The sequence below is a fragment of the Pristis pectinata genome, chromosome 18, assembly GCF_009764475.1.
Source record: "Pristis pectinata isolate sPriPec2 chromosome 18, sPriPec2.1.pri, whole genome shotgun sequence".
In the NCBI taxonomy this organism is placed as follows: Eukaryota; Metazoa; Chordata; class Chondrichthyes; order Rhinopristiformes; family Pristidae; genus Pristis; species Pristis pectinata.
This window is the reverse complement of record NC_067422.1, coordinates 2,413,399-2,672,114: the sequence shown is the minus strand read 5'-3', so window position 1 is coordinate 2,672,114 and position 258,716 is coordinate 2,413,399. Positions and strand designations below refer to the sequence as shown.

General features: G+C 51.0%; 2 protein-coding genes across 7 annotated transcripts; both read right to left on the bottom strand.

Annotated features, from left to right (window-relative positions):
• Positions 1-13,438: 13,438 nt before the first annotated feature.
• Positions 13,439-48,124, bottom strand: LOC127580051 (TOM1-like protein 1). 6 transcript variants are annotated; one of them, XR_007957773.1, is made up of 17 exons: positions 47,960-48,124; positions 38,979-39,063; positions 38,182-38,260; positions 37,377-37,526; positions 36,231-36,353; positions 32,257-32,367; positions 31,249-31,365; positions 30,604-30,737; positions 29,033-29,093; positions 27,407-27,509; positions 26,707-26,818; positions 25,718-25,766; positions 25,213-25,303; positions 24,582-24,678; positions 17,241-17,319; positions 13,842-14,801; positions 13,439-13,808 (listed from the first exon to the last, which is right to left on the bottom strand). XR_007957773.1 is itself a non-coding variant. In XM_052033204.1 (16 exons), exons 1-15 carry the CDS (start codon positions 48,015-48,017, stop codon positions 17,259-17,261), a joined length of 1,431 nt encoding a protein of 476 aa, XP_051889164.1. In that variant the 5' UTR covers positions 48,018-48,124; the 3' UTR covers positions 13,439-14,801; positions 17,241-17,258. The 6 variants fall into 6 exon arrangements, 4 of the variants coding, with proteins under 4 accessions (XP_051889164.1, XP_051889165.1, XP_051889166.1 ...); XR_007957774.1 differs by having other exon boundaries at positions 13,973-14,801; XM_052033204.1 differs by having other exon boundaries at positions 13,439-14,801.
• A 17,836-nt stretch (positions 48,125-65,960) lies between these two features.
• ca10a (carbonic anhydrase Xa) lies at positions 65,961-253,749 on the bottom strand. The gene is made up of 9 exons (XM_052033203.1): positions 253,293-253,749; positions 218,838-218,912; positions 144,918-145,060; positions 98,693-98,878; positions 77,156-77,251; positions 75,656-75,728; positions 72,708-72,862; positions 70,395-70,569; positions 65,961-66,986 (listed from the first exon to the last, which is right to left on the bottom strand). Exons 1-9 carry the CDS (start codon positions 253,351-253,353, stop codon positions 66,964-66,966), a joined length of 987 nt encoding a protein of 328 aa, XP_051889163.1. The 5' UTR covers positions 253,354-253,749; the 3' UTR covers positions 65,961-66,963.
• Between the last annotated feature and the right edge of the window lie 4,967 nt (positions 253,750-258,716).

The following is a 258,716-nucleotide window of genomic DNA, read 5'->3' as shown; positions in this document are numbered from 1 at the left end:
CCCCTTCCGCAGTGCAGCTGTCCCTGCCCCTCTGACAGTGTGGCACTAGTGCTGGAGAGGTGCACGGGCTTGCCGTCGTGTTCTGGATCTACCTGTCCTGTTTAAAATCTGACCAACCTCAGTGGAGGTTCTGAGATGCTGACACAAAATGCTCAAGACCCAGTCGCAATCCAGAGATCTGCAGGACAATATGTCTGGCCACCTCAGACACCAGCGTGTCTCAGCCGCAGCCAGAATGGGAGTCAGGGAAGGGAAAGAAAACTACAGCAGAGTATAAAGAAGGAAAGTGAATGATCCCAATTCATTGGGTGGGGACAATACAGACCAATTAGTTCAGCAGATGCAGAGAACAGATGCTGGAATCTGGAGCAAAAAACAAACTGCTGTTGGAACTCAGTGGATGGAGCAGCACCTGTGGAGGGCAAGGGATAGTCGTGATGCAGGGTCTCGACCCAACAGCTCGCCTATCCCCTCTGCCTCCACGGATGCTGCCTGGCTCACTGGGTTCCTCCAGCAGTTTGATTTTTGCAATTAGTTCAGCATTTGCATTATCACCCGTTGGAACTTGGAAGGGGAGACATCACCAATAGAAAGACAGGTCATTTGGCCGTTCGCACCTGTTCTCCCATTAAATAGCACCGGGATTATCTTTTATCTCAGTGCAACTTTCCAGCATGTCCCTTGATTCTTTTATTGTTTGAAAATCTATCGATCTGTCTTGAGTTTACTCAGCATGTGAGTCTCCACAAACTCTTGAGCAGAGAATTCCAAAGATTCGGCACGCCTTAATCTCATTCCTTTATCCTGAGACTGCGACCCCTGGCTCTGGTCAGCCCAGCCTGAGGAAACATCCCTGCATCTACCCCACCGAGCCCCCGGTAAGAATATATGTCCCAGTGAGGTCACCTCTCAATCTTCTAAACACAAGAGAGCATCGAACCAGTTTACTGAATCCATCCTCATGGGACAACCCCGAACATCCCATGAATCAATGTGGTGAACCTTCACTTCATTCCCCTTACCAGCAGTATATCCTTCCTTAGGGACAGAGACCAGATCAGGTATGGCCTCACCAGGACCTTACATAATTCCATTAAATATATTACTTGCACTCCAATCCTCTGGCAGTAAGAGCAGCATACCATTTTCCTTCCTAATTGCTTGCTGTTCCTGCATGTTAAACTGCAATAACTTACATGCAGGGTCAGCCAGACCCCTCTGTACACCACAACCTTCATTCTCTTGTCAATTGAAAAAAAATCTCTGCTTTTTCTACCAAAGTGGGTGACCTCACATTTTCCACATTATATCCATCTCACAGGTCCTGGCCCATTCTGTTACCCTGCATTTATTCCTCTGAAGCCTCTTGTCATCCTACTCACAAACCACACTGCCACCCAGCTTTGCATCAACACACTTGTATATATTACACTTGACCACGCCCCCCCCCATCCAAATCATTGATATAATTGTGGAAGCTGGGGTTGCAGCACACACCACTGTGGTCACACTGGTCACAGGCTCCCAACCTGAAAATGTCCTGTTATTTCTACTCTCTGTTTTGTCTCTGTGAACCAATCCTCCATCCATACCAGTACTTTACCTTCAATACCACGTGCTCCAATGTTGTTTAATAATCTCCTGTGTGGCACCTTATCAAGGGCTTTCTGAAAATCCAAACAGACCACACCACTAGTTCCCCTTATCCATTCTTCTAGTTATAACCTCAATCAACTCTATCAAACTTGCCAAACATAATTTCTCTTTCACCCACCACTACCTGTGGTCACTGAGATCTCTTACTCCGTCGATCAGGGGGGACTGTCGTACACCCCCCACAGGAATTTGTCTCCACCTTACTTTGCTCCGTGATAGAATGCAAGCCACGATACTAACCAATGGGTTTACAACAGAACCAATCTCAGTGAGCACAGTGTCGAACAAGAAAGCCTCATTGCCCAGTGCTTTTCTCAGTCTTTCTCACTGCAATGTTGCACCTTATCTCCAACTAACTTCCCAAAGGAGTGGATCTTATCGAGGTGTATAAAATCATGAGGGGCATAGAGAGCGTGAATGCACTCAGTCTTTTTTCCCAGGGAAAGGGAATCAAAAGCTAGAGGGCACAGGTTTAAGGTGACACTGGGAAGATTTAAAAGGGACCTGAAGGGCAACTTCTTCACACAGAGGGTGGTGCGTGTATGGAACAAGCTGTCAGAGAAAGTGGTTGAGACAGGTACAATAACAATGTTTAAGAGACATTTAGAGGGATAAGGTTCAAAGGGTTCAGACACGTTTAGAGGGATAAACACGGGCAAATGGGACTAGCTTAGATGGGCATCTTGGTTGAACGGAAGGGCCTGTTTCCCTGCTGTATTACTTTATAGTTGCAGCAATTTGCCAAGAATACTCTGAAATACTTCCTAACTCCACCACAGGAGCAGCAAGGGCATGGAAACATCACCACTTATAGGTTCCCCTCCAAGTAACCTACCATCCTGATTTGGAAATATATCGCCTTCTCTCATCATTACTGGGTCTAAATCCTGGAACTCCCTCCCCAACAGCGCTGTGGGAACATGCTGACCGGAAGGACTCATTGCTTAAGAAGGTGGCGCACTGCCATCTTCTCGAGGGCAATAGGGGTGGACAATAAACACCAGTCTCACCAACAATGCAGACATCCTGTAAAGGAATAAAATGGAACGGATTGTATTCTTTTATCTGATGTGCTGTGTAACTACAGAAAAATGTACCTCAAAACTAATTCATTAAACGAGAAGCATGTCAGAACATCCCAGGGGATGTGATCACTTTGCCTTTATTAGTCTTTATAACTGAGATTTGAAAGGATTTGAGCTCCTTCACGCTCAATAATCTGCCAAATCCTTTCTCTGAGCTCCACATGACTCCAGTTGCTACAATTAATTTCTTTCCCGATGCAAGTGAGGATAATCTCTCTTTGGTACCACACAATAAGCAAGTTACTGTTACAGAAATCTGATTTGTGATTAATAGAATAACAATAGGACTTTCACATACAGCACACACTGGTTAAAAGGGACTGAGTCACTCTCCCTGGTGCTATGTATTCTCTCCCACACAAGGACAGTACAATGCAGAGAGCTTGCATTTGTATATCTTCATAGCCTTGAGACATCTGGAGAGCTTCACATGTACTGTGGTGTCATTGCTATTCTGTAGATAAGTGATATTTTGGATAAAATGTACAGCTGCAGTGTGTTTGTCTCAGCATCACCCAACCAATGACAACATCTACAGGAGGCGCTGCCTCAAGAAGGCGACATCTATCATCAAGGATCCCCACCATCCAGGCCATGCCCTCTTCTCGTTGCTACTGTCGGGCAGGAGGTACAGAAGCCTGAAGTCCCACATCACCAGGTTCAGGAACAGCCACTTATGGAGTCATGGAGTCATACAGCATGGAAGTAGGCCCGTTGGCCCAACTCGTCCATGCTGAACATGTTGCCCAGCGAGCTGGTCCCATCTGCCCGTGTTTGGCCCATAGCCCACTAAACCCCTCCTATCTGTGTACTTATCTAGATGGCTTTTAAATGTTGCTAATGTGCCCGCCTGGCCTGATGATTGTAGGAAAGCTACTTTCCTACAACCATGAGGTTCTTCACCATGAGGTTTTTCACCATTGTTTTTCTCCCTCTCTCCCCAACGCCTCGTATAATTTACATTGTGTGTTGTCGGAACCTACGTGCCTGTGATGCTGCTGCAAGCAAGTTTTCTTTATTGTACCCGCACCTCACTGTACTTGTGCACATGACAATAAACTCGACGAGACTTGTACCTATAGGAGAGCAGTATTTTCTTGGCTGGTAATAAATGGCATCAACAGATCACAGAAAACACAGCTGGGTTTTGTCAGGGCCAGTTTGTTCAGTGGGCGTCTCACTTTGACCACTGATCTAATCACTCTGTACCCATCCCTCTCTTAACACCAATTCAGTCATTTTAGAACACTCTGCCATGGTTCCTCATTCTCCCTGCTCCATAATACTCTTCACTGAACAAAACCAAAATACCACAGATGCTGGAAATCTGAAATAAGTTTTGATCAACTGTCACTGACTTGCTTCTCTCTCTACAGGTGCTTCCTGGCCTGCTAAGTGTTTCCAGGTCTTGTTCCAATGCACAATAATTGCCAAAATTCCTTTTTCTTCCAACAATTAAAACAAAGGCTCTCCAAAAAATTCATACTCCATGGAAAAATGTTCTTGGATCCAAGTTCCTACATGCATGGAATCTTAATGCTTCTGATTATCCCCTCGCTCCCTCCCACACCCTCTCTCATTCCAGCCTGTAGAATCCCACAGCCAACAACCTTTCAATTGGTCTTCCAGTCAACATCACAATGGGAAGAGCTTTTCAAAGCAAAAGCAATGGAAGGAGAGTGGAGAATATTTTAAGAAGCTTGTCAGACTGCTGGTTGGCAGGGTTCAGTGAGTAGAAATTTTCTCCACTTAATCATTGGATTGACCAGAGTTACCATCTTTGATCTCCAGCGCAAACTCTGCTCCCCAGCCACTGACACCATCCATCTCCCCGCCATCTGGCCAAAACTGTTTGCAGCTTCGGTATCATATCTGGCTCCCAGCTGAGTTTGAGATTTCACACCGGCTTCAAAAATCCTAAGCAAGAACAAAAACTGCTGCAAACAGTCAGCAGTTCAGGCAGCATCAGTGGGCAGAGAAACAGACTTGATACTTCAGTCAAGGACCCTTCATCAGAACTGGAGAAGGGGGAAGACAAGTGTGTTCTCACTTGAAGTTGCAGAGGAGAGGGCTAGAGGGAACAGAGGGAATGCCTGTGACAGGGTTAAGGTACCATCGCCAGCACTGCTTACTTCCACCTTGTGCTATGGCAATAATAAAAAGGGAGCAATGTGTAAGTGTGCAAAATGCTCACTTGAGATTCTACAGGCTGGAATGAGAGAGGGTGTGGGAGGGAGCGAGGGGACAATCAGAAGCGTTAAGATTCCATGCATGTGGGAACTTGGATCAAGGAACATTTTTCCATGGAGTATGAATTTTTCGGAGAGCCTTTGTTTACATCTAATTGTTGGAAGTAAGAGAAATTTTGGCAATTATTGTGCAATGGAACAAGACCTGGAAACACTCAACACACATTTAGAAAGGCCTTTAATGGTGTAAAATGTCCCAAGGTGCTTTCGAGGCAACTTACCTTTGAATCTCACAAAAGAACCGAGGATGTTGCTTAAAAAAAAACTGGCTTTGACCCAATATCAACACTGACCTTGTAGCACCGCCCTTGAGGACGCTCAGAGTCTGGGACAGGACCTTCGTTAGTTCTCTGCAAGTGTTGCTGCTGGGGGCACCTCGCTGAACCAATCAACTCAAGGGTCCTACAAAAGTAAACACACATTTAAACATGTCAGGATGGTGGCACTTAACTCAGTACAGTGAGAATCCGGCCAACCCTTCTTCACTATCCCCACTGTGGAAGAGTTTGCTGCCTCCTATATCTCTATGTGTGGCAGATTATAACCTACACACAGCTTCCCATCGCATTCCCCTTCTTTGTGAATAGAACAGGCTATGGGCGCAACCAATGGACCTATTTTGGATTGTGAATAATTGACACATTATTTGCTTTCTGATCATTTTATTGTGCAGTTTTCTGCTTCCTCACTAAAATGGATTTCTTAATTCCACACCTAAATCCTAAATAGAATCCTGAATATACTCCAGGATGAAAAAGGCTGGGCTGCCGAAGATCACAAATGCAAATGTTGATTTCAGGAGCAACCTTTTGGACCAAAATCAAATTTCCTTCAAAGTGCTGGGACATAATTACACCAATGTCGGGAACAGGCTCTGAGGCTGTTGATGTGGAAAATAGTTGAAGAATCTTCCAGGAATGCTGAGGTTCCAGTAATGACATTCAAGGAATGTAGAGGTTTGACACACACTCTGAGCTTAACGTTAGGAAGAACACCAATACTGGGGCTGAATGATAAAGATGTTACAGTGACAGCCAAACTAATGATGAGAACAGTGGTCTTCACAGTAATGTTGTCTTCACAGCACAGTTGCGAGAGCCGGACTTGATGGAAGGATTGGCCCATTTGAAGTGTGCTGCTGGCTGGAGGAGATTGTTCAAACCCCCACACAGAGAGCAGGAAGAACCAACCACTCAGTCCTGGTCCGAGTAAAACCAAATTGTTCTCTTGAAACCATGACATTGAAGTAGAAACAAACACATTCTGAACATTAAATGTTGGAAGATAATGGAGTAGGGAATAAAGTGGAAAGATAAGGAAGACAGTGAACAGGATAAATGGAGATTCTAGAAGTTTCTACAGCAGCTTTGGGATGTAGTTGGCCACAGCTTGTTTTGGGGAGGGCTAGGTCGCAGTAGTCAACGTGACTTCAATAGCATTTGACTGACCTGAAGCATAACCGTCCCTTGTTAAAACCACTCAGGGTGGCCAAACTGCTGGCCTTCAGAGCCCCATTCAGAGGTTCAAGAGCCTCAAGGCAAGCACAACTTTCATTTTATTGCTGACTCTCCAAGGAAAACACAGAGCACTTGCAGTATCTTGGTTAATTACTGCTGGAGCTGGAGGGTCGCGTCTCCATCCCGGTCACATCTTTGGAAATCGGGCAGACACGTTGTTAATGAGGTCTGGAGGAGGTCTTTGTAAGGGCTGCATGGCATTTCGATGTTACCACCTTCAAGAGCAAATACATCGATTCACTGCTATGTGGAGCCAAAAACTGAAATGATCACACAGCGGTCTTCTTGAGTTGATGCTCCACTCCTGGACCTTGCTTCCAGAACTTGATTGTACACTGACTTATCACCTTTAGAGCAACATGCAAAGCACTAGAGGAACTCAGCAGGTCAGGCAGCGTCTGTGGAGGGAAATGGACAGTCAACGTTTCAGGTCGAGGCCCTTCATCTGGACTCATTTGTCCATTTCCCTCCATAGATGCTGGCTGAGTTCCTCCAGCTTTTTTTGCATTGCTCCAGATTCCAGCATCTGCAGTCTCTTGTGTCTCCGTTATCACGTCTGGTCTTCCTGATGTTCCAATAATTCCATTAGTGCCGTAGATGTCTGTGTAATCACAATTTGGGGAATTGGACAAATGTTGTCGATTACACCAACCATGAATGGGTTTACAGGATCTCCACTTCTGCAAGCCTTTGAACCTGGCCTGAAAGTCATCAAGTAAATCTTGTGACCTTTTTATTTCACCGATGTGTGATCTTTTGCTGGATTTCTGGTAGTATGTTTGATGGGGAAAGTAACAGAAATCTTTTGAAGGAGTTTTGACTAGTCCTCTGAAATGAAGATTGAGAAAGGGCAGGCATAATCTTATCAGCTGCCCTGTAATATCTGCTTCCCTGCTCATCTGGTGCAGAGGACTTTCCCTTTCCTCCAAAGGTTCCACAAGCCGACATAATTAGCTGAAAATCAAAAACCAGAAATTGCTGTAAACACTAGCAAGTCTGGCAGCATCTGTGGAAAGAGAAACAGAGTTAATATTTCATGTTGAAGAGCCTTCATCGGTGCGGATGCAAGATCTTTGACCTGAAAGGTTAATTCTATTATATTAGCTATTTTGCTGATTGATATTCGCCTCACAATATAGTAACGAGAGACTTACGAAATAAAACCTAAAAAAGTGCTGTAAATCCTCAGCAACATCTATGCAGAGCTGATGTGTCAGAACTGAGGAAAGGCCATCGACCTGAAACATTACTTCTGTTTTACTCTGCACAGATCTGCCAGGTGTTTTCAGAATTCTGTGTTATTATTTCAGATTTCCAACTGCATTTCTCTGCTTTTTAAACAAGATCAGTAAAGTTCACCATGGAGTTCCAGTTCTTCACTGAGCAGTTCTGTTGATGAGTGGTCCCATTTGAGTGGGAGTGATTAACAATTTCTGTGACAGGTTTTACAACATTTTCACCTTTCAAGCTCTTCCATACACGATGCTCATGATAAATGCAGTGAAAGGGGAAAAATACTGGAAATCTGGAAGTGTGTTTCAAGGATCCCAATAGACCGATATTTTTTCCTACTGTTGCAGGTACATTGCAACACCTGAAGGTTTATGCCACTGTACAGTGGCATTTTCCAATCCTCCATTTCCTGTGGTCTGCATGTCAAGACTGTGTTGTTTCATATCGCATCACTGGGTCCAACATTTCTTTCAGTTTCATCTGTAGAAACATATTGAGCAAAAATTGTTAGTTGTGATTTATCTTCTACATCTGTGAATGTATCGAAAGCAGGGCTGATTACTGGAGAATTCCTCACGTCGATCCGCATCCTGCAACGTCACCACTGATCTGAGAGATACGCCTGACTTAGCACGAAATTGGAATTTGCTTTAAGTCGCTAAAGTTTTGTGATAGTTGCATCTAAAATCGCAGCCACTTCTGCAATTTTTCTCTAAGCAAATTCCCCATTGGAACATCAATGTCTAGTGCAAAGGATGCTCCATGAAATAACAAAGCCAGCTTCTGTGGTTCTGGCAGTGTCCTCCTGGAAAGCAGAAATTAGTGTCTGTTGGTTGTTTGGGCATGTTTTTAACGCAGTTACCTTGCTTTTCCATATCTCTGACCCAAGAGGATAGTCAGATGAAAGCCTGTGTTGATCTGTTTCATGGTAACAGCTCAGTTAATCACATGAAAGCGATGCTCTGTGGAATAGGCACATCTATAACAGTGAATGCAAAGTCATCCTCCTGTTTGACTTATTTTCTTCTTCATAGTTGTGTTCTTTACAAATCAATGAAACCACTGTCAATCACAAAATTAGTGTGAGAGAGCTAACACTTTTAAGTGTTAGCACAGCCAGTAATAAACAGGCCCTGCATTCAGCAGAAACATTCTGCAGGGGGAGTGTCAGCACACCACGTGTATTCACCAAATGGCTGAGTACATTCTGACTGTGATGATCCGACATCCTGTGATACTATGCACACTGTGTGCTCTATGGACATAAGGTTACTCGGCACCATACGTTGGACTTCACAGCTCCCTGTTACGCAAAGCTGAAGTTATATATTAGCACCAAGCGCTTGTTTACCATGAATCACCGAGAGTAGGGTTAGTACCATAAAAGAGTTGTTTGACCATCCCCGCTGTACAACTCTTATATCGGAAGTGCCCATGTAAACACTACGACTAAACCTCTAGCCAACACAGTAATAAGGCACGTTAGCCTGCTCCTCAGACAGTTCGACTTCTAAATTGTTCCATCATGCTGCCAGCTTTGCTTTAGAATGACAGGACGTCCTAATGCCCTTTGTTTAAAGCTCAGGCATTGATGTAATACAGGTAATAAAGCAGCTCCCACAGGTGACTGATAACAGACAGGCAGTTTTTGTGAAGGTGATTGAGGAATCAATATTGGGCAGGACATCAGGGGAAGGCTTCCCAAACTTCAAAATATTTTGTGTCTGGCTTAGTGTGCAGACTGGGCCTCAGTTTAACATCTCATCCGAAAGACAGCACCCCTTACAGTGCAGTATTCTGCAGTGTGCTGGAATACAGCCAAGACTTTTGTGTGCAGGTCCCTTGAGTGGGACTTCAACCCAGATACTTCTGAGCGAGAGCTGAAAGTACCAACGACTCATCCACAGCAAACGACAGCCACAGATAATAGGACTCAAAGTATAAATTAAGTAGCAGGCTGTTGACTAATTTTGGCAGTCAAGTCCTTATCAATTAATAATTTAAGGGGAAGACCCATTGCAGACTCTACGCAACACAGCAGAGCAAAGACAATGATAAACCCTGTGGTCAGTTTGGATTTTAAAATCTTGTAGGTTTGGTTGAAAATGAAAATGAAAAGGAGGATGTACAGACCAGCAGGGTGATAGAGAGACACCAGCAGGGCAATGGGGGGGGGGGGGGTGAAGTAGTCCAGCAGGCATTGGGGGTGGGGGGAGGGGGGAAATCTGGCAATAGGAAGACCAGCAGGACAATGGGAACTCCAGCAGAGCATGGGGGGAAACCAGCAGGGTGATGGGGGGGGGGAAGAAGAGACCAGCAGGGCGATGGGGGTGGGGGCAAGAGACCAGCAGAGCGATGGGGGGGCAAGAGACCAGCAGGGCGATGGGGGGGGGGGGAGAGACCAGCAGGGCGATGGGGGGGGGGGAGAGACCAGCAGGGCGATGGGGGGGGGGGGGGGAGAGACCAGCAGGGCGATGGGGGGGGGGGGAGAGACCAGCAGGGCGATGGGGGGGTGGGAGAGACCCCCAGGGCGATGGGGGGGGGGGAAGACCAGCAGGGCGATGGGGGGGGGGGAGAGACCAGCAGGGCGATGGGGGGGTGGGAGAGACCAGCAGGGCGATCAGTCGGGGGTCCGTGCCCCCGCAGGTTCAGTCCATGGCGGGTCGGGCCGCGGCCGCCACCCTCCCCCCGACACCCCTCCCCCCGACACCCCTCCCCCGGGGTCGGTGCGGTCCCCACCTGCGGCTCCGGGGCCTCCGGTCCGGGCCTCCGCCGCCCGCCGCCTCCTGGGAAATGTAGTCCCACCAGCCGAGTGCGCAGGCGCAGTGCGGGCGAGGCCGCGGGGGGAGGGGGAGGGGAGGGAGGAGGGGGAGGGGAGGGAGGAGGGGGAGGGGAGGGGGAGGGGAGGGGGAGGGAGGGGGGGGAGGGAGGGGGAGGGGGGGAGGGGGGGAGGGAGGGGGAGGGGGGGGAGGGAGGGAGGGGGAGGGAGAGGGGGAGGGAGGGAGGGAGGGAGGGAGGGGGAGGGGAGGGAGGAGGGAGGGGGAGGGGGGAGGGGGAGGGGGAGGGGAGGGAGGGAGGGGGAGGGGGGAGGGGGAGGGAGGGGAGGGGGGAGGGGGAGGGAGGGGAGGGGGGAGGGGGAGGGAGGGAGGGGGAGGGGGGAGGGGGGAGGAGGGAGGGGGGGGAAGGGGAGGGAGGGAGGGGGAGGGGGGAGGGGGAGGGAGGGGAGGGGGGGAGGGGGAGGGGGAGGGAGGGAGGGGGGGGGAGGGGGAGGGAGGGAGAGGGGGAGGGGGAGGGAGGGAGGGGGGGAGGGGGGAGGGGGAGGGAGGGAGGGGGGGGAGGGGGAGGGGGGAGGGAGGGAGGGAGGGAGGGAGGGAGAGGGAGGGAGGGGGAGGGAGGGAGAGGGAGGGAGGGGGAGGGAGGGAGAGGGAGGGAGGGGGAGGGAGGGAGAGGGAGGGAGGGAGGGAGGGAGGGAGAGGGAGGGAGGGAGGGAGGGAGAGGGAGGGAGGGAGGGAGAGGGAGGGAGAGGGAGGGAGGGAGGGAGGGAGGGAGAGGGAGGGAGGGAGGGAGGGAGAGGGAGGGAGGGAGGGAGGGAGAGGGAGGGAGAGGGAGGGAGGGAGAGGGAGGGAGAGGAGGGAGGGGGAGGGAGAGGGAGGGAGGGAGGGAGGGAGAGGGAGGGAGGGAGGGGGAGGGAGAGGGAGGGAGGGAGGGGGAGGGAGAGGGAGGAGGGAGGGGGAGGGAGAGGGAGGGAGGGAGGGGGAGGGAGGGAGGGAGGGGGAGGGAGGGAGAGGGAGGGAGGGAGGGAGGGAGAGGGAGGGAGGGAGAGGGAGGGAGAGGGAGGGAGGGAGAGGGAGGGAGAGGGAGGGAGGGAGGGAGGGAGAGGGAGGGAGGGAGAGGGAGGGAGGGAGGGAGGGAGGGAGAGGGAGGGAGGGAGGAGGGAGGGAGAGGGAGGGAGGGAGGGAGGGAGGGGGAGGGGGGAGAGGGAGGGGAGAGGGGGGGGAGGGGGGGGAGGGGAGAGGGGGGGGAGGGGGGGGAGGGGGGGAGAGGGGGGGGAGGGGGGAGGGGGAGGGGGGAGAGGGGAGGGGGGAGAGGGGAGGGGGGGAGAGGGGAGGGGGAGGGGGGAGGGGGGGAGGGGGGGAGGGGAGGGGGGGGGGGGGGGGGGAGGGGGGGGAGGGGAGGGGGGGAGGGGGGGAGGGGGGGAGGGGAGAGGGGGGGAGGGGGGAGGGGAGGAGGGGGGAGGGGGAGGTGGAGGTGGGGGGAGAGGGTGAGGGGAGAGGTTGTGGGGTGGGGGAGGGGTGAGGGGGAGCAGTAGGGAGGGGTGGGGAGTAGGGTGGGAGGGGAGGGGTAGGAGGAAAGGTGTGGAGGGAGGGGCAGAGGGCACGTCCGATTTGCTTCACTCCCTGATGTTATTCTGGTAAACCTTCATTGGCCTCACTCTGAGGTCAGTCTGTCCTGCCTCAGGGGTGGTCGCAGTGCTGTGGGTAGTTCAACCTGGGTTTTGTCTCACTGTAACGTACCTCCTATTCTGATATTCGGTCCTTTGGATCTAAAGGCTACTATTCTATTTGTCTTTCTGTGGGGTTTCTGTCAATAACATTTTAAAAATCATTGTACGGGGAACACTCCAAGTCTCTTCGGACCTTCACTGAGTCTGGTTCTTCAGCACTTCAAAACCACTCTCTTCATTTCTGGGTCCTCCCCACATTTGCACAGTACTTGGGTGTGTGGTTGAAGACCTGTGGCCAGCACAGATACGATGGGCCGAATGGTCCCCTGCTGTCATAAAATTTCTGCAGTCCGAAGGTCCAAATTGTGTGAGCTGGAAATTTTCTGCATGGAATTCCATTCAACAGTTCTGTCCATTCACAGAACCTACTGGCATCTCATTGTAATTCAATGTTTCCTGGCAGCTCGTGCTGCCTCACTGAAGCAGCAGGTCTGTTCTGGTGTGCAATCACTCACGGGTTGTGGACGGACGGTGATGGAATCTGACATTGAGCCATCACGTCTGTCCCCAGTTCTGGCCTTGCTCATACCTCACAGGGTTTACTGAGGAAGTCCAATAACCCGGTAGTTGGGCTGCCTCATTCCCCACCCCTGCCCATGCAGGTCTGGTTCCTGGTTATACAGAAACAGGCCCTTCAGCACATCTCATCCACAACAACCAAGCTGCCGTCCTGAGCTGGTCTCATTTGCCTGCGTTTGGCCCATATCCCTCTAAACCATTCCTACCCATGTATCTGTCCAAGTGTCTTTTAAACACTGTAATTGTACCTGCCTCTATCACTTCCTCTGGCAGCTCGCTCCACATGCCCACCACCCTCTGCGTGGAAAAGTTGCCCCAGAGGTCCCCTTTAAATCTCTCCCCTCTCACCCTAAACCTGTGCCCTCTAGTTTTAGACTCCCCTACCCTGGGGAAAAGACTGTGATCATCCATTATATCTCTGCCCCTAATGATTTTATAAACATCCATAAGGTCACCCCTCAGCCTCCTTTGCTCCAGGGAAAACAGTCCCAGCCTGTCCAGCCTCTCCTTAGAACTCAAGCCCTCCAGTCCCAGCAACATCCTTGTGATCATCTGGCGCTTGGTGTCTCAATGAAAAAACACAGTGAATTGTCAGAGGCTTGAAAGATGCAACCCCATAAAACATCCAGAAAGAATGAGAAATGTCTGATTATTAATAAATATATTAAACATCCATGGTTTTAAAAATCCTTGTTTTAAAGTTTACATGTCCAATACCTTCAGATGTCAAATTCTTGCAACAGTTCCATGTATTACATCAACAACCTCACTTCAAAAGTATCCAGCTGGGTCATCCTGAGACTGGAAGGCACTATGGCAATGCACTGCTGTGTTTATTCACATATGCTACTTGGAAGAAGTCACCATTTGTGGGATCGTCCCCCAGCGAGGGTCAGTGTGTGTGTGGGACCGTCCGCCAGTGAGGGTCAGTGTGTGTGTGGGACCCGTCCCCTAGTGAGGGTCAGTGTGTGTGTGGGACCCGTCCCCTAGTGAGGGTCAGTGAGTGTGGGACCTGTCCCCCAGTGAGGGTCAGTGTGTATGGGACCTGTCCCCCAGTGAGGGTCAGTGTGTATGGGACCATCCCCGGTGAGGGTCAGTGTGTGTGGGACCTGTCCCCCAGTGAAGGTCAGTGTGTGTGGGATCGTCCCCCAGTGAGGGTCAGTGTGTGTGTGGGACCCGTCCCCCGGTAAGGGTCAGTGTGTGTGGGACCATCCCCGGTGAGGGTCAGTGTGTGTGTGGGACCGTCCCCTAGTGAGGGTCAGTGTGTGTGTGGGATCGTCCCCCAGTGAGGGTCAGTGTGTGTGTGGGATCGTCCCCCAGTGAGGGTCAGTGAGTTGGGACCGTCCCCCAGTGAGGGTCAGTGTGTTTGGGACTGTCCCCGTGAGAACTACTGCTTTTAGCTGAGGATTTTGAGGGCAGAGGTGGGGAAATCACAGATCCACCCAAACTTGTGACGATTGAATCTCATTCCTCAGGAATACAATGTTCAGAAGATATAAGTGGACATAGTCTCTGATCTATTACAAACCATGACTTCCCTTTCTCTCTCACTTTCACCTCTCCCACACTCTACTGAACTCTTTTCCTAAAAGACTAGGTTCCCTATGTTGGAATTTGGAAGTATTTTTATTTGGAATGTTAATTCTAAATCTGTAAACCAGAAGTGAAAGATGATAGGCCTTAGATCTACGACTATTTTACTTTACAAAGTGGTGTACTGAGATGGACATGGTCCTAGCAGTGAATATCAAGATGAGGCAGCAGTGGGACATGCTGCGTGATTGGGAAGTCGTCAGAGTGACTGGTGACTCTGCCACGGACAGAAGTCTGCTGAGCTCCCTGCTGCTGCCGTTGAGGATGGACGATGGTGGGGGGTCACTCCGAGGCCAAGCGGATCAACAGAGGGTCAGTGAACACCAGGCTTCACCGCATCAGTCACTAGCTCTCCATCAGCATCCTGCCCAGGTCATCAATGTGGTCTGCCCCTGCTTTGTCAGCAGGCCTTTGGTTCCGACCCCTGCACCATCTCCGATACCTGCTGGGGAGGGACAGCACGTTGTTACTGCATTGAATCTTCAAGCAGCTTTCACAAACGGTGACCCTCAAAGATGAACTCTTGATCTCCCAGTCTGCCTCGTCGTGGCCCTTGCACTTTATTAGTCTACTTGCACTGTACCTTCTCTGTAACTGTAACACTACATGTTACATTCTGTTTTCCTTTTTACTAGCTCAAAGTACTTTTGTATGGAATGATCTTTCTGGGTGGAATGCAAACAAAAGCTTTTGACCGTAAAATAAGAGAAAAGATATCTTTATTAGTCACACGTACATCGAAACACAGTGAAATGCATCTTTTGTGTAGAGTGTCCTGGGGGCAGCCCGCAAGTGTCGCCATGCTTCCGGCGCCAACACAGCATGCCCATGACTTCCTAACCCGTACATCTTTGGAATGTGGGAAGAAACCGGAGCACCCGGAGGAAACCCACGCAGACACAGGGAGAACGTACAAACTCCTTACAGACAGCAGCCGGAATTGAACCTGGGTTGCTGGCGCTGTAATAGTGTTACGCTAACCGCTACCCTACTGTGCCTGCCCATTCATGAAGTCCCACACCACCAGGTTGAAGAACAGCGACTTCCCTTCAACCATTCAATTCTTGAACCAACTGGGAAAACCCTAATCACTACAGTTTAGCAACCACTCTGATCACTTTGCACTAAAATGGTCTTCTTTTTGTTCTAATTGTGTATTTTTTCTTGTAAAAATTGTGTCTAATGTTTAATTTATGTTTTTCTTGTGAATGCTGCTTATCTGATGCTATGTGCCTGTGATGCCGCTGCAAGTAAATTTTTCATTGCACCTGTGTACACATGTACTGGTGCACATGACAATAAACTTGACTTTGACATGTGAGAATAATTAAGCAATTACCAATACCAGGAGGCTGCTCCCTCCAGCTGGAAGGTTCAGGACATGGGGAACAGTCTCGGGATAAGGGAACAAGTGGTTGACCATGGAGGACCAAAATTTCCTGGTGCTGTGGGCTGTGAGCTTGTGGAATTCTCACCCCTCCCAGGACCTCTGGTGTTCGGTCATTGGGGGCGTCCAAGGTTGAGCTCAGTGGAGTGTGGACACTGAGGGTGATGGCGGATGTGGAGGGTGGACTTCAGATGATTTTATTGAACGTGGTCTGCCCCTGCTTTGGGGCTGAATGGCCTACTCCTATAACCCAGCCAGGAGCAGGACCCAGACTTCAGCTGCCAGTCTGACTGTGAAGGTTCCACCTCTGGCACCTGGATGTCAGATAAAGTGTTTCCTCTCTCCGTTTCTAACCCTTTTAATATCGGACTTCAACTACACAGTAATCACAAAAAGGTTACCTTATTGGTAAAATCAGTAAAATTGGTTTATTATTGTCACATGTCCCAAGGTACAGTGAAAAACTTTGTTTTGCATGCCATCCAGACAGATCATTTCATCACATCAGTGCATTGAGGGAGTACAAGGGAAAACTATAACAGAATGCAGAGTAAAGTGTCACAGTTACAGAGAAAGTGCAGCGCAGGCAGACAATAAGGTGCAAGGTCAAGAGTCCATCTTACCATATTGTGAGGTCAAGAGTCCATTTTATCATACAAGAGGTCCGTTTCATTAGTCTTATAACAGCGCGGTAGAAGCTGTCCTTGATCCTGGTGGTATGTGCTTTCAGGCTTTTGTATCTTCTGCTCGATAGGAGGGGGGAGAAGAGAGAATGTCCCGGGGTGGGTGGGGTCTTTGATTACACTGGCTGCTTTGCTGAGGCAGCGATCTGCATATCAATCATCTTTCATAATTGCTTTCAAATCCAACAGCCCGGGAAATGTCACTCAGTGTTTACAGAGGCAAAAGCAGGAGGCACTCACATCACCGGGGGTCCCTTGCAGCGGAGGGCAGGAATTCACCACAGCAGATGTGAACCAGCCCTTTGCAGATGCACTGCACGCTGCATTGCACCGGCTGTAATAATGCACTGGCCGCAGAACTAGTTGCATTGCAGGGAAACTGCCTATGTGACAGACTTGGGTTATTTTCTCTGGAGGGTCAGAGGCTGATGGAAATGTATAAAATTCTGATGGTCTTTTTGCTCGGGTAGAAATGTCAAATACTAGAGAGCATAGCTTTAAGTTGAGAGGGGGGAAAGTTTAAGGGTGATGTGTGGGGCATGCTTCTTTTACACAGAGAGTGGTGGGTACCTGGAACACGCTGCCAGGGCTAGTGGTGGAAGCAGGCACCACAGTGGCATTTAAGAGGCATTTAGACAGGCCCATGAACAGGCAGGGAGTGGAGGGATACAGATCATGTGCAGGCAGGTGGAATTAGTTTAATTTGGCATCATGGTTGGCACAGACATTGTGGGCCAAAGGGCCTGTTCCTGTGCTGTACTGTTCTATGTTCTAATATACACCTCTGGCCAGGACCTGACCACTGAGCACTTACCAGGAGGTACGACCCTCACTAATTGTCGCGCCAAGTCCGGCCTTTGTTTAAAACAGAGTCCAAATCTTCATAAATCGCCCTGAAACCAAGAGGAAATCCAGAACATTAATCTGAGTAACCAACACCCGTGCTTAAGGAGGTAATTTAAGGACTTTAAGGAGGTTGTATCCCAGCAAGGAGGAAAGATTCTAAGGGAGAGATGGAGCAACCACGGCTAACTACAGAACGGCAGGAGGGGATGAAGTTGAAAAAGAAAATGTATTAAAGAGGCAAAAGTTGGGATAGACCCAAAAAAAAACACTGGGATCAATTCAGAATCCAGCAAAGGAGGACAAAAAAGGATAATAAACTATGAGGACAAACTAAGTGAACAATATTAAAATGGACAATAGGAGTTTCTTCAAGTGTATAAGCTCCATCACAGGCACAACCCTCCCCACCATTGAGGACATCCTCAAGAGGCGGTGCCTCAAGAAGGTGGCATCCATCACTAAGGACCCTCACTAAGGAATGTCACTGAATCTGTAACATAAGCCATCTATCCCAAAGCAACGAGCTCCGGTTCGGTGTGGTACCTTTCCAGGCTCACACCACTGTGTGCCTCATCCAGCCCCTCACCTCCACGCCAGATGCAAAAGCTTCTCTGAGACAATTCCTGATTCTATTAAAGTCTCCTCATGCCGGCTCTCTCACACACACAAATGGCACCAGCCTTGCCCATGAGCTCTCTTGCCTTTAAGTGAGAGAAGGCAACCCCTTACTCGAGAGACATGGGCCCCATGGTCCTGGCCGATGCTCCCACTGAGGGATTGCAGCCTAGTTGGGGTGCTGCAGGCAGTGGTGGGCTCCAGCCTCCCAGCCCAGCCCAGTGTCACCTGGTGTTGGAAGGGTGGGAGATCACATATCCCAAACCTAGCTTCACCTGCACACCAGCCCTCGAAAGGAGCAGGGAAGTGGGATTAATCGGAGAGCTGGCACTAGGTCAATAGGCCGAAGGTCCTCCTTCAGTCAAGTATCATTGTGCGACCCTACAGGGCTTCAGCACATTTATCTCAGTGTGAACAGCTCTGGAAGGAGAACTGGATCTAACCCGGGGAGTCAGATTGCACCATAAACGCTCATAATTCACACCGACCTAACACCTCAGATCAAGTTTCACATCACACCCCTCCTCTGTTTGCTGTTGCTCACTCACAGGGATGCGAGTGTCACTGACGAGCCCAGCACTTACTGGTGTGGTGAGCTGACAGAGAGTTTTCGGGATATATCGATCACTGAGGGACATGGGGTCAGTGCAGGGAAAATGAGGTAAAATGAGTGACAGGACAGGCAGAAGGGGGGAAATGGGTGACTCTCACCTCTGCTTCTCATCTCCTGGTTCCGGTGAACCTTCTGTGCAATGCCTCGGTTTGTCCCTTCAATATGAAGGTTAAAACCGCAGAGTTTTGAACTACACCACATGTTCTGGTGAGGGTACTCCTGCTACGTTGTTGGGTAGGGGGTCCCTGGATTTAGACCCAGTCACACTGAAGGAACACCTCCAAGTCGGGTCAGGAGGGGAAACTGCCGGGGATGTTGTCCGTCCATCCACCAGCCAGACCCAGTCATGGTGTGCGTACACCCCAGCTGGCTCACTAACATCCCTCAGGGAAGGAGACCTGCCCTGGTTTGCTCTGTGACTCCAGGCTCACAGCGACATGAGTGACTCTCAACTGCCCTCCGAGTCCAGCAGTGATAAATGCTGGTGACACTGACACCTCCTTAATGATTCCCCAGTCGGTGGCCCACACTGCAGCCACAGTGTGCCAGTGGGAGGGGAGGGGAGGGAAGGTCTCAGGACAGGAGTCAATCAAGCTCTGAAAAGAAAACTCCTTGTCCTTTTGAGTCTGGTGGGCTTGATTCAAATCTAGGCCAAGTCTGCATGCCTGTGCCAGCCGTTTGTGTATCTCAAGAACTGCTTCTGACTAACAATGCATTATTTCTTGGCAATATTGAGGCCCATCGCTTCCCCTGTGGGAACCATTCACAACTACATCACTAGACTGAGCTGCAGGCTGCGCTGTCCCTGCCTCCTCAGTGCTTGTCTCTGCCCTTCCTTCAGGAGCTCACTGGGATCCGAACAATTCCTTGCAGACACCGAATTGCATAGAACATACAGCACAGAGGCAGGCCATTCAGCTCAGCTAATCCCCACCAGCCTCCTCCCTCCCAGTTCATCTGATCCTGGGTAGGGGTCTTTCTCCCAGGGGTAAAGCCCCTTGTTGCCGAGAGATGGAGCCGAATGTTTGAATGCAAGGACTACTGAGCTGCCAAGTGTTTACGTCCAACAGTCCAGTGATTGTTTGAACACGTCATGCTTTGAGTGAGCTTGGGTAGGTCAAGGAGGAGGACATGGAGCGCCATTCCAGGGACAAGTGAGGGATCTCAGGGTTAGACTGGAGTGCTGGGTTGTTCTCCTTCAAGTAAAGGGGATTGAGAGATGGCTGGCAGTGGAAAAATCGTGATGCATTTGGACAAGGTAGTTTGAGTGAAACTGTGGTTCCAGGTCTGGGGGGGGGGGGGGGTGCATTTTTTTAACATGATGGTCAAAAGGCAACAGGTGAGATGTGAAGATAAGGTGTTTTTTGGGCAGAGAGTGGTCATTCAGAGAGTATTGGACTCTGCCCAATACGTCTCAGGCACATCCCTCCCCACCATCGGGAGTATCTACAGGAGGCACTGCCTCAAGAAGGCAACATCCGTCATTAAAGATCCCCACCATCCGGGCCATGCCACCTTCTCGCAGCTCCCATCGGGCAGGAGGTACAGAAGCCTGAAGTCCCCACACCACCAGGTTCAGGAACAGCAACTTCCCTTCAACCATTTGGTTCCTGAACCAACCGGCACAACCCTAATCACTGCAGTTTAGCAACACTATGACCACTTTGATCACTTTGCACTAAAATGGACTCTGTTCTTCTTTTTGTTCTAATTGTGTTCTTCCTTGTAAAAATTATGTATAATTTATGTCTAATTTGTGTTTCTCCTGTGAATGCTGCTTATCTGATGCTATGTGCCTGTGATGCTGCTGCAAGTAAGTTTTTCACTGCGGACACAGGAGTCTGCAGATGCTGGAACCTGGAGCAACACACAATCTGCTGGAGGAACTCAGCGGCTTGAGGAGAGTCTGTGGGAGGAAAGGTCGAAACCCTGCATCAGGGCTGAGACTGGAGAGGTGGCCAGCATAAAGAGGAGGAGGGGAGAGGCGAGAAAGCCTTTGAAAGGTTGACGAGCCTGATGAAATCGACAGGGTGATGAGCGTGGTGGGACTAATGTTCTGAGAGGCGTTTATTTCAATGCGAGGAGTATTGTAGGTAAGGCAGATGAACTTAGAGCTTGGACTGGCACGTGGAATTATGATGTCGTAGCCATTGGTGAGACTTGGTTGCGGGAGGGAGAGGACTGGCAGCTCAATGTTCCGGGGTTCTGATGCTTTAGACGTGATAGAGGCAGAGGTATGAAAGGGGGAGGGTGGCATTACTCATCAGGGAAAATGTCACGGCAGTGCTCAGGGAGGACATACTGGAGGGCTCGTCCACTGAGGCAATATGGGTAGAACTGAGGAACAAGAGAGGGATGACCATGTCAACGGGGCTATATTATCGACCTCCCAATAGTCAGTGGGATTTAGAGGAACAAATTTGTAGAGAGATAGCAGACAGTTACAGGAAAAATAAGGTTGTGATAGCTGGTGATTTTAACCTTCCACATATTGACCGGGACTCCCATACTGTAAAGGGATGAGATGGGATGGAGTTTGTCAAATGTGTTCGGGAAAGTTTTCTTAAATATTATGTCGAGGTCCCAACCTGAGAGAACGTGATACTGGATCTGCTCTTAGGGAACGAGACAGGGCAGGTGACAGCAGTGTGTGTAGGGGAACACTTGGGATCTAATTCCATTAGTTTCAAGATAGTTATGGAGAAGGGTAGGACTGGTCCTCGGGTTGAGATTCTGAATTGGAGGAAGGCCAATTATGATGGCATCAGAAGGGATCTGTCAGGCGTGGATTGGGACAGGTTGTTTTCCGGCAAAGAGATGCTTGGCTAGTGGGAGGCTTTCAAAAGTGAAATATTGAGAGTACAGAATCTGTATGTTCCTGTTAGGGTAAAAGGTTTAGGGAAGCTTGGTTATCGAGGGATATTGAGGCCCTGGTAAAGAAAAAGGAGGTGCATATCAGGTATAGGCAGCTGGGATCAAATGAGGCACTTCAGGAGTATAAGAAATGCAAGCGAACACTTGAGAGAGATTTCAGGAGGGCACAGTACGGTACAGTGCAGCACAGTAGCATAGCGGTTAGCGCGATGCTATTACAGCGCCAGCGATTGGGTTCAATTCCCGTCGCTGTCTGTAAGGAGTTTGTCCCGTGTCTGTGTGGGTTTCCCCTGGGTGCTCCGGTTTCCTCCCACATTGCAAAGACGTACGGGTAGGTTAATTTGGGTTAAAATGGGTGGGCCGGAAGGTCCTGTTACCACGCTGTAAATAAAATTTTTTTTTAAATTTAAAAAGAGGACATGAAGTTGCTCTGGCAGACGGGGTGAAAGAGAATCCCAAGGGTTTCTATAGCTGTATTAAGAGCAAAAGGGTAGCAAGGGACAAAATTGGTCCTCTTGAAGCTCAGTGTGGTCATCTATGTGTGGAGCTGAAAGAGATGGGGGAGATCTTAAATGAATTTTTTGCATCCGTATTTACTCTGGAGACAAACACAGAGACTATAGAACTGAGGCAAAAGAGTAGCGAGGTCACAGACCGTATCCGGATTACGGAAAAGGAGGTGCTGGCAGTCTTGAGGCAAATTAAGGTGGATAAATCCCCAGGGCCTGGTGAGGTGTCCCCCCCAGAGCTTGTGGGAGGCTAGTGCAGAAATTGCAGGGGCCCTGGCAGAGATATTTAAAACGTCCTTAGCCACGGGTGAGGTGCCGGAGGACTGGAGGATAGCTAATGTTTTTCCATTGTTCAAGAAAGGCTCTAAGAATAAGCTGGGAAGTAGCCAATTGGATTCAACATTGGCTTAGCAGGAGAAGCCAGAGAGTGGTCATAGATGGTCGTCTCTCTGACTGGAGGCCTGTGACTAGTGGTGTGCCGCAGGGATCGGTGCTGGGTCCGTTGTTGTTTATCATCTATATTAATGATTTAGATGATAATGTGGTAAACTGGATCAGCAAATTTGGGGATGACATCAAGATCGGGGGTGTAGTGGACGGCGAGGAAGGCTATCAAAGCTTGCAGCGTGATCTTGACCAGCTGGGAAAACGGGTTGAACAACGGCAGATGGAATTTAATGCAGATGAGTGTGAGGTGCTGTACTGTGGGAGAACAAACCAGGGTAAGACTTGCACAGGGAATGGCAGGGCTCTGAGGTGTGCGGTAGAACAGGGGGACCTGGGAATACAGATCCGTAGTTCCCTGAAAGTGGTGTCACAGGTAGATACGGTTGTAAAGAGAGCTTTTGGCACTTTAGCCTTCATAAATCAGGGCATTGAGTACAGGAGTTGGGATGTTATGTTGAAGTTGTACAAGATGCTGGTGAGGCCAAATTTGGAGTATTGTGTACAGTTCCAGTCACCTACCTATAGGAAAGTTATCAATAAGCGTGAAAGAGTGCTGAGAAAATTTACAAGGATGTTGCTGGGACTTGAGGATCTGAGTTATAGGGAAAGGTTGAATAGGTTAGGACTTTATTCTCTGGAGCACAGGAGAATGAGGGGAGATCTTATAGAGGTATACAAAATTATGAGGGGTAAAGATAGGGTGAATGCATGCAGGCTTTTTTCCCCTTGGATTGGGTGAGACTAGAACTAGAGGTCATAGGTTTAGGGAGAAAGGTGAAATATTTAAGGGGAATCTGAGGGGGAACTTCTTCACTCAGAGGGTGGTGCGAATGTGGAACGAGCTGTCAGCGGAAGTGGTGGATGTGGGTTCAATGTGGGAGCAGAATCACGGTAGTGTAATGGTTAGCGTAACGCTATTACAGCGCCAGCGACCTGGGTTCAGTTCCGGCCACTGTCTGTAAGGAGTCTGTACGTTCTCCCCGTGTCTGCGTGGGTTTCCTCCGGGTGCTCCGGTTTCCTCCCACATTCCAAAGACGTACAGGTTAGGAGCTGTGGGCATGCTATGTTGGCGCCAGAAGAGGGGCGACACTTGCGGGCTGCCCCCAGCCCATTCTCAGTAACGCAAAAAGACGCATTTCACTATGTGTTTTGAGGTACGTGTGACTAATAAATAGATATCTTAATATCAATTGTAACATTTAAGAGAGGTTTGGATAGGTACGTGGATGGGAGGGGTTTGGAGGGATATGGTCCGGGTGCAGGTAGATGGGACCAGGCAGAAGATCAGGTTGGCATGGACTGGATGGGCCAAAGGGCCTGTTTCTGTGCTGTAGTGCTCTATGACTCTGAAGGATGCCAAGGCGATTGGTGGACTGAGGAGGGGGGTGAGATGACGGGCAGGTAGTGCCAGGTAGGGGAGCGGAGCGGGGGTGGAGTTGGGAGAGAGAGGCAGGTGAAGGACAGATAGAGGCAGACAGGAGAGGAAAAAGGGAATAAAACAACAGATGGAGCACGGTGGGGGAGGCCAGTGTGAAGACAGGAGGCAGCTTTGCATTTGAAAGATTTTCATTGCACCTGTGCACACATGTACTTGTGCATCTGACAATAAACTCGAATAAACTTGGAACAAACTGCCTGCAGAAGTGGAAACGAAAGCAACTGATGCCAGCAGAAGGGAGCTGAAGAAATGCCGAGGATAATTTGCAGGACGATGGGAAAAGGGCAGGGCTGGGATTGGTGGGAACCAACATGGGCTCGATGGGACCAATGATCTGCTGGTGAGCTCCGAGAACTCTGTGACAGAGCCTCTCCCTTCTACCAAGGGCACAAGTGTCTGATTTCAGCTGGGGAAACTTTACACCTTTAGAGATGGTACTTTGCAAGTATCGGGGGCGTGTCAGAGGTAAGGCCACACTATGCGCCTATTCATAAACCTTTTGTGGACAGAGTTATTCAAAACCAACAGTGGCAACAAAGCACTTCCCCTGAGCACAACTTCCCGATCAAACAGTTCTTGCAGAGTAGACGTCACTTACTGCGCTGGAGCTAATGGATCCCTGGACCCACAATGTTTTACCCAGTGTAACCGTGATTGCTTAGAGATCACCTCATTACTGACTATTCCTTACACAACAGAGGGAGTGTTGTACTGTGGGAGGGGCAGTGATGAGGGAGAGACAGTAATGTTGTACTTAAAACCAAGCTGCCCCAATGCACAACCGATCCAGCAGCATCTGAAGTGGAGACTCACTCGGAATTCGGGTTGTCATTCGTATTGGCCAGAGGGTCAAACTCCAGGCCAATCAGCTGAGGCCCAGCAATCTTCGAAGGCTCTGATTGGCTTGTGGCTGGAAGGAGAAGCAGTGAGTGAACCCTGACTGGAGGCTGTAACGTGGCCTGAACTGCCCGCGATCTCCGCCAGGGCGTGCGGGGAGGCAGGGGCAGTAATCCTCGAGGGGACACCCTCCCTCAGTAGGTGTTGGGCTGTGGGTGGGACACAACGGCAGCACACGGTAAACAAAGCAGGTCCCAGAGCAGGAAGGGTCTGTCACCAATGAGTGGACGGGGGGCTGGGGGGTGAGAGGGAGGATGAGGGGGAGGGAGGAGGGCGAGGGAGGAGGAATGGATGGATGGAGGATGGAGAAGGGGAGGGGGTAGGGATGGGGTGGGAGGGGAAAAGGAGGGGGAGTGGCGGGGAAGGAGGGGGAGGAGCAGCAGGCTGGGGGAGAGGTGAGAGACAGAGGGAAGGGGGCAGTTGATGGGGGGGGCCAGGGGTGGGGTGAGGGTTTGTGCGTGATGTACGGGGTGTTTACGGGGCCCCCCCACTGACCCACCCCCACCCCCGGTGGGTGATCTAGGGCCCAGGTGTTTTGCAGCCTTACCTGTGTGTCCCCAGGAGCGGTCGGCGTGGGGGGGACCAGACAGCTGACTGTAGACGGGAGCCGTCGGCGGCTCGGAGCCTTGCTGGCTCACCTGAAACGTCAGACAGTGTGCCCATCACATCGACTGCGCACAACCCATGAACCCCCCCGGCAGTGCAGCCCACCCTTGGGGGGTGGGGGGCAGAGGGCAGAGGGCATCAGGGAACAAAGAGGCCAGAGAGTCGGGGATCGAGGTATCAAAAGGGGGAGAGGGAGGGCAAAGGGGGGGAGGTGGGGGCTGTTTCTGTGCCCACTGTGAGTCACTGTGTATTCCTCCAGTTGGTAATGGGTGCTAGTGGTGGGTAATGGGTGCTAGTGGTGGGTAATGGGTGGTGGTGGTGGGTGATGGTTGCCAGTGGATGCCGCTGGTGCTGGGAGTGGGTGATGGGTGCGGGTGGTGGGTCTGGGTGCTGGGGCTGGTGTTCAGATCTCCCCTCACCCTGCCCGGAGCCCAGCAGGTACTTACGTTGGCGTACAGAGGTTCAGGGGCAGTGCTGGGGGGAGGCAGGCCGGACCTGGAAGACAGAATGAAATGACCTGTGCGGTTACACAGCTCAGCCTCATGGGGCTGCTCCCTGCGCGAGGCGATCCCAGCAGACACAGCCCTGGTTGTACACACCACCCTCTCTGGGACCGCTCTGTAGACTGGCTACCTTTGGTTTGTGCCCCTCACAGTCTCTCCCCCGGCTGTGGTGCCCGGACACATGTACAAACCACAGGGGGAAGGGCACAGAGAGGCAATCTGCCCCTCCCACCACATCCACCAAACAATGATATCAATATGATCAATACCCCGGGCCTCATCCGCTGCCCATAGTTTCCTTGAATGTATTACTGTCCCAGTAGCGACCCCTCCCTGGGGGACAGTTCCAAATATTCAAACCTCCGGGTGAAAACTTTTCCCCTCAGCTCAGTTCCCGAGTGTCAACCGCATCTCCTGAGATCCTGGAACCCCTGCACTGTGCTCTCCACGGCTGGGGATCTGCCCCTCCACTTTTGCCCTTCAGTAGAGGGGAGTGAATCTGAAATAAGGACACACTGTGGAAACACTTAGCAGGTCGGTCAGCAGCTGTGGAGAGAAGAATGGAGTCAATGTTTCACGTCGAAGACCCTCCGTCTGAACAGCGCCTTTCAGAATCTTCACCGTCTCGACGAGGTCGTCACCCACTCTCTTCAAGTGAAGAGACCACCAGCCAATCCCACGCTGTCTCCACGCAGGACAGCTCCCTGATTCCAGGGACTCATCCAATGATTCCGCACTGCTCCAACTCCAAGCCATGCTTGGGAAAAGAACCAGAACTCTTCACTGTACTCCCACCCCAATCTCCGCCCAGCAGATCCCCGCAGCACCCCACAGTGCCCAGGGAGTACGGGACAAGAATTGTCTGCAGTGCACCCCATCCTGGTACCGGGAATCGCAGTCGGACCCCTGGAGGACAGAGGATGTCAACTTACTCCGGCTGGTGAGTTGGGGCGGTGTTGGGTGAGGGTACATCAGGCAGAGCCCTGCTCCTCAGGCTGGGGTTGGCCACACACACACCCACGGCAGCATTTCCATTTCTGAGACCTGTGACCAAGGAAATGAGAACGGACAAACTCATTCTCAAGTTGCTCCACCGTTGATGCAGCTCAAACTTAACTTTTTTTTCACAAAATTTTCTTGTGAACTTCATAACCCAGAGTAAATGGGGTTAAGCCAGGGATTGAAACATCACTGACCTTAGAAGCCCTGGAACAGCACCACATGGGGTAGACACAGGGTGAAGCTCCCTCTACACTGTCCCATCACACACTCCCAGGGTCAGACACATAGTGAAGCTCCCTCCACACCGTCCCATCACTCACTCCTGGGGTCAGACACAGAGTGAAGCTCCCTCCACACTGTCCCATCACACACTCCCGGGGTCAGACACAGAGTGAAGCTCCCTTGACACCGTTCCATCACACACTCCCAGAGCAGTAACAGCAGGGGTTGGACACAAGAAACCTCCCCCTACACTGCCCTGTCCATCGCAGGCTCTGAATGATGTTTGTACTGAAAGTCCCAAGGAACCTGAGAAGGCCCCAGTCTGTGGGCCTCAGCGGCTGGTCGGGCCCAGTGAACCAAAGGGTGTCCACGCAGAGCACGGGACTGGGTGAACCACAGTCTACTCACTCAGGTTAGAGAACTGGTCTGTGCACACTGGACCTAGGTCAGGACACGTGAAGTTGATCAGGTCGGGCGTGGAGCAGGGAGCAGAAGGATCTACGGGCACGACCTGGCAACACAGAGGCAAAGGTACAATCAAATTATCCGATGGGTCTCCAGCCCTCACGGTCCCATCAAAGCTGAACCCACTGAGGAAGCCTGGTCAGAGGACCAGCAAGGGCTGTGGGTGAGAGTCACCACCCGGTCAGGGCGCTGGACAGGACTGCTCCCAGTGGTTCCCCATAGGGGCCAAGCGCTGGTCGTAAACCCACCGGTGACCTCCGCGCTGTGGTATCAGCCGCTCGCTCTGCTCCCACCTCTTGCTTTTGCTGCCAAGATCCAGAAAAGCTGGTGGATTTCTTCTAGGGCAGCAGGAAGCCCTGGGTCTCCCCCGTGGTCCTCAATCTCTCAGTTGAGGAGGGCGGTGTGTGTATCCGACCCCAGGTGGCGACTCTCTGCCTTCGGACCCCACAGAGTGCCTTCCAGGTACGCTGGTGACGTACCTCCTCTACCGAGGGCACTTCCTTCAGGACGACAGGCAGGTCCCAGGGGTGACCACCAGCCCTGCTGCTCTGTGGGAGTTGCCCATCTTTTACTGGGAGCCTGGGATGTGGTGGCCTCCAGTCAGAGTGCTGTTCCTCCCACCCTCTGCTCCTCACCCCTACCGTGGGGGGGGGAGGGGGAAACAGTGGGGGAGTCAGCTGCACAACACCATGGTCTGGGGCTGAAGCCCCTGCATCCCATCACTGTGGGTGTCGAGGGGGTTCAGGGGTGTGGGGCAATCCCAACCGGACCAGCCCCCACTCGACCCGATTGGACGCAGGAGCCCAAACCCTCCTCGGGAGCCCGTCCCACACGATAGGAGCAGCGAGGGGGTTGTCCCCAGTGGAGGTCCTTCCGTGTGGGAGTCTCACCCCTTTTACATCGGGGACATAGGGTGAAAGGTGTTCCACAGCTGGTTATTGGGCTGGTTCCCAGGCTGCCTGCCACTGCAGAGGCCTGGAGGGGTCTGTGCGCGACGTCTGTTGGAAGGTAGGAGACTGCAGGCCTTGTCCGAGGTTCCCAGGGCTGCTCCTCAGGTTCTGGTTGCCCCCTCTCTCCTGTAATTGGACACCCAGTGTAGAGGGAGGGAGGATCATTTGGGGGACCTGCATATCAGTCTGATCCTGGGCCTGGCCAAAGTGGCCATTCACAGCTCCGGGCAGCAGGCGACCGAGGGTTCTGCCTGAGCCGGCTGCCTGCCCTCTTCCAAGGGGCTGCCTGTGACCCAGTGTCCCTGGAGAGGAAGCACATGCTGTCCAATGGCTCTCTGGAGACAATCTGGGACCAGTGGACACAGTAGGGGCTGGAGTGTGTCCTGAACAAGGATGGTCATGTTTTAATTTGGATTTCTTTGATGTTTTAATACAAGTATTTTGAAACAAAAATACACAAAATGGGCACCAAATAATCCAGGTTAGGTGCAGAGTGGTATGTCCCTCTGCACTGTCCCGGGGAGGTACAGCACAGACCGGATATCCCTGCACACAGGTGAGTGTGTACTGCGTTCCGAAGGCACGAGATCACCTCCCCGCCCCGTACTGCCAACCCTACCTTGGGCGTGTCTGTAGCCTCCTTCTCTGCCCACTGGGACCTGGTTCTGCTGCGCTGGAACCTGTGGACAGGAACACCCACCGTCACAAGTGCCAGCGTGCCCCCTCGCTTTGAGCCCACGGGTACAGGCAGTGTACCGGCAATGGGACCGTGAGCTGTCTGATGGTGTCCGGTTATACAGCACAGAGGTTACTGCACGAAAACAGGCCCTTCGGACCAACTGGTCCATGCCAACCAAGATGTCCCATCCAAGCTAGTCCCATTTGCCTGTGTTTGGCCCATAACCTTCCAAACCTTCCCTATCCACATACCTGTCCAAGTGCCTTTTAAATGTACCCACCTCAACCCCTTCCTCTGGCAGCTCGTTCAATGTAGGGTCCACCCCCTGGGTGAAGAAGTTGCTAAAGTTTCTGCCCTCTGGTGTTACCTGCGTCCGCGTCCCTCCATTCCCACTTACCCCGCTACCGTTAGTACCTCGGGCCTCTCCGTGTGCGGCAGCTGGCTGCGTCTAATTTGGCTGCTGTCTTTACAACAGTGACCATGCCTCCAAAGGACAGTTTTGGCTGCTTGATGCTTTGGGACGTCCTGAAAGGGATGTGCAAGTTGCTACAGAGATGCCAGCCCTTTATTTGGTGACAACCCATTAATGCAGAGAATATCCTCACAGGATCAGCCACTCTGAGTGTCCAGTTCCAAATCAGGCCATTCGTCCTCTCTAGCCCATGCTAGTGTTTCTGCTCCACACCGACCTCCTTCTTCCCCCTCACCTCTCCCACCTTTGTACTTCCACCCCCCCCCCCCCCACCGTCTCTTTCTACAGCTGCCCACCCCTTCGCTGCCAATCAAACACTCCCCGGGGCAGCATCACCCTCGCAATCTGTGCACAGCAAGATCCCAGGGCAGCAGTGTGACAACGAGCAGGTATTCCAACCCCTGCTTCCTTGGAGTAGATCTGCTCACTGGGGGTGAAGGGTGTGTTGGGAGGGAGAGGGGCAGTTACAGGCGGGGGTGTAGAACAGGTGAGAGACGGTTCTGCAAGGAGTTATAGAGTCAGAGTAATACAGCACGGAACAGGCCCTTCAGCCCAACCAGTCCATGCTGACTAAAGTGCCAATCCAAGCTAGTCCCATTTGCCCGTGTTTGGCCCATATCCCTCTGAATCTTTCCAATCCATGGACCTGTCCAAGTGCCTTTTAAATGTTGTTAATGTACCCGCCTCACCCTCTTCCTCTGGCAGCTCGTTCCATATACTCACCACCCTCTGCGTGAAAAAATTGCCACTCAGGTCCGTTTAAATCTTTCCCCTCTCGCCCTAAACCTGTGCCCTCTGGTTCTAGACTCCCCTACCCTGGGGAAAAGACTGTGTGCATTCACCCGATCTATATCCCTCATGGTTTTATTCACCCCTGTAAGGTCACCCAACCAGACTCAGTAACTTCTGGGAGGGTGACTCGGGCGAGGGACGGGGAGACACGCGGAGGGCGAGGCGAGGGGCGGTGAGACACGTGGGGGGCGAGGAGACATGCGGAGGGCGAGGGGCGGGGAGACTCGGCGCTGGGTCCCTCACTCACCTCTCGTAGGAGAGGAAGGCGCGGTTGAGCTGGTCGTTGGCGGACAGCAGGCAGCTGGTCAGGGGCTGGTCGTCGACCTGTGGCAGGAGCAGGCCGATCCGTTCCTGCATCTCTCGGCACGTGCTGTGGAGCTGCTGTGTTCGAGGGAGGGGCAGAGGTCAGCTCGCTGGGAAAGACCACCCCCCCACTCCCACCGACACACCCCCGTATACCCACTGGGAAAGACCACCCCCATACAACCACTGGGAGAGATCACCACACTCTCCCCCAAGAAAGACCCCCACTACTGCTGAGACCCGCCCTCTCCTGCACCCCCCCACCGCAGGATCCATGTCCTGCATCCCCCCGAGATCCCCACTCCCCCCCCCCGAGATCCCCACTCCCCCTGAGCCTCTGTTCCCCCAGTAACCCCCCAACGCCCACTCCCCCGAACCCACTCTCCCCCAAACCCCACCCCCAAGATTCTTACTCCCCCAAAACCCCCACTCTCCCCAACCTGTACTCCCCCCAAGACCCCCGCCCCCCCGCCTCCCGAGAACCCCACTCCCTCCCTGGATCCCCACTCCCCCCCCCCAAAACACCCACTCCCAATATCTCCAACGTCCCGAGACCCCCACTCCCCCGAGAACCCCCAACCACTCCCACCTGTAACAGCAGCATGTCATCCGGATTTTCGAAGCCCGGAATGTTCTCCAGCAAGATGGCTGACATGACAGTGATGTTCATGTGCACTAGGTCCAGCTCACTGTGTAACTTGGCCAACTGTTGGGGGGGAGAGAATCAGGGTGAGGGGAGGGAGCTCTGTGGGAGGGGCCAGGGAGTGAGGGGGGTGGGCTTCAGGGAGGGCGAGGTGTATTTCAGGGAGGGGAGGGCCTTCACGGTGAAGAGCGGGGATCCCCGTGAGACGAGGGGCTTTGTGGTGGAAGAAGTGGGACAAGACGCAGGGCTTCGTGGTGACCACATTTGTCCACGGTATCTTTGGAAACACCAGTGTTCACCTGATCTCACCAGTGCCCAAGCCTTGCCTCAGTCTGTCCGCTGGGGCCTGTCTGGGAGGGACTGGGGTTGAGTGGGACTGGGTCTCGTAGAGTCATCGAGTTACACAGCACAGAAACAGGCCCTTCTGCCCAACTGGTCCATGCTGACCAAGCTGCCTGCCTGAGCTAGTTCCCACTTCCCTGTGTTTGGCCCATACCCCGCTAAACTTTTCCCATCCATGTACCTGTCCGAAGGCCTTTTAAAAGTTGTACCCCTCTCTACCACCTCTGGCAGCTCATTCCATACACCCACCACCCTCTGCCCTCAGGTCCCCTTTATCTTCCTCCCTCTCACCTTGAACCTGTACCCTCTAGTCTTAGACTCCCCTGCCCTGCCTCATCTGCTATATCTATGCCCCTAATTATTTTGTAAACCTCCATAAGGTCACCCCTCAGCCTCCTCACTCCAGGGAAAACAGTCCCAGCCTGTCCAGCCTCTCCTTAGAACTCAAGCCCTCCAGCAACATCCTCATAAACCTTTTCTGACGTCCTTCCTCCAGCGTTGGGGTGAGGGAGGAGGCACAGGAAGGGCTTGGTCGGGTGGGGTCCGAGTGGAGGAGAGGGGAGGGGCTGTGGGTGGGGTAAGGTCGGGATTTGAGGTCCGGCATTCCGATACCTGCTCCGGCACCAGAGTGATGGCGTTCCTGGGAAGGGGAGCGCGGGAGGCTGCTGGCTTCATGGTGGCGGCGGTTGGCGGGCGTCGAGGCAATGAGGTCCCAACTGGGTCCTGGAAAACACAAAATCAGGTTATCCCAGTGCGACTGCAATTCATCCCACAGTCGGGAATGGAACCACTTACAGCCACCGACTGACAGGCAGGAAGGAACTGGGCAGACGGAGACACGAGGGGTTGCAGATGCAGGAATCTGGAGGAACAACAAACCCCTGGAGGAACTCAGCGGGTCAGGCAGCATCCATGGAAAGACGTGGACGGTCGATGTTTCGGGTCGGGACTCTTCATCTGACTGAGTAGAGGGGAGGTAGCCGGTATAAGGAGGTGAGGGGAAGGGGTGGGGCCAGAGCCGGCAGGCGATTGTTGGATCCAGGTGAGGAGGGTTGATCGGCAGACGGAGGAGGGGAGAGTGGAGACAGCGACAGAGGCTGCGAGGTGGTAGGTGCAGGTGACAAGAGGGCTGCAGATGATGGAGTCTGATAGGAGAGGAAGGTGGAGCCTGGAACCAGAGAAGGGAGGTGGGGGGCAGATGGGAACTGCAGGGGAGGGGACCCAGTGGGAGGGAATGGGAAGTGGAATTAAAATGGCTGGCCACCGGCAGATCCCGGCTGTTATGGCGAACGTGGCTAGGGTGCTCGACCAAGTGACTCCCCCCAATCTGCGTCGGGTCTCACCGACGTAGAGGAGGCCGCACCCGGAGCACGGGATGCCATAAAAGACACGGCTGCTGAGCCAGCTGTTAAGGGTGTGGTTTCTAGGGACCGATCGATTGGCTGACCACAAGCACAAACAAACATCTGTACGTCAAGGTCAAACCTGCAGGAACCCATCCAGATGGACCACAGGTTAGGGTTAGTGTTGATCTGACATCTCCACTTGTCACTGTTGACCACTTTAGCAGAGACACCCTCCCCGCGCACGTTGTCAGTTCTCCAGACAAGAAAACTCACTCACCTGGAGTGAAAGGTCGGAACCAGCAGCTCCGTGAAAGTGCAGCACTGAAGTGACTGCCACAGCAGGGCGCAGGTCACAGGAGCGTGGTGTTTGCCAAAACTCTCGGCACACCGTCCACAGCTGACAAACCTCAGGGTGAGACACGCAACTGAGTGCCGTCCACCCGCTGAGCTGAAGGACTTTGTGGTCCAGTGACGTTTAGACTAACAAAATCAGAATGTTTCTTTTAATTAACATGGGAGGCACAGTGTTGTTTTGCTGCACTACACTAGTACATTTCTTCCTTGTGGCTGTACACAGCTCCCTGTGTCCCCAGTCTAAAGAGGTAAACAAAGCTGTTATCGTTCACTTGCCAATCTGCATGGCTTCAGATTCAGGAGCCAAGCTCTCTCAGTTTACATCCCTCAGTCTCTCTCCCTCTGATCCTACCTTCCCCTTGCTCCCTCTCTGACTGTACCTCTCCCTTCCCCTGACCCCATCTTTCTCCTTCTCTCCCAGTGATCCGTTCCCAGTTATTGGATTCCCGGATGAAGACGCCTTTGTCCTTAGGTGGGACAGTCTGAACAACGCCCAGGAAGGGAGCAGGACCCCAGAGGTAGTGGTGGGGTGAGGTGAGTGCTCCCGTGGGTTGGATCTGTGTGTGGGACAACTGTCACACAGAGACCTCCAATTCCTAATCAAAATACATGGGGGAAGCTGGCCAAGGTGGTCTTCATTTTAGAGAATGGACTGTGTGACACCAAGAGACACCATGGTCGGCATGGACAATTGGGCTGAAGGCCTGTATAACTCCCTAACCCAGAGAATGGACAAGGGACAGGTTGCTCATGATCCATCCTCCTCCGCCCCCTCCCCCCGCGTGTTTATCGGCCCTCCCTGCTCTTAGAACCATAGAACACTACAGCACAGAAAACAAGCCATTCGGTCCTTCCAGGCTGTGCTGAAACTTTATTCCGCTTGTCCCATTGACCTGCACCCAGTCCATAACCCTCCAGACCTCTCCTGTCCATGTATCTATCTAATTTATTCTTAAAACTTGAGCCCGCATTTACCATGTCAGATGGCAGCTCATTCCACACTCCAACCACTCTCTGAGTGAAGAAGTTCCCCCTAAACCTTTTCCCTTTCACCTTAAAGCCATGTCCTCTCGTACTTATCTCTCCTAATCTAGGTGGAAAGAGCCTACTCGCATTAACTCTGTCTATGCCCCTCATCATTTTGTAAACCTCTATCAAATCTCCCCTCATTCTTCTCCGCTCCAAGGAATAAAGCCCTAACCTGTTCAGTCTTTCCCTGTAACTCAACTCCTGAAGACCCGGCAACATTTTAGTAAATCTCCTCTGCACTCTTTCAATCTTACTGATATCCTTCCTACAGTTAGGTGACCAGAACTGCACACCTGGACCTCTCCTCATGGGGACGAGTCCCACATCCTCTCCGTCCTCCAGGGGCAGAGTTTTGTCCTGACTTCCCAGTGGGGTTCAGCATGGCCCGCCTTACGTTGAGTCCCTGACCCTGAGGGATGTCTCAGCTCTCTGTGGGTGTTCTCTCCCCACCCCACGCCGGACACGGACCACAGTGGGAGTTATCCTGGACAACCTCCTCCCCACATTAAGGGTGAGGGGGGGTGGTTACAGCAACAAACCTGGAGACATGTCACTCTGCTCCCTGTCCACATACATTGAGTTACACAGCAGGGAAACAGGACCTTCAGCCCAACTCATGCAGGCTGATCAAGATGCCCACCTGAGCTGGTCCCATTTGCCCGTGTTTGGCCCATATCCTTCCTATCCATGGACCTGACTAACCGTCTTTTAAGCATTGAAATTGTACCTGCCTCTGGCAGCTCGTTCCACACACCCACCACCCTCTGGGTGAAAAAGTTGCCCCTCAGATCCTTTTACAATCTTTTCCCTCTCACCCTAAACCTGTGCGCTTTAGTGTTAGACTCCCCCACCCTGGGAAAAAGACCATGACCATCCACCTTATCTACACCCCTCATGATGTTACAAACTTTTGTAAGGTCACCCCTCAGCCTCTTTCGCTCCATGGAAAACAGTCCCAGCCTCTCCTTATATCTCAAGCCCTCTAGTCCCGGCAACATCCTGGTGAATCTTTTCAGCTTAATGACATCCTGGCTGACCAGAACTGCACACAATACTCCAGGTGCGGTTAGTCCGTATCCTGCTACACCTTGCCTATTTAAGTGTCTGTCTAGATGCCTCTTAAACACAGTGACTGTATCTAATCCCACCACCTCCTCTGGCAGCGAGTTCCAGACATCAACCTCTCTGTGTGAACAACTTACCCCTCAGATCCCCTTTAAACCTCCCTCCTCTCACCTGAAAACTGTGCCCTCTTGTTTTTGATACCCCTACTGTGGGCAAAGGATTCTGACTATCTCCCCTGTCTGTGCCATGTTGCAGAGCAGCAGAGGTCCTGTCACTGACACAGATCCTGCCCCCACACCACTGGCACTCACTCCCCACCTGCTTACAATACAACCAGCCACCACCCCACATGAGCAGGTTGTCTCCAATTCCATGTTCAAGAGTTTGGTGAAGTCTGGTGAATTGACAGAGGGGGTTAGTCATTCATCAGCTAGGCTTTATGGACAGGCACGGTAGTGTAGCGGTTAGCGTGATGCTATTACAGTGCCAGCGACCCAGGTTCAATTCCGGCCGCTGTCTGTAAGGAGTTTATATGTTCTCCCCGCGTCTGTGTGGGTTTCCTCCGGGTGCTCCGGTTTCCTCCCAGATTCCAAAGACGTACGGGTTAGGAAGTTGTGGGCATGATACGCTGGCGCTGGAAGTGTGGCGACACTTGTGGGCTGCCCCCAGAACACTCTACGCAAAAGATGCATTTCACTGTGTGTTTTGATGTACATGTGACTAATAAAGAAATCTTATCTTACGAGTCCACACCAGCTCCCAAAACCAGTTCCTACTTCTCTCCTCACTTACTGCTCTGATTCCAGGGGGCCCCAGGGCTGGATCTGGGAATATTAACCCTTTCCGTTTCATATCCATGTAGAGTTCCCGTACGTCGCTGACGTCAATCGGTCCCTGGTAGGTGATCGCCCATGACTGCGGCACAGAAGGGGGAACAAACATCAGAACCTGTCACAGTCCCTCCACACTGACCTCAACCCAACTTCCCAACTCGTCCCCCTGACCTGTCCCCCACCCTGACCTCCTGGGAAGCAAGCCAACCCCTGAGGTCGTGTTCCTGTCTCCTGCCTGGGTGAGGCCACACTCAGACACAGTGACCGGCTCCACCTCCCTCCGAGATGACCCCGAGGAGGTCCCGCGTGGTGACACCAGAACTGAGAGCTGACGCTCAGGGGAGGGGCAAGGGCTGGGTGATCTCATTGGGGGCTGGGGGCGGGGGAGGTGGGGAGGCGAGGGGTGGTGAGGAGGGCCTGATCCAGGGCAGGGTGAGGAAGGAGTTTGATGGGTGAACGGGGTGGGGGTGTTTCAGTTGTTGGGGAGTTTTAGGCCAGTCAGTGACAGATCCCCCCCACAGGGCATCCGGGGGAAAGAGAGGGTGCAGAGTGTGGGGTCACCGCCACAGGAGGGAGGGAATGAGGGGCAGAGATGGGCTCAATGGGAAGCTGGATAAACAGATGGGAAGGGGGAGAGGGGGGAGAGGGGGGGAAGAGGCTGGTGGGGCACAGGGAGAGGCAGGGAGGGGCCAGATGGCCTGTTCCTGTGATACCCACTCTGTGCAACCACTAAACATCCCGGTAAAGGACAGCCTGCATTTACGTAGCACCTTCAACATTCAACCATCCTGGGGTGTTTCGAGAGGACAGACCCCAAGCCAACATAACCAAAACTTTGGCTTGGCAGGGCATTTTAAAGGCGGGGGGAGGTGGTGGTGGTGGTGGTTTCGGGGTGGGGGGCAGGTTTCTGCAGGGGCAGAGTTTCCAGGATGGGTTGGATTTGGGATGGAGACGTTTCAGGAGGGGCGCTGGTTTCAGGAAGGGAGGGGCTGGTTTTGGGGAGGGGGTGGTTCTGGGATGGGGGCTGGTTTTGGGACAGGTGGGGTTTATCCCTGAGCTGGGGCCCAGGTACAGGCGGAGAATGTGTAGCGGAGATGCCCAGTACCTGTATGAGGCCGAGGATGTGGTTCTGGACGTCCGTGGGTGGGTTGTACTTGGGTTTCAGCAGCTTGGCCAACACGTCCTTGACGAAATCCCTCCTGACCATCAGCGAGCGGAAGCTGGGGCCACAGTTCCTCATGCAGCAGTCGATCAGCTGACCAATGAAAACACGTCATTGTACGGCCCGTCATAGAGACCAACCGGAGAGCAGCAGGTCAACACGGGACCTCCCAACCTGGTCAACGCCAGACAGGACAGGGCAGAGCAGGTGCTAAATGGGATCGCAACATTGACCTCCTTGATCCATCCATTCTATTTATTTTCAGGCATTGGTGCATCACTGGCTGGACCAGCATTTATCACCCTTTGCTATATCCCCCTGAGAAGGGGGGTGGGGGGGGGTGGTGGTGGTAAGCCTTCTGCAGTCCTTCTGGTGAAGGTGCTCCCACAGAGCTGCTGGGGAGGGAGCTCCAGGGTTCAGAGCCAGTGACGGTGAAGGAACGGTGACATATCTCCAGATCAGGATAGTGTGGGACTTGGAGGGGAACCTGTGCGTGGTGGTGTTCCCCTGCCCCTGCTCTCGGTGGGAGAGGGGGCAGGTTTGGGAGGTGCTGTCGGATTAGTTGGGTGAGTAACTGCAGTGCATTGTGTAGACGGTGCGCACTGCAGACACTTCTTCTCTGCTCAGGAGGGTGTGTGTGTGTGTGTGTGTGTGTGTGTGTGTGTGTGAGAGAGAGTGTGTGTGCGCAGGGGAGGAAGGTGTGAACAGTGGAGGGAGGGAGTGGGAGGAGGGAGGTTCCTGTACTCACGGACAGGGACAGCCGGATCTCCTTGTAGTTGCGATTTCCAGCGATCCGCTTCTTCAGAGCTTTCACCGCATCCTTGGGCCTGGAGGGCAGTGGGTCTGGTCAGTGTCCGCACAGCCGCATCCCAGGGGTGGGGCCCAGGGCAGTGGTAGGAACCGCGGGCACTGCCCCTCCCAGCCCTGGTCAGTCTGAGGTTTGACTGACCTATGCCTGACCCCTGACCCACCCACACTGGGACCCTCAACCTCCAAATGTCTCTCCAGCTCCTACAGGCCAGGCACACCAACCCCCACAACACACCACCCCAGTCCCTGCACCAAAACCCAAGAACCCTTGGTCTCTCAGTCCATCTCGTCGTGGCCCTTGCACTTGTCTCCCTGCACTGCACTCTCTCTGTAGCTGTAACACTAGATCCTGCATTGTTTCCCTCTGCACTACCTCGATGTACTTACGTACAGAATGATCTGTCTGGGTGGCTTGCAAACAAAACCTTCTCACTGCATCTTGGTATGTGTGACAATACCAAACCCCACACTCTGCTCACCCCCATTGACCCCCCCTCACCACCATCTCACCCTTCTCACCCCACCCACACAGTGCCACCCCCCACCCCCACCCCACTGTCCAATGTTACCACAGCCCCCACGTTACAGCAGATCCCGACCTCCACACCCTGCTCCCACCCCACCCCACCGTCCCACCCACACCTTCCTCCCTGCTCACAGGCGGCAGGGACAGAGCTGCAGGCCGACTCCTCTCCCTCCCTCCCCCTTCCCCCACACCCCTCCCCTCACACTCACCCCTCCTCGCTGCTGTTGATGATGTCACAGATGTGGTTGAACTGGGACCAGTCCGCTGCAGGCTGTGTTCCTATGGTGGCGATATCTGTAAATCAAGCACGCCTGCTTACAGTCTGAGCACCCGTCGCCACCGGCTGCAGCCAGCAAAACCCGTCTGTGCAGGGGGTCTGGCAGCAGGGGCTGCTCTCTCTGCCTGCTCCCCGTGCCACAGAAACCATGGGCACACACAGAGGGGGACCCTGGGCAACAACAACACGTTCAGAGGGGGAGGTGTACAAGTGGACACAGAACACGGGGTAACACACACTCTCACAGAGTCACACACACACACACACACACACACACACACAGAGTATCACACACACTTACAGATAGAGTCTCACACACACACAGAGTATCACACACACTTACAGATAGAGTCTCTCACACACACACACACACACACACACAGAAAAAGTCACACACACGGAGTATCACAACCACAGAGTCACACACATACTCACAAATAACACACAGTCACATACACACACACACACTCTCTCTCACGCACACACAAGCAGAGTTACACATACATGTACTCAAACAGTCACACACACAAACACACTCGGAGTAACACAGACAGTCACACACATGGTGTACACATACATAGACACAAAACTCTTCACACACATACTAACTCACACATAAACAACCTCTCTCAAAGTTAAACACACACACATACAAACCATCAGTCTTGCCCCTTTTTTTTAATAATAAACGTTTATTCACTAAAAGCACTACAAAAGACAACCAGTGTCAATACACGACATCTAATACAGAAAAGAAGAAACTACGCAACGACATACTACGGTAGAGAATGCAAACTAATACTAACGAAACACACACGTGACGCTACACCCGTCAACGCGACACGTGACACTTCAAATAAGAATTGCGTTCGTACCGTCCACCACACATGCGATCTCCTGAGGGGCCCACCGAGCGCAGAACTCGGCTAGGGTGCCCGTGGAAACCGCGTGCTCCCTCTCTAAACGCACCCACGCGCGCACATAAGCGCGGAAGACGGGCAGGCAGGCCGACCTGCCGGTACCCTCGGCCGCCCGCCGCCGCATCCCGTGGATGGCCAGCTCGGCCAGGCCCAGCAGGAGACCCACCAGGAGATCTGCCGCGCGCCCCTCCCCACGCCGCACCGGGTGCCCGTAGACCAACAGCGCCGGGCCGAAGTGCAACCAGAACTTCAGCAGCAGCCCCCGCAGATACTCGAAGAGGGGCTGCAACCTCTCGCACTCCGCGTACGCGTGGCACACCGTCTCCTCCCGGCCGCAGAAGTGACAGGCGGCCGGGGTGTCAGTAAACCGGCTCAAGAATCGGTTGCACGGCAGGGTCAGTCTTGCCCCTCCCACAGTGAGACATTCTTGTAGTACCGTGCCTCTGACGGTGTTGCACTCCCTCAGTTTGGCTTTAAGATAAATAGTTGGGGGGTTGCTGTGGGGGATCATGGGGGGGGGGTGCTTTCTGGTGAGGGCACATTTACAAAGCCAAATGTGGGCAAATGGGATAAGTGTAGAGGGGCAAAAAGGTGTGTAATGACGTGGTGGGCCGAAGGGCCTGTTTCTGTGCTGTACGAATCTATCGAGAAAGGACAAAGCAATAGGGCAGGGGAGCAAAATAGATAATGGTGATCAGTGTGTGTCAGGAGAGACAGGTCATTCATACGTAAGAGTTTACCTACAATTAGAGTCAGAGCAGGGAAAAATGATTTACTGAATTGGTATTATCTAAACATAATAAAATAATTTAAAAATAATATGGAGTTGGGCTAAAGGGCATTTTTCCATGCTGTACGATTCTACTGAAGATTTTTTATCTGAATTTAAAACAAGGTAGGTGTTTAATTAATGGCTGGACACGATCTAAAATTCATCACAGAAAAGTGGTTGCAAAGTGACAAGGGTTGGTACGTAAATATTCCAGCCCTGGATGAAGGCCAGAGACAGGAGGAGAAATCTTGCTCAGGAAATCAAAAATTTGGATCAGTTTGGGAGCAGCAATGAGAGACCGAGGGGCAGAACACATTGCTGTGCCTTGTGGAAGGGTTCAGAAGTAGGGACAGAGTTGAACTGGTTTACCCAAATCAGCAGTGATGGCGTGGAGGTTTTCATACCTCCGTGGACTCTTCCCTCAATGTTGAGGAACCAGTGAGGGAACAAGTTATTTTGTATCTTGCACTGTGTGATGGGAAAATGTTAATTGTGGATCTTGCAATTAAGGCAGCTTCAGGAAAGAGTGATCATAATATTTTATAGAAAGATTTAAAGTGACTCAGGTCAGTCTGAAACCAGGACCTATAGGCTGAATAAAGCAAACTTTGAAGACAAGAGATGTGAATTGGCCGTGGTAGACAGGGGAACTTATTTGAAAGATATAACAGCAAACGGTAATAGCAAACTTTAAATGAATTAATACAACTTTTGCATCCCCTTACGACAAAAGGAAGCAGAAGTAGTCCAGTGGCTGCCATCAAGAGAACTCTTAAATGGTTCTTGATCTAAGGAAACGGTGGATGATGTTGCTAAAAAAAAAGGACACATGGAAAATAATGGGATGGGGCAGGGCTATGTCAGATTTATGAAAGAGAAATCACATTTTACAAATCTGTCGGAGTTTGTTTGGAGTTGTAACTAGCCAAATAGATAAAGGTAACCAGGGTGATGCAAGGTATTTGGACTTTCGAGAGGCCTTTGATAAGGTGTCACACAAGAGATTATGAATCAATGCGTGGGATTGGAGGTAAAGTACTGGTACAGACCAGGCTAATGCAGGAAGGGTCGTTTTCAGCTGTGGGTTCTACAGGGGCTCAGCAGCTCACAACCTGTGCCAATGATTTGGATGAGGGGAGGGGGGAGTGTGATCTATCTGTCACGTATCCACCTACGGGGAGAGTGCGGGGAGTGGCATTACCTGATCGGTGCTGCAAACACTCAGTGGTGTCAGTGTTCCTGCCTATTCGAGCAAACATAATCTGTTGATTCATCCCTTCCCCTGAGACTCTGCCCTTGGGGCATCGGGCTCAGCTGTACGTAAAGGTCACACTGAGGCCACTGGCTCACAACACTGGCAACCACTGGCTGCCCTGCCAGTGCTTCTTCAAGCTGTGCCCGTTACTGGCAGCAGTGAGCACCCCCACGAGCCATTGAGTCCCCCTACCCCAGCACTGTGCACTGCAGGAACCCACAGAGAGAGACAGACACTGCTCTCTGCAACATCAGCACAGCTGTGCACTTGTTAGCAAAGCCTCTTCAGTAAATAACAAATCTGTTTATATAAAAGGTGCTGTTGTTTAGTGCAAACACCCTAATGGTGGTGTTGTTAATGCAGATGGGAGGGTGGTGACTACAGTCCCTCCCCCCTTGTCTCTCACCTTGGGATCAGGAGGTGTGGGATCCTGTCGCATCATCGGGAATTGGGTACCGGATCCAGTACAGCACTGAGGGAGGAGCCGTATCGAGGGGGGTGGTGTTGAGGGGAGGGGTGGCAGTGTTGAGAGGGCAGTTGTTGAGGGGGAACATACTGTCACTGTTGTAAGAGATTCCACCATTGGAATCTCCTAACATAGAACAGTACAGCACAGGAACAGGCCCTTCGGCCCACGATGTTGTGCCGACCTATTAAGCTAATAACACCTAATCCCTTCTACCTGCACCTTGTCCATATTCTTCCATTTACTGTATATTCATGTGCTTATCTAAAAACCTCTTAAACACCTCTATTGTATCTGCCCCTACCCCTGGCAGCACATTCCAGGCACCCACCGCTCTCTGTGTTAAACACTGGCCCCGCACATCTCCTTTAAACTTTCCCCCTCTCACCTTAAATACATGTGCTTTAGTATTAGAGATTTCAACCCTGGGAAAAATATACCCGCTGTCTACTCCATCTAAGTCTCTCATAATTTTATAAACTTCTGTCAGGCCTCCCCTTGGCCTCTTTTAAAAGCTTGCAGTTTTTCTCTGTAACTGTAACACTATTTTGCATTCTGTTATTGTTTTCCCTTGTACTACCTCAATGCACTGATGTGATGAAATGAACTAAAAACTAGAGAGCATAGGTTTAAGGTGAGAGATTTAGAAGGGATCTGAGGGGCAACTTTTTCACGCAGAGGGTGGTGTGTCTATGAAATGAGCTGCCAGAGGAAGTGGTTGAAGCAGGTACATTAACAATGTTTAAAAGACATTTGGATGAGTATATGGATAGGAGCTTAAGAGGGATATGGGCCTAATGCAGGAAAATGGGACTAGCTTGATAGTGCAAAACTAAGTTTTTCACTGTACCTCGGTACGTGTGACAATAATAAACCAATTACCACCATCGGTGTTAGGAAAGGTTTAGAGGGATACGGGCCAAAGGCAGAAAAATGGGACTGGCTTAGATGGGAACCTTGACTGGCATGGACCAGTTGGGCCGAAGGGCCTGTTTATGCGCTGTATGACTCTCTGACTCTATGGTAGTATCTACAAGAGGCGCTGCCTCAAGAAGGCAACATCCATCATCAAAGATCCCCACCATCCGGGCTGTGCCATCTTCTCACAGCTACCATTGGGCAGGAGGTACAGAAGCCCTGAAGTCCCACACCAGCAGGGTCAGGAACAGCTACTTCCCTTCAACCATTCGGTTCTTGAACCAACCTGCACAACCCTAATTACTACCGTTTAGCAATACCATGACCACTTTGATCATAATGTTGCTAATCTTCACTGCACCTGTGCATACATGTACAAATAACAATAAACTCAACTTTGAGTTTAATAATTACCAGTAACAAACACAGGCCCATATAAAAGCGACAGCAACCCTGAAATTTGTTAGTGTTTAAACATCACCACATCTACAATGAAAAACAAGAAAAATAACGTTTGTGAATGTTGATGGCATATATTCCCAAAACACACACACGTCAGGCGATGTGAAGATCCCAAGGAAACCGTCATGCGGGATTCTCCTTGCAGCGTCTCAGTCAATAGTTGTACATCAGCCCACATCACTGACACAGTCCTGGTCATCATCACATCACACTTAATGGGGTCACACTGCGCATAGATTGGCTGCCGCATTTCCCACATCACGTGAGCACACGCACACCAAGCAGCTCCTCGTGATGCCTTGGGGAGGTCACCGAGAGTGCGAGACAAACTTTGCCCAGGGCAATCTGCACTGAGAAGGGACTGATCGGTTTCCCCCCCCCACAGATGCTGCCTGACCCACAAGGATGGCCACTTTGAAGAAGTTTTCTTCCAGTCCTGAAGGAGGGTCCTGATCTGAAATGTTGACCACCTGCTCTCCTTCATGGGATGCTACCTGGCCTGCTGAGTTCCTCCAGCAGTTTGCTTTTTGCTCCAGATTCCAGCATCTGACGTTTCTGAGAGAAGATTTACGAGGCTGTTGCCAGGACTCGAGGGCCTGAGTCACAGGGAGAGGTTGGACAGGCTTGGATTTTATTCCTTGGAATGTAGGAGATTGAGGGGTGACCTTATCGAGGTGTATAACATCATGAGGTGCATAGATAGGGTAAACGCACACCATCTTTGTCCCACAGAAGGGGACAAAGACTAAAAACTAGAGGGCACGGGTTCAAGGTGAGTGGGGAGAGATTTATAAGGGATCTGAGGGGCAACTTCTTCACGCAGAGGGTGGTGCGTGAATGGAAGTGGTTCTGGCAGGTACGTTAACAATGTCTAAAAGACGTTTGGATAAGTATATCGACAGGAGGAGCTTAAGGAGAAAGGCGAAAGATTGAAAAGGGGCCTGAGGGAGAGGTTTTTCAGAGGGTGGCAAGTACGTGGAAGGAGCTGCCAGAGGAAGAGGGTGAGTCAGGTACAATTACAATGTTTAAAAGATATTTGGACAGGTCCATGGATAGGAAAGGTTTAGAGGGATATGGGCCAAATGCAGGCAAATGGAACTGGCTTGATAGGCACCTTGGTCGGCATGGATACCTTGGGCCGAAGCGCCTGTTTCCGTGCTGTATTACTCTATTTACATTACACTATGGACAAGGCACACAAACCTCTGAACGCTGGGTTGTGTAACTGTGACAGGCTGCTTGCACCTCTGCACTACTATCGGGCTGTTGATCTGAATTAACCTTTAACTTACTTGGCACCGTTGCCATAACTCCCTGGTTTTGACTTCCAACTCATTGGTCCCAGTGAATCTGTAACAACTCAGAGGTCCACCCACGCAATGACTTCTGAAGGACTACCAAACAGCGACACAGGGTGGCAACCTGTCCCTCTGGTACTTCTCACCGTCTGTGAACCAACACCCTTCACCCTCACATTAATGACCCGGGGTGACGGAGCTGCCTGCCCCACTTCCCGCTGAACCCATTTAGAGATGCAGTTAATGGAAATCAAACAAAAAATGCAAATGCTGGAAATCTGAAATGAAAACACGAGATGCTGGAAACACTCAGCAGGTCAGACAGCGTCTGTGGAGAGAGAACCTGTTCATGTTTTGGGTCTGTGATCCTCCATCAGAATTTTGTTTTAAATTAAATTTTATTTACAGCGTGGTAACAGGCCCTTCTGGCCCAACAAGTCCGTGCCGCCCATTTTAAACCCAAATTAACCTACCCGTACGTCTTTGGAATGTGGGAGGAAACCGGAGCACTCGGAGGAAACCCACGCAGACACGGGAGAACGTACAAACTCCTTACAGACAGCGACGGGAATCGAACCCCGATCACTGGCGCTGTAATAGCGTCATGCTAACCGCTACACTACTGTGAGAGAGAAAACTATTTTCTCTCTTTCTCAGTTTGATAAAGCACCTTAAATATAGAACGTAGAACAGTACAGCACAGAACAGGCCCTTCGGCCCATAATGTTGTGCCAACATAGCTATTCCCTCCTGCCTACAGAATGCCCATATCACTCCATTTTCCTCTCATTCATGTGCCCATCCAAGCCCCTCTTAAAAGCCCCCCAATGAATTTGCCTCCACCACCCTATCAGGCAACGCATTCCAGGCACCCACCACTGTCTGAGTAACAAATGTACCCCTCACGTCTGTTCTGAACCTACCCCCTCTCACCTTAAATGCATGCCCTCTGGTGTTGGATCGCTCAATAATGGGAAAAAGATATTGCTTGTCCACCCTATCTATGCTCCTCATAATTTTATACACTTCCAACAGATCACCCCTCAGCCTCCGCCGCTCCAGAGAAAAGAACCTAAGTTTGTCCAGCCTCTCCTGATAGCACATGCCCTCTAATCCAGGCAGCATCCTAGTAAACCACCTCTGTACCCTCTCTAAAGCCTCAACATCCTTCCTGCAGTGAGGTGACCAGAATTGTACGCAATACTCTAAATGCGGCATTGATGGTTTCTTCCTCCACAGATGCTGCCTGACCTGCTGAGTGTTTCTGGCACTCTGCATTTTGATTGGCTGAATGAATCTTGGCTGAGTGATAAGCAGCCTTCAGCTCAGCGCTGGAGTGTCTCACCCTCCTCACGTACAGTGGGATGTCCTGTGGTCACCTCAGAGGGCAGTTGGCCTCGGCTGAAGGTGCCAAGCCAGAGACAGCGCACCCCCCCCCCTCCCCGGGCAGTGCAGCACTCCCTTGGAGCTGAACTCCAAGCCCTGCTGTATTGGGCTGGGGAATGACCCAACCATGTCCTGGGTCAGGGGCGTGTCAGCTGGTCACTGAGCACATCCAGGAGTGACCCCCGGGACAATGACTGACCTCAGTAGGTGGGTGAAGGTCGGGGGCTCTGGGTCGACAGGAGGGATTGAGCACACTGTACGTTGGTGAGGCACGGCTTCAGAACACACCCTCCCACCCCAAACACTGGTCACCTGCCCCCACACCTCAGGGTCAGGATCACTGGACACCCCGCATGTTTAGGTCCTCAACGGCTCTATATAAATACAAACCATGTCACAGAGCAATACAGCACGGATACAAGTCCTTTGGCCCAACCAGTCTATGCCGACCACGGTGCCCACCCAGCTAGTCCCAATTTCCTGCATTCGGCCCATATCCCTCCAAGCCCCGCCCCTCCATGTACCTATCCAAGTGCTTCTTAAATGTACTGTTGTACCAGCCTCACCCACTTCCTCTGGCAGCTCGTTCCACACACTCACCACCCTCTGTGTGAAAAAGTTGCCCCTCAGGTGCCTTTTAAATCTTTCCCCTCTCACCCTAAACCTATGCCCCCTAGTTTTGGACTCCCCTACCCTGGGGAACAGACTGTTACTGTCCACCTTATCGATGCCTCTCATAATTTTAAACACTTCTATAAGAACACCCCTCATTCTCCTACGCTCCAAGGAATAAAGACCCAGCCTGGCCAACCTCTCCCTATAACTCAGGCCCTCGAGTCCTGGCAACATCCTCATAAATCTCCTCTGCACTCTGTCCGGTTTAACCGTGTCTTTCCTACAACAGGGTGACAGGTCTTATCTGAACAGGCACTGAGATTGATTGAACTTAATGGCAGGGCAGGGGGTTACAGGGTGGGAGGGGACAGACCCACACACGGGGTTATCTACCGGAGCCCAGGACTTGGGGGGGGTGAACCCACCCATGAGGAGTGACCCCTCACCCAGGGAGACTGACCCCTCACTCAGGATAGGACTGACTCCTCACCTGGGACAGGACTGGCCCCTCACCCAGGGAGACTGACCCCTCACTCAGGATAGGACTGACCCCTCACTGGGACAGGACTGGCCCCTCGCCCGGGGAGACGGACCCCTCACTCAGGACAGGACTGACCCCTCACCCGGGACAGGACTGGTCCCTCGCCCAGGGAGACGGACCCCTCACCCGGGACAGGACTGACCCCTCGCCCGGGGAGACGGACCCTGACCAAACCGGAGCGCCCGCGGGGTCTCCGCTCCGCCGTCACTGACCACCGGCACCGAGTGACCGCCGGAGCCGCTCTCGGACCCGGACCCCGGACCCCGGACCCCAGACTCACCGATAAGTTTCCCGACCCGGGTGCCGAACGGGTCCTTGAGGTTTTTACCGAACGCCATCCGCCCGCTCCGGCTCCGGCTGCGGCTGCGGGCGCTGCGGACGGGGACACGGGGCGGGACCGCGCTCACGGGGCGGGGGCGGGATCACTGGGCGGGCCATCCCGGGATCGGACCCGTCCGGCGCTGGGTCTGAGTCTGAGACCTGACCAGGTCCGGGACCGTTCACTCCGGCGTGGGGACAGGACGGATCACCCCGGGACCGCTCCAGTCTCCGGGATTGTACCAGCACAGGACCGGCCCTTCGGCCCGCCATGTCCCTGCCGACCGTTTGCCCGTTGACACCAAACCCCCGGTCCGGATCCCGCGCCTCGCCCTTTGAAGCGTCTCAGACACAGTGAGTGTGTCCGATCTCACCCGCACGGTCCGGACATTAACCTCTGGGGAACAACTTTCCCATTGAAGCCCTCTCCCTCCTCCCCTCCACCCCTCCCCTTCCCCTCCACTCCCTCCCTCCCTCCCCTCTACCCCCTCCCCTCCCTCCCCTCTACCCCCTCCCCTCCCTCCCCTCTACCCCCTCCCCTCCCTCCCCTCTACCCCCTCCCCTCCCCTCCCCCTACCCCCTCCCCTCCCCTCCCCCTACCCCCTCCCTCCCCTCCCCCTACCCCCTCCCTCCCCTCCCCCTCCTCCCCTCCCCTCCCCTCCCCCTCCTCCCCTCCCCCTCCTCCCCTCCCCTCCCCTCCTCCCCTCCCCCTCCTCCCCTCCCTCCCCTCCCCCCCCTCCCCTCCCCCCCCTCCCCTCCCCCCCCTCCTCCCCTCCCCCCCTCCTCCCCTCCCCCCCTCCCCCCCTCCCCCCCTCCTCCCCTCCCTCCCCTCCCCCCCCTCCTCCCCTCCCTCCCCTCCCCCCCTCCTCCCCTCCCTCCCTCCCCCCCCTCCCCTCTCCCCCTCCTCCCCTCCCTCCCCTCCCTCCCCTCCCCCTCCTCCCCTCCCTCCCCTCCCCCTCCTCCCCTCCCTCCCCTCCCCCTCCTCCCCCCCCTCCCCTCCCCCTCCTCCCCTCCCCCTCCTCCCCTCCACCCCTCCCCTCCACTCCCTCCCTCCCCTCTCCCTCCCCTCTCCCTCCCTCCCCTCCCCCTCTCCCATCTCCCTCCCTCCCCCTCTCCCATCTCCCTCCCCTCCCCTCCCCTCTCCCTCCCTCCCCCTCTCCCATCTCCCTCCCCTCCCCTCTCCCTCCCCTCTCCCTCCCCTCTCCCTCCCCTCTCCCTCCCCTCTCCCTCCCCTCCCCTCCCGTCCCCTCCCCCTCCCCGCGCCTCTCCCTCCTCCCTCCCCTCCCCTCGCCCTCCCTCCCCCCCCCCTCTCCCATCTCCCTCCCCTCCCCTCTCCCTCCCTCCCCTCCCCCTCTCCCATCTCCCTCCCACCCCTCCACCCCTCCCCTTCCCCTCCACTCCCTCCCTCCCCTCTACCCCCTCCCCTCCCTCCCTCCCCTCTACCCCCTCCCCTCTACCCCCTCCCCTCCCTCTACCCCCTCCCCTCCCTCTACCCCCTCCCTCCCCTCCCCCTCCACTCCCTCCCTCCCTCCCTCCCCGTGACCCACTCCCTCCCTCCCTCCCTCCCTCCCCGTGACCCACTCCCTCCCTCCCTCCCTCCCTCCCCTCTCCCTCCCTCCCCTCCCCCTCTCCCATCTCCCTCCCCTCCCCTCCACCCCTCCCCTCCCCCTCTCCCTCTACCCCCTCCCCTCCTCCCCTCCCCCGGTGCATTGAGGTAGTACAGGGTAAAACAATACAGAATGCAGAGTAAAGTGCCTCAGAGACACAGAATTTAGATTTAAAAGAGTAGAACGGTTTTAGTGGAAGCAATGAATGGCGCTGCAGAGCACAGCTTGCAACAGGCCACCACCATCTGGCTCTGGCCTCTTGCATTGATCCCCAACCATGGGGGAAAGATTCAGACCACCTGCTCTCAGGTGTGGATTACTCCGGGATTGTCTCTGGGACCCTCCCACGTAGGAATGGATCGCTCTGGGATAGCTGGAGTCCAGGGATCAGTTAACATGGGATGACGACATTTCTGAGTGCTGATGTTGAGAATTGTACAGCGAGGGTCTGGGATGGACACCAGCACTGCTCTCTGACCGGGTTCTCACCAGTTCCACTCCACTCCACCCTCCCCTCCCCTCCCCTCCTCCCCTCCACTCCACTCCACTCTCCCCTCCCCATCTACTCCCATCACGGAAACCAGCCTCCCCTCCACAGACTCTGTCTACACTTCTCGCTGCCTCGGTAAAGCAGCCAACATAATCAAAGACCCCTCCCACCCCGGACATTCTCTCTTCTCTCCTCTCCCCTGCGGCAGAAGATACAAAAGCCTGAAAGCACGTACCACCAGGCTCAAGGACAGCTTCTATCCCACTGTTATAAGACTATTGAACGGTTCCCTAGCACAATAAGATGACTCTTGACCTCACAATCTACTTCATTATGACCTTGCACCTTATTGTCTGCCTGCACTGCACTTTCTCTGTAACTGTAACACTTTATTCTGCATTCTGTTATTTTTTTCCCTTGTACTACCTCAATGCACTGATGTAATGCATTGATCTGTATGGACAGTATGCAAAACAAGTTTTTCACTGTACCTCAGGGTACGTGACAATAAAGATTTATAAATTTACCATTGCCACACCTCAGCCCACCAATCACACAGACCCCTATCTCTCTCTCCCCCCACCCCACCACCACCACCATGCCAGCCATCTCTCCTCTCAGTCCTGATGCAGGGTCTTGACCCAAAACATTGACAATTCCTCTCCCCCCACAGATGCTACTCAACCCACTGACTCCCTTCAGCAGATTGTATGTTGCTCCAGATTCCAGCATCCACCGTCTCTGGTGTCCAACAGCTAAAGCAAGGAGGCTTTGAATCATCACCTACCATGTGGGAATGAGTACTTATGAATCAATTGTGTAACCCCATCTGCATATAAAGTCCTTTATCTCCCTATAAAGTCTTTTTATTCATCAGGCAGCTATGAAGAAGTGACGGTTTCAGGAGTCAAGCAGCTGGGGGCAGGAATCTGGCCAGTGTTGGCCCACAGCAGTTGGGAGCAGTATTACACCCCAGCCCTGTGGCCACCAGGGGATGTGCAGCACAGCCTGCCCCAGGGGGCTGGGATTATATACAACACCTGGAAATCAGAATCAGGTTTATTATCACTGATGTATAACATGAAATGTGCTGTTTTGCAGTGGTACAATGCAAAGACACAAAAATCTATAAATTAAAAATAAATAGTTCAAAAAAGGAACAAAGTAGTGTTCATGGACTGTTCAGAAATCTGATGGCGGAGGGGAAGAAGCTGTTCCTGAATCGTTGAGTGTGGGTCTTCAGGCTCCTGTACCTCCTCCCCGATGGTAGTAATGAGAAGAGGGCACAGCCCAGGTGGTGAGCATCCTTAGTGATGGATGCTGCCTTGAGGCACCGCCTCTTGAAGACGTCCTCAATGGTGGGGAGTGTTGTGTCCGACATGGAGCTGGCTGAGTCTACAACCCTCTGCAGCCTCTCGCGATCCTGCACATTGGAGCCTCCACACCAGGTGGTGATGCAACCAGTCAGAATGCTCTCCACTGTACATCTGAAGAAATTTGCAAGTGTTTGGCAAGGTACCAAATCTCCTCAAACTGACATTTCTACAACTCCTTCAAAGAAAACACCTGAAGCAGCATCAGAGGTGCATTTGTCAAACAATCAGCAAAATCCAAAATGCTGGAGGAACTCAGTGGGTCAGGCAGCATCTGTGGAGGGAAATGGACAGTCTGGACTGATGAAGGGTCTTGACCCCAAACATCAACTGTAAATTTCCCTCCACAGATGCTGCCTGACCTGCTGAGTTCCTCCAGCATCTTGTTTTTTTGCTCCAAAAATCACATGCCACCCTGACTTGGAAATACATCACTGGTCCCTTACACAGACCAGCACAGGAACAGGCCCTTCAGCCCATGATGTTGTGCTGAACTAATCTCTTCAGCCTGTTTGTGGTACACATCCCTCCATTCTCCACACATTCATGTGCCTCCAAGAGCCTCTTAAACCCCTCTATTGTATCTGCCTCCACCACCCCTGGCAGCACATTCTAGGCACCCACCACTAAAATAAAACTGACCCTGCACATGTCCTTTGAAGTTTCCCCCCCTCACCTTAAATACATGCCCTCTGGTATTAGAGATTTTGAACCTGGAAAAAAATACCAGCTCTATGTCTCTCAATTTTATAAACCTCTATCAGGTCTCCCCTCAGCCTCTGACACTCCAGAGAAAACAACCCATGTTTGTCCAGCCTCTCCCCATAGCTCATCCCTCCAATCCAGGCAGCATCCTGATGAACCTCTTCTGCGCCCTCTACATCCTCCCTGTAATAGGGCAACCAGAACTAAACAACACTCCAGATGCAGCTGAATGAGAGTTTGATAAAGCTGCAACATACGTTATTGCCACTGGGTCTCAACTGCCCAGAACATAGAACATTACAGCACAGGCCCTTCAGCCCACTATGTTGTGCTGACCTTCTAACCTACTTTAAGTATCTAACCCTTCCCTCCCACATAGCCCCCCATTTCTCTATCATCCATGTGCTTACCTAAGAGTCTCTTAGATGTCCCTGATGTATCTACCTCTACCAGCACCCCCAGCAGTGCATTCCACACACCCACCATTAAAAAACTTACCTCTGACATCCCCCTTATACCTTCCTCTAATCACCTTAAAATTTATGTCCCCTTGTGTTAGCCATTGTTGCCCTGGGTAAAAGTCTGACTGTCCACTCAATCTATGCCTCTTATCATCTTGTACACCTCTATCAAGTCACCTCCCATCCTCCTCCTCTCCAAAGAGAAAAGCTCGACTCACTCAACCTATCCTCATAAGACATGCTCTCCAATCCAGGCAACATCCTGGTAAATCTCCCCTGCAACCTTTCTAAAGCTTCCACATCCTCCCTATAATGAGGTGACCAGAACTGAACACAATATTCTAAGGGTGGTCTAACCAGGGTTTTAGAGCTGCAACATTACTTTGCAGCTCTTGAACTCAATTCCCCAGCTAATGAAGGCCAACACACCATCTTCCTCAACAACCCTATCAACTTGTGCAGCAACTTTGAGGGATCTATGGACTTAGACCCCAAGATCCCTCTGTTCCTCCACACTGCCAAGATTCCTGCCATTAACCTTGTATTCCGCCTTCAAATTTGATCTCCCGAAATGTATCACTTCACACTTGTCTGGGTTGAACTCCATCTGCCACTTCTCAGCCCAGCTCTGCATTCTATCAATATCCTGTTGTAATCTACAGCAACCTGCTACACTATCCGCAACACCACCAACCTTTGTATCATCAGCAAACTTACTAACCCACCCTTCCACATCCTCATCCAAGTCATTTATAAAGATCACAAAGAGCAGGGGCCCCAGAACAGATCTCTGCGGAACACCACTGGTCACCGACCTCCAGGCAGAATACACTCCATCTACCACCACCCTCTTATGGGTGAGCCAATTCTGAATCCACACAGCCAAGTTTCCCTGGATCTCATGACTCCCGACCTTCTGAATGAGCCTATCGTGGGGAACCTTATCAAACTCCTCACTAAAGTCCATGTACACCACATCCACTGCTCTACCCTCGATGTGTTTTGTCATACCCTCATTCAATCAGGCTCGTGAGGCACGACCTGCCCCTCAACACTATGCCGACTATCCCTAATCAGACTATGCTTCTCTAAATGCTCATAAATCCTGTCTAAGAAACTTTTCCAATAATTTGCCCACCACTGAAGACACTGGTCTATAATTCCCAGGTTATCCCTACTCCCCTGCTTGAAAGAAGGAACAACATTTGCCACCCTCCAATCATCTGGAACTACTCCTGTGGCCAGTGATAATGCAAAGATCATCACCAAGTGCTCAGAAATCTCTTCCCTCTCTCCCTGTAGTATCCTATGTTACATCCCATCTGGCCCCAGGGATGTATCTATCCTAATGTTTTTCAGAAGTTCCAACACATTCTCCTCCTTAACTTTGACATGTTTTAGCTTATCAGCCTGTTTTTACACTTTCCTCACAAACATCAATGTCTCTCTCACAGGTGAATACTGAAGCAAAGTATTCATTAAGGACTTCCTGACTCCAGGCACATGTTTCCTCCTCTATCCCTAATCAGGCCTACTCACCAAGGCCTTCTCATGCCCCTTCTAGCTTTCCCCAAGTCCATTCTTAAACTCCTTCCTGGCTACCTTGTAACTCTCTGGAGCCCTGTCTGATCCTTACTTCCTAAACCTTACACAAGTTTTTCTTCTTCCCTCTTCTCTAGATATTCCACATCTCTTGTCAATCATGGTTCCTTCACCCGCCCATCCTACTCCTGCCTCAATGGGACAAACCCATCCAGAACTCCATGCCAGTGATCTCTAAATAACCTCCGCATTTCCATTGTGCACTTCCGAGAACGTCAGCTCCCAATTTACACTCCCAAGTTCCTGCCTAATAGCATCATAATTCCCCCTCCCCCAGTTAAATAATTTCCCATATCGTCTGCTCCTACCCCTCTCCAAGGCAAGGGTAAAGATCTGGGAGTTGTGATCACTGTCTCCAAAATGCTCTCCCACTGAGAGATTTGACACCTGACCAGGCTCATTGCCCAGTAAACCATTTGCACTAAGGAGGTGCCAATCAATATCAGGGAAGTTGAAATCACCTGTGACAACAACCCTGTTATTTTTGCACCTCTCCAAAATCTGCCCCCTGATCTGTTCCTCAGTCTCTGCTGCTATTTGGGGGGGGGGGGGGGGGGGGGGGGGCGGTGGTCTGTAGAATACGCGCAATAGTGATCGCTCCCTTCCTGTTTCTGACTTCCGCCCACACTGACTCAGTAGACAATCCCTCCAGGACATCCTCCCTTTCTACAGCTGAGACACTGTCCCTGATCAGCACAGCCACTCCCCCAGCTCTTTTACCTGTCCCATTTGAAACATCTAAACCCTGGAATATCCAGCAGCCAATCCTGCCCTTGCAACAGCCAAGTCTCTGTAATGGCCACCACGTTATAGTTCCTTGTACTTACCCAAGTTCATCACCCTTGTTCCTGATACTTCTCACATTAAAGTAGACACACTTCAACCCATCCAACTAACTGCAATTTTGCCCTTTCAACTGCCTATCCTTCCTCAGTCTCTCTGGACACTGCATCAACCTGTACACCAACTGCCCCATCCTCTGACCTATCACTCTAGCTCCCATCCCCCTGCCAAACTAGTTTAAACCCTCCCCAACAGTTCTAGCAAACCTGTCTGCAAGGACATTAGTTCCCCTCCAGTTCAGGTGTAACCTGTCCCTTTTGTACAGGTCATACCTTCCCCAGAAGAGATCCCAATGATCCACAAATCTGAAACCCTGCCCCCTGCACCAACTCCTCAGCCACACATTCATCTGCCAAATCAACCTATTCTTCCCCTCACTGGCACATGACACAGGCAGCAATCCAGACATTACTGCCCTTGAGGTCCTACTTTCCAGCTTCCTACCCAACTCCCTATATTCCCTCTTCAGGACCTCATCTCTTTTCCTACCTATGTCATTGGTACCAATATGTACCACAGCTTCTGGCTGTTCACCCTCCCCCTTCAGAGGGCTGTGAACTTGATCCGAGCCATCCCTGACCCTGGCACCAGGGAGGCAACATACCATCCAGGAGTCTTTCATGTCCATAGAATCTCCTGTCTGCCCCTCTTACTCTGGAATCCCCTATCACTACCACTCTCCTCTTCTCCCCCCATCCCTTCTGAGCCACACAACCAGGCTGAGTGCCAGAGACCTGGTCACTGCAGCTTTCCTCTGGTAGGTACCCCCACCCCCAAACAGTATCCAAAGCAGTATACCTGTTACTGAGGGGAACAGCCACAGGGATAGTCTACACTACCTGCCTATTCTCCATCCTTCTCCTGACAGTCACCCAGCTACCTGCCTCCTGCAGCTTAGGTGTGGCTCCCTTCCTGTAGCTCTCACCTAGCACCTCCTCGTTCTCCCGTAGGAGCCCAAGGTCATCCAGCTGCAGCTCCAGCTCCCTAACACGGTCTGTAAGGAGCTGCAGCTGGATGCACCTCGTGCAGATGTAGTTATCAGGGAGACTGGAGGTCTCCCACATCTGGCAGGAAGAACACACGGCTGACCCTGGATCCATTATCACTGCTTTAGCTGGGCACTGATGGACAGAGGAAGAATCTCACCAAAGCCCCAGCTCCCCCACTCTAACACTGATCCACTCCACTGGACCCGGCCTTCTTTTTATTAGTTGTTGCTAATTCCCCATTCAACTACCACCTAACAATCCACAGCTGTCCCTCTTATATTGTTTGGCAATGCTGGGTAAAGAACTGGGTCCCAACACTCACCTCTTCACATGGCTCCCGGCTCCCGGCTCCCGGCTCCCGGCTCCACACCCCTGAAGGTCACGTCCAAGCACAGGTTTAATGTGACAGTTTTCTGCCCCCCTCCCCCGCGCCCCTACCCTGCCACACAGTGGACCCCAGACCCCCACCACCCCGTGGGAGGGGAGCATTCTCCTCATTGCACTGCTCACTCTGCCCACTGGTTTTCACCTCCTTTACGAAAGGAAGCAGACTTTCCTCCTGGCCCCCGGATAACTTTACACACCTCAGCTTCCTCTGTTCCAGAGGAAACACCCCACGCCTTTCCCATCCCTCCTGATACCTGCAATTCTCCAACCCCGGCCTCCTCCCCAGAAATCTTCTCTGCACCCCCTCCGGGACCACCCCGTCTGTCCTGAGACGTGGCTGTCCTGTACTCAAGCTGTGGCCTCACCAGGGCTGTCCACGGTTCGAACAGAACCCACCTGCTCCGATATTCTGTGCCTGATCTGACAGGGGAAAGCATCCCGGACACCTTTGCAGCCTCCTTACTGAGCTCTCCTGCTACCTTGAGCCCTGGACGTACACTCCCAGCTCCCTCTGCTCCCCCACACCACTCGATATCTTCCCGTAGCTGGAGGCTGCATTCGGCTCCGTGTCGGTGTCACCCTTCAGAGGGATCAGGGCTCCTCTGTAACCATGCCACTTCCCAGCACTAACCCCAGGTCGCCCGATCCCTTCCGATCTTTCTCTTGGACACTTTGCACCTCCATAGCCCTTGGAGTCTCCAACCTTACTTTGAGACCGTTACCCCCACACGTGGTTCCAGACAGCCACCCCCTATAGGAAACTTTGTCCCTGTATTTACCCTGGCAGGAATGGTGTACGTTTCAGTGAGATCACATCTCATCAGCAGGGAAAACGGGCCCTTCGGCCCAACTTTCCATGCTGACCAAGGTGCCCACTCAGGTGAGTCCCATTTGCCTGCATTTGCCTCATATCCGTCTAAACCTTTCCTACCCATGGACCTGTCCAAATGCCTTTTAAATGTGGTTATTGTACCTGCCTCACCCACTTCCCCTGGCAGCTCGTTCCATGTACGCACCACCCTCTGGGTGAAGAAGTTGCCCCCTCAGGTCCCCTTTAAATCTTTCCCCCCTCACCTTAAATTCTGGGAAACAGACTGCGACCATCCACTTGTCTACGCCTCTCATGAGTTTGTCAGCCTTTATCAGGTCACCCATCAGCCTCCTTCGCTCCAGGGAAAACAGATCCCAGCCCGTCCAGTCTCTCCTTATAACTCAAGCCCTCCAGTCCCGGTAATATCCTTGTGAATCTAAACTCAGATCCTGTCTGCTTAATGTCTCCACACTGGACAAACCCAGCTTCCCAGAAATGTCAGGTGAACCTTGCCTGTACTCCCTCTTCTCACAAGTATATCCTCCCTCAGGAAGGGAGACCAGAATTGTACACAATACTCCGGCGGCGGTTCCGCCAGGGCTCTGTGTAGTTCCAACAAAACTCTCTCCTGAACTCCAAGCCTTCTGCAATAAAGGCCAACATACTGTTTGCTTTCTTTGTGTTGTCTCTGTGTGTTAACTCTCAGTGACTTGTGTACAAGGACACCAAGGTCCCTGAACACCGAAAACTCTCAACATTTTACCATTTAAACAGAACCTCGCCTTTCTACTTTTCCTTCCTTGGAGTGAACATCACCAACAGCCTGTCCTGGTCCAACCACGTAGATGTCACGGCCAAGAAAGCTCACCAGCGCCTCTACTTTCACAGGAGGCTAAAGAAATTTGGCATGTCCCCTTTGACACTCACCAATTTTTATAGATGCACCATAGAAAGCATCCTATCCAGATGCATCACGGCTTGGTACAGCAACTGCTCTGTCCGGGACTGCAAGAAACTGCAGAGAGTTGTGGACACAGCTCAGTGCATCACGGAAACCAGTCTCCCCTCCATGGACTCTGTCTACATTTCTCGCTGCCTCGGTAAAGCAGCCAACATAATCAAAGACCCCTCCCACCCCAGATGTTCTCTCTTCTCTCCCCTCCCATCAGGCGGAAGATACAAAAGCCTGAGGGCACGTACCACCAGGCTCAAGGACAGCTTCTATCTCACTGTGATAAGACTATTGAACAGTCTCCTAGTACGATAAGATGGACTCTTGACCTCACAATCTACCTTGTTATGACCTTGCACCTTACTGTCTGCCTGCACTGCACTTTCTCTGTAACTGTAACACTTTACTCTGCATTCTGTTATTGTTTTACCCTGTACTACCTCAATGCACTGTGTAATGAATTGATCTGTATGCAAGACAAGTTTTGCAAGTCGGTACAAGTGACAATAATAAACCAATTTACCAATTTACCTTCTGGTGTCGATAAGCTCCCATTCTTCCACACTTTGTTTAATCTGTCATTAACGTTCCCTGTCTCTGTCCGCCAACACCTCCCTGCATCCTCTTCACAGCCCACACCAACACCCAGCTTTGTACCATCTCTTGGATCTATTACACTTGATCCTCTCGTCCAAATCATTGATGTAAATCGCGAACAGGTGTGGCCCCGCCTCCAAACTCTGTGGTGTATCCCCCTATATCACAACATGGTCTCTGACTTAGCAGGGCAGCAAGCAAAGACAGCATCCAACTGCAAGTTGTTGTTGTTCTCCGGGCGGCTGCAATACCACAGCCAGGCTACAGATGGCAATGCCGCTCCACGCTGGGTATTCCCTGTCCAACACCGCCTCCTGCAGGTCGTGGAGACTGTCTTCGCGTCACCCCGGCACCTGACAGCACCCCGTCTTCACAGCAGAGCCTGGGAGCTGGTGTAAAAATGTTATAACATCACAATGAAGCTGCAGTTATTATCAAACTTTCTGCAGAGTCACAGCCCTTGGTGGGGTGGGGAGGGTTTGCTGAGGAGGGAGGAGCGCTTCACAACTGCTCTTTGCAGCCAGTGGAGCAATTCTGAATGGGAGAGCAGGAATGACGGGCTGAATGGCCTCCTCCTGCTTTTGCTTCTGTTGTTCTTATGTGCAGGAAACTCTGCAGGGAATCTGAGGAGAGGGAGGGGGAGAGGCAGAGAGAGAGATAGACGGAGAGAGGGGGAGGGAGGGAGAGAGACGGTGGGGGGGGTCAGGTGGGTGAGTGAGACAGGAGAGACAGGAGGTGAGGAAAAGAGAGAGAGGAGCAGAAGGTCAGACAGGGGGACAAAGAGTGAGAGAGGCCGTGAGTGTGAAGAGGAAAGGGAGAGGTAGAGAGGGGGAAGGGGAGAGAGGGAAGGGGACTTGTTAGGGGAGGAAGGTTGATCCTCTCACTGTTCTGGGAGACCTGCTCTCTCTCTCTCTCTCTCTCTCACACACACACACACACACACACACACTCACACACACACACACACACACACACACACACACACACACACACACACACACTCACAGGCAGATAGACAGACACACACACACAGACACACACAATCACACACACACAAACCCACACAAACACACACACACGTGTGCACATACACACACACACTCACACACACACACATGCACACACACAAACACATCCCTTTGAACCACACCCTTCCTACAGTGCGGTGACCAGACCTACACACAATCCTCCAGTGTCGGACTCCCGAACCACCTGCTCTCCATCCGGGGAGCTGATGTTTCAGGAGCTCTGGGCACTTTGGAGGTACATTTACAGCTCTTTCCTGAGAGTGCTACACAGCCCGTTCCCCTGCTGGTTCTCGTCTGGACAAGGTCTTTGGGCTCTGATCAGACTCTCCCGAGCTTCACTTCAAAGTGCAGTCGATAATCCTCTTGAATTAAAGATCTGAATCAAACTTCATTCCACACAATCCCCTCTCACAGTCCATTCACGGTACAAGGTGTCACCAAACAAGCCACACACCCCTTTCCCTATTTCCTTAAGTCATAGAGTGAGGCCATTTGGCCCATTAAGTCTATGCCAGCTCACTAATTTTCCCTGTAATCCACTCTCCCCACATTCCCATCAATTCCCCCCAGATTCTACCCCTCCCACACACTGGGGGCAATTAACCTACCGACCTGCATGTCTCTGGGACGTGGGAGGAAACCAGAGCACCCCGAGGAACCCATGCGGTCACAGGGAGGGTGTGCAAGCTCCACACAGACAGCACCGGAGGTTGGGATCGAACCCGGGCGTCTGGCGCCGCCGTGAGGCAGTGGCTCCACCTGCTGTGCCCACCCACGTAATCCTGGGGCAGAAGCTTCACGGAGACCTCTTCACCCGAGCAAGTTGGTGATTCTGGTCACTGCTGAGGTGGTGGAACCTTCATCAATGTCACGCCACCCCCCAGAAGCAGTTCGTTGTCACTGGGTGGGGAAGGGTCTGACCACAGATGGGACACCACTGGCAACTGAGAACATAAAACCTCCCCAGTCATAAACTGCACCACTGTTTCACTTCAACAAAAGAATCACAAGAGAATCCCCATGTTATCCCCACATCTGTGGATCCAGTCTGGTCACAGCACAGTGTGGTGTGTGTGAGTGTGTGTCTGTGTGCGTGTGTGCGCACGTGTGTGTGTGTTTGTGTGTGTGCGTGTGTGTGTGTGTGTGTGTGAAAGGGGACATAGGGTCACAGAGCGGTACAGCACAGAAACAGGCCCTTCGGCCCAACACATCCATGTTGACCCTTTTTGCTGATCGACAGGAATGCCATTTGCCTGCACCAGGCCCGTGTCCCTCTGGGCCTCACCTATTCACGTGTCCGTCTAACTGCGTCTTGTGCAGTGAGCTAATGTACACAAGTTCTATCTGACCCAGTCCGTGTGGAGATCTGGGGCTTTGCCCTGGGACCGTCTCAGAGTCACGGAGTTGTACACGAGGACACAGGCCAATCAGAACAGGAGTAGGCCACTCGGCCCCTCAAACCTAGGCCACCATTTAGTCTGATCATGGCTGATTTCTGCTGACCTCAACCCCTCCTTCTCTGCCAGTTCACCGTGACCCTCAGTTCCTCGACCTCTCAAGTGCTTACCTACCTCCACCTTAAATATATCTAATGATCTGAGCTCCACCTCCCCTGGGGGCAGAGAATTCCACAGATTCACCCCCCTCTGATAGGAGACATTTCTACGCACCTTAGATTTAAACAACCGGCTCCCTGTTTTGTGACTAGGTCCCCTTGTTCGTGACTCTCACACCGGCGAGAACATCCCAACATCTCCCCTGTCAAACCCCCTCGGAATCTTATATGTTTGAATAAGGTCACCCCTCATTCTCCTAAGAGAGAGTGCGAGGTGTTGCATTTTGGAAAGTCAAATCCAGGAAGGACTTCCACAGTGAATGGCAGGGCCCTGGGGAGTGTTGTAGAACAGAGGGACCTTGGAGTACATGGTTCACTGAAAGTGGCATCACAGGTAGACAGGGTGGTGAAGAAGGCATTTAGCACGCTGGCCTTCATCAGTCAGAACATTGAGTATAAAAGTTGGGAGGTCACGGTGCAGTTGTACAGGACGCTGGTGAGGCCGCACTTGGAGTATGGTGTTCAGTTCTGGTCGCCCTGCTATAGGAAAGACGTTATTGAACTGGAAAGAGTGCAGAAAAGATTTACGAGGATGTTGCCTGGACTTGTGGGCCTAAGTTATAGGGAGAGGTTGGACAGGCTGGGTCTTTATTCCTTAGAGCAGAGGAGACTGAGAGGTGATCTGAGGTGTATAAAATCATGAGGGGCATAGATAGGGTGAATGCACTCAGTCTTTTTCCCAGAGTTGGGGTATCAAGAACAAGAGGGCATAGGTTTACGGTGAGAGGGGAAAGATTTAATAGAAACTTGTGGGACGGCTTTTTTACACCAAGGGTGGTATCCATGTGGAACGAGCTGCCAGAGGAAGGGGTTGAGGTGGGTACAACCACAACTTTTAAAGGACAGTTGGACAGGTCCATGGATTGGAAAAGTTTAGAAGGTCATGGACCAGACGCTGGCAAATGGGACCAACATGGATGGGGCTTCCTGAACAGCATGGACCAGTTGGGCTGAAGGGCCTGTTTCCATGTCGTGTGACTCTACGACTCTATGAATACAGCATAGAAAAAGGCCTATCCAACTATCGACCTGATCTATGCCTCTTATACTTTTATACTCCTCCATCAGATCACCCCTCCGCCTCCTTCGCTCCAGGGGAAACAAGCCCAGCCTTTCCAATTCATATCTACAGCTCTCCAGTCTAGGCAACATCCCAGTGAATCTCCCCTGCACTCTCTCCTTCCTATAGTGTGGACACAATACTCCAAGTGTGGCCTAACCATTGCTTTGTGAAGTTGCAATATAATGTCCCAACTTTAATATTCTATGTCCCGATCTATGAAGGCCAGTGCGCCATATGCCATCTTCACCAGGACTTGAATCTCAAGGTTCCTTTGTACATCAACATTACTTGGTGTCCTACCATTTACTGTGCACGTCCTACCTCTACTTGAATTCCTGAAACACATCATCTTGCATCATTGCAATAAATGTGTGCCAACTTGGGGGTCACCAAATTAACCAGAACCCCCTGCTTTAAGGCACTGATACCCAGAGGTGAGGTAGGAAGGGGCTTTGATGAGGGCAGGTCCCGTGAGGTGGTCTACCTGCTCACTGGATTAAGGAGGTGTTTCACCGTGACCGTTGGTGAGATCACACCTGGAGCAGTGTGCGCAGTTCTGGTCGCCGAGCTGTAGCAAGGGTGTGATTAAACCAGACAAGGTGCAGGAGAGGTTCACCAGGATGTTTCCAGGATTGGAGGGCTTGAGTTACAAGGGGAGGCTGGAAAGGCTGGGACTGTTTTCCCTGGAGTGGAGGAGGTTGAGGGGTGACCTTATGGAAGTTTATAAAATCATGAGGGGCGTAGATGTTGAATAATCAGTTTTTTCCCCAGGGTCGGGGAGTCTAAAGCTAGAGGGCACAGGTTTAAAGTGAGAGGGGAGAGATTTGAGGGGAAAGTTTTTCACACAGAGGGTGTGTGGAACGAACTGCCAGAGGAAGTGGTTGAGGCAGGTACAGTTACGCTGTTTAAGACACATTTGGATTGGAGAGGTTTAAAGGGGAATGGATCAAACACAGGCATCTTGGTCAGCATGGACAAGTCGGGCCGAAGGGCCTGTTTCTGTGCTGTACGACCACGAGTGTGCAGCCTGGGAACCCAGCTCCGAAAACTACTTTGTCACCAGCACTCTGCACATCGCCTCCAAAACTGATTGCAGTGACTGCACATTCGACACCCAGGAGAGGGGTGAGGTTCCAGCCTCCAGGGTGGTTAATGGCAGTTGGCCCTCTCTAATCCTCTGGCCCTGGTCCCTGCCTGTGGAACTGTGAACAGTGACAGTGGAACAAATCGATCTGCTTCATCGGGTGGGAATACCAGATTTCACCATTGAAACCTGACCCACTTGGGCTGCAGTTTGACGCAGCAGATTCCATTCGGTGTTTTGTGAACTGAGTTTAATCTGGGTGGAATTTTTTCTGGTTATTGAGGTGATATTTGAGGGGGCACCGCTGTGGAGCTCCTAACTGATTGTACTCAGACATTTGTGCACAGATTACAACTGTGGCCTGAAGTTAAATGAAAAGCCACTTCCCTCTTTGAGGGAACTTCTGGTTGCCTCATTATAGGAAGAATGTGGAAGCTTTAGAGAGGGTGCAGAGGAGATTTACCAGGATGCTGCCTGGATTGGAGAGCATGTCTTATGAGGATAGGTTGAGTGAGCTAGGGCTTTTCTCTTTGGAGAGGAGGAGGATGGGAGGTGACTTGATAGAGGTGCACAAGATGATAAGAGGCATAGATCGAGTGGACAGTCAGAGACTTTTTCCCAGGGTGACAATGGTGAACACGAGGGGACATAATTTTAAGGTGATTGGAGGAAGATATAAGGGGGATGTCAGGGGTAAATTTTTTACACAGAGAGTGGTGGGTGCGTGGAACTCACTGCATGCAGAGGTTATGGGGGCAGATACATTAGGGACATTTAAGATACTCTTAGATAGACACATGAATGATAGAGAAATGGAGGGCTACGTGGGAGGGAAGGGTTAAATAGATCTTAGAGCAGGATAAAATGTCGGCACAACATTGTGGGCCGAAGGGCCTGTTCTGTGCTGTAGTGTTCTATGTTCTATTCCTCCTCTTTGCCGGTTATCTAAGACCAAGTGAGTTCCTCTGTCTCTCCTCTGGAGCTGAGGTCTGGCCACAGCCTCGGGCCGACTCTCTCCCCATTGCCCTGAGGCCGAGATTTCACTCCATTGCTATTTGCGGATCTTGCTGTGTACAAAATGTTTCCCCTCTGTTGCAGCTGCACCTACACTTGGCAAGTGTTCCAGTCGTATGACACAGGAACGGTCCGAGTGTTTTGAGGGAGTAACTAATGGAATTGATGTGGTACATTTGAACTATCAGAAGGATTTGATGCCAAACCAGGGTATTAAACAAAATTGGAGTGCACGGTAGTCGGGGGTAATATACTGGTTAACGAGAAAGATGAGTAGGAACGAGTGGGTCATTTTCGGGTGTGGAGGCTGTGAGCAGAGGGATTGGTGCTGGGACCCAGCTGTTCACGTCCGTATCAATGAAGAGATCAAGTGTAATATATCCAAGTCTGCCGATGATCCAAAGCTGGGTGGTGGCGTGGGATATGGGGACGTGCAGAGGCTTCAGGAGTAGTGACAGGGGAGGGAATGAGGGAGGACCCGGCAGATGAAATCTCACGGGGAAAAATGTGAGCGCGTTCCCTTTTCATTACTTTTAAATTGTGAGAGATTGAAAAATGCAGCAAACAATTGGTAGTTTGTTGGACCTTATCGCAAGAACATTTAAGTACAAGAGAGGAGACATCTTGCCCCAATTATAGATGCACTGGTGGGACCAGCAGAGGAACCTTGTGCATGAGACGGGTCTCCCTCCCCGAGGACAGAGACAGAAGGATCACAGCGAGGGTTCACCTCTGCTCCTGGGAATGGGGTCGTACTGTTCACAGGATGGAAGGTGATTTCATGAAGACAGACACAACTCATTACGGAGCTTGACAGGGAAGGCGTATTGGGCACAGCAGAGTGAGGGCCATTCAGCCCAAGGGAGACAGCAGGGTGCAGGCTATTCAGCCCGTCAGAGACAGCAGGGTGCAGGCCATTCAACCCATCAGGGACAGCAGGATGTGGGCCATTCAACCCATGGGAGACAGCAGGGTGCAGGCCTTTCAGCCCATTGGGAACAGCAGGGTGCAGGCCTTTCAGCCCATCAGGGACAGCAGGGTGCAGGCCATTCAGCCCATTGGGGACAGCAGGGTGCAAGCTTTTCGGCACATTGGGGACAGCAGGGTGTGGGCCATTCAGCCCATTGGGAACAGCAGGGTGTGGGCCATTCAGCCCATCAGGGACAGCAGGGTGTGGGCCATTGAGCCCTACAGCCAGTCCAGCATTGGAACATGTCCTGGGTAGTTTGTACAGGACGGGGCTTCTCTGGGCCCATGTAAGGACGATTGGGGCAAAGCTGGGCCAGTGCCCCCACATATCCTGCCCCTGACATTGCAATAAACACCTGGTGGATACGCTGCATGAATTTTTCAAACACATTTATTGAGCTCTCGACATTAAAACCAAACACAGTGTATGAACATTGTAAACAATGAACATAAAAGGCATCAGCTGAATCAGTACCGGAGTGAGTGGATGAGGGTGGTGATACCTCGACCCTCCAACGCTGCAGGAGCTCACCTCTCCCTGTGCCAGTATATTTACAGGGTTCAGCGCTGCGGTGTTGACTCTCCTGTTTCACCGCTGAAAGCAGTGTTGAACTCAGTGGTGGGGCGGGGGGGGGGTGGTGACCCCTCATTTCTCCTCCACCTCCCCCCCCCACTCCCCTCGTCCCTCCACACCCCCACTCCCTCAGCCCTCTGGAACCTCCTTGATTCAAGGTTTGGGAGCCACGCTGGATGACGTAATGGAAATGAAGAGTTTCAGCTGGGACTCAGGAGCACAATTTGAACACGTACACTGGTAGGTTTCTTCTCTAGCAGATGTCAACCGGTGTGGTTTTAGCAAGAAGTCCGCATATATACAAAGATCATCAACGTCCCTCTGGTTAATTCTAGTTACAGCAGAGGTTGCTACCTTCAAATTTGTAGGTGAAATTTTCAGAAGGAAGGTCTTCAACCTGAAACATTACCTCTGTTTCTCTCCACAGACGCTGCCTGACCTGCTGAGTGTTTTCCAGCATTTCCTGTTTTATATTTAAAATTTATAGATTTTGTTTTTCAATCGTCTCCCCCCCCCCACCCGCTTCAAAACTGTATCAAAACCACGGTTGCTTGTTAAATGATTTATTTTAATACCCCGACTCTAAAATTAATAATTATAAGTCTAGTTGTATTTTTCTGGCCACCTTGAAAGTTGGTTTGATGATGTTCGTTGTGTATCAAAAGTTTGTCTCTCCAAGGTGATTGCAAAAGGTCAAAGCCCAGCCAAGTGGGAGCGACGGGAATTGTTGTCCTTGTAATGCAGATCCACAGCCCGACTGTCTCACCAGGGGTAAGTTCCAATAGATATGGTGGTGGCTGTCTTACTTTAGCAACCATTCATTAACTGAAAGAGAGATGGGGAGAGATGTTGTATAACGTCCTTCATCTTATTTAAACAAGCAACTTTCACAGAGTGATCGAAAAGAAGCCTTGACTATAACTGGCCTTCATCGGTCAGGGCACTGGGTATAGGAGTGGGAAGTTACGTTACAGTTGTACAAGATGCTGGTGAGACCACACTTGGAATATTGTGTACAGTATTGGTTGCCCTGTTGTAAGAAAGACATCATTAAACTGAAGAGAGTGCAGAGATTTATGAGGATGCTGCCAGGACTTGAGGGCCTGAGTCATAGGAAGAGGTTGGACAGGCTAGGACTTTATTCCTTGGAATGTAGACTAAATAGGGTGAACACACACAGTCTTTTTCCAGGAAGGAGAATTAAAAACTAGACGGCATAGGTTTAAGGTGAGAGATCAAAGACTTAATTGGGACCTGAGGGGCAAATCCTTCACGCAGAGGTTGGCCAGTATATGGAACGAGCTGCCAGAGGAAGTGGTCGAAGCAGGTACATTAACAACGTTCAAAAGACATGTTAATAAGTCCATGGATAGGAGGGGTTTAGAAGGATATGGGCCAAATGCCAGCAAAATGGGACTAGTTTGATGGGTACCATGATTAGCATGGACGAGTTGGGCTGAAGGGCCTGTATCTGTGCTGTATTACTCTATGACTCCATAACAAAGAAGCACCCTGCTAACAGAGCTGAAAACAACTGACGCTGCCCCCTGGCGGAGCTCAACCACGTCAGGTTGAGTTTATTGCCATGGGCACAGGTACGGCGAGGTACAGGGAATTTGTTGCAGCAGCATCACGGGCACACGCCACTTCCCTACAACCGTCAAGTTCTTGAACCGACCTGCTGCCTCAGTAACGCAGCCAACATAATCGAGGATCCCTCCCTCCCCGGTCACTCTCTCTTCTCCCTCCTCCCATCAGGCAGAAGATACAAAAGCCTGAAAGCACGTTCCACCAGGCCCAAGGACAGCTTCTATCCTGCTGTGACACTATATTCTGCATTCTGTAATTGTCTTCCTTTCATACTACCTCGATGTACTTATGTATGGAATGATCTGTCTGGATGGCTCGCAAGCAACATTTTTCATTGTGTCTCGGTAAACGTGACAATAATAAACCAGTTACCAACAGTCCTAACCCGACCCCAGCAACAGAACTCTGTGGATCACCTCTTCAACTACCATGGACTCGTCTCTGATTGTGTTTTGTGCTTTCACTAATGTCTTGTTTTGCATACTCTTTTTCCTTCACTGTCTTCTCTAATTTATGTTCTGTGTGCACATAACTGATTTCACCCATCTCTGTGCCCTTTCCCACCAGGCTGTCGCACCGTCTCGCCATCATCTCTCCCCGTCCAGGACACTGGCACCGGTACCGTTTCCTGATCACTCCTCTCCCTCGAGGAACCAGCACAGGGCCAGGCCATTCGCTCCATCTGCTCCGTGCTCCACATGGCCCCTTCCCTCAGCTCCCTCCGAACATCCTCACGTTCCTTTCATCCAAATGCCTATCCAGGAGGCTATGACGTGTCTCCAACACCGCTCAGCCCAGACGCAGAGGATGCTTAATGGCTGCTTAACAACAACTTGCATTTATATAACACCTTAAAAAAGCTTCCCAAGAGCGTAACCAAACAAAGCTTGACCAAACAACGCAAGGCAGCGGGCAAAATCTCACTCAGTCGGGCCATGGCGAGGGAGGGAGTGCAGAAACCCAGCTGTTGAAGGCGTGACTGCAGGTGATGGGATAATTAAGTTCAGGGCTGACCGTGAGGCCAGAATTCAGGGACTGCAGAGATCTCAGGCGGAGGAAGGTACAATGAAAGGACAGAACTCCAGAGGGATTTCAAAGCAAGGACATCTTCAAGATGCGGTGCCTCAAGAAGGCGGCATCCATCTCCAAGGACCCTCACCACCCGGGACATACCCCCTTCGTGTTACTACCATTGGGGAGGAGGTACAGGAGCCTGAAGACCCACACTCAATGTTTCAGGAACAGCTTCTTCCCCTCCGCCATCAGATTTCTGAACGGTCCATGAACCCATGAACACTACCTCGTTATTCCTCATTTGCACTATTTATTTATTTTGTAACTTACAGTAATTTTATGTCTTTGCACTGTGTTTACATCACGTAAGTCAGTGATAATAAATCTGATTCTGATTCTGCAAGAAAAGGAATTTAAAAACTGCCAAGTAGCCTGTGAGAGGTGAACCCTGTATATTAGGACACAGAGTCTCCGATGGCCCTTAAATTGCAGACGGCAGATTGAGTCAGTCTGTCCGGATTGGTTCCTGGGACGTCCGTAGAGGAGAGATTGGGTCAACTGGGCTTGTCGTCACTGGAGCAACAGACAATCTGCTGGAGGAACTCAGCGGGTTGAGCAGCATCTGTGGGGAGAGAGGAATCGTCGACGTTCGGGGTCGAGACCCTGCATCAGGACTGTAGATCCAGAAGGCAACAGCTCCTCACATCCAGGGACATCCTGAGGCTGGAACCTGGATCCGGCTCCGACCCGATGCCACTGGCTCGCTGCAGGAGTGTGACACACAACCACCAACACCTCCCCACTGGCACAGGGCACCTGGCACCAAGCTGAGAGGAAGCTGTTGGATTCTGGATCTATGCACCTCTGGACCTCACGGGGCAGGGGTGAGAGGGGATTTACAGAGGGGGGTGTTGGCAGGGGCACTGAGAGGGCTCAGGGAGAGCAGAGCGTACTGAGGGAGAGATGGGGCAAATAGTGAGGGGCTACAGTAACTGGGACTGCAGGTGTACTGCAGGGGGTGCAGTCAAAGTCGAGTTTATTGTCACCTGCTCAGGTCTCTGTCCAATGAAAAACTTACTTGCAGCAGCATCAGGGACACAATATTTGCAAGAAAAACGTTAAACAAATTAAGCAAAATTATATCAGAAAGGACACAATGAGAAGAAAAAAGAACAAAGTCCATTGTATCAACATACAAGACGTTGGAGGAACTCAGTGGGTCAGGCAGCAGCTGTGGGGGGAAGTGGACAGTCGATTTCCTTCCAAAGATGCTGCCTGACCTGTCGAGTTCTTCCAGGATTTGGTGCATCGCTCCAGATTTCCAGCATCTGCAGTCTCCCGTGTCTCTGAAAGTCCATGTAGTGCAAAGTGGTCCCAGTGTTGCTAAACTGCACTACTCAGGGTTGTGCTGGTCGGTTCAAGAACCGAATGGTTGAAGGGAAGTCGCTGTTCCTGAACCTGGTGGTGTGGGACTTCAGGCTTCTGTACCTCCTGCCCAATGGGAGCTGTGAGAAGATGGCCCGGCGCGGAGGGAAGGATGTGGAGCGGATACAGGGAGGGTTTTGGGGGTGTCGGACAGTAGTGGAGGGCTGGGTGAAGGCGGCGAGGAGGTGCAGGGCACGGCCTTACCTCGGTACTGAAGCTTCTGTGCTCGGTTGTTGGGGCAGTCCTTCCCCTGCAGGCTGAAGTTGATGTTGGTCCGGATGCAGCGGTTGCGCAGAGGCTGCACGGGTCGGAAGTTGTCACTCATGCTCAGGAAAATCTGCGAGGGCTGGTTCTGGCTCAACAGTCTTAAGGAGTGCATCTGAGAGAGAGGGAGGGAGGGAGAGAGCGAGGAAGAGAGGGAGGGAAGGAGAGATCCAACTTTAGTGCTGACCCTCACTGGGGGACGGTCCCACACACACACTGACCCTCACTGGGGGACAGTCCCACACACACTGACCCTCACTGGGGGACGGTCCCACACACACACTGACCCTCACTGGGGGACGGTCCCACACACACTGACCTTCACTGGGGGACAGACCCACACACACTGACCCTCACTGGGGGACAGTCCCACACACACTGACCCTCACTGGGAGACAGACCCACACACACTGACCCTCACTGGGGGACAGAACCACACACACTGACCCTCACTGGGGGACGGTCCCACACACACTGACCCTCACTGGGGGACGGTCCCACACACACACTGACCCTCACTGGGGGACGGTCCCACACACACACTGACCTTCACTGGGGGACGGTCCCACACACACACTGACCCTCACTGGGGGATGGTCCCACACACACACTGACCCTCAGTGAGCCTAATCTGTAAGAGTGGAATTCGCACGTTCTTCGTGTAACCATGTGGGTTTCCCCCGGGTGCTCCGGCTTCCTCCCACATCCCAAAGATGTGCGGCTCAGTGGGTAAATTACCGTTAGTGTGTGGCTGAGGGGTGGAATCCGGGGGCAGTTGATGGGAGTGTGGGAGAATGGGTTACAGGGGAATGGGATTGCTGTGTGAGCCGGCATAGACTCGATGGGCTGAATGGTCTCCCATGTTGTGGGGAAACATGGAATCTGAAGTCCCTCATCTCTGGAATCATTTTGGTAAATCTCTTCCACACTTTGTCCGAAGCCCCTCCAGCTGTGGTGTGGTGTCCAGGACTGGCCACACTATTCCAGCTGTGGCCGGGCTAATGTTTTGCACAAGGTCCTTGTGTCTTCTCGCTGTTGTATCCTGTGTCTCTGTAAAGAAAGCCCAGACCTTGTGCACGTTTTGAACCACTTTTTCAAGCTGTGGGTAGAAGGCCCCCGGATTGCTCAGTTTCTGTATCCCGTTCGGAATTCTGCCCCCTGGTTGCCTCCTCTCACACTTCCAGAGATGCAGCCCCTCCCACTCGCCAAGGTCTGGCACCGAGCCAGCTCTCCTCCATTACCGGCCTCTTCACTGTTCACATCAGCTTCAGGGTTTGTGTCATCTGCGGCTTTGGAAAATGTGCTCTGGGCTCCGGTCCAAGGTCATGGATGTAAAGTACAATAAGCAGTGGTCCTAGTAGCAGCCCTGAGCATCACACCTTACCTGCCCTCTCCCTGTAACCAGCAGCCGTCCACTCCCTCTGTCCCGGTGCCTAGTCAATGTTGTATCCCGACTGCTACACACCCTCTTACGCCACAGCCTTCAGTCTAGAGACAGCTTGGTTTTTGACACTCTGTCCAATGCATTTTCGAAATCTAAACGGACCACGTCCGCTGTGTTGCTTGCTCTCTCTCTCTCTCTCTCTCTCCCTGCAGCAGTAGGGCTGCAGGGAGGGTTGGGGAAGGGTGGGCAGGGGCAGTGAGTGGGGTGGGGGCAGCCAGTCCGATCACACTGCCGTCTGTGTATGGAGCAATGCCGGACCTCTCCCCCTCAGAGCGCAGGAGAACTGATGCCACATCCCACCTTCTATTCCCTGCTGCCTCAGGGTCTGTGCGCTGGGGCTGCGATGACGACATTGAGACCCCCTGCCTCCTGTCTCTGAGCACACCACAGCTGACCACCAGGGAGAAAGCGTCTGTTCTGCCAGTGGGAATGGTCAGCAGTGCTCGTTCTTCGGGAAGGTTCCAAGTTCCAAGATTAACTCCTTGGCCAAGCTTCAGAGCAGACAGAATTAGACTGAAACCTTACGGAAATCCCGCTGGGCACTGTGGGAAGGACTTAATTAAGACATTGGGAAGGGAAGTTTGCTCCTCTGATGCTGTAGCGTTCCAGGCTGTGTTCATTCCCCATCCCTGGGTTACCGGGAGCGCCGCGCTGTCAGAGGACCGATGCTGAGGGAGTGGCAGGTTTTTGGGGATGTGTGCTCCAGACAGGGGTGAAACCAGTTGAGGTCTGAACGTGGACCCGGGACTGGGGCCTGAACGTGGACCCGGGACTGGGGCCTGAACGTGGACCCGGGGCTGGGGCCTTACCTGCATCCGCGTGATATAGACTGGCTTGTTCATTATAACCCAGGTCACCGTCTCGTGACAGGGCGGCACCGTCATTGAGCCCTCGTACGTGATGAAGCTGGGGGTCTCTGGGTACAGCCCCTCGATGTTTAACCCTTGCAGTAAGTAGGCATCATCTGGGGAAAGAAGCACAGAGTCGTGCAGGTCCCAGACCAGTGACCGTGGCAACCTTGAGGCCCATCTGCACCGGTTCCAATTACCTGCTTCAGGCTGGTATCCCCCTACCCCTCCCCTACCCCTCTCCCACCCCTCCCCCACCCCTCCCCTACCCCTCGCCCACCCCTCCCACCCCTCTCCCACCCCTCTCCTACCCCTCCCACCTCTCTCCCACCCCTCCCACCCCTCTCCTACCCCTCCCCTACCCCTCTCCCACCCCTCCCCCAGCCCTCCCCCACCCCTCCCCCACCCCTCCCCTACCCCTCTCCTATCCCACCCTCCCACCCCTCTCCCACCCCTCCCCCACCCCTCCCACCCCTCTCCTACCCCTCTCCCACCCCTCCCCCACCCCTCCCCTACCCCTCTCCTATCCCACCCCTCCCACCCCTCCCCCACCCCTCCCCCACCCCTCCCACCCCTCTCCTACCCCTCTCCCACCCCTCCCCCACCCCTCCCCTACCCCTCTCCTATCCCACCCCTCCCACCCCTCTCCCACCCCTCCCCCACCCCTCCCACCCCTCTCCTACCCCTCCCCCACCCCTCCCACCCCTCTCCTACCCCTCTCCCATCCCTCCCCCAGCCCTCCCCCACCCCTCCCCTACCCCTCTCCTATCCCACCCCTCTCCTACCCCTCCCCCACCCCTCTCCCACCCCTCCCCCAGCCCTCCCCCACCCCTCCCCCACCCCTCTCCTACCCCTCCCCCACCCCTCTCCCACCCCTCCCCCAGCCCTTCCCCACCCCTCCCCCACCCCTCTCCCACCCCTCTCCCACCCCTCCCCCAGCCCTCCCCCACCCCTCCCCTACCCCTCTCCTTCCCCGTTCCTACCCCTCTCCCACCCCTCCCACCCCTCCCCTACCCCTCTCCCACCCCTCTCCTACCCCCCTCCCACCCCTCCCCTACCCCTCTCCCACCCCTCTCCTACCCCCCTCCCACCCCTCCCCTACCCCTCTCCCACCCCTCTCCTACCCCTCCCCTACCCTCTCTCACCCCGCTTCTACCCTGCTCCTACGCCTCCCTTACCCCTCCTCTGCCCCTCTCCTTCCCCGTTCCTACCCCTCTCCCACCCCTCTCCCACCCCTCTCCTACCCCTCTCCTACCCCTCTCCTCCCCCAGTACCTGTCCAAACACCTTTAAATGTTGTAATTGCATTTGCCTCACCAACTCTTCTCGTAGCTGGTCCCAAATATTCCCCACCCCCTGTGTGAGAAACTTACCTTTCCATTTCCTCCCTCTCACCTGACACCTGTGCCCTTCAGTTCCAGGCTCCTCTGCCCTGGGAAAAAGTTTCCGACTATCTATCCTATTTACGCCCCTCCTGATTTTCCATAAGGTCACCCCTCAGCCTCCTACATTCCAGTGAGGACAAACCCCAGCCCATCTAATGTCTCCCTATAACTAAAGCCCTCCATTCTGGGCAACATCCGGTGAGTCTCTTCTGCAGCCTCTCTATTGCTGCCACATCCGTCCTGTAGTGTGGCGACCAGGACTGTACGCGATACTCCAAGGAGTTGACCTTATGCACAGAATTTCTGACTATTCTCCACTAACTGCACTTTTTTCTGGAGAAATTGCCCCGCCTTTACTGGAGGAAATTGCGGAAATTTCTGTTTCTGCTGCTCCTTGAGCAGAGCTCGTTCGCTGTGAACTGCATTTGTTTGGTGTGTGGCAGGATGTCCGCTGTGTCAGATGGCCCTGCCCTGCTGCCTCTCAGTGACTGAGGCAGCGTTGTCAATCAGCTCTCCGTAAGTAGAATTGGAATCACAATTTGACTTCTGGTGTGAAGTTTCCCTCACATCCAGGAGATAAATCTTTCATTCTTGGAGACCCCAGGGAAACGTTGGAGAGTTAGCAACTGCCAAGCACCTGCACTGTCTGCCGTGGCCTCTGGATCTCCTGGTTGCCAGCCATTTTAATTCCCCGCCCCATTCCCACCCCAACCTGTCTGGCCTCAGCCTCCTCCACTGCCAGGGAGAGGCCAAACTAGAGGAACAGCCCCTCGTAATCTGCCCGGGGGGGTCTCAACTTCTCCTACTTCAGGTCACCTGCTCCCTCGGTCCCTTTCCTCTGTCCTCCTGATCCACCCAGTTCGTCCTGCACCCACCCCCGCCCCCCTCACCCTGTTCCTTTCCCCTCCCCCACTCACTCCATCCACCCCTCACCCACCCCATAAAGACCATTTGACCATCTCTCCGCCCCAGCCCTCCCCACGGCCATCCTCCTCCCACTCCTGTCCCCTTGGGCTCTCCCTCCCATCTCTCCCCATCTACCCATCCTCACTTCATCTATTTACCCTCCAACTGTCTCGTTATTTGTCCCCATGTGACACTCTCTCTCTCTCTCATGTCTATCTCTAGCTCTGTCCACCTATACCTCTCTCACACTCTCTCCCCCCTCCCTCTTTCTCACTCTCTCTCTCTTTTCCTCTTTCACTCTCTATCTCTCCCTCCTCTCTCCCCACCCTCTCTCTTTCTGTCTTTCCCCACCCTCTCTCTCCCTCTCTCCCCCTCCCTCTCCCTACCCTCTCTCTCCCTCCTGCCACCCCCTCTCTCTCCCTCTCTCTCTCCCCTCCCTCTCTCTCTCCCCCTCTCTCTCTCTCTCTATCTCTCTCCACCCCATCTCTCTCTTCCCCCCTCTCCCTGTCTCTCTCCCTCTCTCTCACATTCCCTCTCTACCTCTCCTGAGCTCCACTTCTGACTGTATGTGTGGCCACTGGGAGTGTTGGGCTTTTACCACACGTGGTGCTTCACGTACTTTTGTAGGTGATCCTCGTGATGGTGTCCCTGTTGAGCATCCTGTTGAGGAAGGGGTTCGCTGTGTCAGACACCTGGAACAGAGAAAGGAGACATTCACACTGACCCCTCACACACCCCCCACCCTTGGCCCCTCCCCCTCACACCCCCTACCCTCAGACCCTTCCCCTCACAGACACCCCCCACCCTCAGACCCTCCCCCTCACACCCCCCCCACCCTCAGACCCTCCCCCTCATACACACCCCCCACCCTTAGACCTTTCCCCCTCACAGACACCCCCATCCTCCTCGTCACAGACACCCCTCACTCTCCCTCGGAGGGATGTTGGGATGCAAGTCCATAGCTCCCTGAAAGTGGTGATCTGGATAGGGTGGTAAGGAAGGTATGCAGTGTATTGAGTGTAAATATTGAGAGGTTGCAGCTGTATAAAACTTTGGTCATGCCATGTTTGGAGTATTGCGTGCAGTTCTGGTCGCCCCATTACAGGAAGGATGCGGAGGCTTTGGAGAGGGTACAGAAAAGGTTCACCAGGATGCTGCCTGGATTAGAGGACATGAGCTATAAGGAGAGGTTGGACAAACTTGGGCTGCTTTCTCTGGAGTGTCAGTGGCAGAGGGGAGACCTGATAGAGGTTTATAAAATTATGACACAGAGACAGTGTAGATAGAGTCTTTTTTCCAGGGTGGAAATGTCAAATTCCAGAGGGCATAGGCTTACGACAAGAGGGGGAAGGTTTAAAGGTGAATGAGGCAAGTTTTATTACACAGGGAGTGGTGGGTGCCTGGAACGGGCTGCCAGGGGAGCTGGTGGAAACAGATATGGTTCTATGTTCGATGCCTTATGTAACTGGGGGATCGTACAAATTCCATACAGAGTGTGCCGGAGGTTGGGATTGAACCCGGGTCACTGGAACTGTGAGGCACCAGTTCTAGTGGCTGTGTACACCACAGATCTGTCCATGAGTCTCTGATGGGCACCGGTCCAAAGTGGGCTGAGTGAATGAGCATCAAGGACCAGGGATCACATTCCCCTGCCCCAAATGAACAAACACAAGATGCTGGAGGAACTCAGCAGGCCAGGCAGCATCAGTCCTGAAGAAGGGTCCTGACCCGAAACGCTGACCGCCTGCTTTTCTGCACGGATGCTGCCTGGCCTCCTGAGTTCCTCCAGCACCATCGTGTTTTTCATCTTGATTCCAGCATCGGCAGTCCTTTGTTTCTCTCGTATCCCTGCTGCAAGATACATTTTTGAAGGTAGATAAATTTTTGAAAGGTGTGGGATTGGGGGCTTTGGGGATCCGGCTGGGAGGAGGAGCTGGTCCTGTGGCAGATCAGCCATGATCACATGGAATGGTAGGGCAGGCTTGAGGGGCCGAGTGGTCTACTTCTGCTCCCAAGCCCCTGCAGTCTGCACACACGGCATGGCCCACCCACCCTCCCACCCAGAGAAGTAGAACAGGAACGCTCCCACCCCACAGCCTAACCCAGTGCATCCACTGACCTTTATAAAGATGGAGACCACCACCAGACCATTGGGACTTCTGGAGGCTTCGGTGACATTCGTGTACAGCTCGTGGTTGTAGTGCACCAGCTGCACCTGCAGGGAGAGGAGCATCAACATCTGTCAGCAGCATCTGTCAGCAACATCCGTTGGGCCGTCTCCTGCCGTTTGTTCTGCAGGACTGCGATTCGACGCTATGAGCGACCAAAGGCTGCCTAACCCCAGGGACCTCACCCTCTCCCCCACCCCAATCTACTTTCCCCAGTTCTTGCTTATTACTATTGTAACTAGCCTTTCCCCAATTTAACACTTTCACCCAACAACCAGTTTTATCCTTATTCGTAACCACATTGAAACATATGATCTCTGTTATGATTACTATTCACAAAATGCTCCCCCACTGAAATCTTGATCACCTAGCCCGGCTCATTCCCCAGTACGAGGTCCAGTCTGGTCCCATCCCCAGATGGACTATCTACATATTGTTTCGAGAACCCCTCCTGGATGCAGCTAACAAATTCTGGCCCACCTAAGCTCCTGGCACTAAGGGAGTCCCAGACAATATTGGGGAAGATGAAGTCACCCACTACATTAACCTTGTTGGTTTGACATTGTCCTGTGACCTGCCTCCACATCTGTTCCTCCGTCTCCCGCTGGCTACTGGGAGGCCCACGGTATAACTGCTCTACCCACGGTCAGTCTGGTGCAGGGCAACATCCCCCTCGATGCTCCAAACCAAACCATAAGGCCCTGCAGCATGGAAAGAGGTCATTTGACCCATCACACTGGTGCTGGCCATCCACCTGAAGAGATCATAGAGTCATAGAGAGATACGGCATGGAAACAGGCCCTTCGGCCCATCGCATCCACACTGACCATCAACTGATGTTACACTAATCCCATTTTATTCTCCCCACATTCCCACCAACTCTCCCCAGATTCTACCCCTCGCCTGTTCACTTGGGACAATTTACAGTCGCCAATTAGCTACCGACCCGCATGTCTTTGGGATGTGGGAGGAAACCGGAGCTATCCAATCTCCCTCCACCCCACAACTCTACTTTCTTCAGACGGTCGTGGAATTTTCCCTTCAAACATCCACCCTCCCTTCTTTCACCCACGTATGTCCAGACATTTTCCGAACAATGATTCCAAGTTACCAGCTCCATCGCAGTGCCCAGTTGCTGTAGCCTCCTGCTGAGACATCACACACAAAGTCACGTGGAACATAGAACAGTACAACACAGGAACAGGCCCTTCAGCCCACCATGTCTGTGCTGAACACGATGTCAAATTAAACTAATCCCATCTGCCTGCACGTGATCCATATCCCTCCATCCCCTGCATATTCATGTGTCTGTCTAAATGCCTCTTAAATGCCTCTACTGTATCTGCCTCCACCCCACCCCTGGCAGTGAGTTCCAGGCACCCACCATTCTCTGTGTATAAAACTTGCCTCGCACATCTTTAAACTTTTCCCCTCTCTTCTTAAAGTCATGCCCCCTAGTATTTGACATTTCTACCCTGGAAAAAAGACTCTGTCTACCTCATCTATTCCTCTCATAATTTTATAAACCTCCATCAGTTGTCCCCGAATCATGAAGAAGGCATGCCAGCAGCTCTACTTTGTTAGGAGTCTGAGGAGATTCGGCATGTCACCAAAGACTTACAAATTTCTACAGACGCACGGTGGAGAGCATTCTGACTGGTTGCATCACCGCCTGGTACGGAAGCTCCTATGTGCAGGATCAAAAGAGGCTGCAGAGGGTTGTAGACTCAGCCAGCTCCATCACAGGCACAACCCTCCCCACCATCGAGGACATCTTCAAGAGGCGGTGCCTCAAGAAGGCGGCATCCATCACTAAGGACCCTCACCACCCGGAACATGCCCTCTTCTCATTACTACCATTGGGGAGGAGGTACAGGAGCCTGAAGACCCACACTCAACGATTCAGGAACAGCTTCTTCCCCTCTGCCATCAGATTTCTGAACGGTCCATGAACCCATGAACACTACCTTGTTATTCCTTTTTGTTTGCACTATTTATTTACTTTTGTAATTTATAGTAATTTTATGTCTTTGCACTGTACTGCTGCCGCAAAACAACAAATTTCACAACATATGTCAGTGATAATAAACCTGATTCTGATTCCTCAGTGTCCAACGCTCCAGAGAAAACAACCCAAATGTGTCCACCCTCTCCTTATAGCTTATACCCTCTAATCCAGGCAGCATCCTGGTGAACCTCCTCTGCACCCTCCAAAGCCTCCACATCCTTCCTGTAATGGGGGCAACCAGTCTCGCACTGCTTCACCTCCCATTATTCATACAGAAACAGCCCTGAGCTTCCCACCAACATTGTCCCACCAGGAGCCCCTTGACCTTTGCAGATGGTGACTTGAACACTTCCAATCCTTTTGTTTTCTTGGAAAACTCACAAAACCATAAAAAGCAACACAAATGTCAAAGGCAGCGCTGAAAATCCTCAGCGGCCCGGCAATGGTGAGCGGACCCAGGCACTCAGAGAGACGGATTTTTTTCTTCTCTAAAGGTCTTCTTAAACATTAATGAGACACTCAGCTAAAGAGCAAGGAATGGCCCAGCTCATTAGTCAGTGAGGAAGTGACAGGATGAACTTTTTAACATCGAGGAGGTGAGTGAAATGTCCGGCTGACATTTTTAAATGTTGTTGCTGTTGTGGGGATGGTGGAGTTGAGTTGTTAACTGTGTGGCTGGTTGCTGACGTTCTCACTTCTGTTCCGCTAAACAGCCACCCCTCGAGGAAGGGGATTCGGTGAGCGAGAGGAAGGAGTGTCACGGGAGTGTAGATGGCTGCATTCTGCACCGACAGCGGCTCCCCAGACAAAACCATGCGTGAGACGAAGACATGGACCTAACCATGAAGCCCTCTGGCAGGGAAGGAGGCCATTTGACCCATTGCATCAGTGCTAGCTCTCTTCCAATTCAGTTTGCCACCTCCTGTCCTTCAGCTGTTCTTCAAGGATCACCCTCCCCCAATCCAAACCCCTGGCCCTCACATACATCCCAACAATAATCCCAGAATGCCGGCTCCATTTGAATGCCTGGTTGTTCTCAGCTGCCATTATATGGACAGGAGACGCCTGTCTCCTTCACGTCTCCAGTGGGAGTAGGTTAGAACCTAGAACAGTACAGCTCAGGAACAGGTCCTTCGGCCCACCATGTCTGTGCCGGACATGATGCTGAATTAAACTAGGGCCACAGGAAATTCTGCAGACGCTGGAGTCTGGAGCAACACACAAAAAGTGCTGGAGGAACTCAGCAGGTCAGGCAACATCCATGGAGGGAAATGAACAGTCTACGTTTCGGGCTGAGACCCTTCATCAGGACTGGAAAGGAAGAGGGCAGAAGCCAGAATAGGAGGGTGGGGGGAGGGGGAGGAGAACACGCAGGCAGGGGAGAGGTGAGTCCAGGTGAGAGGGGGAAGGTAGTGGGTGGTGGTGGGGAAGATGTAATAAGCTGAGAGGTGATCGGTAGAAGAGGCAAAGGGCTGAAGGGGGAATCCGTTGGGAGAGGGCAGTGGACCATGGAATATAGGATGGGGGAAGGGAGGAGATAGGCAGGTCATCAAGCGGGGGAAGGGAGCCATGGGAATAAGGGAAGACAAAGTAGTGCAGGGGTGGGGTGCGCGAAGAAAAATGGGTGGGGTTATGGGAAGTTAAACTAATCCCTTTTGCCGCATATTCACATACCTCTCTAAAAGCCTCTTGAACACCCCTATCGTACCTGCCTCCACCACCGCCCCAGGCAGCACATTCCAGGCACCCACCACTCTCTGTGTAAAAAAACTTGCCCCGCACGTCTTCCTTAAACTTTCCCCCTCTCACCTTAAAGCTTTGCCCTCTGGTATTGCACGTTTCTACCGTGGGAAAAAGACTGTCTCTACTCCATCCATGCCTCTCATAATTTTATAAACGTTTATCAGGTCTCTCCTCAGCCTCTGACGCTCCAGGGAGAAAGAGCAATCCAGTTTGGATCCAGTTTAAAAGGCATTTGGACAGGTCCATGGATAAGAAAGGCCTGGAGGGATATGGGCCAAACGCTGGCAAATGGGACTAGCTGAGATGGGAAGCTTGGTCAGCATGGACCTGTTGGGCCGAAGGGCCATGCTGTCTGACTCTACGGCTCCGGGACTATGTCCTAGGGTGGTAATTTTTGCCTTCAGTATCTTCCCTGGGAACCTCTCTACCCGAACAGGGCAGGAGAGGGGCAAGAGTCAACGAACTAACCAAGGTGTCACAGCCTGCTCCAGATTATCCACATACCCCTCCCTGAACTCACTATAAGATACCCTTATTAGTCACAGCATAACGGTTTACAGCGCCAGCGACCCGGGTCCAATTCCGGCCGCTGTCTGTAAGGAGTTTGTACGTTCTCCCCGTGTCTGCGTGGGTTTCCTCCGGGTGCTCCGGTTTCCTCCCACATTCCAAAGGCGTACGGGTTAGGAAGTTGTGGGCATGTTATGTTGGCGCCGGAAGCGTGGCGACACTTGCGGGCTGCCCCCCAGAACATGTGACTAATAAAGGTATCTTATCTTATCTTACATGTACATCAAAACGCACAGTGAAATGCATCGTTTGCGTAGTGTTCTGGGGGCAGCCCGCAAGTGTCGCCACGCTTCCGGTGCCAACATAGCATGCCCACAACTTCCTAACCCGTACGTCTTTGGAATGTGGGAGGAAACCGGAGCACCCGGAGGAAACCCACACAGACGTAGGGAGAACATACAAACTCCTTACAGACAGCGGCCGGAATTGGACCCGGGTCGCTGGCGCTGTAAGGCGTTATGCTAACCGCTACACTGCCGTATCTGCAAGGAGTGAGGGCTGTAGGAATGCACACAACATCACAGGCCAAACAGTACTGGTGAAGAGCGCTGGCTGATCCAGAGACACACAGTGCAAGCAATCCAGTCCTGAAAACCAGTGTCCTACTCAGTGAGAAAGTCTAGGCCTGTTTCACACAATGGGAGAGCTTTCAAATTCACTTATGGAACTGGAGAAAACGTAGTTACACACTAAGAATCTGACAAAGCAATTCTGTGTGAACGGAGAAATCTGTGCTCTGTCATCGTCTGACACTTGCTGTGAGATTGTGAATTGTTAAATAATTAAAATGCGCAAATTTAGTTTAATATTGGTGTTGGAATAAATGTATTTAATTCACTGCAGCATTTTACACGGTGATCAGTTCACAGTTAATGACGACAGCAGTGGTTTAACTCCTGGATTCAGGGGGTTGGGGAGTATCCGGGACACCCATCTGGTTCGCTGGGTTCCAGCCGGCTAACATGATGCACTCTGCCTAATGTTCCACAACAATGCATGGCATGAAACAGAGAGCAGGGAGCATCAGGCATCCAGATGGAAACTAATAACATTTGATGACATAATTTCCTCACAGCTCCAGAACCATCGCACCCCCCCCCCCCCCCCCCCCCCCCCACCGCCCCGCCAGAACAGCTCAATGGGCAGCACCTCAGACATCCCATTCATCAGTTCAGTCAGGAGCTCAACACCCCCACATCTTTATCAGGTCACTCAGTCTATGTCTCCCCACCTACAAATCTGTCCCCTTATCTACTGACAAATCAGTCCGTCCATCTGTCTGTTTATCTATCTATCTATCTATCTATCTATCTATCTATCTATCTATCTATCTATCTATCTATCTATCTATCTATCTATCTATCTATCTATCTATCTATCTATCTATCTATCTATCTATCTATCTATCTATCTCTGTGTCTATCTATCTATCTATACGTGTAAATGAAAAAACTGCAGACACTGGAAATCTGAAAGAAAATCAGCAAACGTTGGAAACACCCAGGTCTTCAGCCTGAAACATTGCCTCTGTTTTTCTCCCCACAGACACTGCCGGACCTGCTGAGTGTCTCCAGCATTCTCTGCCTCTGTCTCTACACCTGTCAGCCTCCCTGTGCACCCCCATTACAAGCAGTGGAGCAGTCACGTTGGAATCCTCTGTCACAGGCTTTCAACGTTCAAGCAACACTAAACATATCCCCCAGTATTCATTTCAGCTCGTTCAAAGTCTGGTGGACTGGGAGAGCCTGTCTGTTTAGTGTTGTAGGCAGGAATTGTTTCTGAAAGGAACTGTGACTTCTATTATTTGTAGATTTCCTAAATCAAGTAATGATGTGTCGGAGAGTGTGCCATCAGCAGGGAAGCTCACTACTGGCAGTGCACGTTACAGTTAGTGAGTGAAAACCCAAGCACAGTGCGCTGCTGATGTTTGGACACTCGGCTGGCAGTCAGAATTCTGTGCTGCTCAGACAGCCCCTTCTGTTTCCTTCCTCGAACCAAGGAAACGTGAAGGTTACTCCAGCCCGCACCGATCCACAGACCCCATTCCAAGCCGGGGCCTCACTCACACGGAGGCCTTCCCACTCCCTGGCCTGGTTGTGCCAAGAATTCCTGGGGCCTGGATCACTGCCGGCTGAGGTCACCCATGGGTGCAAGGTTCCGGAAGGTCCCGGGCCCCCAGTGCCCGGTGGGGACCGGCGAGTGGGCGATCGATGGAGGGTGTGGCGGGTGATTCCACTGGCCTGGTGACCCTCTACACCGGCAACAAGGGCTCGTCAGCAGCTGGAGTCACAGAGACACAGCATGGAAACAGGCCCTCCTCTCTCTCCTTCTCCACAGACGCTGCCTGACCAGCTGAGCATTTTGTGTGCTTATTCCTTGTCCTTCTGTCTTCATCCTTAAGAACATGAGAACTAGGAGCAGGAGTCGGCCATCCGGCCTGTCGAACCTGCTCCGCCATTCAATAAGATCACGGCTGATCTGGCCGTGGACTCAGGTCCACATACCTGCCTTTTCCCCATAACCCTTGATTCCCCCACTATGCAAAAATCTATCCAACTGTGTCTTAAATATATTTAATGAGGCAGCCTCCACTTCCCTGGGCAGAGAATTCCACAGATTCACTACTCTCTGGGAAAAGCAGTTTCTCTTCATTTCCGTCCTAAATCTATTCCCCCAAATCTTGAGGCTATATCCCCTAGTTTTAGTCTCACTTACCAGTGGAAACAACCTTCCTGCCTCTATCTTAGAACATAGAACATAGAACAGTACAGCACAGAACAGGCCCTTCGGCCCACAATGTTGTGCCGATATAGCTATTCCCTCCTACCTATGGAATGCCCATATCCCTCTATCCAATACCAACATGTAATTTTCTTTTCCAAAGGAGGTTTATTCCATGATTGCAGCATCACATTAGTACAGTGTTACAGTGCTCCACGATTCACACTATTTACAGTTTCAACTTATAACAATCATCTCTATCCAAAACACACTTGAGCCCCTGAGGTGCCCACCGGTCCTGGAATCCCCCAATGTACCCGTGGATACCGCGTGCTCCCTCTCCAGGGACACATGGGCACGGACATAACCCCGGGAGAGGGGCGGGCAATCGGCTCGGGCAGAACCCTCGACTGCCCGTTGCCCGGACCCGTGAATGGCCACCTTGGGGCTGGGCCCAGGAGCAGACCCACTAGGAGATCCCCCGAGTGACCCATCCCCTCTGCACCAGGTGACCGAAGATCTGGAGCGTGGGGCTAAAATGCAGCCAGAACCTGAGGAGCAGACCCTTCAGATACTCAGACAGGGTCTGCGACCTCTCACACTCGTATACACACCATGCACCGCCTCCTCCCAGCTGCAGAGACAACAGGCGGTTGGGGAGTCTGCAAACCGACTTAAGAATCTGTTGTACAGTACTGCTCTGTGAAACACTCCCCACCCCAGGTCCTCAGGGGACCTCCCCTGGGGACCTCCCTCATTGCCAGATGGGAGACCGGATCACCACAGTGTGCCGGGATGGAAACAACATGTGAACCAGGAGCAGGAGTCGGCCACTCGGCCCCTCTGACCTGTCCCAGACTGTTGCTCCAACACCTACACCCAGATCATCGGACAAAGTAGTCAGCATTGATCCCAATCCCTGTGGAATGACCCAGGCAGGGAGTGTGTTCCGGCAATCCAATCAGCCTGGCACTGCCTTGTCTCCCGTCTCGCAGGTGGCCGGCTCTGAACCCAGCTCGGGGTTTGACCCCGGGGACCACAGGCCCTGTGTGACAGGGAGGTCCCCTCTGCTGTAACCTGCGCACTGCGGCTCCTGTGTGCACCGAGTCTATCACCGACTCAACCCAGCACGGAAGCAGGCCCTTCGGCCCAACTCATACATGCCAACCCAAGGTGCCCATCCAAGCTCTCACAGCACCCTCTCCCATCAGCCCTTCTCATTAGATGACCCACTCCAGAAAAGGGATGTTACTGGCATCTATTGCCCCCGATTAGATGTGGGTGGGGTGAGCCGCCTCCTCGAACCACCTGCCACCCTTCCGGTGAGGGTGGTCCCGCAGTGTGAGTGGTGGGGCCACTCAGTGCCTCGGTGGCCCTCTCCAACCCCACTGGCGGCCTGGAGTCACACATGCAGTGGACTGGGTGGGGGTCCGTCTCCAGGTCAGGGGATCAGGGTGGGGTGAGGGGGCTTTCCTTACTGCTTTGGGGCGTACAATGTTTGTCCGTCCACAAGCTCACACCAGACCTCTCTCTCTGGCTACAGGGAAGGGGTGACCCAGGTCCTACTCGCTCCCCACACCGATCCCTGTTACTGCCACTGCCCCCACCCCCACCCCCCCACCAACTAGCTGCCTTCCCCCTCCTGTGACAGGACCATGCTCACCCTGGGCACCCACTTCATCCCCACAAGGCTACATCAGCCAGTGCAGGGCACCCCGCCCCCACCTCGCTCTACTATAGCACTGTGCCTCAGGACCCTGCCGCGGCCGGGCGTGAGTTCTGGGCGCAGTATGGCTCCACTCCAAAGGCAGTGTTCGTGGCTGCCTGAGTCACGGCCTTCCTCTCCCCTGCGTCTGCTGCAAGTGTTAACGTGGCTTTGGTGAGGCCAAGGGGGAGCAGCTTCCACTGGCAGGAGGCTGGTGGGGAGAATCCAGGCTGGTGAGCCATGGAAAGAGTCCATTTGGCCCACTGAATATGTGCTAGCAATCATAGAGGCATAGGGTCATCGAGTTACACAGTATGACCCAACTTGTCCACGGTGCCTTCCTGAGCCGGTCCCATTTGCCTGCCTTTGACCTGCATCTCTCTAAACTCTTCCTATCTGTGCACCTGTCTAAATGTCTGTTAAACGTTGTAACTGTACCTGCCTCTACCACTTCCTCTGGCAGCTCGTTCCACACACCCACCACCCTCTGTGTGAAAGACTTGTCCCTCAGGTCCCCTTGAACTCTTTCCCCTCGCACCTTAAACCTGTGTCCTCCAGTTTTAGACTCCCCTACCCTGGGGAAAAGACTGCGACCATCCACCCTATCAATGCCCCTCATGATTTCACGAACCTCTCTAAGGTCACCCCTCAGCCTGTTCCTGTCAGGCCTGGTTTCCGTGCTTCCCACAACTCTGAAAATCAATTTCCTTCCAGTTGCTGATTGCCTCTGCCTCCAGCTCTCCCTGGGCAGCGAGTTCCTAATCATCGCCATCCTGTGGGTACAAAACTCTCTTCCATCGCCCCTCAGGACGCCTTGTCCATCACTTGGAGCCTGACAACCCCCCCTCCTTCCACAGATCCCCTCTCCCCCTCTCCCTGCTCCATCTTCTCACTGGGGGGATGGGGAAACGTTCCCTGAAGCAGCCAGCACTGCCACCTGCAGACTCCGGTTTCATCTCATGTTTCCTCCCACCGGGATTCTGTGCCTCCGTCGAGGGGATCCAGGGTCAGTGGAGAAGAGCGGCACTGAGGTACAAGATCAGCTCTGGTCTTACTGAACATTGGAGCATTGGTAAATTGGTTTATTATTGTCACACGTATTGTCACACAAAACTTGTCTTGCACACTGTTCATACAGATCAATTCATTACATGGTGCATTTTTTTTTCTTTATTAATCACATGTACATCAAAACACACAGTGAAATGCATCTTTTGCGTAGAGTGTTCTGGGAGCAGCCCGCAAGTGTCGCCACGCTTCCGGCGCCAACGTAGCATGCCCACAACTTCCTAACCCGTACATCTTTGGAATGTGGGAGGAAACCGGAGCACCCGGAGGAAACCCACGCAGACACGGGGAGAACGTACAAACTCCTTACAGACAGCAGCCGGAATTGAACCTGGGTCGCTGGCGCTGTAAAGTGTTACGCTAACCGCTACACTACCGTGCCTGCCATTGAGGTAGTACAAGGTAAAACAATAACAGAATACAGAGTAAAGTGTCACAGTTACAGAGAAGGTGCAGTGCAGGCAGACAATAAGGTGCAAGGCCATAACGAGGTAGATTGTGAGGTCAAGAGTCCATCTCATCATACGAGGGAACTGTTCAATAGTCTTATAGCAGTGGGATAGAAGCTGTCCTTGAGCCTGGGGGCTATGTTCTTTCAGGCTTTTGCATCTTCTGCCTGATGGGAGGGGGGGAGAAAGAGTGTCTGGGGTGGGTGGGGTCTTTGATTATGTTGGGTGCTTTACCAAGGCAGTGAGAAGTGTAGACAGAGTCCATGGAGGGGAGGCTGGTTTCCGTGATGTGCTGAGCTGTGAGGGGCCGAATGGCCTACCCTGGCTTTAATTCCATATATTCTCAAGTGCCATCCTATCCTGGGAGTGCTGACCTCACCCACTCCACCAAGCCTCCCCCACCCCACTGCCAACCCCCGCCCCAGCTGTCACCTCTCACCTCCTCAACGTCCTTCCAGACCCAGAGCGATCGTACGATGTCCCTTTGTCAGAGCGATCCGATTGTTCCCAACCCCGGCTCTTTCACTGCAGCCCCACAGATACCCTGCCTTTCCTGTGTAGCCCGTCCCCTTTTGCAAGCTGCTGTTGAATCTGGTTTCAGGCAATGAATCCCAATCACAGCATTCAAACATTCTGCTCATCTCCCCTTCTCCCTTGGCCAATTACTTCCAGCCCGAGCTCTCTGGTCACACCGGCTCTGTGGATGGAAACTGCTTCCCGGATTTAAAACACTTGCTTCCCTGCTTTACTCTGTTAAATTCCCTCAAGATACCGCAGGCTGAGAGAACAGGCGAGGAACACCTTGAAAAAGTGGGGATTACTTGGGGAACAGGAAAGTCAATATTTTGCTTCAATCCTTTTGGGTCCCGGAACGCAACGAGTGCAGATGTTAAAGGGATTCTGTGTTCTCTGGCACGGAACTCTCTATGATCAGGATATAAAAGAACTCCTGGTAATTCCACAGGCTATGTAATCCCCTAGTCCCCTATAAAGAGCAAATATCTTTCAGAAGCAAACTTATGAAGAGCATTTCAATAACTGGATGTGGCCTGCTTCACCTTTCATGGAGTCACATCCCCTCTGTACGAGTGCCAAGTGGGTGGTGAGGTGGTATGGAGAGATTGGGTGTCATGGGGGGGGGAGTGAAGGGATGGGATTGGGTCCATTGGATATTTTGGGAGAGAGTGGGCTGGGTCTGTGGGATATGAAGACAGTGAAAAGGGTGGGATTGGGTCACACAGCACGGAAACAGGCCCTTCGGCCCAACTCATCCATGCTGACCAAGCTGCCTACCTGAGCTAGTTCCATTTGTCTGCATCCGGCCCATATCCCTCTAAACCTTTCCCATCCATGGACCTGTCCGAGTGCCTGTTAAACACTGTAACTGTACCTGCCTCTACCACTTCCTCTGGCAGCTCGTTCCACACACCCACCAAAAAAAGTTGCCCCTCAGGTCCCTTTAAAATCTTTCCCCTTTCTCCTTAAATCAATGCCCTCTAGTTTTAGACTCCCCTACCCTGGGAAACAGACTGTGATCATTCACCTGATATATACCCCTCATGATTTTATAAACCTCCATAGTGTTACCCCTCAGCCTCCTTCGGTCCAGGGAAAACAGCCCCGAGCCTATCCAACCTCTCCTTATAACTCAAGCCCTCCAGTCCTGGAAACATCCCCGTGAATCATTTCTATACCTTTCCTGCTTAATGACACCCTTCCTATAGCGGCGGACTCACTAACATCTAGTACAGCTGTAACATGACATCCTAACTCCTGTACTCAGTGCCCTGACCGATGAAGGCCAGTGTGCCAAACGCCTTCTCCACCACCCTGTTCACCCAAGTCACCACTTTCAGGAAGCTACGTACCTGTAACCCTGGGTGTCTCTGTTCTACAACACTCTTCAGGGCCCTGCCATTTACTGCGTGTCCTGTCTTGGTTTTAACATCCCAAAAGCATCAATTTGCATTTATCCGAGTTGAATTCCATCTGTCATTCCTTAGCCCACTTTCCCAGTTGATCCAGATCCTGTTGTAACCTTGGACAACCCTCTTCACTGTCCACCACACCACCAGTGTTGGTGTCATCCACAAACTTACTAACCATGTTCACAACATTGCCGTCCCATTGGGATACACAGGAGACTGCAGATGCTGGAAATCTGGAGCAACATACAAAATGCTGGAGGGACTCAGCGGGTCGGGCAGCATCTGTGGAGGGAAATGGACAGTCGACGGTTCGGGTCGAGACCCTTCATTTTGGTAGTGAAGGGGAGGGATTGGGTCCATGGGATGTGATGGGAGTGGGGTGGATGGTATTGGGAGGGAAGAGGTGAGGGCTGGATCCATGGACACTGGACATTATGGGCGAGAAGGAGGCTGGGAGTTACCACCAGTGATGGAGGGGGTGGAGATGCCTTCAGCCCAAAGGTGGTGGGGATCTGGAACCTCATCCCAAAGGGGTGTTGGGACAGAAACCCCCTGCACACTTGGCCATGACTTGGCTGTGAACTCAGAGATCTGTGACCTTAAGGCTCTGGGCCCAGGCAGGGAAACTGGATTAGGGCTCCACAGAACCTTCCCTGACTGGTACAGACATAATGGGCCGAATGGCCTCCCCCCGTGCCGTAGATTGACGGTAAGTTTTTTACACAGAGAGTGGTGGGTGCGTGGAACGCACTGCCGGCAGAGGTTGTGGGGGCAGATACATTAGGGACACTTAAGAGACTCTTAGAACATAGAATCATAAACAGTACAGCACAATACAGGCCCTTTGGCCCACAATGTTGTGCTGACCTTTAAACTTCGCCTAAGACTATCTAACCCCTCCCTCCCACATATCCCTCTATTTTAAATTCCTCCATATGCTTATCTAGTAATCTCTTGAATTTGACCAATGTACCTGCTTCCACCATCACCCCAGGCAGCGCATTCCATGCCCCAACCACTCTCTGGGTAAAAAACCTTCCTCTGATATCTCCCTTGAACTTCCCACCCATTACTTTAAAGCCATGCCCTCTTGTATTGAGCATTGGTGCCCTGGGAACGAGGCGCTGGCTGTCTACTCTTAGATAGACAAATGAATGCTAGAGAAATGGAGGGCTATGTGGGAGGGAAGGGTTAGGTAGACCTTAGAGCAGGATAAACCGTTGGCAAAACATTGTGGGCCAAAGGCCTTGTACTGTGCTGTAGTGTTCGATGTTCTATGATTCCACTCTCTGGTAGCTGTGAACAAGAGAGCAGGAGGAGGCCATTCACCCCCTCCATTCTGCTCCTACGTTCAATAAGGTCAGGGCTGATCAGACTGTAACCTCAACTCTGTAACCCCACTGATCCCCGGCAACCTTTTACCCCTCTCATCAAGTATCTACCTACTGCAGCCTTCAAAACTTTCAAAGACTCTGCTTCCACCGGCCCCCGCCCCGAGGAAGAGTTCCAGAGACTCAGAACCCTCCAAGAGAAGATAAATCACCTCATCTCCATCTTCATGGGCTCCCCCTTACCTTTAACCAGTGATACCTGGTTCTTGATTCCCCCACGAGGAAACACCCCCTCCACACCCACCCTGACAGAGCCCCTCTTACACGGCGGAGTCAAGCTGCCTTTCCCTCTGGAGACACGGGAGACGGCAGAGGCTGGAATCTGGAGCAACAGACAAAATGCCAGGGAAACTCAGCAGGTCAGGCAGCATCTACGGAGGGAAATGGACAGTTAACATTTCTGGTCGAGACCCATCAACTGGACCCACTGAGATCCTCCATCTTGTGTGTTGCCTCTCAGGCAGATCCAACCCAAGGGAGGAGCTCCTGCAGAGCATCGCAGGGCTGGGGCAGGTGACACCGTGGCCCAGCAGGTAGTGCTGCTGCCTCACAGCTCCAGTGACTCAGGTTCGATCCCAACCTCAGGCACTGTCTGTGCGGAGTTTGCACGTTCTCCCTGTGACCGCATGGGTTTCCGCTGGGTGCTCCGGTTTCCTCCCACGTTCCAAAGACGTGTGGGTCGGTGGGTTAACTGGCCGCTGTAAATTATCATTTGTGTGTGGATGAGGGGTGGAATCCGGGGGCAGTTGATGGGAGTGTGGGGAGAATGGGTTACAGGGGAATGGGATTGCTGTGTGAGCCGGCATAGACTCGATGGGCTGAATGGTCTCCCATGTTGTGGGGAAACATGGGATCTGAAGTCCCTCATCCCTGGATTCATTTTGGTAAATCTCTTCCGCACTTTAGCCGAAGCCCCTCCAGCTGTGGTGTGGTGTCCAGGACTGGCCACACTACTGCAGCTGTGACCGGGCCAGTGTTTTGTACAGGGTTCGATCTAGGGTGTATGTGATGGTCAAAGAAGCAAAGGGGAGTTGATGGATGTGTGCAAGTGAACAAGTTGCAGAGGTGCAGGGAAATAATGGGGAAGGGAATGAGACTGATAGGGTTGCCCAGCTTGCAATGGGCTGAACATCCTCCCTCGGGGAATCAGGCTGGTGTCCGACTCTGCCACAGAGATACAGACATAGATGTCCCGTAGACTTTGTGGGGCTGGAGACTTCCCCCAGAATCTCCTAATACAACAATGCTTTGCTCATAAAGACAGCCAAGGGCTGAACAATCTTTCACTGCCAATTATTTGCACCTTAGTCATGGTTCAGCAGATCTTCAAAGCATTCGGAAATATGGGATGCAGCAGGGTTTGAAGCCCATACTTCACTGACTGCTTAATTGGTTCCCTGTTGATTTTAAGCACAGAGGCCAGGCATGATGTAAATGTCAATCTACTTTTTCTGAGCATGTCAGATGTTTAAAGGTTGTCTTGACATCACTGTTTGCCCATTCCAGTCAACAAAGGGTGATGATACTGTGCTGCTGATTGCTGAGTGTGTGTGTGTGTTCGCGTACGCGTGTGTGTGTCTGTGCCTACGTGTGTGTGTGTGTGTGTGTGTGCATGCGCGTATGTGTGCATGTGTGCGCATGTGCACGCGTATGTGTGTGCGTGCACTGTCGACAAGCCTGAGCACTGCTCTGGTGCCCGGCAGCAGGGGAAGGGCAGGACTCATTATGCTGCTGTTCCCGACTCTGTCTCCTCTCTCCGGGACATGGCCCAGCCTCCCACTTCGCGCTCTCCACACTCCTGTGATAAGGGCTGCTTCAACCATTGACTGGTCTCCTCACCACCCTAGTTTTATTTATTTTTCTGGCTTTGCCCGAGGCCAGCATTTATTTCCCATCCCTACCTGCCCCAGAAGGTGGGGGTGAGCTGCCTTCCGCTGCGGATGCTCCTACAGTGTTGTGGGGAAGGGAGTTCCGGGGTTAAGGCCCAGTGACAATGAAGGAACAGTGATTTAGATCCATGTCAGGATGGTGTGGGACTTGAAGAGGGACCTTCAGGAACAGCTACCTCCTTTCAACCATCCGGTTCTTGAACCAACCGGCACAACCCTAATCACCACAGTTTAGCAACACTATAACTGCCCCAGAACACTCTACGCAGAGACGCACCTCACTGTGTGTTTCGATGTACATGTGACTCATAAAAGAGAATATTAATACATACAAACACTTTGATCACTTTGCACTAAAATGAACTTTCTTTTTTTTTTAATTGCGTTCTTTCTTGTAAAAATTGTGTTGAATTTATGTTCAATTGATGTTTTTCTTGTGAATTCTGCTTATCTGATGCTCTGTGCCTGTGATGCTGCTGCAAGTAAGTTTTTCATTGCACCCGTGCAGACATGGACTTGTGCGCCTGACAATAAACTCGACGTTGACTTTGAGGTGGTGGTGTTCCCCTGCGCTAGATGCCCCTGTGCTCCTTGGGGGTAGAGGTGGTGGGCTTGGGAGGTGCTGTACAAACAACTTGCTGGCTGTTTGACACCACGGGTGAAGAATTATCTACGTGGGATGCAGATATGTCGGAGTACGGTGCAGTAGGACGGGGCATCGAACCTAGGACACTGAAAGCACCACAGCCAGACTTTGGAGGCAATGTTAACTCCAGCACTAGACATTTCGTGCACAATAGGCTACCCTTCAACTCACTTTCATGACAAGTGGAGTCCAATTCTTGACATTTCTTGAAGCTACTGGTAAATAATCTATAATGAACCGTAGCTGAAGTATGTAGATAAATTAGCTGTGAAAAACATAGAGGACACTTGAATCAAGCCGTGGCTGTCAGGGGCATTCATTATATAACACTTAGCTATTATGTGTTAAAGTAGTATGTTTGCACAGGAATATAAAGGACAGTAATCAATAATCAGCAGTGCTAGCAGTCACTGTTTAATATTTAGCAAGATAAATATTTTAACAAGTTGGTTGGGTTTCGTGGTTCTTTGCTGTTCATGGTGGGAGGTTAGGAGGCAGGCAGGTGAGGAACTGGTAGCACAGACAAAATGGGCTGAACAGCCTCTTCCTGTGCTGTGACAGTGCTGCGTTGGTGGTGAGCAAGCTCCCTGTGTGGCGAGCGACAGGTTCACCAGGGTGTGTGGTGAGAGAAGGGAGGGGTCTGCCTTGTGAAGAGGACGGTGCCAGTAAATGTGTGCCAGCTGTGGCAACCAGTCCAGGTGATGGAAGGAACATCAGGAGCCGGGGAGCTCGGCGCAGCAGAGGAAACCATTAACCACAAGGGAGGGAGATGACACTTGCTTGGTCCCTTCCTGCAGTGTGGTCAGTATCCGTTACCCAACCCTGATGAGAAGTTGGTGGTAAGCCACCTTCTCGAACCACTGTAGCCTTTGCAACCAAGGTGGTCTCATGGAGCGGCCCGGAGGGAGCTCCAAGCCTGTGAGGAACCAAGGCGGGATGGTGCGCGACTTGGAGGGGAACCTGCGGGCGGTGGTGTTCCCCTGCCCCTGCTGCTCTTGTCCTTCTCAGTGGGAGGGGTGGCAGGTTTGGGAGGTGCTGTCAGGGTGAGTAACCACAGTGCATTGTGTAGACTGTGTGCCGGAGGTGGGGGGGAGGGGTGTTGAGGCAGGTGGACGGGGTGCTAAGTGTTTTGCCTCTGACTGTGTTGAGATTCCGGAAAGCCAATGATGCTGGAAAGGGCTGGGAGAGGAATTGCCAGTGGTCCACATGCTTCAGGTGGAGCTGTTAGTTTGCCTTCAAGAGGCTAAAAATAAATGCAGCCCAGGTCTCTAATCAGGGACTTCACTGGGGCAGCTCTGGAGACGGAGCCAGAAGCCGTTCTCTGATCTGGGCTGTGCTGAGAACCTCCCCCCCCCCCCCCATGCAGGCAGCAGTCTGTGTACTGGGAGCCAGGGATGAGTTGGGAAAGCAGACGTGATCCATGATCCATGATCCCACTGCAGGGTGGGACTGGGTGGATGGTTCAGTGCTCCTGCTCCTGACGTCCTTCTGGGTACATTTAGGGAGGGAGGGGCAGAGATGGCGTAGCTGGGCTTGGGCACGAAGTGGCAGGAGCGGGGTGGGAGGGAAGGTGGTCTTGGCACAGGTGGGTTGAGCAAGGGGCTCGAGCCTCTCTGGCCCCTCAAGGGGCTGACTCAGGTGAACCAGTTGCTTTACCACCGAGCCAGGGCTCTTCCTCAGCCGCAGGGCGCAGCAGGCAGGTCGGGACACAGCGACTCACAGCGTGGGCAGGAGGGCGGAGCAGGGGTGTCCTCGGACCACTGGAGTCCCCAGGATCCTCCCACCCACTGACCACCAACCCCTACCCCTCACTGACCCTTAACCCCTCCCCTCACTGACCATTAACCCCTCCCCACAGTTAACCTCTCCTGCTCTCATCATTAACTCCAACTGAACCCCATCAGCCATCGTTGGCCCTTCTGCTTACGTCCTCCACCAGAACCAATCCCAATCTCCATCACTCCCTGTGAACCCCTCGCACTCACACCTACCGCTGATGTCCTTGCCCATTAACCCTTCCTGTTCTCCATCAGGAATCCATCAGACGTTCAACATCACTCATCGTTAAGCCCTCCTGCTCATACCCTCCCACATTAACCCTTCCTAGTCCTCATCAGTAACCTCTCCTGGTTACATTTCTTTCCCTGATCTCCTCCCTTCCAGATTAACCTCTCCCAGTCACATTTCCCCATTAACCCCTCCCAAAGCTCACCCTTCCCCAATAACCCCTCCTGATCCCACTCCTTCCCCATTACCTAATCCTGGACACTCTCTCCCTAACCTTCCCGGCAACCTTCTCGGCTGACAGAAGACGAGGTGTTGCTCCTCGGGCTTGTGTTGGGCCTTGGTGTAACGGTGCAGGAGGTCACAGACAGAGGGGGATGGTGGATAAAACAGGCAGGCTGTGAGGTTCAACGTCCAATTCTCCAACGTTAGGTATCTCTCTCTTTCTTTCTCTTTGTGTGAGAACCAGCCAGTTCAGTTTGTCATCATGTTGGCTAAAGCTTTCCTTTTTCTTGTGCGGTCTGGCTTGTTGTACATGGTCCCACAGCCTGACCATTAACAGCACATTACACACACATGGGAGCTGAATCTGATCTTAACTGCCCCTTAACTGTCACATTGGGTCATCCAAACTAAATGCTGGAGGAACTCAACTGATCAGGTGGCATCTATGGAGGGAAAGAGACGGCTGATGTTTCAGGTCTGACCCTTCATCTGGACCCTTCCTGAAACATCGACAGTCTGTTTCCCCCACGGGTGCTACCTGACCTGCTGAGTTCGTCCAGCATCTTGTGTGTTGCTCCAGATTCCAGCATCTGCAGTCTCTGGTATCTGCATTGGGTCACCCAGTCTCACCCTATCAGAGAGACTCCCCGATTCCACCCATCGTCCTCCCCACCTTCCTTGACTAACTCGTTCCTCTCTTTCCCAGTTCCTATGAAGCATTAACTGCCTCTCTCCTCACAGATGCTGCCTGACCCGCTGAGTGTTTCCAGCATTCTGCTGTTATTCTAGCACGGTGTGCCGTGGCCATCTGCTAAGTACAACCTCTGGTGAGGAAGGAACTTTAATGATGCAAGGACAACAGCGCAGCTCTATATTTATAGAACAAAATAAATAGAACATGTATAGTCAAGACAGAACAATAGATTATAAGATATAAAGAGAATCACGGGATATGGGACAGTGCAAGCAAATGTTGCTGAGGTGACCACCCATGATCACTGAGTGGCGCAGCAGGTATTGTCCTGCGTAATTTCTTCGTTTTTTCATGTTCTGCCCACAAAGAGAGGAGGTTTCCCCCTGGTCATTTTTACAGTGAAGTATTGTGATGAGTTTGCAATTAGTTTCTAGTCTGCAAATTGCTCTGTGGAAGCACAGAGCAAACTGTGCAAATTAATCGACTAGTCAGCATGTTAAACACTGAGTGAGTCTCACTGAGCAGGTGACAGGGGAATTAGCATCAACTGGGAGATGGATGGTTGGTTCAGAGGAAGAAGTTCCTTCCCCTGATCTTCTAACTGACTGCACCGTGCACACAGGCGAGAACATGCCCGTGTTTGTTCCTCGCTGAAAGGGAGCTGGTCAAAGAAAGGCAGACTGACATTTCTGTAGCGCCCTTCCCAACCCCAGGATGTCCCAGGACGTTTTACAAACAACGAGTCATTTCTGTAATGTGGGAAATGCAGCACAGGAAGATTCTGCTCTCGCGAGGATTCCCGAATTTATTGGCCCCACCACTGGCAGCCGTGCCTTCCTGCACTCTGGAATCCCCTCAAAATTCCCTCTCACTCCCACATCCCCTTCTGCTCTAACCTTCTGGTGGGCTATCCTATCTCCTCAGGGGCCTGGCATCAAACCCTGCCTGACACTGCCTCTGCTCTTGTCGTTTCACCAAGAGCAGCGGAAGTAATCGATTGTAATCATTGTTTAATGTGTCTGAGCTCTTTGTCCTGTGACCTGCAGCAGCCTGTCTCACTCCAGGACCCCGCGTGTCCCAGGACTCAGTGGTGTTACTAGTAGGGCTGCTGTCTCACAGCTCCAGCGACCAGGTCATAGCGTCACAGAATGGTACAGCACAGAAACAGGCCCTTCGGCCCACCGTGTCTGTACTGACCATCGTCCCTATCTACACCAATCCCACCTGCCTGCATTAATTCCGTCTCCCTCTGTCCCCTGCTCATTCAAGTACCTGTCCAGATGCCTCTTAAATATTGTCACTGTTCCTGCCTCCACCACCACCTCTGGCAGCTCGTTCCAGGTACCAACTACTCTGTGTGTGAAACATTTACCCCTCAGATCCCCTTTAAACCTCCTCCCGCTCTCATTAAACCTCTGCCCTCTAGTTTTAGACACCCCTACCATGAGGTTCAGGCTACCTACCCTATCTATGCCTCTCATAATTTTCTACACCCCTCAGCCTCCTCCGCTCCAGGGAAATCAGTCCCAGCCTCTCCAATTTCTCCTGACAACTCGAGCCCTCCAGTCCCGGCAACATCCTGGTGGATCGTTTCTGCACCCGATCCAGCTTAATCACAGCCTTCCTGTGGTGTGCTGACCAGAACTGCACACGGTGCCCCACGTGTGGTCTCAACAACATTTTGTAGAACTATAACGTGATGTCCCAACTCTTGTGCTCAATGCCCGTCTGATGAAGGCCAGTGTGCCACGTGCCTTCTTCACCACCCTGTCTACCTATGTCACCACTTTCAGGGAACAACCTATATTTCCCCAGGTCTCTCTTCAACAGCACTCCCCAGGGCCCTGCCATTCACTGTGGATTACCCTGGCCAGGTTTAACTTGCCAACATGTATCACTGCACTTGCCTCAGTCGTTCCCCTACCCACTTCCCCAGTTGATGCAGATCCTATTGCAGACACAGGAGATGCTGCAATCTGGAGCCAAAAAAACAAACTGCTGGTAGAACTCAACCCAAAACGTCGACCTTCTCTTTGCCTCCACGGATGCTGCCTGACCCGCTGAGTTTTTTGTTTGATATCCTGTTCAATCTTCTCCACGGCCCACCTGAGTTCAATCCCGACCTCGGGCACTGTCTGTGTGGAGTTTGCACGTTTTCCCTGTGACCGCGTGGGACTGCCCCCACCGCCCCCCACACCCACACCACCCCCCACCCCCCGGTGCTCTGGTTTCCTCCCACATCCCAAAGGTGTGCGGGTCAGTGGGTTAGTTGGCCGCCGTGGATTGTCCCCAGCGTGTGGGTGAGGGGTAGAATCTGGGGGGAGTGTGGGGAGAATGAAATGGAATTCAGGTAGGATGAATGTAAGTGGGTGGTTGGTTGATGGTCGGCATGGACTCAGTGGACCGAAGGGCCTGTTTCCCTGCTGTATCTCCCTCTGACAGTGACTCACCTCTCCCGAAAAGGCTTGCCCGTTCAGCAGGTGCTCCGACCCCTGGCTATCCTCACTGCCGAAGTGTAGCCGGATCTCCTCCAGGCGGTAACTGTAGGTGAGGGGTCCACCGGAGACATTGACCAGATGCTCCTTGTCCAGCCTCAGGGAAACGTGTCGCCCTGTGTTGTACATCGTCCCGCTGATCTGGTGTTAAACATAAGGAAAGTGTCAGCGAGCATGGGGCAGCGTTCTCCCCTTGGATCACCGCACACCGCCTGGGTTCAGGACACCGGCCTCTCTCAGCTGGAGGTCCAGGTCCCACCTGCGCAGTCCTGCAGGGGTGTCACATTGTCAGAGGAGCCACCTTTTAGATCAGTGGTCAAACTGGGGTCTGACCCCACCCTCGAACTTGGGTGTCACAGGTCCACCAGCAGAGGTCGCCTGATCCCTCTCTGTCCCCTTCTCCCTCCTCCTGGTCCACCCCAGCCCCTCCCCTCCGTCACCCTGTTTCTTTCCCCTCCCCGACTCATCTGACCATCACCCACACACCCCTCTCCCTGGGTCCCCTCCCCCAGTTCCCATCTGCCCTCCCCACCTCCCTTATTTGGTTCCAGGGTCCACCTTCCTCTCCTATCGGATCTCAACATCTGCAGCCTTCTGTCACCTCCACCCATCACCTCCCAGCCTCTGTCACCACCTCCACTCTCCCCTCCTCACCTGGATCCACCATCACTTGCCAGCTCTTCCTCTGCCCCTTCCTCCCACCTCTTTACACTGGCTACCTCCCCCTCAGTCCTGATGAAGGGCCTCGACCTGAGACCTCGACTGTGCATTTCCCTCCACAGATGCTGCCTGACCCACTGAGTTGCTCCAGTGGTTTATAGTTTTGTAGCAGCAGCAGACCCTGGTATCTTTGCACACGTTTCATCACTCAGCCAACTTCACCCAGATAAATGGTCAACCAGATTTCCTTACGCCGTGGAATGAAGCCGTTCTGTCCATCGACTTCATGCCAGTTCTCAGATCCGTCCCACCTTCTCCCCACTCATTTCCCTGCAACTTATTTTCCCTCACATACCCAACAAGTGCTCCCGATTCTCCAACCACCAACCCACACCGGGGGCAACTTACAACAGCCACTACTCCCTATTTCCCCATGGCCCGTTAACTTATTTGCTTCCATATTGCACATCAAGCCCCATCTGATTCCTTTACTGGTAACCTAAGACAGGCCAGTTAACCACCCACATGTCGTTGGGATGTGGGGAGAATCTGGAGCATTCAGAGGAAATCCGTGTGGTCACAGGGAGAACATGCAAACTCCACACAGACTGCGCCAGACTTTGGGATTGAACCGGGTCTCTGGAGTGCTGAGGCAGAGGCTCTACCCACTGCATTACTGTGATGTTTCCACAGAACCAGGCTGTCTCAAAACGTTCACTTCTCTGTGTCTGACCCTGGGAGTGTGTGATGGGACAGTGTAGAGGGAGCTTCACCCTGGGTCTAACCCCGGGAATGTGTGATGGGACAGTGTAGAGGGAGCTTCACTCTGTGTCTGACCCCGGGAGTGTGTGATAGGACAGTGTAGAGGGAGCTTCACTCTGTGTCTGACCCTGGGAGTGTGTGGTGGGACGGTGTAGGGGGAGCTTCACTCTGTGTCTAAGACTACTTACTACCTGTTGCCGTGATGAATTTAGCTTCTCTCCCAGCGGAATCGCTTCTCTACTGAATAAACACAACATTTTCATCATTGAAATTCCAAAACAATTCAGCTTGAAAGAGACTAAATCAAATGAGAGGGGAGGCAGATCACTGGGAGACAGATTGCACCTGCCAGCCTCTGCTGCAATTTAATCATTTAGTGACTGAATCAGCTTTGGTGCGAGCTGCTGTTGAATTTTGTGGAATATTATCTGGAGGGATACATCCAGTGACTGCTCCTGCTGCCTCTGATCAGTCCAGCTTAAAATCGAATTGGCTCTGTGGCTGTGAGAGCTGAGCTTGTGATCCAAAGCTCTGCATGTTCTAAATATTTTATTGTGACCTGGAATTGCTTTGCTGGACCGTGGAGCTGGGACATTAAATAATGGATGGTGTGTGTGTTGGGAGAGGGATCTCGTTAGGAGCCGAGCCCTTCTGTCCGTGCTGAGGCCCTGGATCCAGCTCACAGCCTGAGGCTGGAGTAGATCACTGCCCCCATCACCGACTGCTCAGCCGGCTTCCCCCTCAGCTCTGACACCTTCACCTCTGGCTCCATGCAAAGAGATTTGCCCTCCCTCTTCACTCAATCCTTTCAGGCAACAAGCCCACTCTCTTGACAACTAACAAAGCATCCTCCCCATAACTATATCCCCCGTCCCTCCCCATAACTAGATCACAAGACAAGGGAGCAGAAGTAGGCCATTCGGCCCATCGAGTCTGCTCCAAGGAAAAGGGAAAAAAGAAAAAGAAATGAGAAATTCGGGGGGGGGGGGGCAAAAAAAACCACACTATTCTAACCCCAATTTCCGGCCTTATCTCCATATCCCTTGATACCCCGACTATTTAGATATCTATCTATCTCTTCCTTAAACGTCTCCAATGATCTGGTCTCCACTGCTGTACCTGGCAAGGAATTCCACAAATTCACCACCCTCTGGCTAAAGAAATTTCTCCTCATCTCTGTTTTAAATCTGTACCCTCTAATTCTAAGATTGTGCCCTCTGGTCCTGGACTCACCCACGAAGGGAAACAGTTTGGCCACATCTACTCTGTCCAGTCCTTTCAATATTTTAAATGTTTCTATGAGGTCCCCTCTCATTTTTCTGTACTCCAGTGAGTACAGTCCAAGAGCCGACAAACGCTCATCATACGTAAGCCCTTTCATTCCGGGAATCATCCTTGTAAATCTCTTCTGAACCCTCTCCATCCTTCCTAAGATATGGGGCCCAAAACTGTGCACAGTATTCCAAATGAGGCCTCACTAGTGCCCTGTAGAGCCTCATCAACACTTCCTTACTTTTATACACCATACCTCTCGAAATGAATGCCAATATAGCATTCGCCTTCTTTACCACCGATCCGACCTGGTGGTTAACCTTTAAGACATCCTGCACGAGTACCCCCAAGTCCCTTTGTACTTCCGTACTTTGAATTTTCTCTCCTTCTAGATAATAATCTGTCCGTTAATTTCTGTTTCCAAAGTGTACAACTGCACATTTCTCAACATTGAATCTCATCTGCCATTTCCTTGCCCATTCTCCTAAACTATCTAGGTCTCTCTGCAACCTTCCTGTCTTCTCAATACTCCCTACTCCTCCACCTATCTCGGTGTCATCCGCAAACTTAGCCACAAAACCATTTACTCCATCATCCAAATTGTTAATGTGCAAGGTAAAAAGAAGCGGCCCCAACACCGACCCCTGTGGAACACCACTAGTAACCGGTAGCCAACCAGAATGAGATCCTTTTATTCCCACCCTTTGCTCCCTGCCAACCAGCCAATGCTCCACCCATTCTGCTATCCTACCTGTAATTCCATGAGCTCTCATCTTATTAATCAGTCTCTTGTGCGGCACCTTGTCAAAGGCCTTTTGAAAGTCTAAATACACAACATCTATCATACCTCCCCATCACTCTATCCCCCCCATCTCTCCCCATAACTATATCCCCCGTCAGTCTCTCCCCGTCACTTTAACCTCCCCCCCACCGTCCCCTCGGTGTCCCCCGATCACTATGACCCTCCCACCCCACTCCAGAGGACGTGTGAGTGTGGGATCAGCCACTCCCTGATGCTGTGGGGTTGCCTGATGAGACAGACAGAAGGTCCCGTCATGAGGCAGGATCAGGATGACGTCCCAGGTCTGAGATCTGGTCCTTCCCCTGAGACCTGCCTCCTCTGACAGTGTGCCATTCCCTCAGCGCTTCACCGTGATCTGGGCTGGGATAACTGGCTCAGGACACAGGATGGGACGAGAACCCTTGTCCTGAGCGAGGGGTAAGGACACAGCTGCCTTCCAGCCGAGCATGGTTGGGTGACCCTGGCACTGGCGCAGGGCAGCAAGCATGGCAGGGAACACTGCCAGTGCTGCAGCAGGCAATGCAACAGAATGCATTGCTGCACCCCTCTGTAGGCAGCAGCTAGAAACACACCGTGCATACGATCCTGCTGACGTACGACCCCGATGCATTTATCAGCAGAGTAATGGGAATACACTCCGGGAGTTTAACTGGATTCCGGAGCGGAAGGGGAGTGTAAGTGAGGACGGAGGTGGACACAGGGCCGTGGACTTGTAGTCATGGGGCGGGGGACGTGGAGAGGAGCATTAATGAGATGGACGACTGGAGTGGAGAAGGTCAGGTCCCGGGTAACCGTCGCCATGGGCAGTTGGGTCAAGGATCCCGGGACGCAAACTGCGGACAGGAGATCTGGGGGAATGTGAGGGAAAACCTTCTTCCGGGAAAGAATTGTGGTGACGATCTGGAGCTCACAGCGTGTCACAGAGTCATTCAGTACGGGAAAAGGCCCTTCGGCCCAACTCGTCCATGCCGACCAACTTACCTACTTGACCTTAATCCCATTTGCCTGTGTTTGGCCCACATCCCTCTAAACCTGTCGTATCCATAAACCTGTCCAAATGCCTTTCAAACACCGTAACTGTACCTGCCTCCACCACTTCCTCTGGCAGCTTGTTCCATATACCCACCACCCTCTGTGGAAAATGTTGCCCCTTAGGTCCCCTTTAAATCTTTACCCTCTCATCTTAAACCTATGTCCCCTAGTTTTAGACTCCTCCATCCTGGGAAAAAGACCATTCACCTTACCTGTGCCCCTCATGATTTTATAAACCTCTATTAGGTCACCCCTCAGCCTCCTTCTCTCTACACCCATTCCAGCCTAATGACTCCCTTCCTTTAGCTGAGCAACCAGAGCTGCGCACAATCAGGTTCTTCTAATGCCCACTGGATGGGCACGAGTGAGGAACAGGTTTCAGTGCAAAGGGGAGAGAATGGGAGAGCAGAACTAGCAGGACTACTCTGCCTTGGGCTTGCACAGGTCCGATGGGCTGAAGGCCCTCCCCTGTATTGTGGCATGGCAAAGGACAGAGGGGCAGTGTCCCATCCAATGTAGGGCACTGAAGAGGTTCTGTTCTGACCTGAAATGTTGTCTCTGCTTTTCTCTCCACAGATGCTGCCTGACCGCTGAGTGTTTCGGACGTTCTCTGATTTTATTTCAGATTTCCAGCATCTGCAGGTTCTTAGGTGCTACACTCCCTCCTCAAAGCCCAGTCCCCTCCCTGGTCTCTGAAACCGGCCAGTCGTCCATGCTTGCCGGGGTGGTGCGTGGCTGGTGGCAGATCTCTCGTCCAGTGCTGGACCCTGTGGAGGTGGGCAAGGTGGATGGACATTCGGACCTGATGCCTCTTAAGGTCGACAAGCCTGCTGAGACTGAGCCGGGCTGTGCCATACATGAATCATTGCTCAGGTGCGTCAGCAGATGGGTTGGGGGGAGTCAGTGACTGGGTATCAGAGCTGTGTGAGAGCCCCTATAGAGGGGAGACTTTAATTAAAGCTTCCACAACAAGCTGCCTGGATGGTAGCTCAGCCTGATGCCTTGAGGTATCTCAATACTGCCCCTCCAGAAGACACAGCATCTGAATTTGTAATGAAGGATTGGTGGGAGAGGAAACAGGAGGGACAACTACCTTGCCTTCAGGCACGACAGGCTAAATATTTGATTAAGCAGAAAGGTTATGGAGACCAAGCAGAGAGTTAAAAATAGATTAATGGTTCTTGGAGATGCATCTCGTTTTCCATGGTGTCTGTGACCTTTGCTGGCATCCCCACACTATTCTCTGGAGCTGCAGGTCGAGGAGAGGGAGAGAGAGAGATGTCAGAGTGGGAGTGGGACTGAGAATTAAAGTGTCAGGTGACAGGAAGCAACCACGTTTGTCCTCTTACCTCTTCCCTTCCCATCACCCAGGGACCTGAACAGTCCTTCCACCGGCACCCCTTCCAACCCAACGCTCGCAATGGAGAAACCAAACACAGATGTGCGATTGTTTTGCTCTGTCCACAGGGGCCATCCTGAGCTGACCACTGCCTGTCACTTCAATTCTCACACTGGTCTCACCCCGTCACAGATACTGACATCCATTCTTCCTGCCACCTGCTCTGTGACCCTTTCCCCAGTTCTGACAAAGGGTCTTGCGTTAACTCTGTTCTCTCTCCACAGACGCCTCCTGATCTGCTGTTTCCAAAATTTTCTGCTTTTATTTCTGATTTCCAGCATCTGCAGACTTTTGATTTTCATTTCCTGTAGAACTGCAGCAAGGTGTCCTTGCTCCTGTACTCAAAACCCCTTACAGTGAAGGCCAACATACAGTTTGCCTTCTTTATGGCTTCCTGCACTACAGGTGTGCTTTACAGCGACTGGTGTACGAGGACACCCTTTGTACACCAGTGCTTCCCAATCTCTCACCATTTCAGTAACACTCATCTTTCTGCTTTCTTTTCTGTTGTGTCAACTCACTCACTGCGCCTAAACTGCTTTGAACCCTCTCTGTGTCCCTCCCTTCAGATCTCACAATCCCAGTCAGTTTCACTTTGTTGCAAAACTTAGAAATATTTTCTTGAGTTCCCTCATCCAAACCGTTGGTGTACATTGTGACCAGCTGGGACCCAAAACCAATCACTGCGGTACCCCTGCTCACCGCCTGCCAGCTGATAAAGAACTGTTTATTCCACCCCTCTGTTTCCTGTCTGTCAGCCAATCCACACCAATGTATTACCCCAATCCCACGTGTTTTAATTTTACACACTAACCTTCCACACGTGACTATCAAAGGCCTTCTAACAATCCAAACACACCACAAATGCTGGATCTTCCTTATCTATTCCAGCAGTTACATCCTCAAAAAACAGAGATTTGTCGAACATGGCTTGCTTTTCACAAATCCGTGTTGACTTTATCTAATCCTGTTGATGTTTTCTAAGTGTCCTGACCTTTTATCTCAGCACTGTTTTCCTGCACCAACCTCATAGCCCTTGATTCGCTTACATCCAAAGATCTATCACTGCCTTGACTGTACTCAGTGGTGGGAGCCTCTATGCCCTTCTCGGGTAGAAGTTGCAAAGGTTCACCATCCTCTGGAAGAAATTTCTCCTCACTTCTTAATGGGCTAACCCTCATTTTGACCCCAGTTCTAGACACCCCAGCTTGGGGGAACATCTGTCCCACATCTACCGTTGTCAAACCTCATGGGAATTTTATATGTTTCGGTAAGATCACCTCTCATTCTTCTGAACTCAGGAGTACATGCCTGAAAAACAAACTCAGTGAGAAGGTTGACGTTTTAGGTCAAGACCCTTAATTAGGACTGGTTTAATTAATTGGTTTATCATTGTCACATGTACCGAGGTACAGTGAAAAACTTGTCTTGCATACCGTTCATACAGATCAATTCATTACACGGTGCATTGAGGTAGTACAGGGGAAAACAAAACAGAATGCAGAGTAAAGTGTCACAGTTACAGAGAAAGTGCAGTGCAGGTAGACAATAAGGTGCAAGGTCACAACGAGGTAGATTGTGAGGTCAAGAGTCCATCTCATCGTACTGGAGAGTGCAGAGGGAAGATAACCATACATAGAAGTGAGAGGGAGGGGTGAGAGGGGCTGGTAGTTGGAACTAGGTTGGGGGGAGGGGGAATGGTGGGCAGTTGGAGCCAGTTAGGGGAGGGGGAAGGGTACAGACAGAGGTCGGTGGGTGATAGGTGGTACCGTATGAGGGAGAGGTGACGGGCAGATGGAAGCAGGTGGGAGAGGGGATAGGAGAGGTGAACGAAGGGAGAGGAAGCCCAGGTAGGTAGGTGTGTGGGTGATGTGTGGTTGCAACCAGGTCGAGGTGACGAGAGAGGGGAGGAAAAGGTGAACAGAGACCCTGTGTGGAAGGTGCGAGGGGGAAAAGAACACGGGGGAGTGGGTTATGTTTTCGATGCACTCACTCTATGATGAATATCTCCTTCCTTGGGTTGGGAGAGCAGACCCACACACAGTGTTCCAGCTACAGTTCTCTGACATCTACCATCATGAAGTGCTTTGAGAGGCTGGTCATGGCACCCATCAACTGCAGCCTCCCAGACAATCTCGACCCACTGCAATTCGCCTATCGCCGAAACAGGTCTACAGCGGACGCCATCTCCCTGGCCCTACACTCAGCTCTGGAGCATCTGGACAGTAAAGACACCTATGTTAGACTATTGTTTATTGACTACAGCTCTGCCTTCAATACAATAACCCCAAGCAAGCCTGTCACCAAACTCCGAGACCTAGGACCCAACACCTCCCTCTGTAACTGGATCCTTGACTTTCTAACCAACAGACCGCAATCAGTGAGGATAGGCAGCAATACCTCAGGCACGATTATTCCCAACACTGGTGCCCCACAAGGCAGCGACCTCAGCCCTCTACTCTACTCCCTATACACTCATGACTGTGTGGCCAGATTCTGCTCTAACTCCATCTACAGGTTTGCAGATGACACCACCGTAGTGGGCCGTATCTCAAATAACGATGAGTCGGAGTACAGGAAGGAGATAGAGAGCTTAGTGGAATGGTGTCATGACAACAACCTTTCCCTCAGTGTCAACAAAACTAAAGAGCTGGTCATTGACTTCAGGAAAGGGGGTGGTGTACATGCACCTGTCTACATCAACGGTGCTGAGGTCGAGAGGGTTGACAGCTTCAAGTTCCTGGGAGTGAACATCACCAACAGCCTGTCCTGGTCAAATCACGTAGATGCCACGGCCAAAAAAGCTCACCAGCCCCTCTACTTCTTCAGGAGGCTAAAGAAATTCGGTTTGTCCCCTTTGACTCTCACCAACTTTTACTGATGCACCATAGAAAGCATCCTATCTGGATGTATCACAGTTTGGTACAGCAACTGCTCTGCCCAGGACCACAAGAAACTGCAGAGAGTTGAGGACACAGCCCAGTGCATCACGGACACCAGCCTCCCCTCCGTGGACTCTGTCTTTATCTCTCGCTGTCTTGGTGAAGCAGCCAGCATAATCAAAGACCCCACCCACCCGGGACATTCTCTCTTCTCTCCTCTTCCATCAGGTAGAAGATACAGGAACCTGAGGGCACGTACCACCAGACTTAAGGACAGCTTCTACCCCACTGTGATAAGACTATTGAACGGTTCCCTTATACAATGAGGTGGACTCTGACCTCACGATCTACCTTGTTGTGACCTTGCACTTTATTGCACTGCACCTTCCCTGTAGCTGTGACACTTTACTCTGTACTGTTATTGTTTTTACCTGTACTACATCTATGCACTCTGTACTAACCCAATGTAACTGCACTGTGTAATGAATTGACCTGTACGATCGGTATGCAAGACGAGTTTTTCACTGTACCTCAGTACAAGTGATAATAATAAACCAATACCAATACAATACCAATCAGAGTTCTGTATAATTGGAGAAAGAGATCCAAATCTTCTGAAATAAGACCACCATACTGTTTGCCATACTAATTGGTTGCTTCCCCTCCATGTCAACTTTCAGTGATCGTTGTACAGGACACCCAGGTCTCTCTGAACATCAACTCCTTTCAGTCTCTCACTATGTCAACAGACCGCAATCAGTGAGGATAGGCAGCAATACCTCCAGCACGATTATTCTCAACACTGGTGCCCCACAAGGCTGCGTCCTCAGCCCTCTACTCTACTCCCTATACACTCGTGACTGTGTGGCCAGATTCTGCTCTAACTCCATCTACAAGGTTGCAGATGACACCACTGTAGTGGGCCGTATCTCAAATAACGATGAGTCGGAGTACAGGAAGGAGATAGAGAGCTTAGTGACATGGTGTCATGACAACAACCTTTCCCTCAACGTCAGCAAAACAAAAGAGCTGGTCATTGACTTCAGGAAGGGGGGAGGTGAACATGCTCCTGTCTACATCAACGGTGCTGAGGTCAAGTGGGTAGAGAGCTACAAGTTCTGGCAAGAGTGAACATCACCAATAGCCTGTCCTTGACAGAGGTGTACAAGGTGATAAGAGGCGTAGATCAAATGGACAGTCAGAGACTTTTCCCAGGGCGACAATGGCTAACACGAGGGGGCATAATTTTAAGGTGATTGGAGGAAGGTATAAGGGGGATGTCAGGGGTAAGTTTTTTTACACAGAGAGTGGTGGGTGTGTGGAACGCACTGTCTGTAGAGGTTGTGGGGGCAGATACATTAGGGACATTTAAGAGACTCTTAGATAGACACATGAATGATAGAGAAATGTAGGGCTATGTGGGAGGGAAGGGTTAGGTAGATCTTAGAGCAGGATAAAATGTCGGCACAACATTGTGGGCCGAAGGGCCTGTACTGTGCTGTAATGTCCTATGTTCTATGATCCAACCACGTTGATGCCACGACCAAGAAAGCTCACCAGCGCCTCTACTTCCTCAGGAGGCTAAAGAAATTTGGCATGTCCCCTTCGACACTCATTAATTTTTATCGATGCACCATAGAAAGCATGCTATCTGGATGTATCATGGCTTGGTACGGCAACTGCTCTGCCCAGGACCACAAGAAACTGCAGAGAGTTGTGGACACAGCTCAGCTCGTCACAGAAACCAGCCTCCCCTCCATGGACTATGTCTATACTTCCCGTTGCCTCAGTAAAGCAGCCAACATAATCAAAGACCTCACCCACCCCGGACATTCTCTCTTCTCCCTCCACCCCTCCCCCCCATACCCCCCATCAGGCAGAAGATACAAAAACCTGAAAGCATGTACTACTGAGCCCAAGGACAGCTCCTATCCTGCTGTTTATAAGACTATGGAATGGTCCCCTAGTACGATAAGATGGACTCTTGACCTCACAATTTACCTCGTTATGGCCTTGCACCTTATTGTCTGCCTGCACTGCACTTTCTCTGTAGCTGTGACACTTTATTCTGCAATCTGTGTTGTTTTACCTTGCACTACCTCACTGCACTGTGTAATGAATTGACCTGTACGATCGGTATGAAAGACAAGTTTTTCACTGTACCTCGGTACAAGTGACAATAATAAACCAATTTACCAATTTACAAAATGCTCCACCTTCTTATTTTTTCCGCTAGATGTTTCCAGAGGCAGATGGACCCAGGGTCAGCATTCCTCAGGAAGCAAAATTTCCAATCTCCAGAGGGAAGGAATTCCACTGGGATTCTCCATACAAGCAATGAATGAGAAGGAATTGGATCCATTGAGATTTGATCCAAAGGGACTGAGTGGGATGGTTTACCAGCAGGAGTGATTGGAAGGGAGATGAGCAGAACAGAGTTCCTGACAATCAGAGTCAGGAAGGCGTTGGTGCCCTGGGATTCTGCAGAAAGGGAATTAGTAGCATGGACTGGGTTCCGTTGGGATGCTGGTACTGTTGTCTATTCCACTGACCTATGATTCTGACTTTCTAACAGAGAGGGAGCTGTAATCTCAATAATTCCTGCCAGATGGAATTCATGAGATGATAAATATATTTGCCGATGTTTGCTTGATCCAGAGAGGAGACTAGATTGCTATCATTTTCTCCAGAAGAGATTGGTGTGAATTCAGACCGGGACTCAACAATAGCTGGTTTTGCATTTCTGAAGTCTCCTCCTCAGAATATCAGAAGGAACCTTAACAGCTGAGTGAGCCCTTTGCACAAGGCAGCCACTCTGGGGAAAGCAGGGGACAGGCTACGCACAGGAAGATCCCATGAGCACTGGGGTTCTTACTTCCTCCTGATGTAAATATTGCCCAGGCTGCTGTCTTTCACATCACCGTGAGTGTGCAGGCACCTGATGGTGGTGTACAAAATTCTGAGGGGCATAGATAGGGTAGACAGTAAAAAGGTTTTCCCCATGGCACAGATGTCCAAAGACCACAGTCATAGAGCAATACAGCACGGATACAGGCCCTTTGGCCCAACCAGTCCATGCCGACCACGGTGCCCACCAGCTAGTCCCAATTTCCTGCGTTTGGCCCATATCCCTCCAAGCCCCACCCCTGCATGTACCGATCCAAGTGCTGCTTAGAAGATACTGTTGTACCTGCCTCAACCCACTTCCTCTGGCAGCTCGTTCCATACACTCACCACCCTCTGCATGAAAAGGTTGCCCCTCAGGTGCCTTTTAAATCTTTCCCCTCTCCCCCTAAACCTATGCCCCCCCCCTAGTTTTGGACTCCCCTACCCTGGGGAAAAGACTGTTACCGTCCACCTTATCTATGCCTCTCATAATTTTGAACACTTCTACAAGGTCGCCCCTCATTCTCCAGAGGGCATAGGTTTAGGGTGAGGAGTCAAAGGTTCGGAGGGGGTCTGAGGAAGAGTTTTTTTCACCCGGGGGGTGGGGGGAGGGGGGTTGCAATCTGGAACGCACTGCCTGTGGGGCAGTGGAGGCAGAGACTCTCACAGCACTGGAGAAGCATGTAGATGAACACTGGAATGGCCGGGGCAGAGTACACTATGGCCCAAGTGCCGGGAAATGGGATGAGGACAGATGGGTACGATGGTCGGCATGGACATGTTGGGCTGAAGGGCCTGTTTCTTTGCTGTCTGCCTTTATACAGGACGGTAGCTCTGAGAGAGCTGCATCCCCTGGGCTAACTCTCTGAAGGAGGGCTCGAACCCTCGACAGTGGATCTGCAATGTGGCCCACCCCGGCTGGCAGTGTTGACAGAGCCACCTCAGTGGTGGGTGTGATCGGGAGCTGCCCGATCGCAGGGCGGTGGGTGTGTGCAGGAGATGAGGTTCCTTGTCAGGTTAAACCTGAGAGAGCTGTGGAACCTGACCGTGACACACTCCACACCCAGACAACCGCCGGGGGCGATGAATCTGTCAGTCCCACTCCCTCCTTATTCCCCTGAGGCCTGTTCTCCCTCATCCGTGCCCAACAAACTCCCATTGGTTCTTGTGCCCCTCACCTACACCCGGGCCAAGTTACAGCGGCCAGTTAACCCCCCGACCCGCACTTCTTTGGGATGTGGGAGGGAACCGGAGCGCCCGGGGGGTACCCAGATGGTCACAGGGAGAACGTGCAGACTCCACACAGACAGCGCCCGAGGTCGGGATCGAACCCAGCTGAGAAGGGGAGCGGTTGGTGGGCCCTCAGCTTTGTTCTGTCGCCTCCAGCAGCGACTCTGCTTCCCAAGGGAATGTGTGGCACCCATTCACAGAGCCCAAGGCAACACACTCAGAGCATACTGAGGGAGGGTCACACTGTGGGAGGGGTGGTACTGAGGGAGGGTCACACTGTGGGAGGGGTGGTACTGAGGGAGGGTCACACTGTGGGGGGGACAGTACTGGGGGAATGTCCCACTGTGCCACACCTTAAATCCCTGCCCTCTAGTATTTGACATTTCCTCCCTGGGAAAATGGCTCTGACCCTATCCATGCCTCTCATAATTTTATGAACTTCTTTCTGGTCTCCCCTCAGCCTCTGATGTTCCAGAGAAAACAATCCACGTTTGTCCAACTCTCCTTATAACTAATACTCTCTAATACATCCTGGTGAACCTCTTCTGCAACCCCTCCAGTCACTAAAACAAATGACCATTCCAGTTTGTGGGATCTTGCTGTGCACGGGTGTCTCCTACATTAAGGCAGTGACTACTCCTCAAAATGTGCTCCTCCCCTCCCCTCCCTCCCCACTGGCCACAAGGCCTTGGGACATCCTGAGGGGATTGCGGACAGTGGGAAGTCATCAGTCGTCTCTCTGTCTCTCTGGAGACACACGATGCCTGAGTTGTGTGTTTGTAGCGCTGGAAATAGTAAAAGGCCAACAGATTCAGCAAGGCAGTGAGCTTTGATGGAAGATTCTGGAGATTGAGTTGACAGATCCCCATTATCAGCACGCCAGCTAATTGTGTACAAGTCAAACTTTCCCTATCTGCCTGCAACTCCCAGGCAATTTATTAGTTATGTGCACAGAATTACATTGCTCAATTTACACAAGTTGGGTAACAAGAGAACAGAGACTTGTCCTGTGAGCCTTCTGCAAAACTCTCTCACTGATTCATCTCCCACACTGCTGCTGAGGCGGCGCCTACGTCGCCCGTCACCTGGGTCAACGATTCACTGAGTGAGAGGCAGGTATAGAGGCAAAGATAGACACTCATGTAGCCACCGGCAGGCAGGTGCACACACACACACGCACACAATGCATGCACACACACACTCACACACATATGCATGCACACACACACAAATGCACGTACATGTACACATGCACACACATGCACACACACACACACACGCACATACACAGATACAGACACACATTTGAACACTCACACACTCACAGACACACGCAGAGACACACACACACACACACAAATGCACACACACACATACGCAGACACAGAGATACAGTACATACACATAGTCACACGCTTTCACTCTCACAAATGCACAGTCACATACACATGCACAAATATACAAAGAAACAAACTCATCATGTACACACCTGTCATGTACACACCTACACCAAGTACACACCTACACCATGTATACACCTACACTATGTACAACCTAACCAAGTACAACCTACGCCATGTACACACCTGCACTATGTACAACCTACATCATATACACACCTACACCATGTACACACCCACACCATGTACACACGTGTCATGCACACACCTATACCACGTACACACCTGTGTCATGTACACACCTACACCATGTACAACCTACACCAAGTACACACCTACACCATGTACAACCTACACCATGTACACACCTACATCACATACACACTTACACCATGTACAACCTACACCATGTACAACCTATACCATGTACACACCTGCACCATGTACACACCTACACTGTGTACACACTTACACCATGTACAACCTACATCATATACACACCCACACCATGTGCACACCCACACCATGTACACACCAGTATCATGTGCACAGCTACACCATGTACACACCTGCATCACGTACACACCTACACCATGTAAACACCTACATCATATACAAACCTACACCATGTACACACAAGTTCAGGGGAGATATCAGAGGAAGGTTTTATACCCGGAGAGCGGTTGGGGCATGGGATGTGCTGCCTGGGGTGGTGGTGGAGGCAGGTACACTGGTCAAATTCAAGAGATTACTAGATGGGCATATGGAGGAATTTAAAATAGAGGGATATGTGGGAGGAAGGGGTTAGATAGTCTTAGGCGAGGTTTAAAGGTCGGCACAACACTGTGGGCAGAAGGGCCTGTATTGTGCTGTACTGTTCGATGTTCTATGTACACAATGTACACACCTGCATCATGTACACACCTACACCAAGTACAGACATACACCACGTACACACCTACACCATTCCAATGCACAGGAATGCAGAGAGTAGTGGGCACAGCCCAGTCCATCACGGGCACATCCCTCCCCACCACTGACAACATCTACAGGAGGTGCTGCCTCAAGACAACGGCATCTATCGTCAAAGATCCCCACCATCCGGGCCGTGCCATCTTCTCACAGCTCCCGTCGGGCACGAGGTAGAGAAGCCTGAAGTCCCACACCACCAGGTTCAGGAACAGCTACTTTCCTACAACCATCAGGTTCTTGAACCGACCTGCACAACCCTAACCCTACCTCAGCAACAGAACACTATGCACCACCTCTTGCACTGCCGTGGACGTCTCTGATTGGGTTTCCTTTTTGCAGTAATGTTTTTCTCTTCACTGTCTTGTATAATTTATGTTTAGTTTACGTTCTGTGTGTTGTCTGGACCCTACTTGCCTGTGATGTTGCTGCGGGTTTTTCATTGGACCTGTACCACACTGCATGTGACAATAAACTCGACGATATACTTCACCTGCCGTATGTTTGCTCCTACTACCAGCCTGGTTGTATCCCTCTGCGATCTGTCACCATCCCCATTCACAGCTGAGTTTTGTGTCATCTGCAAATTAAGAAATAGTTGCTGCAAAAGGTCACTGCAGTTGCCATCAATGATAACGGCACTGGGTGCAGGACCCCTGGGTGCTGGGTTACAGGTTCCCTTGGGTGCTTGTGCTTGGCCCTGCAGAAACGCGAGCCCCTTTGTCCCGTGTGGAGGCTGCCTTGGGCAGAACTGCTGCTTGGCTCTGAAGATGGGAACGTCGACTGCATTACACGGGGATGTGTCGGAGACAACTTCAACCCACTGCTTCTGATATATGGCTTCCTTTTGAAGCTCTTGCATTGCCCAGCAGCAGAGTGGCAATTGTCTGATGTAGCAAACTCACTGGAGGGAATCCAAGTCAGGAGCGGCTGGTTGGTGTGTTCTTGGCTCTCTGTCTCCACTGCATCAGCTTCAAACAGACTCCGTTATGAGCTACAGATTTTAACTCCTTGCACCAGTACTTTCAATCCTCTCCCTTTCTCCATGACACTCCCAGACCCTCTGGGGGCCCTGCCCCACCTCCCAGCTTTGAATTTAATTGCCCCTGAGCCCTCCTTGGGGTGGGGCTTTAGCTGCCTGGCCCCTGAGCTCTGGAGTTCCTGGATTTCACCTCCCCCTCCCCTCACCACACTTTGTAATCTGCCTCTCCCATTAAAACTGCAGTCACATCCCAACATCAACCACACTGTCAGATTTTACCCATGAATGCTTCCAAGAAACGTTTCCTTTCCTTTTGTCAGGTTAAAGGTTCCCTGTGAAGTTATCGGTGTGGGAGCTGCCCAGACACGGCACCGAGTGCCGGGACAATCTCAGTACTTCCCAGGAGCAGTCTGTACCTGCTCAATGGTGCCCAGCGGTGGATCGGGGCAGCGGGGCAGGGAACCGTGTGGGGTGAACCCTGGTCCTACACCCAGGGTACAGCCAACTGACCCACACAGACAGTCGGAGGTACACGGTATTGTGTGACAGGCACTGTTCCGGGCTCAGGCAGCCAATCACACCAATCCAGGAACTGCACTGTGGGAGGGGCGGTGGTGAGGGAGGGTCGGTACTGAGGGAGGGGTGACACTGAGGGAGGGTCCCACTATGGGAGGGTCAACACTGAGGGAGGGTCCAACCATGGGAGGGATGACAGTGAGGGAGTGCTGTTCTGCCTGAAGTGCCCTCTTCAGTTATGCTCAGGGACCCAGGCCTCAGTTACCTGCTGGACTGCGGGTTCCAGCATGTGCTAACTCTGTCTGTTTTGCATCAACAGGATCGATCCCTCCCCGTCTCTGATCGTTCACGTCTAACGTTGGCATTGAACCTTCAGGCTGCGGCAGGGGCTCAGCTCTCCATCAGGATCCCACTGAGCCGAGCACAGCGACCGCTGCAGTGCTGAAATCGCAGCCGCCCATGACTGCACAGCAAGATCCCACAAACTGCAGTGAGCAGTTCATTTGTGTGAAGAACAGGCACTGCCTCGCTGTTCGGGAGCAGAGGCACCAAAGACAGAGACACAAATCAGTCTGCGTTTATAAAAGTCTGAATGATATTGTCAATAAATGGACGTGCCATGTAGATAACAGGTCTGGACACTGCCTGATCTCGGGCTCTGTCCTAAGAGGATTAGCTGTGAGCTGCCCTGAGCCACTAATGCAGGATTGCAATTACATCACAGGCAGGACCTCTGGATCAGGGTTAATTCACTGCTGTGACTGCTGACCTGGGATTCAGTCAAAGCCCCAGTGTCTGTTACCCCTCCTTGCCTTGGGCTCGATATGGGGTTTATCGCCCGGGTTACTGTCTTCACTCACCGTCCACCGGAGGGTGAGGAGAGGAGGCAGTGCTTGTTGGCTGGGGGACTAAGGGAGAAGGGGCTGACCCGAGGGAAGGACACGAAGGAAGTGCCCCACACCTGGAGAGGACTGAGGGCGGGTGTTGTTACGAATCGGCATAGTGTCTGAATCCGGCTCCAACACGCAGCTCAGGACTTAACAAACTCCCACCCTGGCCAGCAGCGGCCTTCTCCCGTGTCTCCATTCAACACAGGCAGCCCACACCTGCTGAAACCGTGCAGCAGGTCGAGGGGCTGAGGGGCCGAGTGGCCAACTCGTCTCTGATTCATACTTTGGCCAAGGACTGGGTGGGGGTTGGGTGGGGGCTGGATGGAATTTGGGTGGGGGATGGGTGGTGGTTGGATGGGATATCGGTGGGGGGTGGGTGGGGGGTGGGTGGGGTCAAAACTAGTGCAACTAATACAGAAAGAAAAAAACTACACAATCAGAACCTAACTACAGCAAAATAACACTAACAACCGCAAAATGCATCTGTCAGTAGAGCCCCTCCCACAGTGCGACCCTCCTCAGTACTACCCCTCCCACAGTGCGACCCTCCTCAGTACAGCCCCTCCCACAGTGCGACCCTCCTCAGTACTACCCCTCCCACAGTGCGACCCTCCTCAGTACTACCCCTCCCACAGTGTGACTCTCCCTCAGAACCGCCTCTTTTTTTGTATAAAACATTTATTAGCTAAAAGCACTACAGAAGACTACAAACACCAAATATATACATCCAATACAGAAAGGACCAGCTAGTCAACGGCAGAACTTCAGAGATCACCATAAAATAACACCCGTGAAAACATACATACGTCATCACGTGTGCTACCGCAACACTCAGTACTTCATATCAAAATCGTATTGGTGTCGTCCACGACACACGCGATCCCCTGAGGGGCCCACCAAGCACAGAACTCGGCCAGGGCGCCTGCGGAGACCGTGTGCTCCCATTCCAAAGACACCCATGCGCGCACGTAAGCGTGGAAGACGGGCAGGCAGGCCGACCGGCCGGAACCGTCGGCTGCCCGCCGCCGCGTCCCGTGGATGGCCAGCTTTCAGAACCGCCCCTCCCTCAGTGTGACCCTCCCTCAGTACCACCCCGGCCACGGTGTGACCCTCCCCCTCATTGCCCCTGACCATAGGTGAGGTAATCTCCAGACACACATCTCAGCACAGATCGCCATTGACCTCAGCTGGGTGTTGTGACCTTGAGGCAGAACTGCTCTCTCTCCTGCAACACTCATGGCTGACAGATCCTCCACCGAAAGTCTCATGAGAAGCATGGGACCCCAGGAGGTACTGCACCACCTCGTACTGTAACAGACCCCTGGCCTTGGAACACCAAACCCACAGGCTTCAGACACTGCCTGAGCCGCTGATACATCTGTTCCTGCAGGGACCCCACTCTCCACCCAACAGTGAATGAACAGTCTGCTCAACACACTCAGCGTCCTGGCAAGAAACAGCTGTGCACGCTGGAGAAATGCAAACACTGCTGCTTAAATCACATTGTTTGTCAAGTGTTTATGGTGCGTTGGATAAGATGCAATCACTCAACAAATGTTGGAATGAATGCCACAAATCTGCAAATTGCTTTGTTTTGTTCTCCTCTGAATACAAGACTGATCAAGGATTCTCCTGACTCACAGCCTGAGGCAGATGTCAGCCAGTGAATGGGCACCAAATGTTGTCACTGGCTACTTCCACACCCACACCCACTGCCCCCACTGACGTCAGAATCACAAGGTGCGTCAGACAAAAACCACTCAGGGAAAATGCTTTCAGTTCTGAGCATAGTATGGGAGGGGAACCTGCAGGCCATGGTGTTCCCCTGCCCCTGCTCTGCTCCTGTCCTCCTCAGAGGGGGTGGGCGTGGGAGGTGCTGTTGGAGTAGCTGGGTGGGTAACTGCAGTGTGTTGGTGATCCCCAGGAAGTCGCTGGTGGGGTCTCAGGGAAGGTGATGTCACTGAATGCCAAGGATGTCTGGTAAGATTCTCTGTTGCAGGAGATGGCCAAGGCCGGTTCTCCATGTCTCAATATTTACTTCCCAATATCAGCCCAGTGGGGGTCTTGCTGTATGCAGGCGTGGGCTGCTTTGTTTACTGAGGGGTTGTAAATGTACAAATGTCAGTGGACATCCCACTTCTGACCCCATAATAGAAGGAAGGTTATTGAGGAAGCAGCTGAATTGGGTTGGCCCCAGGACACTGCCCTGAGGAACTCCTGCAGTGATGTCCTGGGGCTGGGTGAATGACGATCAACAACCAGCACCATCTTCCTTTGTATTAGCCATGAATCCTACCAGTGGAGAGGTTCCTCTCGATCCCCTTGGGCTCCATTTTATCTGTGGCTCCATGATACCATGCAGGGAGTTGTGGACACAGCTCAGTAAATCACAGAAACCTGCCTCCCCTCCATGGACTCTGTCTACACTTCTCGCTGCCTTGGTAAAGCAGCCAACATAATCAAAGGCCCCACCCACCCCGGACATTCTCTCTTCTCCCCCCTCCCATCGGGCAGAAGATACAAAAGCCTGAAAACACGTACCACTGGGCTCAAGGACAGCTTCTATCCCACTGTTATAAGACTATTGAATGGTTCCCCAGTACGATAAGATGGACTCTTGACCTCACAATCTTCCTCGTCATGGCCGTGCAACTTATTGTCTGCCTGCACTGCACTTTCGCTGTTACTGTGACACTTTACTCTGCATTCTGTATTGTTTTACCCTGTACTACCTCAATGCACTGTGTAATGAATTGACCTGTACGAATGGTATACAAGACAAGTTTTTCATTGTGTCTCGGTACAAGGGACAATAATAAACCAATTTACCGATTTGGAGCATCGGAAGCTGAAGAGAGACCAGATAGAACACATCAGGAACGAGTACTCCATCCTCAGACTACATACAGGCGGGGAGATCTCCTGATTGTCACCCACTGTCGCCCCTCACCTGAAGAATCAGTGCTCCGCTGGGCACAGATTGTTCTCTGCGTGGGGACTTCAACGTCCATCACCAAGCATGGTTTGGTGTCTCCGTCACTGATCGGGCTGGGTGAGTCCTAAAGCACACGGCTGCCAGAGTGGGTCTGCAGCAGGCAGTGACTGACCCACACCAGGGATACATCTATTACGGTCCTGGTCACCCAGCTACAGGAAGGGTGTCATTGAGCTGGAGAGGGGGCAGAAAAGGTTCACGGGGGTGTTGCCGGGACTGGAGGGGTTGAGTTATAAGGAGAGGCTGGACAGGCTGGGACTGGTTTCCCTGGAGTGTAGGAGGCTGAGGAGTGGCCTTATAGAGGTGTATAAAGTCTTAAAGGCCATAGATAAGGTCACAGTCTTTTTGCCAGAGTAGGGAAGTCTAAAACTAGAGGGCACACGTTTAAGGTGAGAGGGTACATGGATAGGAAAGGTTTAGATGGATATGGGCCAAATGTAGGCAAATGGGACTGGCTCAGGAAAGCACTTTTGTCGGCATGGATGGGATGGGCTGAAGGGCCTGTTTCTGTAGACCCTTCCCGCAGTGTGACACTCCCTCAGCAGTGCCCCTCCCACAGTGTGACCCTCCCTCAGTACCACCCCTCCCACAGTGACTCTCCCTCAGTACCAGTCCTCCCACAGTGTGACCCTCCCTCAGTACCACCCCTCCCACAGTGACACTAGTCCTACACAATACGTGCTGCATTAATGGTTTATGATAACTGCTAAGCGAAGCGGGGCTGTGGATTAGATTATTGAAGGAGAATTATGGTGAAAATGCTTTGCCTCATATTTCTTCTCAATCACTTCTCCTTCACAGAGATCTGCGGCACATTAATGCATCAAACCCACTCCGATTCCTATTATAAAGCCTTAGGAAGCCATTTGTACGATTCACTGAAGTTGCTACTGGGCTTCAGTGATTTATAAACCTCACGTTACTTTTCCCATCACGGATTGCATTTTAGGATTGATTTACTGCAGGCTCTTTGGTGCAGAGCGACAGAGGGAGACCATTCGGCACCTTGAACCTGTCCTTGGATCATGGCCAGAGGCCCTGTCACTCACAACTGAATGAAGTCCCTCTGGGCTACAGGGGTCCATTGGGTGAAGGGCGGGGAATTTCTCACATACCCTCGGTCAACATTTCCGACCCTTAACCATCATCAGTAAAAACTGACCTGCATAATGCCACTAAAATGTTTGTGGGATCTTGCTGTGTATGCTCAAGCTGCCGTGCATCCTGCAGTGGGTGGGAAGGTTGGGCTGCTGGGTGTGCGGAATGGTTATTGCCTCCTCTTCGCTTTATGCGCGGTGCTCCCTCCACCAAACACTGCCCGAAGCTGTCAGATTTACCTGATGGCCCCCACAAACCCCGGTGCTCCCTGCAGGACCCAATGGGTTTATCAGCTGCGTTCTAACGCTGACGGTTCCCAGTTCTGGTCTCTCAGTGGGAATGGACCTGTCAGCACTGCCTAATCCACCGGGGAATTTTGAGGCACTCTTTCAGGTGAAGCCCGTCCCCCGACCCATTCAATCTCCCTTGCCCTGTGGAAACTCTTGTCCAGGGCAATCTCCTTCTCCACACCATCGATGCAGGAACAAGGCTGGGTCCTGGGTCAGGCTGGGTCCCGGGAGTACAGCATGCAGCTCTGTCATTAAGCTGAGAGGGTGCAGAAAAGATTCACAGGGGTGTTGCCGGGACAGGAGGGCCTGTGTTCTAAGGAGAGACTGGATAGGCTGGGACTTTACCCCTACAGGCTGAGGACCTTACCGAGGTTTATAAAATCATCAGGGGCAGAGATGGGGTAGATAGTCTCAGTGTTTTACTCAGGGTAGGGGAGTCTGAAACTAGAGGGTGTAGGTTTAAGGTGAGAGGGGAAAGATTTAAAGGGGACCTGAGGGGCAACATTTTCACACAGAGGGTGGTGCGAATCAGAATCAGGTTTATTATCACTGATATATGCCGTGAAATTTGTTGTTTTGTGGCAGCAGTACAGGTGCAGGACATAAAAATTACTGTAAGTTACAAAGATAAATAAATAGTGCAAAAGAGGAATAACGAGGTGGTGTTCATGGGTTCAGGGACCGTTCAGAAACCTGATGGTGTGTGGAGCGAGCTGCTGGAGGAAGTGGTAGAGGCAGGTACGAATGTTTAGTAAATGGGATCAGTGTAGACAGGCAAAAAGATGTTGGGCCGAAGGGCCTGTTTCTGTGCTGTACCACGTACTTGCCCTTCTGAGGAGGATGTTGGGGTGATTCCAGTGTTGAGCAGTGTGGTGTTGAGGGAACAGTCTCTGTGGGCTTGTGCGGGGATCTGGGGAGGGGTGACAGAGGGTGACCCCTTGAACGTGGTGGCTACTGCGTTGTGGTACATTGTTCTCTCCCCCCTCCTCCGTCTTCAATCACCTACAGGCAGATCAGGTGCGATGAACAAACCCTCACCACCCACCCACCACCATTCCCACCCTCCCTCGGTCTCTCTTGGCCTTGTGTCGGGAACAGCTTCTTCCCCTCCACCATCAGATTCCTGAACGGTCCATGAACCCATGAACACCACCTCGTTATTCCTCTTGCACTATTTATATATTTTTGTAGCTTATAGTAATTTTTGTCCTGCACTGCACTGTTGCCACGAAACAACAGTTCACGACACACGTCAGTGATAATGAAGCTGAGTCTGGTCCTGCCCATCACACATGCTCACGGCCTTCTCTCCACCCATCCCCTGCTCTGCAAGTACAACAAACTTGACTGTTAACTTCGACCATCTCTGACCTGAGTCTTTGATTCTCTCCCCACAGATGCAGCCTGACCTGCTGAGTGTTTCCAGAAGCTTCTGCTTCCATTTCAGATTTCCAGCAGCTGAACTTTTTTGCTTTTACAATCCCTTCTTGTGAACATTAGCGTCAACGGACACAGACACCGATAAACATCTTCAACTACATCTGAACGAGGGTTGGTCCGAGCCGCAGAACTCACACCTTCCTTCGAAGGAAGTCACTGACCATCAAAGTAATAGTGAACCAACTCAGAATTGATTAAAACTTAATTCAGTGAAACGGGATCTCAACACCACCCAGGATAGAGCAGCCCGCTCGATCAGCACCCCACCCACCCCCCCAAACACCCCCTCCCCCCACCACTGGCACACAGTGGCTGCAGTGTGCACCGTCTACACAACGCACTGCGGTTACTCACCCAGCTACTCCGACAGCCCCTCCCACACCCACCCCCTCTCCCACTGAGGGCAGGGGCAGCAGGGAGACACACTGTCGGTGGTTCCTCTCCGAGTTGGAAAGGTTTTGCTGGACTGACTCGCTACTTAATCCTTGTCCCTTGCAATGTTGTACACCTCCAGCAGGTTCCCCTCTGCCTCAAAGGGAAAAAAGCCAGCCTATCGAGTCTCATAACTAAAACAGGTGACATCCTGGTGTATCACTTAGCAACCCCTCCAATCACGGCCTTCCTATAGTGGGGTAACCAGAGCTGCACATAATGTTCCAGCTGGGGCCTAACCAATGTTTTATACAGTTAAACTATGACTCAGCTTGTTATATGGTATGCCCCGGCTAATAAAGGCAAGAGTCTTCTTCACTACCCCGTCTGTGACCTTTAGGAACTAAGGTTTGGAGAGGGTGCAGAAGAGATTCACCAGGATGCTGCCTGGATTAAAAGGCATGTGCTATAAGGAGAGGTTGGGCACATTTGGACTGTCTTCTCGTTGCCTTGGTAAAGCAGCCAACATAATCAAAGACCCCTCCCACCCCGGACATTCTCTCTTCTCCCCTCTCCCATCGGGCAGAAGATACAAAAGTCCGAAAGCACGTACCACCAGGCTCAAGGACAGGTTCTATCCCGCTGTTATAAGACTATTGAATGGTCCCCTGGTACGATAAAATGGACTCTTGACCTCACAATCTACCTCGTTATGACCTTGCACCTTATTGTCTGCCTGCACTGCACTTTCTCTGTTACTGTAACACTTTACTCTGCATTCTGTATTGTTTTCCCCTGTACTACCTCAATGCACTGTGTAATGAATTGACCTGTATGGTCGGTATGCAAGACAAGTTTTTCATTGTGTCTTGGTACAAGGGACAATAATAAACCAATTTACGGATTTGGAGCATCGGAAGCTGAAGGAAGACCAGATAGAACACAAAAAGAGCTTATCTAAGGGCCTCTTAAACACCCCTATTGTATCTGCCTCCACCACCACCCCTGACAGCACATTCCAGGCACCCACCACTCTCTGTGAAAAAACTTGCCCCGCACATCTCCTTTAAACTTTCCCCCTCTCACCTTAAGTACATGCCCTCTAGCATTAGAAATTTTGATCCTGGGAAAAAGATACCAGCTGTCTACTCTATCTGTGCCTCTCATAATCTTATAAACTTCTATCAGATCTTCCCTCGGCCTCCGCTGCTCCAGAGAAAACAACCCAAGTTTGTCTAAGCTATCCTCATAGCTCATGCCCTCTAATCCAGGCAGCATCCTGGTGAACCTCTAATGCACCCTTTCCAAAGCCTCCACATCCTTCCTGTAATGGGGCGGCCAGAACTGAACGCAATACTCCAGACGTGGCCTAACCAGAGTTTTATAAAGTTGCACCATTACTTCCTGACTCTTGAACTCAGTGCCTTGACTAATAAAGGCAAGCACGCCATACGCCTTCTTTACCGCCCTATCAACTCGTGCAGCAACTTTCAGGGAGCTATGGACTTGGACCCCAAGACGATGTAACCTTTCACCTCAGCAAGAATCTATCTCCCTCTGCCTTAAAAACATTCAAAGACTCTGCTCCCACCACTTTTTGAGGAAGAAAGTTCCAGAGACTCACAACCCTCTGAGAAGAAAAGAATTCACCTCATCTCTCTCTTATGGGTGAACCTTATCTTTAAACAGTGATAGAGAGGGGGCAGAAACGAATTCACCAGGATGTTATCTGGACGGGAGGGTTTGAGTTACAAGTAGAGACTGGACAGGCCGGGACTGTTTTCCCTAGAGCAAAGGAGGTGAGGGGTGACCTGATGGAGGTGTATAAAATCATGAGGGGCATGACAGGGGTAGATAGTCAGAATCTGTTTTTCAGGGTAGAGGTGTCTAAAACCTCAAGGGAATATGTTCAAGGAGAGAGGGAGGAGGTTAAAAGGGGATCTGAGGGGTAAATGTTTCACACACAGAGCAGCTGGTACCTGGAACAAGAGATGGAGGCAGGAACAGGAACAACATTAAATGGTCACACTCTTTTTACCAGGGTAGGAGAGTCTAAAGCCTCAAGGTTTAAAGGGGACCTGAGGGGCAAGTTCTTCATGCAGAGGGTGGTGGGTGTATGGAACGAGCTGCCAGAGGGGTTGGTGGAGGCAGGAACAGGAACAACATTTAAGAGGCATCTGGACAGGTGCTTGAATGAGCAGGGCACAGAGCGAGATGGAATTAATGCAGGCGGGTGGGATTAGTAGATAGGCACGATGGCCAACATAGACCTGGCGGGCCGAAGGGCCTGTCTCTGCGCTGTCTACGTCTCCACGATCCCTTTTTGCAGATCCTCCCACAAGAGGAAACGCTCTCACCTTATCAACCCTGTCAAGACAGGGCCTTAAATGTTTCAATCAACGCCAGCCGGGTGTGGGGCGTGGTGTCAACAGCTGGGACAGACCCTGGGAACAGTGGCCCAGCACAGAGAAGATGCAGAAACATCTGCCTCGGGTGAGCCTGAGCGAGGGGTGGTGGGGGGGCGGGGGTGAGCTTGTCTTCCCAACGATGACCAGCCATGACCCTTCACCAGGTACCACCACAGCCTGAGGACATGGGCTACCCAGGCAGATAGACTGCACTCATCAAAGGCCGGTCTGCTGGAGTGAGCTCCACGCTAGGCAGAGGAACGATAGCACAGTTGGGCGGGAAGCTTCATCAATTATTTAGCTTTTAAATAATAGATAAGAACTATAAAGCAGTCTTGAGTTCGACACTTCGATATCTCAATCTGTGTTTACCATGCAGTGTGACGCTGGGATCGGGTCGGGGGGGGGATAGCGAGGTCCATGGGTATCTGTCTGCCACGGGGTTCCAACCTACCCTCCTCAGCATCCGCCAACCAGCAGGAGGGGCACAACACAGCCCCATCCTGGGCACAGAGACCGCCCATGAGGGAGGGGTGATGGCTGCTCCGAGGGGTTGGAGTAGTGGCTGGGATTGTGTCTGGGGTGGGTGTCTGTGGATGGCATTTGGGGTTTGTGTTTGTGGTTGGCGTTTTGGGGTTTGCGCTTCGGGTCAGTGCTTGCAACAGAGTTGGGACTTGGGAGGAATGGTGTTGAGTCCTGGAGTCATACAGCATGGAAGCAGGCCCTTCTGCCCATCTGGTCTATCCTGACCAAGATACCCATCTAAGCTAGTCCGATTTGCCCGCATTTGGCTCATATCCCTCCAAACCTTTCCTTTCCATGGACCTGTCCAAGGACCTTGTAAATGTTGTTAATGTACCTGCCTCAACCACTTCCTCTGGCAGCTCATTCCAGATACTGACCACCCTCTGGGTGAAACAGTTGCCCCTCAAGTTCCTATTAAATCTCTCCCCTCTCACCTTAAACCTACATCCTCTAGTTCTTGATTCCCCAACCCCAGGGAAAAAACTGTTTGCATTCATCCTATCGATGCCCCTCATGATTTTATACCCCTCTATAAGATCACCCCTCAGTCTCCTGCACTCCATGGAATTCCCTAGCCTGAATGTTTTGGGGGTGTTGACACTGGGGCTGGGTTGATGCTGCCCCCTGGGTCCTCTAGTTTAGATCCAGGTGTTACAGTGAGCGTCCGTGTCCTGAGGCGGTGTTGGTGGGGGAGACTGGGAACTGATAGCCTCTCTGCCCATCATGAACGTGCTAAGCTTGGCCAAGCCAGCAACTGTGGTGGGCGGTTTGCAGGTTGGGTAACACCAACTGTGGTGTAGAGGACACCAATACCCCAGCTTCAAACCCTGCTCCGGACACTCGAGCCCCAAAGCTGCCCCAGTGCCGTGGGAGTGTCCCGGTTGTGGGGGTGCCGTCTGTCACATGGAGATGCCAAACCCCTTGGGTGGTCATAAAGCTCCCACGGGGCTACATGGAGGAAGACCATCATGAACATCACCAAACCTGCCTAGCTCACATTATTGCAGCATCATTGGTGGGATCTTGCTGTACATACATGGGCTGCTGCGTTTCCTACATATCAACAATGACCGCACCACCAAAGTAACTCCATGGCTGTGAAGGGCTTTTGGAAAAGGCGCTGTAGAAAGACATCGGTTTTGTCTGACGATCTCCAGCACTCGTGTGGGATTGGGGAGCTCTCCATTATATAAACTAATCCCATCAGACAGTCCTCATTTTTCAGTGTTTTGTTTATTGGTGTTTGCCGTTATGACCCTGACCTAGAGACATCAATGAGGGGATGGGCAGGAAGTTGCCCAGACTGGGACTCTGTACATCCCAGACTCAGGGCTGTGAACAGCCACAGACTTGAGCTCCAAGTAATTGGGTGCAGAGACATGGTGAGCTCTGAAGTAATGAATACAGCAGGTCAGGCAGCAGGTGTGGGGAGAGAAACAGGACTAATGTTTCCAGTTAGGAAACATCTCATTACTACCATCAGGGAGGAGGTACAGTAGCCTGAAGACCCACACTCAACGATTCAGGAACAGCTTCTTCCCCTCCGCCATCAGATTTCTGAACGGTCCATGAACTCATGAACACTACCTCGTTATTCCTCTTTTGCTCTATTTATTTATTTTGTAACTTACAGTAATTTTTACGCCCTGCACTGTACTGCTGCCGCAATACAAATTTCACCACATACGTCAGAGATAATAAACCTGATTCTGATTCTGAATCCTCCACCGGAATCATCCCTATGAAGGCTCCCAGACGTGAGACGTTACCTCTGTTTCTCTCTCCACAGATGCTGCCTGACCTGCTGAGAGTTTCCAGCAATTGCTTATTTTATTTCAGATTTCCAGCATCTGCAGGATTTCCTTTACCGAAGAACTCCACAGCCCACTGGTGTAGCTGCCCCAGGACAGAGTCACCTTGATGTGGTCAATGTTCAGGGATGCCCATTTTCAGGTGTCCCTCACACAGGGACCCTGGATCCAGAAGGGAGGGGGTGCAGTGCTGGACTGGAACTCTGCAGACTGGCTTCCCATCTCAAAGCACAGGTGAGGGAGACTCACCAAGCCCCTGGAGGTGAGGTTTGAAGGGCTGGAACAATACAAAGTGGAGTCAGCCATCAGCAGGAAGGAGCTTGGGTCAAGGGGAAAGGCAGACCGAGGACGTAGCTGTGTGCGTCTGAACCCCAGTGTGGGAGGAGTCATTGCCCCTGAATCCAAGCCTCGGCGATGACTGCTTCCAGGGCGCCTGGTGATTGTAATTTCAGTGGGAAGAAGGATGTCACTCACTGCCTCATTCCCAGCACATAATATTCCAACTCCCAACCCAACCCAGAGTCAGATGACAGAGCTGTGACTACACAGAGAAACCGGAGAGATATTATTCCATAAACCACTGGAAATCAGTAAGTAACAAGGGAAAAATGATGCCCTCTGTATGGTTCAGAGCTTCTCATTGATGAGACTGATGCACGTCAAAGAAACGTAGCAGAAATTTAATTGAATTTAAACACTCATTGCCAATGTGAGGAAAGTACACTCACTGCTTGACAGGAGGATCATTATTTTTAACTCTGCTTGTAATATATTTAACTATTTTCCGACCACCCCCGCCCTCCCTCCCTCTACTTGTCACACTGAGTGAATGGATCGGACGCATTACCACAACAACGGGTCTTTAGGCAGCAGTAGACAGCTGACAGCGGGAGATCCCAGGGGAAGGCAGGGTGTGGGGGTGGATGTCAGGGAGGAGGGGAGGGAGTCCCAGAGCTCGGGAGTCTGGCAGTGGAGGAATGAGGGGAATCAGGGATGGGATGAAGGCTGGGAATAACATAGAACAGTACAGCACAATACAGGCCCTTCGGCCCACAATGCTGTGCTGACCTTTAAACCTCGCCTAAGACTATCTAACCCCTTCCTCCCACATATCCCTCTATTTTAAATTCCTCCATATGCTTATCTAGCAATCTCTTGAATTTGACCAATGTACCTGCCTCCACCACCACCCCAGGCAGTGCATTCCATGCACCAACCACTCTCTGGGTGAAAAACCTCCCTTTGATATCTCCCTAGAACTTCCCACCCATTACTTTAAAGCCATGCCCTCTTGTATTGAGCATTGGTGCCCTGGGAAAGAGGTGCTGGCTGTCCACTCTATCTATTCCCCTTAATATTTTGTACACCTCTATCATGCCTCCTCTCATCCTCCTCCTCTCCAATGAGTAAAGCCCGAGCTCACTTAGTCTCTCCTCATAATCCATACTCTCTAAACGAGGCAGCATCCTGGTAAATCTCCTCTGCACCCTCTCCAACGCCTCCACATCCTTCCTATAATGAGGCGACCAGAACTGGACACAGTACTCCAAGTGTGGTCTAACCAGAGTTTTGTAGAGCTGCATCATTATGGGAGGACGGCAGAGGGTTGTAGGGCTGGAGGAGGGGCAATGCGGAGGGAACGCCGCACTGTGGGACGGGTGATGCAGAGGGCGTATCGAGGAAGCATTTGTCTGAGCGTGGTGTCAACGTGCCCTGGTTAAACTGGAGTCAGCGGGTATCAGGGGAGAGACCTCAACAAAGGGAGATGGTCGGGATTGTTGGATGTTAATAATTCTGGCCACAGGACATACTTCATATGGTATAGGCCATTCCGCCCATCAAGTCCAGGCCACAGCCCAGGAGTGTGACGGAATATTCTTCACCTGCCCCAGTGATTGGCAGCTCCGACAACTCTCGAGAAGCTCGACACCACCCGGGACAGAGCAGCCCACTCGATCGGCACCCCATCCACCCCCTCCCTCCACCACCGGCGCACAGAGGGCTGCAGGGTGCACTGTCTACACAACGCACTGCGGTTACTCACCCCGACAGCACCTCCCAAACTCACCACCTAGAAGGAGAAGGACAGTGGGGGCAGGGAACACCACCACACACAGCTTCCCCTCCAAGTCCCACACTGCTCTGATTTAGACACATATGGCTGCTCCTTTATCCAGTCACAGGGTCTAAATCCTGGACGTCCCTCCCCAATGCACTGTCAGAGCACCTTCACCAGAAGGACTGCAGTGGTTCAAGAAGGCAGCTCACCCCCACCTTCTCAGAGGCAGCTAGGAAGGGGCAATAAATGCCAACAGTGTCCAGATCCCAAAAAGTGAAGGGTTTCTCCAAATGGGGAGTTTCATGGTTCTGAGATTGTTCTTTAATTTCCAGATTTATTTGTCCACATTTACATTCCCCACTGCCCTGACGAGATTTGAACTCTTCAGTCTGGATCTGTGGTCCACTGGTTCCACTCTCCCTTCGCCTGAAAGTCAAGGAACCACTTCATGTGGACTGGGCAACCTGTCCACTTGGAGCATGGCCAAGAGCCTTGGTTTAATCTGTCCAATGTCACCCCCGCCTCCTCCTGTCGCTCTGGGGCTTCCCCTTCTTCAGTGAGGCTGATGCATCACCCTCAATGCAGTCACTAGAACACAGAACAATACAGCACAGGAACAGGCCCTTCGGCCCACCACGTCTGTGCCGAACACAAGGCCAAATTAAACTAAATCCCTTCTGCCTGCACAGGATCCACATCCCTCCATCCCCTGCATGTTCATGAACTATCTAACAGCCTAGAACCATAGAACACTACAGCACAGAAAACAGACCATTCAGCCCTTCTAGTCTGTGCCGAAATGTTATTCCACTAGTCCCATTGACCTGCACCCGGTCCATAACCCTCCAGACCTCTCCCGTCCATGTATCTATCCAATTTATTCTTAAAACTCAAGAGTGAGCCCGCATTTACTACATCAGATGGCAGCCCGTTCCATACGCCCACCACTCTCTGAGTGAAGAAGTTCCCCCTAATGTTCCCCCTAAACCTTTCCCCTTTCACCCTAAAGCCATGTCCTCTTGTACTTATTTCTCCTAATCTACTTGCATTAACTCTGTCTATACCCCTCATAATTTTGTAAACCTCTATCAAATCTCCCCTCATTCTTCTGCGCTCCAAGGAATAAAGTCCTAACCTGTTCAATCTTTCCCTGTAAACACCACTATCGTATCTGCTTCCACCACCACCCCTGGCAGCACGTTCCAGGCACCCACCACTCTCTGTAGAAAACTTGCCCCGCACATCTCCTTTAAACTTTCCTCCTCTCACCTTAAATCATGTCCTCTAGTACTTGACATTTCTACCTTAGGAAGAAGTTTCTGACTGTCTACCCTATCTATGCCTCTCATAATTTTATAAACTTCTATCAGGTCTCCCTTCAGCCTCTGAATGTTCCAAAAAAAAAACCCAAGTTTGTCCAACCTCTCCCCATTGCACATGCCCTCTAGTCCAGGCAGCATCCTGGTGAACCTCTTCTGCACCCTCTCCAAAGCCTCCCCACCCTTCCTGTAATGGGGAGACCAGAATTGTCCAACCAAAGTTTTACACAGCTGCAACGTGACTTCCTTTTATACTCAATGCCCCAACCAATGAAGGCAACTGACCCTCACTTCCTTTCACCGTTTTACTATTTATAGGCTTACAAACAGGCCCTCATGCCAGCTGCTAACTTCTCCCCCTCAGATCTTCTTCAGCCCTCTCTTAGATTCCTCTGAAGTTCCCACACTCCTCACCTCAGCATGTTTGACAGAAGCCTTCTTTATCCGGGCAATTTATTCTGGGCATCTTCTGTCATCCAAGCAGCACAGGATTTGGGCTCTTCCTTTCCCTCTCCTGGTATTATGTCCAACCAAGAGCCAGTGCAGGTACACTGGGCTGAATGGCCTGTGGAGTTAACCCAAGAACCAGTCCCTGCCTTGCAGCATTCCCATTGTTCAGTCCAAGCAGATTGCATTGCAAGTGTGGACACAGGTATTGAAAGGAAATATGTGTGACTAAGAGTTTTACTGCATTATTACAGAGATAGATTTTCGTTAATCAAACAGAAATATCACTTTGGAGCTGATTGTTCTGTTCTTAAGGAAAACTCCAATGTCATGTATTGAGTACTAAACAGCATGTCCTGTAAAAATGCCAAGATAATGCAGACTTGATAATAGACACAGAGCACATTACAGCGAGACAGGTTTATCATCGTAAAGAGGTGTTGGAAAAATGTAACTGAAAAAATGAATTATTGGCCAGCAGTCCTGACATCATTCCCCTGCTGGTGTGCAGTCCTGCTGTTGCAGGCTGATTAATGCAATGTGCCTCAGATTTGTGAAAGAGATTTCTCTTTTAGGGAATATCTGAACAAAGGGTGAAACATTGTGGGGATGTGGAGAGCAGGCACTACATTGTTGTAGTGCCGTTGAACAGAACAGTTGCAATGCATCAATGCACATCACTAAAATGCATCATTGCAATACACTGCTGCACTGCATCACTCTGTTGTACTGAGTCATTGCCCTGTGCTTTTGGATTGCAAAACTGCACTGTAGTGTCACACTGCATCATTGCAACACATCACTACCCTGGACTAATGCAGAGTACTGCTGCACTGCATTGTTGCATTGCACTGTTGGAACACACCATTGTACCACACCGCCAACTGCTTCAGACTGGCCGCCACCACTCCCAGTAATTAGATTCCCAGGTCGTACAGCACAGAAACAGGCCCTTCGGCCCACCAATTCCATGCTGACCCTTTTACCCGTGACACTGATGCCATTTGCCCGGGTTAGACCCGTATCCCTCAGTGCCTGGCCTATTCAGGTGCCCGTCTAAATGTCTCATAAACATAGTGACTGTGTCCAATTCCACCCCCTCCTCTGGCAGCGAGTTCCAGATATCAATCACTCTGTGCGTAACAAACGAAGCTCTCAGATCCCCTTTAAACCTTCTTTTCTCTCCAGAAAGCAATGCTCACTTGCTTTTGACACCATGGGAAAACGTTCTGACTACCTGCTCTATCTGTGCCTCTTGTAATCTTACACACTTCTCCCAGCTCCCCCATCAGCCTCCTTCTCTCCAGGAAAAACAGTCCCAGCCTGTCTGACCTCTCCAGGGAAAACGGTCCCAGCCTGTCCAACCTCTCCAGGGAAAACAGTCCCAGCCTGTCCGACCTCTCCCCATAACTGACGTTCTCCAGTCCGGCAACACATCCTGGTGAATCCCTTTTGCACCCTCTCCAGTGTGACCACATCCTTCCCATTGTGTGGTAGAAGATACAGGTAGAAGATACAGGAGCCTGAGGGCACGTACCACCAGGCTCAAGGACAGCTTCTACCCCACTGTGATAAGACTATTGAACGGTTCCCTTATACAATGAGATGGACTCTGACCTCACGATCTACCTTGTTGTGACCTTGCACCTTATTGCACTGCACTTTCTCTGTAGCTGTGACACTTTACTCTGTACTGTTATTGTTTTTACCTGTACTACATCAATGGACTCTGTACTAACTCAATGTAACTGCACTGTGTAATGAATTGACCTGTACGATTGGTATGCAAGACAAGCTTTTCACTGTACCTCGGTACAAGTGACAATTATAAACCAATACCAATACCAATACCACCAGAACTGCTCACATACTCCAAGTGTGCAGCCTAACCAGGCCAGATGAAGGGTCATGACCCAAAATATTGACTATCCATTTCCCTCCACAGACGCTGCTCGACCCACTGAGTTCCTCCAGCAGTATATTATTGCTCCAGATTCTGGCATCCACTTGTGTCTCCGCAGCCTAACCAGAGTTTGGTAAAGTTGTAACATAACATGCAGCCCACCCTCTCTAAGGCCGTACAGTGAGACCGAGCCCCAGCTTGTGGGGACAGGAGTACAAAAGCAAAGCTACTTTGTCCCCGCTCTCCATTTTCCTGCAATGCTGTCACACTGACCCCTCACACTCGGCGGGGTCAGGCCAGGGGATCTCTGCGAAGTGGACGGGTCTGAGTCATTCTGGCCGGGGATGTCCCAATTCAAATAGGACGGTGAGACGGGGGCTGCAGGGGGGAGGGAGCAGCGGAACTGGCTGGGTCCACATCACCAGTCAGACATCTCACACGATGGGCTCCTACTGTGCGGTGAGTGTTAGCTGCGGTACACTGGGACATCTTAGCTGGGAGCCACAAAAACGTACATCTCTTGGTCCATGTAACCCTGATGAGGAGATCAGTGTAGCTCAGGGAGTGAAGCTTGTGCTTTGGTTCCAGAGACCAGTGATCTGCACATTCTTGGGTCCATCAGTTCAACTTCCCCGTGAGCTCACAACAGTTTATTGAGCAGAGTTGGGGGGTCAGTCACAGTACAACTGTTCAAAACTCACTGAGCGGTGCTGAGGGAGGGTCACGCTGTGGGGGGGGGTCACACTGTGGGAGGGGCGGTACTGAGGGGGGTCACACTGTGGAAGGAGCGGTACTGAGGGGAGGGGCGCGCGGCGGATCTCCTGGTGGGTCTCCTGCTGGGCCTGGCCAAGCTGGCCATCCACGGGACGCGTCGGCGGGCGGCCGAGGGTCCCGGCAGGTCGACCTGCCTGCCCGTCTTCCGCGCTTACGTGCACGCGTGGGTGCGTCTAGAGAGGGAGCATGCGGTTTCCACGGGCACCGTAGCCGAGTTCCGCGCTTGGTGGGCCCCTCAGGGGATCGCATGTGTCGTGGACGGTACGGACGCGATTCTTATTTGAAGTGTCGCGTTGACGGGTGTAGAGTCGCGTGTGTGTTTCGGTAGTATTAGTTTGCATTCTCTACCGTTCTCTATGTCGTTGCGTAGTTTCTTCTTTTCTGTATTAGATGTAGTGTATTGACACTGGTTGTCTTTTGTAGTGCTTTTAGTGAATAAACGTTTATTATTAAAAAAAAAGGGGCAGTACTCAGGCTAGTGTTCATCCCTTAACTGACATCATCAATAAACAACTTATTCATTGTTATCACATTGCTGTTTATGGGATCTTGCTCTGTGAAAGTTGGCTGCCATGTTCCTGTGTGCTACACTAACCTTCTGGGAAGCAGGTTTGTTGGCTGCAGATTCCCAGCAGCTGGGGAGGGTCATCACTTGGCTGAGAGGCTTCTGATGTGAGCACTGAAGGTAACTGAACCGGCAGAAGGATTGGATTGGATTGGATTGGAGCGGATTGGATTGGATTGGAGCGGATTGGATTGGATTGGATTGGATTGGAGCGGATTGGATTGGATTGGATTGGATTGGAGCGGGGGTGGGTGGTGGGAGGGCTAAAGAAATATCTTTTACACAGGGGGTGGTGGCAGTCTGGGATTGGTGGAGGTGTGGGATGGCAGGTCTTGGATTGGTCAAAGTCTGGGGCTGGTGGTCTGGGATCGGTGGAGGTCTGTGATTAATGGGGACTGGGATTGGTGGAGTTTTGTAATTGGTAGAAGATTTGGATTGGTAGAGGTCTGGGATTGGTGGAATCTGGGTTTGGTGGAGGACTGGGATTGGTGAAGGTCTGCGATTGGTGGAGGCAGAGGCCCTCGTCACCTTTAAATAAAAAATGGAGGTGTGATTGGATGACTGAGAGCTGGGAAGTTCCTTAATCCCCTCGACCCGCTGCACCACTGAATAAACTCAGGTCTGATCTGGGCTTGGCCTCAGCTCCACATGCTGTTACCCCAGAACCCCCGACTCCCCCGTAAACCAAAAACCTGCCCAGAATATAGTCAACGACTGGCCCGCGGCTCTGAGGTGGAGAATTACAAAGATTCTTCACCTTCTGGGAGAAGAAATTCCTCCTCGTCTCTCCCTCAAACTATGCCCCAGTTCTAGATACCCTCACTGGGGGTAACAACCTCTCAGCAACATTCCCCCACCCCCATCCACCCCCCTCACCGGGTCCGATGTGTTTCATTAGGGTCACCCCCATTCTGCCAAACTCCAATGAGCATCAGCCCAACCTGCTCAACGTACGTCAACCCCTCCGCCCCGGGAACCGGCCCAGTCAACCTTCCCGGCAGTGCAGATACATCCTTCCTCAACTATCGAGACCGTACCCAGCTAACAGGGACTGACGGCTGGAATGGCACCTCACGTCCTGCAAACCTCAATGACCTTTCTTTGCTTCTGACTTTAGCCCCACTGGTCCTGGTCTCGTTCTCCTTGGTTCTCTGGGAGAGGTGGGAGAGGCTGGGACTGTTTTCCCTGGAGTGGAGGAGGCCGAGGGGAGAGCTGAGAGAGGTATGTAAGATTATGAGAGGCACAGACAGGGTGGATAGTCAGAATCTTCTCCCCCTGGTAGGGGTATCAAACACAAAAGAGGGCAGAGGGTTACTTTGAGAGGAAGGAGAGTTAAAGAAGTAAATATTTTACACAGGGTGTGGGTTACATCTGGAGTGTGCTGCCAGACGAGGTGGTGAGATCAGATACAATAAGAGGCAGAGAAACAAAGGACTGCAGATGCTGGAATCCAGATGAAAAACACGATGATGCTGGAGGAACTCAGCAGGCCAGGCAGCATCCGTGGAGAGAAGCAGGCGGTCAACGTTTCGGGTCAGGACCCTTCTTCAGGACTGATGCTGCCTGGCCTGCTGAGTTCCTCCAGCATCTTGTGTTTTAGAATAAGAGGGATTTAGACACTTAAATAGACAAGGTAGAGAAGAAAACAGACCTAATGCAGGCAAATGGGATCAATATAGATGGGGAAAAGGGTTGGCATTACTGGATGGGCTGAAGGGCCTGTTTCTGTGCTCTACATGTCTCAGACTATATCTCCCTCTTCCTCAGTCCCTCCTTGTTCCAACTCCTCCCCATTAGAACAGTCTCTGTACCTAAATCGTTGGCTCAATCCACTTGGCCATCATGTTGTTTTATTTACCACATGTTTGCAACCACTTTCACCACTCACAAGACGTTTTCTTAAATCTAAGGCTCCGACTGCTGAGCAATTAATCACACGAAAGAATGGCACTGGAGTATTCTACATCCCATAATAGACATACCCACATCTACTGCCTACCAGGGGCAGTGTGGAATCATCTGTCACAGTGTAACTACACTCATGAGTCACTTATTTGGAATAACAGAGTTTGTTGTTGGGATTAAATTGAATATTCTGCAATTGAAAACAGATAAACAGGTTAATTCCCCAGACCTCCCAGTTCAATGACATTCCTTTGTGGGATGTGAGCTTTGCTGACAGGCGCTGAATCTGAGAGAAATTCACTGGAATGTGAAATGAAAACAGTAAACACTGCAAATCCTCAGCGGGCCAGGCAGCGTCTGCAGAGCAAACGTCACGTCCTCAGCGGCTGCAGTGTTTTGCTTTTGAATGATCAGTGTCAAAGAAGTCACAGGGACATACAGCACGGAAACAGGCCCTTGGCCCATTGTGTCCCAAGCCGACCATCGGCACCCATTTATGCCAATCCTACACTTCCCGCTGCCTTGGTGAAGCAGCCAACATAAACAAGGACCCCACCCACCCTGAACGTTCTCTCTTCTCCCCCCTCCCATCAGGCAGAAGATACAAAACCTTGAGAACACGTACCACCGGGCTCAAGGACAGCTTCTATCCCGCTGTTATCTTGAACGGACCTCTTGTGCAATAAAAATGAACTCTTGATCTACCTCATTTTGGCCCTTGCACATTATTTGTCTCCCTGTACTGCACTTTCTCTGTAAGTGGAACACTATATTCTGCATTCTGCTTTCCTTCTGTACTACCTCGATGTACTTGTGTACGGAATGATCTGTCCGGATGGCACGCAGACAAATGCTTTTCACTGTGTCTTGGTACATGTGACAATAAAAAGACAATTAACAACTACCCATTCTATTTTATTCTCCCCACATTCCTAAAACTCATCTTAAAACTTGTCATGTTGAGTCAGTGAGTCAGTGGACTGGTCCATGTTCAAAGACTCAGCTGCCAGCCTAGATGAGTATGTAACCACCGTCACAGACTTTATCAGCAAGTGTGTTGAGGGCTGTGTACTAAAGAGGACAATCTGGGTGTTCCCAAACCGGAAACCATGGGTGAACCGGGAGATCCACTCCCTACTGAAGTTGAGGACTGCTGCGCACAAATCTGGTGATCCTGACCTGTACGAGAAATTGAGATATGACCTTCGGAAAGCTATCAGGGACACCAAGAGACAATACTGACTCAAAATAGAGTCCCAGACCAGCCGTCAGTTATGGCAGGGCTTACATGCTATAACGGGCTACAAAATGAAGTCAGGCTGCATGGTTAACAACAGCGCATCCCTTCCTGATGAGCTTAACGCATTCTATACACGTTTTCAACAGAAGGGAAGTGGATTGTCACCACCCACCCTGACAGCCTCCAATGCAACTGAACCTGTGATCACCGCTGAGGACGTAAGATCAGTCTTCCGGAGAGTGAACACAAGGAACGCATCTGGCCCAGATGGTGTCCCTGGCCATGTGCTCAGATCTTGTGCTGATCAGCTGGCGGGAGTATTTGCAGACATATTTAACCTCTCCCTGCTTCAATCTCAGGTTCCCACCTGTTTTGAGAAGATCACTGTCATCCCAGTATCTGAGAAATGCAAGGTAACGTGTCTTAATGACTGCTGCCCGGTGGCTCTGACAGCCACCATCATGAAGTGCTTTGAGAGGTTGGTCATGGCACACATCAACTCCAGCCTACCAGACAATCTCAACCCACTGCAATTCGCCTACTGCTGAAACAGGTCAACAGCGGACACCATCTCCCTGGCGCTACACTCAGCTCTGGAGCATCTGGACAGTAAAGACACCTACATTAGACTGTTGTTTATTGACTACAGCTCTGCCTTTGATACTATAAGTTCAAGCAAACTCATCACAAAACTCTGATACTTGGGACTCAACACCTCCCTCTGCAACTGGATCCTTGACTTTCTGACCAACAGACCGCAATCAGTGAGGATAAGCAGCAATACCTCCGGCACGATTATTCTCAACACTGGTGCTCCACAAGGCTGCGTCTTCAGACCTCTACTCTACTCCCTATACACTCACGACTGTGTGGCCAGATTCTGCTCTAACTCCATCTACAAGTTTGCAGATGATACCACTGTAGTGGGCCGTATCTCAAATAACGATGAGTCGGAGTACAGGAAGGAAATAGAGAGCTTAGTGACATGGTGTCATGACAACAACCTTTCCCTCAATGTCAGCAAAACAAAATAGCTGGTCATTGACTTCACGAAGGGGGGAGGTGCACATGCTCCTGTTTACATCAATGGTGCTGAGGTCAAGAGGGTTGAGAGCTACAAGTTCCTGGGAGTGAACATCACAAACAGTCTGTCCTGGTCCAACCATGTAGATGCCACGGCCAAGGAAGCTCACCAGCGCCTCTACTTCCTCAGGAGGCTAAAGAAATTTGGCATGTCCCCTTTGACACTCACCAGCTTTTATCGATGCACCATAGAAAGCATCCTATCTGGATGCATCACGGCTTGGCACGGCAACTGCTCTGCCCAAGACCGCAAGAAATTGCAGAGAGTTGTGGACACAGCCCAGTGCATCACGGAAACCAGCCTCCCCTCCATGGACTCTGTCTATAGACCTCTCGCTGCCTTGGTAAAGCAGCCAGCATAATCAAAGACCTCATCCACTTGGGTCATTCTCTCTTCTCTCTTCTATCAGGTAGAAGATACAGGAGCCTGAGGGCATGTACCACCAGGCTCAAGTACAGCTTCTATCCCACTGTAATAAGACTATTGAATTGTTCCCTTATACGATGAGATGGACTATGACCTCATGATCTACCTTGTTGTGACCTTGCACCTTATTGCACTGCACTTTCTCTGTAGCTGTGACACTTTGTACTGTTAATGTTTTTTTACCTGTACTACCTCAATGCACTCTTTACTAACTCAATGTAACTGCACCGTGTAATGAATTGATCTGTACGATCGATATGCAAGACGAGTTTTTCACTGTACCTTGGTACAAGTGACAATAATAAACCAATGCCAATCGTCTAACTTTTCACAGTTCTGATCAAAGGCAGTGGACCTGAAACGTTGGCATTGTCTCCCCCTCTCCCTCTCCACGGACCCCGCCTGACCTGCTGACTATGTTCTGGTTTCATTCCCATGTTTATGTCCTGCCCTAAGAACTGCCCATTTCAGAGGGTGGTGAGGAGTGGTCCCATCACTGGGCTCTGTCACCTTGGAGAGGCAGATCAGGGCAGGAACGGTCAGATTAGGCCAGGACAGGCCAGGAGGGCAGATTTCCTCCAGAAACACATTGATGCAATCACGAAAAAGGCACACCAGCAGCTGTACTTCGTTGGGAGTTTGAGGAGATTCGGTACGTCACCAAAGACTCTTGTAAATTTCTACAGATGTACGGTGGAGAGCATTCTGACTGCTTGCATCACCGCCTGGTGTACAGAGGCTCCACTGCACAGGATCGCAAGAAGCTGCAGAGAGTTGTAGACTCAGCCAGCTCCATCACGGACACAACCCTCCCCACCATCGAGGACATCTTCAAGAGGCGGCGCCTCAAGAAGGCAGCGTCCATCACTAAGGAGCCTCACCGCCCGGGACATGCCCTCTTCTCGTTACTACCATCACGGAGGAGGTACAGGAGCCTGAAGACCCACACTCAACGATTCAGGAACAACTTCTTCCCCTCTGCCATCAGATTTCTTAACGGTCCACGAACCCATGAACACTACCTCATTATTCTTTTCTTCTTGTACTATTTATTTATTTTGTAATTTATAGTAATTTTATGTCTTTGCACTGTACTGCTGCCGCAAAACAACAAATTTCACGACATACAAGTCAGTGACATTAAACCGATCCTGATTGTGAAAGGACGCAGTGAACCAGCTGGGGTCTCCTGGTCACCAGTACCCAAACTAGCCGACCGTGGCAGATTTAACTCATGCTGTGGTGCCCTGCTGTGTTGTGGGCAGAGCCCAGACCTACAGTGGTGAACAGGTCCCACACTCACAGAGGCTAGCGCTCCACCTGGGTGTACAGTTAAAACCCGATGGACCCCAACCCAAGGCCGGTGGCTAGTAACTTTTCCCAGCTGGCCGGACTTTGGACACAAGTGTAACTGTCTCAAACCTACTATTGAACCAGATGTGAGTGAAGTGCCAAATGTTGCTCAGGGGCAGGGGATGGATGTGCTAACACACTGAACAAGGTGACCCAGGCCGGCATACCACAGAAATGTGGAAAATAGGAGCAGGCGTAGGCCACTCAGCCCATCGAGTCTGCCCCACCGTTCAATGGGATTAGGTTTGATCCTCCTGTGTTCTCCCCCTCGAGAATCCCACGGGTTCACCACCCTCTGAGTGAAGACCTTTCTCCCTGTCTCTGTCCTAAACCTCCTCCCAAGTAACCTGAGACTGTGACCCCTTAGAAAACCTACAGCACAATTCAGGCCCTTCGGCCCACAAAGCTGTGCCGAATATGTCTCTACCTTAGAAATTACTGGGCTTACCCATAGCCCTCTATCTTTCTTAGCTCCATGTACCTATCCAAAAGTCTCTTAAAAGACCCTATCGTATCTGCCTCCACCACCGTTGCCGGCAGCCCATTCAACACACTCACCACTCTCTGAGTAAAAAACTTACCCCTGACATCTCCTCTGTACCTACTCCCCAGCACCTTAAACCTATCGTAGAAGCTGCTCCAAATTCTTTACTTTCATGTGAGATAGCAAGCTAAAAATCTATCACAATAGTTCTGGAATTCTGAAGATGCAGCTCAGATTTTTCATTCACTTATCGGCTGTGAGTCTTTGACCAAACACGTTACCTGTGTTTCTTTCTCCACAGATGCCGCCTGATCTGCTGAGTGTTTCCTGCATTTTCTGTCTTTAATTCACATTTAGAGTCGAGCAATACAGCATGGATACCGGCCCTTCACCCAACCAGTCCATGCCAACCACGGTGCCCACACAGCTGGTCCCAATTTCCTGCATTTGGTCCATATCCCTCCAAGCCCCTCCCCTCCATGTACCTATCCAAGTGCTTCTTAAATGATCCTGTTGTACCTGCCTCACCCACTTCCTCTGGCAGCTCGTTCCATACACTCACCACCCTCTGTGTGAAAAAGTTGCCCCTCAGGTGCCTTTTAAATCTTTCCCCTCTCACCCTAAACCTATGCCCCCTAGTTTTGGATCCCCGACCCTGGGGAAAAGACTGTTACCGTCCACCTTATCTATGCCTCTCATAATTTTAAACACTTCTATAAGGTCTCCCCTCATTCTCCTACATTCCAAGGAATAAAGACCCAGACTGGCCAACCTCCCCCTCTAACTCAGGCCCTCGAGTCCTGGCAACATTCTCATAAATCTTTTCTGCGCTCTGTCCAGTTTAACCGCATCTTTCCTGAGACAACAGTGTCTGTAATAAGAGCACAGCATGCCACTCCTTTATCATCTGTCAATTGGTGACCAAAAATGTACACAGTACTCCCAGTGCAGCCTCACCAACGACTTGTACAACTGCAACATAATGTCCCAGCTCCTATACTCAGTGCCCTGACTGATGAAGGCCAGCGTGCTAAACACCTTTCTCACCACCCCGTCTACCTGTGACGCCGCTTTCAAAGTGCCAGCTTCCAGCTTCCAGTCTCACTGGGACATCCGGTACTGAACCTGTGTATTCTTCCTTTGTTCACCCCTCCCATCCTCCTCTCCCACCTGCTCCCATCTGCCTATCATCCCTTCCCCATCTGGTTCCGCCAGCCTCCTATCCAGCTCGGTACACACTGCTTCACACCAGCACTCTTTCTCAGATCCTGTGCTGATCAGCTGGCGGGAGTATTTGCAGATATTTTAAACCTCTCCCTGCTTCAATCTCAGGTTCCCACCTGTTTTAAGAAGACCACTATCATCCCAGTATCTGAGAAAAGCAAGGTAACGTGCCTCAATGACTACTGCCCGGTGGCTCTGACATCCACCATCATGAAGTGCTTTGAGAGGCTGGTCATAGCTCGCATCAACTGCAGCCTCCCAGACAATCTCGACCCACTGCAATTTGCCTATCGCTGAAACAGGTCAACAGCGGACACCATCTCCCTGGTGCTACACTCAGCTCTGGAGCAGCTGGACAGTAAAGACACCTATGTTAGACTGTTGTTTATTGACTACAGCTCTGCCTTCAATACTATAATTCCAAGCATATGTCACCAAACTCCGAGACCTAGGACTCAACACCTCCCTCTGTAACTGGATCCTTGATCTTCTAACCAACAGACCGCAATCAGTGAGGATAGGCAGCAATACCTCCGGCACGATTATTCTCAACAAGGCTGCGTCCTCAGCCCTCTACTCTACTCCCCATACTCTCAGGACTGTGTGGCCAGATTCTGCTCTAACTCCATCTGCAAGTTTGCAGATGATACCACTGTAGTGGGCCGTATCTCAAATAACGATGAGTCGGAGTACAGGAAAGAGATAGAGAGCTTAGTGACATGGTGTCATGACAACAACCTTTCCCTCAATGCCAACAAAACAAAAGAGCTGGTCATTGACTTCACGAAGGGGGGAGGTGCACATGCTCCTGTTTACATCAATGGTGCTGAGGTCAAGAGGGTTGAGAGCTACAAGTTCCTGGGAGTGAACATCACCAACAGCCTGTCCTGGTCAAATCACGTAGACGCCACGGCCAAGAAAGCTCACCAGCGCCTCTACTTCCTCAGGAGGCGAAAGAAATTTGGCATGTCCCCTTTGACACTCACCAACTTTTATCGACGCACCATAGAAAGCATCCTATCTGGATGCATCACGGCTCGGTACAGCAACTGCTCTGCCCAGGACCACAAGAAACTGCAGAGAGTTGTGGACACAGCCCAGCGCATCACAGAAACCAGCCTCCCCTCCATGGACTCTGTCTATACTTTTTGCTGTCTTGGTAAAGCAGCCAACATAATCAAAGACCCCTCCCACCCCGGACATTCTCTCTTCTCTCCTCTCCCCTCAGGCAGAAGATACAAAAGCCTGAAAGCACGTACCACCAGGCTCAAGGACAGCTTCTATCCCGCTGATATAAGACTATTGAACAGCCTGCTAGTACGCTAAGATGGACTCTTGACCTCACAATCTACCTCGTTATGATCTTGCACCTTATTGTCTGCCTGCACTGCACTTTCTCTGTAGCTGTGACACTTTACTCTGCATTCTGTTATTGTTTTACCCTGTACTACCTCAATGCACCGTGTAATGAATTGATCTGTACGATCGGTATGCAAGACAAGTTTTTCACTGAACCTCGGTACAAGTGACAATGAGAAACCAATTCCAGTGCCAATTCCCTCTCAGTCCTGATGCCAGTGCTCAACCTGAAATGTCGACCTACACCTTTTGCCTCCACAGATGCTGCTTGACCTGCTAAGTTCTTCCATTGTTCTGCTTTTGATCTAGATTCCAGCGTCTACAGTGTCTTTTGTCTTCATACTTGGATCCAATTAGCCTGCTTGGCTTGGATCCCACGTACCTTCACCTTCTGGACCAGCCTACCATGCGGGACCTTGTCAAAGGTCTTGCTGAGGGCGACGTAGACAACGTCTACCACCCTGCCCTCATCGTTCTTCTTCGTTTTTGACCCTCCTCAGTCAAATTAGTGAGGCAGGATTGTCCTCACACAAAGCCACGCTGGCTGTCCATGATCAGCCCCTGCCTTTCCAAATGGATGCAAGTCCTGTCCCTCAGGATTTTGTCCAATAACTTCCCTACCACTTATGGAAGGCTCACCGGACTATGGTTACTTGGTTTATTCCTGCTGCTCTTCTTAAATAAGGGAACAACATTAGCTCTCCTCCAGTTTTCTGGCACCTCTGCTGTGTCTAACAGAAGGACAAAGATCTCCATCAGTGTGCCACCTAACTCCTCCTTTGCTTCTGGGATAGATCTCAACCAACCCTGGGGATTTATCAACGTTCATGTCTTCCGAGACATCTAACACCTCCACCTTCTTAATACCGACCTGCCCCAGGTTAATCATCTACCCCTCTCTGAACTCACTCTCCTCCACGCCCTTCTCCTTGGTGAATACAGACGAGAAGTATTCACTTGGGACCTGGTGGCCCTGATTAAGATCTGGAAGGCCTCTTTGCCCAGAGCCTTTCGGGGACTAAAAGACCTGATTCAGGCCACGCTGACCCCAGGCTCAATCCCCTCAGCTCGACCAGTGCTGCTTTCCCTGCTTCAGTCCGTAAGCCACCATGGGACATTCCTTGAGGAACTGCCTGAAGCCTTGGAAGGAGATTGCATGAGCAGTTAATGTCAGTTGGAGCAGGTTTTCTCCAGAGTCGGAGGGGTGGTCCCATCACACAGGTGGGGGGTGTTTCTCTGCGGGCGATCATTGGTTAGTGAGGAGGGGACCTCTGAGTAACATGAGGTGTGAGCTCACATCTCCACCAAATGTCTGCCACCCTCCTGTTCCAAAGTGAGAAGCAGGACTCAGCCCGCAGTCCGCGAAAGACCCGAACCGAGAGTGTGTGGAGGGAGGGGGCCACAGCCGTGAACCTACCTTCCGCCCTGATGTGTTGATGTGCAGCGGAGTGAGGAAGGGGTCGAAGATCATGTGGGTGGTCTCAATGTTGATGGGAGACTGTCTCTTCCCCACAGAACACAGATTCCAGGCTGAGTTCACCAAACCCCAGAACGAGGGAACTGTTGAAACAGAAATAACAGGCATGGTGGTCAGAACCGATTCAAACAAGGTTAGACAGAGTACAAACCCAAGGAGTCAGGAGGAGGACATTTGGCCCTTCAGGTGTGTGCTAGCTCCTAGGACCAGCTTCCAACCCATCCCACTGGCCCTGCCATGGCAGCGTCCCCTGTTGAGTGTGGTCAGTAACATCGTGGGGAGTCACAGTTCAGCCCAGAACACAAAAGCAGGCAGGTGACATGGAAGTCTGGCTGCTTTTGCTAAATTCGTAAATTGGTTTATTATTGTCACTTGTACCAAGGTACAGTGAAAAACTTGTCTTGCATACCGATCGTACAGGTCAATTCATTACACAGTGCATTGAGGTAGTACAGGTAAAACAATAACAGAATGCAGAGTAAAGTGTTACAGTTACAGAGAAAGTGCAGTGCAGGCAGACAATAAGGTGCAAGGTCATAACGAGGTAGATTGTGAGGTCAAGAGTCCATCTTATTGTGCTAGGGAACCGTTCAATAGTCTTATAACAGCGGGATAGGAGCTGTCCTTGAGCCTGGTGGTACGTGCTTTCAGGCTTTTGTATCTTCTGCCAGATGGGAGGGGGGGAGAAGAGAGAATGTCCGGGGTGGGTGGGGTCTTTGATTATGTTGGCTGCTTTACCGAGGCAGTGAGAAGTATAGACAGAGTCCATGGAGGGGAGGCTGGTTTCTGTGATGTGCTGAGCTGTGTCCACAACTCTCTGCAGTTTCTTGCTGTCCTGGCACAGAGCAGTTGCCGTACCAAGCCGTGATGCATCCGGATAGGAAGCTTTGGGCACATTCCAGCCTTCTGGGACTCAGTATTGAATTCTACACCTTCAGGTAATTTGATTTTTCAGTCATCGAGGCGCTCAGCTTGTTTGTTGTTTTTCTAATCCCTTCTTCTCTCTGGGCTTGAAGGACGAGCCCAGCCTGACCTGCCGGGCACGAATCCCGCTCTGCATTTCACAGCTCCTACATTCTATTGTCTCTGTTCTCACTCTGCAACTGCTCTCGGTCACTCACTGACCAGGTCACCTTGTTTACAGCTTACCCCCATGGTTATGCCAGTTTTACTCTGTCAGAGACACACCCCTCTCCCCCACCCTCCCTACAGCTTGACGAATTTAGAACATAGAACAGTACAGCACAGGAACAGGCCCTTCGGCCCACAATGTTGTGCTGAACTAATTAAACTGATGACACTTAATCCCTTCAATCTCCCTGCACCTTAATGACCGACTGTGCAGTACTGTACATGTACAGGATCAGCACTAATATACAGACTGTGCAGTACGGTACATGTACAGGACTGACACTAATACACAAATCGACTGTACAGTACTGTACATGTACGGGACCAACAGTAGTACACAGACCGACTGTGCAGTACTGTACATGTACACAATTCGGACTGATACAAGCATCGGCTGTGCATTACTGCACATATACAGAGCTCACACTAATGTGTACATGGGTTGTACAGGACTGTGCATATATAGGACAGACACTGACACACATAGATGTACAGGTGTGTACATATACAGGAGGGGGGGAGCATTCACCATTGCTGAGTCTGTGTATGGCATGTGTCAGAGGATTAGGTCACACTGCTGTCTGTGGACCCGGTGTGGTGGTCAAACACGGCCAGGGTAAACTGCCCCAGGTACTGCCCCTGTGGTCATCACCTGATGCTCCAGGCTGGGACAAGAGTGCTGCAGTTATTCCCCCGCAGCGCGGTGAGCTGTCAGTGACCACGGGGTGGGCTCTGGGGGACCAAGTCAGACCCGCAGACAGCACCAAACATCCCAGGGCAGCGCTACGGAGGGCTGGCGGCTGTGTTCCTGAACTCATCACCACAGGGGTAACGGAGACTGCGGCCGTGGGATCTGGAACAGGCAGCCCACCCCCTGGTGTGGACCCTCCTCACCCCGGTGTGGCTCCCCCCTCAGCCCCGTCTGGTTCCCCCCCCCACCTCCCCCAACACATGCACCCCTCCACCAAGTCTCCTTCTCCCTCGTTCAACTCCTCCCCCGACCTAGTTCCACCCCCACCACCTCCGGCCCCCCAGCCCCCATCAGACACCAGCACTCGTCCCTCCCTCATCAGTCCCGACACCGCTCCCGGCCGGAACTATCGACCACAGATGCTGCTCGGACCCGGTTCTCCCGGTGTCCCATTGTTTTATAAACCAGGGGCCACGAGGCAGCTCACACCACCGACCTCACATCACCTCCCCTCCCCACCCCTCCCCTCCCCTCACCTCCCCAACCCCCACCTCCCCTCCCCACCCCCCACCTTCCATCCCCTCACCACCCCTCCGTCCCCTTCCCACCCCTCAACTCAACCTCCCCACCCCTCACCTCCCCTCCCCTCCCCTCCCCTCACCTCCCCACACCTCACCTCCCCTCCCCTCCCCACCCCTCACCTCACCTCCCCTCCCCTCCCCACCCCTCACCTCCCCAACCCCCACCTCCCCTCCCCACCCCCCACCTTCCATCCCCTCACCACCCCTCCGTCCCCTTCCCACCCCTCAACTCACCCTCCCCACCCCTCACCTCCCCTCCCCTCCCCTCCCCACACCTCACCTCCCCACACCTCACCTCCCCTCCCCTCCCCACCCCTCACCTCCCCTCCCCTCACCTCCCCACACCTCACCTACCCTCCCCTCCCCACCCCTCACCTCCCCAACCCCCACCTCCCCTCCCCACCCCCCACCTTCCATCCCCTCACCACCCCTCCGTCCCCTTCCCACCCCTCAACTCACCCTCCCCACCCCTCACCTCCCCTCCCCTCCCCTCCCCGCACACACCTCCCCACCCCTCCCCTCCCCACACCTCACCTCCCCTCCCCTCCCCTCACCTTCCCACCCCTCACCTCCCCTCCCCTCCCCTCCCCACACCTCACCTCCCCTCCCCACCCCTCACCTTCCATCCCCTCACCACCCCTCCGTCCCCTTCCCACCCCTCAACTCACCCTCCCCCCCCCTCCCCTCCCCTCCCCTCCCCTCCCCACACCTCACCTCCCCTCCCCACCCCCCACCTCCTCTCCCCCTCACCTCCCCACCCCACCCCTCACCTCACTCCTCACCTCCCCACCCCTCACTCCCCTGCTCTCATCCCTCCCCCCACCTCCCCCTCACCTCCCCTCCCCCACCTCCCATCCCCTCACCTCCCCTCCCCACCCCTCCCCACCCATCCCTGACCTCCCACCCCTCACTCCCCTCCTCTCATCCCTCACCTCACCTCCCCACTCCTCCCCTCCCCACTCCTCCCCTCACCCCTCACCTCAACTCTCCATCCCTCTCGACCCCTCCCCAACCCTCCCCTCACCCCTCACCCACCCCCTATTGCCACTATCATACCTGCTTCCACCCCCACCCCTGGCAGCACGTTCCAGGCACCCACCGCTCTCTGTGGAAAAAACCTGCCCCACACATCTCCTTTAAACTTCCCCCTCTCACCTTAAACCTCTGCCCTCTAGAATTTGACATTTCCACCCTGGGAAAACGACTCTGACTACTTAACCTGTCTGTATCTCTGATAATCTTATAAACCTCTATCAGGTCTCCCCTCAGCCTCCGATGCTCAAGAGAAAACAACCCAAGTCTGTCCAACCTCTCCTTATAGCTAATACTCGCTGATCACGGGACTGAGGAACTGTGCAGCAATGTACAACACAGGACTGAGGGACTGTGCACTGATGTACAACACAGGACTGAAGGACTGTGCCCTGATGTACAACACAGGACCGAGGAACCATGCAGCCATGTACAACACAGGACCGAGGGACTGTGCACTGATGTACAACACAGGACTGAGGGACTGTGCACTGATGTACAACACAGGACTGAGGGACTGTGCAGTGATGTACAACACAGGACCGAGGAACTGTGCATGGATATACAACACGGGACTGTGCATGGATATTTATAACATGAAACAGGCTCTCGTCCAAAACTGTCTCCTCACTGAAAGCATCTTTAAGCTCTAATTGTTCTGTTCAAATAAACGCCTCCTGATAAATCAGAGTTTGTGGCTGTTGAGGGATCTCTGAAATTAAATATAAATGCAGCCTATTTTTAAAGATACTTTGAACAAGTCAGACTCAGCTGAAACGACAAGAGGCATCGACGATATGTTACAATCTGAGTTCTGTTCGACGACGCTGTCTCTGGTCTTACCACGGTCGGGGGTGACTGCTCTCAGTGAACGACACCGCGGCATGATCAGACCTCCTTCCCCCAGGACCGGGATTCACACTCGGCGAGGAAATGGGACTGGGATTTGCCCCACTGTACAACAGGAAGGGTCACATTTGGGAAGCGGGAGACTGCAGATGCTGGAACATGGAGCAACAAACAATCTGCTGGAGGAACTCAGTGGGTCAGGGCAGCGTCTGTGGGGGGAAATAAACAGTCGGCGTTCCGGGATGAGACCCTTCATCTGGACTGCTAAATGGAGGTGAGAGGTGGAGGTGACCAAGGGCTGAAGATGATGCAATTTGACAGGAGAGGACGGTGGAGCCTGGAATAGAGGGAGGGAGGTGGGGAGGGGACTGGTGGGAGGGGTGTGTGGGCGAGGGGCAGATGAAGTAGGGGGGGTGCAGGAGGCACTGGGTGGATCAGGAGGGAGAGGGGAGAGAGGGGAAGCAGGTGACCAGATGTTGGGGAATTCGGTGTTGCTGCCGTCAGGGTGAAGGATGCAGTCCCGACGAAGGGTCTCGGGCCGAGATGTCCACTGTCCATCTCCCTCCACAGATGCTGCCCGACCCACTGAGTTCCTCCAGCACCTTGTGTGAGGGTCACAATCCGCATGGTCCCATTGGGATTCCGGCCAATGGAACAATCCCAATGGCGTGCATTTGGCCAGTTGGAATTCTATTCAGATGAGTGAACTGGAGGGCTTTGATCTGTTGGGATTTGTTGGGATGTAAATGGTCTGCTGCGCTTGGCTCAGTGTGCCTTCAGTTCCGTGGCTGTGGAGGGTGTTTACGGACGACAAACTGCAGTGTGGCCTGTCACCGCGCTCCGTAAACACTCCCTGATTTACTGGCACACTCCTGTTGTCCTGGCTCACCCCAGACACCATCAATCAGCTCTTAATATTTACTGAGAGCCACGGACAGAGCAGTGTAGACACACTGCCTGGATGTACTCCCTCCCTAACGAGCTCAGTGTCAGGCAGAACGATTGCAAAGGCGTCCAAGGGACCTGGTGTGGTATAGCGTTCTCTCCACATGAGCTGCTGGTACCTCCGAGGTAGGTCCACATACACACGTGTAACATGGTCTTGTTCCCGAGCAGCAGGGCTCTGCGGGCAGTTCCAGGGTGGGGCATTGGTTAGCTTCACCTCGTCCTTGGCTGGCTCTGCTCACACACTCACCCTGAGGCAGTGGCCTCCACAGGCACATCCTGAGGACAAGCAGTCAATCCGTCTGGGTGTGTGGGGGAGCTGTGAGGGACTCGGTCCTCAGGTCGAGACCAGGTGGGTAAAGAACCTGATAGCTTGATTTACCCGCTCCTGGGATATGGTTGCAGGCAAGTCCCTGGATAGTGTAGCGGTTAGCGTGACGCTATTACAGCGCCAGCGACCTGGGTTCAATTCCGGCCGCTGTCTGTAAGGAGTCTGTACGTTCTCCCTGTGTCTGCATGGGTTTCCTCTGGGTGCTCCGGTTTCCTCCTACATTCCAAAGACGTATGGGTTAGGAAGTTGTGGGCATGCTATGTTGGGTCACTGGCGCTGTAATAGCGTTGCGCTAACTGCTACACTGCCATGCCTACCCTATATAAGAAGGTGCTGAGATCCGGGAGCTGGCAGCCCAGAGACGGGGAATGAAGGAGTTTCCCGACCACATTGGACGATGTCAGCGCACAGCAGGGCTCACAGCAGCAACCAGACCAAACCACAGAAAGACACCGACTGCCGCAAACATCAGAAATTATGACAGGCGCGGAGAGGGGAGATCGTCAGGATCTATTCCCCAGGGCGGGAATGTCAAATTCTAGAGGGCAGAGGTTTAAGGTGAGAGGGGGAAAGTTTAAAGGAGATGTGTGAGGCAAGTATTTTCCACAGAGAGTGGTGGGTGCCTGGAACGGGCTGCCGGGGGACATGGTGGAGGCAGGTATGACAGTGGTGTTTATGAGGCATTTAGGCAGATACGTGAACAGGCAGGGAACAGAGGGACACGGATTGTGTGCAGGCAGATGGGATCAGTTAGATTGGCATCATGGCCAGCACAGACACGGTGGGCCGAAGGGCCTGTTCCTGTGCTGTATTGTTCTGTGTTCTATTTCAGCCACATGCCCTCTCCCCTGACTGACGACCATAGTTAACGTCAGTGTTTGACCTGTGATCCAGTCCCTACATGATAGAGAAATGGGGGGCGATGTGGGAGGGAAGGGTTAGATAGATCTTAGAGCAGGATAAAATGTCAGCACAACATTGTGGGCCGAAGGGCCTGTACTGTGCTGTAATGTTCTATGTTCAATGAGCACTCTGCGATGTTACACAAAGACTGACCACCCGTTGCATATAAAATCGACATTAAACCACAATTCCATCTGCTTCTTGGGAGGAGAGAACTGTCCACAGGCCACTATTCAACGAGCAATGGAGACTCAGCCAGCATCACTGAAAAACCCATCATTTTGTTGTATGCCGCTGCTGTGTGGGAGCTTGCTGTGCACAAACCAACAGTGACTTCCTATTAAAAATATTTCATTGGGTGTGGAGTGCTTTGGGATGTCCTGAGGTTGTGACAGCTAAAGAAGTCACAACGCTCTTTCCTCTTTATATATGGGGGTCTGTGTGTGTGTGTGTTGTGTGTATATTGGTGTGTGTCTGTGTGTTGGTGTGTGTGTGTGTTGGTGTGTGTGTGTGTGTTGGTGAGTGTGTGTGTTGGTGTGTGTGTGTGTTCGTGTGTGTGTGTGTGTGTGTTGGTGTGTGTGTGTGTTGGTGTGTGTGTGTTGGTGTGTGTGTGTGTGTGTTGGTGTGTGTGTGTGTTGGTGTGTGTGTGTTGGTGTGTGTGTGTGTTGGTGTGTGTGTTGGTGTGTGTGTGTTGGTGTGTGTGTGTGTGTGTGTGTTGGTGTTGTATGTTGGTGTGAGTGTGTGTGTTGGTGCAGAAGGCCACTCGGCCCTTTAATCCTGTCCCGTCATTCAATCTGATGGTGGCTGATCTGTGATGGCCCCTCATCACCCCTCCATTCCTCGTCTGTTAAATCTTTATCCACCTCCACTTTGAGCACTTCTAATGACCCACTTTCCACCTCCCTCGGTGGGGGGGGAAGGGGGCAGAGAGTCCCAGAGGTTTAACACCCTCTGCCAGAAGGTTCTCCGTACCTCAGTTTTAAATGTCCGCCCCTTCTCTGGCTATGTGCCGTGTTTGAGACTCTCCCAAAGCATTGGTCACGTTTATACAGCAGCAAACCCCACAAAAGACTGGAGATTGGTAACAAACTGATCACAGCAGTACAAATGAAACTATTTAAGGAACATCAGCTCCCTCACTAACCCCTAGCAGACCTAGATGAGGGGCCTTGATTCAGGGGCATGAGTTCGAATCCCGGTGTGGGTGTGCTCTCCTTCCACTGTGCCAGCTACCCAGGGTGTGATGGACTCCCATCTCTGCTCGGGGAACAGGAGTCCCAAAGGCTGGCAGCCCAGGGCTGGGGAGGGGAATTGGGGGAGGGGGGAGGAGATCCACTGTAAGACGCTGATTGAAGCAGGGAGGAGGATCTGCTGTGAAGATCAGTGAGCAGGACAAGGGGGAGGTGAGAAGCCTACAACAGACCCTGGCAGCAGACAGTCAGTGCAGGGGCTGGGAAGAACGACACCACTGTGTCAGGAAGGGTTGGAGCCAAACAGGGCAAAATGAAAAGTACTTTATCACAATGTGAGCAGCATTCCCCACAAGATAGACACAATTGTGGTGCAAATGGAGATAAATGGGTTTGAAATGGTTCCAGAGAAATGGTTGCAAGTATCAGAGAGTCATTCAGCACAGAAACAGGCCCTTCGGCCCACCAAGTCTGTGCCGACCATCGTGCCTACCTACACCAATCCCACCTGCCTGCATTAATTCCGTCTCCCTCTGTGTCCTGCTCACTCAAGCACCTGTCCAGACGCCTCTTAAATGTTGTTCCTGTTCCTGCCTCCACCACCCCCTCTGGCAGCTCGTTCCATCGAGTCACACAGCACGGAAACAGGCTCTTTGGCCCAACTCGTCCACGCCGACCAAGTTGCCTACCTGAGCTAGTCCCGTTTCCCTGAGTTTGGCCCATATCCCTCTAAACCTTTCCCATTCATGGACCTGTCCAAATGTCTTTCGAACATTGTAACTGTACCTGCCTCTGCCGCTTCCTCTGGCAGCTCGTTCCACACACCCACCAACCTCTGTGTGAAACAGTTGCCCCTCAGGTCCCCTGTAAATCTTCCCCCTTTTACCCTAAACCTGTGCCCTGTAGTGTTAGACTCCCCTACCCTGGGGAAAAGACTGTGATCGTCCACCTTATCTACGTCCCTCATGGTTTTCTAAACCTCTATAAGGTCAGCCTGACACATTGCAGGGAAAACAATCTCAGCCGATCCAGTCTCTCCTTGTAACGCAAGCCCTCCTGTCCCGGCAACATCCTGGTGGATCATTTCTGCCCCCTCTCCAGCTCAATGACATCCTGTGGTGTGGTGACCGGAACTGCACACAATACCCCAGGTGGAGTGTAGGTGAACAAATGTTGGGGGTTAAGAACTCGAGGGTCTGAGACAAAAAGTTGGAAGAACTGAATAAATGAGTTGGGGGGGAATTACTCTGAAAGTAAAGGAGGTGGTAGGGGCCATGGAGAGGGAGGATCACAGAAGTGGAACCCATTCAATCCGCACCCCATCCGCCGCCCCCCCCAAACACCCCCTCCCTCCACCAATGGCACACAGTGGCTGCAGTGTGCACCGTCTACACAACACACTGTGGTTACTCACCCGGTTACTCCGACAGCCCCTCCCACACCCGCCCCCTCTCTCACTGAGAGGGACAGGGGCAGCAGGGGCAGGGAACAACATTGTGGGGGTAACAAAGACGAAAGGGCATGGGTTTACGGTGAGAGGAGGGTGTTTTACAGGGGATCTGAGGGGAATGATTATTACGCAGAGAGCGGTTGATATCTGGAACTCACAACCAGAGCAGGAGGTGCAATCAGGTACGATCACTAGTTGTTGGAGATATTTAGACAGACACAGAGATAGGCAGAGTAGAGAAGGATATGTCCCAATGCGGGCAATTGGGATCAGTGCAGATGGACAGAAAGGCTGGCATGGACGTGGTGGGCCAAAGGGCCTGTTTCTGTGCTGTACCACTCCATCTATGACTCTTATCAGCACAACCTGAAGCTGCCCCTCACATCACACACCATCCTGACCTGGAAGTATATTCTTCATTGTTACTGGGCCTGAGGTCTCCAGCGGTTGAAAGCCACTCACCACCACCTTCTCTGGGCCAACGACGAAGGGCAATGAACAGTGGTGAGGGCAGAGTTGCCCTCACCCGCATCCACACCCCAGGAAACGAATAAATACAGGAAACTAGAACGAGTGGAGGTAAGAAATGACTGGGCTGTCTCTAGTGGGTGGTTAACAGGGCTCCAACCAGTAGCAGCACAGTTGGGGAAGGGCACTGATCAAAGGGAACGATAACCTGTTGTACAGTAAATGGCAGGACCCACTGATGTACAGAGGGATCTTGGGGTGCAAGTCCACAGCTCCCTGAAAGAGGCAACACAAGTAGATAGTGTAATAAAGAAGGCGTTTAGTTTAGTTTATTATCGGATGCACAGGTGCAATGAAAATCTTGGGACAATGAATGTAAGAGTAGGGGAGTCATTTTGCAGCTGTATAGTTAGACCACGTTTGGAGTGTTGTGTGCCACATTATAGGAGGGACACGGAGGCTTCAGAGAGGGTGCAGAAGGGGGTTTACCGGGTCCGCGCTGCCTGGATTAGAGGGTATGAGCTATAAGGAGAGTTTGGACAAACTTGGATTGTTCTCTCTGGAGCGTCGGAGGCTGAGGGCAGACCTACCAGGTCCTCCGACGCTGCAGAGAAAACAATCCAAGTTTAGAATTTTTATAAACTTCTATCAGATAAAAATTCTGAGAGGCATAGATAGGATCGACAGTCAGAGTCTGTTTCCCAGGATGGAAGGGTCAAATACTGGAGGGCAGACGTTTAAGGTGAGGGGGGAAAGCTTAAAGGAGATTTACAAGGTGAGTTCTTTTCCACACAGAGTGGTGGGTACCTGGAACGAGCTGCCAGGGGAGGTGGTGGAAGCAGATACAACAGCAACGTTTAAGAGGTATTTAGACAGACACATGAACAGGCAGGGAATGGAGGGATACGGACTATGTGCAGGCAGATGGGATCAGTTTTACAGAGCTTTAGTGACATGCAGAGGAGATTTACCAGGATGCTGCCTGGATTGGAGAGCATGTCTTCTGAGGACAGGTTGAGCGAGCTGGAGCTTTTCTCTTTAGAGAGAAGGAGGATGAGAGGGGACTTGATAGAGGTGTACAAGATGATAAGAGGCATAGATCGAGTGGACAGTCAGAGACTTTTCCCCAGGGCGACAATGGCTAACACGAGGGGACATAATTTTAAGGTGATTGGAGGAAGGTATAAGGGGGATGTCAGGGGTAAGTTTTTTACACAGAGAGTGGTGGGTGTGTGGAACGCACTGCCTGCAGAGGTTGTGGGGGCAGATACATTAGGGACATTTAGATAGCCGCATGAATGATAGAGAAATGGAGGGCTATGTGGGAGGGAAGGGTTAGATAGATCTTAGAGCAGGATAAAATGTCGGCACAACGTTGTGGGCCGAAGGGCCTGTACTGTGCTGTAGTGTTCTATGTTCTGTGTTCTAATTTAAACTTGCATCATGTTTAGCCCACAGAAGGGCCTGTTCCTGTGCTGTACTGTTCTATGTTCCAAGGGAATGGAATGGTCCTCAGGACTTCAGTTTTCATACAGACTTGGAGTGTCTGTCCGATACGGGTGGTCCAGGGGATTTCACAGAAAGGCGTTTGAACAATGAACAAAACTAGGGAACAGATTCTTGTAGATCTAGTCTTATGTGGTGGGATGCAGTTAATTAGTAAACCTAAAGTACATGTTCCTCTGGGCAAGGAGTTCCACATGGAGGTTGATGGTGATACTCTAAAATTCAAACCAGAATCTTAAACTTAAATAAAGTCAACGACATGGATATGAGATTTGAGTTGGCTGAGATGGACTGGGTAATTAGTTAAAAGGTAGAATGTTGGATAAAGAATAGAATACACCTAAAAAGCTAAAACCCCCCGACAAAGGTACATTCCATTTAGAAGTAAAAGCTCAAAAGGAAAAGGATTCCATGTGACTGGCAAGGGATTGGATTAAAAGGAGATTTATAATGTTATAAAGAAGAAAAATAAGCCTGAGGATTGGGAGGATTAAAAACAAACAGAGGATGATGACAAAAAGTGAAGACTAAACCATAACAAGCAAGAAATATCGGAACAGATTGCTGCTTCGATAAGTGTACAAGGAAGAGATAATGAAAGTAAGTGTGGGTTCCTGGGAGGCCACCAGAGAACGTGTGACGGTGAATAACAAAATGGCAGAGGCGGTAAACAACGCTTCTCATCCCTTCAGGGGATCGCGTGTGTGGTGGACGAGACGGATGCGATTCTGGTGTGAAGTGTCGTGCGTTTTGCGGTTGCGGGTGTAGTGTTGTGCGGGTATTGGTTTCGGCCAGGTTGTGTCTTCTGTACTAGATGTAGCGTGTTTGCTGTTGGTCGTTTTTGTAGTGTTTTTTAACGAATAAACGTTTTGTACAAAAAAAAACAATGCTTCTCATCTGTCTTCTCAGAAGATGCTCTTGCAGAGGCTTAAGGTGAGAGGGGAGGGATTTAATAGGAATCTGAGGGGCAACTTTTTCACCCAGAGAGTGGTCAGTATATGGAACGAGCTGCCAGAGGAAGTGGGTGAGGCAGGTACATTAACCACATTTAAAAGGTACTTGGACAGGTCCATGGATAGGAAAGGTTTAGAGGGATATGGGCCAAACGTGGGCATCTTGGTCAGCATGGGCCAGTTGGGCTGAAGGGCCTGTTTTGTGCTGTATGACTCCAGGACTCAATGAGGACACGATAAACATTCCCGAAACAGGGTCTGGAAGACTAATGAACTTCGAGGAACTGATATCAGTGAAGAAAATTACTGGAAATGCCCGCCATTCCCTGGAGCTGATGGCCCCTGTCCCAAACTTCCTAAAGCAGGGGCTGTGGAGATGGTGGCTGGCACTGCCCCAAATTCCCTGGAATTCGGAGAAAGGAGGGAGAGAGAGATCAGGGAACTGCAGGCGAGCAAGCCTGACATCAGCGGTAGGGAGAATGCTGGAGTACAGTGCACCATAATTAAAGCACGGTCAGGCAGAGCAAATACGGGAATTAGTATCTGACCCATTTATTAGAGTTTTTTGAGGATGTAACTGGCAGGGTAGATATAGGAGAACCAGTAGATGTAGCGTACAGGCCGTCTCCAGGTTATGAATGGTATAGACATCCTCAAGTTGATTTTGTCCATGGAGGAAAATACACAGAATCACTGGATCCAGGAACCTCCAGTGTGCAATAAATGGTGTTGGTGAGGGACAATTCACATGAACATTTATTTATTGCTCTCCCCAGTGGTACAGGGTGAATGTCCCACGCTCAATGGTTGGTCTCAATGGGCTTGAAGTCTCAGTGGCTGTTACTTTGTTCAATAGAGTATCGTTGCACAAGTACCAATAGAAGTGATTACTTGTCAATTTCCAAAGCAACTCTCTCAAGTGACCTCTCGTGGTGAAACTGGAAGCCTGTGTTCTTGAGAAACAGTGGTGCCTGATTACTGCGGGGACGTTACATGGAAACAGGTTGTTTTTAATTCAAGACTGATTCTTGTTTGAAATTAATATTTATCGAACTCATTTTTACGTACGGGGTGTCCATAAAGTCAGGTGTTTGTAACCCAGGGAGGGTCTGAATTTATATCTTCAACAGCATTCAACATGATGCCACATGAAAGGTTGTTACACGGTATGTAGCACGGTAGCATAGCGGTTAGCGCGATGCTATTACAGCGCCAGCGATCAGGGTTCGATTCCCGTCGCTGTCTGTAAGGAGTTTGTACGTTCACCCGTGTCTGTGTGAGTTTCCTCCGGGGGCTCCGGTTTCCTCCCACATTCCACAGACGTACGGGTAGGTTAATTTGGGTTTAAAATGGGCGGTGCGGACTTGTTGGGCTGTAAGGGCCTGTTACCACACTGTAAATAAAATTTAATTTAAATTTAAAATTTAATTTAATAAGATGAGAGCTCACGGGGTTGGAGGAAACATACCAACGCACAGAGGAGCTTAGGTAATGGGGAGAGAGAGCAAGGAATAGGAAGGGTGAACACTGAACTGAAACATTTCTCTCTCCCGCCACAGATGCTGCCTGACCTGCTGAGTAGAGAGGAAAAGGAGGCCATTTACCCCTTCGAGCCTGCCCCACCTCCATCTCTAGACGTCATTCCCACACCCACCCCAAACCCCTTGAACCCTCCTGTGTGCAGGGATCTACCTCCCTCCTTCTTAAACGTACTCAGTGACTTGGTCTGGACACCCTGTGATATCTGAGACATTTCTCCTCATCGTAGTCCCAAATCTCTTACCCTGTTCCCTGATACTGATCCCTGGATCTGGAATGCTCAACCAGGGGAGACGTCCTCCCCACCTGTCGAGCCCTGTCATTGTACATGTCAATGAGATCCCCTCTCATCCTTCGGAACTCCAGTGACTACAGACCTCATTGACCCAATCTGTCCTCACACGACACCAGGAGCCGGTGTGGTGAACCTTCGCTCTGCTCCCTCGACAGCAACCAACACTTCTCTCAGCTAAGGACACGTAACTCCAGGTGTGGTCTCACCAAGGCCCCATATAACTGTAGCAGGACCCTTGCTCTGGCACTCAGATCCAGCTGCAGGGCATTTCCAGCTGTTCATTCAGGATGTTTCCAGCGTTCTCAGTTTTACTTCCGGGTTCCAACAAGTGCAGTCTTCTGCTTTTCAATAAACACAGTAACTGGAACAGGAGAGGAGCATCACCCCTTCTCACTTGTTACAGAACAGGAACAGGCCCTTCGGCCCACACTGTCTGTGCTGACCATGATACCAATTAACCTGCACATCTGCCTGCACTTGGTCCATGTCCCCACTCCCTGCCTGTTCATGTGCTTGTCAAACAGCCTCTCAGACACCTCTGTTGTATCTGCCTCCACCACCACCCTTGGCAGTGCCTTCCAGGCACCCACCGCGCTCTGTGTAAAAAACTTGCCCTGTACCTCTCCTTTGAACTTCCCCCCTCTCGCCTTAAACCTCTGCCCTCTAGTATTTGACATTCCCACCCTGGGAAAGAGACTCTGATTACCTAACCCATCCATACCTCTCATAATGTTACATACTTCTGTCAGGTCGCCCTTGTTCTCAATACAGTCACGGCCAATCCCTCATCTTGATACCATGCTCCCCCTTCTCTCCCCTCACCCCTTGTGTCTGGAGAAATGGGAATAAATGGATCATCCTGATGTGGCAAGCTACCACCAGACTTAAGGACAGCTTCTATCCCACGGTGATAAGACTATTGAACAGTTCCCTTATACAGTGAGATGGACTATGACCTCACAATCTACCTTGTTGTGACCTTGCACCTTATTGCACTGCACTTTCTCTGTAGCTGTGACACTTTACTCTGTACTGTTATTGTTTTTACCTGTACTACATCAATGCACTTTGTACTAACTCAATGTAACTGCACCGTGTAATGAATTGACCTGTACGATCGGTTTGTAAGACAAGTTTTTCACTGCACCTCGGTACAAGTGACAATAATAAACCAATCCCAATAATGGGAGGGGTGCCACAGGGTCAGTGCTGAGCCCACAACACCCTCCTTTTCCTCTGTTCATCGGGCCGTGGATGTCCCTGACAGTGCCGGCATTTGTTGCCTGTAATCGGATTGGTCCTGAGCTGAGGAGCCAGTTAGGACTCAACCACAGTGCCAGGCCTGGAGTCACATACAGGCCACAGACAGGGTACAGGCAGCAGGTCCCCCCCCCCCCCCCCCCCCCCAAAGGATGTCAATGAAGCAGGTGGGACTGTACGACAATCCGGTAGTTTCATGGATACGTCACTGAGACTGGTTTTCCTTCTGAATTCTAGATTTATTTATTTACTTTTGTTTAAATTCCTGGTTGGTGTGGTGGGGTTTGACCTCATGTTGCTGGATCAATGGAGGAGTTGCCAGAGAAAGTGGTTGAGGCAGGGCCAATAACAACATTGATGCAAGAAGCTGTGGACTGTCGTGGCCTCAGCCCAAAACATCACGGGCACATCCCTCCCCACCATCCGTACTATCTATCAGAATCAGAATCAGGTCCATTATCAGTGTGTTATGACATGAAATGTGTTGTTTATCAGCAGCAGGACAGTGCAAAGACATAAAATTATTACAAATTACAAAATAAATAAATAGTGCAATAAAAAGGAATAACGAGGTAGAGTTCATGGGTTCATGGACCGGTCAGAAATCTGATGGCGGAGGGGAAGAAGCTGTTCCTGAATCATTGAGTGCGGGTCTTCAGGCTCCTGTACTTCCTCCCTGATGGTAGTAACGAGAAGAGGGCATGTCCCGGATGGTGAGGGTCCTTAGTGATGGATGCCGCCTTCTTGAGGCACCGTCTCTTGAAGATGTCTACTGGAGATGCTGCCTCAAGAAGGCAACATCCATCATCAAAGATCCCCACCATCTGGGCCGTGCCATCTTCTCGCAGCTCCCATCGGGCAGGAGGTACAGAAGCCTGAAGTCCCCACACCACCAGGTTCAGGAACAGCTACTTCCCTTCAACCATTCAGTTCTTGAACCAACCGGCACAACCCTAATCACTGCAGTTTATCAACACTATGACCACTTTGCACTAAAATAGACTTTGTTTTTTTTTGTTCTAATTGTGTTCTTTCTTGTAAAAATTGTGTATAACTTATGGTTAATTTATGTTTTTCTTGTGAACGCTGCTTATCTGATGCTCTGTGCCTGTGATGCTGCTGCAAGTAAGCTTTTCATTGCACCTGTGCACACATGGACTTGTGCAGATGACAATAAACTTGACTTCGACATTTGGACAGGTACGTGGATAGGAAAGGTTTAGAGGGATACGGGCTAAACGAGGGCAAATGGGACTAGCTTGGATGGGCACCATGGTCGGCAGGGACGAGTTGGGCCGAAGGCCCTGTTTCCATGCTGTGTTATTCTGTGACTCCATAACTCGGACCTCTAGTCCGGTATCCCCTGTTAACTTACCTTCCACACTGATGACTCTGATCGATTGAATGTGCCAAGTCTGCTGAAACAAAACTGGGTGGGGAGTGGGCCCCGAGGACAGTCCGTGGGGGGAGATGGGTGGGTTGAGGAGGGGCAGTTCGGGCAAGCGGTCTATCACCTCACTAACTACCCAGCTAGGCCCCTCCTCCCCACCCCTGTGGCAGAGTCTGTGGGTCCCCCATCAGCCCCATCAGTCACCTCAGAACCCACAGAAGGAGCTAATGTGAGGTTATTCATCTTGGGAAATGGAGCAGAGAAACACTGAGTGACAATCACACGGTGATGGTTCCAGAACCGAATAGTTGAAGGGAGGTCGCTGTTCCTGAACCTGGTGGTGTGGGACTTCAGGCTTCTGTACCTCCTGCCCGATGGCAGCTGCAAGAACATGGAAACAGGCCCTTATTTTCCCCACACTTCCAGCAACCCCCTGCAGACTGAACCACTCACCTACACTGGGGGCACTTTACAGCGCCAATCAACCCACTGACCCACATGTCGTTGGGAAACCGGAGCTCCCGGTGGAAACTCATGGGGTCACAGGGAGAACATGCAAACTCCAAACAGACAGCACCCGAGGTCAGGATTGAACCCGGGTCTCTGGTGCTATGAGGCAGTGGCTTTACCCGCTGCACCCTGGGCAAAGGGATGGTATTCAGGGAGGTTTGGGTGTGCATGACTCACAGGAAGCTGAACTGAAGGTGCAGCAGGAAATCTGGAAAGTGAAAGTCATGTCGGATTTCATTGCACTGGTTGGAGGTCCTGTCAGAACTGTATGGGACTTCAGAGAGACTACTTCTGAAGAACGTTTTACACAGACGGTGGTGAGTATATGGAGTGAGGTCCGTGTTATTTAGACAGATGCATGGATAGGAAAGGTTCAGAGGGATATGGGCCAAATGCAGGTAAATGGGACTAGCTTAAATGGGCACCTTGGTTGGCATGGGCCAGTTGGGCTGAAGGGTCTGTTTTTGTGCTGTGTGACTCTGTGACTCTGTAACTGGGCTCAGGATTAGCCTCATTAATTCGGAAACAGGGGATTCATTAGACTCATCCCTCTGAGGAACGACTGTGCAGAATGGGCCGACGTTGCCCGGAGGTTCGAGAAACGAGATCTATATCAACGAGTTGGATAAGGCATAGAACCATACAACAGTACAGCACAATACAGGCCCTTTGGCCCACAATGTTGTGCCGACCTTTAAACCTCGCCTAAGACTATCTAACCCCTTCCTCCCACATATCCCTCTATTTTAAATTCCTCCATATGCTTATCTAACAATCTCTTGAATTTGACCAATGTACCTGCCTCCACCACCACCCCAGGCAGCACATTCCATGCCCCAACCACTCTCTGGGTAAAAAACCTTCCTCTGATATCTCCCTTGAACTTCCCACCCATTACTTTAAAGCCATGCCCTCTTGTATTGAGCACTGGTGCCCTGGGAAAGAGGTGCTGGCTGTCCACTCTATCTATTCCTCTTAATATTTTGTACACCTCTATCATGTCTCCTCTCATCCTCCTCCTCTCCAAAGAGTAAAGCCCCAGCTCCCTTAGTCTCTCCTCATAATCCATATTCTCCAAACCAGGCAGCATCCTGGTAAATCTCCTCTGCACCCTTTCCAATGCCTCCACATCCAGAACTGGACACTAAGTGTGGTCTAACCAGAGTTTTGTAGAGCTGCATCATTACTTTGCGGCTCTTAAACTCGATCCCACGACTTATGAAAGCTAACGTCCCATAAGCTTTCTTAACTACCCTATCCACCTGTGAGGCAACGTTCAGGGATCTGTGGATATGGACCCCCAGATCACACTGCCCAGAATCCTGCCATTAACTTTGTACTCCGCCTTGGAGTTTGCTCCTCTCACACTGCCGTCCCCAGAAGACCCGACTGGGGGGGGGGGGGGGGGGGGGGTGCAGTGGAAGGCGCCGGGAGGGGCAAGGGGAGATGTCATTCAGTGTGGGCAGTGTCCTCTCCCTGGTTGTCACTCTGGGAGGGGGCGAGGGGAGATGTCACTCAGTGCAGGCAGTGCTGGGAGGGGCACCGGGAGGGGCGAGGGGAGATGTCACTCAGTGCGGGCAGTGTTGGGAGGGGCACCGGGAGGGGCGAGGGGAGATGTCACTCAGTGCGGGCAGTGTTGGGAGGGGCACCGGGAGGGGCGAGGGGAGATGTCACTCAGTGCGGGCAGTGCTGGGAGGGGCACCGGGAGGGGCGAGGGGAGATGTCACTCAGTGCGGGCAGTGTCCTCCCTGGTCGTCACTCCGCTGCTGCTGATGAAAAGTAATCGCCTGTTCTGGACGTTGCAGCTCTGTAAACCTCACAGCTGATGAAGAACACGGGCACTTTTGTCCTGACTTGTCACATTATTTGTGCTCAGACACAGATTTTTCTTGTTATTGCTTCACTGACAAGAGAAATTATCTGAATGGATCGAGACTGTTCTGGACGGCACACGGCAGGAGACACCCCCAACCTCCCACTCTCAACTACACTGGGGGTCGGGACAGAGTCACAGATGCGTACAGCACAGAAACAGGCCCTTCGGCCCCTCATGTCTATGCCGACCAACGTCCCTATCTACAACAATCCCACTCGCCTGCAGTAATTCCGTCTCCCTCTTGGTTCTGCTCATTCAACTGTCCAGATGTTTGTCAAATGTTGCCCCTGTCTCTGCCTCCACCAACCCTCTGGCAGCTCATCCAGGTACCAACAACTGTGTGTGTGAAACATTTACCCCTCAGGCCCACTCCCTCTCACCTTAAAACTCTGCCCCTCTAGTTTTAGACACCCCTACCATGAGGTTCTGGCTACCTACCCTATCTATGCCTCTCATAATTTTCTACACCTCCATCAGTTCACCCCTCGGCCTCCTCCGCTCCAGGGAAATCAGTCCCAGCCTCTCCAATTTCTCCTGACAACTCGAGCCCTCCAGTTCTGGCAACATCCTGGTGGATCGTTTCTGCACCCGATCCAGCTTAATCACAGCCTTCCTGTGGTGTGGTGACCAGAAATGCACACGGTGCCCCACGTGTGGTCTCAACAACGTGTTGAGAGTGGAGTCTCCAGCCCTGGGGAGCTGGAAGTGGGGAAGATCCAGGAGGGTTGGTGCTGGGAGGGGCGGAGAGGGCAGGGTTGGTTGCCGGGAATGGTGGGGGGGGGGCGGGTCAGTCCCTGTACTGCAGCAGCTGATGAGTGGGTGGGGGAAATTGGGCAGAGAGGTGAGGGAGGGGGGGGTGTAAGGGCAGGATGTAGAGGGGAGGGTGGGGAACGAGACCTGATCCAGCCGGCACTGTGGGAGGGAGAACGTCAGTAAATCCAGATCTGGCCCGAGTGAACTAAGCCAAGGGAGAGAAAGCGACACTCCCCCCCTGTGTGGGGAAGCCCTCCAAACACATCCAGCACCTTGTCTGGTGGGAGAGGAGGAGGGGGAGGGGAGGGGGAGAGGGGGAGAGGAGGGGGAGGGGGGAAGGAGGGGGAAAGAGGGGGAGGGTGAGGAAAGATAGAGAGTTGTGGAGGGAGGAGTTGGATGGAGACAGTGAGGCAGAGGATGGGATGGGAGACGGGAGAGTGAGAGGGAGGGCAGGACAGGTCTGGAAGGACAGTTGTTGGTGTGAGATGGTGAGGACACACACACGCTCACACACACACACACACGCACACATCCCTCATCCACTGGGTTTGTGTGACATTGGGCAAGGTGCCATGAACAGGGACCAGACTGTGACCCAGGTGCAGGAGTGACCTGTCCCGTTCCTGTGCAGAACAGCCGTCCAGCTGCCAAGTCACTGCTGCACAGGTTTGCTGGGAAGTAAGTCAGGTGCTCCCCATGACAGCTTTCTCTACCGCTGCACTGTGGCGACCACTGACTTGCTTCCCAGTAGCCTGTGCACCAGTGCTGAGTGACCCCAGACCAGACCCAACGTGGGCGACACCACGGGCCAGGGATCAGTGCAGGCTCCTCAGACACTGGTGCAGAGGTGAAGGAAGCTCCCACAGACCAGCAGGCTGATCATTGTAGACCGAGGCACGAGTCAATGAGCCCACCGCGGTCTGTAACATCTGCAGAACCTCTGCCAATTTCCTTCACCTCTACTTCCTCAGAAGGCTAAGGAAATTCAGCATCTCCCCAGTGACTGTCACCAATTTTTACCTGCCCACCACAGAAGATGCTTCAGCTTGGTACGGCAACTGCCCTGCCCAAGGCCACAAGAAATCGCAGAGAGCTGTGGACACAGCCCAGTCTGTCACGGAAACCAGCCTCCCCTCCACTGACTTTGTCTACACTTCCCGCCCCCTCAGGAAAGCAGCCAACACAATAAAAGACTCCTCCCCTCCCTGCGATTCTCTCTTCTCCCATCTCCTGCTGGGCAGAAGATACAAAGGTTTAAGAGCACCTACCAGCAGGCTCAAGGACAACTTCTATCCCACTGTTATAAGTCTCTTGAACGGACCACCTATACAACAAAGATGACCTCTTGATCTCTCAATCTACCTCATTATGGCCCATCACTCTATCTGTCCACTTGCAGTGCACTTCCTCTGTAACTGTAACACTATATTCTGTTTTGTTTTCTCATTGTATTCCTACCTCAATGTATTTCTGGGTGGAATGATCTGTCTGGATGGTGCACAAACAAAAGCTTTTCACTGTACCTCGATAGCTGTAGTGGGAGGTTTGGTCGATAGTGACCAAACCCCCCACACACCCATGAATCAATCTCAGTCCTGTAACATAATCAATAGGTCCATGGATTGTTGACATTCCTATCCCACCTGTCAAAGGGACAACTCATATTCCCACTACACGTCAACAGAGTGTTGACATTCTACATACAACTGTCAACAATAACAATCACCAATAGACAGCAGTCATCCCAATTACACTTGGCAATGGATACTGACATTCCAACAACAACTGCAAACAGACTGTTGACATTACAATTACAATAGGCAACGGTCTATCAACATCCCAATTCCACTTGACAGTGGAATGCTGACATTCCTATTACGATGGTCAATGGACCATTGTCATTGGAATTACAATGGTCAATGGACCATTGTCAGTCCAATTACACTTGATGTTGGACCCTTATCATTCTAATTACAATGGTCAATGGACCATTAACATGGCAATTACACTCAACACGGGAACTGTTGATATTTTGATAAGGCTTGACAACGGACTGTTGACATTCCAACCACAATTGCAATTTGACTAGAGATTTTCCATTCAGGCTTGACAACGGACTCGGCTTCCCAATCACACATGTTGACATTCCACCCCCAGCCCACCCTACACCTAGTTCCACCTATCACCTACCAGCCCCTGCTCTCACCTCTGTACTGGCCTTCTCCCCTCTATACTCTCAGTCCCGATGAAGGGTCTTAAGCCAAAAGGTCAACCGTCCCTTTCCCTCCACAGCCGCTGCCTGGCCCACTGAGATCCTCCAGCAGTTTGTTTGTTGCTCCAGATTTCACCATCTGCCATTTCTTGTATCTCCACTGTTGACGGACTGTTGACTCCAATTACAGGAGGTAATGGCCCATTAACATTCCAAATCCACTTGACAGTGGAACATCAGCATCCTAATGACAATGGCCCTGTTGGCATTTCAATCACAGTTGATAACTGTCTGTTGATATCCCAATTAGGTGACATAAGAATTTTCCAAAGCTTTCACCTAGACAACTCATGAATAAGGGGGCATAATTTTAAGGTGATTGGAGGAAGGTATAAGGGGGATGTCAGGGGTAAGTTTCTTACACAGAGAGAACACACTGCCGGCAGAGGTTGTGGGGGCAGATACATTAGGGACATTTAGATAGCCGCATGAATGATAGAGAAATGGGGGGCTATGTGGGAGGGAAGGGTTAGATAGTTCTTAGAGCAGGATAAAATGTTGGCACAACATTGCGGGCCGAAGGGCCTGTACTGTGCTGTAGTGTTCTATGTTCCATTAAGGAATTTAATGAATGGTCCTGTGGGAAGTTGCCGTCTTCTTCCAAGAAGCCTTGCTCTTTGCCCTTTGAAACTCCATCCGGGAACCTAGTCTGTGACATCCGGCTATTCGTTAAACCCAGCCCTGTCTGTGATTCCAGTCTCATTTGATGATCACTTCCTCTGCGACCTTTGGCTTTCTCCCTCCCCAAGCCTTGGGAAAGATGATCAGGCAGGAGGTCCAGGAGCCTGAAGACCCCACGTCACAGTTCAGCAACACTCCTTCCCCATTGCCGTTAGCTTCTTGAACTGACGTGAAAACCTATATTACTCTGTCTGTCTGTCTGTCTGTCTGTCTCTCTATCTTGTACGAGTGTCATTTAAACTGCATATGTGTCAGTTATGTATAATTTGTGTTAATTTAAGTTTTTAACTTAGGTTTGTCCTCACCTTGTGATGTCTGTGCTGCTGCTGTGAAAGGCTAACTGTCCTGGCATTTATACCCTGTGTGCATGTGCCCATGACATTGAACTTGGAGGTAATCTGCTGGAGGAACTCAGCGGGTCGAGCAGCATCTGTGGGGGGAAAAGGGATGGCTGAAGCTTTGGGCTGATACCCTGATCAAGAGTGTCAACCTGAAACGCTGACTATCCCTTTCCTCAAGTGGTTTACCTCTTGCTCCAGGTACCGGCCTCTGCACTCTTGTCTCCTCAGGGAAGACCTTTGTTTCTGCCGGAATTGGATGGAACACATTGCTTGCATCAACGGAAATTGGAGTCGCTCATTGGGAGTGCCTGTCACAGGAGGCGAACTTGAACCTGTAACCTTCTGATTCAGAAGCAGGGTGGACCTACGGTCTAGTCCCCACTGAACCACAACAGAAAGCTGCAAACAATCTGCTGAAGGAACTCAGCAGGTCGAGCAGCATCTGTAGGAGGAAGGGAATTGTCTACGTTTCAGGTCGAGACCCTGCATCAGTCCCGATAATGACAATTCCCTTCGTCTCACAGATGCTGCTTAACCCACCGACTTCCTCCAGCAGATTGTGTGTTGCTCCAGATTCCGGCACCTGCTGTCTCCTGTGTCTCCAAAATACAGATCCAGCACAGCAAGGATTCCATTTTAACCTCAAGTTGTTGTGAGCATAGACTGAGTTATACAGCACAAAACAGGCCCTTCAGCCCAACTCATCCATGCTGACCAAGGTGTCTTCCTGAGCTAGTCCCATTTGCCTGCATTTGGCCCATATCCCTCTGAACCCTTCCTATCCGTGTACCTGTCCAAATGTCTTTTAAATGTTGTTATTGTACCACCGAAACCCCACCACTTCCTCTGGCAGCTCGCTCCATACACCCACCACCCTCTGTGTGAAAAACTTGCCCCTCAGGTCCCCTTTAAACCTTTCCCCTCTCACCTTAAACCTATGCCCTCCCCTTCCCTGAGAAAACAAAAGTGACATTCACCTTATCGATACCTGTCATGATTTTATAAATCTCCATGAGGTCAACCATCAGCCTCCTTCGCTCCAGGGAAAACAGCCCCAGCCTGTCCAGCCTCTCCTTATCTCTCAAGTCCTCCAGTCCCAGCATTATTCTTGTGAATACTTTCTGCACCCTTTCCAGCTTAATCACATCCTTCCTGTAGCTGGGCGACCAGAACTGCAGTCTCACCAACGCCTTATACAACTGTAACATGTTACCCAACTCCTGTACTCAGTGCCCTGAATGATCGAGGCAAGTACGCAAAACAGCTTCTTCACCACTGTTTCTACTGTGTCACCTCTTTCAGGGAATGATGTACATGTACCCCCGAGTCTCCCTGTTCCACAACACTTCCCAGGGCCCTGCCCTTCACTGTATATGTCCTGCCCTGGCTTAACTTTCCAAAATGCTTCACTTTTTCCAAAATGCATCACTTTTGACCAGGGAGATAGTTTAGGGAGGGAGTTCCAAAGCTGGGTGCTTTGGCAGCTGAAGGCACAATTACCAGTGGTGAGGCAATTAAAACTGGGGTGAGTGAGCCACCAGGATTGGGGAACGGAGGGTTGGCGGAGGGAGGGGTTTCAGGTTTTGGACCCAGAGAGATGGCAAGGCTGCGGTGTTGGACTCTCACTGCATCAGGTGCAGGACGGTGTCTAATGTGAGATTGCAGCATTAGAGTGGGTGCCAAGGCAAAGGCTCTTTAAATATTGCAGCGAGAGATGGCTTTGCTGGAAATAATGCACTTGCAGTCTGTGCCAGAGAGTAATTGCAGCTCACACACGCTGAAGCTCAGCAATATTAATCCTCATTAATGGGCATGATGCATTTGTTTTGATGAGTGCTCATCGATCTTGCATGCCCTCTGGATACAGACACTCCTGTGCTGAGTCTACTCTGAGCTGAAATCCGTCTCCTTCTCATTTACTCCCACTCTCCAATTTAGTTTCATTTCAATTTAAATAAATCTTCCAATCATTGCACTTACCTCTCTGCCTGCACTTCACCGTCCCAAGCCCCTGTACTCTCCCACCTCCAAGCATTACCCTGCACTTGGCTTCATAGTCCCCCTAATGTAAGTCCAGGTATCAGCATAATGAAAGAATTTACAAAGTTACTGTGAGTGCAGAAGGGAACTTGAGATATTGACATGTCAACACATTACCTCAGCTAATATGACTGGCAGCTAGTTTATTAGGTTTCAGCACAGTCTGGGAGCTCACTTCTAAGGCTGCATTAGATTAATACAAGCTCCACTCTTCATTAATACTGATGAGTGAAGGCAGCTAATTGAATTATGTATGAAGCATTGCTGATTAAGTAATATTTCACTGCTCGCTACAAGATTAGCTGCACTCGATTAGCATGCACGGGTATCTGGAGCAGGGATTGCAGCCTGAACCTTTCCCCGAGCTGCCTGCGAAGCGTTCCTTCCACCTGCTCCCAGAGCACTGTGCCAAGCTCCTGCCTAAAATGCTGCAACGATGCTCAGGCAACAGGTCGACAGATGATCCTGCACCCTGACCTCCCACAGCTCTGACCAGACCCTGGAACCTCCCTGCCATCTGTTCAAAGGCAGCGATGTTTCCTCTTCACTCTCCCCTGATGAAATAAACCAAATTGTCATTTATATAGATTAAGACTCAGATTAATTTATAATCTCCTGCAGGGACATCGGAAAATAAGAACATAAGACCATAAGAAACAGGAGCAGGAGTAGGCCATTCAACCCTTCGTGCCTTCTCTAACATCCAATAAGATCAGGGATCTTAGGGTCCAAGTCCAGAGCTCCCTGAAAGTGGTCACACAGGTTGATAGGACGGTAAAGAAGGCACATGGCGTGCTGCCTGGATTACAGGGTATGAGCTATAAGGAGAGGTTGGACAAACTTGGGTTGTTCTCTCTGGAGCGGCAGAGGCCAAGGGGAGATCTGAGAGAGGTTTATAAGATTATGAGAGGCATAGATAGACAGCTGGTATCTTTTTCCCAGGATCGAAGTGTCTAATACAAGAGGGCATGCATTTAAGGTGAGAGGGGGAAAGTTCAAGTGAGATGTGCGGGGCAGGATTTTTACACAGAGAGTGGTGGGTGCCTGGGATGTGCTGCCAGGGGTGGTGGTGGAGGCAGATACGATAGGGGCGGTTAAGAGATTCTTAGATAGGCACATGGATGTGCAGAGAATGGAGGGGTATGGACCATGTGCAGGCAGAAGGGATTGGGTGTCATTAACTTAATTAGTTCAGCACAATATCGTGGGCTGAAGGGCCTGTTCTTGTGCTGTACTGTTCTGTGTTCTATGGTCTATGTTCTTTTACCACAGCATCACTTCCCTGCACCAACCCAAATCCTTGGATTCCCTTTATATCCAATTCTCTGCCTTGAATATGCTCAGGGACTGCCCCTTGGGTGGGGAATTCCAAAGATTCACCACCCTCTGGCTGAAGGAACAACTTCTCAGCTTGTCCTGAATGGCCAGCCATTGACTCTGAGACTGTGACCTCTGCTCCAGGTCACCCCAGCCAGGGGGAACATCGTCCCAGGATCTCCCCTGCTGAGCCTGGCGAGGATTTTGTATTTATCAATGAAATCACCTCTCATTCTACTGAACTCTTGAGAGCGTTAGCCCAATCTGTGTCAGCTCTCCTCACACCACAACCCCCTACCCAATCACAGGAACCAGCCTGCATTCCGTCATTGCAAGTGTATCCATCCCTAGGTAGGGGGACAAAGTGTGGACGCAATATTCTAGATGTGGTCTCACTAGGGGTCTATCTGATCGAAGCAAGTTGTCTTTTACTCTTTCACATAAATCCTCTTGCGACAAAGGCCAGTGCATGCTTTTCTTTCCCAATTACTTGCTGCTTGTGTACGTAAACTTTCAGTGACGTGCACAAGGGCCCCCAGATCCCTCTGAACACCAATCCTTTCATCTCTCACCATCTCAAAAAACTCTGCTTTTCTATTTTTTTGTACTGAAGTGGGTGACCTCAGTTTCTTCTGCCTTGCAGTCCATCTGCCCAGCTTCTGGTAACCCCACCCTTCTTTTTCTCCCCCCCCCCACCCCCACTCCTTTGTCTTCCCTTATTCGTGTGACTCCCTTCCCCCCCCTTGATGACCTGCCCATCTCCTCCGCTCCCCTCCCCCATCCTTTTTTCCATGGTCCACTGCCCTCTCCCACTGGATTCCCCCTTCAGCCCTTTGCCTCTTCTACCCATCACCTCTCAGCTTCTTACATCTTCCCCCCTACCCACCTACCTTCCCCCTCTCACCTGAACTCACCTCTCCCCTGCCTGCGTGTGCTCCTCCCCCTCCCCCCGCCATCTTATTCTGGCTTCTGCCCTCTTCCTTCCCAGTCCTGATGAAGGGTCTCGGCCCGAAACGTCGACTGTTCACTTCCCTCCACGGATGCTGCCCGACCCGCTGACTTCCTCCAGCATTTTGTGTGTTGCTCCAGATTCCGGCATCTGCAGAATTTTTTGTGTCTTAGTCCATCTGCCATGCCCTCACCTGCCTTTATCCCCCCAAAGACTCTCTGCGCACAGTCCACCCTGTGGCCCAGCTTTGTATCGTCAGCAGGTCTGGACCTGCCACACTTGATCCCTTTGCCTGAATCATTGATCCAGATGGGGAAGCGCTGGGCCCCAGCCCGGCACCAACTCCTGTGACATTCACGCTTCCCAACTGATTCTCACCCTCTGTTTCCTGTTGTTAACTGGTCCTCGGTCTGTACGTTACTCCAGATGCACTGAGCTCCCCTTGTTTTGTGACACATTATCAAAGGCCTCCTAAAAGTCCAAAGACCTGGTGTGGATCAGAGATATGGATTGAGAAGCCCATCTGTGCTGACTTTGACCTCTTCCATGCAATGTAGAAGGAGGCTATTTGGTCCATTGAGTCTATGCCAGCTCTGAGCAATTCCATTCCCCCACAACCCACTCTCCCGCAGACACCCATTAACTTCTCCAACCACTCACCTACACTCCGGCCCAGTTATCCTATCAACCTGTATGTCTCTGGGACGTGGGAGGAAATCCGAGCACCCGGGGGAAACCCCGCGGTCACAGGGAGAACGTGCAGACACATCATCAAACGTCAGGATCGAACCCAGGCCGCCGGAGATGTGAGGCAGCAGCACTACCTGCTGCACCTCTGCGTCATCCTTGTATTCAAAGGTTTTTGAAACAGTAGCGACAACCCCCCTAACTCTTGATTCAAAAACCTTTATAAAAATCACAAAATTTGTGAGCACCAGTTCCAAAAGAGAATGAATGGGCTCCCTGATGTGACCACACTCTTGTTTCAGCAACAATGGATGTCAGGGGTTCAATTTCCCACACAAGTACTGCCTTTTTCCCATTGGTCTGAGATCGGGAAGCAGCTCTTAAAGGGCCACAACACTCCACCACTGGCACTCTGTCAGCCACTGGGGAGTGCTGATGGTGAATGATTGCGGTGCGGAAATGATGGGAGAGGATGGCAGAATCCCCCTGGGGTCAGAGGAGCTGACGCAAGAACACAAGACAAGAGGCGCAGAGGTAGGCCACTCAGCTCCTCAAGCCTGTCCTGCCATTCTGTATGATCACAGTTGATTGATGCTGGCCTCGACTCCTTCTCTGTGCCAGTTCCCCATAACCCTCAATTCCTTGACCTTTTAAGTATTTAGTGTAGGGTGGCGCAGTAGCGTAGCAGTTAGCGTAACACTATTACAGCGCCAGTGACCCCAGTTCAATTCCGGCTGCTGTCTGTAAGGAATTTGTACGTTCTCCCCGTGTCTGCGTGGGTTTCCTCTGGGCGCTCCGGTTTCCTCCCACATTCCAAAGACGTATGGGTTAGGAAGTTGTGGGCATGCTATGTTGGTGCCGGAAGCGTGGCGACACTTGCGGGCTGCCCCCAGAACACTCTACTCAAAAGATGCATTTCACTGTGCGTTTCGATGTACATGTGACTAATGAAGATATCAGATAAGACAGCTTCTATCGCACTGTTACCATATTCTTAAACGACCTCTCACACGCTAAAAGGTGAACTCTTGATCTCACAATCTACCTCGTCGTGGCCCTTGCACCTTATTGTCTGCCTGCACTGCACCTTCTCTATAACCGCAACACTTTATTCTGCATTCTGGTTTTTTTTCTACTACCGCGATGTATTTATGTAGGGAATGATCTGTCTGGATGGCATGCAGACAGAAGCTTTACACTGTACCTCGGTACCTGTGACAATAATGAACCACTGCACTGCAGCCAAATGCTCCTGCCAGGTGTGATTGCAAACACAGAAGGTTCCTCATTTTGGCAGCTGAACCTTTATTTGACTTCTGCAGTGCATCACAAAGAGGATTGGTTTAGAGCAGCAGGAAGAGCCAGCAAGGTTCCACAGAGTGAGAGGGACCCTGACCTTGACTCTCAGAACAATGGGTTTACACCTGAGCTTTTCAGAGGTCACAGAGGCAGTGGGCTGAGCTGGTGGAACAGACAACAGCATAGAACAGTACAGCTCAGGAACAGGCCCTTTGGCCCACCGTTGTCTGTGCTGAACACGATGTCAAATCAACCTAATCCCATCTGCCTGCACAGGATCAATATCCCTCTGTTCCCTGTCTAAAAGCCCCTTATACATTGCGATCATATCTGCTTCCACCGCCTCCCCCGGCAGCCCGTTCCAGGCACCTATTACTCTGCATAAAAAAAACTTTCCTTGTAAATCTCCTTTAAACATTCCCCCTCTCACCTTAAACCTACACCTTCTAGTATTTGACATTTCCACCCTGGAAAAAAGATCCTGACTGTCTACCCTATCTATTTATCTCATAATCGTATAAACTTCTATCAGGTCACCCCTCCGCCTCCGACACTCCGGAGAAAACAACCCAAGTTTGCCCAACCTCTCCCTATAGCTAATACTCTCCAATCCGGGTAGCATCCTGGTGAACCTCTTCTACACCCTCTCCAAAGCCTCCGCACCCTTCCTGTAGTGCAGCGATCAGAACTGTACTCAATATTCCCAGTGTGACCTGACCAATGTATTATACAGCTGCAACATGACTTCCCAACTTGTCTCACAGCGCTAGAGACCTGGGTTCAATCCTGACCTCGGGAGCTGTCTGTGTGGAGTTTGTATGTTCTCCCTGTGACCGCGTGGGTTTCCCCCGGGTGCTCCGGTTTCCTCCCACATCCCAAGGATGTGCAGGTTTGTGGGTTAATGTGTGGTAAAATCTGAAGGGAGTTGATGGGAATGTGTGGAGAACAAAAAATGGGTTTATTGCAGGGTCGGACGAACAGGGAATAGGATTTCTTCCAGCAATTCTGTCCGGTCAATATTGAGGGGGAACCTGCTGAAACTGTGGTGGGACGTTGGTGAACCCAGCTTGGGTCAGTCGACTGAAAGTGTTGCAAAATCTTGCCCTAAACAAAGTTTGGGTGTTGTGTGACGTTGGTGAGCAGGTTAGGAGGTAGACGACACCAGCGTAACTCAAGTCCACACCAAGGGGTCACAACACCATTCACACTGGTGTTAACTCTACCGGAAAACTGGACACAATTGGTTAATGGTGCATTAATGCAACTTCTGTCTGCACAATATCATTTTTTGGTGTTGCAGAGATAAATTTCTTGGGCTTTGGGTTGGGAAGTGGGGGTGTAGGAAGGGGAATGGGGGGCAGGAATGTCAGAGTCGGGGAGCTGTTGGGGCTTGCATGAGTGGGGTTGTAGAGTGGGGTTGTAGGTGGGCAGTGGATGGTGACTTGGGTGGTGGGGTGGGTACAATGTACACACAGACTTTTATCAGTGAGAGAAACGTCAGTGGTGAGTGGGGTCCGTGAGACACAGCTCTAACCTCACCCAAACCTCAGCTCACACTCCACACTCATTCCCTCTTGTAAAGCTCCCTCTACACCATCCCATTATACACTCCCAGGGTCAGACACAGAGTGAAGCTCCCTCTATACCGTCGCATCACACACTCCCAGGGTCAGACACAGAGTGAAGCTCCCTCTATACCGTCGCATCACACACTCCCAGGGTCATACACAGAGTGAAGCTCCCTCCACACCGTCCCATCACACACTGCCGGGGTCAGACACAGAGTGAAGCTCCTGCCACACCGTCCCATCACACACTCCTGGCGTCAGACACAGAGTGAAGTTCCCTCCACACCATCCCATCACACACTCCCAAGGCAGACGTTAGACACAGTAAAATTCCCTCTCTAGTACAGCAGTTCGAAAAAGTCAAGGTAATCAGGCAAGTCGACATGGTTTTGTGAAAGGGAAATGATGTTTGATTGAATTAGTTGGAATTCTTAGAAGAAGTAACATGCGCTGTGGAAAACAGGGCAGATTCTAAGATTTGCAGAAGGGATTTGATCAGCTGCTGCGTTAAAGGGCATGGCAGGAAGTGAAGCTCACGGTGAATGAGGTTACGTTTTGGTGTGGGTGCAGGATTTGCTGGGTGCCACGGACGTGTGTGTGTTTCTGGTTGAGAAGGTGTGAGTGGTGTGCCACGGGGATCGGTGCTGGGGCCTCCATATTTCACAATTTAGATAAAGGGCCAGTGACTGGGCAAAGATCTGGCGCATGGAATACAAAGTGCAAAAATGTGAAATTGTCCATCTGGCAGGAGAAATAAAAAGAAGCGTTTGGCTAACCCGTGAGAGATTGCAGAGTTCTGAGAGGCAGAAGGATTGTGTGTCCCCGTGTGTGACGCACGAAAGACAAACTCTGGGGGCAGCAAGTAATTTGGAGACGAAACCAGAATGTTTTTGTGTATTGCTCTGGGGATTGAATACAAAAGCAGGAAGGGTACGCTTGAACATTGAATTCTCCGGCTTTAGGTAATCCCCACCCTCCTTCCCCACCCCCCCACCACCCCCCCACGCCTCTCTTCTTCCCTTTCCCAGCCTCTCTCTTTTTTCTACCCCTTTTTTTCCCTCTCTCCTTACCTGTGACCCATCCCCCAGTGGATCTGCCCTCCCCTCCTCCCCCGCACCTGCCCATCACCATCTCTTACCTGCATCTACCTATCACCACCCTGTGCCCACCCCGCCTCCCCTCTTTTGTCCACCTATCACTGCTCTGCTTTTCCCTCCTGTATATCGGGCTTCCCCTTTTCCTATCTTCAGTCCTGAAGAAAGGTCCTGACCCGAAATGTTGACCGCCTGCTTTTCTCCACGGATGCTGCCTGGCCTGCTGAGCTCCTCCAGCATCATCGTGTTTTTCATCTAGTTTCCAGCATCTGCAGGCCTTTGTTTCTCAGGGTATGCTTCCGTTACATCAGGCCTTGGTGAGACCACGTCTGGAGTACTGTGGACAGCGTTGGTTCCCTTATTTAAGGAAAGCGGTTAATGCATTTTATAAGGATGCTGCCAGGACTTGAGGGCCTGAGTTATAGGGAGAGCTTGGACAGGCTAGGACTCTATTCCTTGGAATTTAGGAAAATGAGGGGTGACCTTATAGAGGTGTATAAAATCATGAGGGGCATAGATAGGGTGAATGCACAGTCTTTTTCCCAGGGAAAGGGAAGCAAACACTAGAGAGCACAGGTTTAAGGTGAGAGGGAAAAGATTTAAAGGGGACCTGAGGGGCAACTTCTTCACCCAGAGGGTGGTGCGTACATGGAATGAGCTGCTAGAGGAAGTGGTTGAGGCAGGTACAATAACAACATTTAAAAGGCTCTTGGACAGGTCCATGGATAGGAAAGGTTTAGATGGATACGGGCCAAACGCGGGCAGATGGGACTAACTTAAATGGGAATCTTGGTCGGCATGGACCAGTTCGGCCGAAGGGCCTGTTTTTTAGCTGTATGACTCTATGACAGTTCAGAGAAGGTCTACACCATCAGTATCTGGAATGGGTGCTTGTCTTGTGTAGGAGAGGCTAGGCTTGTACCTACAAGATTTAGAGGGGACAAAATTGAAATGTATAAAGTCTTGAGGGGTCTTGACTGAGTGGTTGTGGAGCGATGGTTCCTCCTGTGGGAAAATCTAGAACCAGGGGTTGCTGTTTAAAAATGAGGGGTCACCCATTTGCGACCCAGGTGAAGGGAAACTTCTCTCTCCAAGGGTTGTCAGTCACTGGAACTCTCTTTGCCAGAGCGTAAAAGCAGAGTGGGGATGTTTTCATGGCAGAGGGAGACAGATTCTTGATAAGCAAGGGGGGTGAAAGGTGGTCTCAGGAATGCACTGCCGAGGTTGCAATCAGACCAGTTATGATCTTGTTAAACAGTAGACCAGGCTTGTGGGGCCTCAGTCATACATTTGTATGTTTGGAAGACAGCGAACGTCACACCACTGTTTAAAAAGGATGTAGGCAAAGAGTGGGTAACTATAGGCCAGTTAGCTTAACATCTGTAGTCAGGAAAATGCTTGAAACTATCATTAAGGAAGAAATAGCGAGACATCTGGATAGAAATAGTTCCATCAGGCAGACAGAGCATGGATTCAGGAAGGGCAGGTCCTGTTTGACAAACTTACTGGAGTTCTTTGAGGATATAATGAGCGCAGTGGATAGAGGGAAACAGGTGGATGTTGTATACTTGGATTTCTAGAAGCCATTCGATAAAGTGCTGCATAAAAGACTCATCCATAAGATAAGGATGCATAGAGTTGAGGGTAATGTATTAGCACGGATAGAGGATTAGTTAACCAATAGAAGGCAGAGAGTTGGGTTAAATGGGGGTTTCTCTGGTTGGCAATCGGTGGTGAGCGGGGTGCCGCAGGGGTCGGTGCTGGGCCCACAACTGTTCACGATATACATTAACGATTTGGAAGAGGGGACTGAGTGTAGTGTGTCTAACTTTGCTGATGACACTAAATTGAGTGGAAAAGCAAATTGTGCTGTGAGCTGATGGTTTTCACAGAGAGTTGTGCCGTGCTCTTTGTGGATCAGATTCACAGCTTGATCAGACTGCTCCGGGCTGGGTGAGGGAGGCCAGAGCAGGGAGAGACCCGGCTCAGAGCCTGTCACTGCCACTGCCCTGCGGAGATGCACTCACCGGAAACACTCAGAAGGTCAGGCAGCATCCGCGAGGAACGAAACTGTCAATATTTCATGTTGATAACCCTTCACTGTACTGATGAGAGGTCATCGACCTGAAACATTACACTGTTTCTCCCTCCACAGATGCTGCCTGACCTGCTGAATCCTTGCCAGCGATGGCCATGCTGGTGACAACAGGCTGGGTGGGTTGGCAGATCCCGGCCCATGGGGCTGTCCGCACATTCACGGCAACTCCTGCCGACCGCTTCGTGTGCACACTCTCACACACACACACACACACACACGCACGCACACTCAGACACACACACTCACTCACTCACACAGACACACACACACGTGCACACACATGCACACATACACGCACTCACACACACACACATACACGCACTCACACACACACTCAGACACACACTCACTCACTCACACAGACACACACACACACGTGCACACACAGACGCACACAATGACAGACAGACAGACAGACAGACAGACAGACAGACAGACACACACACACACACACACACACACACACACACACACACAGAGTATAGCGGATAGGCGGTTAGTGTAATGTTATTACAGCGCCAGCAACCCGGGTTCAATTCCGGCCGCTGTCTGTAAGGAGTTTGTACGTTCTCCCCGTGTCTGTGTGGGTTTCCTCTGGGTGCTCCGGTTTCCTCCCACATTCCAAAGACGTACGGGTTAGGAAGTTGTGGGCGTGCTATGCTGGCGCTGGAAGCGTGGCGACACTTGCGGGCTGCCCCCAGAACACTCTACGCAAAAGATGCATTTCACTGTGTCTTTCGAATAATAAAGATATCTTACCTTATGCGCGCGCGCACACACACACACACACACACACACACACACACACACACACACACACACACACACACACACACACACACACACACACACACACACACAAAATGAATTATCTGGAATTTAGGGTAGAATTTCGTCTTTCTGATGCCGACTGTAAAACTGCGACATTTTGTGGAATCCCACTGGCTGCCTGCTGTCCTTCAGGGGGGGACCCACCTACCGTCCTCACCCAGTTCCCAACCTGCAGGACTCTGGAAGGCCCGGCAAGTGATCAGTTCAGGGGCTGCTTGGGATAGGCAATAAGGGCTGGCGTCACCAGCAACACCCTGATCCTGAACAAGGAGCAAAGTTTCACAACAAGAACAGTGACCTCCCCATCCTTAACGCAGAAAATAACACAACCCATCCAGGCTGGTGCTCTACTCAGGTACCAGTGCCCCAACCAGCCTCGCACCTCTCCACAGCTCCAGACCCCCCCATGCTGTTTATCCCCACCGAGAACCACAACTAGTCCCTGTGGGGGCAGAACCCAGGTTCTCACCAATTTCTGGCAGAGAGCTCTCCCCTCAACTCCCCGCTCCCTCTCTCATAACAACAGAAGCCACCCCCTGCCCTACGGGACCCTCTCCTGCCCTCGGCACTCAGTTCCTGCCTCTGCTTCCTCTTGTCCAGAGACCCAGACCCCAGCCTATGTCGTGCTCATAGAACATAGAACACTACAGCACAGTACAGGCCCTTCGGCCCATAATGTTGTGCCGACATTTTATCCCGCTCTAAGATCTATCTAACCCTTCCCTCCCGCATAGCCCCCCATTTCTCTATCATTCATGTGTCTATCTAAGAATCTCTTAAATGTCCCTAATGTATCTGCCCCCACAACCTCTGCCGGCAGTGCGTTCCACACACCCACCACTCTCTGTGTAAAAAACTTACCCCTGACATCCCCCTTATACCTTCCTCCAATCACCTTAAAATTATGTCCCCTCGTGTTAGCCATTGTCGCCCTGGGAAAAAGTCTCTGACTGTCGACTCGATCTATGTCTCTTATCATCTTGTACACCTCTATCAAGTCACCTCTCATCCTCCTCCTCTCCAAAGAGAAAAGCCCCAGCTCACTCAACCTATCCTCATAAGACATTCTCTCCAATCCAGGCAGCATCCTGGTAAATCTCCTCTGCACCCTCTCTAAAGCTTCCACATCCTTCCTATAATGATGTGACCTTGATAGCTATAACATCTCAGTTCTCACATCCTCCTTGTCAATACCAGTACTGGACGTGTCAAACAAGGGAGCTTTACTGCTTTTGTGGGAGGGATATAGTCCGTGATGATAAATCTGATTCTGATCCTGAGCGAGCCTGACTCTCCTTCAGGTTTAAAATTCCCAAGTAAATACAGAACAGGAATCAGGCCTCAGTCTGACTCCTCGGTGCCACAGAGTCATAGATACAGCAGGGAAACAGGCCCTTCAGCCCATCAATTCTGTGCAGACCACCCACTTACACCAATCCTACACTGATCCCATTTTATTCTCCCCCCACTCCCACCAACTCCCACCCCCCCCCCCCCCGCCAGATTCTACCCCTCACCCACACACTGGGGACAGTTCACAGTGGCCAATTAACCTACTGACCCGCACGTCTTTGGGATGTGGGAGAAACCCGTGCGGCCACAGGGAGGACATGCAAGCTCCACACAGACAGCACCAGAGGTCGGGATCGAACCCGGGTCTCTGGAGCTGTGAGGCAGCAGCTCTACCCGCTGCGCCTACACTAACCACCCTGTCCAGCTGGCAGGTTCAGATAGCGAGACGTTGCTGGTATTTATTCCTGAGCACGGGTGAGGCAAAACTGAGGAGAGTCCAGTGGGTATCCACGTCCTCTGGAGTGGGCACAGCCTCCCCATACCAATGCTCCCACTAATCACGTACAATTTTTCAAGTCTTTACGTAAGTTTTCTTTCTTCTAGTGCAGCACATTAATTGGAATTGGAGACCATTTGTCACTGCCTGGAGATAAGAAAGAGTTCAGACAGCTTAATTTGATCTTGGCTAAATGTATCGCTCCAGACCTTAGTCCCCTTCATAAATAAGTGCTTGTGACATTTTAATTTTCAAGCTTCAAGCAGCTTACTGGATGGTTCTGTTCAAACATGAGAGGGTGAGTGAAGGAGACACGCAGTAGTGTTAGCAAGCTCTTCGTTGTCAAACAATTATCTATCAGAGCTCCTGTCTCTGGGGCTACGGCGCTGCCTGGGCTCACTCACACCCCTGTGTCCTGGAGTGTTGTGGAGAGGCCAGAGCATCACACAGGAAGGATAGACAGTGGTAGGGAGCACAGAGATGCAGTGAGACAGATAGAGAGGGTGGCAGAGGCTCTCAGACACAGAGAGGCACACAGGGTGTAGGCTGCGGGTCTCTATGACACTCTCTCACCCACATGCACACATTCTGAAGCACCCTCACACACACACACACACACACACACACACACACACTCTCAATCCCCCCACTGACACACACACACACACTCTCAATCCCCCCACTGACACACACACACACTCACTCACAGTCACATACACACACACTCACGCACACACACACACTCACGCACACACACACACTCACACACTCACAGTCACATACACACTCACACACACACTCACACACACACACTCACTCACAGTCACATACACACACACTCACACACACACACACACACTCAGTCACATACACACACTCATGCACACACACACACTCATGCACACACACTCGTGCGCACACACACACAGACTCACACACGCACACTCACGCGCGCGCGCACACACACACGCACGCGCGCGCGCACACACACACACACACACACACACACACACACACTCACACTGACTCACTCACTCCCATTTTGCCTGGTGTATGTGAAGAGGAAGAGAAGTGGGTGAGGCAGACATGTTGGGCTTTAGGTATAACGGAGAGAACTGAAGATAATTCAGCTCCAGGTTGAGGCACGGTTACCTCTGGAGAAGTACGTTGATGTCTTTCTCTTGCACGGACAGGCATGGGTTGTAGATCCAGGACAGGTCAGAGACTGATCGAGCTGGATGAATGATGCCTTTGTGAGTAGCAGTGAGGAGTGGTGAGGGAGATCCCCGTTCCAAGCCGGGAGGTAAATGCCTCCAACTGCCCCACGCACGGGTTTTGCGCATGTCCAACCAGGGCTTGTACAGATTGAAAAAGAAGCAGGGGGTAGGCCATTCAGGCCCTCGGGCCTGTCCTGTCATTCAATAAGATCATGGCTAATCCAATCTCAGCCTGAACAACACTTCCCTACGCTCTCCATACCCCCGGATTCCTTTGTAGTTCAAACCCTGGTCAACTGAGAGGCACGGGTCCTACAGTCTCTGTAGGGAGCCTCTGCCATCCTCAGTATCTGTCTCGCTGTGCTCCCTGCCGGTGACTACCTTTCTCTGAAGCAGCCAGCATAATCAAAGACCCCACCCACCCGGGTCATTCTCTCTTCTCCCCCCGCCCATCAGGCAGGAGCCTGAGGGCACGTACCACCAGACTTAAGGACAGCTTCTACCCCACTGTGATAAGACTATTGAACGGTTCCCTTATACAATGAGATGGACTCTGACCTCACGATCTGCCTTGTTGTGACCTTGCACCTTACTGCACTGCACTTTCTCTGTAGCTGTGACACTTTACTCTGTACTGTTATTGTTTTTACCTGTACTACATCAACGCACTCTGTACTAACTCAATGTAACTGCACTGTGTAATGAATTGACCTGTACGATCGGTATGCAAGACAAGCTTTTCACTGTACCTCGGTACAAGTGACAATAATAAACCAACACCAATACCATTCCCAGTGAGGATAAACCCACCTGCTCAACTTTTCTCTCTCCCAACCATGAACTTTAAAAACACTTGTGTTCTACCAAGCACCGTTCTACCTCAATGCACTGTGTAATCAATTGATCTGTATGAACGGTGTGCAAGACAAATTTTTCACTGTACCTCGGTACAAATGACAACAATAAACCAATCCCAATCCCATCAATTTTTACATCTGTAAGTTCTTGGCTCCACAAGTTTATTGGAAACTGCTCCATAAATGTGTAAAGATGTGAGTTCAATGACGTGCCAATGTGATTTGGGTTTTAAATCAGGGAGAGACAGAGGACTGTGGGAAACAGTCGGCCCTCCTCTGCTCTCCCCTATCACTCTACACGTTTCACCCTTTCCAGAACTTCTCACTCCGTTGCACTTCTGCAGTGCTCCTCAGAGCAGACAGAGCTCTCCAGAGCTGCTGAAGAGCTGCCCACCTCCCTGCAGGATGTACCAGAGCCTCCAACAGAAGCATGGACAGAGACGCGAGAGCTGGCGCAGGCTCTCAGTCCCTTGTATGAGACCAAAGCTGATCAGTGTCTTCACTCCCAATGCTTGCCTTGGCCTCACAGACTGTGCGATGGCCACCCTTAAAAAATAGGACTGGACAGATCCTTAACTGTAGGTCCATTGGTCTGACATCAATGTCAGGAGCATACCGATGGAAATGATCAGGGAGCCAGTAAGTGATTGCTCGGGTAGGGAGGGGCATACAAGAAGAACTAAATGTGGCTTCACAGAAGGAAAGGTACCTCTGCCACGTTGAATTATTTTATACAGAGGAGTTACACAATCAGTGCATGCTCTGAGCTTCACTGTGTGGGCAGAATTGTGCATTGTGAAAGCTCCTGTACAATCTGATTCACCGCCCCTCCCGGCAGTGTGTCCCCAGTCACAGCCTCTCACCACGTAAAGAGATGAATTCTCCTCCCCATATCTGCAGCTCATCTCAGATCTCCATCCCATGGCTACTGACCTGCCTGCCACCAGAACAGCTTCTCCTAATCACTCTGTCAAAACACACGTGTACTGAGGAGGACGCACTGCTGATACTAAATACCATTGCAGGGATAATTAGCAAAATAGGCATGATGGGCCTTTTCTCTCTCAAGTTGTATTCAGCACCTGACATCTGCTATAAATATCACACCTTAAAATACTGGAGATGGCAAACTTGACACTCACATTGCACACTGAGATGTATTTCTTTAATATTTATTCAAGGGATGTGGACTTCACAGGCTGAGCCAGCATTTAATGGCCCATCCCTAGTTGCCCTTGAGAAGGTGGTGGTGAGCTGCCTTCCTGAACTGCTGCAGTCCCTGAGGTGTGGGTGCACCCACAGTGGTGTCAGGGAGGGAGTTCCAGGGCTTTGACCCAGCGACGGTGAAGCAACCGCGATACATTTCCAAGTGGGGATGGGGTGTGGCTCAGAGGGCAACTTCCGGGGGTGGCGTTCCCTGGGCTTCTGCTGCCCTTGGCCTTCTAGCTGGTGGAGGTGGTGGGTTTGGAAGGTGCTGTCTGAAGAGTCTCGGTGAGTCGCTGCAGTGCGTCCTGTAGATGGTCCACACTGCTGCTACTGTGTGTCGGCGGTGGAGTGAGTGAGTGGGTGTGGATGGGGTGCCTATCAATTTGAACATCAGTAATCAAGTGTAGGAGCAGGAAGAGGCCATTCTGCCCCTCAAAGCTGATCCTGTTCCTCCACCGGAACCTCACACCCCTCCATCCTTACGGTGTATGTAGATTTATTCATCGGCTTGTAGAGAGGAACTGAGGGACTGTGGAGCAGGCATCCACAGACCCCTGTACACGGCAGGGAAGGACTTATGGGATGTTTGGCTGAGCCCAGAATACAAGAGCAGGGATGCTGTGCTATAGCTGAACAACATTGGTTAGGTCGCAGCTAGAATCCAGGTCAGCACACTGTGGGAGGGGTGTGATGCCACTGGGGAGGCTGCTGCTGGGTTGTGGGGTTATGGTGATGGGGAGACAGAGCGTGGGCTGGGCTTGTTTCTCTGGAATGGCAAAGACAGAAGGGAGTGCAGAGGAGATTTATGAGGATGTTGCCGGGACTCGAGGGACTGAGTTGCAGGGAGAAGTTGGGCAGGTTGTGACTTTATTCCTCGGGGTGTAAGAGAATGAAGGGAGACCGTATACAGCTAGATCAAATCTAGATACAGTTGTAAATACGGTGGATGGTCACAGTCATTTCCCCAGGGTAGGGGAGTCTGGAACCAGGAAGGGCACAGGTTTAAAGTGAGAGGGGAAAGGGGGACCTGAGGGGCAAGTTTTCCACACGGAGAGTGTTGGGTACATGGAACGAGCTGCCTGAGGAGGTGGTTGAGGCAGGTACAATAACGACATTTAAAGGACACTTGGAGAGGTCCAGGTTGAGAGGGATACAGGCCAAATGTGGGCAAATGGGACTGCCTCAGGTGGGCACCGTGGTCAGCATGGACTGGTTGGGCTGAAGGGCCTGTATCCGTGCTGTATTGCTCTGTGACTCCATGAGACGTAGTCGAGATGTACACCGTCATGACGTGTGGACAGTGATCGGGGGGAAATTATTTCACTCAGCAGAGAGGTCGGTAAACTTAAAGCGATTAATATAGAATTAAGATAAGATCTTTTAAGATTTCTTTATTAGTCACATGTACATCGAAACACACAGTGAAATGCATCTTTTTCACAGAGTGTTCTGGGGGCAGCCCGCAAGTGTCGCCGCGCTTCCGGTGCCAACATAGCACGCCCACAACTTCCTAACCCGTACGTCTTTGGAATGTGGGAGGAAACCAGAGCACCCGGAGGAAACCCACGCAGACACGGGGAGAACGTACAAACTCCCTATAGACAGCAGCCGGATTTGAACCCGGGTTGCTGGCACTGTGAAGCATTATGCTGTCCGCTACATTCCCGTGCCTGCCCACCGTACCAAACTGTATGAAGGCCTGTCTTTAACTGAGGCAGTAGTTAATACAGGTTTTCGCTGTGCCTCACAAATCACTGCTGCTGAGGGTAGGAATACCTGCAACATCCCCCCCCCCCTCCACCACCAGCACACGGTGGCTGCAGTGCACACCGTCTACACAACGCACCCAGCTACTCTGACAGCCCCACCCACACCCGCCCCCCCCCTCCCACCGAGAAAGCCGAGAGCAGCAGACACAGGGAGACACCACCACCTGCAGGTTCCCCTCCAAGTCCCACACTGCCCTGACTTGGAGAGACACCACCGTTCCTTCACCGACGCCGGGTCCAAACCCTGGAACTCCCTCCCCAACAGCTCTGTGGGAGCACCTTCACCAAGACTGCAGCGTTTCAAGAAGGCAGTTCACCCCCACCTTTCTGGGGGCAGTTAGGGAGGGGCTATAAATGCTGGTCCTGCTGGTGATGCCCAGATCCCCAAAAATGGTTTTAAAAAACATACATGATATATTAAGAAATAAACTGTATGTCACTGGGTATAATACATACAAAGAATAACACACCAGGCTTCACCGGAAGAGTATTATGTAACCACACATCTTGGGGTTCATCACTCCTGTATATTAGACACAATGCATTGTGCATCACTGGGGACACTATACATCCCTGATGACACATCCTGTGTATAACATATAATCACATGGTCCCTCACTATATAATTAAATAATAACTCTCTTTTATTACAGGTAAAACACTAAATGTGTTATATAACCTTACATCGATGGGTATAACACTGTTATATATCAAACATACCATGCATAGCACATAACACAGCATGGATTATGTATAACATTGCATAAGTAGATGATAGCACCGTGCACTACAGGGTAAAACTCTGTTTGTATTATGTAAATAACGCACCTTGCGCACTCTGTAACACACTGTAATGATCAAATTTCTGCTCCACTCATGGATTCAATTAATCATGTTCAAATTTTTATTGCAGTTTAATTCAAATTTCTTCCACTGATCTTCCAGTGTGTAGCCTTACGGATTCTGCATTCAGTTTCATGTTTGTATTTTGCTCAGATGCTAATTTCTCACTGCGGTGAAAGCACAACCTAGTCCCAGCTCGCTGAGGGAGGGGCGGTACTGAGGGAGGGTCACACTGTGGGAGGGGTGGTACTGAGGGAGCACCACACTGTGGGAGGGACAGTACTGAGGGAGGGTCACACTGTGGGAGGGGTGGTAATGAGGGAGGGTTGCGCTGTGAGAGAAACAGCACTTAGGGAGGTTTGTGCTGTCAGAGGGACAGTACTAGGCAAGTACTGAGGTTTTGTGCTGTGTATTTGGTGAGACGTTAACCTGTGGCTGTTTGCACAGTGTGTTAAAACCTCCGGAATGGTGCAGAAGTGGTGAGGATGGCGAGGTTCTACTAGTGACTACCTTGTACCTTGATAACAGATCGCAAGTGTTCTGGGGTTACAGTGTAACGGTCAGGCTAGAATAGGTGGAGGATCTCCTCACTTTAATCTGCGCAGTTCCTGCATCACTGCATGCATCAGCCGGTCCATGCTTCGCTGCCCCACACCCAAATCTCAGGGGTGAATAACACAACGTCTCAGCTCTCTGATCTTTGATCTAAATCTCTTCCAGCTCACGGTCCTCCCGTCCTTTGCTGCTGGTGGTGGCTTCAGAGTAAACCCTCTGCCAGTTTTCCCTGCACTGTATGTCAGACACAAGCCCCTTGGTTGCAGTCTCTTCCCCGTGAGTGTGTGAATGGTGCTAACCTCAACGCTGGTGTAGTTGTTGGTAAACACTGTGCACATGACATGCTGTGTTCCTGCGATCACTGCTCTTGAATTTGGAAAACGAGATGGCTACCTGTAGTTTACTGGATTATTAATCCTGGGAGTCTCAAAGTGTGCGCAGAGGCTCAAGGACAGTTTCTATCCCGCTGTTATAAGACTATTGAACGGTCCCCTAGTATGATCAGATGGACTCTTGACCTCACAATCTACCTCGTTATGACCTTGCACCTTATTGTCTGCCTGCACTGCACTTTCTCTGTAACTGTGACACTTTACTCTGCATTCTGTTATTGTTTTCCCTTGTACTCCCTCAATGCTCTGGTGTAAAGAAATGATCTGTATGGATGGCATGCAAAACAAAGTTTTTCACTGTACCTTGGTACATGTGACAATAATAAACCAATTCCATTTCCAATCTGGGGAGATGAATACTGTTGAAAAATTTGGTTTCAGTAAAAACTCCCATGAAAATGCTGAAATCAGATCGATTGACCAAGGAAGGAGATCTACTCATTTTACCCCATCTGGGTCTATATGTGACTCCTTCCCACCAACCTCAGGAGTGGGCTGACTCAGACAGTGGTTGTCAGAAACCAACGGTTGGAGTCAAAGGCAGTGGGTACGTTGGCAGTCAGTGCTCCCAGTGGTGGCAAGTGCCAGTGGTAACCATGGTTAGGGAGCCCATATCTGAGGCTCCTGTGTATTTCACAGCTCGGTCTTTGATGCGAAGGAAGAACTCGTTATCAAGATCCTGAGATTGGGCGTGAGCTAACTGCCCGCTTATGAGGTCAGACTCTGAGAGATTCATACATGAACATTAATGGTTCCCTAACCCTGTCTCATTACCTTTTCATCATCTGGTCCCACTTGGACACTCCCATCAAAGCTGCCCGCCCTGCCCGTGCACAGAACAAGCTGTGCCTCCCGTGGAGAACTCGCTTTAGACTGTGGCTGCACATCTGTGTCAGCTAAACTGACCGCCCACAAAGTTCTTCATATTCATTCGGGTTATTAAAGCTTATTGACCATGGGTTGAAATTGCTTTTGCAAATTATTTTAGTGGATTGTTTAATACCAGGTACTGACTCGGCAGGTTTGTGTGGGGATATAATACCGTGCGTCATCATCATCTCCCACTCTCCCCCCATCTCCACCTCACTTCATCCTTCTCTTTCGTTATCTCCTTTTCTAACTCCCCTCTCCACCCGTGCACTCTTTGTCCATCTCTTTCCCTCCCTCTCACTCTCCCTCCTCCCTTTCTCTGTATCTCCTCCCTCTGTCTGTCTCCCTCTTCCTTCTCTCTGATTCTCTTTTTCCTCTTTCCCGTCTATGTCTCTCTCACTCTGCCTCTCCCCCCCCCCTTAATTTCCTTAATCACATCTTCTCCTCCCCCCTCCCTGCTTTCCGCAGGGATCGCTCTCTCCGCGACTCCCTTGTCCACTCGTCCCTCCCCACAGATAACCCCCCCGGCACTGGTGCCTGCAACCACACCAAGTGCTTCACCTGTCTCGACACCTCCTCCCTCACCACCACCAGACAATCCTTCCAGGTGAGGCAGTGCTTCACCTGTGAGTCTGAGGGTGTCATTTATTGCATCCGGTGCTCCCGGTGCAGCCTCCTGTACATCAGTGAGACCCGACGCAGATTGGGTGACCACTTCATCGAGCACCTTTGCTCCATCCGTCGCAACAGCCAGGACCACCTGGTGGCCACCCAGTCCAATTCCACATCCCACTCCCAGACTGACACGTCTACCCACGGCCTCCTCTACTGCCACGTTGAGGCCAGACGCAGGTTGGAGGAACAACACCTCATATTCCGCCTTGGGAGTCTCCAACCTCACGGCCTCAACATTGACTTCTCTAACTTCCGGTAACCCGTCCCCTCCTTCCCCCACCCCCCACACCTTTGTCCTCTCTTATTCCTGTGGCTCCCTTCCCCCCCCCCCCCCCTTGATGACCTGCCCATCTCCTCTCCTCCCCTCCCCCATCCTTTATTCCATGGTCCACTCCCCTCTCCTACCGGATTCCTTCTTCTTCAGCCCTTTAATATACCTATAAACCCTACAATAAACCAATACCAATACCTATCACCTCTCAGCTTCTTACATCTTCTCCCCCTCCCCCACCCACCTACCCTCCCCCCTCACCTGAACCCACCTCTCCCCTACCTGCGTGTGCTCCTCCCCCCCAGCCCCCACCTTCTTATTCTGGCTTCTGCCCCCTCTTCCTTTCCAGTCCTGATGAAGGGTCTCGGCCCGAAACGTCGACAGTTTATTTCCCTCCATGGACGCTGCCTGACTTGCTGAGTTCCTCCGGCACTGTGTGTGTGTTGCTCCAGACTCCAGCATCTGCAGAATCTCTTGTGTCTCCTTAATCTCTCGTTTAATTTGCCTATCTCTCGGGGTTAAAACCACAAATCAAAGAAGCTTCTAATAATCCTGGTGTTAGTGAAGTATGTTGATGTTGGTGGTCCTGTGTGGGGGGTCTGAGGGAGGTGTGGGTGTGGCTGAGTACCTGCTGGTGTTAACACAACGCTGCCGTTACTGTTCACCGGACCAGCCTCCCTGAAACCCCTGTAGGTGTTGCAATCCCCCAGCCCTGGCAGCATACTAACTGGCATTCTCCTGCGATTTCTTTCATCAAAAGAAGAAAAGCAATCCATCCAATTATTTAAAATTAATTACTATTTATAAAGGGGTAAAAATTACATTTCAGAAGCAAGTTGGGATTTCCAGTAAGCTCTTTCTACACTCATTTCTCTCAATAAATTGGAAAACAGAGAGGTCGCGTTCCTGTCTCCTACCAGGATGAGACCACACTCGGACACGGTGACCGGCTCCACCTCCCTCTGAGATGACCCCGAGAAGATCCCGCGTGGTGACACCAGAACTGAGGGCTGATGCCCAGGGGAGGGGTAAGGGGCTGGGTGCTCTCACTGGAGGTCGTGGGCAGGGGGTGTTGGGGGTGGGGAAGAAGAGAGGAGGGCTTAATCCAGGGCAGGGTGAGGAAGGAGTTTAATGGGTGGACAGGGCAGGGGTATTTCAGTTGTTGGGGAGTCTTAGGCCCTTAATGTAAACCAGTCAGTGACAGACCACCCCCCCCCCCCCCCCCACAGGTATCCAGGGGAAAGAGAGGGTGCAGAGTGTGGGGTTACTGCCACAGGAGGGAGAGGGGTGAAAGATAGGAAAGGATATTTATTTATTAGTCACATGTACATGTACATGTACAAGTCAAGTCGAGCTCATTGTGATGTGCACAGGTACGGTGAGGTACAGGTCCAATGAAAACCTTGCTTGTAGCAGCATCACAGGCACGTAGGTACAGACAACACACAGGACATAAATTAAACACAAATTATACCACACAGTGAAAAGAAAGGTTGCAAAAACAAGACCTTAGTGCAAAAAAAACAAAGACCCAATCAGAGGCAAGTCCACAGCAGTGCAGGAGGTGGTGTCTAGTGCTCCGGTGCTGAGGCAATGATTGGGGTTGTGCCGGTCGGTTTAAGAACCGAGTGGTTGAAGGGAAGTAGCTGTTCCAGACCCTGGTGGTGTGAGACTTCAGGCTTCTGTACCTCCTGCCCGATGGGAGCTGCAAGGAGAGGGCACGGCCTGGCTGGTGGGGATCTTTGATGACGGATGTTGCCTTCTGTAGAGGCTGTGGTGAGGGGGATATGCCCGGGAGAGGTAGCTCAAGGGGAAGCTGGAAGGGGAGAGAGGGAAGGGAAGAGAGGGAGGAGGCTGGTTGAGCAGAGGGAGAGGCAGGGAGGGGCTGAATTGCCTGTTCTGTGCTGTAATCTGTGTAATGAGGGGGACAAATATTCACCCTCTGCAATGACTCAAATAAATTCTCAACAGGGGAGGCCATTCAGCCCATTGTATCAGCCGATTTACTAGCCCAGCTGGGTGACTAGCTCCCTGCTCGCCTTTAACTATTGCCCGTGGATGATTTCCAACCACCAGAGAGGACAGGGCATTGGCGAAGGTCCCATCACAGCTCCTGCTCCAGCCTCACTCCCCAGCACCTGCTCCTCTCATCCCTACCCCCTTGAGGAAGAGGAGGAGGAGGCCATTCCCCCTCGAACCTGCTCTCCCCTCATACGTCGGTCATTGGCCGACATTTTATGTCACCTCCACAACCTGCCTGGCCCCCCGTGCCTGAGTCTACGGGTCTAGATTCTGCCCAGTGTCTCAGCACCAACAGCCACGGGGAGAGAGTCTCAGCTCTCTGTGGAGATACCTCTCCTCACATCGCTCCCAAACACCGGACCTCCATCCTGACACTCTGACTCTTGCCCAGTGGAATCTGCCTGTCTAATCTTCTGAGAATTTTAGCTCTCAATGAGATCGCCTCCAGCACTTTTAAACTGCAGTGAGTGTGGCCCAGGTTCACCATTCCCCCTGCAGGGGAAAGCCCCCACTCAGGGGTCGGGCTGGTGCAGCACACTACACAACAGCTCCTACCCCACTGTGATAAGACTATTATCGAATGAGATGTTCTCTGACCTCACAATCTACCTTGTTGTGACCTTGCACCTTATTGCACTGCACTTTCTCTGTAGCTGTGACACTTTACTCTGTACTGTTATTGTTTTTACCTGTACTACATCAATGCACTCTATACTAACTCAATGTAACTGCACTGTGTAATGAATTGATCTGTACGATCAGTATGCAAGACAAGTTTTTCACTGTACCTCGGTACAAGTGACAATAATAAACCAATAACAATACTCCATGCTGACAAAGCCTTTAGATGGAGCACAGACCATGTGTGGTTACCAACAGCCTCTACAACACTTCCCTAGAGCAATCCAGCACTGATACAGGCCCTTCAGCCCAACCAGTCCGTGCCGACCACAGTGCCCACCCAGCTAGTCCCAATTTCCTGCGATTGGCCCATATCCCTCCAAGCCCCTCCCCTCCATGTACCTATCCAAGTGCTGCTTAGATGATCCTGTTGTACCAGCCTCACCCACTTCCTCTGGCAGCTCGTTCCACACACTCACCACCCTCTGTGTGAAAAAGTTGCCCCTCAGGTCCCTTTTAAATCTTTCCCCTCTCACCCTAAACCTATGCCCCCTAGTTTTGGACTCCCCTACCCTGGGGAAAAGACTGTTATTGTCCACCTTATCGATGCCTCTCATAATTTTAAACACTTCTATAAGGTCGCCCCTCATCCTCTTACGTTCCAAGGAATAAAGTCCCAGCCTGGCCAACCTCTCCCTATAACTCAGGCCCTCGAATCCAGGCAACATCCTCGTAAATCTCCTCTGCGCTCTGTCCAGTTTAACCGTGTCTTTCCTATAACAGGGCGACCAAAACTGCACACAATATTCTAAGTGCGGCCTCACCAACAACTTGTACAACTGCAACACAATGTCCCAACTCCTGCACTCAGTGCCCTGACTGGTGAAGGCCAGTGTGCTAAATGCTTTTATCACCACCCTGTCTACCTGTGTTGCCGCTTTCAATGAATTATACACCTGTACTCCTAGGTCCCTCTGTTCTATTACACTCTCTAGCGCCCCACCATTCGTCGTATAAGTACTCATGTACACAGAGATGAGATGTACTCATTCCCTCTCATGTACACACAGACATACGAATTCGCAGCAGGAGTAGGCCACTCGGCCCCTCCAGACAGTAACCTGAACACATTGCCAGCTGGTCCCGAGAACCTTTCACCCAACTTGTCAAATACCTGAGCGCTGAGTGCTGAGGTTAGGATGTTATGTTGCAGGTGTGCACGTCATTAGTGAGACTGCACTTGGAATATTGTGTTCAGTTCTGGTCACCCTGCTGTAGGAACAATGTCATTAGCTGGAGAGAATGCAGAAAAAATTGACGACGATGTTGCTGGGACTCGAGGGACTGAGTTATGGAGAGAGGTTGGGCAGGCTGGGTCTTTATTCCTTGGAACGTAGGAGAATGAGGGGTGATCTTATAGAGGTGTATAAAATCACTGGGGGCACAGATAGGGTGAATGGTTGCCATCTTTTTCCCAGGGTTGGGGAACCAAGAACTAGAGGGCACAGGTTTAAGGTGAGAGAGGAGAGATTTAAAAGGGACCTGAGGGGCAACTTCTTCACCCATAGGGTGGTCAGTATATGGAATGAGCTGCCAGAGGAAGTGGTTGAGGCAGGTACATTAACAACATTTGGAAGGTACTTGGACAGGTCCATGGATAGGAAAGGTTTAGAGGGATAGGGGCCAAATGCAGGCAAATGGGACTGGCTTAGATGGGAATCTTGGTCGGCATGGACCAGTTGGGCAGAAGGGCCTGTTTCCGGGCTGTGTGACTCTATCTACGTATTGCTGCCTTCAAAACATTCAACGGCTCTACTTTCACCACCTCATGAGGAAGAGAGTCCCAGAGACTCACAACCCTCTTGAGAGAAAATAAATGCTGTAACTCTGTCTTAAATGGGCGAGACCTTATTTACAGTGACCCCTGGTCCGAGAGGCTCCCACAAGAGACACCCTCTCCATACTCACCCTGTCAAGACTCACAGGATCTGTTAAATTTTGATTGTCGCCTCTCACTCTTTGATAATCCAGCCGATTCCAGGCCTCGTACAATTGAGCTCAATGTTCCAGGTGGCTTCCTAGTTCCTTGCTGTCCAGCATGTGAACATTCCATCCCGCGGACCCACATAACACAGGAGTACAATGCAAACGTGGAGAGGTACAGAGAGCTGCCAGAACACACACACATCTTCTTCACTCAACCAACCAGCTGCAGTGCGTGCGCGCGCGCGTGCGTGTGTGTGAACATATCCAACTGTACGTCAAACATTTCCATACACTACATTGATTTCCTCTTTTTGTAAAACATGATTCACAGGTAAGGATTTAACCTGTTCACGGGTCTGCTCAATCTCTTTGATCTTTTCAAAGGAACGCATGTCAATGGTGTTGTCCCCAATTCTTGACCACCTTTGTATCCTTCGACAACCTTCTTTGCCGTCTATGACTCCACCAATTTTCATCCAGCAAACTTACTCCTCAGTCCACCTACATCCTCATCCACATTCCTGTAGGTGACAGACACTGGCAGTCCCAGCACCGTCCCTGCAGCCCACCTCTCTGTTCCTTCCACAGTCTCCTCCAGATCAACTTCTACAATGTGCTCATTATCGCTTGACTCCTGCCACGTTTTCCTGTATCTCTCTCACAGGGACCATGTGATTTATGGAAACACTTTCTCATTTTATTTCCTATTTTTACGAGATGTCTCTTTGTACAGTACTGCGCTCTTCAACCTTCTGAATGTCAGATTTGCTCACTGGTGCTAACACAAGGATTCTATCATCTTGTCTGAATTATCTCTCCCCACAACTTGAATCACAATGTTGTTACTGTCTCAGCTGCTTCCTTGCCACTCCCCCCTCCAGCTCGACTCTGCACTGAGCCTCTGCGCATCAGGAACTCAGCGGGAGGGCTTGCTCGTCCACATCCTCGTTGCTTAACGTGAGCCTTTTTGTTTCTTCAGGGCTTCTTTGAATATTCTCACTGATCTTACCGCCACAGCATTGAAATAAGTTGGGTGATATTTCGAAACAATGATGCTTCACATTGTTCAAAAGCAGTCACACAGGAATGAACAAAACTGCGGCCTGTTATCTGAGACGAGTTCTGCTGGCGAGTGGTGACGTGACAACAGATCTCAGTTCTTCAACGGCAGTTCTGCAGCACCGGACCCAACACGTTTCACTTAGTCCATTTTGTGAGACCATGCACAAGCACTAAAATTTCATCAATCCCCTTCTCCCAGTAATCAATCTGCACTCTTTGGAAAGGTCTCATTAGACATTTTCAGCTCTATAAAGGTGTCCTTGTTGGATGACTCTGCCATGTTGATGGATAGTACACCAGCTTGTTATCTAGTCTCGGCTAAGAAATAAAACTGCTGCATTTTGCCTTCATGGTCACAGAACCAGAATGTTGGGAGTTAAGTTCTTCCAAAACCTGATTTCTCAACACAATCCACGTGACAACTTGCATCTCCATTTAGCAGAATCTTGTTCCATTGACAATTCTTATTGTCGGTTATACTGTCTGTGTCATCGGTTACAGTGAGGTTTGTGTCACAGAGTTATACAGCACACAGACAGACCCTTTTGCCCGGCATCTGCATACAACCATGAAGCCTAACATCGTTAGTCCCATTTGCCTGTGTTTGGCCCATATCCCCTCTCGACCCAAGTACCTGTTCAAATGCCTTTTAAACATTGCAACTGTCTCTCCCTCTACCACCTCCTCTGGCAGCTCGTTCCATGCACCCACCACCACCACCACAGTGCAAAAAAATTGCCCCTTAGATCGCCTTTAAATTTCTCCCCTTTCACCTTAAACCTATGCCCTCTAGTTTTAGATGCCTTGGTAAAAAGACTCGGATGATCTGCCCTATCTCTGCCCCTCATTATTTTATGAACTTCCTATAAAGTCACCCCTCAGCCTCCTACTTTCCAGTGAGGACAAACCCAGCCTGTCCGATCTCTCCTTGTAACCACAGCCCTGCATTCCAGGCGACATCCTGGCGAGTCTCTTCACACACTCTCTATTGCTGCCATATCCTTCCTGTAGTGTGGCGACCAGAACTGTACACAATACTCTAAGTGCGACCTGACCAATGTTTTGTACAGCTGCAGCATGGTATCCCAGCTCTTATACTCAATGCCTCGGCCTGTGAAGGCAAGCATAGTACTTAAAAACAAAATGCATTGAAAATGTGTTGTTACGGTTACAACATTAGAATAGGGAGCGAGAGCGCGATCTTCCATCTGTGTTACCCTCTTCCAGGAATTAGGAACTTGCACCCTAGGGTCTTTCTGTACATCAACACACCCAAAGGCCCTGCCAACTCACTGTATACGTCCAGTCAGTATTTTACCACACAAAATGCATTAACTCACACTTGTCTGGATTAAGTTCCATCTGCCACTGCTCTGCCCAACGTTCCAGCTGATCCATGTCCCACTGTAACCTTCGACAACCTTCTTTGCTATTTACAATTTCACCAATTTCTGCATCTTATCAAAACTTATTAATGAGACCACCTACATTCTCATCCAAGCCATCCATACATACTACAACAACAAAGGTCCTGGCACCAGTCTCTGCGGGACCTCACTTGTTCCCATTACCAAGCCAATCTTAGATCCAGTTTGTCAACACACCTCAGGTCCCATGTGCTTTCACCTTCCCGAACAGCCTACCATGCAGGACCTCGTCAAAAGCCTTGCTGAAGTCCATGTAAAACAATGTCTATTTTTATCCATGGTCTCCCCTGCATAAAACTACGGTGGCTCCTCCTAATCAGTCGCTGCCTTTCCAAGTGAACATATTCTCCCCACACTCCTGTCAACCACCCCCCCCAACATACAAATTTTACCACTCACCTATACCTAAGGTCAATTTACAGCAGCCAATTAATCTACCAAAATGAGAAACACGATGATGCTGGAGGAACTCAGCAGGCCAGGCAGCATCCGTGGAGAAAAGCAGGCGGTCAGCATTTCGGGTCAGGACCCTTCTTAATCTAGCAGCCCACACGTCTTTGGGATGTGGGAGGAAACCTGAGCACCCGGGGGAAACCCACGCGGTCACAGGGAGAACGTGTAGACTCCACACAGACAGCGCCGGAGGTCGGGATTGAATCCAAGTCTCTGGCACTGAGGAAGTGATTGTTTCTGGTTCACCACTGTGCCATCCTTGCACTTCCATCTTATTCGTGAACAGACCTTCAATTTCTCTTGTTAACCAAGGTTCCCAAATTCATTGGTTACAGTGTGGCCTTGTGTCATTGGTTACAGTGTGGCCTTGTGTCATTGGTTACAGTGTGGCCTTGTGTCATTACCCAGACATTTTTCTGATTCAGTCTATTTTCTTTAAGTTTCTTCATAAACGTGTCTCAGAAGGACACCCTTTTGTTCTCCACTGCTGTAGCTGGAAAGTCAACAACTACCATTTTCCACATGAAGATCGTGCTCTCACTCCCTATGTCTGAATTCTCATGTGGTAACCTTGACAACACATTTTCAATGGCGATTTGTTCTGAAGTTCTATTTTCACATTTAATCATATTGAGATAAAGGAACGGTCCTGTGTTGTGTTCCTGGTGCAGCCTTCGTCAGCGCTGCCAGCCTTGGACCAAGGTGAAGACTCTGCCCCAAGAGGATTTGAACAAGCCCTTCACTCCAAAGATAATTCCTGATGCCTCTTTCTCAATCCAAACAGTTCCTTCCGCTCTCTTCTTAATGCAGCGCTGCTGGTTTTCCTTGGCCAATTCCAGCTGATAACAGCTCTGACTCCAGAATTCGGAGCACCACATGCTACTGCCAACATACATGTTCTGTGGTGGTGAAGTAACAAAGACCTGCCTCCCAGACCCTTCCTAATGTCCCTTGCCCCAGTTGTGTTTGTTACCTTTCCGCAGTGACTGATGTTACGGTGTCAGTCTGTCACACAAGATCCAACCCAAATCTGGCTTCTGTGCTGAGGGAGGTTCTGCACCACCCTCAGGTTTCCTCACCTACACAATGGTTCCCACCTTTTCTTTGACTGCTTGCAATCCACTTCCATCCACTTTCAGCCCTGGACATAACTCGTTCTCCCTGCACAAATGCACACTTGCTTCTTTTGAGCTTTACATTCTGTTTGTGCACCCTCCTGAACACTTCTTGTGTGATGTTCTTCGAAGCTCTGTTGATCTCTTGGGTGATGGTTTTGCTTCTTGTCGATGGTTGCTTAAAAGGCTTGGTGATGATTCACACTGCAAGGTAATTTTAAGACCCTTACTTGCATTAACTGTTAAGCAACATTGACGCTCCCTATTGAGCTAATGTGGGGAAATCTTTGGCTCTTGCCAACTCTTCGTGAATGTCCTGTACAGTTGGCAACAGGTTCTGCTCACCATCAATGTCACCCCATGACCATCACATTGTTCATTTTGGGGACCACTGGAAGGGGACTGAGGCTCGACAACATCAGGACAAACAAGTCCGCTGATCGCACCCTCCCATCCACCACTCTAAACTCTCCCTCCCTCCCTCCACCACCAGCATACAGTGGCTGCAGTGTGCACTGTCCACACAATGCACTACAGTTACTCACCCAGCACCTCCCAAACCCACCACCACCACCAAGAAAGACAAGGGCAGCGGGGCAGAGGAACACCACCACCTGCAGGTTCCCCTCTCACCATCCTCACTTGGAAACGTATCCTGGAACTCCCTCCCTCACAGCACCAATGGGAGCAACTTCACCAGAAGGATCCGAGCGGTTCACAACCAGCTTCTCCAGGGCATTAAGCGATGGCCTTGCCGGTGACAGCCTATTCCTGAAAATTTATTACCAAAACTCCTGTGTCCTGCCTTTATCAGAATCTCATTTAGTTCCAGTTGAGCCAAGTGTCTCCAGCTGGTTCTTTGGTTCTGGGACAGGTGGGACTTCCAAGCAGATTGGCTTTGTACCTGGCTTGTGTGGATATGAACGTCATGGCCTGTCACCTTCGTGTGTGCACGCAGCAACATCACGGCACCTTTCCCCGATGGGCTGTCTAACCCTGATCTCGGGGCATCCGAACTGAGCATCACTTCCCAGTCTGAACCAATATTCTCAACACCAGTCACCGGGTGTAATCGGCTTCAGCCGCTGGTAGTTTGACCTGTTGACTGCTGCGGCTCATCAGACATTCCATCAGGCTGCAGCCACTTCTCCTGGACTGGTTTTCGGGATCGCTGTGCTCCGGGTCTGTGGTACGGGGGTGGACCTGTTAGTGTAGTGGTTTAATATCTCTACCTGTCACACGAGAGACAGGGGTTCAATTCCCCAACAGACAGACAACTTTCTTGACGTTTTAAAAGACATTTGGAAAGGTACAGGTATATTAAAGGTTCAGAGGAATATAGTTATACAGCACGGAAACAGGCCCTTCAGCCCAACTGGTCCATGCCGACCAAGATTCCACATACAAGCTAGTCCCATTTGCCAGCATCTGGCCCATGACCTTCTAAACCTTTCCTATCCATGGACCTGTCCAACTGTCTTTTAAAAGTTGTTGTTGTACCTGCCTCAACCACTTCCTCTGGCAGCTCGTTCCATATACTCACCACTCTCTGTGTAAAAGAGTTGCCCCTCAAGTCCCTATTAAATCTTTCCCCTCTCACCTTAAATCTATGCCCTCTGGTTCTTGATTCCCCAACCCTGGGAAAAAGACTGACTGCATTCACCGTATCTATGCCCCTCATGATTTTATACACCTCTAAGATCACCTCTCAGTCGCCTACACTCCAAGGAATCTCATTTTCCTAACCGGTCCAACCTCTCCCTATAACTCAGTCCTTCAAATCCTGGCAACATCCTTGTAAATCTTTTCTGCACTCTTTCCAGTTCAATAACATCTTTCCTATAGCAGGGCGACCAGAACTGAACACCATACTCCAAGTGCAGCCTCACCAGCATCCTGTACAACCGCACCGTGACCTCACAACTTTTACACTCAGTGCCCTGACTTATGAAGGCCAGCGTGCTGAAAGCCTTCTTAACCACCTTATCTACCTGTGACTCCACTTTCAGGGATATGGGACAAACGTAGGAAAGTGGGACTAGCTTAGATGGGCATCTTGGTTGGCGTGGATGAGCTGGGCTGTCGGGCCTGTTGCTGTACTGTGTAACCCGATGACTCTATGATCCTATGACTCTAACTCCCTGTGCAGTGATGAGCGACCTGCTGCTGTCTGATGTACTGGACACTGCACCAGACCTGAGGTTGAGCTGCTCTCCATCAGTGCTGCTGAGGAAGGTGGGGGAGGAATCGCCACATATGCCCAGTTCCTCATTCTTCTCGCTGGCTCCAACACCACCTCATCTCGCTGTGAGAACCTCCCTCTGGGGGAGGAATCACACTGTGAGAGTCACTTCCATTAACCACCTTGGCTTTCATCTTGCACATGAGGAGATGTGTCCTCCTCTCTGCCGAGAAACATCTTGCTGCTTCAAATTGGCACAGGTGCAGGGGATGTTTCTGTGACGTCTGTAGTTACTGCAGCAGTAATTCAGGGACCTGGAGATGGGCCCATCCCACTGCACTACCCAGGAATTAAATCCAATTGGTCAGGAGCACGATGTTATTGTGGAGGCTTTTCTCCTTACATCTTCAGGGACGTAAGACAACATGGACAGGGGCAACACTTATCCATGTTCATAGTCATCGAGCAATACAACACGGATACAGGCCCTTCAGCCCAACCAGTCCGTGCCGACCACGGTGCCCACCCAGCTAGTCCCAATTTCCTGCGTTCGGCCCATATCCCTCCAAGCCCCGCCCCTCCATGTACCTATCCAAGTGCCTCTTAAATGATCCTGTTGTACCTGCCTCACCCACTTCCTCTGGCAGCTCGTTCCATATACTCACCACCCTCTGTGTGAAAAAGTTGCCCCTCAGGTCCCTTTTAAATCTTTCCCCTCTCACCCTCCTACCCTGGGGAAAAGACCTTATCTGTGCCTCTCATAATTTTAAACACTCCTATAAGGTCGCCCCTCATTCTCCCTCGTTCCAAGGAATAAAGACCCAGCCTGGCCAACCTCTCCCAATAACTCAGGCCCTCGAATCCTGGCGACATCCTCGTAAATCTTCTCTGCACTCTGTCCAGTTTAACCACGTCTTTCCTATAACAGGGTGACCAAAGCTGTGCACAGTTCTCCAAGTGCGGCCTCACCAACGACTTGTACAACTGCAACATAATGTCCCAACTCCTGTACTCAGTGCCTTGACTGATGAAGGCCAGGGTGCTAAATGCCCTCTTCACCACCCTGCCTACCTGTGATGCTGCTTTCAGTGAACTGTGCACTTGTACTCCTAGGTCCCTCTGTTCCATTACACTCCCTAGTGCCCTACCATTCACAGTACAAGTCCTACGCTGGTTTGATTTTCCAAAGTGCATCACCTCACACTTATCTGTATTGAAATCCATTTGCCGCTCCTCAGCCCACTTCCCTAACTGATCGAGATCCCCCTGTGATCTACGGTAACCTTCTCCACTATCAACAACACCTCCTGATTTCGTGTCATCCGCAAACTTACTGATCAAGCCTTGTGCATTCGCATCCAGATCATTTATATAAATAACGAATAACAAGGGTCCCAACACTGACCCCTGTAGCACACCACTGGTCACTGACCTCCATTCTGAGAAACAACCTTCAACCACCACCCTCTGCCTCCTACCTCCGAGCCAATCCTGAATCCACCCAACTAGGTCTCCCTGGATTCCATGGGACCCAACCTTCCAGACCAGCCCACCATGCAGGACCTTGCGGAAGGCCTTGCTGAAGTCCATATTTCCTTATGACACACAGGGAGGCCATTTGACCCATCAAGTCTATGCCGGCTCACAGGCCAATCCATTCCTCCCACTAATTTTCTTTGTAAACTATTCTCCCTAAATTCCCAATAATTCCACCCCTCACCTAACACACTAGGGATGACTTACAATGGCCAATTAACCCACCAACCCGCACATCTTTGGGGTGTGGGAGGAAACCAGAGCACCCGGGGGTAAACCCACATGGGCACAGGGAGAACGTGCAAACTCCACACAGGCAGCACCTGGAGTCAGGATTGAACCTGGCTCACTGGAGCTGTGAAGGCAGCGGCTCTACCAGCTGATCCACTGTGCTGCCACTGATTGCCCCGGGACGATGGTGGTGAGCTGCCTTCTTGAACCATTGCAGTCCCTTCTGGTGACGATACTCCCAATGTTGGATGGTCTGCTTAGGTACAAGATTAAAACAAGGTCCACACTTGGCCAATCCAAACCAGGTTCTTGTAGTTCTGTTCAGATGAGGGGTCTTCCACCTGAAACCTTAAGTGTTTTTCTCTCCACAGAAGCTGCCTGACCTGCCGAGTGTTTCCAGCGATTTTAATTTGTATTTCAGATTTCCAGCCTCTGCATTTTTTTTCATTGTCGAGTACTCGTAGTTTTTCCCAGTGACGTCTGTGGAGAGTGGGGAAAAGCTGCTGTTCGGCATGGACGTCAGAACCAGTCAAGGATACAGTGGTCATACTGAGCACAGCACCCAGACCCAGGGAAAGGACCGAGCGGAGGGCACAGCGCATGATGGCCCCACCTCAGGAGAGCTGCACCTCAACCTTCTCTCAGAAAATACACCCGACCCCAACTGAACAGAAAGGTTTCATCGGGATAGAAACCTGACCAAAGCCCAGAATGAATGTTTCATCAGAATGTACACTCACTTGACCCAAGCCAACCCTAAAACTGTATTTTCTGAAGAGTTTGAACCCCACCTGAGTCATTGCCGAACTTCTCAATGGGACGTACACCCAGCTCGACCCTCACCCTAACCTGAACCGGAATGTTTCTTCGGAATTGTAGCTGAGAGATGTCAAGTATCCCATCAGGCTTTGGGAGGACACTCTGACTGGAAGGAGATGCTGGGAACCCCAGTGAAGGAAGGTCACGAGGTCAACACTCGATCACTTCCAATGTGGGGAAGTAGAGTTGTGCTAACATCGCCCTGCGAATGTTGGTAAATTATTCCACTTTGAACCATCTGGAGAGCAAAGTAAGTAAATGGAGATGTTTTGGGACTGTCATTCTGTGGCAGAACACTTTTGATGAATTGTGGAGCACTGCATCACTTCTGATTAAAGAATTTTCTGGCTGATCAGAAAATACGTGGTCTGGTTTACCCCGTGCTGGGTGTTAATTGTGACGGGTGACAACACTGATAGGGCCCAGGTCTATGAGGAGGATGCAAAGTAAACAGATGTGTCTTGTTGTTCAGTCCTTGAATGAATGACGGCTTGACTCAGAGTCGTGAGCTCCTGGACTGGGGCAAGGACAAAGAAAACCTTAAGAAGGTTGGAAGGAAAATCATATAACAGGAGGGCTGTCTGAGGCATCGGTGTCAACGGCCCGGGACCGACCATCGCAAGGAGGAAGACCCTGAGTTCAGAACTCAGGGAAGATGGGCTGCTGGAGTCAACGTGGCCAGTTTTATCTCCCACAGGGAGTATCTACGTCCAAGCCGTGAGTCTTGTGATTTAATGTAGGAAGTGGTAAGTTGGAACAGTAAGAGTCAGTGGTATGCATGCATGTTTAAGTAATTCAAGTGGTACTAAAGATTAAGTTCTACTAAACCTCGGTTTAGAGTCTTTTGTTCGACACATCAGTCGATACCCTATGTAGGTTAATAGGGTCCAACAGAAAATACATCTGACCCAACCTCAACTCTATCAGGAATTTTTCATCAGAGTATACACACAGTCCAGTTCATCAGAATATACACCTGACCCACCCCAGGTTTGTATCACAACCTGGGATATTTTGTCAGAAAGAAAGGCTATATCAGGATATTCACCCAATCAACCGGAAATGGAACATTTCATCCAAAAACACACACCACCCAATGTCAACAAGAATTGTTCATCAGAATATCCACCCGTCCCATCCTGAAAGAATGGCTCACCCACTCCAGATGCTTCATCAGAATATATACCGGACCTGACCCCCCAAACGGGAATGTTTGGGAATACACAACTTCCCCGGATCCAAAGCAAAGGCTCCGTTGGTTTTACACACCCTGTCTGACCAGAGTGGCACAGGGGCGCAGCTGGTAGGGCCACTGTCTCACAGCACCAGAGACCAGGTCCAATCCTGACCCCTGTGTGGTCAGGGGTTCTCCCCACACACAGGGGTCAGGATTCCTGTTCTCCCTGTGACCAAGTGGGTTTCCCACGGTGTTCTGGTTTGCATCCACATCGCAAAGGCTTACAGGTCAGTGGGTTAACTGGCTGCAGTAACATGCCCCTAGTATGTAGGGGAGCGGTGGAGTCTGGAGGGAGTTGATGGGAATGTGGGGAGAATAAAAGAAAGTATTAGAGTAGGATTGGTGTAAATGGGTGGTTGATGGTGGGTATGGATTCGATGGGCCGAAGGGCTTGTTTCCATACTGTATCGCTCTGTGTTGCCGTAAGAACTGGAAATATGCACACAATCCAATTCCAACAAGAAGTTTTCAAAGTTCATACTTGTCACCTCCCAAATAGTTCATTGGAATCTAACCCCAACATGAATGTCTCACTGGAATATAAACCTGCCCAACAGCTAGACAAAGACTATTGGAATATACACCCAGACCAGAACCTGAATATTTCATCCAAACACAAACACGATCCAATGCCAGCAAAAAGTTTTCATTGGAATTCGTACCAGATTGGTGAGAAAGAATGTTTTACTGGGATATGTATCTGGACCATCCTGACAAAAGGGTCTGTCACAATATACACCGGTGTGCTTCATTAATTAATGCCCATCCCCACCACAAAATAAATGTTCATAGCAACACACAAAATGCTGGAGGAACTCAGCAGCTTGGGCAGCATCTGTGGAGAGAAATGGAGAGTTGACATTTTGGGCTAGGTTTTGTCCCGCTCCATTGGTGAAGGACCACAGTTGATGTAACCAATCAACAAGGAGGCAAGCACAGAGAGCTAGCCAATGAAGGAACTTGGCAGCTAATTTACAACACAGAAGATTTAATGATTAAGGTCTATATAATGGACCTTAGCAAATCAGGATGATTTGCTTTGCAAACTAATTACTTCATTAACTTATCTCTCTCCATTCTGCAGCTATGACAAATTGGGTTAGCAAATTAAACTACAGAGTTGCAAAGTCACAATCTCTTTGCTTCTCGATGGTAAAATAGCTGTGGCAAAGGTAGAGGCCATTCAGCCCATTGAGACCATACCGTCAATCTTGTTCTTCCCCATCTCTCTCTCCAGTGCCTTGGGGAAGCTATGACTCTGGTCCCACCATCCAGTGACACGCTCACCGTCACCGCACCTGGTGTAACAACGTTGATCTCGAATCCCGAACAATCCCCGAATGGGAGCAACTTCCTTTGGTTTCTCCTCTGCACCAGTCCTGATCTGGTGCACCTCTGTCGGATTCTGCCTCCACCTTCCCTGCTCCCAGGAGAACGGCCCAACTTCTCCCGTCTGACCCTGGGGCCAAGCCCCCCAGCCCTGGCTCCTGAAATCCCTGTGGGTCTGAGGGGGAGAGAAGGGCTGGGGCATGTTGGACATGGCAGGGTGGTTCTTCCTTCAGTTAACCCATTAACGACCAGGGCATTTGTAGACCCTCTGCTTAGGAACTGGCGGAGGGGTGGGGTAGGGTGGGGTGCTGGTGTGTGTGGGGTGGTGCGTGAATGTGGGAGGGGCTGGGGAGGAGTGGGGGATGTCAGCTCCTGCCTGTCCTCTGGTCCTGGACGGGGAGTAACACCGAGTGCCAGACCACCGGATCGCTCTTTGTACCCTGCCCCTTCCCAGGAAAACCCGGCAAGTTGCAGTCTTTGGTGTGGAGAGATTGGGAGGGAATGGGTTAAACAGTTGAAACAACTCCCTCGTCGCCCAGCGCTGGCACCTTGAATGCCGCAAGGGTGAGGGTGTGTACCCGGTGCGGAGGGGGGTGGGTCATTCGGGGGATCTCCTGGTGGGTCTGCTCCTGGGCCTGGCCAAGGTGGCCAATCATGGGTCCAGGCGGCGGGCGGTTGAGGGTTCTGCCCGAGCCGATTGCCCACCCCTCTCCCGGGGTTACGTCCGTGCCCGTGTGTCCCTGGAGAGGGAGCACGCGGTATCCACGGGTACACTGGGGGATTCCAGGACCAGTGGGGGCCACAGGGGCTCGAGTGTGTTCTGGATAGAGATGACCGTGTTATAACCTGAAACTATTGACTGTGGATAGTGTGAATCGTGGAGCATTGTAACACTGTGGTGATGTGATGCTGTAATCACAGGATAAACCTCCTTTGGAAAAAGGTAAAAAAAGGTGAGGGGGGTGTGTGGGTGTGTGTGTAGGTGTGGGTATGTGTGGGTGGGTGTGGGTGTGTGTGTGTGTGTGTGTGTGTGTGTGTGTGTGTGGTGGGGGGGATATGCAGGGGGAGAGATGAATTGTATATTTCCTTCATCATTGAGTCACAGTTACACAACACGAAACAGGCCATTAGGCCCAACTGGTCCATGCTGACCAAGGTGCCTTCCTGAGCCAGTCCCATCTCCCCGCGTTTGGCTCATATCTGTCCAAACCTTTCCTGCCGTATACCCGTCTGTGTACACGGATGCACACTGTCTGTGTACCTGTCCAAGTGCCTTTGTCGTGAATGTACCTGCCTCACCCACTTCCTCTGGCAGCTCGTATCACCCTGCCTCCCCCTCCCTCCCCTCCCCCTCCCTTCCCCTCCCTCCCTCCCCCTCCCCTCCCTTCCCCTCCCTCCTCCCTTCCCCTCCCTCCCTCCCCCTCCCCTCCCTTCCCCTCCCTCCTCCCTTCCCCTCCCTCCCTCCCCCTCCCCTCCCTCCCTCTTTGCTCCCTCCCTTCACTTCTGAAGATGATGACTTTGTCCAGGACATGTCACATAAACATGAGAAAGTGGAACTGTGGTCCACTCGGCCCCTCCTGCCTGCTGTCCCGTGGTGTTTGCTCCACTCCCCTGCCTGGTTACCACGGCACTCCCCCCCAGAATACAAACCCGGCCTCCTCAGCCTCAGACACTCTCAGTGACTGAGACTTGGTCCTCGGGGTGGGGGGGTGGGGGTCGACGGTTCACCACCCTTACCTCGCACACCCCAACTGTATACCCCCACCCGCTGACCCCACCCTCAACCACCAACCGACCCCACCCCCACCCACTGACCCCACCCTCCCCACCCACTGACCCCATCCTCCCCCCACCCACTCACCCCACCTACTGACCCCACCCTTTCCGCCACCTACTGACCCCACTCCCACCCCACCCCTATCTTGTTATGACCTTGCACCTTATTGTCTGCCTGCACTGCACTTTCTCTGGAACTGTAACACTTTATTCTGCATCCTGTTACTGTTTTCCCTTGTACTACCTCGATGCTCTGTGTAATGAATTGACCTGTACGAACGGTGTGCAAGACAAGTTTTTCACTGAAACTCGGTACAAGTGACAATAATAAACCAATTTACCACCTCCGTCAGATTCCCCCATAACCTCCCCTGTTCCAAGAACAACTCCGGCTCCTCTGGTCTGTCCTCATCACTGAAGTCCTCATCCCTGGGATAACTTGAACAAACCTCTTCTAACCGGCTGGTACACATTACTTGACTTGCAGTCAGCAGTCAGTTAATGGCACCCACGTGTCTCACTAACTCTACTCAATAATTCTTGGTCTCAGTGAACCTGGAGCCAGAACTGCAGCCACAGCCTGAACCCTCTCTCACACAGATCAATGGCAGACACATAACACCCGATCTGGAGGCCTTGCATCGAGCTTCAGGTCCACAGACTGCCCGCTGGGCATCTAAGGTTTCAACTGGTGCTTTTATCCTGGAGCATCCTCCAGTTAACGATCCTGTTCTTCAATCCCCGATACCAGCGGCTCGGGAATCTGCAATGCAGATACTGCCGGCCTGCACGGTGACAGGCAGCATGTGCAAACTGACAGAACAAACTCTGCCGCCTGCCCAGACCTTGTGGTCCTCTCTGTCGTCTCTCACTTGGAGCCCAGAGTGTCAGAGGGAACAACGGAGCAGGGAGGAGAGTCAGTGCACAGAGCAAGGGTTTACTGGATCATTACTTGTGTCCTTAATCAATGGTAACTTTTTTTTACAGAACACTTAATAACGTTTAACCACTTAAAATAGATTACTTCAGTTTTAATTGCTTTAAGTGTCTCCAGATGTCAGAGACATTCCAAAACTGTTCAAACCATCCATAGTTGCAACAGCTGGACAAGTGGGCGGGGCCTGCAGCCTGTCAAAGATTTTGTGGGTGGGGCCTCTGCACGGTCACCCAGGAAACTTTGGGTGGGTTGGGGTGGGTTGGGTCCCGTGCAGGTACAAGTGTTGGGGAGGGCACAGTGGGAGAAGAGGCGGCGGTGGGAGTCTGGAGGCAGCCGGGAGATGTGGGCTGCGGTTCCAGTGAAAGAGACCACACCAACAACAACTGCTGCCTCAGAGCTCCGGAGACCCAGGTTCAATCCCGACCTCCGCTGCTGTCTGTGTGGAGTTTGCACGTTCACCTTGTGCCCCTTAAATGTTGCAGTCATAGCTGCTTCCACCAACTTCCCTGGCAGTGCATTCCACACACCCACGACTCCGATATAAAAAACTTGCCTCGTAAATCTCCTTGAAACATTCCCCCCTCTCACGCTAAACCTCTGCCCTCCAATATTTGACATTTGGGTAAAAGACACTGACCATCTACCCTGTCTGTGCCTCTTCTAATTTTGTAAACTTCTGTCAGGTCTCCCCTCAGCCTCTGATGCTCCAGAGAAAACAACCCATGTTTATAGGACATGGAACAGTACAGCACAGAACAGGCCCTTCGGCCCACAATGTTGTGCTGACATAGCTAATCCCTCCTGCCTACAGAATGTCCATATCCCTCCATTTTCCTCTCATTCATGTGCCCATCCAAGACCCCCTTAAAAGCCCCCAATGAATTTACCTCCACCACCCTCAGGCAACGCATTCCAGGCATCCACCACTCACTCAGTAAAAAACGTACCCCTCATGTCTGTTCTGAACCCACTCCCTCTCACCTTAAATGCATGTCCTCAGAGCTGCACACAGTACTCCAGATGTGGCCTGACTAAAGTTTTATACAGCTGCAACGTGACTTCCTGACTTTTATACTCAATGCCCCAACGGATGAAGGCAATCAGCCGTACGCATTCTTTACCGCCCGATCCAGTGCTCCGATTTCCTCCCACAACCCAAAGGTGTGTGGATCAATAAGTTAATTACCCACCTATATATTGCCCTCAGTGTGTAGGCAAGTGGTAAAGTCTGGGGGGAATTGATGGGAATGTGGGGGGGAGAGAATGGGGATTAATGTAGAATCGGTGTAAATGGGTGGCTGACGGTCGACACGGACTCGATGGGCAGAAGGGCCTGTTTCCATGCTGTATGTCTGTGACTCCAACATTAGTCCAACTTTTAAGGTCAATGGCCTTTGATCAGATTCCAGTGAAAGCTCACTGCCTGAAATATTAACTCTGCCCCACTCTCTTTACATGCTGCCTGACCCGCTGAGTACCCAGATCATTTTCTGTTTTATTCCAGATTTCAAGGATTTGCAGAATTTTGTTTTACCCCTTATCCCACCCTCTTCCCCACCTCTGACCTCTGAGCTGACCGCAACCCCCTCTTCCCATTCCTTGCCCCTTCTCCCCATCCTCCTGACCCCTCTCCTCATCCCCACCCCCTCTCCCCACCCCCTCTCCCCATCCCCCACCCCCTCTCCCCATCCCCACCCCATCTACCCATCTCCACATCTCCCACTCCCCACCCCCTCTCCCCACCCCCTCTCCCCACCCCCTCTCCCCATCCCCCACCCCTCCCTCCATCTCCCACCCCTCTCCCCATCCCCCACTTCTCTCCCCATCCCCACCCCCCTCCATCCCCCACCCCCTCTCCCCATCCCCAACCATCTTCCCATCCCCCGCCCTCTCCCCCCAGCCCCCACCCTCTCCCCCCAGCCCCCGCCCTCTCCCCCCATCCCCCGCCCTCTCCCCCCAGCCCCCGCCATGGGAAGCTGATGCTTCCCCCTCCATGGGGTGTGTTCACTCTCGTGAGGATATGACTGGTGCCCGAGTCTCAGTCTAACCACCTTCGCCTGACATCCACTGGCATGACCACCACCGAAACCCCACCATCGAAATCCTGGGGGTCACCACCCGGACCAGCCACACGAACACCGTGGTCGCAGGAGCAGGTGAGGGGCGGGGGATCCTGCGGTGAGTGACTCACCTCCTGACACCCTAAGGCCTTTGCCCCATCTCCAAGGCAGGAGTGTGAGGGAACACGCTCCGCACCTGCCTTGGCTCCAACAACTCTCAAGAAGCTCGACACCGTCGAGGGCAGGGCAGCCGCTTGATCGGCACCCCGTCCACCCCCTCCCTGCACCACTGGTGCACCGTGACTGCAGGGTGCACCGCCTACAAAATGCTGTTGTACACCCAGCTTCCGTCAGACAGCACCTCCCAAACCCACCACACCTCCCACTGAGCACGAGGGCAACTGAGGCCTTGCCACTGACCCCACCACCGTAAAAAATGAACTCACACGACGTGTAGTTAAGGAGCATGTCGTACGACCGTCAAACCCTGGGAAGGAGTAAACAGTTAAAGGCCACCTCTGCATGTCCATTTAAACCCACCGTCTGAACACATGGGTTAAATCAATTTTGTTCAGCAAGAGACAGGATTGAAGAAAATCAAATCATTTCTCTCAGTTCCACAGCACCAAGGCTAAAAATTTTAATTACTGAGAAACGGGAACAACTCTATCTCATCAATTTTTAATTTTTACATTGGCCTTTTTGCATTTGAAAGTACAATTCTCATTAAAAAGTCTGGTTACTGATCTTTCACTGCACCAGTGCTTTGTGAGATTATCCTTAACACAACAGTACACACAATGATTATTTTATCAGGGGAAGCTCCATCTGCCTGTTGCTGAGCCAGCCACACTGCACTGAAGCTCATTCTCTCTTTGGTGTGATATAAAAGAAGGAAGATTTGCATTTCTATAGCACTTCGCACAATCCCAGCACATCCCAAAGCTGCTCACAGTACATGACGACGCAGGAAAGCCAAAGTAATTATCTTGTCACCGAACAAACCGATGGCTAACCGTAGCAATTCGTCTTAATAAAGAATTACATTTTGATAGCACCTTGCTTCCCTTTTACAACCAGGACACAGCCAAAGATGCATTCCTGAATGCAGGTCCAAAGGAAACACAGCAACCAGTTTGTTCACAGGAAGTTCCCACAGAAAGCAATGCAGTAATGACCTGATCCATAGTCATGTTGGTGGGGGGGTGAACATGCTGACAGGGCACGGGGAAAATAGAGTTATAGAGTAATCCAGCACAGATACAGGCCCTTCAGCCCAACCAGTCCATGCCGACCACGGTGCCCACCCAGCTAGTCCCAATTTCCTGCGTTCGGCCCATATCCCTCCAAGCCCCGCCCCTCCATGTACCTATCCAAGTGCTTCTTAAATGATTCTGTTGTACCTGCCTCACCCACTTCCTCTGGCAGCTCGTTCCACACACTCACCACCCTCTGCGTGAAAAAGTTGCCCCTCAGGTCCCTTTTAAATCTTTCCCCTCTCACCCTAAACCTATGCCCCCTAGTTTTGGACTCCCCTACCCTGGGGAAAAGACGGTTACCGTCCACCTTAAAGAATTTTAAACACTTCTATAAGGTCGCCCCTCATTCTCCTACGCTCCAAGGAATAAAGACCCAGCCTGGCCAAGCTCTCCCAATAACTCAGGCCCTCAAATCCTGGCAACATCCTCGTAAATCTTCTCTGCACTTTGTCTGGTTTAACCGCGTCTTTCCTATAACAGGGTGACCAAAACTGTACCCAGTGCTCCAAGTGCGGCCTCACCAATGACTTGTACAACTGCAACATAAATCCCCCTGGGTTTTACTTTAAGGTGGTGACTATACAATCCCTTTCACTTCCCTGAGAGAGCACACTGCCTCTCAGATTACCATCTCACAAGAGGCTGCACTTCCAACCATGCAGCGCTGCCTCAGTCCTGTACAGGGGTGTTGGCTGGATCACTGGAACTCAAACCCCTGGCATTCCAACTCAGACAGTGAGAGAGAGAGAGGAGCCCACAGAAACAGCAGGCCGGGACTTGAATTCCACTCAATGTCAAGGATCCCAAGTGTAGGAGAGGCCGGGTCAGTCAAAAGATCTGTCATCCATCATCCAGGGGCTGTGTGTTCAAGTCCCACTCCGGGACGCCAGCTCAGTAACATGGAGCACAGACAGCTCAGCCCTTGGTGTCTCCCCTCTCCATTGGGAAGGGCTAAACCCACTCCAGGAGAGGAAATCAGAGCAGAGGTCCTGAATGCTGGGCCATCCTTCCCTGCCCTCTCGGGTGGCCTTTCCTCCCCCCTCCCTCTCCCTCCTCCCTCCCTCTCCCCTCTCCTCCTCCTTCTGCTGTTATAAGACTATTGAATGATCCCCTAGTACGATAAAATGGACTCTTGACCTCATTATCTACCTTGTTATGACCTTGCACCCAATTGTCTGCCTGCACTTTCTCAGTAACTGTAACACTTTACTCTGCATTCTGTTATTGGTTTCCCTTGTACTACCTCAATGCACTGATGTGATGAAATGATCTGTATGGATGGCATGGAAAACAATGTTTTTTATTGTACCTCAGTACACATGACAATAATAAAACCAATTTAACTCCCCCTCCCCTTCCCTCCTCCTCATCCCTCCATCCCTGGGTAGTGAGGATCCGGAGTTCTGCAGTGCAGAGGTTCCCTGCAGATTCGGGTTACACAGAGGGATGTCCCTCAGTGAAGTGGGAGAGTCCGTCTGGGACCTGACCCAGACACTGTGGAGGGACTGAGGGGGGTTAGAAGCACAGAGTTCCAGCTACCTTCCAGCCCCTTCTCCCTGCTCAGTTGGATCCAGAGAAACTTCTGACATTATTCAAACAACAGCAAAGCTGGAAATGCTGGAAACACTCAGCAGGTCAGGCAGTGGCTGTGGAGGGAGAAAATGAGTGAAGGGACATTGACGTGAATTGTTGACTCTCTCTCTCCACAACTGCTGCTTCACCTCAGCAGATTTATAAAGTCATGAGTGGCACAGATAAGGTGAATGGACAAAATCTTTGTCCTGGGGTAGGAGGGTGCAAACCTAGAGGGCACAGTATTAAAATGAGAGAGGAAAGATTTAGGATCAGATTTCATTATTAGTCACATGTACATCAAAACACACAGTGAAATGCATCTTTTGTGTAGAGTGTTCTGGGGGCAGCCCGCAAGTGTTGCCACACTTACAGTGCCAACATAGCATGCCCACAACTTCCCAACCCGTACGTCTTTGGAATGTGGGAGGAAACCAGAGCACCCGGAGGAAACCCATGCAGACACGGGGAGAACGTACAAACTCCTTACAGACAGCAGCCGGAATTGAACCCGGGTCGCTGGCGCTGTAATAGCGTTACGCTAACCGCTACACTACCGTGGCAAGTGTTTCACACAGAGGGCGGTGGGTGTATGGAACGAGCTGTCAGAGGAAGTGGGAGGAGCAGGTACAATTTATAAGACACATGGACAGGTGCATGGATAGGGAAGGTTTAGAAGGATATGGGCCAAACTCGGGGAACTGGGACTGGCTCAGGAAGGTAACCTGGTCAGCACAGACGAGTTGGGCCGAAGGGCCTGGTTCTGTGCGGTATAACTCCGTGACTCCATGCCCTGCAGAGTGTTATTCCAGCAACCTTGCTCTGTATTATTTCAAGGAATTCTTCCCTTGACCTGGTCAACTTTCTTGTCTCAAACCACACCCGGTCCACTGGCACCCTGCCATACCTGCCCAGCACAGGGTGACGTCACAGTGCTAATCACAATATCCAGCCATAAACCGAGCATTTTCAGGGACTACTCACAGAAGAAATACAAAGCTGTAAAATCCCAGCTCTCACAAGATGTGGGCAGAAGTCCACGTGCAGTCCAGCTCCTGCCATTGCTGACAGATCACTGACGTGGGGATCATTACCTGGGCACTGGGCAACCCCTGTCCCCCAACCACCCCCCCCTTAGCTGAAACACAGGGCTGACAACCCCCCCCGGATTGGTTGTCTGAGGAAGAAGGGCTCGTTTAATCAGGATGGACAATGCAACAAGATGCAGTCAGTCAGTGCACAGAATGTTCTGGAAATAAGCAGCAGATCTGAGAATAAACCAAAAACCATAGAACCATAGAACCATACAGCACAAAACAGGCCCTTCGGCCCACCATGTTGTGCCGTCCATCAAACCACCCTCACACTATCTAACCCCTTCCTCCCGCATATCCCCCCATCCCACACTCCTCCATGTGCCTATCCAACAAACTCTTGAACCTGTCCAATGTACCTGCCTCCACCACCACCCCAGGCAGTGCATTCCATGCACCAACCACTCTCTGGGTGAAAAACCTTCCCCTGACATCTCCCCTGAACCTCCCACCCATAACCTTAACGCCATGTCCTCTTGTCTTGAGCATTGGTGCCCCGGGAAGGAGGCGCTGACTGTCTACTCTATCTATTCCTCTCAATATGTTATATACCTCTATCATGTCTCCTCTCATCCTCCTCCTTTCCAGTGAATAAGGGAGAGAAAGAGAGATCGAGTGTGTCTTGTTTGCAGGATGCCTCAGTGGCACCACCATTGCTGTTCACATCAAGACCGTACTTTACAGGAAAGACTGAACGCAAAACCAAGTGAATCTATCTTCTAAAATTCCTTCAGAGTCTCACCACCACACAAGAGCAGGGAGTCTGTGTGCTGGGAACAGCACTGGTGGCAGGGTGCTGTGTGCACTTGTGGTCACTGGACTACAGGAGGGGTATAACAAAGGGGGATGGGAAATTATTTCACTCAGTGGGTGGGTGGATAGGGTCTGGAACCCATCGCCTGAGAGAGCAGTGGAAGCAGAGACTCTCACACACAGACAGTCCCTGGCACCCGCAGAACCACACGCCAAGAATTGGGAAGGGGAACTAACCCAAAGTCCATTCTTGCTCGGCATGGACACGATGGGCTAAAAGACCTCCTTCTGTGCCCTAAGCTTGTTGTGACTCACCCACTGCCTCTTGTGTTCCCCTCCAGCCCTCCAAGATCTCTGTACTCCTCCAATTCTGCCCCCAACTGTCCAGCCTCAGCACTGCACTGCAACCCCGACCTCTCTTACACCTGTGGGGTGGGACTTAACATCAGTCACCAGCCACAGGGGCAAGAACGCTTTGAGCTAAGTCATGCTTGATATTCAGTAATAGGGGACTTTCCTTGCCATTTCACATCCTGACCATCTGCACTCCTTGGTTAGACAACTTTTATCAGAACTCTTTACAACATAACATAAGACCATGAGACAAAGGAGCAGAAGTCGGCCATTCGGCCCATCGAGTCTGCTCCGCCATTCTATCATGAGCAGATCCATTCTCCCATTCAGCCCCACTCCCCCGCCTTCTCACCATAACCTTTGATGCCCTGGTTACTCAGATCCCTATCAATCTCTGCCTTAAATACACCCAATGACTTTGCCTCCACAGTTGCCCGTGGCAACAAATTCCACAGATTCACCACCCTCTGGCTAAAGAAATTTCTCTGTTCTGAATGGGCGCCCCTCAATCCTGAAGTCGTGCCCTCTTGTACTAGACTCCCCTACCATGGGAAACAGCTTTGCCACATCTTTGCCACAACATGAGGCCATTTGGCCCAATAAGTCAATGCTGACTCCATCAATCCCATTCCCCCAACATTTTCCTGCAACTATTGAACAGGTTAGGACTTTATTCCTTGGAGCGCAGAAGAATGAGGGGAGATTTGATAGAGGTTTACAAAATTATGAGGGGTATAGACAGAGTAAATGCGAGTAGGCTCTTTCCGTCTAGATTAGGAGAGATAAGTACGAGAGGACATGGCTTTAGGGTGAAAGGGGAAAGGTTTAGGGGGAACATTAGGGGGAACTTCTTCACTCAAAGAGTGGTGGGAGTATGGAACAGGCTGCCATCTGATATAGTAAATGCAGGCTCACTCTTGAGTTTTAAGAATAAATTGGATAGATACATGGGAGAGGTCTGGAGGGTTATGGACTGGGTGCAGGTAAATGGGACTAGCAGAATAATGTTTTGGCATAGACTAGAAGGGCCGAATGGCCTGTTTTCTGTGTTGTAGTGTTCTATGGTTCTATTCTCTCTGACATGCCCAGCACTCACCCCTAATCCACCTACCACCCACCTCCCTACACTAGGGGAAATGTACAATTAACCTCCTAATGACCCTTTACTGCATGGGCTAATAAATCTGCCCTGTGGCTGAACAAGTTAATGGGGCGCTCTGAAAATGGAAGGAGCTGCAAATGCTGGAAATCTGAAACAAAAACAGAAGACACTGGGAACACTCAGTGGGGAAAGGGAACCAGGGTGTGTGTCTCAGATCGAAGTCCTGGAGCTGTCTGACCCGCTGACTGAAGAAGCTATGTCCACCTGCCCTCTGACACAAAGACTTGCATTTCTCAAGCAACTTTCACCTCTCTTCACCGTGCTAAAGCCACTGAATAGTTTACTGCTGCAGATCCAGTGTGTGCTACTGAAAACACAACAGCCCGTCTGTGTACAAAAAGCTCCCAGAATTGTCACTGTGACCGAGGCCAGGTTGTCCATTCAGGTGATGTGAGGTGAGGGTCAAATATTGGCCTCAGGACTCTGGGGAGAACTGCACACCCTCCCCAGCTTATAAAGGGCTGACCTATGTGCTGCCCATTCATACAGACGAGTGTTCGGCAGACTGGTGGGAGGGATTTGTCGGCTGCTGTGGGGCCGCAAGGATCATCTGTCGGGTGGGAGCTGGGTTCGTGGCTGCAGTTCCGAATTGCAAGCTGTTCGGGTTATGAACAGTTCACAGGAACAGAGAAAGAGTTGATCTGTACAGTCAGTATGCAAGACAAGTTTTTCACTGTACCTCGGTACAAGTGACAATAATAAACCAATACCAATACCAATGTCCCCTTTGACCCTCACCGATTTTTATCGATGCACCACAGAAAACATTCTATCGGGATGCATCACGCTTGGTACGGCAACTGCTCTGCCTGGGACTGTAAGAAACTGCAGAGAGATGTGGACACAGCCCAGCACATCACGGAAACCAGCCTCTCCTCCATGGACTCTGTCTATACTTCTCGCTGCCTTGGGAAAGCAGCCGACATAATCAAAGACCCCTCCCACCCTGGTCATTCCCTCTTCTCCCCCCTCCCATCGGGCAGAAGATACAAAAGCCTGAAAGCACGTACCACCAGGCTCAAGGACAGCTTCTATCCCACTGTTATAAGACTATTGAATGGTCCCCTAGTACGATAAGATGGACTCTTGACCTCACAATCTACCTCGTTATGACCTTGAACCTTATTGTCTACCTGCACTGCACTTTCTCTGTAGCTGTGACACTTTATTCTGCATTCTGTTATTGTTTTCCCTTGTACTACCTCAATGCACTGTGTAATGAATTGACCTGTACGATCGGTATGCAAGACAAGTTTTTCACTGTACCTCGGTACAAGTGACAATAATAAACCAATTCCAAAACTCCCAATGTAACCTGGGAAGAATTGTGAAGATAGGGGCTGTGGGATGTGTGAGTGCAGAGGGGGCAGAGGGGGGGTCACAGTCTCATCTTACATCTGATGGACGCTCCCTCTGGCAATGCTGTGCTCCCTCAGTACTGCAGCGGGGAGCTGGGCTACAGTTTGTGCTGAAGTCTCTGTTGTGGGGTTTGAAAACATCCGCCTCAAAGGCAAGAGTGACTCACTGAGACAAAGAACAGACACAGTCCCGAGGCTCTGTGGCTTCACACGGAGACATACTGCTGTGACCTGCACTCACCAGGAACGAAGCTTCCTTGCACCACCTCTTTGTACGCCCACCATCCTTCGTTGATCTTGTGCGAGTTGTGCTGAGCTGGAAAACAAAACAGAACCGTATTGGAATTTGGTTTAATTCATAACAGTGCACAGCTCACTGAAGCAGCGCGATTAGTGTGCAACACATTGTAATATCCAGAACAGCTGGCAGTGTTTCAGGACAATGTTACAGTGTAGAAGTTATGTTTTATGTTACAGAATTACAAACAACAGTGTTAGTGTTCTGTTACAGTATTACATATTGCAGTGTTAAATTACACTGTATTTTACATGCTACCTCCCAGAGCACTGTGCTACAGAGTACAACAGTAAGTAGTTTACAGTACATTAAACATGCAGTACAGTGTGATGTATACAGTAAGTATGTTGCAAGTAAGAAAGAATTGCATTTCTATAGCACCTTGCACACTCTTGGAACCACCATTGAATTTTTGAATGTTAATAACGCAGACAGTTTACACACAGCAAGATCAACATGAAGGATAAGTATTGTCCCTGGACATTAGAACTCAATTTCTCTCCTCCAAAACTGTGGCTTGGGATCTTAAACATTGAGCTGACAGAGCAGTCTTATCCAAAAGACGAGACCTTGGACCCTGCAGTACTTGAACACCCCCTGAGTACTGCATTGACTAAGATTATTGTGGGCAGGCACGGTAGTGTAGCAGTTAGTGTAACGCTATTACAGCGCCAGCGACCTGGGTTCAATTCCAGCCGCTGTCTGTATGGAGTTTGTACGTTCTCCCCGTGTCTGTGAGGGTTCCTCCGGGTGCTCTGGTTTCCTCCCACTTTCCAAAGACGTACGGGTTAGGAAGTTGTGGGCGTGCTATGTTGGCGCCGGAAGCATGGCAACACTTGCGGGCTGCCCCCAGAACACTCTACGCAAGAGATGCATTTCACTGTGTGTGTCAATGTACATGTGACTAATAGAGATATCTTATCTTATCGCCTGATATTGGGTTACCGACCACCTTATGTTAGTGAACTGCACAATGCAGTGTGTGCAGCCTGCAAAGTGCACAGTATAGCAGTGAGTGGCTTGTAAATGAATCAGGACATTATCGACACTTCAACTACAAGGAGCCGAGTCTCTGCACGGAATCTCAGGGATGCTCCATCTCCTGGAATGTCTGCCTCTCTCACCTTTCCACGTTCCGCAGTGGGAATCGGTCTCCGCTGACACCCACCCAGCGGCCTTAAACCAGAATAAAAATGCACCTGAAACTGTCACAAACACCAGTGCAAAAAGCCTTCCTTGTCATCATGACACCAATCAGAGGGAATTACTGAGTAAGATGTAGCTACTAGTTGAGGCGTAGAGCACAGGGGAAGATACAGCACAGATAGGATTTAGTCTCGATAATTGGGTGACTCTGCAGAGGACGGAGAGCGATGTGAATGCAGAGATTTTCCATCACTTTCATTCAATGTAACAACCGTTTTTTAATAATCTCTGATTCCCCAAATAAATGAGGCCGCATTAATATTAATATTTGTCTTATTCAATGCGGTGTCAGGAGAATGGCAAAGCAATCAGTAACTGCTGCTGTCTGCAAAAGCAGAGGTGACGGCAGAAAGGATGAGAGTTCTTAAATCAATAGCCAAAAAAACTCCAGATGCTGGAAATCTGAAATAAAAACAGAGAATGCTGGAAACACTCAGCAGGTCAGGCAGCGTCTGTGGAGGGGGAGAGCTGGCGTTTCAAGTCAGAACTTGGTGAAGTCGGAAATCAAACATGTTTTAATTACAGTGTCCTGTGGGGGGGGGGGGTGAGTGCGAAGGGGACACCTGTGATAGGGTGGACCCAGAGAGACAGTTACACCAGGGATGGTGGTGTCAGCTGAGAGGTGGGTGGGTGGGGAAGGCTCCTCAATTGCAGCTGATCTGTCTTGACATGGGAGAGAGGGAGAAAACACTGAGACATGGAACTCTGCGGGGAGTGCCGGAAATAGACGAGAGGTGTGATGACCTTTCATCAGAAGTGGCCATTCATAACACAAACTGGGAAGGCTGGTTATCTGAAATTCTCCAATGCAGTGTTGAGTCCTGAGGGACATACCATGTGTTAAAATCAACTGCAGAGGGAATTATGAAAATCTCAACTGGCTTCCAGCCTTTAACTCAGGACCCAGATATCAGTTCTTTAAGATAAAACCCTTGGTCCTGTCAATAACTCCAGCCAGCAACTCACCGCTGGTTCTCTGTTATTCCATATACAGATTCTGCAAACCCCTCAATCAGATTCTTGCTGTAACCCACTCCTCGATGTCCTTTATTCAATATATAAATCCCCAAAACATTCAATTAGATCCCAACGTTTAACCCAATCCTGGGTGTCTGTAATTCAATTTATAAATCCCCAAACCCCTTGATTAGATTACAGCCTATAACTAATTCCCAGGGAACTGTTATCTTATGTATAAACCCTCCAAGCCCACTGATTATATTCCAACCTGTATCTCACTCCTGGGGATCTGTTATTCTATATATAATTCTCCAGGACCCTTTAACTAAATTTCAGCCTGTAACTTGCTCCCACAAATCTGATAACGTATCTCCTTTATTCAACAAGGGAGGGGAACAGTAAAACGGAAAACTACAGATTAGTTAACATCCATCACAGGGAAGATGTGAGAAGCTGGTATTTAAGGGGCATAGAATGCACATATTCTAGGGGAACTAGAGGGCATGGGTTTAAGGTGAGAGGGGACAGATTTAAAAGGGACCTGAGGGGGAACTTCTTCACACAGAGGGTGGTGCGTATAAGGAATGAACTACCAGAGAAAGTTGTTGAGGCAGGTACAATAACAACATTCAAAAGATATAAGGATAAGTCCATGGATAGGAGGGGTTCAGATGGATATGGGCCAAATGCAGGCAAATGGGACTAGCTTGGTGGGCACCATGGCTGACATGGACAAGTTGGGCTGAAGGGCCTGTTTCTATGCTGTGTTACTCTGTGACTCTATGACTCTATGACTCTAAGATGTAATTTAAAGTAATCAGGCAAAGCCAACATGGTTTTGTGAAAGGGACGTCATGTTTGACCAATTTATTGAAAAAACAACGTCCTGTGGATAAACGTACTGTTCATGGATTTCCAGAAGACATTTGATCAGGTGCCACACCAGAGGACATTGTGGGAAATTGAAACTTATGGTGTCGGAGGTTCTGGTGTGGGTGGAACGTTGGCAACAGAGATTCAGTAAGTGTGTCCTTTTCTGGTTGGCAAGGTGGAACAAGCGTTGTGTCACAGGAGGTGGTTCTGAGGCCTCGACTTTTGACAGCTTATGTAAGTAGTTTGGATGAAGGTGCAGTTATTTAATTTGCTGATGGTGCAGAGTGAGGTGGGAAGGTAACGGGATAGGTGAGAAAGCTGGGAAAATGGTAACAGAGGGATAGAGCTGGGTTAAATGAGTGGACAGAGACCTGGCAAATGGAGGGTACATAGAACACTACAGCACAGTACAGGCCCTTCGGCCCACAATGTTGTGCCGACATTTTATCCTGCTCTAATATCTATCTAACCCTTCCCTCCCACATAGCCCCCTAGGGTAATGTGGAAAAAATGAGAAATTGTTGTTTTGGCAGGACGAATTTAAAAGATTGTTTTATTTAGATGGTGAGGGCTCACAGAGCTCTGAGAGACAGAGATCTGGGAGCCCTGGTCCATGAGTTGCAAAAGGTGAGCATGCAGGTATAAAGCAGGTAATTAGGAAAGCAAACACAATGTTATTGTTTATTGTGAGGGGAATTGAACACAGAATAGAGAGGCTATGCTTCAGTTACTAGCGCACTGGTCTCTTCAATTAAGAAAGAATATGAATGTATTAGCAGCTGTACAGGGAGGGTTTACCATATTGATGCCTGGAATGGGTGGGTTGTCTTACGAGGAACAATTGAATAGACCCAATCTGTAGTCACTGCAGTTTAGCAGAGTGAGGGGGGACCTTATTGAACCATAGGAGTTCCTGAGGGTGGGTGTGCAGAGTATGTTCTCCCTCCCCGTGGGGGCATCTAGAACTAGGGGTCACTGTTTAAAAATAAGGGGTCACTCAATTACGGCAGAGATGTGGTGAAATATCTTCTCTCCCAGAGGGTCGAGAGTCTTCGGAAGGGCAGTGGAAACAGCGTCTGAATATTTTTAAGGCAGGGGTAGAAAGGTTGCCAGAGGTCGGCATGAGTTGAGATTACAGTTAGAACAGCCAGAATTGCGTTAATCGGTGGAACAAGTTAGAGTTGCAGGGAGAGGTCGGCCAGGCTGGGTCTTTATTCCTTGGAACGTAGGAGAATGAGGGACGACCTTATAATTACGAGAGGCATAGACAAGGCGGACGGTTACAGTCTTTTCCCCAGGGTAGGGGAGCCCAAAACTAGGGGGCATAGGTTTAGGGTGAGAGGGGAAAGATTTAAAAGGGACCTGAGGGGCAACTTTTTCACGCAGAGGGTGGTGAGTGTGTGGAACGAGCTGCCAGAGGAAGTGGGTGAAGCAGGTACAACAGTACATTTAAGCAGCACTTGGATAGGTACATGGAGGGGCGGGGCTTGGAGGGATATGGGCCAATCACAGGAAATTGGGACTAGCTAGGTGGGCACCGTGGTCGGCATGGACTGGTTGGGCTGAAGGGCCTGTATCTGTGCTGTATTGCTCTATGACTCTAGTTGAATGCTGATTCCTGACCATAATTCATACATTTTTATATATAAACCCCCAAACCTTTTGATTAGGTCCCAGCTTGTAACCCACTCTGGGATATTTGTTATTTTATACATAACCACCCCCCACCCCCACCAAACCCCCATTTAGAAGTCAGCCTGTAATTAGCTCCTGTGTAGGTTTAAAGAGAGCTTGCATTTATAGAGCTTACATTTCCTGTTATTCAGTAATGAACTGTTGTGTGGGATAATCTCTGTGCAGCCAGGATCCCATTAGGGTGGGTTCAGCACACCATCACCATCATCCCTGCATTGAGTCTGCCTTGCCCATACATGATCACGCAGTGTGGTTGTCATGTTATGTTGTTCTTTCCAGAAAACATTATTAACTGAACAATTGGCTGGCACCTCTGAACAGATAACAAGCCTGACAGATTGCCTTAACGTTAACCGATCCACCTCAGGACACAGCGTTACATGTTCCCCGGCCTGCTTCTAAACGGTCATTTGGCTCTGGGGAGACATGGGTGGGGGGAAGCAGTGCTGGCTATTGGGTCCCTTCCTGAGGGAGTGAGGGGGTGAGGGGACGGGGGTGGTCACCACATATAATAAACCTGCAGTTCTGTGGTGACTTCCCAACGCCCTTCACAGCCATGAGGTCCCTCAGGGGGTAGTCACAGATAGAACATAGACCACTACAGCACAGTACAGGCCCTTCAGCCCACGATGTTGTGCCGACATTTTATCCTGCTCTGAGATCTATCTAACCCTTCCCTCCCACATAGCCCCCTATTTTTCTATCATTCATGTGTCCATCTAAGAGTCTCTTAAATGTCTCTAATGTAGCTGCCCCCACAACCTCTGCAGGCAGTGCGTTCCACACACCCACCACTCTCCGTGTAAAAAAACTTACCCCTGACATGCCCCTTATACCTTCCTCCAAACACCTTAAAATTATGTCCCCTCGTGTTAGCCATTGTCACCCTGGGAAAAAGTCTCTGACTGTCTACTCGATCATCTTGTACACCTCTATCAAGTCACCCTTCATCCTTCTCCTCTCCAAAGAGAAGAGCCCTAGCTCACTCAACCTATCCTCATAAGACATGCTCTCCAATCCAGGCAACATCCTGGTAAATCTCCTCTGCACCCTCTCTAAAGCTTCCACATCCTTTCTATAATGAGGTGACCAGAACTGAACACAATACTCCAAGTGTGGTCTGACCAGATTTCTATAGAGCTGCAACATCATCTCGTGGCTCTTGAACTCAATACCCTGACTAATGAAGGCCAACACACCATATGCCTTCTTAACGACCCTATCAACCTGTGTGGCAACCTTGAGGGATCTATGCCAGTGATACACCAGTGCCAGCAAGACATGGCCCTGCCATCAAAAACCAAGATCCTGGAGGATCTCAGTGGGTCAGGAAGCAAAAGTTTTGGGTCAAAAATGTCAGCTGTCCCTCCTCCCCCACCACCCAACACACACAGACGCTGCTCGACCCTGTGAGCTCCCCCCACAGGCTTCCAGTAGCTGCAGCCTCCTGTGTCCCCAGGGCCCTGTCATGTCTGCTCACTTCACCGACCCCAGCGCCAACAAGTGCCGGTGATGAGTGCGGAGCCAACATCTCTCACCAAGCTCAGCACCGTCCAGGGCAGAGCAGCCCAGTCAATTAGCACCACACCCCCACCCCAGCAAACACTCGTTCCCTCCACCAGCGATGCACAGGGGCTGCACTGTGTGCCGCCCAGACACTTTTTTTTAATAATAAACGTTTATTCACTAAAAGCACTACAAAAGACAACCAGTGTCAATATACTACATCTAATACAGAAAAGAAGAAACTACGCAACGACATACTACGGTAGAGAATGCAAACTAATACTACCGAAACACACACGCGACTCTACACCCGGCAACGCGACACTTCAAATAAGAATCGCGTCCGTGATTCTCTGGTCACTTTTCCACTGCTGCTGGTGGGATCTTCCTGTGCCGTCATTGTCCGCTGTGTTCCAACATTGCAGCAGCTCTGTACTGCCCTTCCTTGCCCGCAAGGAGCACTGAGGGGAGCATGGATGAGCAGGCACCATTGAAAGGCAGGGATGTGTGAAGAGCAGCCACACTCAGACCTGCCCTCCAGTACGGGCCCTCCTGCATGGGTGGGTGAGCACCGGAGCACAGGACAACAAGAGAAGGCCACTCGTCTCCTCAAACCATTCAATATTCTATTCCATTTCAATGCGAGGAGTATTGTAGGTAAGGCAGATGAACTTAGAGCTTGGACTGGCACGTGGAATTATGATGTTGTAGCCATTGGTGAGACTTGGTTGCAGGAGGGGCAGGACTGGCAGCTCAATGTTCCGGGGTTCCGATGTTTTAGACACGATAGAGGCGGAGGTATGAAAGTGGGAGGGGTGGCATTACTCATCTCGGAAATGTCACGACAGTGCTCAGCAAGGACATATTGGAGGGCTCATCTACTGAGGCAACATGGGTGGAACTGAGGAACAAGAAAGGGACGACCACGTTAATGGGACTATATTATCGACCTCCCAATAGTCAGCGGGATCTAGAGGAACAAATTTGTAGAGAGATAGCAGACAGTTGCGAGAAAATCAAGGTTGTGATAGTAGGTGATTTTAACTTTCCACATTTTGAATGGGACTCCCATACTGTAAAGGGATTGGATGGGATGGAGTTTGTCAAATGTGTTCAGGAAAGTTTCCTTAATCAATATACAGAGGTCCCAACTAGAGATCAAAATTGGATCTCCTGTTAGGGAATGAGACAGGGCAGGTGACAGCAGTGTGTGTGGGGGAACTCTTGGGATCTAATTCCATTAGTTTCAAGATAATTATGGAGAAGGGTAGGACTGGTCCTCAGGTTGAGATTCTAAATTGGAGGAAGGCCAATTTTGACGGCATCAGAAGGGATCTGGCAGGCGTGGATTGGGATAGGCTGCTTTCCGGCAAAGAGATGCTTGGTCAGTAGGAGGCTTTCAAAAGTGAAATACTGAGAGTACAGAATCTGTATATTCCTGTGAGGGTAAAAGGCAAGGCTAACAGGTTTAGGAAACCTTGGTTATCGAGGGATATTGAGGCCCTGGTAAAGAAAAAGAAGGTGCATGTCAGGTATATGTTATGATTAAGTCCCCGGGTTACAAACGAGTTCCGTTTTTGAGACTGTTCGTAACCTGATTTTGTGTGTAACACGGAACAGTGTCCGCGCATGCGCACTTGGCCCGGGGATCGTGGCCGCACATGGCCCCAGCCACACGTGCACTTGGCCCAGGGATCATGGCCGCGCATGGCCCCGGCCACACATGCACTTGGCCCAGGGTTCCCCGGCTGCACACGATCACTTGGCCTGGAGTTGGGCCAAAGAAGGTGTACCGCCACCATGGTAGGATCAGGGGCTGGGCCCACTTACGAACCGACCATGAAGGTCGGTTTGTAAGTACGGACGTTCATAAGTCAGGGGTTCGTAAGTCGGGGACTTCCTGTATATATATCGATCAGTTATGATCAAATGAGGTGCTCGAGGAGTGTAAGAAATGCAAGAGAACACTTAAGAGAGAAATCAGGAGAGCAAAAAGAGGACATGAGGTTGCTCTGGCAGACGGGGTGAAAGAGAATCCCAAGGGTTTCTATAGCTGTATTAAGAGCAAAAGGGTAGCAAGGGACAAAATTGGTCCTCTTGAAGATCAGCGTGGTCATCTATGTATGGAACCGAGAGAGATGGGGGAGATCCTAAATGAATATTTTGCATCCGTATTTACACTGGAGACAGACACAGAGACTATAGAACTGAGGCAAATAGTAGTGAGGTCATGGACCGTATCCAGATTACAGAAAAGGAGGTGCTGGCTGTCAAGGCAAATGAAGGTGGATAAATCCCCAGGGCCTGACAAGGTGTCCCCTCGGACCTTGTGGGAGGCTAGTGCAGAAATTGCAGGGGCCCTGGCAGAGATATTTAAAATGTCCTTAGCCACGGGTGAGGTGCCAGAGATCTGGACGATAGCTAATGTTGTTCCGTTGTTCAAGAAAGGCTCGAAGCCAGGAAATTATAGGTCGGTGAACCTGATGTCAGTTGTGCATAAATTATTGGAAGGTATTCTGAGGGACAGGATATACAAGTATTTGGATAGACAGGGCCTGATTAGGGATTGTCAACGTGGCTTTGTGCATGACAGGTCATGTCTAACCAATCTTATAGAGTTTTTCGAGGAGGTTACCAGGAAGGTTGATGAAGGGAAGGCAGTGGATGTTGTCTACGTGGACCTTAGCAAGGCCTTTGACAAATCCCACATGGGAGCTCCAGAAGGTTAAGTCGCTTGGCATTCAGGATGATGTAGCCAATTGGATTCAACATTGACTTAGCGGGAGAAACCAGAGAGTGGTCGTAGATGGTTGTCTCTGTGACTGGAGGCCTGTGACTAGTGGTGTGCCGCAGGGATCGGTGCTGGGTCCGTTGTTGTTTATCATCTATATTAATGATTTAGATGATAATGTGGTAAACTGGATCAGCAAATTTGTAGATGACATCAAGATCAGGGGTGCAGTGGACAGCGAGGAAGGCTATCAAATCTTGCAGTGTGATCTTGATCAGCTCAGAAAATGGACTGAAAAATGGCTGATGGAATTTAATGCAGACGAGTGTGAGGTGATGTACTGTGGGAGGACAAACCAGGGTAAGACTTGCACAGGGAATGGTAGGGCTCTGAGGTGTGCGGTAGAACAGGGGGACCTGGGAATAGAGATCCACAGTTTCCTGAAAGTGGTGTCACAGGTAGGTAGGGTCGTAAAGAGCTTTTGGCACTTTGGCCTTCATAAATCAGGGCATTGAGTACAGGAGTTGGAATGTTATGTTGAAGTTGTACAAGACATTGGTGAGGCCAAATTTAGAGTATTGTGTACAGTTCTGGTCACCTACCTACAGAAAGATATCAATAAGCTTGAAAGAGTGCAGAGGAAATGTAAAAGGATGTTGCTGGGACTTGAGGACCTGAGTTAAAGGGAAAGGCTGAATAGGTTAGGACTTTATTCCCTGGAGAATGAGGGGAGATCTTAAAGAAGTATACAAAGTTGAGGGGTATAGATAGGGTGAATGCATGCAGGCTTTTTCCCCTCAGGTTGGGTGAGACTAGAACCAGAGATGTAGGGTGAAAGGTGAAATATTTAAGGGGAATCCGAGGGGAAACTTCTTCACTCAGGGGTGGTGCAAGTGTGGAACGAGCTGCCAGCAGAAGTGGTGGATGTGAGTTCAATTGTAACATTTAAGAGAGGTTTGGAATAGGTACATGGATGGGAGGGGTTTGGAGGGATATGGTCTGGGTGCAGGTAGATGGGACCAGGCAGATCAGGTTGGCATGGACTGGATGGGCCGAAGGGCCTGTTTCTATGCTGTACGACTATGATCATGGCTGATCCATGCCGGCCTCAACTCCTTTTCTGTGCCAGCTCCCCATAACCCTCAGTTCTTTGATCTTTGCCTTTATCTCTCGCCACCTTGTACCTCCAGTGCTCCGGCCTCCAGCCCCCTCAGGGACAGGGAATTCCAGAGATCCACCCCCCTCTGAAAGAAGTTTTTACAAACCTCATTTTCAAATGACCAGCCCCTTACCTTGTAGTTCTGTCCCCTTATCTGTGACTCTCCCACCAGTGGAAACATCTCAACATCTACCCTGTCAACACTCCTCAGGATCTTTATTTTCCAATAAAGTCACCCCTCATTCTTCTAAACTCCAAGGAGTACAGACCCCACCTGTCCAGCCTCTCTCGATAGGACAACCCTCTCTCCCAGGAATAAGCCTGTTGAATCTCCATTGGACAGCTCCAGTGTTACTGTCTCCTACCAGAACTGTGCACAGTACTCCAGGCGTGGCCTCACCAACACCCTGTACAACTGCAACAAAACCTCCCTATTCTCAAACCCCAACCCCTTCGCAATAAAAGACAATACAGCTTTTACCTTCTGAATGACTTGTTGGACCTACCAGCTAACATTATGTGATTCATGCACTAGAACACCGCGATCCCGCTGAAATTCACTCATTTGCAGTCTCTCTCCACTTAGATAGTAACCCGCCTTCTGACTCCTTTTACCCAAGTGCATGACCTCACACTTCCCCACATTAAACTCCACTTGCCTGGTTTTCACTCACTCAATATCCCATTGCAGAATCACACTGTCCCCATCACAACACACCCTTCCACCTATTTCCATGTCATCTGCAAACTTGGAAACTTTACATTTTGTTCTCTCCTGCAGGTGATTAATGTAAACAGTGAACAACTGAGGAACTGAGGGCCAAGAACCGATCCCTGGGGTACTCCACCAGTTACATCCCCTTCAGCCTGAATCGGACACATTTACCCCAACCATGTTTTCTATGTGAGAGCTGGTTTTCAATCCATGCTACCTCACCTTCCTCCAATACCATGGGCTTTTAACTTATGCATCAGCCTTTTATGTGGAATCTTGTCAAATGTCCTTTGGAAACCTCAATACACTACATCTACAGGTCCCCTCTATCAACTCTCCCTGTCACACCCTCAAAGGATTCAAGCAAATTTGTCCAACATGTTTTACCCTGGATAGTGAGTTTGTCAACAGGTCCAGGATGATACAGCACTGGCAACACTGAGGGGAATAGCAAAAGGCCATTCAGCCCCTTGCATAGGTTCTGCCAACCCGTCAGATCACAGGCACTGATTGCTACTGGATTGTAACCATACCCAACAGCCATTACTGGCAGCCTGGGATGCTGCAGTTGTCTGATCTGTCCTTGGTGACAGATTAACATTCTGCCCGTTGACTCAGTGAACCCAGGGCTCACTACAGCAGCCTCGAGGGTTTCTCTCCTGTGGCCGCAGCGAGGACTCTGGCTCACTTCAGCTTTGACAAGATTAAACCAATCTGCCCACAGCCTTGGAGGGCACTGTTGTTGTGCTCACACCCAGTTATTGATGCACCACAGAAAGCATCCTATCTGGATGCATCATGGCTTGGTACAGCAACTGCTCTGCCCGGGACCACAAGAAACTGTAGAGAGTTGTGGACACAGTTCAGCACATCACGGAAACCAGCCTCCCCTCCGTGGACTGTCTACACTTCTCGCTGCCTCAGTAAAGCACCCAACATAATCAAAGACCCCACCCACCCTGGACATTCTCTCTTCTCCCCTCTCCCATCAGGCAGAAGATACAAAAGTCTGAAAGCACATACCACCAGGCTCAAGGACAGCTACTATCCCAGTTGTAAGACTATTGAATGGTTCCCTAGTACGATAAGATGGATTCTTGACCTCGCAATCTACCTCGTTATGGCCTTGCACCTTATTGTCTGCCTGCACTGCACTTTCTCTGTAGCTGTGACACTTTATTCTGCATTCTGTTATTGTTTTACCTGAACTACCTCAATGCACTGTGTAATGAATTGATCTGTACGATTGGCATGCAAGACAAGTTTTTCACTGTACCTCAGTACAAGTAACAATAATAAACCAATTCCAATTAGTCAGCTTGTGGGCTCACCCTGAGTTCCAGTCTCCTCACATTAATTCCCCACCCTACTGCTGTCTGACCTCTGTCTCTGACCTCCTGCACTGTTCCGAGCCCAACACAAACTTGAGGAATGGGACCTCACCTTCCAGGTGAAACGTTGCTGTACCTGGGGCTCAATATTGAATTCAATCATTTCAGATAACCAGCCAATCCTATAATATGTTTCTCTCTCTCTCCATTGGTGTAGCCGAATTCGCTGGGTATTCCCAACACTCTCTTGTCTCTGATTTCCGACATTTGCCGTGTTCTCTGTCGCACAGTTCCCACATTGTCTGTGGTTTTCTCCCCTCTCCTGTAAACCAAGTGTATCTGCGTTCCCCATATTGTCTTGGCCTCCATCCTGGTGAAGGGGCACAAACCTGAAACATTTTCTGGAGACCACAGACGCTGGAATCTGGAGCAACAAACAGTCTGCTGGAGGAGCTCAGTGGGTTGAGCAGCATCTTGGGGGTGAGGGTCGGGAGAAGGAATTGTCCTGATGCAGTGTATTGACCCAAAACGTCAACAATTCCTCTCCCCCACAGATGCCTCTCCACCCACTGAGTTCCTTCAGTAGATTAATTGTTTCTTTCCCTACAGACGCTGCCTGACCTGCTGAGTGTTTCCAGCATTTTCTGTTTTTATATCAGGCCTGTCACAGACATTCCCTTTGGTCTTTCCACAGAGATAACATTTGTTTTTTCACTTTTCTAGTTGTGATGAAGGGTTTTCAACATGAAATATTGACTTCCCACAGATGATGCCTGACCTGCTGAGTGTCTCCAGTATTCCCTGTTTTGACTTCAGATTTCCAGCATCTGCAATTCTTTATAAAGTGTCACAATGTCACATGAAGAGCAAGATCACAGAGAACCCCAACGCAGAACACTGGTGTGAGACTGGAGTCAGGATGCTTCTTCGGAACCAAGCGCAGAACAGTGAACAGAAGGAATCTTGCCTCAGGGCTCTGAGAGAGTCCCAATATGGAAACAGGGTTCTCTAGGAGAAACAGCAAAACCAGGACTGCTTAAGAGTTGTCAGCTCTAAGCAGCCAGGAGACAAAGTACACCCAGAGATAGACCAATAATCTGGCAGTGTTTGTGAAACCAGCGTTCTTATACTAGTCTCCTGATGGCACTCAGGTGTGTGTCACCAGGCAAATAGTAGTGCATGGAAACCATGTGCTGCGCAACAAGGCCCCATCAATGGGGACAAGGGGCAGAATCGAGAACCAGCACTTGGAACAATGACATAAAGGTTCACCTAATTTCCTTGCTCTGGGTTACAAGGCCCAGGAACCTTTGTACCAAATCAAACCACTTTCTTAACCTGCCGTCACCTGACCTGTTGCACAAACATCCCCTGAACTCTGTTCCCGCACAGCAGTCGTGCCCTCCAGTTTATGTTGCCACTTCTCATACTGGCCACCAGAATGTAACGCTTCCCATCTCTCAGCCCCACACCGACCTGTCCGTCCCTCCTGAACTCTCCTCCTGTCCTCACAGTTTACTCCTCCAAGTTGCTTTTACAGGTTTGGAACTTGTGCCCTGACCATCCAAGTCACGAACATATATTAACAAAAGCGTGGTCCCAGTGCCGATCACTCCACAATGCACTCCCCTCCAGCCTAGTACACAGCCAGCAACCACCGCTGTTTCCTGTCACTCAGCCGGTTGTCCATCCAGGCACCTCAGAACCTTTCATTGCTGATGGCATGGCGCCTGTTGGATGTTCAGATGCACCTCACCCACTGCATTTACCCCATCAACCCTCACAGTTACTTCATCAGAAACACTCCACTTCGTCACACAGGGTCTGTCATTGACAACACATGCTTGCTTATTTTTTTAATCAATCCACACTTCTCCAAACGACTGCTAATTCTGTCTGTTTATTGTTCCTAGAACCTTTCCCAGCCCCTGGGGATACACTGGTTGGTCTGTAGTTTTTGAACAAGAGTGTGATATTTGCAATTTTCCATCCCTCAACCTGTAGGTGTTTGCCTCTGTGACACTGTAAGAGTTTTTCTTAACTTTATCAACAGAAAATAAAAGTTTAACATTTCAGTGTCCCAGAGCACATTACAGTGAGGTACTTTTTGAAGTATAGTTACTGTTAATGTGGGAAACATCAAATACAGCAAGCTCCCACAAACAGCAGTGTGCTAACAGCTGGAATATCTGGTCTGGAATATTGCTGAGGATGTTAGGGGGAATCTTCCCGATATGAGTATAATGGGATCATTTACATTCACCTTTCTTTAAATTTGTATCATGGGATGTGCAGAGTGGTCATCCCTCCCCCCCCCCCCCCCCCACCAACCCAAGGGCCAGTCAACCAGTGGGATTGGGTCATGTACAGACCAGAACACAAAGACACAGGCTTGCACACCCAGTTCAGAGTTGGACTACCGGAGGACGTACAGATCTCCCTCCCTATTAGCGAAAGGTTTTACAACCACCTCGGAATTTCCTGGTTACCATCCCAAGACCAAGTTTCTGAAAAATTCCATGTTTTACTTAATTACTTGAATTAAATTCCCCGGTCACCACAGTGGGATTTGAACTCCTGTTACTGGATCGATGGTTCTGTAATTTAACCACCCCAGTACCAACAAAAGAGAGCCTCTCCTCATCGCATTCCTCACAGCAGACCCGCAACACTGCATTGCAGCACCAGCACAGATCTTGTACTGAGCCCACAACCCTCTAACACCACCAACCAGGACCGCACTGGAAGGTCTCAGCGTCGCAACAGATTGCGGGCTCCACTGCTCGCCGTCCGATGATCCCCGTCTAGTTTATGGAAGCCACAGATGTCATGGCAGCAACCTCAGATGAGAATTAATGATTCATATCCAGTACCTGAGCTGACAGCTCTATTACACACAATGTTATTGGAATTGATTACATTGCCCTGTAAAATTTGAGTTGTGCGTGGGGGAAATAACTATATTATTTGCAGTTTCACACTAATAGACTGTATCCGGATCACAGCAACATTGATTTTTAACTTTGCTGGTGTCTAGCTTCTTTCATTATGAGTCTGCTTCCCCATTGATCACGCCCAGACTGACTGGCTGGTTCAGTGACAGGCATCAGGGGAGACAAATTGATACGTTTCGACAAGACAGGAATTCTCCGCTAAGGCAAGGTCCAATGTGCTGATAATTAAAATGAAGAAGATGAAGCATTTTCAGAGATGGACCATAATGATTCAAGAACCACACCAGAGTGGCTGTGATGATCGCAGTTCTGAGGTATCACTGTAAGAGTTCCTCAGGGTAGTACCCTAGGCCTGGCCATCTGCAGCAGGGTTCGCCGTGACCTTCCTTTACCCAATTCCTGCTCCTCAGAATGTGTACGTCACCCCTGCAGACAGCAAGACCTGGACTGATAAATGGCAAACAGCTCCCTAACATGACTGCCAAGCGATGACCACTTCCAACAGGGGAGAGTCCAATCACCTCCCCTTTTCCAAAGGAGGTTTATTCAGTGATGATCACACAATTACAATACTACAGTATTCCATAATTCACACTGCTCAGTCAATAGTTTCAAATTACAACAGTCATCACTATCCAGAACACACTTGAGACCCTGGGGTGCCCACTGGTCCCAGAAAGCTCCCAGTGTACCCATGGACACTGCGTGCTCCTTCTCCAGGGACACAGATGTAACCCCAGAAGAGGGGCAGGCAATCAGCTATCATCTACCCTTGACATTCAGTAGCATTCCCATGGCCAGCTCCCCCACCATCAACACCTTGGGGGCTACACTGACCAGAAACTCAACTGGGCCGGCTACATAGATACTGTGGCCTTAAGAGCAGGTCAGAGGTTGGGGATCCTGCAGTGAGTGATTATCCTCCTGGCACCTCAAGGCCTTTCAACCATGTACGAGGTGCTAATCAGGAGTGTGGCAGAATATGTAGGGAAGGTTTAGAGGGATATAGGCCAAACAGGACTAGTTCAGGAGGGCACCTTAGTCAGCATGGACGAGTTGGGATGAAGGGCCTGTTTCTGTGCTAAATTACTCTTTGACATCATGGACACTCTCCCCACCCATTGGAAACACAGACAGATGTTGGAACCTGGAGCAACAAAGCACAGGAGACCTCAACGGGCCAGGCAGCATCTGTGGAGTCAGCACTTTGGTTTGGGATCCTTTACCTGTAGTACATCAACCCAAGATGTCAACTGTTCATTTCCCTCTACAGATGCTGCCTGGCCCACTGAGTCCCCCCAATGGGTTTGTGTTGCTCCCCACCCATTGTATGTCCTTCCACACCCAACAGATGCTCTTCACTCCCATCATATCTTCAGTTTCACTTTCTTGGATCTATCACCATGTCCCCATTTAGTGAATGTCCACAGCCTGCTCCACCACCTCACTGACCCCTCCTCAGCTCACCACTGAGCTGGGGCAGGGAGTCTGCAGAGGGTGACATCCAGTTAAACCACCAACTGCACACTTCTGTGGATTGTACTTAGAAGGTTGCCGAACCTTCAGAATGTGTGTGAAGCTGCACACTCTTCGGCTGAATCATTGTGTGCCTTTCAATATTGTTCCTTCAGTGTGACTAATCCACCCTTAAATGGTGTGAATAACTCAAGTTCAGCCTTCCTTCTGGGGAAATCTATTCCAAGCTCCAATTATTCTTTGAGTGAAAATATATCCCCCACTCTCCTCACTGCACCGGTGGAACTAATCCAATATCTCTACTGCTCTTTCTCCGAAACCAGCCACTGCCAATAATCTCTCCCCATTTACTTTGTGAAGCCCTCCATCTATTGAATGTTTCAATTAAACTGTCCTCTCAGGGACTCACTCCCTTGTCTAACCAACCCTGCTCTCCCAAGAACTCAATCCCTTCTGTAACAAGGGAGCCTCTGAGGAGCTTTTCCTAACACTGGCAGATGAAGGGTCTCGGGCCGAGACGTCCACTGTCCATCTCCCTCCACAGATGCTGCCCGTCCCGCTGAGCTCCCCCAGCAGCTCATTTTTTTGCGACATTCTCAGCATGCCAGACACCAGACTCCCGAAGCAAGCACTGTAAAGTCACAGAGAAACAGGCCCTTCGGCCCATCAGGTCTGTACTTACCAAAAAGTACCTGTTCTCACTAATCCCATTTTATTCTCCCCAACATTCCCTTCAGCTCTCCCCAAATTCTACCCCTCACCTACACACAGGGGGACATTTACAGTGGCCAATGAACCCACCGACCTGCATGTCTTTGGGATGTGGGGGGAAACCCATGCAGTCACAGGGAGAACGTGCAAACTCCACACAGACAGCGCTGGAGGTTGGGACTGAACCGGGTCTCAGGTGCTGTGAGGGAGCAGCACTACCCACTGTGCCACCCTGGTTCTGTTCTACGAGTTTCAACCTCAGTCGACAGACTTACTCCAGGTACGTCTGAAGTGTGGTCCTGGCAGTGATGCACAGAAAGATCCCACCAACAGCAGTTACAGGCTGGTCTCGCCAATGGACCATTCAGGCCCCTTGCCAATACTTGTGGGATCTTGCCAAGCATGTGTGAGAGTCATAGAGTCACGTAGCATGGAAACAGGCCCTTTGGCCCAACTAGTCCAGGCCGACCAAGTTGTCTGCCTGAGCCAGTCCCATTTGCCCGCGTTTGGCCCATATCCCTTTAAACCTTTCCTATCCATGTACCTGTCCAAATGTGTCTTAAACACTGCTTCATCCACTTCCTCTGGCAGCTCTTTCCACACATCCTCCACACTCCGTGGGAAAGTTGCCCCAGAGGTCCCCTTTAAATCTCTCCCCCTCACCTTAAACCTGTGCCCTCTAGTTTTAGACTCCCCTACCCTGGGGAAAAGACTGTGATCATCCATTATTTCTATGCCCCTAATGATTGTATAAACCTCCATCAGGTCACCCCTCAGCCTCCTTTGCTCCAGGGAAACAGTCCCAGCCTGTCCAGTCTCTCCTTAGAACTCCAGCCCTCCAGTCCCGGGAACGTCCCCGTGAACATTTCCTGCCCCCTCTCCAGCTCAGTGACACCCTTCCTGTCCTGGGGCAACCAGAACGACACTCAGTCCTCCATGTGCAGTCCCACCAACAACCTGTACGGCTGTGACACACCATTCCGGCCATTGTACTCGGCGCCCTGACCGATGAGGCAAGGGAGCCGAATACCTTCTTCACCAGCCTGTGGTTAAAATGCGCGTCACTTCTGCGAAGTGCAGCGTGAGAGGGACACTGAGGCCCCTGGGGCAGGCGTGGGCTCTGTCAGAATGCACCCCCGCAAAGAACAGAGACCTGCGAGGGGAAAGGTCCCAACTCCGCATCTGAAACCGGAAACGCAGTGTGGTCGGGCAGCGGCTACAGGGAGTGGAGAGTTGGCGCTGCAAATGGGAAGGGGGTGGGTTTGTACTACAACACTGAGCACCAGGGGGAGGGGGGAGACACAAGCAGTCAGGACGGCCACTGCCTGGTCCCCGCACTGAGGGAGTTGGTGTTTGAGGACAAGAGCCCCAGGCTGCTCACTCCCTTCTCTCCCACCCGTGCAGCGATGGGAGTCAGCTGCAGTTCTGGAGGGCCATCCTTCTGACAAGATGTTAGACCCAAGCCCCTCTGCTCTCTCCAGCAAAGGACAAACTGCTGGAGGAACTCGGGTCCGAGCAGCATCTGTGGAGGCAGAGGGATGGTTGATGTTTTGGTTCGAGACCCGAAACGTCAACTTATTCGTCTCCCTCCCGATTCCAGCATCTGTGGTCTCTTGTGTCTGCCTGCTGTCTCCTCTCCTCTCTCTGTCAGGAGCCATTGAATCCTCCCCAGGTGGACTGAGAGACCAGGACTCATGGGGTGAATGGAGGAGGCCATTCGACCCATCAAGTCGTGGCCTGCACCCAATGTCACTCAATGTCCCTACAGTCCTGTTATCCTTCGGAAGCTTGTCCAACTCTCTTCAGAGGAATATGGTTTAAGAAGTGGATGAAGGATGGCGGAGATTTAATTGAGCCACTCACTAACCATAGGGTTTTGGAAGAATAAACAAGGAGAAGGTGGTTCAGCAGTGGAGGGTCCGACAGGGATTGAGGACAATTGCTAAGGAGTCCAGGGAAATACATTGAGATTCTTCTCACACAGAAGGGGGGTGGAGGCAGATTTAAAGGAAAGTTTAAGGGGGAGGGGGCACCTGAGAGGATATGTGCAGACCCTGGGGGCAAGGGCAGGACAGAGGGAGCGATGGCAGAGGTCTTTCAGAGAGACAGCACAGAACGCCCCTGATTCTCGGAGATGGTCCTGAGGAGGGAGGGCTGAGTTGTGGTGTAATACAAGGGCGGTCCAGTGTGTGTGAGACAAGTGCCCAGCGTGGAGTTAGTGGAATGGTGGCCTCTGGTTGATGAATTAAGGTAACTGGCAATCATTTCCATCTCCCAAGCTGTGCTAATTAGCAGAAAAGAAAACTTATACCAGTCCTTAACAAACCTCCACATCTTGTGTGCAGCCCCTTGGAGCCCAGTTATTGTGCTCAACTGCATATTAAACTATGTTAATTATCCTCATTATTATTCATACATATGTTAAATTAGAAATGTCTGTTTGTAACTCCTAAAAGTTGCAAAAGTTGGAGACTCAGTTGCATTAGACGCGTGACACAAATTATTATTGAGTTACCTCTGGAAGGTAAGGTGAAAATTGCTCACGTCTCTAAAGCCAACATTGCCACCTGCAACATTTGGCGACACGGTGGGGCATCGCACAATCCGTCAGTCAGCGAGGATTCGAGCGGCCATGGACTGGCTGGCCCCTTCCCCTCCCCACCCCTGCAGTGTTGGGGAGCAGCTGCATTGCCAGAGGTGCCATCCTCTAGATGAGACGGTAGACCTGTCTGCTCTCTCAGGGAGGCGGGAAAGATCCCAGGGAGACACATTGAAGATGAGCACTAACCTGCTAACATCGCTGCATTACCCAGTCATTACTGGTGTGCTGTGGGATCCTGCTGTGCAAAGACTGGTATTGGAATTGGTATTGGTTTATTATTATCAGTTGTACCAAGGTACAGTGAAAAACTTGTCTTGCACACCGTTCGTACAGGTCAATTCATTACACAGTGCAGTTACATTGAGTTAGTACAGAGTGCATTGATGTAGTACAGGTAAAAACAATAACAGTACAGAGTAAAGTGTCACATCTACAGAGAAAGTGCAGTGCAGTAAGGTGCAAGGTCACAACAAGGTAGATGGTGAGGTCAGAGTCCATCTCATCGTATAAGGGGACCGTTCAATAGTCTTATCACCGCAGGATAGAAGCAGTCCTTGAGTCTGGTGGTACATGCCCTCAGGCTCCTGTATCTTCTACCATGTCTCCTGTATCACAACAGTGACCGCAGGTTGGTGGTACTCCTCTCTCTCTCTCTTTCTGGAGATGTGAGAGTGGTGCTGGGGGAGTGATGGGGGGCAGGGCAGTGATGATCTCATGGAATGAGTGTAAGTGGGGGCAGGGATCTGACTGTCCTCCTAGTGATGCAGGAGGTGGCGCAGTTAGTGGATGAAGGGGTGAGGGGCTGAGACAGGGTGCACGGTGCCGGCGTGAGGGCAGAGGGTGTGCATCATAAACCACTGGGTTATCTCAGAGTATCGTGGTGACTTCAGACTACCCACTCACTGAGAGGGGATACAACCTCCAGCACACCCGACTTAGTAGGGGGCAGGCAAGGTAGTGTAGTGGTGAGCGTAATGCTATTACAGCACCAGCGACCCAGGTTCAATTCCCGCCGCTGTCTGTAAGGAGTTTGTACGTTCTCCCCGTGTCTGTGTGGGTTTCCTCCGGGTGCTCTGGTTTCCTCCCACATTCCAAAGATGTGCGGGTTTGGAAGTTGTGGGCGTGCTATGTTGGCGCCAGAAGCATGGCGACACTTGCCGGCTGCCCCCAGGACACTCTATGCAAAAGATGCATTTCATTGTGTGTTTCGATGTACGTGTGACTAATAAAGATATCTTATCTTATCTTATTTTACACCCAATTTAGAACATACACAGAACAGTACAGCAAGGAACAGGCCCTTCAGTCCACCATATCCGTGCCGACCATGATGTAACTGAACCAATCCCATCTGTCTGCACACGGTCCATATCCCTCCATTTCCTGTATGGCCATGTGCCTGTCTAACACCTCTGTGGTATCTCCCTGTGTGGTGGGTGCCTGGAACGGGCTGCCTGGGGAAGTGGTGGAGGCAGCTACGAAAGAAAATTTAATCGGTGTGTGAACAGACACTTGAACAGGCGGGGATGGAGGGATATAGACCATGTGCAGGCAGGTGGGATTAGTTTGGACTGGTACCGTGGTCAGCAGAGACAGTGTGGGCCGAAGGGCCTGTCCCTGTGCTGCACTGTGCCACGCGCTGAGCCCCTGGTGCCACCAATGTAACGATGGCCCAGTGCTGGGGTGGGGGGGGGGGGTGCGACAGCGGCAGGGAGGGCGAGGGTGAACGTGCGCAGGTGGCAGGGTGGTGCAGCGGTTAGCACCACCCCCTCTCAGCTCCACAGACCCGGGTTCAATCCTGACCTCAGGCCCTGTGTGCAGAGTTTGCACGTTCTCCTGGCAGGTCTCCCCCCGGGGGCTCCAGTTCCCTCCCAAAGGTGTGCGAGGAGGGAGATTGGCTGCTGTGAATTGCCCCCAGTGTAGGTAACTGCACGAGAATCTGAGGGGAGTTGATGGGCGTGTGAGAGAGAGAATTGGTTGCAGAGGTACAGGGGAATATGGAGAGGGGCAGTGGGGCTGACTGGATCAGTCTGCTGAGAGCTGGCATGGACTAAGTGGCTCGAATGGCCTCCTTCTGTGTTCTAATAAGACAGGAGAACAGAGGCACAGAGTTTGTGTAAACTAAAGAAAAGTCAACCAAACACAGGCAGATGAGACCAGCTCGCTGGGCAATACAGTCGGCACGGACGAGTTGGGCCTAAGGGCCTGTTTCCGTGCTGTGTGGCTCTGTGACCGTGTGTGCGTAACAGGACGGTGGACAGGGAGCTTTGCTGTGGACCTCAATGTTCCCCTCTCTTTTGGCCTTTATTCCATTGGGTGTTTTATCTTTTTGTTAGTTTCCTGTTTTAAAATAACTCTTCAAGTATCAATAAAAGAGAACCATCCTTGTCCAGGGTTCACTCCAGCCCCTGTGGTCCCGGGATGTCTCCAGAGAGGAGAGTGGACACTGTGTGCTCCCTCCCCGGGCACCAGTGCAGCCTTGGTACCAGATCTGGGTGGCATGGTAGCGTAGCGGTTAGCATAACGCTATTACAGTGCCAGCGACCCGGGTTCAAATCCGGCTGCTGTCTGTAAGGAGTTTGTACGTTCTCCCCGTGTCTGCGTGGGTTTCCTCCGGGTGCTCCGGTTTCCTCCCACATTCCAAAGACGGACAGGTTAGTAGGTTAACGTGGGTGTATCTGGATGGCGCAGGCTCGTTGGGCCGGAGGGACCTGTTACTGTGCTGTATAAATAACGTTTTTAAAAAAGAGGGGCAGGCAGTCGGCTGGGGCAGAACCCTCGACAGCCCGCTGCCCGGACCCCTGAGTGACCACCTTGGCCGGGCCCAGAAGCAGACCAAAGGGGGGCTTCCCCCAACTGACCCGCTCCCTCTGCACCGGCTGCCCAAAGATCGGCAACGTGGGGCTGAAGTGCAGCTGGAACTTGAGAAGCACCCCCTTCAAACAGCTGGCTGCAAACTCTCACACCCCCTACTAACATAAGAAACAGGAACTACCTCCCTGCGGGTTGGAAAGGCGCGGAGGGCGCATTGTGTGGCACGGGCTCCTGAGGAGGGATCCGGGGTCCGATGAGCAATTCTGGAGGAGCAGGGGTCAGCTCAGCTAGTGTTGCCCTGTGTTCTGGAGACCCCTTGATACCCACGGGGATGGCCTGACCTGAAGTGTAGGCTTCAGCTGTAAGCCGCTTCACCAGTGGGAGAGCGTCAAGCAAAGGGACACGGAACTGGACTTACGCAACTCTCCGCAAGCTCCTCTCAGCGGATCCATTCATTCACTTATTATAGTTGTTCTACTCTTTTACATCTCAGTTCTATGCTATTATTGCTTTCCTTACCTTCTCGTGTCCTTGTGAGCCCTGAGGCCAGACCGCTCGCTCCTCCACCACCCAGTCCATGGCCTCGTCCAGCTGCCCGAGCAGCCGGAACGTCTCTTCCACGGCAGGGGAGCGGTCCGACTGGGCAGACAAGTGTCCTGGTAAAACACCGGCAGCTCCCTTGGAGAGGCAGGGCTACCACTTGCAACCGCATGCCTTCCTGCAGGCGGTGTCCCTGTGGGACGTGTCTCCGGTGCACGTCTGGGAGGGTGCTGAATGCTCAGGTGCCTCTGGTTCACCACCTGGGGTCGGACACACACCAGTGACTGACCGCCCTCCTCAACTGGGAGATTGAGGACCACGGGGGAGACCCAGGGCTTCCTGCTGCCCTAGAAGAAATCCACCAGCTTTTCTGGATTTTGGCAGCAAAAGCAAGAGGTGGGAGCAGAGCGAGCGGCCGATACCACAGCGCGGAGGTCACCGGTGGGTTTACGACCAGCGCTTGGCCCCTGTGGGGAACCAGTCGGAGCAGTCCTGTCCAGCGCCCTGACCGGGTGGTGACTCTCACCCACAGTCCTTGCTGGTCCTCTGACCAGGCTTCCTCAGTGGGTTCAGGTGGATGGAGGAGGTGTGTGGAGCTCTGAGCAAATGGTCTCACCTCTCCCAACACCCACCACCGATCTACTGAGAGTCTGCAACACTTCTCCTAATTAACCCCTGCGGGGGACACGGTGTCCTGTGAGTGTGAGAGAGGGGAGTGAACCATAGAACAATACAGCACAATACAGGCCCTTTGGCCCACCATGTTGTGCCGACTTTTAAACCATGCGTAAGACTATCTACCCCCTTCCTCCCACATATCCCCCATTTTAAATTCCTCCATAGGCTTATCTAACAATCTCTTGAACTAGACCAATGTATCTGCCTCCACCACCACCCCAGGCAGCACATTCCATGCACCAACCACTCTCTGGTTAAAAAACCTTTACTTTAAAGCCATGCCCTCTTGTATTGAGCATTGGTGTCCTGGGAAAGAGGTGCTGGCTGTCCACTCTATCTATTCCTCTTAATATTTTGTACACCTCTATCATGTCTCCCCTCATCCTTCTCTCCAAAGAGTAAAGCCCGAGCTCTATCATGTCTCTCCTCATAATCCATACTCTGTAAACCAGGCAGCATCCCTGTAAATCTCCTCTCCAACGCTTCCACATCCTTCCCGTAATGAGGCGACCAGAACAGGACACAGTGCTCCAAGTGTGGTCTAACCAGAGTTCTGTAGAGCTGCATCATTACCTCACGGCTCTTAAACTCGATCCCACAACTTATGAAAGCTAACACCCCATAAGCTTTCTTTAACTACCCTATCCACCTGTGATGCAACTTTCAGGGATCTGTGGATATGGACCCCCAGATCCCTCTACTCCTCCACACTACCCAGAATCCTGCCATTAACCTTGTACTCCGCCTTGGAGTTTGTCCTTCCCAAGTGTTTAAGGAGCCTACCTTTGTGCCCTGGGTGTGTGTGACAGGGCAGGATAGTAGAGAGGAGGGGCTCCATTCCCGCCGCAGTAACGTTCCTGACTCCTGGTGTTGGACACAGTTCTAAGGATTAAGCTCTTCACTCTAACTGCTCTCTGCAAATGTTCCCCATCGGAATTCCCCGCAACAGCTGCTGTGGATCTGAATTGGTTGTTGTGACAGGTTGTGCTAACATTATGGGTGCTTCAGTGCAACAGTGACATGTGACTTCCCCCGAACCATCCCTGCTCGGGGTTCACACTTGCCTTGGTGAGGGGGCACCGGACCCTCTGCTAGGATGGGTCTGCCAGTTCAGGAATGTTCTCAATCCACATTTATCACCACAATCTCTCCGACAGAGACTCCCGTTCTCCCGCATCATGTCTCACAGTGACAGCATCAGTCGCGATGTTGGGGGGTCGGGGCTCAGGTTATCTGTGGGCACCCAACGTTGTTGACCAAGGCTCCTGGTGACCTCCTGCAGGGATTCCCTCAGCAGGACCATTCGACGGGCATGGAACCTGACACAGGGTGGGGGGGGGGGGGGGAGGTCTAATGGAACCAGGGACAGGAGCGGATCACTTCCCACAGGGAGCACGGAGATGAGGTCGGGTGAAGCCACGTGGTAGCAATGGGCTGCAACCGTTCCATGTCCTCACCTCATCCACTGCCCCCTGACCGCCAGCTCCACCCCACTCACACCCCCACTCACCTCACCCTCACCCCACCCTCACCCCCACTGATACCCCCACTGACCCCCACACCCCACCCACCCCCACTGACCCCCCCACTGAACCCACCCTCAGCCCCACTTACACCTCTCCAGTGACCCCCCCACACCACCACTGACCCCAACTTCCCCCACTCACACCTCCCACTGACCCATCCTCACCCCCACTGACCCCACCCTCACCCCCACTGACCCCACCTTCACCCCCACTGGCCACACCCTCACCACCACTGATCCCACCCTCCCCCCACTGACCCAACACCCCCACTGACCCCACCCTCAACCCCAGTGACCCCCAGTCTCAACCCCACTGACCCCATGCCACCATCCCCCTCCACTGACACTGACCCCCATCCACTGACACCATCCCTGACCTCACCGCCACTGACCCCCCTCCCAGTGACCCCCAGCCTCACCCCCACTGAGTCCCACCCATTGACACCATCCCCGACTCTCACCGCCACTGACTCCACCCTCACAACTGACCCCAATGTCGCAATAACAATTTTAGACTGTTTTCCCCCCGATAACACTAAGAATTTGGAACCTCTCAAAGATCTCCCATTGAAGTTCTGAGAGACGAGTGCACAGCACGGTGCCCAGCACTGTACAGCATGCTTTCACCTGAAGGGACACCCTCACTTTCTCACGGGAATAAATGCTGGCCTAGTGAATGCAATGCACTCACTGGATAGAGGAAGGAGACGGGAAGAGTTCAGGAAGGAGGAAATTCTCGATAAATCCACAACGTAGAGCGGAGAGAACGTATTCTGATCTTACACTTGCAGAGAGAGGTTGCTGCAATACATTATGATATTAATGTAAGGCAGTGGGTGGTACTGATGTGCATTAATATATTAATCTCAAGCATTGTGATTTACTGGAATATATTATACCATTAAAATTAGCCAGTGGAGTGTTACCAGCACATAGTACTGCATTAATGTTAAGCAGTGGAAAGTTACAAATATATTTTTACATCAATGTCAGGTGGTGAGCATTTCGGGAATATATTATATTAATATCAGATAATGATTGTTCTTGATATCATTGTTATATTAATATCAAACAGCTGGTGTTATTAGAATACAATAATATTAATATCACATAGTGGAGAATTATAATCTTTCCCTCAATGTCAGTAAAACAAAAGAGCTTGTCATTGACTTCAGGAAGGAGGGTGGTGAACATACACCTGTCTACATCAATGGTGCTGAGGTTTAGAGGGTTGAGAGCTTCCAGTTCCTAGGAGTGAACATCACCAATAGCCTGTCCTGGTCCAACCACGTAGACACCACAGCCAAGAAAGCTCACCAGCACCTCTACTTCCTCAGGAAGCTAAAGAAATTTGGCATGTTCCCTTTGACACTCACCAATTTTTATCAATGCACCATAGAAAGCATCCTATCCAGATGCATCACGGCTTAGTATGGCAACTGCTCTGCCCGGGACCGTAAGAAACTGCAGAGAGTTGTGGACACAGCCCAGTGCGTCATGGACACCAGCCTCCCCTCCATGAACTCTGTCTATATTTTTTGCTGCCTCAATAAAGCAGCCAGCATAATCAAAGACCCCTCCCTCCCCGGACATTCTCTCTTCTCCCCTCTCCCATCAGGCAGAAGATACAAAAGCCTGAAAGCGCGTACCACCAGGCTCAAGGACAGCTTCTACTCACTGTTATAAAACTATTGAATGGTTCCCTAGTACGATAAGATGGACTCCTGACCCCACAATCTACCCTGTTATGACCTTGCACCTTATTGTCTGCCTGCACTGCACTTTTTCTGTAACTGTAACACTTTACTCTGCATTCTGTTATTGTTTTCCCCTGTACTACCTCAATGCGCTGTGTAATGAAATGATTTGTACAGATGGCATGGAAAACAAAGTTTTTCATTGTACCTCGGTACATGTGACAATAATAATAATCAACTAAACATGATACTAATACCGAGCATTGTGATTTACTGGAATACGTTATTATGCTAATATCAGGCACTGGAATATACAGTATTATGATAACATCAGGTGGTGTATGATACTGGACTGTATAAATATATTAATGTTAGTCAGTGGGATATTCCTGGAATATTTTATTTTATGAATGCCTGGTTGTGTTACTGGAGTGAATGACTGGTACACATGATACTATGAATATCAAACAGTCCTGCTGGAATACATTACTACATTAAGCAGGTAATGGGTGAAACTTAAATATATTGTTAGATTAATATCAGATAATGTTTGTTTCTTGAGTAAATAATTCAGTGGGTGTTACTGGAATACAATAATAATAATATCAGATAGAGAGGAGCTACTGGAATACATCATTGTATTAACATCAGGCAGTGTGGAGATACCGGAATACATGATTACATTAATGTTGGGCAGAGGTATGTTACTGGAATGCATTATCATATTAATATCATGCAAATCTGCTGGAATGTGCTATATTAACACTGGGCAGTGTGAAGTTCCCAGAATATATTATTATATTAAAGTTGGCCAGTGGAGTATTACTAGAAGACATAGTTAATTTATTATCCAGCAGTACAAGTTATATTATTATACTGGTAGCAGGTAGTGGGGGGGGGGGGGGTCACAGTAATATATTACAACAGCACGAGCAGACAGTGGGGGTTACTGGAATACATTAGAATATTAACATCAGACTTTGTGTTATTAGACTACATTGTAACATCAGGCAGAGGGATGTCACTGGAATGCACCATGTCGGGCAGTTGGTGTTACTAGAGCACATTATATTAACAGCAAGCTTTGAGAAGTTACTGAAATACATCGTTATATTAATATCAGGTGAAGGGTGTCACTGGAATACATTACAGAATGAATTTCAAGCATGTGTGTTGTTACCATACATTTTACATTAAAGTCATATTATGGGTGTTACTGAAATACATCATTAAATTAATATCAGCCAGTGCTCATTATACAACACATTGCTGTATTAACATCAGAGGGGGTTACTATAATATACTTTACTGTTCATATCATGCAGTAAGAAGTTAAAGGAGTACATTATTATTTTATGATCAGCCAGTGGGGTGTTAGCATTAAATTAATACTAGCCAGTGGGGTTACTGGAATAGGTCATGATGATCATACCAGGCAGTGGGGAGTTACTGTAAAACATTATGATATTAATGTTGGATATAAAACAATATCTATTACTAAAATACATCGTGATGTGGATATCAGGCAGTATGTTTGTTGGTTTACATTATAGTGTTAATTACAGGCAGTCGGGAGTTACTGGAACACATTTTGATATTAATATCAGACTGTTTGTGTTATTGAAACACCATTATATTAATATCACAGTGAAGACTTTCTGGAAAACATTATTATGTTAATATCTGACAGTGGACGTTATGGGAATGCATTACCATATTAATGTCAGGCCCTGAGAAGTTACTGGAATACATGAATAAATTAATATTGGATAATCGTTGTTACTGGAATATATTATAATATTAATATCAGATTATGGGTATTACAAGAGTACATTATTATACAAAAGTAAGACTGTGTCTGTTACTGGAGTATGTTATTATGTGGATATCAGACGGGTGTGTAACGGCATTACATTATTGTATTAGTTTCCGTCAGTGGACCTGACTGTAATATGTTACATTAATATCGACAGTGCGTTGTTCCTGGAGTATATTATAATATTAAAAGTAGACAGAGGGTGCTACTATAACACAATATTATATTGATATCCTGCAGGGAGGAGTTACTGGAACACAGTAATAAGTTAATATCAGATAGTTGGTCTGACTGAAATATATTATTATTTTAATTTCAGGCAGTGAGAGGTTACTGGAAAATATTATATCATTATCAGTAGGTGTTAATGGACTGTATTATTATATTATCATCTGGCATTGCATATTAATGTGTATGATTGGTTGCTACTGGAATGCATTCCCATATTAATATCAGCCAGTGTGTGTTACCGGAATGTATTATCATACTGATATAAGGTCATGGGATATTAATGAAATATATTATTTTATGAATGCCAGGTAGTGGGTTTTACTGGAATGTGTTATGTACATCATTACCAAACAATGCTTCTTGCTGGAATATGTTATAATATTAACATTAGGCAGTGAAAAGTTACCGGAGTACTTGGTGATATTAATATCAGGCGGTGAAAGTTATCAGAATATGTTATTGTATGACTATCAGGACATGAGAAATTGCATAATTCTATTTATATCAAACAGTGGATACCCTACTGGAATATATATCGTTATATTACTGTCAAACTTTGAGGATTTACTGAAATACATCGTTATATTAATATCAGGTGATGCCACTGGAACACATTACAGAATGAATATCAGGCATGTGTGTTACTGCCATATATTTTACATTAAAGTTGTATTATGGGTGTTACTGAAATACATCATTATACTAATGCCAGGCAGTGCTCATTACTAGAACACATTGCTGTACTAACATTGGTCTGTGGGATGTTCCCGGAATACATTAGCATTTTAATATCAGGCTATTGTTACTGGATTACGTTAATAAATCGTGTGTTTCTGGAATAAATGATTATATTATTATCAGATGGTCTTATGTTACTGAACATATTCTAATACTGATATCAGGCACTGAGTATTGCTGTAATGCATTATTATACTAACGTCCAGCATTAGGAGTTATTGGAGTACATTTTGAAATTCATATCAGGCAGTGAGTGTTACTGAATACGTGATCACATCTGATGATGAGCATCACTGGAATACATTTGTGTATTAACATCCGACAGTGAGGAGTTACTGGAATATCTGATTATATTAATATCAGTTAGTGGGTGTTACTAGAACACTCTATCGACATCAGTGACAGGTTACTGCAATTCATATATTAATGTCAAGCAATGAGATGTTACTGGAATATGTAATTATATTCACATCAGGAAGTAGGATGTCACTGGAATATGTTATTATGTTATTATCAGGCAGTGTGTGATACTGGAAAATATTGTTGTAGCAACATCAGGCAGTCTGAAGTTAGTGAAATAAATTATTATGTTATCATAAGGCAGGAGGGTGTTACTGGAATATACTATTATATTAATATCAGGTTGTCCTTGTTACCTGCTTATATTAGTATCAGGTAATGGGTGTTACAGTAATATGTTATTACATTAACATCAACTCCTGTGGTGCTACTGGAATAAATTATTATATTAATATTGGGAGGCAAGGAATTAGTGGTAGTAATCATTGATATTCACCTGATATTACTACATTGTAGTAATAATGTAGTAATAATCACCTGATATTGCTACATCATTGTAGTAATAATCACCTGATATCGCTACATCATTGTAGTAATAATGTAGTAGTAATCACCTGATATTACTACATCATTGTAGTAATATCAGGTATTCCTTGTTATTGGGGTGTATTATGTTAATACAAGGCAGTGGTGATGCTGGAATATGTTGTTACAGTATATTAACAGTGCTTGTTACTGGAAAACATGATAGTGTTAATGTCAGAGTGGGATATTGCTGGAATACAATGTAAGAAGTTACAGGGATACATTGCTATGTGAATATCCAGCAGTGGGTGTAACTGGGTTACATCAGTAACAGGCAGTGAGGTTAATGGGAAAATTATAATATTAAGATCAGTGGGCCGTTACTGGAATACACCATCAAGTTCATATCAGGTAGTGAGGATTTACCGGAGTACTCTATTATACTAATACCTGCCAATGGAGAGTTCCTGCAGTACATTACATCATCACCATCAGACAGTGAGAAGTTACTGGAACACATTTCTATCTGAATATCTGCTGATGACTGTCACTGGGAAACATTACTGTATTTAATATCAGCCAGTGGAATGTCACTGGAATACAGCACTGTTTCATCAGGCAGTGCTCGTTACTGGACTATCAATATCAGGCGGTGTTACCAGAAAACTACTGTTTATTGTTAGGCAATTATTCTTACTGGATCGCATTAATATATTCATATTAGGCATTGTATGTTCCTGGAATAATTATTATATTAATATCAAACAGTCTGAAGTTACTGAATATATTATAACATTGATACTGGGCATTGCATGTTGCTGGAATATATTCATATCGGTGTTTGTTACAGGGATACAGTCTTACATTAATAGATATTTTCAGTAACTAGTGTCTAGCAGGGAGCTACTGAAATATATTTTGATATTAGTATCAGGCTGGGACACATTATTGTGTTACTATAAGGTAGTGGCTGTCACTGGATACACTGTAATGTTAATATCAGAGAGAAGTTACTGGATACATCATTACATTTATACAAGGCAGTCTGTGTTACTAGAATACGTCGGGCAGTGCGGTGTTACTGGATACATCATTACATCTCAGGCCGTGGGATATATTACTCGAATACATTTTACATGAATACCTGGTCGTGGGGTCTTAAGTTGAATCATATTAACATCGAGTTGTGTGTTGTACTGATTGAATACATTGGTCTACATAATAGGTTGTGGGAGATACTGGAATATATTACCAGCGAAAGGAGTATTACTCAAGCACTTTTAACATATAATACTTGGGGAATACGATAGGAGCGCCTTATATTTATGTCAGGCAGTGCATCGTAGCAGGGATATACTTTATATCCATACCAGGAGCGGCACAAACCAGACGGGCCGAGTGGCCGGTGCTACAATAGGTTCTGTCTGATCTCCCAGCTACTGATTGGGAAGCGTTGCACTGTGACATTAGATGAGGTTTGCGGTGCTGTTCCTGGGGTCTCGGGTGCCTCTGCCCGCGGCCGACCGGCTCCGGCCGACCTCCCGGGATGCGGGGCCGTGGCTGGGTTCAGGGAGTCCGGGCCCGTCTTTGCTCCGTGCCCCGGCTGAAGCTGCCTCGCACCTCGCTCCGGTTCGCAGGGAACCGGCTGCCGCCTGCCGGGCCGGGCTCACACACGCTCCGCGTTCCCCCAGCAGGGCTGGGCGGGACCCGCTCACCCTCCGCTAATGAGACCTTGTGGTCAGTGGGATCCCAGTAACGCAACTTGTGTTCGGACGTGTCAGCGGGGTCACTCTCCCCGTGCTCAGGGGGCACCTGAAGTCGGGACAAACCAGGTCAGATGTGGCGGTCCTCCCAGATGTGGCGGTCCTCCCAGATGTTGTGGCCCTTCCAGATGCGGACGTCCTCCCAGGTGTGAGGGTCCCAGATCTGGTGGTCCACATGTGGTGCCCCCGGATGTGGTGGCACCCAGATGTAGCGGTCCTCCCAGATGCGGTGTTCCCAGATGTGAGGGTCCCAGATCTGGTACAGATGTGGTGCCCCCAGATGTGGTGGCACTTCTAGATGTGGTCCTCCCAGATGCGGTGGTCCTTCCAGATGTGAGGGTCCCAGATCTGGTGGTCCAGATGTGGTGCCCCCAGATGTGGTTACACTCCTAGATGTGGTCCTCCCAGATGTAGCGGTCCTCCCAGATGCGGTGGTCCTTCCAGATGCGGTGTCCCCCAGATGTACAGCCCTCCCAGATATATGCGGACCCCCTCCCCTTCAGACGCAGCCCTTGCCTGCCGCAGACCCCGCCTCCCGGGACAACCCCCGCCCCTCCCCGGCGCAGATGACAGACCCTGCGGATTCCAGGCTGTTGGAAGGACTGGTTCCCATGGATTTACATCTAGAAGCTTGAAGAACTTCGTTCCACGATCTGACTGACAATTCTTTAAACAGAAGCAAATCACGGACAGCCGCTGATACAAAGTTCCCACTGCAGTCTGGAAATGTTTCCCAAGACTTTAAATTATATTTTGAATTATTCAAACGCATGTTAGTGGGAGAGTGAAGGAGATATCGCCAGAAATTAATGAATAAACTTATCGGGAGCGGTGCCTCACAGTTTTACTTGATGTGGATTCGAACCGGGTACCTCTCTCAACGCACCCCGAGTGCACACAGACACACACCGCTGGTATACACACACACACACTGCTTGTACACACATACATGCCACTTGTGCACAGACATGCCGCTTGTACACACACACACCACACACACACACACACACACAGGTTGTGTCCACACACACACACCCGGCTTGTACACAGACATGCCGCTTGTACACACACACACCACACACACACACAGGTTGTGTCCACACACACACACCCGGCTTGTACACAGACATGCCGCTTGTACACACACACACACACACACACACACACACACACACACACACACACACAGGTTGTATCCACACACACACACCGCTTGTATACAGACATGTCGTTTGTATACACACACACACACACACACACACACACACACACACACAACACCGGTTGTGTACGCGCACACACTGCTTGTACAGACACACCGCTTGTGTACACACACCGCTTGTACACACACATATCGCCTGTATCTTCACCCACCACCCAATTACAACCGCATATACAGCGCACATACACACACAAACTCCGTCACACACACTCCCACGTACTTAGACACACACGCACACTCACAGAAATGCAGACGCACCGTCGCAAGTTGACACACTCAGGTGCACGAGTGTGACACACTCACGGACACAGACACACACTCAGGCTGGGTCGCAACGTGGCGCCGGGACCCTCTTCTCGCCGAGCCCGATGCGGTTCCTGCGACACCGTCACCCTCGCCGGGACAGAGAGGGGCAGGCGGGGAGCGGGTCTCTCCCTCCGCTCCTGACCCAGGCGGGCAGCCGGAGACCCCCGTCCCCCGGCGGACACGGACGTCCCCGGCCCGCAGCCAGTCCTGCGGGGAGGGGTCGCCTCGGAGCTCGGCTCCCCAGAAATAAGCCGCATCGCCGGCTTCACCTCTGGCCAACTTTGCGCAGACAATCTGGAGCGGGTCGGAGCCCGGAGTTCCTACCTGACACGGACAGAAACAGATTGGCGTGAAGCATCAAAAATAATTCCCAAACGATCTCCATGCTCCGCGGGCTGGTCCGCGCTGGGAGACTGTCCTATTTCCGAGCGAGGGACCAGTTTAATCCGAATACATGCCGGTGCCAGGAGAGCGCTCACACCGCCGACCGCTTCAGTGGCATGCCGGAGTCAGCAGCCGCACTGGCCAACATCTCAGCGGCACCGCGGGCACCGGAGCCGCCCTCTGCTCGGGGCACCCACACAGCCCGGCGCCGCTCAACATCTGCCCCGCAAACTTCTGCCGGCGCCCGGGATCGCACCACCTTCCCCAGCGCTGGAAGAGCGCCGGCTGGCGTAGCCCGTCCGCCCCGCCGCCGCCGCCCGACTACACGCGATTCATGCAGAGGGAGGGAGGGGAGAGGAGGGGGAGGGAGGGGAGATGGAGAGGAGAGGAGGAGAGGGACGGAGGGAGGGAGAGGGAAGAGTGAGGGAGAGGAGGGAAAGAGGGAGGGAGGGGAGATGGGGAGAGGTGAGGGTAGGAGGAGGGGAGGAAAATTGGGGAGGGAGGGGGGATAACGAGGGAGGGGGCGAGAATGGGGAGGAACAAAAGCTGAGGTGTGGAGGGGCAGGAGGAGGGGGAGGGAGAGGGCAGATGGAGGGAGTGGGGGAGATGAGGAGGGAGAGGGAGGAGGGGAGGGGAGGGAGAGGATAGAGAGGGAGTGAGGGAGGGGAATAGAGTTGAGGGGGAGGAGGGGACGAGAGGGAGGGGAAAGTGATGGTGAGGGTGAGGGGGTGGAGGGGGAGAGAGGGAGGCGGGAAGGAGGTAAGGGGGGAGTGAGTAGGAGGGACGGGAGATACAGGAGGTGGGAAAAGAGGGAGGGTGAGATGGGGAGGGAGTTGGGGAGGGAAGAGAGGGGTCGGGGAGGGGCAGGGGAGAGGAGGAGGGAGGGGAGGGGCAGGAGGGAGGAGGAGGGAGGGGATGAGGAGGGAGGCGAGGGAGGGAGGGAGGAGAGGAGTGTGGAGGGAGAGGGGTGGAAGGACTCAGGAACAGGCCCTTCGGCCCACCAGGTCCTGCTGACCACCGTACCTGACTCTGCACATCCAGTCACCCGCTCTTGGTTTGTCACCTTTCTGAACCTTGGTGACTTATCTGGAGTTGGAGGGAAGTAGGGAGGGAGAGCAGGCAATGAGGGATGGAGGGAACAGGGAGAGAGATAGGCAGGGAGCGGGTGAGGGAGGCAGGTTGGATGGAGGGGAGGGAGGGGCAGAAATGGAGTAAACAGTCATAAGGAGACGGGGAAGGAAGCAGAGAGGGGAAGAGGGAGGGAGGGGGTAAGAGGACGGGTGGGAAGGAGGGAAGGTGGAGGAGAGGTGGAGAGAAGAGTGGGGGGGAAGTTGGAAGGGGGGAGTCATGAGGAACGATGGCTGAGGATGGGGAGGGAGGTGGGAGGGGAGGAAGTGGAGGGGAGGGAGGGGAGTGGGGAGGGAGGTGGGAGGGGAGGGAGGGGAGGGAGGTGGGAGGAAGGGGAGTGGGGAGGGAGGTGGGAGGGGGAGGGGAGGGAGGTGGGAGGGAAGGAAGAGGGAGGTGGGAGGTAGGGGAGTGGGGAGGGAGGGGAGGGAGGAAGGGGAGGGGAGGGAGGTGGGAGGGAAGGAAGTGGAGGGGAGGGAGGGGAGTGGGGAGGGAGGTGGGAGGGGAGGGAGGGGAGGGAGGTGGGAGGGAGGAAGGGGAGGGGAGGGAGGTGGGAGGGAAGGAAGTGGAGGGGTGGGAGGGGAGTGGGGAGGGAGGTGGGAGGGGAGGAGCGGGGAGAAGTGAGGGTTGGGAGAGTTGGGGAAGGAAGGGGTTGGAGGGGGGAGGAATGAGAGGAACAGAGACAGGAGGGCAGAGGGAGAAGGGGAGGGAGGGAGGGAGGAAGAGATGAAGGAGTTAGAGATGGGAGGGGAACGGGGAGGGAGAAGGAAGAGGTTGATGGCATGGAGGGAGGGAGGGAGGAGGAGGGATGGAAGAAGGGAAGAGGAGGGAAGGGGAGGGAGGGAGGAGGAGGGAGGAGAGGAGGGAGGGAGGGAGGAGGAGGGAGGAGAGGAGGGAGGGATGGAGGAGGAGGGAGAGCTAACATCCACTCCGGGAGGCACAGTGCTGTTCTGCCCGACTGCCTCTCCTGCTGGCCCTGCACTGCTGGGGTCCCCTTCAGGATATCCGTTGGTCAGCACCGCTGGCTTAGTGGAGTGTCCAGGGGTCCGGAGTCCGTGAACAGGGGCTGCCCACTGCTTCACCAGCGGTTGGGTCACCACTCACACACTCACTCTTCCACACGTGCTCACACACATGTCACAAGTACCAGCTCACACCCACCCACTTACACGCACCAACTCACACCTGTTCACGTTCACCCATTCTCACAGACCCATACCCGCACACCTGTGCCCACACGTGCCAACCGCTCACTCCCACAACTACACACACCTACCTGCTCACAACCAGACACTTGTATCTCCCAGTCATACTGAAACACAAAACACACACTTGCACAACCCCATGACTTTGCACACACCCATTACACACTCAACTCACACTCACCTCACATTGTAAGAACGGAGCAGCAGTCTGAACCCCCGAACATGCCCCACCCCACTGATCTGATCACACTGATCTACCTCACCACCATTTTCCTGCACTATCCCTGTGATTCCCTCCATGTTGATCTCTATGTTGAATGAACAATGACTGAGCCTCCACAGCCCCTGGGGTGGAGAATTCTAACAGTTCACCGCCATCTGAATGAAGAAATGGTTCCTCATCTCAGTCCTGAAGAACCAACCGCTTACTCTGAGACTCTGGCCCCCGCTTCTGGACTCCCTGGTCTGGGACTCCCTGGTCCTGGAATCCTTGGGCCTGGACTCCCTGGTCTGGGACTCCCTGGTCCGGGACTCCCTGGTCCTGGACTCCCTTGTCCAGGGACACCTTCTCCCTCCATACGGTCATCAGAAGTTTGTAGGTTTCGATGAGATTTCCTCTCACCTTTTAAAACTTTATTTATACATCACGGTAACAGGCCCTTCCGGCCCAACAAGACTGCGCTGTCCAATTACACCCATGTTAACCTACTAACCCGTACATCTTTGGAAAGTGGGAGGAAACCAGAGCACCAGGAGGAAACCCACACAATCACGGGGAGAACGTACAAACTCCTTACAGACAGCGGCCAGAATTGAACCCGGATCGCTGGTGCTGTAATAGCGTTACGCTGACTGCTACACCACTGTGCTGCCCTAGTTCCTCTGAACTCTAGAAAATTCAATCCTGGCCTACTCAATCTCTCCTCATGTGGCAAACTGTCACCCACAGAATGTCTAACACACCTTTGCTGTACCCCCCGATACTAAGCATTCCTCTTGTAGGTAAGGAGGCTGTAACTGCCTACAATGCTGAAGTGCGGTACCTTACACAAACTGAGAATCCACTATCTACAGTGGCCTGCAGCAAATACGTCCAAAGCCATCAATACGTAAACATCTGGAGCCCCAACATCTGGAGCTTGCTGTGTGCATTCCTGGCGTGTATCAGACACACAGCAACCTTGGCTGTATAGTGGTGATCATTACCCCTGAATCGGAACTCAGAGATTTCAATTCCACAGAGGGAAAAGTACACGCTAACATTGAGGAGTGCAGCACTGTCAGAGGGAGTTTGGGGGTTGTTCCTCAGAAAGGCTCTTGCTTCTATCTGGTCAGATGGATATAGACGATTGTACCTCACAGTTTGAGGGTAGGTAGGGAGGGTCTGGATACCCTAGCAACCAACAGTCTTCAGCCAACCAAGTCAAAAGTTTTCAAAAGCAAAATCCTGCAGATACTGGAAATATGAAATAAAAATTGGTTGGAGGTTAAGAGTTTCCCAATTTTTCAATCAAAGGCCTAAGAAGGAATCACTGGAAAACCAAAGTAGAGCAGAGCCAACTGTGTGCATTATGATATTGGGAATTGCTGGAAACACTCAGCAGGTCAGGCAGCATCTGTGGAGAGAGAAACAGAGGTATTGTTTTTGGTCAATGATCTCCTATCAGAACTGGAGAAAGTGAGAGTCGAAGTGAGGTTTTTGCAGACACCCTGGACCAACCCTTCTATTGTTTACTATCTCCTGTATTCCACCCTGTCACAGACATTCCCCTCTGTTCCCTTCTGCCCCACTCTCTCTGGCTTGGTGCACACATTTCATACCAGATATGTTTTAGTTTAAGAAAAAGCAGAGGCTGCTGGGAACACACAACAGGTCGAGCAGCATCTGTACAGGGGGTGCAGAGCAAGGCTGATGACCCTTCATCAGAACCAAAAGCAGATTATTGATACTCCTTCCTCTTCTGCTTGCAGACTTGTGATTTTGCTCTTTACAAACAATTCCTTGGCTGTGATCTACAGATTGGCTCTGTGTATAAAAAGTGGTCAGAAACCAATGTTCTTTTTTTAAATGCAAGATTGCCAGCATTAATTTGCATAATACTAATTGCATCTGACAACTTTAACAGCATTCTTTGAGAAAGGAAGGGACTGTTTATGATTACAGAAGGCTTTTAATGAGTGGTGAGTGTGAGGTTTGTTGATAAAATGTGAATTAATTGGAAGTTACAACTCAGAGAAAGGGCATTCACACTGCTGGTCCCCACTGGGATTCTTCTGTGCAAAGAATTTCCAGATTCCGGTTCCTATTTCTTGTGTCCATCCTGTGCACCAACTTGGAGATGGACTTTCCACCTCCATTCCCAAAACAGGATTCACCCTTGTACACAGGACAACACAGAGCAGGGTATTTATCACCTTGACCAACCCTGCGGGTCCATACCGATGGTCCACACCAAGCTGCTCCCACCCTTCCCCATCCCCGGCCACCTACTCCCATCATCATCCCTAATCTTTCCTCCCCTGTCCCAATGTACTCAAACCCCGTCCTTGCTGTTCATCCCCCTGGGACTGAGCTCCACATTCTTCAGGGAAAGATATTTCTGATGGATTGGTTTTAGGTTTATTATTGTCACAAATACCGAGATTCAGTGAAAAGCTTCTGTTTCCGAGCCATCCAGACAGATCATTCCGTACATAAGTACATTGAGGTAGTACAAAAGGAAAACAGTAACAGAACACAGAATAAAGTGTTACAGTTGCAGAGAAAGTGCAGTGCAGGCAGACAATAAGGTGCAAGGGCCACAGTGAGGTAGATTGGTAGATCAAGAGTTCACCTTTATTGTATAAGAGGTCCATTCAAGAGTCTTATAACAGCAGGATAGAAACTCTCCTTGTGACTGATAGTACACGTTCTCAAGCTTTTGTATCTTCTGCCCGATGCGGAGAAGAGAGAATGACCGGGGTGGGAGGGGTCCTTGATTATGTTGGCTGCTTTCCCAAGGCAGTGGGAAGTGTAGACAGTCTTTAGTTGAGA

What these genes read in the sequence shown, in the direction of transcription:
- ca10a (XM_052033203.1), bottom strand. Translation starts at nt 253,353, where the DNA reads ATGGAGATCGTTTGGGAATTATTTTTGATGCTTCACGCCAATCTGTTT. An exon ending in GCAAGGAAGCTTCGTTCCTG is followed by an intron (nt 145,061 to 218,837) that starts GTGAGTGCAGGT and finishes CTGTTTCAACAG; the next exon opens with TTCCCTCGTTCTGGGGTTTG. An exon ending in TCAACACATCAGGGCGGAAG is followed by an intron (nt 98,879 to 144,917) that starts GTAGGTTCACGG and finishes GTTTAACACCAG; the next exon opens with ATCAGCGGGACGATGTACAA.
- LOC127580051 (XM_052033204.1), bottom strand. Translation starts at nt 48,017, where the DNA reads ATGGCGTTCGGTAAAAACCTCAAGGACCCGTTCGGCACCCGGGTCGGG. An exon ending in GGCCCCCTGGAATCAGAGCA is followed by an intron (nt 32,368 to 36,230) that starts GTAAGTGAGGAG and finishes TGTGTTTTCCAG; the next exon opens with GACCCAGTTGGGACCTCATT. An exon ending in TCACTCTGGTGCCGGAGCAG is followed by an intron (nt 31,366 to 32,256) that starts GTATCGGAATGC and finishes CCCCCCCAACAG; the next exon opens with TTGGCCAAGTTACACAGTGA.